This window comes from Pelodiscus sinensis, chromosome 8 (assembly GCF_052426305.1).
Source record: "Pelodiscus sinensis isolate ZL-2025 chromosome 8, ASM5242630v1, whole genome shotgun sequence".
NCBI classification, from domain to species: domain Eukaryota; kingdom Metazoa; phylum Chordata; order Testudines; family Trionychidae; genus Pelodiscus; species Pelodiscus sinensis.
This window is the reverse complement of record NC_143059.1, coordinates 10,153,687-10,442,044: the sequence shown is the minus strand read 5'-3', so window position 1 is coordinate 10,442,044 and position 288,358 is coordinate 10,153,687. Positions and strand designations below refer to the sequence as shown.

The 288,358-nt window shown below is 44.0% G+C and overlaps 1 protein-coding gene and 2 long non-coding RNA genes across 3 annotated transcripts; all 3 read right to left on the bottom strand.

Annotated features, from left to right (window-relative positions):
- Window positions 1-20,641: 20,641 nt before the first annotated feature.
- LOC112544317 (uncharacterized) lies at window positions 20,642-69,845 on the bottom strand. The gene is made up of 3 exons (XR_012905770.2): window positions 69,561-69,845; window positions 22,898-23,073; window positions 20,642-20,940 (listed from the first exon to the last, which is right to left on the bottom strand). It is a non-coding gene; the product is annotated as an uncharacterized LOC112544317 (long non-coding RNA).
- A 51,153-nt stretch (window positions 69,846-120,998) lies between these two features.
- LOC149523972 (uncharacterized) lies at window positions 120,999-219,714 on the bottom strand. Its single transcript, XR_016350210.1, has 2 exons — window positions 219,566-219,714; window positions 120,999-121,323 (listed from the first exon to the last, which is right to left on the bottom strand). It is a non-coding gene; the product is annotated as an uncharacterized LOC149523972 (long non-coding RNA).
- Window positions 219,715-227,421: 7,707 nt separating this feature from the next.
- Window positions 227,422-231,088, bottom strand: LOC149523971 (protein CFDP2-like). The gene is made up of 2 exons (XM_089780334.1): window positions 230,193-231,088; window positions 227,422-227,500 (listed from the first exon to the last, which is right to left on the bottom strand). The coding sequence occupies exons 1-2, from the start codon at window positions 231,086-231,088 to the stop codon at window positions 227,422-227,424; spliced, it is 975 nt and encodes a 324-aa protein (XP_089636460.1).
- Between the last annotated feature and the right edge of the window lie 57,270 nt (window positions 231,089-288,358).

Sequence of the window (288,358 nt, the reverse complement as noted above, 5' to 3'; positions counted from 1 at the left end):
CAAGAAGGCTTTCCACAGCTCAGTGTGATGGCAGAACATCAAAGGAGTCTCCACAGCTAGTCTGCTCCAAACAGTTTGCTTGTATTTAGAAAGTAGAGTTGTCACATGGGAGGGGAGAGAGTAACATAGGAGCTTCTCTCTGGCTTGAGTATATATAATCCCTCCCGAGGGGTGCAGTATGCCCACATTGTGTCTGGGCTGCAAGTCACAATACACGTTGCTCCTGTTAAGTATCTTGCAGACCACACAGCGGCAGAAAAAGAGCAGTTCCACCGTGTGTGCTATATGAGCTGCTGGGAAAACCAGAGAGAGTTTTTATCTAAAAGCTGTAGGATTTTGTTCCATCTCTTAATTGAACCATTTGACGGGGATGCTGTTTGTGAGGGGGAAGGAACAGAACAAGATCTTGTAAGCAAATAAATCTCTTGGTTTTCCTGCTGCCTCAGGAGGGTGATTTCATGTGATTCCTCACCATTAAAAAAGGCAGGCAAGGGATACGCAGCGAGAGGTTTAATTTGAATTCGCACTCCAAGAAGTCAGATGCTGCGTGGTTAGATCCTGAAAATTAACCTGGAAATGTCACGAGCTCTGGATAATCGGCAGAAGACTATAGGTATCCTCTACTGTAAATATACTGCAAACACTTGTGATCTTTTGCTGCTCCTGTTTCTGGCTTCAAAAAATTTTTAGTTCAGCCTTCACGATTAAGGGCTGGATGTACATCGTGGAAACAAGGAAAGAGGGAGTTGGCTTTTTAAAATGTGGCCACTTTAAAGGTTTTTCATGTGTAGGGACCAGAGTTGAAGCATATTGAAAGGTTCTTCAGAACAATATCATTCCCCAGCGGGAAGTAAACATTTGGGTAGTCTTGACGTACTTCTTTGAAAAGCTCCGCTTTCCTTCTTTTTTATGTCTCAATCTAGGGCCTGGTCTATACGAGACCAGGCAGGTCAGCTTAAGATATGCTGTCCAGCTACACAAAATGTGTAGCTGGATTCGACCTATCGTAAGCCGAGCTGCTGTGGTGTCCACATTGCGGGAGGCCGAGAGGAGCACATGCTGCCTCCAGCTTCCCTGACTCCTCACAGAAGGAGGAGTACCAGACGCTGGTGGGGGCTGCCCTCAGCATTCCAGTTGGGGATCTACATTAGACCCGCTATATCGAATGCTAGAAGATCGACCGCCGGAGGGTCGATCTTCTCTGTAGTGTAGACATGCCCTAAGTGAATAAGCTTGCCTTCAGTCTACTCCTACTCTTTGGAATGAAAGAGCTGTCTACACTGGAAAGCACAGCCTTTGGGCTGGAACTGGACAGGCTTTGACCTTAAATCTGATTCGTTCTGGGGCAGACAGGGTTTGTATTTGACAGAGGAACTACACTCAGCAATGCTTGAGAGTCTTGTTAGGTTTTTTTTGGAAAAATGGCCAGACCTCTGTGGCCCACTGCGTAGGTGTTTACTCAGTGCAACAGTGCCCCTTTTTGGCTGGGTGCTGCATAGCAGCCCTCTCCTCAATAGGATAGCAGTTGCTCCAGCGGTGGGCCCTGAGCAGGAATATTTGCCCTCACTAAAACAGGCAGGTTCTTATAATTAAAAGCGAATACCCTCTCCTCCCCCCTTGTGCTGCTCGGGCCCCTAAGCAATAGCTCAGTCTGCTTATGCCTAGCAGCAGAGTTGTTGACTCGAATCCCACGACTTGGACTTGACAATGACAACTTGAAGCCAACACTGCCTAGCAGTAGTTGTGACCCATCACTGCAGTGGTTCCCTCTTTCAGTAACTTGTTCCTCTGGCCAGGTCACCATTTAATCCACCCATGCTGGGTAACAGTAAACTCAACATTAAACAGGCCAGTGCCCTTACAAGAGGGGCTCTGGCCTCAAGTGCTGGTCCTGTGGTCCTCACATTCTTCCTTCTAGGATTTCCACTGTCTTCCTCAGGAGCATCAGGAATGGGGAACCTAAGACCCAGGGGCTGGATCCAGTTCCCAAGGCTCAAGGCTCCCCCCCCCCCCGACCCAGCATTGAGGAGCTAGTGCTCCAGCCCCCCCTCAATTCCCCTGTGGGACTGAAGCACACAAAATCTACTAGCTTGCCCCCCCCACTCCCACCCCAGGCTCAGGTGTGTGAGGGGAATGTGGAGAGTATCTTTCTCCTCCTCAGTTGTGGGCCACATCAGTGAAGGTTTGTTTGTTTTTGTTTTTTGCTTCTCACTTGTGTGTGGCCCCCGACTGATTTTTCTAAGGGTCAGTGGCTCCTGTCCCAAAAAAGGTCCCCTTTTCCAGGCTTACTCCTCTTGTATCAGGAGATGATTCGTGCCACCATCTCCAGTGGCTGACAAGGAACCCAGACCCTCCTACTACAGTTTTCCAGCCCAGGGACCCTATAAACAAGCACCCAAGGCCTGTTCAGTCCCACTTCTTGCTGCTGTTTCCTTGGGCTTCTTTTTACCCACCCTTCCTCGAATCTTCTTTCATGCACTCAGATCCAGTTTAATGGTAGTGCTACTATTACCTTTTCAGCTGTCATGACAGCCTCAAGATCAGATATTCTCTGAGATGTACTCCTTCTGATACATAATATGCATCCCTACTTTTACGGGTTTTTCTTTTTATGGAGCCATCTTTATACGTTTGACAAAAACTACTCCAGTATTCATCTCTATACTGGAATACTTAATTATTTATGCCTACTTGTCTCCTTTTGAGCCTTAATTTTATAAACTAAATCTTAATCCACATTTGGACATGTGCCTTTTCATTCATAATTAATTTTTCCATGACTAAAAGCTTTTTACTTTATTTAGCTTTTTTTGGTCTTTCAACTCCCGGGTCTGCATTTTAACTCTAACAGCACGGGGAATTCTAATACTGTGTGCTTTAGTTCACGTACTAAATTCCCAATAATCCCCATGAATTTGTTTGGCACTTTCATCGTTGCAATTCCTATTAACTTTGGCCCCGAAAGTTAAGTCCAGTGGTATCATTCAGAGTGTAACTGGCATTTCACTAGCAGTTATCTGAAATGTGCATATGGATATTGTAATAAATGCATTGCATGTGGCTAGTCGTACCTCTGCTTGTATTAAATCTATTTTTTTTTTAATTCTGATTTATGATGCTGACCCCTAAGCATGGCAGTCATAGTTGATGAACGGTCTGATTACACTCAGTGTACCATCAGCAGTGTTTTCTTATCAGCTCCCCATTTAATGCCACAAATACTTTAAGCAGCTTCAGCCTTCCCTTTGCTGTTATCTTTAACATAGTCTATATGGTCTTTCCAAAGTAATTTTGTATCCAATATTATGTTCTCCGTGCAGACACATTTTGCATTCTTTTGGTGCTTTCTTTTTTGTAAAACTAAGCCAAATCAAACCAAGCCAATCCTTTGGTTTTAACAACGGAGAACTTGAAACTAGGCATTTCCCCAGTCTGAGGACTCATGCCATTCTTTCTTGATTTTGTTTGTTTCCTCATTAAGACACCTCAGTGTTCCTCCTCTAAATCTACGGAGCACAATCATCTGCAAATAGAGTGACACCTATCCCGGCATTTATGCATTTTGGAATCATAATATTCAGTAATATCAGGCTGATGAAACTTCCTTGTAGTGTACGCAATTTTCCCAACGCTGGCTTGCATGGTCTATTTACTCTAAATTCTCTAATCCATTCGTGCATTAGTCTCCGTATCCCTATTTTACTCACTAAGCCTTCCCTCCATAACATGCTATACACTTTAAAAATACCTAGAAAGACGGCTATTATGAAACCTTTGTTTCTCCTCATTTTTTTGTATTTCAGTTTCTAGACTAACAATCTGGACAATGGTTCTTCATCTGCCATTCCTAAAACAAGGCCACACCTTCTCTATAATGCCATTCATTTCCAAATAGGCACCCAGCCTGTCAATTATTCTTCTCTCTGTAATTTTAGTCCAAAAGGACATAAGTGCAATTGGTCTATAGGCATCCACTATAGTAGACAGTTTGCCTGGTGTTCAGATTGGAGTAAATACTGCATGTTTCCACATCACTGGTAACACTCCTTGGCTATGTCTACATTGCGTATTCTTGTGCAAGAAGATATGCAAATGAGTCATGGCGATGAATATCGTCACGCCTCATTTGCATACCTAATTAGCTGCCATTTTGCGCAAGGTGCTTTTGCACAAGAAGGAGCTGTCTACACTGCTCTTTCTTGTGCAAAAACCCCCTCTTGAGCAGGAGCTCTTCTTCCTGAAAATAAGCAGCAGAACGGCTCCTGCACTAGAGTGGGGTTTTGCGCAAGAAGGAGCAGTGTACACAGCTCCTTCTTGCGCAAAAGCCCTTTGCGCAAAATGGCGGCTCATTAGGTATGCAAATGAGGCACGACGATATTCATCGCTGTGCCTCATTTGCATATCTTCTTGGGCAAGAATGCAGTGTAGACGTAGCCCTTGTGTCTATATCGCATTACACAATTGCAAAAGAACCCTCAAATTGCTTTCAGGAAGATAGTTAAACATTACATGTCATATGCAATGTTCCTTCTATTTTCTCCCATCCATGTGTGGAATAATTTTTTAATGTGCACCAAGGCATGTGCAAATGTGCATCACCAATAGAAAAACATGCTGCTGGCTTTGGGCAGTCTGCTAATCAGCCAGGTGGCATTTGAATCTTTCCTGGGTGGCCACCAAATACATAGCTCACAGGGAGCACTGACCTTGTTATCTTTACTTGAGGATGTATTTTTGTGTATTTTGGTAGTTTTTCCTCAAGTTCTTATGTATAAAACCTTTTATTGATCATGCCTTTATTCTGTAAACTGTCTTTTAATCTGGCTGCAAACTGCGCTTTGGTTTTCATTGTTACTTACCCCTCAGAAAGTTTTTGTGACTTACACTTCTGCTTTTTTGTTATCAGACCTGCTGTTTTGTCAGCACTTTTCTGGTCTGAACGTCCTCTTTTTTTATAGCTATCACCTTACTCTTGCTTAGCTAGGCTTGATGATGAATTAAGCATGGCTTCCCCTTAAGGCACATCCTGGTATGTTAATTGGCCTCTGAGACCCACACAAACCCATCCAGGCCTGTGGGGTACACACTCTATCACACACTTTTTAGCCAGTTATGCACAGGCCTGGTTCAACATCAATGAACAAATTCCTTTTGACTTCATTGGGCTTTGGATCAGACCTTATTGGAAAAGGTCTTGGGGCTTTATCAGAATTCTGCAGTTAACTCCTTGTCTCATCTGATTTTCCCTTTCATCTTTTCTGTTAGACATGAGCATATACCGTTTTTTACGTCCTGCCGCTCACCTGTCATGGACTGGAGCAGGGGTGGGGAACCTCAGGTCCAGCCCCCGAGGCTCAGGGCTCTCCCCCAAGTATTGGGGAGCCCACACTGGCCCCTGACCCAAAAAAGTTTCTCTACGCCTGGAGTGGAATTTCAGGACTCATGCCCCTACCCTAGCTGTGCTAAGAAATCAGGGTGAAATAGGTTTCCAGGGAAACTGTCATGATTTTGAAAAACCTTGAACCCTCTTAATCCCCACTGCATAGGGTGAAGGAACCAACAGGGAGAAAGTCAGCAAAACAGAGGAAAAAAATGTCCTTTGTGTATTATGAAATTGTTTTCCTTTAAACCATTGGATTCCTTCCATTTTAACAGGTGCCTAGAAGTCTATAGAACAGATAACTCAGCAGATACATCCCAAGCAGCCAGCCAAAGCAATTGTATTTTGGCCAGCTGGAGAAGGCGGAGAGACGTGGAGGAGATATTGCTCACCATTTTTACAGTTAGTTGATCAGGATTTTGTTTAGTTTTTAGGGATCCCCAGCTGAAAAAACAACGAACAGTAGTCAACAGTAATGGTCCAAAACTCTATGCATTCTTTCATAGGCAGCTCTCTTCTCTAATCCTTATTCAAGCAAACTTCCCCTTAACAATTAAGGCAGCAGCAGTGGCTGGATGCCGCTGGAGCACCACTGAACGGTCCATGCGGCTCTGGAGGAAAACTGCCTGGCCCCACCCCTTTGAGCCAAAGCCACACCCCTTCCTGGAGTGTGGAGCCTGCTCTCCACCCCTGGCCGAGAGGCCTGTGGAGGCTGTTAAAGGAATACATCATGTAAGGGAGAGAAAAATCATTTTAACTTTCAACATTTTTCATTTTTCCATTTGTGGTGCGGAGGAGTTCAGCCTGGTGTGCATCCGCACATGTACACATGCACATGCCTTGGTAAAGAAACCTAGGCCCTCCTAGTCTGCTTGTCCAGTCAGTTTGGGCAGCTTGACCTTCTCCCAAGCTGATCAAGCTACAGCAGCTGAAATGCAGAATAACTTCAGGGAAAGCCTTTCTTCCAGGTCAACCCCAAATCCCATAAATACCAACATCACATCAGACTTCCAGTCCTATTTTTACAGACTTAAGGCCCTTGAATAATGGGCATAAGCATGTAAACTTTTGGATACTGAGACACATGTTCAAACCTCCATTCACTCCTGTTCACCAGGGATGAATCTGAGCTGCAGGATGCAGATACGGATGCACATTTTAGATTTGTGGTGTTTGGCTCTAGGCCCTCAGTTCTGGCGCATCTATTCATTTTAGCTTTGTCCCTGGCTCTTCCTCTGTAATAGACACAAAAACTAGCCCCTTGTTCCCCCCATCCCAACTCCTCCGCCAGGGTACGTCTAAACTACATGGCTCCATCGACAGAGCCATGTAGATTTGTTTGTTTGGCAAAGGGAAATGAAGCCGCGATTTAAATAATCGTGGCTTCATTTAATTTACATGGCTGCTGCGCTGAGCCGACAAACAGCTGATCAGCTGTTTGTCGGCTCAGCGCGCTAGTCTGGATGCTCCCCTGTTGACATGAAAGCCTTTTATCGACCTCGCCGGTAAACCTCATCCTACGAGGCATAACGGGGAGGTCGATAAAGGGCTTTCAGGTCGGAGGGAGAGCATGCAGACTAGCACGCTGAGCCGACAAACAGCTGATCAGCTGTTTGTCGGTTCAGCGCGGCAGCCATGTAAATTTAAATGAAGCCGCGATTATTTAAATCGCAGCTTCGTTTCCCTTTGCCTACAACCCTCATCTACATGGCTCCATCAATGGAGCCATGTAGTTTAGACACAGCCCCAGTGAGCTCTGAAGCTGTGTCCTTGGAGGATGGAGTGCCATGTGGGGAGAGAATGGGGTAGTGGCAGAAAGGGGCAGCCTTCGGACCAGTAATAGACAGCCCCCCGCCAACATGCTGGGCGTGTCGAGCCCGATTATGTAGTCACTCAGACCTAGAATGGCCTGAAGGGTGTGAGTTTGAGACCATTGTCATAATGGATGCTGTTTTTCTGGGGCCGGGAATGGGTCTAAACTACAGAATTCAGATCGGGAGCTACACTTTCCCAAAGGTTGGGAGTGTGCAAGCTTGAGACCCTGGGTTGGAACCACACTCAGCCTTGAGGGAAATGAAGCAGACACCACTGTCTGCCATAGCTGGGAGTTATGACCAAGCTGCCACTCAAAGCAATACATATGGAACAGGTGGCTCTGTGTGCTGGTGACAATTTTAAGAGACCGCTCATTTGATTTGAGTCAGCAAGTGATGGCTCTAGAAACGAGCAGTATTTGAATCGGGGGGTGAGGGTAGAGATGGGATAGGGCGGTGAGGGAGAAGGGCTTCTTGAAATAACTTTCTTTCATTTACAAGTAGTTTCTTCTACTAAGGCAGTAGTGGGTAACCTGTAGCCCAAGGGCTGCATGCCCACAGGACATTTTGTTACTGCTACCCATGCACAAGGTTGCCAGATTCTGCTGCTTTTCGTCCATGTCCTTTTTGTCCTGCTGGTATTACAAAAGTGACACGCACGTAAAGCAGGGCATGCGAAGAGACGTGCACGCTGATTGCACACAACATTGTGAGAGCCGTGCGCTCCCTCTGCACCCGGTCAAAGTGCTGCCACAGTTCAGCGGCCACAGCCCGCAACTTCTAAGTACCCAAGCGCAATTTAGCAAAACTTCTCTAACCCGGGAGACTGTCTTGATTATAACAATCTTGCGGCCCACTGAGAGGAAGGAGGGTCACTATGGGGCCCACTCACTGGCACTGTCCTAAAGTCTTTCTTTCAACAGGGACATTTTTCCAACTACTGCTGACCGCTCCACTGCTGTCAGCAAAGTTGGGAGCCTTCGTCCAGAGAGCCTGCTGGCTGCCAACACTGAGTTAAACACGCTTCTTACTGACATGGGGCTGGGAAGAACAGCACCAGCTGGCAGACTGACTCTATGCTGTTTCCCAATTCCTAAAGCAGTGGAGTTAATACAGAGGCTCATCAAGAATATCCTGCTTTCTTCCTTCTGCATTGTCTTAATAACCCAAAGACTTGCCGTTTGCATTCAACTGCACTAATTGCATAGCAATCGTGGCTGCTCACGTGCTTTGCTGTGGCTTTTGCATTTTCTTTAGTCTCTCTTGCCTTTTAAAAATCTCTTGCTCCCCTCCCTGCCCCGTCTTCAATGCCTGGAACATTTAGCTGCTTACCACCAGGAAAATGAAAAAAAAAATGGCAGTCCTTTAGGCACAGACAAAGCTTTTCTTTTGCCTCTCTCATATGCCTTTGCCTCTGCTGAGGTACTCTGAGGCCTTGTCTTTAAACCCAGTATTCTAACTTTCCTAATGAGTAGCAGTGGGTCTATGCTATGCTTCTCTTTCAGACTGGATAGATGTCACATTTCTGGAATGAATAGGGTGTATGTTCTAGCCCAATCACTGGATGTAAGCAAGTGGAGGTGATGAACCATCCCTCACGTATTTCTTCTTGTTTGAGAAGCATTTGACCGGGCGGGTTTGGGAAACCTTGCTGCCCTCAGTCAAGCAGTCTCAGACTAATCGAATAACCTTTAGAATCAACGTTGACCCAGTGGGGGGCTTTTCTTTTCTTTTTTGGGTCTATCTGAAGACTTGAGGACTGACTTCCAAGCCTTTCAAGCCAGCTAACACAGGGCGAGCTGGGAAATGAAATGGCCTAGGCAGACCCAGTGCTCGTGTTTTCCTTTGTGAGCCAAGAGGGAATGGAGCCGTGGAGAACAAACAAACACTATAGTCATAGCGCATGCCCTCTAACCCCCTCTGTGCCGTTCCCATGGTGTAAATGAGCTGTCAAAGCCAGTTCAGCTAGCTGCCACCCAGGCATGAGGGCAGCCCTAGGGATTATACAGCCTTCACATCTGGCTCTGGGCCACTTTCCACTCACTGTCCCCAGTATCAGAGACATGGCTGGAGTACTTCTGCAGTCTGGGTGACCCCTTTCAAGATGCATGCAAGGAAGCAAGGGGTCTTAACCCCACAAATTTCTCTATCCCTTCCACGCTTTAGGGACACACACCTTTACCCAGTTCCTAGGGTTCAACCCTGTTAATTTACTCACCCATCCTTACCCAATTCCTAGGGCTCAGGGTGTAACTTCCTGCTGGTCTGCAGGATCTTTTGCCACTGAAAGAGCCTCACATAGTAATATTCTTATTCTCTATTTATTGACAATTCCCAAGCAACCAGAATACACATGCTAAGCACACAGTGTCATGCTCACCAATCCTGATAAAGGCAGGTAGACTTCCCCTGTTGGCCAGGCAAGGTCAGTCTCTCTGGATCTAGCTGCTGCACATCACTGTTGTGCAGAAGAGGCTTTGTTTTTGTTCTTTCAGGTCTTCCCTCCTTTTTCTCAGTCTTCCTGCCTGCCTTCCTCCCTTTCCCTTTTGCTCTTCTTCCCTTTGCTTTTTCCTTCTTTCCTTTTGCTTGTCTCCTTCTTGGACCTCAGTTTATATAGCAGAACTCGAGTCCTGCTTAGCTAGACCTTAACCAATTATTTTAGTATAATTTTACTAACCAATCATAACATACTGTAACAGAATTACCTAACCAATCATACCCCACCACCGTAGTTGATTTAGACATAGCAAAATTAATTATACAGCAGGCAGAAACCGTTCCAAACCAGACAGAGATTACACAGGCAAACAATAGGAAAGCGAGGACAATAAAGAATGCAGATTCCACAACCTCAACTATTGGTAAACAGTTTCTTGCCAAACGAAATGCTATTAATTAAGTTTTCTTTACCCATCTTGATATCTATTTCTTTATCTGGTAGCAGTGGGGGCCATTAGGACAGGATCCCCTTCTCACAGCCTAGTGTAACACTATTTTAATGCAATGTGAGTATATGACTCCAGGCGTTACAGCTAATGGCTGCTGCTCTTCAGTCTGGCTGCAGAAGAAGGCTTTAGTTTAGGCCTTCCAATATGGCTGCAGGAAACCCATATTGTTACACTCACCGCCCCAAGTATCGGGGACATGGCTGGAGTAATTCTGCAGTCTGGGTGACCCCTTTCAAGATGCATGAAAAGGAGCAAGGGGTAGTCACAGTCACTTACCCACTCAGCTCCTGCAATGCTGCTAGCTGGACTGGACTCAAGCATTGAGTCCAAAGGCTGTACTGAACTCTCTACACCTCCTTAACTGGGTGGAAAGGGGCTGTGTCTTTCAATAGCTAGAAGGAAGCATGAAGTGTTTGCACAGTGTATATCACATCCGTCTCCAGGGGCTGGACTAGATGACCAACTGTGACAGCTACCAGCTAATGGAGTTCCTCTTACAAATCAAAAACTTGTGAGCCCTGAGATCTCCCGGGTTTTTTGAAGAACCTGTGTCGTGTGGAAGCTATTCTCCCCAAAAGCAAAGGGGAAATGAATGCTTGGGATTAAGGGACAGAGGCTAGCTAGGGACTGCTCTCCACCTGCATGTGGAGTTCAGTGACTAATAATGTTCTGAAGCGGTACCTTTGTATGAAGGAGCGTTGCTGAACAACTCGGCTTTCATTAACCTGGGGAGCCCTGGGGCAGAGTATTTCCATCCTGGGGATTCTTTGGCCTAGGACCTTTTCCTGCCTCTTTCCCCCACCAGTGCTCTGCAGCCCTTATCCAACAAGCCTCTCCCCTCTTTCGATTCCTTAGTGACTTCCCATCCAAATGCCAGCCAATCCCGCAGGCACGTGGCAATGATAAAGGATCACAGAAAGAGGCATTTTTCTGCTGGCCACCTGCTGCTGCTCCCGCCGGCCTCTTGCTCTTGCCAGCTGCCCTGCTGGCTGCCTGCTGCCAATGGGTTTGGAACTCGGCCAACCTAGTGATTCCAGCTCCTCAGTGATTTTGGCTCTTGACTCACAGCACAGGGCAGCATAAAATAAAGAGACTCCTTATGGAGTCTGTTTTAGTTCTATCAGTAGAACAGGGTAGCTGTGTGAGGGGAGAGAAACAGGTTGAACCTGTCTCACAGCTCATGCCTAAAGGGCAGGTAGCCTGATGGTTCAGAGCTCTGCTCCCCCTCACCCCAATCCAATCCACTTGAGTCTGGAAGGGAAAGGCTTGTCCATCTGATTCTTTCCAATGACAGTGTCTCTCCTGCAAACACTGGTGGTCATATTTTACAATTCCTACATTTAGGGTTAACATGGTTGGTGACCCCACAACAGCCAAATGAATGACAATAGGCAAAATACCATTCTAACAATAGACTACCAGGCGTATAGCACTGACTGAACTGGATTTACATATGCACACCCAGGATTTCTTTCCCATTCCAGCATGAACTGTATTTATATAACAACAGGTTGAATATCTTACAGGGCTAAACAACAGGGTGAGCATAACCACACCTAGGTTCCTTTCCCCTTCCAGCTGGTTGCACTGGAAGCATCCATTTAGACCCTGCTTACATCCTCCCCCCAGCCAAGAATTTTCCGTCCCAGCAAATCATATTCCTGATTATACCAGCCACACGAGTTCTCCTCAAAGGGGCTGAGAAATCCCATTATGGATTCCAGAAGTCTGTGAGCTAAATGTATCACATCCTCACTAACCACTCCTGGTGCATTGTAAGTTAGCCTGTTTACTGGTTTTATAACCCTGTCGTGCCTATTGAGTAGGCACAGCAGGAGCTGTGGGGGATTCTTCTGTGGATAGAACACATCTTCTCTTCAGACACAGTCCTTGTACCACTTGCTGGGATATCCAGGGCACAAGGGACACCTTCCCCTGGAACATTCCCTCTGCCCACCAACGTAGGTGTGTCTTCACAGGTCCGTTCATCTTCCAGGAGGTCTGGGGATGTAGGTGGGACAAGTTCATCATCCCAGGTTGGTCTTGTTGTGGACGGTGGGTTTCCTTCCACAGGCCTAAATACTTCAGCGATAGGATTCAGAGCCAAAGAAGAGGAGCTCTTCCCGTATCTAGCTAATGGAGTTTGGAATCTGGTCTGCATTCTAGGATATTCCATGGGAGCATCTTCCTCTTTAGATTCACTCTCAAAGGTGCTGGGTAAGGGCAAATTAACCTCACAGGGCCCACCATATATGGTAGATTTGGCTGCACACTCCATTTTCGCCAAGGTCCCATGTCATGATCCATTTTGTAAGGAGCACTTACCAACTCTCCCAGAGGTAGACCCTTGCCCTGACCTCATCTCAGGTGTAATCTTGTAGACCAGCAGATCTCTATGTTTTTCCACCATCAGGTATGGCATTGCCTTCCATCTATCTGCAATCTTGTGCTTGCCAGCAACACTCAAATTTCATAGCAGAACTCTGTCCCCTGGTTGGAGCTTCTGCAGATGCACTCTTGCATCATATCAGTGTTTGTGAGGAGCCATGTTTTTCCAGGCAGCAGCTGTATCCAAGCAATAGGCATTCTGTAGGTGTGTCTCATAGCTCACACCATTCCTTGTTATGCCAAAGCATAGGTCTATAGGTAGTATTGGCTCTCATCCAAACATCATGAAATATGGGGTGACTCCTATAGCATCATTCCTTGTCGCATTGTAGGCATGCACCAAAAATGCCAAATGCTGTTTCCAGCATGCCTTCTGGTCTGGGCATAAAATCCCCAGGATATCTAATAGAGTCCGATTGAATCGCTCGGGCTGAGGGTCACCTTGGGAGTGGTAAGGTGTTGTTCTGAACTTCTTAATTTTAGACAACCATAGCACCTCCTTCAAGAGGTTATTCTCAAAGTCCCATCCCTGGTCAGAGTGTATCTGAGTTGGGAGACCATATACCAAAAAATATCTCTACCACAAAACTCGAGCCACGGTGGTGGCCCTCTGTGTGGGATATGCCTGCACATATTGGCTGTGTCTAGACTGGCAAGTTTTTCTGCAAAATCATCTGCTTTTGCGGAAAAACTTGCCAGCTGACTACACTGGCCGCTTGAATTTCCGGAAAAGCACTGACGATCTCATGTAAGATCATCAGTGCTTTTCCGGAAATACTATGCTGCTCCCGTTCGGGGACTTTTTCTGAAAGACTTTTGCGCAAAAAGGCCAGTGTAGACAGCACAGTAGTGTTTTCCACAAAAAAGCCCCAATCGCGAAAATGGCGATCGGGGCTTTTTTGTGGAAAACCGCATCTAGATTGGCCACGGACGCTTTTCCGCAAAAAGTGCTTGTGCAGAAAAGCATCCTGCCAATCTAGACGTGCTTTTCCGAAAAATGCTTTTAACGGAAAACTTTTCTGTTAAAAGCATTTTTGGAAAATCATGCCAGTGTAGACGTAGCCATAGGGTATAATGGTCAGTTACTACTAAAATGTTCCCCATATTCTTCCTGACCTCTTCTAAAGACAAGAAATCCAAAGGTGCTGCTGGTGATATTCTCCAGATAGGTTGCTCTAGTAGGCAGAATTTTCCTTTAAACACATCGGGCGCATGTCTCACATTTTTTCTGTACGTCTTCGGCCATCCGGGGCCAGTAGAAGCTACTACGGATAAGTTCAAGGGTTCTCTTCATTCCCAAATGCCCAAAATCATCATGTAGGGCTCTCAAGGCCAGGCTCTGAACTCTTTTGGTCGCACTAGTTGTGTTCATTATTTTTGCAAAGGATCTACGGTGATCCGGCCCAGCACCCTCTGTATTGGTTCCAGTTTGCACCATTCCCTCAATAGTAGTTTACCCTCAGGAGTGGATGGGGCAGCTGCACTAGGGTTTTCCCCTGTCTTTTTGCAAGTAGTGTGTCACAAATGTCAGCATCTTGCAGCTGGGCTTTCTGCCAGTCAGCTGCACTGAGCCTGGGCAATGGAGATTGGTCCAACACAATGTAATTCACCGAGGCAGAAGGCACACTCTCAGATGTCAGGCCCAGAATTTCTGCAACACAGCCACGTAGACTCTTATGGGCCTCAGACACTTGATAACTTCCATAGCAAATATCTCTCACTCCGTCCAGAGGAATCTCAACAATTTCTGATGGCTGTGGACGATGAGACAATGCACCTCCATCTATATTGCTTCTCTCTGATCGGTACTGTATACTGAACTCTTATCTAGCCAAGGTGGCCACTAGCATCCAGCTTAACACTTGTCAACACATAAGTCAGTGGATTGTTGTCTGTCATACTTGAAACTTAGCACCATACAAGTAATCACACAATTTCTCAGCGATGGCCCATTTCAAGACCAAGAACTCTAGCTCGTGGATGGGGTAATGAGTTACACTGTCAGACAACCCTCTGGTGGCAAAGGCCACTGGTTTACGTTTGCCTTCCGCTTCTTGGTATAAAATCGCTCCCAAGCCCTCCAAATTGGCATCTGTATGTGGGATAAATGGCTTGCTCGGGTCAGCAAAAACTAAGACTGAAGCATGAGTTAGGCAGCTAGTAATGATCTCTTGAAAAGCCCGTTCACATCTCTCATTCCATCGTGGTCCAAAGGGCTATATAGTCATAGCTAGCTCCCAGCAGACCTACCTCATTACCCTATTGGCTCACTTATCCTCTCCCTGCCCCGCCCACTGTCAGTCACACTGGCCAGCGAATCATTTCCCTTCCATCATCAGTACCCAGTGTGTGAGCTGTACCGCTGCACCTGAGACAGGAGTCAGGCTCCAGAGGCAGTGAGGTGGTGGCCATGGCCAGGCATCTTGGGATGTACTCAGCCCCAGAATCCTACCAGAGCCTTAACTTTTGTCAGCTACACCTTCCCCCTCCTCCACAGGGCAGAGCATGCTAGCCACCTGGCTCCAAGGTATTTGTTGGAACAAAACCCAAGGGGAATTGTTCACGTGGGAACGCTGCTGTTCTTGTTGTACACAAAAGCAAAATTCCCTCTGGGGGAAGCACAGATCTTGCAGCTAACAACAGCTCTGTGCAGCAAGGCAAATGCCTGGCTTTTCCACACACAAGAAGAAATGAGATTTCTTCCGTGCACCAGCATCACTGTCAGTGATACTTCCACTCCACCTTCCCCATTAGCCACTATAATTAAATTGTTCACTGGTCCAATTGGTTTCAGATCAGTTATGGTTATAGTGTTTATTCAGTGTAAATGGTATTAGGATTCTGGTTCCTCGTTACTGAACTGATTTCAGGTGTTCTCGAAACCCATTGAATACAAAAGGTCAGCTCATTTTAAATCTCCTGAAATGCAGTCCTGATTATGGCACTAACCAGTGTTATCATTTGTGTAGCTGAATCTACATGTTAGAAAATATCCCCCCTTATAAACAGACCCTAGGACTCCTACTTGCCCCTTCCAGCTGCCAGGAGGGTGAAAGAGGAGAAATCTCCTTATCCAGCAGTCAGGTTGGGTACATGGCAGAGGGGAGGAGAATGCAGTATCAATGTATCAGATGGAGTTTTTAGAACCTCCCCCCCCCAAGCTATTCTCAACTCCAAGTCCTCACAAGATGGAGTGGCTGAATACGATGTGTGATGACGATGCAATGCAACATCAGCCCCGCACACCATAATCGTGCTACCTCTCCATGCCGCATCCTTCCCACGCCTAATGACTAGATTGTGGAGAATGGAGTCCCCCAGCCTTCTGCTACTCCCAACTGTAGAGTAGGACAAATGTCACAGTCCTGTACCTGGCTCTGCTGCCATCCGGTGGCTTGCAAAAAAGCCATGGTGAACCATACGTGAGCCACATTGTGCTGCATTTACTTGTGCAATGCTGAGCACTTCTGCTCTTCTCAGAGACCGGAAGCAGGGCTTGACTCCTTGACTCTGTCTGATCTTGGAGTGATTTTCCCCTCAGGTGCCAAGGTAGAATATTAATGCTTTTAATAGCTGTAAGGGTTGTGCTCATTTTGGTTCTTGGGTGCATGCACTCTTTGAGGATATTTACTGTCTTTGACCAGAAATCCTTTTGAGTAAAAATGACGTCTCACCTGGAGTCTTACATTTCTTCTAGTTTCTGCCTTGCCTTCAACCCACAGGCCCATAACTATGCCCAACAGACATGGCAGGAGGGATGTAAGAAGGCAGAATACAGTCAGTATTTGGTCAGGACTCTGAGTGGAATGCCTGTAATACCTGTGTCAAGTGCCATAGGATTTTGAGAGACAACTGTAGTTAAGGCTTCAGTTTTACATTTCATTTAAAAGTCATAGAATCATAGATGCATAGAATACTAGAACTGGAAGGGAACTTGAGAGGTCATTGAATTCAGTCCCCTGCCCTCACGGAAGGACCAAGCACTGTCTAGACCAGTGTTTCTGAAAGTGTTCCATAAAAGTGTTCTCCCTTTTAAATACTTGAAAATTGCTATCGTGTCCCCTCTCAGTCTTCTCCTTTTCAAACTAAACAAGCCCAATTCTTTCAGTCTTTCATAGGTCATGTTCTCTAGACCTTTAATCATTCTTCTTACTCTTCTCTGGACCTTCTCCAATTTCTCCACATCTTTCTTGAAATGTGGTGCCCAGAACTGGACACAATATATTAGTTGAGGCCTAATCACCACAGAGTGAATATTTTATTTAAAACATTTGTATTAATAATGATTTTTATTTCATTTTATATTAAGGAACACTATTCCACCACCCCAAACGGGCAGAGCGTATGAGCGTGTGTGAACAGGCATGTGCAAAAATGAATGCTTAGTCATAACAAGATATATTCCTAGGGTGGCAACCACTTGATCTCCAAAATTATGTTCTGCAGCGTGGCAGCACTTCATCTCTTATCACAGATATATCAGCATGCCCTTTGGAAAGCCAGACTATATGTACCAGCAGTTCCACAATGAACCTTCCATTGCAGCTTATTATAATCTATTATCTCTCCCAATACTATTGGCATTCTATTTCAATGAGTACTGAGCACTTAGGATGAAATTCGTTCCAATGGAGAAAACAGCACAAAACCAACTTGCCACTCAAGTTTCACTTCAGCTGTCTGAGTTTTTCCCTTTTCTGAACATCTGCAACTCAGCCAAGAGAATACCAGGAGCTCAGTACGTCTCAGAACCAGACACATTGTTCAGAGAATGCATTCATTTAAAAGCATCTAACTTCCGTGACTGAAAAAAGGAGAATCCTTCAGTCTGCAATCAGAAACCTTGACTTTAGAAACATCTTTAAAGCTACTGAGTCACTGCTCTGGTAACAGCTGTAACTTATTAGAGAGAAAATTATAACTAAGTTTATAGGATATTGTCAAGTTCCCGCCTTGGCATTAACATCAGGAAAGGTGTATTTTGCTCAATGTAGTCAGTAATTTTAAACTTAGATGGTAATGATGGTATTATAGCAATATAATAACAACAATGAAGCCATAAAGCACTAGTCATGGTATGCTGCTATTCACATTGACTTTGACATGTCTGTAGAAAAAGTAGACTGTAAAGATAACAGGTGGCAATTACCTACAGTACCACTAGCAGAATGGGGGAAAGTCTCTGTCAACTGCGTTCTTAAAACTGGTAACATCAATTGCTTTGCCTCAGTTTGAGAAGCAACAGGGAAATCCATGTTTGGACATGGCCACTCATTTTCTTTGTTAAAAAGAAATGTATTAGTTATGCCCAGTGGCATATTGACAACCCCGTGGACATAAGTCCTCTCTACAGGTCTGATCCTAACCCCTCCATAAGCAATGCTTCGTTTGTTGTCTGAGAATTGGTGCAAACTCCATAGTCTCTTGCACACACAATGAGCAAAAACAAGTGTCCAGTGGCACCGTAAAGCGTAAAAAAATATATTCAGGTACAAACTCTCGTGAGATACAACTCGCTTCTTCAGATGCTTGAGGAGAAAGAAAGGAAGAGATTCCAGATACGTCTTCATTTTTAAGGTGCCACCAGACACCTTGCTGTTTTCACTGAAGCAGACTAACACGGCTACCCCTCTGAAACCTGGCAGTCTGAACAGCAGCACTGCAGGCTTTCCATGTGCTTCTAGCTGGATGGGAAGAGACCATGCAAAAGGATGAGATAGCAATTCACTCATCACATCCATTCAGTCCTCAGTCCTGCTCCTGAGACAGCTATTAAAATCAGTCAGCGGCTGGCGGTTATGATCACGACCTTTTATAACGTGGATTCCTGACTTTCAGGAACTCACATGAGTCCATTAACTCATTTCACATACATGAAATGCAGAGGAGACATTTTGGTCATAGTGGCCCTAGTATCTGTGAGATTAGTATGAATCTGTTTTTCCTACAGGTACCACTGAAATTTTCAGTGATTGAGAGGCTTTCCGTCAATCAGGTGGAGAGAGGTAATTCTTCCCCTATATCTTGTGCAGCTGTGAAACAGGCTTTTTGATTTCTGAAATACAATTGTGGCTTTTATGTCTGATTTAAACAGCTTCCTAGGGCATCCCTTTTGTTATGGAGAATTTTCAGCTTCTGGCATTCAATAATTTATTTACTGAGACACCTAAATACTAAATAGAATTAAACTATGTAATGAATCTGTACATTTTTGATGTGTGTATTTTGGTAAGCAGAGGTGGGAAGAGAATTTATATCACTCTACCGTGAATCACCTTCCCATCCAAATAAGCAGCTTTAGTTCAAAACTTTTGTATGACTTTAAACAATCAGTCTTTAACAAATTATGCCAAATCATGGAGAAAAATTCTTAAAATACAATCGCATCATTACAATTCCCAGTAAATGGAAATGCAGTAATTTTCCTACCAATGAGTTATGAACATCTACAGGTTAAAAAAATAACAGTCTCTTGTACTAAAAAGACATTGACTTAGTGGTTTCTTGAGTCCTTCAACTTAAGCTAGAGTTGAGAAGCACAAAATAAGTTCTGAAATAGTGCTATGATTAGGTGAACTGTGGACATACTAAGATAAACTAGAAAAATAATCTGGGGGATAATTTTAGTCAATAATGTATTTATATCCTGTTTGCAACTATTTACCAATGGTTCACAAGTTTCTCACATTTGTAACTCAGCGTTATTCTCTGTAAAAACTGTAGCTCTTATTCTATGGATTATGCATGTGCAGGTCATTTCTAGTAATAAAAACTCTAGCTGTTAGTGACTTTGGACTGAACACAACAGATTATGTTTCCCACCCCTTGCCTGGGTGAATGCAACTCAAAGAATCAGGCATGACTACTTGTATTTTATGAATTTGCAGTCCATTATCCATAAATATTTTGCAATATTTGCTTAAAATGCACTGTGTCTGTTAACATTCCCACTGGTGAATTCATTCAGTAGAATATGTTCCGAAAGAGAGCACAAAAAAGGCACATGCATATTAAAAGTGAGTGCATTTACACATTCAAACTAATATACAGGGCAAATGTTTTGATATTCATCCTGCTCTATTTGGAACCCTAGGGGACCAACTTCCTCTCTGTACACTGGTACAAATCCAAAGTACCACCCGTCTTTGTATGATAATTCTAAATAATACATCATTAGCAATTTGCATAACCCCAGTGTGGCAATTAGAACAGAGACCTTAAGATCAGCACAACACTTTTTGTGAGTCAAAGCAGTTATCAAAGTGAAAGAACAATCATTATAAGATTATCAGAGCAACTGCGCTATGTAAGACAAATATGCCTGATTCATAATGCCTAGCATGTTGGGACAGGAGAGTACATTGCACACATGTACACAGTGGGGCCCTGGGCAAGGTGTGGGGGGGAAGCCTGGGGCTTTGGGTGGATGGGGCGGGGTGGAAATGACTGTGCTGTGGCTCCCCGAGGCAGCCTTTGGCATGCTCCTTGGTGCTCCAACAATGATTTAAAGGGCCAAGGCTCCAGCTGCTGCTGCCACCACAGTAACCTCAACAGAAGTACAAGGTTCACAGTGTGGCCCTTAGATTCCCTTAGAAGTTCTTCAGCCCAACGATGCACCCCTTCCTACATATTTGTACAGTGACTTGCCCACCCAGTGTTGGTTGGGACCACTGGGAACTATGGTAATGCAAATCCATTCGATAAACAAAGAGCAATGAGATTTGGGGGCTAGCTTTGGAAATCCTAGCTGGTCAGCTGGTTTTGTGTGCTTATTCAAAACTGAGCCAAATAACTATTCAACTCTTTCATTAGAGCTAATCACCATTAGCAAGTGGTTCAAGGCAATGGTGTATAGCTCTATATTAAAGAGTTTTTTGCGCATTCTAGATTCATAATTCATCTCTAAGATTCTCTTCAGGGATTAAACGTGATATAGACCACCTTGGTGTGGGAATTTCCCATTGGTGTGGGAATTTGCCCATCACACACCTACATTTTAAATTAAACTGTTTGGCTGTTGTGGACTTCCAAAGTTCTCTGAGTAGGATTTTACTGATAAGGCTGCAAACAGTGCAAAGAGGAAAATGCCTTTACTCTTCCCTGTAGAAACGGCTAGATAGCAGCTAGCTAACTCAGAATAATCTATCTATCAACCTACCTACCTACCTATCCATCCTGGTGGCGAGAAGAACTGCCATTCACAGACCACAGATGTAAGAGAGTACAATATGCTGACCAGTTCATATTAGTATACTGTATTTCAGTTGCTTTGAACAACAAATGGTGGAGTCGGTGGTTAACAACTGCTCTTAACATTTTATAGACGTATCCCAGGGCTTGTAATAAAAACATGAAACCACCTGCTGTGAATGGTGTCCATTATTTGTTGAAGAATCACTTCCCATATAACCTGGAAAGGGAAAAGACAGGCTATACACAAGTAATGATGTTAACACACATAATCACAGACAGGCCAAGTTAGAGCCGTATATCTAGAATGACATGTTGGTCTTAAAGGCACACTGTCAACACATGACTCAATTTTCTTTACATAAATCTCTGCTGGTCTGGTGCTTAAATCAGGAGACTGGAAGTTAACTTGGGCTATGCCTACACTGCACGCTAGCCTTGTGGTTTTCCTGGTCTTGTGCACATGCCCATGGGAGGGCAACGAGACCTCGCACGAGTCTAGATAGTAACGTAGCTATGACAAGCTGGGCTGTGGTGGTGTGCAGTATACACTTGTTTCCTACTTGGCATAGCTAAGCCTGTGCTACTGGGCCTATGCTACCATTTAGGCTTGCACTAGCTTTCCTTGAGCTACCTGAGTACATGAGCAGGGGACACACATCTTTTGCTTGCAGTGTAGACAGAGCCTTCGTTGCACTTTACATTGTGTTTCCATTTCAACACTCATCCGCTGTGTACATGGATGAAATGCACTCTTCTGTCCCAACATGCTAGGAATTAGGAATCAGGCATAGCTGTCTCTCATATCATGGTTGCTCTGTTAATCTTGCAATGATTGTTCTTTCACTTTGATAACTGCGTTTATTCACAAAAACCATTGTAGAGGGTTAATAAATGATTCATAGATGCATAAAGCATGTTATAGACATGAGACTCATGTTACAGTCACAGGCACTTGTAGATGGATGTGTGCACATCAATAGAAAGTATTATAGATGGCTGGAAGCAACCTTTAGACCTGCTGAGCTCAGTAAAAATGCATTAACCATTTATTAAAACATCTACTACACATTTATTAACCTTTCATAAACTATAAATGAAGCTGTCGGCTCTGTTACCGACTTGCTGTGTAACCTTGTGCGTACCACTTAACTTTCTTTTGCCTCAACATACCCAGCTACACAATGAAATAACATCTAACACCAGAAGTTATGAGCCTGATGCAGAAGTCACCAGACAGTGGGGGGTGGGGAGGGGGGAGATTCCCTGCCCGATATTGTATAGGAGACCAAGCAAGATGATCATAATGGTTCCTTCTGGCCATACATTCGCCTACCCCACAAGGTTTTGTGAAGCTGAATTCTTGTCAATAGTTGGACATCCTTGGATGAAACCTGCTGTCTATGGAAGTAACACATTACCATTACCAATTTGTTATGTATTGCAAGTAAGCAGACAAGCCAGACAGAGTGGGAGGAAAGGCATTATTTCCATTGTACTCACAGGAAATTGAGGCTAAGACTGGTTGGGAAAAAAAACCTATTTAAAAAATGATCCATTGAGAAATCTTTTTATTTCCCTTCTGGTTAATGATTCGGGGATCACATTGATCCAGTTTGTTCTCTGTTACAACGGGAGCTACAAACTGATGTTGTAGACTAACTGAAGTGTAGGAGAAACTGCTGAGCTACAGTTCATCTTTAAGTTTGACACAATCAACTCTGGATTAAACAAAGACTGTGAATGGCTTGCTAACTACAAAAGCAGCTTCTATTCTCTTGGAATTCACACCTCCAGATCAGCTGCTAGAAGTGGGCCTCATCCTCCTTGATTGGATCCACCTGGTCATCTCCAGCCTGATCCTGGCCTGCATATTTATTCCTGCCTCTGGAAATTTCCACTACATGCATCTGACGAAGTGGGTCTTTGCCCACGAAAGCTTATGCTCCTACACTTCAGTTAGTCTATAAGGTGCCACAGGACTCTTCGTCACTTTTGCAGATTCAGACTAACACGGCTACCCCTCTGATACTAAACTGATGTTGTGAAGTTAATATTGCAAAAGCTCAGGATAAAACTCACAAGATTTAGGAAAATTGCATCTTCCCCAATTCTTTAACCATGATCACCCCCTCCCCATATCAAGCAGTCTCAGTATCCAGCAATAATAAACCTACCAGCTTCTACTCTGCAGATGATTTGCTGCAGTATTCAAGTTCCTGATCCCAGGATGATCCAAGGACCTTGCCTTTAACACCCCTCAGAAGCAGAAACGGCTCTCCAACTTATTTGTGCTCCATACTGCTAGGAGGGCATCTGTTTTGGCACATCCAATTCTGCTTCTAAGCAGATCCTGGAAATGCAAAAAGGAGAAAAAAAGCTTTGATTTGGGTTTGGCTCAGGTACTGGCTAAAGTTTCCCCATGGAGTGCATGTTTTATATTGTCCAGACGGGTTTGCATTTCCCTTCATGTAATATTAATGAGCAACAGCAGAGCCTGAGAGTATGTCTAAACTACATGGCTCCGTCGATGGAGCCATGTAGATTTTTTTTTTTGGCAAAGGGAAATGAAGCCGCGATTTAAATAATCGCAGCTTCATTTAAATTTACATGGCTGCTGCGCTGAGCCGACAAACAGCTGATCAGCTGTTTGTTGGCTCAGCGTGCTAGTCTGGACGCTCCCCTGTCAAAATGAAAGCCTTTTATCGACATCCCCGGTAAACCTCACCCTACAAGACATAACAGGGATGTCGATAAAGGGCTTTCAGGTCGGCGCGGGAGCGTCCAGACTAGTGTGCTGAGCCGACAAACAGCTGATCAGCTGTTTGTTAGCTCAGCACACTAGTCTGGACGCTCCCCTGTTGAAATGAAAGTCTTTTATCAACATCCCCGGTAAACCTCATCCTACGAGGCATAACGGGGATGTCGATAAAGGGCTTTCAGGTCGGCACGGGAGCCGTTTGATCAGCTGTTTGTCGGCTCAGCGCGGCAGCCTTGTAAATTTAAATGAAGCTGCGATTATTTAAATCGCGGCTTCATTTCCCTTTGCCTACAACCCTCATCTACATGGCTCCATCAATGGAGCCATGTAGTTTAGAGACAGCCTGAAAGTCTGATATCTAAATTATGTGCACTTTGGGTTAAGTTTAACCAAGTCTGAAGGAGTATTTGTAATGGGGAACTCCAGTTCTGCTGAAGTGTGGAGTTGCATTAACAGTCTTACATATAATGCTAAATGGCTAAACTTGTCTCTGTGATCTTTAGCTATCCGGCTACATTTGAATCCTCTCTCATAAACAATTAAACTGAGCACGTAGGGTGTGTCTACACAGCACCCTAAACTCAAAATAAGAGATGCAATTTGCATGTCTTATTTTGAAACTATTTTGAAATAGCTTATTTTGAAATTTGGTGCATCTACACAGTGCCAAATTTCGAAATAACACACTATTTCTAGCTATCCCTTATCCCTCTTGCAATTAGGTTTACTGGGATGGCAAAACAGCGTGCCTGTTTTAAAAAAATATTTTGAAATGACGGGTGTCTTGTATAGACGTGGGGTAGTTATTTCGGGATACCTGCAGTATCCCGAAATAGCCATGCAGTGTAAACATACCCCTAAGTTGCAGCAGAATAGGAAAGGAATCAAAGTCACTTTTCAGATTTTAAGGAGAACAAAAAAGAAGCTCCTGTGTTGTACTATACACAGTAGAGACGCTGCTTTTAACACTTCTAAGAGGGAGGCAACACTACTAAATATATACTTTTCTCTAATAAGACAGCTCTGATACCCTTAGGGCTTGTCTGCAAGGGGAAAATGGACCGGCAACGTTATTCTGGAATAGCTCCATGTGTAGATGCACTGTTGTGGAATAAAAGGGAAGGTCGAATCAAGATATGCAACTCCAACTCTGTTAATAACCTAGCTGGAGTTGAAATACCTTGTTTCAAGTTTCCTTGCCATCTCCACAGAGGGAGAATGATGGGAGCAAACTCTCCCGTCGACATCTCTTATTACTCACAGAAGCAGGAGTACCTGTGCCAATGAGGGCACCCTCTGAGTTTGATTTAGTGAGTCTTAAGTAGACCTTCTAAATTGAACTCAGGAAGATCAATCACAGCAGCACCAGTCTTCCATTTAGTGAAGACATTATTTTAGAAGAGAATGTCCACATGGGGATCTTTTCCAGAATAGCTGTTATGGAGTATCGTATTCTGCCATAGCTATGCCAGTCAATTTCCCTCTGTAAACAAGTCCTTAGGTTTCATGGTCTTTTGTCAGATTGTTAAATCCCATTTACTCCTTTGTCTCACTTGAGACACACAGTGAAGTGACTCTTGCTTATTCCCCGACATCTTCATATGTTTCTGTCCAAACATATAGAATGACACTTGGAAATTCACAGCTGCAAGAGAAATATCATAAATGGGAATACCAATTTTGTATTATTTATTTATTCAAAAGGTTTCATCCTAAAAGGTTTTAAAGTAACTTTTTTCCATCAAGAGGAAAAAACTTTGAATGCTAAGCTCTTTAACTTACGGGCTAGTTCCTAAGCATGCAGATTACTAAACAGTCTCATTTGCAAGAAGAATGATATCGGTCATTGGATGTGGAAGATTATTTTTAATTTCGTTGATGGATGAACGTTGAGCAGTTGGCTGTTATCAGGTCTTTTCAGGTAGTTATTTCTGTAGGATTTTAGACTGGGCTTTCTATAAACTGGTGACCACGTCTTCGCAAGACCTTTTCACTCAGACAAGGCCATGTCAGCTTCCTCAGAAATGGGCTAGTGTTTTGTATTTTTGTTGGGATATGGAAGACTGGGAGCTGAAGAGTTCCCATGAACCTGTTATCTTATTTTCCCTTTTTCTATTTTAGTCTTTTCTTTTGATTGGCTGGCAGACACCCTAGCATTTTAATTCTTTGATTTTTAGGGTGTGAAAGTGTGATTGTGTGCGCACGCAGAAACAGGAGCACTTATAGGCTCTACACAGAAAGGGTACGAGATGCAAAATTTTGAAGAGCACTAGAACTTAGTTTCAAAGATACCTGGGGAACTATGTTTGGTATTCTGTGTTTAAAATATCCTACAACACTTAGAGCTGCCAGCTCTAAACCGCTAAATTAGTCATGGAACTTCCACTTAACAAAATGTCCTGTGAACGCTTGTGTTTCAATGGGTGTAAAGGAAAGGGCTAGTAACCACCACAATAGACCTGAAATTTAAGGAGGAAGCTTTATAATTGGCACTGAGTCTGTGGTTCGGACATTAGATAATTTGAATTAAATATAAAAATATTCAACCAGCTCCAAGCTAGGGTTTGTAACACAGATGGACAGTAACATCCTTAGATTCCTGCTTGGAATTGATAAGAATTGATTATTTGTTTTATTCACCTGATTATTCAATCCCAATTTAATACGGAGAGTAACTTGTTGATTTGACCTTTTTTAAAAATCAGTACTTGGTAGTGGTATTGGTTTAGACATAAAGTGTGTCTGCTCTGCCCTGCAATTCAGATTATGTGGAGCGGGAGGGATTGGGGAGCACACCAAAGGCCTGTACTGCAACTCCCCTGTTTGCTGGGGCAAACTCAAAGGCTCCTAGTTCACATTCACATAGTCCCCAAATAGCACTGTGAGACAATGCAGACAAGCCCTGATTAGTTGTTAACAGAGCTTGGCTTTGGTGATATGGTTTCTTGATTTTATTTTTGCTGATTTGTTTTAATTAAAAATGTATAAAACTGTGATAGCATCGTATTTATTTCAGTAAGTATTTATTTCAAGGCTCCAGAACCATAGAGGACCTGAGTAGACAATAGCTGACCAACTTAACAGTGAGTCCAGATCTCATCTAGTGCAACACTACTGCACCCACCCATCTCTCAGCCTTTTCCTGAACACTTGCGAAGTGCGAGCACTCCCACTGATGTGGTAAGGAAAAGTAAAAAAGCATTCAAATGCCAGACTTCTTACCTTGGGAAAACAAACATCTATACTAAGCTTCCTTTTGTGTTGCACTCTACCACCCAAGACCACACAGCCTCTAAAATACACCAGAGATAGATATATTTAGCTCATGGCATGCTAAAGAAATAAATTCATGGGTGTCAGAAGGATACATATTTTGTGTACAACCAGTTGCCTCAGGCCACTAGAGGCTACTGCAGGCTAGTAGTAATACAAATCTTCCAGACTCTTCTGACAGTTATCAAGGTGTGGGGGTGGCTGGAGGGGGGGAGAAGGGGAGGAAGAAAGGAGGCTATCACAACTAGGAACTTGACAAATTAAACATATAGGAAAACAGATGAGTTTTAAGAATGTGCACTTACTCAAAGAGATTTCTGTCAAGAGCCAAAACAATGGCATGAGCTTAAAGCTTCAACTAGACATTTTGTAATTTTTTAGACAGCAAGTAGCATTCTGGGTAATCTTTTGTTTGCAGTCTGAGAGCAATATTCAGCCTTTTCTTCACCCCTTCTGGAAACATACCCACACAAAACAAACAAACCACCCGAAACCCTATTCTGTTTTTATGTCTCTCTCACAGACAAAGAAATCCCTATGAACCAATTCACTGTTTCCCTGAGCTGTGTACAGTCATTTATATCAGTGCAAGGTGCTAACATGGGAGCATATCACACCCAATTTGCACTCACACTACACTTGTATAAATGGCTCTTGGTGGTGCACAATGGAGTAGGGAGTCAGCCCATATATCTTTTTAATCTTTTTTTTAAATATCAGATAATACTAAAGCTTTACATAAACTAAAAGGAAAACTTGAACGTACACTAGCTAAAATCTAGGCGAATTTGTGCAGCACCTCTTTAAATCAGGCCCTTATTGAATAACAAGTGGAGAAAGGCAGGGTTGTTACATTTTGGATGGTAGTTTGGCGATATTCCCATCTGGGATATGATTTTAAGCATTGGGCCAATGAAGATAAAAGTGATAACTTTAGTAGTACCTAGGACTATCCAGCAATTCATGGAATGCATCTAGTCTTATCTTCAAAGGACTGCTTTTTAGCCAGAGATGCAGCCTGCTGTAGACTTTGGTGGAATGGCACATGGCATAAAAAAGAGGAGTGAAATTTAAAAACCACGGCACCAAGGGCAAGCAAACTTACCATTTTGTACCCAAAGCGGCTGTGAAAGACCCATTTTCTCCATTGATTTATAAAGGGTATTCCATTGGTGTGTCGGAAACTGTGGGACATTGCCAAAGCAGGAATGGTCTCTCCCCTTGTGTTTGCACAGAATCCAGAGCCCAGAACAACTCTGAGGCTACGTCTACGGTGTGGGTTTTTTGCGGAAGAGGACATGCAAATGGAGTGCTCATTTGCATATCTTGCGCTCATTTGCATATCTTCTTCTGATCCTTTTTGCAGAAGAGGTTTTTGCGACAAAAAGCCCTGAGTAGACAGGGGCCATTTGTCAGAAAAAAACCCTTTTGTGCAACAGCCTGTAAGCCTCATTTTTGGAGGAATACGGGATCTTGCACAAAAGGGTTTTTTTTCCCGACACAGGGCTACACAGGGCTTTAAAGTCTACACAGGGCTTTATATCGCAAAAGCCTCTTCCGCAAAAAGGATCGGAAGAGGATATGCAAATGAGAGCGTGAGATATACAAATGAGCACTCCCTTTGCATTTCCTCTTCCGCAAAACACCCGCAGTGTAACGTAGCCTTACTGGCCCTGGGCACTGGCGTGATCTAATTTAATAAAACAGTTGCAACAACAAAGTTTACTTGCACTTGTGGAATCTTCAGTTATTTAGCCCCTGCACAACCTTACATTCTCCTCTGGCAATTAGACCCAGTGATTTCAACAACAGCCCTATCTCATGGGAGTTCTTTTCTCTGAAAGCTCCGACTTCCTCAATTCTCCAGTCATTTTCCAGTCACTCCCCATTTTTAAGATGCATAATTCAACCTGTGCCATTTTTGCAGAAGTGGCACGAGAACTACCATGATGCTGTGCCACCTCGAGAGTGCCTATCAGAGAGAGGCTGGAGCAAGGGTGGGGAACCTCAGGCCATATGGCCCCAGCTTGCCTGGATCTGGCCTCCAAGGCTCAGAACCACCCCCAGCATTGGGGAGCTTGCACTGATGCTCCAGCCCCCACTGCTTCCCCCACCAGAGGGCTGGAGACCACAAAATCTACTTGGCTGAGCCCCTGTAGGCTCTGATGGGCAAGGGGGATGCGGGGAGTGTCTTTCCCCTCAGTTCGGGGCCACGTCAGTGGGAAGGTTTTTTTGTTTCTCATTTGTGTGTGGCCCCGGGCTGATTTTTCTGTGGGTCAGCAGCCCCCAGCCCTAAAAAGGTTCCTCACCCCTGGGCTAGAGGATGGAAGAGGACGCAAACTTCCACTCGGGCAAGAATTTGTCACAACACTGTGGCTTTTGGCACCAAGAAGCCTCAAAGCAGCTGCATGTCCCTTTTGGTGAATTCCCACTGGCAGAATTCTCACCGGTACATCAGGCTGTATGAAAGGGGAAGTCCAGAGCAGACTTACACACCAGTGATTTCTCACGGCTGTAAGACCTTTAGGGCTTAAATTGTGGGAAGCCGGCAGGCCAACCTAGCATGTACCAGTGGCAAACTAGGCCACAACACCCCTGAAATAGGATTGGTGCAGGCCACTTCCCCAAGACTTGATTTGGAGGACCGCTTTCCCTCTTTATTCCTCACCTCCATGCAGAGCCAGTTATCTCACAAGAAGCCTTATGTAACAGTGGGGTGGGAGAAGCTGAGTGCATGCTGTAGGACGGGATTCTAAAAAGGTAGGTATTCCTAGAATAAAAGGAAAGGACTCAAGACCTGCAGCTCATACTGCATCTCAGTCGCCTAGACTATTTGGGCTGCAGTGTTGAACAGGTGCAGCGTGATGGACGCCTCATGCTGCTGGCTCATTTAATCTGGAGTCAATCCAGAGACACCAGATGGCTGTGATCTTCAGTAGCCAAGAGGAAAAAAAAATCCATCCCCAGGAACAGATGTCAGTGATGCAGAGGGTTCCAAATAAAGGCTATATGGGAACCGGTCACACACCGTCTCACCGGGATGTACCGAAGAGGAGGTCTCCAGGGTGGAGTTGTAAACCCAATCTCAGGGGGGCGACCAAACCGGGGAGTTGCTGTATGTTTTCATGTCAGTATACGTGAAAACTGTTGGCTAAATTCTCTTCTGTTGTAAGCCGTTGAAAATCCATTGAAGTCACTGGAGCTGCCAAAGGACATAAATATCTCGTCAGCCCGGATCTTACTGCAGAGCAACCTACAGAGAGAAAAATACTTCTCGGATGACTCACATCCCTGCAGCAGCATTCCGCAACTCACAAGCCCATCGATGGACTGAACGGTATTGGTCTTGCCGCTCAATGCCTCTGTCACCTATTCATTCTGGAGTGTTAAAATATACTACAATAACCTTACAGCAGCATTGCTTCATAGAGAGTATAAGATGCAATTGATGGCACTGGTAGACCTTTTAAAACCGGAATCTCCAGATACAGCAAGCAATCAGCCCACAGGAACAGAGTGGCACACGCAGGAAGTCTGTGGCAAAGCCCACAAGACATTCTAGGTCCTCACAAAAATAAGAATCTACGAAGAATCTGTTGCATACAGAAAGACTGCCGCTTCTGGGATCAGATGCCAAGCCTGAAGCAGAAACTGGAGTTTCATAAATTTTTTAAAAGTTCTCTATAGAAACTCTTGTTCCATGGAACACCTGGATGGAGAGTATGTCTGTTTGCTTGCCTTTACCTTATTTGTAACCTGGATGAGGATAAAGGTCAGACTTTGGAAACTGTTCATAAATGGAGCCTCAATATAAAGGATTAATAGATGATTAGTAATCTTTTCATAAACGATTAATCAATCATTGGTGTACTTAAAGCTTGTTTTATAAACACTTATAATACCTTCTGTTGATGTCCTGATAATTCACTATACACATATACAAATAGCTGATTTTTCAGTTTGCTGGCTCAATGAAAAAAGTTTTTTAAAAAAGTAAATAAAACATTTAATCTGGACATGAGCCGGGATGGGCATGGATTGTGTGTTCCTTACTTCTATTTGCCAGAAGCTGATAATGGGCGACAATGGAGGATTTGGTTCTGGAGCACCTGGCATTGGCCACTGTCAGAAGACCAAATAATGGGCTGGCTGGGACCTGAACCAGCTGAGCATGGAGGCCTGACCTTCCCTGGTCTGGCAAATTCCCTTGTATGGGACTGGTCAGGTCACAAGGGTGCCAGACCAGGGAGGTCCAACCTGTATCACCCACAAAATAAATAAATAAATAAAATTGGTCCAATATAAGTATATACAACTTTTCATACCTGTAACATGTACTAATCATGTTAATCCTTCACAAGCCATTCATAAATGGAATAAAATAAAGTATACCCATGATTAAGTTTTATTTAAACTGAGTAGGAAAAATATGGCTTCACAGAGTACACAGATGGTTCTAACTTGCCCTTCATTAATTTTACAAGGTTTTGCAATGCTACCCACAGTCCTTCTAGTGTAGTTTCTTCTCTTTCTGTGATCAAAAGCAAAATATCTTCAAATTCTTCATGCGACTTTCACAAAAGAAGGGTTTTTTTAATACTAAGAACTTACTCTTCTGAATAAACCTTTCTAGAGGGACTTTCTTTTCTGTTTCTCAGCTCTTTGCAGATGTTTCTTTAATTTAGAAGCATTCATTTGTAGCACTCAAAATGTATTTTGAGTTGCTGAACAAAAAATGTTCTTCACTAGGTCACATATTGCAATCCACCTTTGGGCAAATAAGAGCTTGTATTACAATATTCTACACTGTTTGGTTTGCCACAGATAAAAAAAATGTATTTTTTCAGCCAATTTTTTTTCCCTGGGTATATTTATTCTAGAAAGGCCCAATGTGTTAGAGATGAGACATACTCCCATAAGAAAAAGAGCAACTTGCCCAGGAGATAAAAGGACTAGGCCTTATCTTAAACTAAGAAAAACGAGGAAACTATGTGGAAGGATTAAGTCATGTGGAGAAACACTCTAGTCAAAATAAAATTGTCCTTTTGTAAATTACTTTCTCATATTGAAAAACAACGTATGATGTCTTAATTCTTTTGTTTTAAATGCCAACTTCAATGAGCATTAAATATAAAGTAGGCCTTTTGATTTCAGCTACATAAATTGTACATGGAAATTACTATGAAGATGGGGTTGAGGGGGAAATGTAATTTCAAAGATCTAATTACAGCATGAAACAAGAGAATTCCTGGGATGTTCACGTTAGTTAAACAGACATTTTTTTTTTAGGTCCGGAACTGCAATTTGCAATATAGCGGCATATGGGAATTTCAGTCTATTTCATTCCTACCTCACTGTTGCCTCAAGTCAGGAGCCCCCCAGTATTCAACACGGCACTTGAGCATGAGCTTAACTTTGTGAATATGTCATGTTCCCCTGACTTCAGTGGGTGTTCCTCATGGGCTTAAATGTGTTGCTGAATGCGGATGGACTTAAGCATATGCGCAAATGCTTTGCTGAATTGGGGCCTATAACAGTGCACTCCAAGACCCATTGAACTGTAAATGACTAAATTTGGAGAGTAAATTCAAATAATTAAATAGTGAAACTGAGAGTATGTCTACACAGCAAAGTTATTTCGAAATAACAGCCATTATTATTAATGGCTACTAGCGTCTATACAGCCAAACCGCTATTTCGAAATTAATTCAAAATAGCGGAGCGCTTATTTTGAATTTGGTAAACCTCATTCTACAAGGAATAACACCAAATTCGAAATAGCTAATTCGAAATAAGCACTGTGTAGATGCTTATTTCAAAATAGGGGGCCTCCAGCCCTTCCCATGGTGTGCTGGTGGCCACTTTGGGCACAACCAGGAAAACTTACTCTCCTCTCCTCCAGCCCTGGAGCCCTTAAAAGGGTAGACTCTGGCCACAGTGCCTGTGCCAGCTCCTGCCCTGCCAGCACAGAGCCAGCAGTCACTGCCCCTGACCCAGTGGCCCCAAAACATGAGCCAGCAAGCCACTGGCAGCCAGTCCTCCACTGCTCCCCGGGCCCAGTCCCCCAGCTCCCAGGAGCCTGCCAGGGGCCGGAGAAGGCGTGTGCCTTCCTGGTCCAGTGCGGAGATCATGGACCTAATTGAGGTTTGGGGGGATGCCTCCAACGTCCATGATCTCTGCACTAGATGGAGGAATGCTGCCGTCTACAGACGGATGGCTGACAGGCTGGCCAGCAAAGGCCACACGCGCACCCAGGAGCAGTTGCGCATGAAAATTAAGGAGCTGCAGCAGGCCTATGCCACGGCCACAGGGGGCAGCTCCCAACCAGGGACAGACACCAGCCCCTATTTTGATGCCCTGGACCACATCCTGGGGTGCGGGATGGTCCGTACCACCCCGGGGGGTCATCAATCCTGGACCGGAGGGCCCTGACCAGGCATGGAGGAGGAGGAGGAGCACCAGGAACTGCAGGAGCCCAGAGGGAGTGTGCCACACAGCCAGGATGCCCGAGCTGTCCCAGCAGACCTGTCACCAGTGTTATCCGGGGAGTCAACAACATGTGAGTGCCATCACTGTCCAATTATTGGGGTGGGGGAGGGAGACCAGGGACCGTGCACATGGGCCTTGCTTACTATGGATCACGCAGCAACCTGTGCATGTGCGAACATGTGCCATGCCACCCCTGGGCACATGGCCCCAGCTGGCTGCCATACAGGAGCCTTGGCCTGTTAGCTACATGCATGTGTGAAGAGACATGACATGCTCCTGACCCTGGGGTGGGATACAGCAGGACGCCCTCCCTCCACAAGGCCATTCTACACAGAGGCAGGGGACCTCTCTCCCCCACCTCACCCGCACTATACACAGCACAGGGGCATGGGTGCAGTCTCGGGGCAGCTCTCACTCCCGGGGATAGCAGGACATTCTGAACATGGCCTGTGTGCAAGCACATCGACTCTGATGGTGCTGGGAATGGTCTTCCTCACCTTGTAGAGGGGGGCTGGGCTTCACCCACTGTGTCCCTAGAGAGAAATGACCACTTCTCTTGTTTGTCCACAGCCGCACCAGCTGCACGTGCAGGGTGCACCACCCTGCCCGGAACATCCTCCCGCACCCGAGGGCTCCGCAGGCCACCCGTGCAGTGGAGGGGTACCGACAGCAGCACCTGGGGAAGGGCTGGATTAAGGCATGGGCTAGCCGGGAGGCTGCCCGGGGCACCAACCTATGGGGGGCGCCTGATGGCAGCTGTAAGGGGCACACAGCACCCCTTATAGCTGCCATCAGGCGCCGCACGCCCGGCTCCCGGATCGCGAGCTGCAGCAGTTTCCAGCAGCCACCCTGCAGCGGCCGCCTGGGGTGGGGGCTGCATTAACCCCCACAGTGCCAGCCAGCAGTGCCCTCCCCCCCGCAGCTGCATGGACATGCTCGGCCCGCCCCAGGCGGCCCTGGGGTGCGCGCTAGTGGTGGTAGCCAGGCTGGGCCAAGCCGGGCCGGGTGCACACGTCCTGCAGCCACCAGCTCCGCACGCCCTTCCCCACGTGCCGGGTGGGGGTGAGGCCACGCATGTGCCCTTCCCCAACCTGGGGCGCAATTAAACTGTCTGCCCAGGGCGCCGGAATGGCTCGGTCCAGCCCTGCCTGGGGGCACTGTGAGCCCTGCACCGCACACTCCAGAACTGGCTGCAAGAAGACCTGGAGCTCCAGCAGGAGCAGCTTACCCAGGGCCGTGCCATCTGCCAACACCTGCTGCCTCCTGTTGCTCCAGCGCCTGCTGCCTCCCGAGCTACCGCTCCTCCGCCTACTCTTTCTCCCCCTCCTGCTTCTCCCTCCACACCCTCCATCCCTTCCCCATCCCCCCAGGGACACTGAGGCTCCCGCATCCATGGTGCTGGGAGACAGTTGGCCCGGTGAGATGCCCAGCCCTGAGCTTCCCCTCCTCCTCCTTCTTCCCCTGGCTTCCCCCTTCCAGCTCCCTTCTCTCAGATTTCCCCCTCCCCTCTCCCACCCTCTCTCTCCCTTCTCGAGCCTCCTTTCCCCAGTCTCACCAGAGTTTCATCCCCCCCCCCAGTTTTGTTAAATAAAGACAGTTCGTGTTTATGAAAAAACATGTATTTTACATCAGGAAGTGGAGGTGGGGGGGAGGTAAGTGGAAGGATGTGAGGGAGGAATGAGGCACAAGCCCCCCGTGGGGCAGACCAGGGAGACTATTAATGCTCCTCAGGGTGGAAGCTCTCCCACAGGGCCTCCTGGATACTGACAGCCCCCCAATGGACCTCCCGGATGGCAGCCTGAAGAAAGTGCAGCCAGGCTCACATCAATGCATCCTAGAGAAGCACCAGAGTGCCCAGGGGCAGCTCTGGCTCCATGTTGCAGAGTGCTGTGGTGTCCTGAGTGAGGACAAGCAGAGCACGCAGAAACAAAATGCTTTGCTGTCCCTCATCCAGGTAGGCAAGCAAGCAGGGAAAGCTGAGGACTGGCTGCCTGGGAGGAGGGTGGAGGGCAGAAGGGAGTCCCTTTAAGCACAAGCCTCAGATAGCCTCAGGCAGCAGCCACACAAAGACACTCCTGACGTGATGCCCTGCCTGACCTGGTTCCGGCTGGCGTGAAATGCGATTCAACGTCCACTGAGTGTGGATGCGCTATTTCAAAATGGCAAAATGCTATTTCAAAATGCATTTTGTGTGTAGACGCGTTATTTCTAAATAACTTATTTCAAATTAACTATGTAGACATACCCTGAGTGATTTAACTGAAAAACTCAACTACATCTTAACTATGGAGTTGCCTACCAACATATCCATCAGAAAGGCATTTATAACAGTCTAACAACTAACAATTAATTTCTATGTTCTCAGTGAACTAGAATCTTGAAATAGAGTACTCTCATTTTTTAAAATGGGTGTGTATATTGGGGTTGCAGAAAGCCTAATGTTGGCAACTGAATTTTCAAGCACACATCATCAGTAGTATACTGGCAATCAAAATTGGCCCAGGAAATGGGTTAAGAACGGCCCTCCCCATGACGTCACCCCTGAGTGCCCCTCACGCCCCACCCTGTTTCCCTGCGTCATGTCTGGCACACGGCACAGGCAGTGGGTGGGGCTCTGCATGTCGCATATAGCGCAGATGCAGAGCCACTCAGAGTGAGGCAACGGCATGCAGACACGATGGTCCACCGGACGACGGCCCACCAGGAAATTCCCAGTATCCCAGCGGGCCAGTCCGCCCCTGCACATCACCCACAGTAATTTTTTGAGGTTTACATGATCTTTCGAAAAAGCCTTCCCTTTTCGAAAGAACCGTGTCTAGACTGAGGTTTTACTTTCAAAATAGCGCTCTTTTGAAAGAGTGCCATGATGCGATTATGCAGATGAAGTGCGGAAAATTCAAATCCTGGCTTCATTTGCAATTCTGAAGTTCCTAATTTACATCCCTCTGTCGAAAGAAGGATGTAGTCTAGACACACCCTCAGATTGAGGGGTCAGCTACTAGAGACTGAAGCTTGTTTTTTCTTTTTCAAGCTCTTTTGGGGTAAAAGAGCTTGGAGTGTCCCTAGGAGTGATTTGAAGTGTTCATCCCCCTCTTTTTTTAGGGGATCAAAGCACTTGATGGTAGCAGCAAAATTCCCAAAATCTGGGTATTAGGATTTTGGGGGGAAATGTTTGTAAGTAGGGCCTGTAGAGGCAAGATTTTGAAGCTCTTTTGCAGGCCTCACCTTCTGCATTCGTAGTGCCAGAGTGCGGAACAGCCCGGACAAGGGTCTAAGAGCATTAAGCCATCCTTTTGAAGAAGTTAAAGTTATGTGAAATCTCTGATACTGGATTGTTCAAGGCAAGCAAACACATTTATGGGTATTTACTTTAAAAGCTACTCTCACTTGTTAACTGGTAATAATGGCCAAAGATGGCTAATAAATTTGGGTGCCACACAACTGGGAGTCTCCTAAAAAAATCACTAGTCCCTTTTGAAAATATTGAATGGTAAGAATATAGTCATTAGTTCTATTTATATGCCAAGAGTTTGAAAAATAGGTAGCTCCAGGTATGCTCCTATGTTTCAGGGTAAGCTGCACGAGAGCTCAGCACTTTTAAAATCGGGTCTTTTATTTAGGAATAAAAGTATGAACTTTGGTGCCTATTTCTGGAAATCTCTGCTGTACATGTTTGCATTCAGAAGGATCCCAAGTCTCTTAGCTGACTCTTCAGTTTATAAATGGATTATGAAGTCAGAGCTTTGACTAAAAACACATAATTTGTAAGATGTTACAAATGTAGGAGAGAAGCCCGCAAGTGCATCCCTGTCTACATAAAAATGTTGCCCCAGATTCAGATATTAACTAACATAGCTGCACCAATGCAATTGCTCAGCGTAGACATGTAAAGCTGCAGCAGTGTCATTTTCCTAGGATAAAGTGACTTTTCAATGCCACGAGTGCAAAAAGTGGCTTTGCTACTCAAACTAAGGCCGGGTCTACACTCATAGGGAACGTCAAAGCAAGATATGCAATTCCAGCTATGTTAATTATGTAGCTGGAGTCGACGTACCTTGTTTTACATTTCCCCGCCATCCCCGCAGTGGGAGGCCAATGGGAGCAAATGCTGCCATCAGTTTCCCTTACTCCTTGCACAAGCAGGAGTACCAGCAACTGGCAGGGACACCCTCTGAGTTCAGTTTAGTGAGTCTTAACTAGACTCGCTAAATCAAACTCAGGAAGATTGATCACAGCAGCAGAGATTTTCCATTTAATGTAGCTAAGGCCTTGGTGTTTGCCTACATCAGTGGCTGAAGCTGTGGCAAACTCCCAGGCTGTGTCTAGACTATATGGCTCCATTGATGGAGCCATGTAGATTAGACAGATAGGCAAAGGCAAATGAAGCAGCAATTTAAATGATCGCGGCTTCATTTAAATTTACATGGCTGCCGCGCTGAGCCGACAAACAGCTGATCAGCTGTTTGTCGGCTCAGCGCGGCAGCCATGTAAAATTAAATGAAGCTGCGATCATTTAAATCGCGGCTTCATTTGCCTTTGCCAAAAAAACAAATCTACATGGCTCCGTCGACGGAGCCATGTAGTTTAGACGTACCCCCAATGTCCACAAGGGCTTAACGTATCTCTGATGTCACTGCACAGTTTAATTGCTCTTTGTACAACTAAATTACTAGAGTACTATGCTCTGTATAGTATACCAAAGTTAATGATAGCCACACACATTGAATTGAACTTTCTGGGTTAGAGCCCAATACAAAAATGACTAAGCAAATAAATCAAAACAGGAAAGAAGCAGCGCACTTGGGGAAACGGAATCACTGGTCAAGCCTAGCACTAAATAAGAAAATGTGAATACAGGAAACATGCCAGGATAACATAAGAGAGAAGATGAGGAATGGCAAGCATTAGTTATTGAGGTTAGTTGCTGGCTTTAGTTAAAAATAAGAGGAATCTGAAGTTGCTTTTTCAGAGCAATTCCCTAGTGGAATCATAACTCACTGAGAGGAAAAGAATTTAAAATAATATACTGTTATTACAGAAAAACTTACAGTACTGGAGGAAAAAATAACCCTCTGTTTACAGTGATGGTTATTTAAGAAGTTGAATCTCCATAAAGAAATGTTTAAGTCATTTGTATCACATTACCACACATCATTGTGTTTGACTAGAGTACTTGGCTTCCAATAGGAAAAGAAACTTATCACAATCAGTGCCAGCACAGCCTAATTCATCTCGAATGGAAGAGGATGATTTCATAATTAATACAGCTGGCAGACATTCATGTCTGGACTAAACATGATTATGTAGGCCCTGCAAATCTTCATCGCTCGTTATGTTTGCGCTTGTGGCCCTTATTTCATAGTCTGAAGACACATTTTTCAGAAGGTTTAATTTTAAGTGAAGTTGGGTGACTAAATCTCTTACTTGACTTAGAACAAGTAACAAAGGGCTGAGAGTTTCAATTTTTCAGCTCCTGTTCTTGCTAGATATTCAGGCAATTGCCACTAGAATTTCTTCATAATCTTCCTGGTTTCTCTCACTTGGTCTACTTGTGTCTTTACATGTTAAAACAGTTATCAATAATATATTTTAATGCTTGCATCGCAGTCTACTTCCTAGAATGCCCATGTTTCTCCTTAATATGCCATGACTTTTAATTCAATGTGACAAAAAACATACTGGCTTAGTGTAAAGAGTTTTATTTTTCATGATGTTATTGAAATCGTCTAGTGTATCCTGTTGGGTATGCTTTGACCCAGATAAATATACTCCTTGGCTTTTAAATTATTTTCTATTGATCTATTTTTGTTCTGTGCTGAAACTAATTTAGTCTTCTGTACATTCATCCCAGTTCTGAGTTCTCATACCATTCACATTCAGTTTCCTGATTCAGTTCAAGGGTTATTGAAATCTGCAGAACTGAAACGGCCCTCTTATAGGGTGGATGTTGATGCGCTTTTTCCCTTTAAAAGTGACAGACTCTTGGCCTGTTAGATTCTTGGCCTATTACCAGCTGCTTTGTGTTGTTCCATTGGTGGAAAGTACCTGGGAATTAATTGGACATGGTCTCCTGGAGATTCTCCCAGCATAGTCCATGGATTCTGCAGAATGGTTGAAGTGACACTTTGCCTGTACTCCTTCCAGCCTAGACCACTGCATTACTGGCTAAGATTAGGTAGTCTGGTAGCAGTGCTGCTGTGTTCCATTGATCCTTTATGGCTGTGGGCATCAGAACATGATTTAGAGTAACGCTGAAGCTAATCCAAATTATTCTTGAGCCTAGGATGGGCTCTAGCTCTCTTGAAGATCAGGAAGCCACCAAGATGACTTACAAACACATTGCCTGCCCAACCTTCAGCCGCACCATGTGCAGCTTGTCTGAATCCAAGCCTCTGTTTCATATAATCTAATGTTTTCTCCAAATAGGAGATGACACATTTTTGGAATGGTGTTGCCTTTCCTAGCTATTGTCTGTGGATACATCACAATGTTGACAAATTATTATTCAAATTGTTCAATGAATAATTCATCTAAGCATATTTTAGACAATCGGATGTAATGAGGAGTACAAAAGAATAAGTACGTAGGGACAAAATGAGAAAGGCTAAGGAACAAAATGAGTTACAGCTAAGCAAAGCAATAAAAATAGATCTGTAGAGGTTGTAGCTTAGTCCTGGGCCTCCAACCTGTGCTAGAAGGAAACCATTAGAGGTCCTTCCGTTAGAGGTCCTTTTCCTGGGCCCAGAGTACAGAGCAGCGCAGGCTCCCAAACCGTTCAACTGTCTATAGGCCCAGCCCAAGCCCTGCCTCCATGACAGTGCGACAAACAGTACAAATAAGGCTCCAACTTGGCTGCAGGCTGAGCAGCAGTTTAGAAGTCCCAGCCCTTGGTCAGTGTGAGGCAACAAGCAGTACAAATAAGGCTCTGACCTGGCTGTAGGCCGAGCAGCAGAACAAATAGTTCACCCGTTTTAAGGCTCTAGCTTGTTACAGGCGGAGCAGGAGTTAGGTCTCCTCACTAGTGGACAGCCGATAAGTGTAGGGGTTTTGCCCTCACAGCGAGAAACCTGCCACCTGAGGGAAGAAGTGACAGGGGGATGCAGGCCCACCCGCTCCACGTGCCCCAGCCCAGGGCCCTGACATTGGTAGCACGGCGGCCACTGGGTTGGCAGAGATCTGGACCACAACCCGCTGACCAGGGCTGTGGATCGGTGGGGATCAAAGCCGCAACATGCTGCCCACCCAACCTCCATCTCCTCAGCCGCCCTGGGGTCAGCTGTCCTTGGGCCACTTTCCAGTTCCCCCTGGAGGGTCTACCTGGCTTGGGCACTGCTTCTTGGGGTAGGCTGGGGATGGAGGTACTAGCAGCATGTCCACAGGTTCCGGTCCAGTCGTTGGGGCCCGGTGAGAGTTCCTGAGATCTTGGAGAGTCTTGAAGCTGTGGCAGTGGTCTCAGTAACTCTGACCAGTTGTCAAGGCCCAGCAGTGGCTGTGGTGGCCTTGGTTAGACTTCGGGGGCCAATAGCAGACCTGGCAGCCCAATCCAGTTCCCCAATTGAGGGCATCATGGCTGAACTTTTCTCCACTGGAGCTTGGGCCGAGTGTCTGGCCTGCTCAGTTGCCGGGCTTCAACTAAGCTCTGAGCCCGGCCTTTTATGCTGCTGGCCCTGCCTTTCTGCTTCCTGTGGGTGGGGCCAGGTTGCTCTGGCCCCGCCCACCAAGCAGTCTTAAAGAGCCCTTCCCCTTCCAGGTCAGAGGGAGGCCATATTGCTTGTGAAGACTCATTACAAGATTTAAAAAAATACATTAGAACAGGACTATTCAATTTTGGAAGCACCAGGGGCTACAATGATACTTACAGCACATGCTGAGGGCCACAACTTTAGTGTGATTGAATGTACAGGCAAATATATATGCAAATATATGCAAATAGCTTCTTTCACACTGACGGGCATGAATACAAAGATTAAGGCAAGACTACACAACATGCAGGCCCCATTTAAGTCAGTTCTGCTGATATTAATAAAATGCAATATTTACCCCATTTCCACCCATATGACAGCACTTTTAATGAGCAGTGACAGTCCAGGAATTTAACTACTAAAACACATATCAACAGAAGACCATTATATTGATTTACTATTATGGAGCATGTTCCCAATGGAGGCCATGTTCAAAGGATCCCACCCATGGGCTGCACGTTGAAACCTGAATAAACCCAAACCGCACCGCAGGCCACAAACAAACAGGCTGCACGTTGAGTAGCCCTGCATTAGGAGCAAGAAAAATACTAAGTTATGTGTACGTCTTCTATTTAGAAGGGAAATTCTTCCAAATGTATCTAAGGAACTACCCAAAGACATTTTAGTCATTATCTTCAAGAATTCATGGGGGGTAGGCGGGAATGATGAGTTCCCAGAGGACTAGAGATTTGCAAACATCATATCTCTCTTTAAAAGTGGAATAAACGGATGTGAAGAATTATGGATTAGGCTGCCTATTTTCGAAACCTATACAGATACTCGAACAAACTATTGAAACAATCAATTTGTAAGCATTTAGAGGAGAATACCCAGCATGGATTTGTCAATATAAAATAGTATCAGACCAAACCAATTTCCTTTTTTGACAAGGTCACTGGTCTAGTGGATGGGGGGAAACTGTAGATGCGATACATCATGATTTTAATAAAGCTTTTGACACAATCCTCCGTGATATTCTCATAAGCAAATTAGGGAAATGTGGTCTATATGAAATTACTATAAAGTGAGTGAACAACCTGATTGAATAAAGTCTATTAAAAAGTTGTCAAACTTGGAGGCTGTGTCTACATTGGCAAGATCTTGCCGCCTGTCTACACTGGCCGTGAGTATTTGTGCAAGAACACTGATGTTCTACTGTATGAAATCAGTGCTTCTTGCGCAAATTCTCTGACGCTCCCACTCAGGGATAAGTCCTCTTGCGCAAGTGTTCTTGCTCAAGAGGATTGTGTAGACAGGTAACATCAATTTCTTGCGCAAGAAAGCCCGATGGCTAAAATGGCCATTGGAGCTTTCTTGAGCAAGAGAGCGTCTACACTGGAATGGATGCTTTTGCGCAAAAGCAAATCTTTTGTGCAAAGGCACATGCCAGTATAGACGCTCTCTTACTCAAATACTCTAACGCAAAAACTCTTACGTTTAGAGTATTTGCACTAAATCTTGCCAGTCTAGACGTAGCCGGAGTGTGTATCTAGTGGAATCCAGAGAAGACATTCAGGAATCAGTACTATTTTCATGAATGACTTGGACAATAGAGTGGAGAGCATGCTTATACAATTGTGGGTAACACCAAGTTTGGAGGGGTTTCAAGCATGTTGAAGGACAGGATTAAAATAAAAAATAACTTTGTCACATTGGGGAATTACTCTGAAATCAGAAAGATGAAACTCAAAGTCAAGAGCAAAGTACAACATGTAGAAGGAAAGATCAAATGCACAATGACAAAATGGGGAATAACTGGGTAGGTGGCAGTACTGCTGAGAAGGGCCTGATACTGGATCATAAACTGAATACAATTGCAAAAAACACTAATGTTCTAGGATACATGAGTGCCATACATAAGCCATAGGAGGTAATTGTTCTGCTTTTCTCGGTACTGGTGAAGTTTCTGCTGGGAACTTTGTCCAATTCTGGGCATCACACTTTAGGAAAGAAATAGATGAACTGAAGAGAGTCCAGAGGACAGCAACAAAGACGATAAAAGGGTTAGAAAACCTGAGCTTTAAGGAAATGTTAGAAAAATTGATCAGGTTTGATCTTGAGACAAAAGACTGAGGTAGGAGGGGACCAAATAACTGTCTTCAAATATATTAAAAGGCTTAAAGAAGACAGGGATCAATTGTTCTCCATGTCCACTGAAGGTAGGATAAGACATAATGAGCATAATATACTGCAAGGGAGATTCAGGTTAGATATTAGAAAAAACCTTTCTATCTGTGAGGATACTTGAATTCTTGAATAGGTTTCCAAGAAAGGTTGTGAAGTCCCTACCCCTGGAGGTTTTTAAAGAACAGGATAGACAAGCTCCTGTCAGATATGGTCTAGGTGTACTTGGTCCTGCCTCAGCACAGAGGCCTGAACTAGATGACCTCATGAGGTCCCTCCCAGCCCTACATTTCTAAGGCTATGTCTAGACTACATGGCTCCGTCGACGGAGCCATGTAGATTAGGGTTATAGGCAAAGGGAAATGAAGCCGCGATTTAAATAATTGCGGCTTCATTTAAATTTACATGGCTGCCGCGCTGAGCCGACAAACAGCTGATCAGCTGTTTGTCGGCTCAGCACGGCAGCCATGTAAATTTAAATGAAGCCGCGATCATTTAAATCGCGGCTTCATTTGCCTTTGCCAAAAAAACAAATCTACATGGCTCCGTCGATGGAGCCATGTAGTTTAGACGTATCCTATGTTTCTATGTTTGCAAACCTTTCAGTCAGAATGCAGAGGTGTTCTTCCATTTCTTAACAAAAAGTCCCCAACCTTCAGGAACTACTCCTGCTTTCACTCCAAATTAATTTTGCTTTGAAAGAAAGAGATTGCTTCCTGATCAAACAACTCTTGACTTCTGACCTGAAATTTATTTCCACAAACATTCACACAAACAAAGCTTTACTGACACAAACATATGAAATCTTATTTTTAAAAGGGCCAAACCAGAACACAGCCTGGCTGAAAAGGCAGCATGGCTGAAACCATGACAGAATTCCCAAATTAGTCCACAAATTCACATTTGTTCCTCATTCTTGCCCCATTTCTAGACAACAAGCACTTTCCATCCGACAGCAAAGCCAATAATCCAGGAAGTGAGATGGCACATCTGAGTTGCAGACTGGGACAGAGTGGGATATGTCTGTTGGGTTTATTCTCCAGTTCTGAGAAAAGCTTCCTCTCACTTTTGCTTTTCCAAAATGTTAATGAAAACCATTCCCAGAACAGGTAATATTTTGTAAAAGTTGACACAAAGTATAAAGCCAATGTGGCTTAACTGGAGGCAGTGATGTTCAAGCATATTTTGTTTTTGTACACGCACTTGATTCACACACCACTTTCTCACAACGACTACACCTTGCGCATGAGTAAACAAGGCTGTTGGTATTTTCATTACACTTAATAACAACAACGAGACAGAGAGCAAGCACCGACCAATCACAGCCCACCTTGTTACTGTGTGATGCAGGCTTCCGATTTGCTCTGATACAATAGAAAATTAGGATTTAAAATAAACAAATGCTGACTAATCAGTACTAATTAATCTAAAAATAAGGAGCCCATGCTTTCAGCCTTTATTAATGGACTGATATGTTTCTTTGGTGAGATCAACATAATGAGTCATTTGTTTTCCTAGTGTTTGTCATTCTACAGCTTTGACAAGTGAAAATGATTTAACGGAAGTCATGAAAATATTAAGAAGTTTGTTGTTTATGGGGCTAGAAAACAGTCAGATATGCTACCACACTATTGCATTACATATCTAGGCCATAGATTTGGCAGTCTCAATTGTCTGTTATAATTAAATATGACACCCGTTCACGGGAGTAATGGAAAAAAACAGAACAGCTATCCAGAGAAGAGGATAAAGAATTGCCAGTAGTATAACAGACAGTGTCACTGAGAGCCAGAAAGGCCCACCCAAAGAGATTTTTGCAAGGGGAAGAATGACTCATAGGTTAGTTATACAACTTGATTTTGCATACTGGCCCAAGGGAGACAGTGGGCAAGCGAGAGACTTGACAAACAGCTTGCAAATGCATACGCAAAAACTGCAGCAGCACCATTACAAGAAGTTAAGTGGAAGCTGTTATTATTTAAGCTGTGTACATGCTGTTGGAAGCAAAAGGCAATGCAGAATAAAATCCAATCATCAAATAATGGGCTGAAGTGTAGCTATGTCATTCCTTTGCAGTGAGGGGAGGGGGAAGAAGTCGTATTAAGGGATATCAATCCAGCATGTCCACAGTAGGAAATATTATTTTGAAATAACTGCTCCCAAAATAAGTGTATTCCCCCAGGAAAGCTGGAGTACAGGTTTCAAAATAACCAGCCTATTATTTCGCAATAACAGTCTTGGTAGTGTGGACGCTCCACTTATTATTTTGAAATAAGGGGGTTTATTTCCAAGTAACTCCCTAGTGTAGACCAGGGCATAGTGTCCTTGACTCAGCCCCAGTGCCTCCACGTTCACTTGTACCTCATCCAAAGCAGGCTATTGCACACATTCGAAGGACATGAGCGTAGCATGTATGACCAACATGCCAGCTTAACTTTGCTGACTGATCAAGTTAGTGGCTTTGCCCTCCTCTGTCTTCAGCCTTTCCTGAGAGTCTGGCATCGCTGTTGGCAGTCACCTAGAGCAGTTCTGTGCTGTGATTGTAGACTAGTCCTGGTGCCAGGGCTCAGGGAAGGCTGTGTGCTTTGACTTTCCGCCCTCCATACACGCTTGTGCAAAGGCCAATGCAGACTGACTCAAAGTCGATTTTCAATTAAAAACAAAACGGACTGACACAGCTCATCAGGAAATATTTTCCCTGTGAAAGACACCATCTAACTGGGCAACATTTTTCACCCAAGCAGCTGAACAATTTTCCATTTGGCTGGGTGCCAGGTTTAGGTCATTTTTGGTGATGCCCAGAAAGGTTTCAAGCAGAGATGTCCCATCCACAGGACACACCTCGAATACTCCTCCATGCCCCATGCTTCAGGATGATGCAGGTCCAGGAATTAATGGGGGGCCTATTGCCTCTGGCAGCAGCAAACAACCTACCTCAGCCTGCTGCGCTTTGCCCGCCCCTGCTGGCTCCCAGTGCTGCTTGTGAGAAAGGGATGGGGCAGAAGGTGGAAAGAGGCTGGCCAGAAGCTTGGGGAAAGGGGTGGAGTGAAGTGTGCCACCACAAGGCCCCCATATTTCCATAGGTTGCTCTGGACACTGTGCCTCCCAGAAGTGCAGGGCTCCCCAAAGCTCAGGTTCTGGAGCAGTATTCCCTGGTCATTCCTATGCATGGGGCGCCTCAGAAAATATAACACCAAACACTGGCGGAGCCAGGCTCAGACTCCAGAATATTGGTGTTTTGACTGAAAAATGTCAACCAGCTCCATGATCTCTCCGAACATGAACCTCTTGCTCTTGTTCTTTCACAACTGTGTCTACACAAGCAACTCTTTTGGCTACTCCTTCACGTCCTCTACCCAATCCATAAAGGAGATGCCTCTGTTACAATCCCAGCCCCGCAGTATTGACTAACTTTAGCTGCAGGTCATGCTTGTAGTTCTGATGTGCCCCACTATATCAGCCAAGATAGCGGTTCTTGGGCACCACTACAGACTACCTTCCAACATAAGGAATGGGAGCTGCATTGGGTGTATCTGGTACCACACACATACATAGACGCAGAACCTATTCCCTTGTAAGGCTGTATTGGAGTAATCTGGGAGTAAATCCATTTAAGTCAATGGCGTTACACTGGCATAAAACTTGGGGCAAGAACATTCAGTCCCATTCATATGACACTATCCTTACTAGGAAGTGACAAGTATGTGAAACCCATACTTGCTGTACCCAAACCTTTACACGAGGAAGGGTTAAATCTCGGTTAGACTTAAAACTGTTACATAGCCTTCATATTAAAAAAACCAAAACTGACTCCATCTGTGAACAATTAAGTCAATCAGGGGTTTGCACTGAGGTTTTTGTAGAGCCGTGGCTGCCTTTCATCCAGATGGAGAGCTGAGAACAGATTCCTGCCCACCAACGAGGAGGAGATTGTGGTGTGAGGTTTCCCCAGTGGGTAAGAGGTCTCAGCTCAGAAAGGGCCTGTCTACTCTGAAAGTTACATAGCTTTAGACTAGGCGCTAACTAGCACAACGTTAAAGATGACGTAAAATTCCAGTGTCTGTATTTAAAACGTATTCTAACACAATATCCCTTCCAGTATGGAAAGCCCTAAGGGCAGGCTCGCTGATGGGGGGGGGGGGGGAGAAGGGAAAGGAGGATAAAGGGGGCAATTGCTCTAGGGCCCCATAATTCAAAAAGGTTTGGGGCTCCTGGCTGTCAACACTGATACTATGGCAGCAGCAATGGATGGAGTGCTGGGCCCTTTAAATTGCTGCAAGATCACAGGGTGGTGCACTCTGGGTAGCTCTAAGAGCTGGGAAGGGAAGCACAGTCTGGGTAGACCTGAGGGGTGCCTGCATCCAGCCCTGCCCCTTCCACCCCAGGCCCCACCCCTTCTGCCCTGGACCCCGCTCCTTCCAAGTGTGTGGAGCCGTCCCTCACCACTCAGAGACCCTGCGAGACTATCCCCTGCCTAAGGGCATTCCTCATCTTTGAGTGACACCTGGAAAACATTCTTTTCCAGAACCAGAAAATCCATAATCTTAATATGTTGGCGGAGAAAAATAATTTTAAAGCTAAAATGTATGTACAATTATATTTCAGTTTGGAAGAGCTGTCAGGAAGGAGACTTGATCATTTAACTCTACCTGTTCTATTCTGGCATGATTGTTCCAGCGGCTACCTCATTTTGAATGCCCTATCACATACAGCATTGGATTCATAATGTAAATGAGGCCACAGAACCCCAGGTGATAGAAAAGTGATGCTAAATAAGTTATATACATATGCCGCAGGAGACTGAATACTTGAAAATGATGCGGCAGAGCACTGGGGGGCGGGAGAGGGGGAAGAAATGCAGTGGCACTCTATCCATGAGCAAAAGTATAGTGAGAGATACTATCAACCAGTAGAAAACATACCCTAACTGCACAGAACAATGGCTAGACCTGCATGTCATCTGAAAGTAGCAGCTGGACATGTTATTACAAACTTTTAGAACACTCATATTGCAGATATGGAAATGCATCCTGGGATAAATACATTCTAAGAGTCATACCAAGCTGAAATTAGAACCAATGAGATCCTCTCATAAGCAGGGCCTTAGGGTTCTCAGTAGATAGTGAGCCTCTCTGGAAATGGCTCCTTCTGGGAGCTGGGCACGACCTATCTATTGCATCAGGCTTTTCTGTGTAGAAGCTGATGTTAGTGTAAAGAGATATGTATTATAAGTATCATGTATTATAAGTATCGCTCGAGGCGTATGTTCATGGTACTAGGGAAGTGATGTGAAGCATTCTGATTAGGTATTGTCTCATAAATAAAAGCTTTGTGGATGTGAGATTAGTTTTTACTTTGGTAAGTGACCATCTGGTATTTTATGCCTGTTGTTACATATTAGTAATGCATTATTCTAACTTTATATAAAAAAGCACCTTTTACAATGAAGAGTGACAAGGTCTTTTAGAGGCTCTATATATTCGAGTGATTTCCTGTGGAGAATTAGAGACTAACTTGTTATTGGACAGATTATAGTATGGGCATTCGTGAGGGTCTTGAATACAGAAAGCACTTAAGCATGTATTTAAGTTCCATTAAGAAGGCGCTTAACATTAAGTTCATGCTTAAGTGCTTTAGGGATGCTTAGGGAGCACAATTAGTTAAAGTTAGATACACCAGCTGTGGGCAACCATACGGGATTATAAACTCTCCAGCTCTCACTGACACCTTCAGAAACTCAATACTGTACTGGATTTTCCCTGGATAAACTTCTATCAGGAATTCTTTTCTACTCTCCATTTTTTACTTCAGCCAGAATTCTGGACTAACTTTATTTGGTGGACCCCAGCACTGGGTCTTTCAATATACAGAACATCTATTGAGGGCAGCCACCTCCAGAGAGCAGTCATTCTACAGGAGCACAGCTTCACAGCACAGGGATTTAGCAGGCGAGGTAAAGAATACTTTGTCCAATTGAAACTATACATGTGTGGGTTTGGGCTAAGAAAAATGTTATAATTTAAATGTAAGAATGGCCATCCTGGGTCAGACCAAAGGTCCATCTAGCCCAGTGGCCTGTCTTAGGACAGTGGCCAATGCCAGGTGCCCCAGGGGGAATTGACAGAAAAGGCAATCATCAAGCAATCCACCCTCTGCCGCCCATACCCAGGTTCTGGCTAACAAATGGCAATTTGGCCTGGATACTAAGCATATTACTTTTATCAGATAGTAAGAAACACTCTGGGGTCTTTTACAAACATGGGAGTGTTGCATGGCCAGTGCAAAAGATATCATCTTATGAAAAAAGTACCTCCTAACAACATGCTGGTATATAAAGATGTCAGTCTTTCTGCACAGACTAAGTCTTCCAAGACCAAGTCTTGCAGCCCTCGAGTTTTCCTTCTTCCTTCTAAGTACTAACCCGATTTGGACTTGCTTTGTTTAGAAGATCCAGGAAGTCCACAGCTCAAGATGGTATGATTAAATGTTCCTCTAGATGGATACATCAGGTAGAGCTGTGTAATTTAATTCACATAGGAAAGGTTGACTTCTAGTAAGATCTGCCTTGGAGCCAGGCCTTGCTTTTACCCAATGTTAAAAGTTAAATTTATCCAGATACAAGAAAGCCAAATGACTGGCCTAAGGTCACATCAGGTGATTTAATTTAACCCAGAACTCTGAATTCTCTGAAGAGTCAACTTCTCTTGCTCTAAATTGGAAAGAGTAAGAGCAGACAGCTTGGAACTGGAGCAACATGAGGCCAGCTGAACTTAACGACACTACTTAAATGAACAGAGTTGCCAATGCATTATGAAGTCTTAAGGTTTCATCTCACTAATGCTCTTACCCGTTCCTTATCTGTCAGCTTCTGTCATTTGCACTTGAATCTCATACTTGGCAAATGAACAATAACCATGAACTTTTCACTTTTTATAACAAAAGTTGAGCTTGATTTATTTATGAAAAGCATATGTACGCAGTTCACCAAGGAGAGTGGGGACAAGAATGTATTTACTGGGATTTAATAAAGGACCTTTTACAAACATTGGTGTTGAACAAATATCAACACCCATTAAGGGATAACAAGTCTCAATGACAGGTACAGCAAGCCCATTATTTTGAAATATATCGGGCTCGCTATTCCGATGTCCCTGTAAACCTCATCCCATGAGGCATAAGGGACATTTTGGAATAGTGGGTTACTTTGAAATTTGACGCAGTGTAGACAACACCAAATTATGAAAGAAGCTACTTCAAAACTGACTCAAAATAAACTATGCAATTTGCGTAGCTCAAATTGCATAGCTTATTTCGAGCTACGGGTGCAGTGTAGACACACCTTGTAGGGCCAAAAAGGGAAGGAAGTTCTAGAAACGAAGGGCCCAAAATGAGGACAAAAAATGCCCAATAGCAGCCCCTTATTATAACATTAGCTGACACTGGATCATGTCCAGTGATTGACCGTATCATTGTCTAACTCTGGAAGAGAAACCATCACTTATAGATGGAGCTTGTGGAACAAAGTCAGATTCTTGTAAATGAAATGACCATATATAGGTCCACCCTGAAATGGGATCAGAAGCCAGTGAAGAGAAATGTGAGCTCTGCACAAGGCACCACTTAAGTGAGCAGCCAATTTCTTCTGCACATCAGAGTCATCTTCAAGTGTAGACCTATTACTGTTGCCTGTACCACAGATGGATACTTGTAGCCAGGTTGACAAAGGAAGCACTGCACTCTTCTCAGCAGGTAGAGATGAGAAACAGTGAACCTAGCCATTGATATTGCTAGGGCATTTCACATGACCCTCTGCCCAGACTGTAAACCTGAGCAATTAAGTGGGATGGATCTAGTCTCTGCTATTCCGTCCACTGCATCTCCTAATCTATAAGCATCAATTTGTTTTCTCTAGGCTGAGCTCCATCTAACAAGTCCACCTAAAGGCCCTGAGCAATTTCCTACACTTTATAAGTCACTCAACTCCACTGAGGTGAGACCTAATGGAAAAAGACATGGAGAGAGGCCATTTTTTCAAAAATTGTACATTTGCCATAAATTTTTCCCCCAAATTAATTTTTGACCAAAAACTTCAATTATTTTTAAAACGTCCATTAAAAATATTGGATTTTTTTACTAGCTTTAAATATAGAGCTAGTGTTATCAATGTATTAGAGGTAACTCTGCCTACATCTGCTTAAGGATAGCTATCAGCCTCACAGTGTACACACACACACACACACACACACACACACACACACACACACACACACTAAATGGAAGGACAGCCAGGTGAGAACTCTTTGCTATTCTACATGAATGCTCTCAGGGCAGGTGAGTAGTTTCCTAAAAGGAACATGTAGGATCTCCTGCAAAGAGAGGAATCCTGTACCTGATAGAATTCTTTGAGATGTCACTATTTCATTTCCTCTAATGGAGGCAACAGCCAGGCAGCGTTGAAGGAAAAAGACCTTTACTGAGTGCCCTGACTAGTCAGTTTAACATGCTGAGGCTCTAGGGATTGTGACACCAGCCTGACCCCTTGCCTGCATTTCCGGGCCCTTGAATCGCACTCAACTTGGTCCCACCTGAAACTCGGATCCTCTTTCTCTACTTCCACACATTTCACTACAGTCACCAAAGCCTCATGATTGGCTGTATCTAGGATAGCTAAAGACCTCACAGTCTGATAGGAGAAGATCAACTATTACAGCCTGGGCAGTTTTTTACTCCACTCAACCCTGATTGTAGCGTTTTCTCCCTCCCTAACATTGTTCTATCACCACAGGCTGGGGAAAAGGGCACAGCCTAGCAAAGGATGTTGGGTGTGTGACCTCCTAACTGTGTGATGCTCATGGAGGAATTTAACCCTGTGGCCCTTACGGAATCAGCACATTTGATGCCCCATCACCCAGCTCCATTTGATGTTTTTGAGCTCCCCCTTGGCTGCATGGCTTGCTTGGTCCCCACACAGACATTTGCCCCTGTGCCAGTGCCATGCACTGCCAACTCCATCTATGGAGATGGTGGGATATGAATTAGGATCATAAGTTTATATTGCAAGGAACTACTAATGGACTTTGCACTAGAACATCATGTAATTAATGAGGTTTCCAGATTTCTCTGGTCCTTCTTCCCTCTGGTTTCACCTGCTTTCCCAAATCCCTGGAGAACCAGATGGTTGCTGGGGCTTCCAGAGCCTTGGGGATGGGAAGAGGGGGAATCATGCTGTGTTAGTTCTGTTCCCTCTTCTTTAGGATATCAGCTTGTGATTATAGTGTCTCCTTTGCAACAGAAGATGGCTGGAGAGAGGAGGGGCACAATTGTCACTTGGTGCTCTTTATCTACTAAGCTAAAGTTAAGAAGATATTAACTCAGCTTGGCATCCTTTATTTATTATTTTTTGAAAAAGCACTTACCCATCTGGACTTCAACTACATTGTTATTCCCCCCAGAATGCTGTGAAGCCTTTCAAATTAAATATTTACAGTGCAAATCTGGTATTTTTATATTGTGAGTTATGAAACCTTTATTTAGGTTCCACCTTTTATTAAACTTCAGGGCTCTCTTTTTGTCTCTAATGACATTACGTTGCATCAAAATAAAGCAGATTTTTTTTGTCCTGGGGAGATGTATTATTTCTCGCGACTTGGTAATGTTAAATTCCGAGTCCTTTTATTGCTGATTAAACCTCTAAAGACTACAGCAAAATTTCCGCTTCACTGGTAGAAAAGAAGGAAACCAGCACAGTTTGTACCAAAGAGATCACTTGAAGAATGTGCGTAAGGTTACTGCATTTATGAATAAAGCAAAGCATTATCATTTTTAATAGGAATTAAACAGCTAGAGGGAGAAGTAGGGCATTGCTGTGATCAGTGCATGGGAAAACAATCTAACAATTTTAATTAACTGTATTTTAATAGCTTTAGTTATAATTGAATAATTTAAATACCAAGGGAAACAGTTAAATCTCCTAAAAGCCTTCTTTTTATTTACATATTAAATACAGTTCACGGTGAAGAAATGATAGTGGGAGGGTTGGAAAGAAATGGGGGGAAAAAGAAAACCCTTGCTTATTTCTGCAACAGCTGGACCACAAGGAGTATTATGGGATCTAAGCCACTTCTCTGCGAGAAGGCTGAGTGCAAATCCTAATGAGCTCTCCACTCCTTCTCCTTCAGTAATATCACACAATGGTAATATTATGGTGCTGGTGTTATTGCCCTTTGACTGCTATAACCATAAAAATACAAGGAGAACAATGTGAAACAAGGAAAATCTAATCCATTTTTTTTCATATGCACCAGTGAAAGTGATCACCACAGGAACGAACAGTAGAATATTACAGACTGGACTAAGCTAGAGAGAGGATTCATTTATGTGGGTGACACTGTGGGGGACAGATGTAATGCAGAGTGAATCTATAAACTCCAGGCCTCCTCACATTAGTTTTAAGCCATCAGAATTCACTGAGTTCAATGGAATTTCATTGAACTCAAAGTTGGACAACTGTGAGACTGTCTCTCTCATTAAGCACCTAAAGCATGGTATGGCATATGAGACCAACACAGAGACAAAAGGTATGTTCATCTCTGAGTCTCCACAAAACCAATTACTAAATCTTATTTTAAAACTTTAGAATTACTAATAGGTATAAACCAAAACTTCAAGTCCAAACAGCTTCAGATTTTTACTGCAATGTCTTTACTCAGATTTGGTGGTGTTTTACTCCATGAGTAATACAGTGGGATTTCACACAGGAAGTAAGGTACAACTCAACATAAGCTCACAGCAGGTTGGTTCCGAGGCAGCTACATTGAAGGCAAGCAAGATAAAAAGGGCAGTGGGAAGATGCAAAATTAAAACAAGATAGGGTTGACATTTTATAATGTTTTAACTTTAAAAACCCCAGTCTTTCTGATGTCTCACTCCTGTGGCATTTGTAATCATTCAGGTGAACAATCCCCTCCATCCGGACTTCTTTTCCTCCTTATGCCTTTGTGTTCCTGTTATGCATTGGGGAAAAACAGGGAATGGGACAACTTCTGTTCCCATTACTGTTTTGTGGCTCAAACATCCTACTGAAGGCAAGCAATAGCCTACTTCCATAGCTGTCCTACCCAATGTCCTTGCGAACTTCCTGGTTGTGGCAGGAAGTTCAGTTTACCATGCAAATATTCTGAATTCGTGAGACTGCAAATCTGTGGTGGAAATCGTATGAGAGAAAATATTGATATTGCACATCAATGCCTGAAAAACCTGTGAAAGGAGGTAACCATGTATTACAATGTAGAGTTCCCATACTCCCCTACTTCTTGAAAGATTACCCAGAACCTTTCAACTCCCGACTGCCCGATTGAATGTATACCTTACACCTTGGTGTTGCCAAGATGCAAAAACGTGACTCTCGTCCACATTAACATTTGATTCATGTGATTTCCTTACAAACTGAAACTGCAATCAGGTTCATTGAAAGATTTGTTAACAAGATACCTCCGGGACCAAGTCTTGATACTGTCTCTTGCATCAAACTCATGCAAAATTTAGAGTTTTGTATGGCTTTGGCATGAGAGAAGTTGAAACTTGGCAATTTCACTTTGGTGATTTGAGGTTGTAGAGGCTTGAAATTCAAAACCAAAGCTGGGATTATGAAATCAAAGAAAATGTTCACACAAACCCCTGCAAAGTGAAACTGCTGAATTTTATTCTGCTTCAGTCACATATCAATTTCCATTTCTGCTTCCAACTGAACATGAATCTATGAGATCATTCCCCACTCCACACCCGGCTTTTTGCACCATCTCATGAACATTCTTGAAATTAACAAACAAGATAATGAGTAATTTAAAGTCCTCTGACACTCTCAATTTCTCTCCAGTGAGTGGCATTGGGTATCTAACAATAGTCTTGTTAGGGAACTGGCATAATCTCGAATGACACATCTGGTAGGTGTGGGTGGCATTCATTAGACTATGCTTCCCATCCAATGATATGCTGAAGTCCTGACAAAATAAATGCTTATGTTCATTATCCATCATTTACTCTCTGCCAGTTCAAATGCACATCCTCCAAGGAATGGCTTCAATCCATCCTGACATCTGAGTTACAGTGACAAGTGATGCCAGATTTTGGATGTTAATGTGAATGTGTATGTGTAAAAATGGCAAACTGAAATAATTATATGCTATATAGATTGAATGGTGCTAAAAGTCCCTGGCATATGGCACACCAAAGAGAGGGCTAAAGGAATACAAGAATTATCCTGTCAGTCATAGACTGTACAGGCGCTAAACCTTCAAGAGAAACAGATCAGGAGAATGGAGGGTTAGAAACATAAATACCAGTGGGAATATCCAGAGCCAAACTGGAGATCAGTTAACAAAGGTCTTTCTTCGTCTATCTATCAATGGGAGCAAAGAAAAGAAACAGAGTGCAAGGGCTAATTGGCTTCATTATCATATTGCCCACCACGTAGGCAGCAGATTTCATGCAGACTACATCTCTCTCCTCCCTGAAGCTTGTCAGTAACTTGGAAAGGATAAGCATGGGCAGTGTTTGTAGATCTGTTGACACCATTAGCATGGAAAGTTGGACATGCTGAAAAGAAGTCCATGTTTCTTTTTGACACGCGCCTAAGATGAATGAAAGAATCTTTGCAGCATGACCCTTTTTCACTGGGAAAAATATTATATAGATGATCTAAGCTGCATGACAGATGTCAAAAAGATTGATGTGTGGGTTAGGAAGTTCGTTGAATGACATGCTTGCAGCAGCTGGAAACAACTTGTCAGATTAATGGCAACCATCTTTCTTGCAGGGCAGCAGAGGGAAAGGGAAGGCAGAGCTCTGCCCAGGGAAAATAGGGAGTGACACTTCCTTAACCACAAGCCAACATTACGGGAAAATGTCATCAATGCAAGTTCTATTCTTTACTGAGCTCTGACTGGGTGTGGCTATTTCTGTGCATCTGGTATGTGTTCATCTGCAACTCAAACGTGATTCTGATTGTGAGAAGGGTTTTTTCTTTTCTTCTCTTGTGACTTGTGTTTGAATGCAGCTATGCTTCATAATGCCCCTTCGAAAGAGGAAAGTCGTATTAACTCCATTATACAGATAGAGAGCTGAGGCAAAGAGAGACTAAGTGACTCGCCCATGATCACCCAGGAAGTCCATGGAAAATTGAACTAGACCTCCTGAATTCCATCCCAATGCACTAACCACAAAATCTTCCATCCTCCTTGAGAGGGAGGCCATGTGTCATGTGTGTTGGATGACTGCATGTGAATGTTTCCTCCAGTTTAAATACCTCCGAAGGGAACGGGGGACACAAGAAAATGGACTAATATAGAATCACAGAAATGGAAGGAACCTCGAGGGAGTCCCTGACACTCAAGGCAGGATTAAATATTACCTAGACTAGGGGTGGGGAAGATCTTGGATTGCCTAGATCCGGTCCCCAAGTCTCAGGACCCACCCCCCAGCATTGGGGAGTCCGTTCTGGCATTCCAGCTCCCCTGCTGTTCCCTTGGGGGCTGGAGGTACAAAATCTTCAAGGCTGGGCCCCCCCAGGCTCTGGTGTGCAAGGGAAATGTGAGAAATATCTTTCTCCTTCTCAGTTGGAGGCCACAGTGAGGGGGTTTTCCCCCTGATTCTCACTCTGTGTGCGGCCCCCGACTGATTTTTCTGTGAGTCAGTGGCCCCTGACTGAAAAAAGGTTCCCCACCCCACTATCCCTTCTTTCCTCTATCTCTTCGTGATGGGGACCTGGACATGTAAATCACGTGCACATTTATTAATCAGGGCCTGAAGAAAGCCCCTCTGCCAAAGGCAAACAAAAAGAAGAAACAGAGCCCAGAGAACTGAAAGGACTTGTTTAAGCTCACACGGAAAACCAGGGCTTTGTGTGATAGAATCCAGATCTCTTACCTCTCTCAGTCCCCCGCTGCATCCATTAGATGCAGTGAATGGCCAGTGCATAAATTACAGATCTCTCTGATCAACTTCAGATCACTGTTACCCCTCTAGCACTTTTGTAAAGAAACAGATTTTTGTAATTGTTTTCCTAACAAAAAGCAAAGTCATTTTTTAACTCTTGAACCCTTTCATTAATTTTTCAGACTGTGGCGGGCCCCTCCCGCCTGGGTTCCCGACACCCTTGTGATACAGTCTATCCCTGGCCCTTTAAGCCAGGCCAAAGGCCCTCTGGCCTGAGTCCCCAAAACAGTCTACAGCTGGCCCTTTAAGCAGGGCTAAGGCCCACTGGCCTGAGTCCACAAAACAGTCTATAGCTGGCCCTTTAAGCAAGGCGGAGTCCACAAAGCAGTTTATCGTTGTAGCGGGGATGCACCCCAGGTAGGGGGACCTGGGCCCACCCTACTCCACCGGGTCCCAGCCCAGGGCCCTGTGAGCGACCAGGTACCAGGTCACTCCCTCGGCGGGGCCATCCAGCCGAAACACGCCGAGGTTCTTGGGCCGGGAGAGGCGGCTCCCACTCCTGCCCTGGGCCACTTCCTACCTGGACCCCCGGGCTTCCTTCCCCTGGACTTGCCCAGCTGGCTGTGATCTCCAGGTCGGCGTCCCCTCGGCAGGCAGTCTCCAGGTTGCACCAACTCGCCTCCGCCTTCCTTCCGGCCTCTCCTGAAGTCCCTGGCAACCACTGAGGGAGAGCTCCCTTCTCCAGTCCTTCTCCTTCGGCTGTCTCCCCAGACTGAGTCCTGGCCCAGGCTTTTATAGCCCTGCTGCAGCCCGGGCATGCTCGGTAGGGCTGTGGGGGAGGGGCCTCTGCAGCCAGGTAACCCTGGCTGGGCCCTGTAGGTTCAGTGCGGGGCTGCCTTGCCCCGTCACACAGACATTGGACACGTTATTAAAAATATGTCCATTTTAGCTTGGGAAAAGTGGAGGTGAAGAACAAAAAGTTGACATTTAATGCGTTACTCTCACCCCTACATTTTTAACAATTTGTCCATGTCTCAAGTTGAATGCTTTTTTTGGTGGCAGTTTATCCATCTGGTGAACCGAGTTCATGGCTATGAAGAGTGTACCCTTCATAGCTCATCTTATCTTCTCTTTAATGAGGAAAAACATACATAAACATCGGCACTGCAGACTATTTAATGAAGCAAGCCAAACTTGACTAACTGCTGATGTAAGCAATAGACTAAAATAAATCTGGAAATTAAAGCCTACTTTTGTATTTAGCTTTGAGGCTTTTATTATAATTTGCTGTTGTCATGTCTATGTAATGAAAATTTCTTTTGGGGCAAAACAAAACAAAACAAACAATCCCTAATTACAAGTTTACGTAACATATTTGCCATTAGACAACAATAATATAATATGATTGTGTTCTCTTATTTAAGAGATGGAACATTCCCTCAAAATGACTAACTATTGGTCTGTGGTTAGTATTGTCCTGCCTTCAAAAAGAGACTGGCCGATGTTAGGACATCAGCCTCACAAGGGAGCGGTGGGTGTGGCAGTGACATCATAAAGGCCTGTTGCATGATTTTCCGCAAATGCTTTTAATGGAAAAGTTTTCCGTTAAAAACATTTGTGGAAAAGAGCATCTAGATTGGCATGGACGCTTTTCCACACAAGCACTTTTTGCGGAAAGTGTCCGTGCCAATCTAGACGCTCTTTTGCGCAAAAAAGCCCCGATGGCCATTTTCGCAATCGGGGCTTTTTTGCGCAAAACAAATCTGAGCTGTCTACACTGGCCCTTTTGCGCAAAAGCTTTTAATCCCATCCTTTTCATAAGTACAGGTTGAATCTCGCAAGTCCAGCACCCTCAGGACATGACTGTTGCCAAACCAGAGAATTTGCCAAACCATGGGAGGTCAATATTGTCAAGCAGCATCACCAATACTTCCACTGCTTAGTAGGCTTTTAGAAGTCATTTAAGGGTAAATTAGAGCGAAATAACAGCACAGAACACTGAGAACTGGGACTGATAGCTATAAACAAACTTCATGGGACTGTGGGAAATTTGGCTACACCCACGATAAGTGGACATCCATCTAAATCACGCTGGACCATGGATGTTGTCGGATCAGAGAGTGCAACCTGAGCTAAATACTCTTTGTATATTTTGCTACCAATGATTTCTAGGGGAAAAACAACAAGTATTCCCATATGATTTAAAGCCCATTGAAGTCAATGGAAATACTCCCATTGAGATCAAGCCCTAAATGATCATGCAGAATACAAGGAAGAGCTTTTATTCATGTTTGCTTTCCCTTCTTAACCACATACAGAGCACAATAATTAATGGATGCTGTGTTATGTGGGCTGATAGATTGGGAGGAGGGGGAGATGAGGATTTGATCTGCAGAGTTTAGCATTCTAATGATTTGATGGGTTTGTCCTATGTATTTATTTTAATCTTTCAGTTAAATCTGGCAAATTTAATTTATGGGAAATGCCTCGTGTATTAGATGCTGTAAAATCAAAATTAAATAATTAACTTGAAACTGGAACAATATGTCTGAGAGAAGAGCCTTAAACAGAGCCACAAAAAATGATTCAAAGGCTGGAGACAATGCCTTACAATGAGAGATTTTGAGAGCTCAGCAGTGCTTAATTTGTAATGAAAGAGGGGGTGGGGCTGAAGCATTTTTTTTTTTTAATTTTGGTAACTCACATGGCAAGACCAGAGGTACCGGGACTATAAACTGCCAAGCCCAGCGGTACCTGGCTCAGCCTTGGAAAGCCTTAGCATAAATGAAACAGCAGAGTGACGTTCTGTTTTGCTTAGCTAAAAGATTGAGTGTTAACTGGATGACAGAGCATAAATACCTGTACAGGAAGAATATATCAGCTCTTAAAGCAGGCATGTCCAAAGTCCGGCCCGCGGGCCAATTGCGGCCCGTGTTCCGGTTTAATACGGCCCCACAGGTAATTTGGCAATATCTATCTTTTATGGCCCCCAACGAATCCATATGTATTGAGATGAATACATTGTAAAATCTCAGTTAATGTCAGTTGGTCTAAATCAGTTATAAATATATTTGGACACAACATGTATACTTGGTGTTATGTTCCTGTTCATATTTTTTGAACTTAAAAGTTGACAGACAACCTTTATTACCAATAATATGTAATGTACTTTACAATGTTCCTGACATATATTTCAGCTTCCTGGATTTTTTTTTCATCTGGCCTTCAGATATGAAAGGCAGAGTGATTTAACACCTGTTTAGATTTGTCATCCATGTGACGAAATGAAAAGTATGCCGTTTGCAATAAACTTTGCATAAAATAGTTAATTTGCATTTAATTTTAATGGTTCAAAGAATGTCAGGCAAAATGGTCGGCCCTCACGCATGTTCACTTCATCAAATCTGGCCCTCTTTGAAAAAAGTTTGGACACCCCTGTGACGGAGAATTTAATCCGAGGGTTCGGATGGGGGCCCAAAACCCCTACCAAATCAATTCCAGACACCCTTCTTAAGCAACCAGCTTTATTCAGGAATGCATTCCAGGGCAAAAACCTCCAGGATACTCAGGAGAAAAAAAAGTTTCTGCAAAGTTTCTGCAAAGCCCAAACAAAAGGCAAGGTCTTTTGTACTTTCTTACATGGTAATTACCCCCCTTTTGCTGACCACTTACAATTGCATGCATATACAGATCATGCCCCTTTGCACCAAATTCCCTCCAATCATCATTTGTCCCCTCACTGTCATTTTGCAGGCCTTACGACAGGTTCAAACCAGTTTCACCTGTCCCCTCCTTTTGTATACCTGTGCTCAAGCACGTACCTCTTTACAAAGACCAGACTTTAACAGCAGGGGTCATATTGACAAAAGTTAAGTTTATCCTTCATTCCCCCCTTTGATCCACTTGTGGATCACAATTAATCTGAAGCATCCTTTCCCATTCATCCTCAAACGTGCAAGTATCTTTGTAGTCTTTCTTGGGAGGGTTCTGTACATTTAGCAGAAGCATCTGTTGTACTTTGCTTTCTGCTACATTTTCTATCTTTTGTAAGCACCTTTTAATACAGCATAAGGCTAGCTGTATCATTATGTATATAGAGCATATTAAGACAAGGAACATCAATATTCCTCCCACCACTTTCTTCATGAGTTCGCTTAACTCTATTTCCAACCAATTCAAAGGATTCCAGTCTTGCAACTGCTCTCTAAATGTTTTTGTCTGGACAGACAATGTTTGGATTTCCTTTATCCTTGTGGTTAGGTTTGAACTCACATCAGAAACTTTAACACAACACTCTGGGCCTATTAATCCACATACCCCTCCTTGAGCTGCTAGTAGATAGTCAAGAGCCAGTCTGTTTTGCTGGGTAAAGATTCGTAATTCATTTAAATTTTCCTGTACCACACCTAATGCCCCCTCTGTGGTATTCATGAATTTTTCCATAAGCAAGGACATTGTTTTTAAATCATGATTTGTTTTTGCCTGCCCTACCCATGGAATGGTAGTTTCAGCTACTGCAAGGGCAGTTTGTTCTATCCAGTTCCATGCTTTCTCCCAAGACCCATCCCGCTTATTCCTGATATGCCCTGGTGGCAAAGTGTCAACAATTCTCATAGCTGGTGTCACAAGACCGAGGTAACAAAACCCTGAGGCATTCTGCGGAAGCCTTTTATAGGCAAATTTACCGCATATCCACCAATAATTATACATGTTCCACGAGTCAGACTGATATGTCATCATGGCTCGGTTCCCAAAGGTGGTGTTACCTTCCTTGCAAAGGTCTGTACTAGTGGTCCCTCCCCATATGGTTGTTATTTCTGGTTTGAATAGGGTGCACCAAAGGTTTGCGGTAGACATAGTGGAACCATTATGCCATACATGTGTCCCATTCAGCTTTGTTATAATGTGTGTGCAGCTTGATTTCCCGACAAAGGTGGTACCTGTAAGATTCCTACATAGGGGGCTTGTACCACTGAATGATAATTGGATGCACCCAGTCTGGTTGAACCACACAGTTTGGTCATTTTGTTCCAGTAATGCATCACTTACTAGTCCAGTTTTGTTTAACGGAAGGGCACCTATTGGGTATCCACTATGCGCACTTTGTGGTGCCCAGGCACACACCCAACATTTAGTTTTGTTTGCGGCTCGTGCTATACCTTCTGCCAGCTGCAGAAAGGTGTTAGTACCAATACCATTCCCCCCTTGGAGCCAAATAAGGCCTATACAAAGGAGGAACAAGAGTTTAGCCATTGTGCAAGGATTGTAATCCTTTCAGCACTTGCGCGGACGGAGGTTATAAGTAGAAAACCCACCGTCCTCTGACAAAATGCCGGTAGGTTCAATGGCAAGGTCGGGTGCAGATTGTTGTGGAATGTCAGCTTGACTAATAGGACCAGAAGGGATCTGGCCTGTAGTGAGAGCGTAGTGAATGAGGTCCAGGTCTTTGATTTCCGATGATGTATATCCCTCGTTCAGGAGAAGTGATTCGATTTCTTTCTCAGAAAGCGGTAGAAAGTCGTTCTCTTCTGGCTCTGGGCTGACAGGTTCAGTAGGAGGCGATATGTCGGGAGAGGCAAATTCACACAACTTCTGAGGGTCAACGGTGCGGCGCACGTGGCTTGCGTGTATCCAAGAATCTCGCTCGGCTACCTTCACAGCCGTGTTGGTAGTCAGCAAAACCTGGAAGGGACCATTCCACCTTGGAGATAGGCAGTCTTTCCTCCGGAATTCTTTTATCAGGACCCAGTTTCCTGGTTGCACATCATGGCAAGGCACATCAGTTGGGACAGGTAAGGCTTCTGCAACCTGAGAGGAGAGACTAAAAGCAATTTTAGACAGATGTATACAGTATTGAAGTAGTTCGTCATAACATTCAGACAAGTGGGAAGGATTAATTTTTCCAGGAGGCTCAAATCCAAGTAAAATTGGCCTCCCAAATAGGATTTCATGAGGGGTGAGACCATGTTTGCGGTTTGGGGTATTTCGGATATGCATGAGGGCAAGGGGCAATGCCTGTGGCCACTTGAGTCCAGTATCAGAGATAATCTTGCTTAACTTCCGTTTGATATCGAGGTTTTTCCTTTCAACATGCCCTGAACTTTGGGGATGATATGGAGTATGGAATCGTTGTTCTATGTGGAGGGCTCTACACAGATCTTGCAGGATTTTGGCCGTGAAATGGGTTCCCTTATCCGAGTCAATTTTTAAAGGGATTCCAAATCTGGGAACCACCTCAGTAGCTAATTTCTTCACCACAGTAGTGGCGTCCGCTCGGCGGCAAGGGAAAGCTTCCACCCAACCACTGAACACACATACAATAACCAGACAATACTTGAACCCACAGGAAAGGGTTAACTCTATAAAATCAATCTGCAAATATTGGAAGGGTCCATAGGCCCAAGTATGAGCACTCAGAGTAGTCTTTTCTCCACCCTGGGTAGAGAACTTTTGACAAGTAGCGCAATTGCTGTTGATTTTAGCAGCAGCTTGGTGAATCCCGGGCGCATACCAATGCTTCAGAATCTGGTCTGCTACCCCCCTTTTGTTCATATGTCCTAATCCATGGGTAATGGTAGCCAAGTGGGACACCAATGTAGAAGGAGCCACAGGTCGTCCATCTGGTGAAAGCCAAATGTTATTATCTTGAATACGACACCCAGCTTTGTACCAATTGTGTTGTTCCTTCTCAGGTGCCCTAGATTGCAACAGGGATAAATCATTTAGAGTCAGGGGAACAGAAACAGCAACCAGGATTTGAAATGGAGCTGGAGGTCCACTGGCAGCTGCATTCTTGGCTGCAAAATCTGCCCGTCTGTTTCCTACTGATATAGTATCAGTTTTATCAGTATGAGCACTGCAATGCATAATAGAAATAGCAAAAGGTAATTGAATAGCAAGCAAGAGGTCATTAACAAGGGATCCATTAGAAATAGCACTTCCCGAGGATGTTAAGAATCCTCGATGTTTCCAAATCTGACCTACAGAATGACAGATATTAAAAGTATACATTGAATCAGTATAAATGTTAACAGATTGATCAGTACCTAAAATACAGGCACGAGTGAGAGCAATTAGTTCAGCGGCTTGTGCACTTTTTATCCCTGGAAGAGAATGAGCTTCAATTATTGCATGATCAGAAACAACAGCATACCCGCTTATAAGGTTTCCCCTTTCATCCCTTTTACATGACCCATCAGTGTAATACACTAAATCAGGATTGGACAAAGGAATGTCCCTTAGATCAGATCGTGGGGTACAAGTGAGGTCCACCAATGCTAAACAATCGTGGGGTTCCATCTCATGGGGCTCTCCATCAGTAGGGTTAGGAAAAAGGGTGGCAGGATTTAAAGTAGAACAGCGTACTATAGAGACATTCTGGGCTCCTAAAAGGGCTTTCTCATAGTTAGTCAGTCTTTGCATTGACAAATGCTGGGTCTTAGTCTTATTCAACAAAGCTTGCACTGCATGGGGTACAGCAAGTGTCAGGTGGTGACCCAATACCAGGCATTGACTTTTTTCTAATAGTACAGCAGCTGCGGCCACAGCTCTAAGACACGGGGGGAAACCCTTTGCTACTGGGTCAAGCTGAGCACTAAAATAAGCTACAGGACGAAGGCGATTTCCAAATGGCTGACATAATACTCCCGAAGCGACCTGATCCTGTTCGTGGCAAAAAAGAGTAAAGGGTTTATCATAATCAGGGAGCCCAAGAGAGGGTGGAGAGACCAAAGCAGCTTTCACTTTTTGAAAGGATTTTTCTTCCTCCTCTGTCCACGGGACGGGATCCTTCACCTTGTCACATGTCAGAGATACAAGAGGTTTTACAAGACCAGAGAAATTAGGAATCCATTGTCTGCAATAGCTAGCAGCACCTAAGAGAGACCGAACCTGTTTCTTAGTTACTGGGCGAGGGAGAGAAAGAACAGAGGTTATGCGTTTATCAGTAAGCTTTCGCCCTTCTTGGGATATGAGGTGACCCAAATATTCAACCTCTGCTTTACAGAACTGGAGCTTTGCCTTGGAGGCTTTGTGACCTCTCTTTGCTAATTCACACAGCAAATGTACAGTATCCGTTTTACATGCTTCATGATTAGGTGAGGCTATCAATAAATCATCAACATACTGAACAAGGGTAGACTCTTTTGGCAGAGAAATTGAATCAAGGTCCCTTTTTAACAGTTGTGAGAAAAGGGTGGGACTTTCAGTATACCCTTGAGGAAGTCTGGTCCAGGTCAGCTGCTCCCCTTTATAGGAAAAAGCAAACAAAAACTGTGAATCCTTATCAATGGGAATGGAGAAGAAGGCTGAACATAAATCTATGACAGAGAAACATTTAGCACCTGCAGGGATAGAGGACAATATTGTTGCTGGATTAGGAACCACAGGAAATCTGGGGATAACAAACTGATTTACAGCTCTTAGGTCCTGCACAAATCTATATATCTGTCTCCCTTGATCATCAAATTTCCCCTCCTTTTTGACTGGAAGTATTGGGGTATTACACACAGACTGCGTTCTTATGAGCACTCCTTGTTCCAACAGGGAGGAGATTACAGGCGCTATGCCCTCCTCCGCTTCCTGGGACAAGGGGTACTGAGACACTCGAGGGTAAGGCCGGCCGTGTTTATACCTGATCCGTACAGGCTCTGCTGTTAACAGTTTCCCAACTTCATTGGAGTGAGAAGCCCACAAAGACGTTGGTACCTGGTCCAGCTCCACACTCTCCAGTTTGGAGTCTGGGTTTATACCTTGTCCGTCTGTTGTTAACATCATGAGGAAATTTGGTGCCTGATTATGGGGTATATCAACAAAGACCCCTTCAGGGGAACAATAAATTGTAGCATTCAATTTACACAGCAGGTCTCTACCCATCAAGTTTACAGGCGTACTGGGAGATAACAGAAAGGCATGTTCCTCTGTCAAAGGCCCAATGGTTAAGGAACACGGTTCACTCATTGCATGGGGGATAGTTACTCCCCCAACCCCCACAGCATTTACTATTTCTCCAGTTCTGGCCAGACTGGGAGCTTCATCCTCTCTTATTGTGGAAAGAGAGGCACCAGTATCAATTAGAAATTCATGTTTGTTTCCATTAACGGAAAATGAAACTAAGGCATCAGGTGTAGCAGAAAGAGAGACAGAAGGTAACAGAGAGCATTGCAATGTTTTATCAATAACCTCTGGGCATAGTCAGAACGGATTAATCCTTTGTCGGTCCTCCGGAGGGTAGTCTCTGTTGGGTGCACCTGCTGGAAAGGGGTTAGTATTGGGCCACCTCTGTTCTTGTGGCGATGGTCCGGACTGTCTGTTGGGGCCCTGGTTATATCTAGTTTGTCGTCTTTTACGGCATTCATTTTTCCAATGGCCAAACCCACCACAGTAATTACACACATCATTAGGTTGGGGGCCACGCCGGGGTCTGTTTGGGCCTTCCCTCTGACCTTTTGATTGCCCGTGGCCTTGTAAATCTTGTATTTGTAGTGCCATTAGGGTATTTTTAAGTTCCTTTTTCTTTTGTTTTTCTATTTGCAAGTTGTCAAAGAACTGAGTTGCAGCTTCCAAAATTTTCTCAGTAGTTTCCATTTTCCATCCAATCATATTATTAATAATCTTGTCTCCAATTTCTGGTCTTAAATTCTGCACAAAGGTGGTTACTACCATAGTGCGCATATTGGCATCATTTGGGTTAAAGGTGCTATACTTTCTCATGGCTGCAAAGAGCCTTGCCTGAAAATCAACAGGGCTTTCATCTGGCTTCTGTTTGCAGTTATATACTTTAGACCAATCAGTTTGCACTGGAACCATTTCGGTAATTGCATTCAGGAGACCTGTACGGTCATTTGCTAGCCTGGTACGTTCTGCAGCCGTAGCAGGAATTCCTGGCAAATCTTGGGGCCATTGCTCACCCAGGTGGGCAGGAGTATCCCCAGGGCCTCGCCTTGCTTGGGTGTAAAGAGCTTGCTTCTCATGGGGTTCCATTATTCCCGAGAGTAGCATGTCAATGTCTCTGTGGGTAGGCTGATAAACTTCAAAAATCTGGCGCAATTCCCTTTGCAAGCCCACAGGATCCTCTCTTATTTTTGGGAGAGTAAGCCTAAAATTCATGATGTCATTAGGTGTCCAGGGGACGTGGATAAGTGCTGGGGCGCCCCCTGCTGGATTAGGAAATTGTCTTAGTGGGAAAAGATTAATATTCTCTTTAAACAGTCCAGGAAAACTTTTAGGTCCAACTTCAATAATCACATCCTTATTTACTTCATTACTTATAGTCACTGAGTTATTTTCGGGATCTATTTTAGTTATAACAAACCCCAGGTCCTTTAAGTCTTTTGCCAATGTCCGCTGCAGCATTTCTGAGGAGACTTCTGACTGCTTCAGAATTACTGGACTCTGAGTATGCTCACAGTCTGAAGTTTTATTGGCCAGGTTGACATTCCCCACTGCCCCTGCAGAGGTGTGAGTATGTGCAGGAGATTTAAATTGGGCTGATGCAGCTGAATGATCGGTAAGCAATATTTGGTGATGCTGGGGCAGGTCGGTGGGAAGGGGAGCCGGGAAATTGGGGACCCACAGGTCCAATAGATCTTCAGGTGGGTCTGGCAGCGGAGCTGGTGGTTTCGAGATGGATGGGTAGATTCCGCTGGGCGCGCTTGGTGTAGGAACGTACGGAGGTGGACAAACTTTAGAGGAGTCAGATTTCTCCTTTATTTCTGCCAATTGTTTTTTTAGTTTTTCATTTGAGTCCTTTAGGCTAGCCATTATGGATTTATCTCTTAATTTAGAGGCCTGATCATCCCAGAGGTGCCAATAATTCATCTGGGAGGGGTGACTGGACTCTAAGACACCCTTTAAATAATTTAATTTCTCTAATTGAAAGGTACCTTGAACTGGGAATTGCAATTCTGATTCTACATAAGTATATTCATTCCACGCGTGTGTGAGCTTTGCCAGCTTCCTGAGCTTAAGACCTGCTGGCAATTTCCCTGGCTGGCTATAAATCTGCAGCATTTTACCCAATGGGGTTTTTGGATCTATCTTAGATCCTTTATTCCCCATAATCCCTGTCCTATTACCTATAAGACAGTTCCAATCCGGCACTAACCTGCCTTCCTCTCAGCTTCAAGCCTGAGCTGACCCTGTTTCTGTGTCTTCCCACAGTCCCCTTTATAACAAACTTATTCAAAACCAAAAAAAAAAATAAAAAATAAAAAAAAAATAAAGAAAAAGAAAAGAGAAAGACTTACAGTTGCTTGGGAAGGATGTTCTTAACGTAGGGTGGACGCTTACCGCCAGTGAAAGCAGCCGTTCAGGACAAGGAGAGAGGAACAGAACAGTGAGATTTTTAACACGGATCTCTTACCGATTTGTATGGCGCCTTTCTGTTCAGTCTCTCCGGTCCGGCTCGTCACAATCACCTGGTGTCCCGATCCATCCCGCTTCTGACACCATAAATGACGGAGAATTTAATCCGAGGGTTCGGATGGGGGCCCAAAACCCCTACCAAATCAATTCCAGACACCCTTCTTAAGCAACCAGCTTTATTCAGGAATGCATTCCAGGGCAAAAACCTCCAGGATACTCAGGAGAAAAAAAAGTTTCTGCAAAGTTTCTGCAAAGCCCAAACAAAAGGCAAGGTCTTTTGTACTTTCTTACATGGTAATTACCCCCCTTTTGCTGACCACTTACAATTGCATGCATATACAGATCATGCCCCTTTGCACCAAATTCCCTCCAATCATCATTTGTCCCCTCACTGTCATTTTGCAGGCCTTACGACAGGTTCAAACCAGTTTCACCTGTCCCCTCCTTTTGTATACCTGTGCTCAAGCACGTACCTCTTTACAAAGACCAGACTTTAACAGCAGGGGTCATATTGACAAAAGTTAAGTTTATCCTTCACCTGTCTTAAAGGGTCTTTTAATGTAATGAGGAAAGTCTGAACAAGAACCAATGGCTGAAACCTGAAGCCAGACAAATTCAAGTTGGAAATAAGGCCTCTTATTTTAAAACAGTAAGCACGATTATCCAAGGGAACTGATTACCAGAAGTGGTCGATTCTCCACCTTTTGGCATTCTAAGACAACGTGCCTTTCTGGGAGGTATGTTTTAGCCCAGGAGTCTGAAACTCCTGGCCCACAGGCCTTCCCCGGCCAGAGAGATCTCACAGTCCAGTCCGGGACTCCCAGCAGGATGGAGGGCAGGGCTGTCTGTTACTAGCCCCAAGCCCCGCCCCTTCCTCCTCCCCCATGGTCCCCCAAGCACACATCTCTGGAGATCACGGGGGAGGCTGGCACAGCACAGCCACAGTGGTCGCTCCCCCCAGCACTCCCTACTGTGGTAGGAGCCATGGGGGAAGTGGAGCACAGTGGGCGAATGCACTCCCAGGCTGTTGTGCCATTGTCCAGCTGGGGATGGCCCACGGGCCAGGAGTTTCAGACCCCTGCTTTATCCAAACACAAGTTTTTGAGCTCTACTAGAATTTAATGGCCTGTGTAATGTGGGATTTATACTACTCACACTAGCTGATCTAACGGTAGCTTCTGGTCTTCAACTCGGTGAATCTCTGAATAATTGGAAACTTCTGTTCGAAATCAAGTTCAGCACAAAGCTTTAATCCATTTGGCCCTGCTCCTGACAATGGAAAGACGGATTCTGAATTCAGCAGGCTTCAGAGGATGTGCAGCAATGGTTCTCAGTGTTATATCAGGGTCTCAAAATGCTTTGCTTGCCCCCTCCCCTGCTCATGTTATACACAGATCCCATGCTGTTCTAATTGCAGTGGTAACCTTCAACAGAAGAGGAATTGCCGATGCAATCAGGACCACAGATAACGTCTGAGTTTCTTTATGATGACCACAAGGCAGAGCTTCAAGACAGTGTAATGAGATTCAGTAAATAATATAAGATGACGGGGGGGCAGGTTATCATTGTGAGGTAATTACACCCTATGGTTCTTATGAGGCAGGAGGCACAGCCAAGTGCTCTCTGATCCATAGGGGCAGGATAATTTTATAACCACCATCTACCCTCCTCAGAGCTGCTGTTTGCCTTGTGAAGGAAAACAAACACAACCTTTCCTGTTGGTTGAGGAGATGGGGGACAGGCCATTGCTTACTGGTGACAAGTACAACAGTGGCTGTTTAAACATTCAGCGGCAGTTTTGGCCGACCGGTGTCACTGAACACGAATCAGTCCAGTCAAGCATGCCACCTACTCCCTCCTCTATAAGTAATTGGGGTAATATTACAACAGACTGTTGACTAGCCCATGAGACGTGGGCTTAGTCAGAGATTCTGCGACTAGGATCTGACAGTTTGCAGAACATTTTGGATGAAAGGCCCGCCTCTCCACGGAAACACATCCAAGTCTTTTTTTTTAATGGAATGAAAATATTTAGAACTTAAAGGCATGAGAGGATCAGGGGCTGAACAGTATTTAAAATGTCCTGAAAATCACCACTAATGCCAAAATGTTGTCCCGCTATGTGGCCTTTGTCAGAATAGCCTGTCCTCTGCACAGATCACATTAACCCTAGTGTTTTATATGACTCAGAGGAATGACACTGACATGAGCAAGCATTAGCTAGCTCATCACAGACAATTCCAAAGGTTAGCAGTCAAGCCGAGCACTTATCTTTGGCTGGGAAGCCCGGATCTCCTTGCTCAATAAGTTATTTCCCCATATATACATTTTTGCATCCCTTTTTTGGTTTTCAGAAGTTCCTGGCCACTTTTGACTCCCGGTCAACAATAGCTGTAAGAAAGGATTTTGTCACCGCCCTGATCCAGCCATTTAGTCACCAGGGCGGACTATGTCAGTCATTTGCATAACAAGTGACAGCCAGGCCCTAATTGCAGGGTTATTATGTCTGCATTATATGGGGTCAAGCAGCAGGGCAGTCTCAGTCATGGCAAAAGAAGATATCATTTTCACGCAAATGCTTTGAAGATTGACATCCACCCGCCAGACACACTGGTATTTTATTGGAGGGTCACTTTGGCCCAGGATAAAAAGCTTGCATTTAAAAAAGGAAGAGGTGGACCTCTTGCTTTCTATTCCAATAACTCAGTGATGGGCTGAATGATAATCTGGAAAAAGAACAATTACACAAATGATCACTAGTGCTTCAGAGTTTGCCCATTATTTCCTATTAAGCAATTATTGAAACTGATATATTAACGAGAAAATGACTATATCCTCTAATAAACAACCTCATACTTTCCTCATGACAGTTAATAGGGCTGTCCATTTCAAAGAGATAAGATTCAGCTATGACTGCCCACACTAGTCCCTCAGGCTGCCTACTACAAACACATGACATTCAAGTACCACCAGAGAACCAACGAAGTAATAGGGCTACCTTCTCATGGAGTTTTTCAAAATGTCTTTGATTAAATCACAACAAAGGACGCGGTTCCTGTACGGCTGGAGGCTTTAAAACCTCCATCCGAAATAAGAGCTTAAAACCTGCTTTTAATTCATGAGGTGATTTTAATCTCTTCCACTGACTCTGGTTCCTCCTCCCCGTTTCCCATAGCATCTGATGGCGTGTCTACACTAGGAAATTATTTTGAAATAATAACTCCCAAAATAACTATTTTGAAATAGCATGTCCACATTACAGGGAAGCCTCAAAATTAGTCCAAGGCAGGCTCACGTAATGTAGATGTGCTACCTCGACTTAAAGCCCCAGGAAGCAATGGGGAGTAATTACTTTGAATGACTCTGGGGCGTAGTTATTTCAAAATAAGAGCAATGGAGCATCCATACTATCACTATTTTGAAATAATTATTTTGAAAGAAGCATTACTCCTCATGGAAAGCAGGAGCACAGATTTCAAAATAACCAGCCCCTTGTTTCAAAATAACGGGCTTGGTAGTGTGGACACTCTGCTTCTCATTTTGAAATAACTCCCTAGTGTAAACCAGGGCTGAGAACTTCTTGACCTAGTGGAATATCACATAATTGCAAAGCATCATTTCTGTTCTGCAATGGTTTGGAGTGTTCCAATTGACACGGCTCACACAGGTGGGAGACCATGTGTCCTTTTTCCATCTAGGAAGGATGACGTTTTATTCTTCCACCTCATTCTTTATCTAGCCAATATATTTCACATGACAAGCCATGGATACCACAGGGAGATTTGAGGCTAACGCCCTTGTTTTCAAAAGGGCACTTGAATGAGTGCACTGACCAGGGTTAAATGTTGCGGAAGCACCCTGAAGATGTCCCCCAACTAAGGCTTAAACTAAGGCTATGTCTAGACTGCAAGCCTCTTTCGAAAGAGAGCTCGAAAGAGATACTTTCGAAAGAGCCTCTTTTGAAAGAGAGCGTCTAGACTGCACGTTGAACTTTCGAAAAAGCGGCTTGCTTTTTCGAAAGAAAGCATCCAGTGAGTCTGGATGCTCTCTTTCGAAGAAGCCCTATTTACATTCAAGAACGCCTTCTTTCGAAAGAGGAACTTTCGAAAGAAGGCGTTCTTCCTCGTGAAATGAGGTTTACCGCCATCGAAAGAAAAGCCGCGTTCTTTCGATTTAATTTCGAAAGAACGCAGCTGCAGTCTAGATGCAGGTGAGGTTTTTTCGAAAAAAGGCTACTTTTTTCGAAAAAACCCCTGAGTCTGGACACAGCCTAAGAGTCCAACAAGAGATTCTCCACTGAGTTTCAGAGTCATGGTCAAACACACCATCCAATCTGATTACAACGAGGGTTTTTAAATGAGACTATGAGGCATCTTTGTGCAGCCAAAGCTTGATTCCAGCACAAAGAGCGCCTTGTTCTCACTCTACTTTCCCTGCAAAGCATCTAACCCTGACAATGAGCCAACTCAGTCCTCAAGAGTACCTCCCTGGTAGAGAGTGCAGGGGAATTACTTAACTCTTGACAGCTGAGCCAGCTTAGTTCTACCAAGGGACCATATCTGTACTTAAGGCATGCAGCCATAGTCTTTCCTTTCAGTGAGGTTGTTAAATCTTTCCCTTCAAATCCCTGGCCAGAGCTTATATACTCCATTGGACACAGTAATAAAATAAGATCACAGCCCAGATCTCTCCAAAGACTTAGGCCTTGTCTATGTTTACCTGGAAGGTCAAATTAATATATGCAACTACAGCTACGTTAATTGCATAGCTAGAGTTGACTTACCTTAATCTTTGGCACCATCTCCACAGTGCGAGGTTGATGGGAGCCAACATTCCTATCAACTTCCTTTACTCCTCATGAATCGAAGAATACCACCGTTGATGCAGGTGCCCTTAGCATTTGATTTAGTGGGTCTTTACTAGACCCACTAAATTGAATTGCCGAAGATCGCATGCCATACCATCAATCTTCCTGGAAGTGAAGAGGTGGCCTTAATGTTCATCCTGATAAGCTATTTGTAAAGCTCACCTGAAACCTGGCAGAATTTTTGCAGCTTTTCAATCTTGGGATATCCCCAGAAGAATCCCTCCATGAAATTTGTGTATGTTTATGATTGGTGTCAAGTAAGAAAAAGAACAAAGAAAACAAACTTTTGGAAAGTTTGATACATTTAAACTTAGCTACCTCTGGAGCAAAACACAGCACTCATTTTATTCTGGTTACTCTACCATTTTTGGAGGGTGAAGGAAAAAACAAAATATGATAGGTAAGTGTAAGTATTTAACTGAAACCTGAGATTCCCCCGTTCTTTGAGAGCAGAACTCCTGGACTGCTGTCTCTTTGAAGTAGCAAGGCCTAGTAAGATTACTTGGGCACTTGATCAGATCTGAGTATCTGGTTTTCTGGGGGATCGATCATAAAAAAACTACTGCTACTCCTGTGCTCACAAACCATCCAGGGCCCGGAAAGTCTCAACACAATTATTTCATTAAAAGCTTTATTTAATACCTTGGTTGATGAGGGGCTGCAGATTCAGGCCTGCCACTAAGATGAAGGATTATTGAAAGGTGCACAACAGGGGAGACAAATGGACACACATGTGAAGTGATTTACCTTCAGTCACGTGACAAGCCAATGGCAAATCCTGACGCCCATTCCAGTGCGCTATCTATTGGCCCACATTCTAAACAGTGTTTCCTGCTAATGTCCTGCTGATCTGGGACTTGGGATTTGAACTAGTGACCAAGAGAGGAAAAGACTGTTTTCGCCATTGCTGAGCCCATCATCCATTCAGACACACCTCTCATCCCCAAGCTGACTAAGGATTTTTTAAGTAGGTTACTTTGAGTAGTGATTGAGGTCATGTGTATAAAACTCTAACCTCACTGGCTGTGTTTGCATTAGGCTTTATGTTGACACAATTGTCAGCCCACACTCTTAAGGGCATGTCTACACTAGCGAGAAGATCGACCCCCCCCCCCCCCCGGAGGTTGATCTTCTAACGTTCAATTTAGCAGGGCTAATGTAGACCCATAAATCAAACATTGAGGGCAGCTCCCGCCGGCATCCAGTACTCCTAGTTCTGTGAGGAGTAAGGGAAGCTGATGGGAACATGCGCTCCTGTTGGCCTCCTGCTGTGTGGACGCTACAGCTCGGCTTAAGGTAAGCTGACTCCAATTAGCGTAGTTGGAGTTGTGTACCTTAAACCGACCTAGTATAGACCAGACCTCAGGCAGCTGCATTGGTGGTAGTGGCAATGCTTGCCGGCACTCTAAGCACAGAGCTGTGTAACCCTGCTCGGAGCTCAGTGGTTAAATATGCCTAAAGTTGCAGCATCTTGGTTGTGCACTAGAGGAACTCACATTGGTGTCAGCAACAGACACATTTTTCAGAAAAAGCCAAATTTAAAGAAGTCTTTGCAGCTAAAAGCAAACCAGCTAAACCAATGAAGACAAACCTCTGCTCTGTGACTTAGAAACGGGGAACCTTGCTTTTCCTATCATTGGCAACAGCAACCCCACTGTCCAATAACTACAGCAGTGCCAGGGGAATCTGCTGGTAGCTCATTAGAAGCTTTCCCTGCTGACAAATGACAATGAATCGGTTCAGACCAAATGTCAGCAGTAGCCAAACCTCCTCTTGCTGTTTCTGTTCTAAAAGCAAGAGAAGTCACCCCCCTTCTAATAGGCCTACATTTACGCTGGTGGGTAAGCTCATGAAAAGACATGGGATGGAAATTCCCTTATGATTATCATCCTTACCAGGAGGCCAAGCACAGAGCATCCTGCCTAATGTCACAGATTTTATTCAGCTATCAAAAGGAGGGCCTATTATTCTGCAGTCAGCTATTTGCCTGGTGACTGACAACCTGAAACAGAGACCCGCGGAGGGCAGTTCAACAGCTAGCTCTAGAAAAACTGTCCTCTGCTTCTGTGCATCTAATGAAGCTTCAGTTGCGGATTCCTACTGAAGCTGGGTTGCTCGCGTTGTAGCTCTGAATCTCTCTCTCCTAGCAGGGATAATGTAGGCTTGGACTTATATCCTTGTGTTCTGAGCCAGATGCTGGTTAATAATGTAGGTGGCTAGGTACCAGGTGACATTTGAGGCTGTGAGGGTTTGATGCTGATTGGCTCTGTGGGAGCTTGCCCATGTTTGCTTTAAGAGAGTTCAAGTGCTACGCCAACGATGCCGGGTGGTATTGAAACAAGCAGTCAATATGCTCTTCCTGGATCAATATTTAAAAGTGATGCAAGCAACCCAAACCACCCATGAGGAGGAAGAGAGCAGGGAGCGCTCTGTCTCACCCGCTGTACCTCCTATTGGTTAACCAGGTGCACAGCTGGGAAGAGGATAGACTCTTCCTTTAAAAGAACTATTTCAACCAGAACTGACCATAAGTCATTGATGGTTAAGAGTGAAGATTAAAACCGTCACAGATGAGCATCCATGCCCAGTTGGGTCTTGATTTAACAGAACAATGTTTAAACCCGTCCCTATTCCACAAAGCATTTGAGCACATGCTTCAGTGTCATTTACGGAAAATGGGACACAAGCCAGGGCTTCAGAGCTTTGACGAACTGGCAGGGTTTAAGGACGACTATCCACACAGTCCTTCCAGTAGCAGCAGAGGGCATAGTAAGAGTTGGATGCCTTCGATAACGATCACAACCTAGCTCATATACAGTGCTTTTCAGGAGTGGCTCTCACACCACTTTGCAGCCTGGAGGGTGTTTATCCTCACAAAACCCCATTCAAGACAGGGAAAAATGATGATCCCCATTTTACACATGCAGAACTGAGGCCACGGAGGATAAGTGACTTACCCAATGCCACACGGGATATCAGAGGCAGAACAAGGAATGGAACCCCTGCCTCTGAACTCCTAGGGTAGTGCTCTAACCATTGCAGCATCCTTCTTACAAATCTTCATTTGAAATGGGGGTCGATTTGCCATGGCAACACCCCCCACCCCTCTCTGTACTAGTCAAAGGAAGCACCAGCACCCAGAAGTGGGAAGCCAGGAAGAGCCCTTTAAAATAAAAAAATATATAACAACCAGTACCCCAAGAGGTAGTCCCCTACTCCAAATTGGAAGATTTGCTTCTTAGTGCTGCTTACCACTGTGGACCTCGCCCTGCACCAGTCTGATGGCAGAGCAGGGAAGCAATGCTTGATTTGATAAAAGAATGCATTGAACTAAGTGTCTTCCTGCTTTTGTGCTAGGATGCATTATCTGGGAGCCACTGAAGGAGGGTGAGAATTACCAGATGAAAGAGAGTGGACACGAAGGGCTGGGATGAAGAGGTATGGGTTTTGCAGGCTGGTGGGAGATAGAGAAGAGAGTGAGTGAGCCAAGGAGATTTCTTCAATTTTTTTTGCAAGGTATTTATCGATGGAATGGAAGAGTTTTTTCTCTTGGGGCTTCATGTATGATAGCACTGCCAACTCAGCCTCACGGAGAGAAGGGTAAGAGGATACAGCAAACAGAGTTCACACTTTGTCCAGATCTTTCAAAACAGAAAGATTTTTGTAAATGACATCTCTAGCCTTCACATGGGGAACCCCACTACAGCCAGTAACATCACTCATACTAGGATACAGATGTAAAGTCACACTGGGTCTCCCTCTGACAGGGGTGAGAATCCTACCACTTTAGAAAGAGTGTCAAGTCTTTTCTTTTAACTCTGTCTGTCTCTCTCTTTCTCTGGAGGTTCTGGACCAGATTCAGCAAAGCACTTAGGGTATGTCTACCCTACCACCCTAGTTTGAACTAGGGTGGTTAATGTAGGCATCCGAAGTTGCAAATGAAGCCCGGGATTTAAATATCCCGGGCTTCATTTGCATCTTGCCGGGCTCTGCCATTTTTAAATCCCCGTTAGTGCGGACTCCGTGCCCGCGGCTACACGTGGCATGGAGTAGGTAGTTCGGATTAGGCTCTCTAATCCAAACTACCAGTACACCTCATTCCACGAGGAGTAATGGTAGTTCGGATTAGAGAGCCTAATCCGAACTACCTACTCTGCGTGTAGCCGCGGGCATGGAGTCCGCACTAACGGGGATTTAAAAATGGCGGCGCCCGGCAACATGCAAATGAAGCCCGGGATATTTAAATCCCGGGCTTCATTTGCAACTTCGGATGTCTACATTAACCACCCTAGTTCGAACTAGGGTGGTAGTGTAGACATACCCTTACATACTTGCTGAACTTCAGCAACAGAGTTAAATTCCATTGAAATTAAGTGCTTTATCAAATCGTGCCTTCCAGGCATGATTGAGAAGCTCGTTTGCAAGGGCTTGGTGCCTTAGAAGCATAAAACACTAGGGGTGTGGCTAGATTACAGGGTTTTGCCGACAAAACTATACCTGCGTCTACACTGCTGCTGAGTTCTGACGACATAACGTCGACAGAACTCAGCAGTTTGTCGATGGCTGTAAACCTCATTCTACAAGGAATAACGCCTTTTGTCAACAGAGTTCTGTCGACAGAAGGCGTTATTGCATCTACACTGTCCTTTGCGTCTACCCTCTCATGTCGACAAAGTGGCTTGCTTTGTTGACAGAACTGGATGTAGTCTAGACGCTCTTTATCGACAGAAGCTTTGTCGACAGTATCTGTCGACAAAACTACTGTCAACAAAAGCCTGTAGTCTAGACGTACCCTCGAACTGGAAGGGACCTCAAAAGGTCATCAAGTCCAGTCCCCTGACCTCACAGCAGGACCAAGCACCATTTAGATCAACAGTGACAGATGCCTATCTAACGTGCTCTTAAATATCTCCAGAGAAGGAGATTCCACTATCTCCCTAGTCTTGTGGGGTTTAGTTGGAGATGAAAGTTCTTATTTCACCAGAACTGCTTTTCCTGTCCTTGCATGAAGAGCTCACAGTATACTATAGCTGTGACCCTACCACTCATCCTTTTTTGTTCTGTTTTGGTGGAAAACAGCTTTAAATTCTGTCATAAAAAGTCCCCTTCCCACACAGACAAGTTTTTGAAGATTATATGCTGAAAGTAAAAACTGGATATTTTATTTGGCCATTGCATTTTGAGTATTTGGGATAAAGAGAAGGGAAGATATAAATACAGAGCATGTATATTCCAATAGGCTAATGTGTGCTGAGAAAACTCTATTTGCTTTTGTTTTCGCTTGTCTAACATATTTCCTTTCAGAGTTGTTTTCTTTTTAATTTCTAACTTCAACTAGTAGGTGGGGCTGTGGGAGGAAAATCAAGAAGGAACGGGAGATAAACAAGAAAAAAAAAGATCTTAAGCTCTCTATGCTATGTTACAAGTAACTTAAACATGGCAAAAAACAAAAACAATGCCAAAATCCACAAAATCTTCAGAAGCCAAGATAATAGTTGCCTGGGGCAGGCATTTTGCTAACTGTAGATGAATAATTTGATGTATTTGTTCCTCATTTAAGCAAAAAACACCCCAACCATTCTTCTAAGACATTTTTCTGAAAAGCAATAACTTGGCTAATTTTTCTGTTTGTGTCATATCTTGTCTATACTTGGGCAGGGGGATTTAATCTCTCTATCCATCAAAATTTTACTTAGAAGTAATGTTGTCTGTGCATACATGTAACATTATTTTAGACGGGTAGCCATGTTAGTCAGTAACTTTAAAAACAATATTTGAGCGCCCTAGGCAGCTGCGTATTTCACATATGCCTATATACAGCACTGATGGCAATAAGACATATATCCAATCAACCAATTGAGCTTTGATGGAGTCTAACATTTTAACCATTGTTAATTATTAGCTCACACTTGAAAGTATTTATAATTGAATTTTTAATTTAAAATATACCCTCCCCCAAATGTTATACAACTCCAATATCAGAGTTAACCTGGCCATGATGCACTACAGATAATATTTACTATCCCTGTTTTATAGATAAATGTATAGCATCATATGATGTTAAGTTGTAAAATATACAGTATGCAATATACCTGATGTTCAGTGCGGCTGTATTAATATTACTGAAATAACTCTGCTTTTCCTTTTTTCAACTTGTTCATTTGAACACCACAACCTCAATGCTACCATAGCTTATATTTATATTTCAGAGGTATGATGTTTGAAAAGTGACCATCAATAAAGCACTGAAAAAGATTTTTTTTTAAAATGAAAAGATAATGGGTCAGATTTTCAGCTTCTGGAAAACATATTACTTCACTGACTGCATGGGAGGTAGTCTGTGTTTTCAGAGCTAGCGACAATGTTTCAAATTTCAACATTTTGAACGAAACATTTTCCCTCACCCCCACCCGCACCTGTTTTCCTGAAGACACCTCATTCAATGAATGAGCTCAGAAGCCTACTCAGACTGTATGAATTAAAATCCTATTATGTGGAATCACTGACTTTTACCACTAGAGAAAAGGATAGCTATATAAATCTGTCTATAAAGAAAAAATTGTGAAAACTTCCAGACAACGGCTTTTAAACCAAGGTTTCAGATGAGAGTCTGGGGAAAACAATACTATAAATGCAATGTTATCCGGCACTCAATTAACCAGAAAGTTCAGTTAACTGGCATTTCTGGTATCTCCCAATACAAATCTTCAATCTAATAACCAGGACTGGCATACTGCCAAGCATATTATGCAACCATATAGTCTGCACTCTACATATATGCAAAAAAGGCAGAAAACAGGAAGCTGAATCCAGGGATTGATTCAAGAAAGCAGCTTCTATGAAGTATCAGAGGATCATTACAGATTCAGCTAAACCTTCAACCCCTTCTACCTCTGCAATGATAATTGATGTTGATAATGATGACCTTGAGGCACTGCGAGATCCAGAAGTGCCTTCTGCATCACCAAAGAAAGATGAAACTATGTTCGGTAGAGTGTCACTGGTAAGTGTATTTTTGGTGATCTGGATGTATGACTTGTGCTGCCCATAGTGATATTCAATTTCATAAAATAATCTACTATATAGAAGCCTGTACCCTACATACACCCAAGTACTTCAAGAAACCAACCACCCTGCATGCAGTATTACTACTGAATTGGTGACTACCCGTGTATACTATTTTATACTTGAATCATTTGATTATACTCTAATTCTCCCCATGGTATTCTATTGGTAAAATATAACACTCAGTGAACCAGAATATTTGATTAACTGGACCCCCTTAAACCCTCAATATGCCGGATCACAGAGCTTTAACCGTATATCGGATCTATAAGAGAACTTCCTAATAAGCCATGCTCATCTTCCCCTCCAAAACAATTAATTAGTGGATGTGTCCAGGTGTCAAAACAAAGTGTCTTGGAGTGCAACTGTACCCTGAACACACACCCTGGTGCTTTGACAGCACAGCCTGATTTTCCAGGGTCACTTTTACATCACCGGATACCATGTTTTGTCCCAGACAGTCCTTTCATCTTGCTGGAAATCTTTACAACAGCTTGATTAAGAAAAATGCTGCGGCTGCATGAGAAGCAAGTCTTTACTGTATGTCCGGGGTGTATAACTGATATTACTTACCCCAAGGGGCACTTCTTACAGACCAAAATGTAATCAGGCTCAGGACAATGAAAAGCCACAATAGGAGTTTCTTTTACATATCCACACAGCAAGGAACATAACTTGGAAGGTCCCATTGGCCATTAAAAACTGTTCTTACTTCAACTAGGTCATGTTAGGTCAGCATGGCTGCATACATTACTGACTGCTGTATTATAAGTAGACATTATCTTACACCGAGGACAGCTGCAGCCTATAGGACTCAAGAACTTGATGCTAACAAGGCCATGTTTTGCAATACTGGAGCAGAGAAAGTAGGATTGTGTGGTATTGGGCTGCGCAGAGGAAAGTTCATCCAAACTGCTGGCAAACTGTCAGAGACTGAATTCACTTTGTAATGTGCCGTCAGCATGGGAGTTTTAGTTTGAAGACAGCTCAAGAGATGAGCAGGAGGCAAAAGAAGCCCACCGTTTCAGCAAAATGTAGAGAAAAAGCCCATGATTATTCCTTGGGCACTGCATTGTCCTACCAGCTCCCTAGCTAAATGCATTCTAGTGCAGACATATTTTCAGTCTGGAGCTAAGTTTTACACTCAGTTCAACAGAGTCTGCCTGCATATAAACATATAAAACTATGGTACGCCCACATCTTGAATACTGTGTACAGATGTGGTCTCCTCACCTCAAAAAAGATATTTTGGCCTTGGAAAGGGTTCAGAAAAGGGCAACTAAAATGATTAGGGGTTTGGAACGGGTCCCATATGAAGAGAGGTTAAAGCGACTGGGACTTTTCAGTTTAGAAAAGAGGAGACTGAGGGGGGATATGATAGAGGTCTATAAAATCATGAGTGGTGTGGAGAGGGCGGATAAAGAAAAGTTATTTATTAGTTCCCATAATAGAAGAACTAGAGGACACCAAATTAAATTAATGGGTAGCAGGTTTAAGACTAATAAAAGAAAGTTCTTCTTCACACAGCGTGTAGTCAACCTGTGGAACTCCTTGCCAGAGGAGGCTGTGAAGGGTAGGACTATAACAGAGTTTAAAGAGAAGCTAGATAATTTCATGGAGGTTAGGGCCATAAAAAGCTATTAGCCAGGGGATAGAAATGGTGTCCCTGGCCTCTGTTTGTCAGAGGCTGGAGAAGGATGGCAGGAGACAAATTGTTTGATCATTGTCTTTGGTCCACCCTCTCTGGGGCACCTAGTACTGGCCACTGTCGGCAGACAGGATACTGGGCTAGATGGACCTTTGGTCTGACCCAGTATGGCCATTCTTATGTTCTTATGAGTATCGTTTCATGTTAGCGTTTATCTTGGAACTTTTAAAAATAAATATGATTGGAATTCAAAAAATAAGTGAAGTGCCATTTAATAATAATACAAAAATATTCTGTAATGTGCAGAAGAAAATGTGGATCCCCGCTTTGGCCTTAATTCCACACGTGGGGATTGCATGTCGGAGGGAAGGTGGTACAAGGATGTGATTTAAGCCAGTGATTCATTTTAACGTTTCAGCCTGTATTTAACTTACCCATACAAGGGGGTTGCGATTTTTCCTTAGCAGTTGATCACTATCCATCATTTAACTCAGAACCCCTTTTCAGAGCTATACCCACTGAGGAATAGTCACACTCAAGCAGGCAGCTGTTTCACATGCCCCCGCCGCCAAATGCTGCAGTGATTTTTTGCTTGTCATTCAAGAGAGTAGCTGATTATTGGAATATGCTTGCAACAGGGAGCCAATGGATTCTGTACCATGTTATTGGCAAGGAAAAGTTCTCTTCCCAGCACATGGACAAGTAAATGGGACGGGCGGATCTGAAGGGACCACAAAGAGAATGCCATCTTTCCCACCGCAGAGTACAGAGAAACATGGGTTTTCTGCAGGTAGGGGTCCAGTAGCTCATTCTCTCCTCTGGCACAGTCACTCCATGCCACACCTCAATTTGGTGTAGCCTCACAGAGGCCTTCAACCCGTCCCCACACAGAAGAATCCCACTGCATTTCACCAGACTTCTCTAAAGCATCAGGGTTTAGCTCAAAGAAAATAGCACTCCCCCACCCCGCTTAAATCTTCAGCACACCAGATTTACATGGTAATTATTTTTACACCCAACCTGCAGAACAGCTCTGTAATCTCCAGACAGTAGAAACATGCAATTAGTAATTACGCAGGAACATTGTGTTTATTAAGTGACATGAGTACAGAAGGAAATACCCGAAGAGGAGAGCATTTGGTTTTATGTAGCACCTTTCATGCTCAAGGGATCTCAAAGTACAGACACGTTAAGCCCCAAATGGAACAATTAAAAGTATGTTTAACATCCCATTTCTAAGACCATCTCTGGGGTAGTCAGTGTGTGAGTGAGTGGTGATCAGTTACTTAAAATAGAGCTGCAGCTGAATTGGAAAAGGTTGCCTATTCAGTTTGGCTAAGTAACCGTATTTATCCAAATTAACTGACTTCCTTCAACAGTAGTAGACTGGCACTATCATGAGAGCAGGACAGGAAGAGATAGCAAGAGAATTCTGATGGAAGACGGAGTCTCATGTCTAGGGCCCTGACATTCCTGCACACCTGAACAGTCCCACTGAAACGGACCATGCTCCACCTGATGTGTAAATCCGCTCAGACTTAGCACACGATGAGGATTAAACGTAACAAGCAGCGACTGCCCACAGATCTTGGTTTCATGTTGTCAAACATCATGCATGTGACTGAGCACAGAATGATAAATCCTCCTTTTCATAGCCAAACAAAATCAGTGACATCCTGGTAAATATGGTAACCATAAGGGAATTTCACCTCACTCCGAATCCATGCTTGGCCCTATTTCCCTCTTTTCTTTCTTGGCCCCTATCTTGTCTCCCTCACCCTGCTTCACTTTTCCTCCATGTAACAGATCCTCTCTGAATTAAATTCAATGGTGACGATATTCGCTCGCTGTTCCAGTACCTCCTTGTGGCTGGGCATGGTGTAGTGTCTCTCTCCCTACCAGATGCTCACTGACCTTCTGGCCAAGAGACAATTCAAGCCACCCCTTCTGGGCTAATAGCATCCAACAAATTAACAAAGAAAATATTTCCATCAAGCAGTCTTTGGGCCCAACACTGAGCCCTGTGGTCCTCACATCCCTTCTCTCAAAGTTCCCTGCTGGTCCTTTCCCCAGGGCGTCATACCAGCATCTCCACAGGCTGATAGGGGGCCCCTGTGGGCTTCCACTACACCAGATTCCAGCCCAGTGACCTCATAGCCAGCAGTTAGGGTCTGCTCTGTCTCATCCCTTGCTGCTAACTCTCTGGGCTTTTACCCACCCAGCCTGTCGCAGACCTTTTCCTTTTCCTAGCTTCACTCCTCTTTCAGGGCCAGGATTCACAGGCCTTGCCCCTGCAATCCCCTAAAAAAATCCCAGCATAAAATTATAAATGAAAGTTCATTTTCACCCTCCATGGGCTTGACTTGACTTTCCTCCCTCCCAGGGCCATTGCCCTGTAATCTGGTGGGAAGTCCTGCTCTTTTGCTAGGACTTCCCACCAGAACCTGCTCTGTTCTGCAGGCTGTACTATACCACTTGTGGTCAGTAGCCAGACTGCACTACTCAGGGCTTGATCTGCCAGGTTTCCTTCTCATTAACCCATAGAAAAGAAGAAGAGAAGGAGAGAGGGGAGAGAGAGAGATGGAGATTGATTGTTGCTTTTATGTTTATACCCCTTCTCCCACCTTGAGTCGGTCTGGTGTATGTAGACTGTAAGCTCATAAGGGCAGCGACTGTCTGCTCCTCTAGCACATGGGGACTACTATCACAAATATAATTAAGAACCATATTTTCCAGCCTTTCTCCTTTCAGGAGATTACATGCCAGAGAAAAGAAAAGGCAGGCCCATTAGGAAGGGTTTCAGGCCCATACTCAGGAATGTCTGTGTGTGTGGGGGGGAGGGTGGGGTCTCTTTTTTTGCAAATGTGGACTGCAAGGGTGTGAATGCACCCCCATGGCCACCCAAGTAAGTGGGGAAATCAATCTCAGCTGGCCAGAGCATGGGGGAGGGAGGTGGGGGTAGAGTGCCACTCCTGCCTTCCCCTGGCCGGCTGGAGCATGCTTACTTGGGGGACCACAAGGGGTGCTTTGGCACCCTTCTCAACCCTCCTGCATACTGGCCTGGGTTTGGCCTTCCTGCAGTTTTAGAACAGGAACAGCACGAGGAGGTTTGGTGCCTGCTAGTATTTGGACGCCACCAATTCACCATCTGCGGTTAAAGATTTCTAATGACCTAGTCCTTCCATAGTAATTGTTGGCTAGTGCAGCTGCTGCTGAATGGAGCAGGAAGAGGACAGCACTAGGTGTTATCTGCTGAAGAGGCTCTTCCTAGGAGTTTGAGCTGATTTGCTATTCTGCGGAAGAGACTGGAGACCTGGTTCTCCATTATGCTAAAGCTGCTTTGGGCTTCTGTGGCAGCATAAGGCCCTTAACATGGACATAAATAGCTCCCTGAGAACATAGCTTCTCACAAAGTCTCCCGAGCTGGAGCAAAATTGGTTTAAGAGTTTCACACATGTACTGCTCCCCACCTCCAGAGTCCAGGGTGGTTTGGGGAAGTGTGTCTGACATACACCATACAACGGCTAATCGCTGCTTTCCAGGGCCTGTGATAAACAGAGTATAAGTTAACTTACACCTGCAAGGGCCCCTGTACGGCCTCAGATTACAGGAAGCATAACATTGGCTGATAGTTACTATTGCCTGATGCCTGCTCCAGTTCCCAGAGTTTCCAACACAGAGTCTGAATCGGTTATCGTGTTTTCTATAATTCTATGGAATTTTAAAAAAATCCATACAAAATAGGTAATTAAAAATCCTCAACAGAAATTGGGTACAAATCTGTAATTTTTGTATTTTTTTTTAACATGGGGATAGGACTGTTAAGAGCATGCAAATCCTTTCCCTTTTAAGGCACGGATCTGAATTCCTCCCAGACAGTACAGGAAATCATCTGCCTTCATTGACAACATTTGATCTGCATCAATTCATTGTCAATTATCAGCACAAAGACCTCTAATCAACTGGTCCTGCAGAGCCCAGCTGAAAAATGCATACACTGTAGTGAAGCGAGATCCGTGTTGAAAATGAAAATATGCCACCGTGCTTGCTTCTGGCTGCAGGTAGCAGATCGCCACTTCTCACGAGTTAGTCAATTTGATTGTGACCTTTAGAAGACTGGGATTTCAAATACAAAAGGAGAATTTATTGGCAGGCACTTTATTGTTCATCTGAAGCTGCTGGAAGATGTAACCTCCTGCACAGGACTAGCTGAAGCTATCGCAGGTTTGCATGCAATGGTCAATTTCATTTCTTGGGTATTTAATATATTATTCTTGACAGGGGAAAAACCATGCTGCGTAGCACACAAATTTACTATCAAGTAGGGGAGAGCCCGGCATTCAGACAGCTTGGGCTGCAAGTGTTGTCCTATGGTTGTTAGAACCCAGCTCCTCATCCTTTGCAGCTAGGGTAGAAAAATGACGGTTGTGAATGGTGGTAGAGGTGACCAAAAACGGTATGCCATTTGAATGGCAGGTAGCAGATGCAGTTCCCTATGTCTACAGGCATCTAGTTTCTAATCCAAGAAGTAAGCATGCACATGCAACTACCACATTTTTGTTACTCTCAGAAAATGTGGCGAATAGTATCAGAGAATAGAGTCTGGTGAATTCAATAAATGTACTCAGGATCTACATGAAGGTTGGTTGGATCATTATATATATATATATACACGCAACAGAGAGAAAACAGACCTAAGCCAAGGTCAGAGATAAGCACCAATACAGCTAATATAAAGAGACAGAAAACTGCAAGAGACAACCCTTTGCAGTAGTGATCATGTATCTAAAGAGATACACAATAAATCGTTTGAGTGAATGACTGATGCTAGTCGCATAGCATAAAGGAGACATGACTTCAACCCATGAACTTCAAAACCATGAGGAATATTGTGCTGGTGGAATGCATGGAAGCTCCCTGCAATCAATCAAGCAAGACTAAGATAACTGCCCATAACCTTTGCAAATAGCAGTGGATGGATGGATGGATGAAAACTTGGTTACCACGTCAGCATCTGTAGAGGAAACTACATGTACAGTCTGCCAGAAACTCTCTCAGTCAGGAAGAAATTCGGGTAGTTTCAGATCTGGGGTCAACATACAAGTACTTGGGCAAATATAATGATTCCTTTTGTGAAATGAATCATGGAAAAGATCTTACGTGTCCTAGGTCTTCTCAAGTGGTTCTGCCACAGTTACAAAGTGAGCTGCACCTTAGATCCATTTAGTCCCTCTGCAGTGTACCCCTCAAGGTGATGGAACTGGCTTCCTGCACCTCTCTTAGGGAAGGGACCAGCCATTATTACTTGGGATTGGTCCTGCTGTTAGCAGACGGTTGGACTTAATGACCTCCTGAGGTCTCTTCTAACCCTATGCTTCTATGATTATGGGAATGGTTCTCTGGTAGACAGCCCCCCTACTTGCCAACTGTGTTAACCTGGCAGGCTCACCTGGGTTAGGCCGTTTCCTCTGGGAAACTGTGACAGCAACTCATTAAAATAACTCCAGAACAAAGCTTTATGAATTCAAGCCAAAATTGCCTTTAAAGCTTTAATAAGTTCTCATCAACCCAACTGCTTCTGTCTCTGGGCTGGGAGAAGCAGACTGCCCTTCTGCAGAATAGTCTCTCTCTCTGCATCCTCGAGTCCCTGTTGGTGCTTGTGGACTCTCCTGGGCCAGCCCTTGGCAAGTCATTCAGCCTCATTTTCTTCCCTAGGCCAGCATCTTTAAGGTTTTAAGCTCAGAGCTAGGGAAGGTAACCTTAGAAGCCTTGTAGGAGCCAGACACAGGACATTCCCCAGTTAATACATATTTTTTGTGGTTTCTCCAAGGATCCTTGATCGTCTCAGAACTGTACCTGAACTTTGCCATTCTTTTGTTTCCTGTTGATTCCCCTCCTTTGATTTAACTCTATGCAGCCACACAGACTAATAGCACACAAGTAAATTGAGGTACATATGCTATTTATATTAAAAAATACAATATTTCCCTTATGTGCACAGGTCTCTACCCTGTCCATGACAGCAATGATTTGTTTGGGAACTGTTTTGTAATCTAGCTATGCAGCGGGAGACACTGCACATAACTTATAGGTACTTCTACCAAAAGGAATTTGTCAAATTTAGAAGCAACACCAGCGAAGGCCTGGCATGATTTACTTAATTTTTAATAATGGCCTAAGAGTTCTTATGTGTCTTTGGGATGCAGCTGAACCATAAGAAAGAGTGACATACATGTTTTTAAACGACTCCTATAACAATCAATTTTCATGGGTTCTTCGGGGTTGAGAACAAATTAACCAATTAACCTCCACTTCAATCAACACTTGGGTGATTAAGGTGAATAATTTACATGGCTGTGTGAACACCACATACCACAGTGCTGTGTTTTTGCTGACTCAGAAGAATTCAGTGTTTGCATAATAGATCTAATAAAGACTGAAAACTACAGCTGTGGAAAGCTTCCTGATAGGAAATATTTTGTGAAGGATGCAGTGATGGTAATTATTCCACCCTCTTCATCTACATATTTCAAGTCTTCTCTTCCTCCCCCAGGCATTCCCAGTTATTGGGAATATGTCCAAGAGTGCAGCTATTTAAAATAACAATTATTAATAATAATGTATTGGCAGCATCTATTGCATGTACCTGTACAAATCTAATATGATAAATCGAGCTGTTCTATTCACTGCTGTTGGATGCTTTTCAACAGAGAAAGCTATTCTGAATACCTGAAATACCCTCCTGTGAAAAGCACTTCTAAAAGCAATGAGCACCTCAAAAACCAGTCCATCCCAGGTGGATAGGTGCAAGTGAAGGACTGCAAATGTGGTAAGAACTACGTTATACATCTCAGAGGGATCACTGTGATAGCCTGTATCTGCAAAACTAACGAGGAGTCTTGTGGCACCTTAAAGGCTAACAGATTTACTTGGGCACAAGCTTTCATGGGTTAAAATCTGCATCTGAGGAAGAGGTTTTTAGCCACAAAAGCTGATGCCGAAATAAATCTGTTAGGCTCCAAGGTGCCAGAGGAGTCCTCATTATTAATCATCTTCTCCTAGTTACTGAAACCCTAATGTAACCTAGATTATAAAATGGCATAAAATGTGAGACTCCACTGAATCTTCTAGCCAAATCAAGAGAGACAATGGTTTGGAATCCTGGGAACAAAGACAGGTGGTAAATCTCTATAACAATAATAGATGAAATCCGATGAATTTTGCACATATACCCAAGCCAGCATTTTAGCACCTCCCCCGCAATGGCGAAGGTTTTAAATTCTTCTTGCCTGTATGCCTATGTGTTATTTAATATAACAAGCACAGTTCTATCTATTCAGAGTGGAATGCTCAATTTTGTCATAGGTTTTATGAATAAGATGTTTGGTTAGGACTATTTCCATATAATAATGCTTTTCTCAGCAGCTCTAATTTATTATCACAGATAAAACTACTAGGCCCATATTCAGTAGAAAACTTAAGCATATGCTTAAATCCAACCTTATCCAACAAAGTACTTAATCACATGCTCAACTCCAGTTGATGTCACATATGTGCTTAAGTGTTTTGCTGAAATGGGGCAAATTAGTCAGTGCGAGTGTGTCTACACTGCACCCTTACTTTGAAATAAGCTACACAATTTGCGCTACACAAATCGCCTCGCTTATTTCAAGGTATTTTCAAAATAGCTTATTTCAAAATGAAAAAGCACTATTCCGAAACATCCCATAACCCTCATAGAACAAGGGTTACAGGGCTGCTGGAATAGCGTGCTTCTTATTTTGAAATAACGGGCACACTCAAAAGACACAGAATAGCTATTTCAGAATACTTCCAGTATCCCAAAATAGCGCCGCAGTGTAGCTGTGTAGGGTCAGTAAAATGAACATATTAGATTGTCAAGATTATCTGCTTTTCACTGCTCTTTAACAAACAGCCCGCAAGTGAAAATAAAATCAACATGTTTTGCAAAATAATATTACATTTTACAGATAGATGCATGAAAACAACCATTTTAATAGCAGTCCTACTTTCTGCAGAGCTATGGGTGTAAATGATAATCTGATTTACACTTAAATACACATGGATACAAGCACAGATGATAGCACAATATGTGGCACGCATTGCTACTACGAAACCCACACTGCTAGGAAACAATGCAATCACACACATGCCCAGACAGTTCTTTTAAACTTGGGGCTCTTAAAATCCACTTGTAAGGAATATTAAAGCATGAACAATCAAAGCGCTGCATGAACCCTTTGCAAATCTGTCATTTGAAAAAAAATCTGCCCTTTTTAGAAAGGAAACAAAGGAAGACATTCCTCAAATCCCTTTCTCTATTTTTATAACTATATTTGTTTAGATTTTCCAGGATTATTGCTTACAGACTTCATTAGATTGGCATGCTTGTAAATGCATACGATTTTCATAAACATGTGCATACTGCTGATTTAATAACTGTTTCCAACCTATCTGTGCAGCTCTAATAATATCTGTGTAGTAATTAGCCATTATCCACCTATATATGCAAACACAAGTTACATACTGGCAGAAAATTACCAGGACAAATTGTTTATGCTGTAATAAAGAGATCTGGAATATTGTGAATATCAGATTACCTTAACACACTGCCTGATATACTTTAGGAAATTAAAACTAAAATTCATCAAACAGAAAAATATTCTTATAGTTTGTATGATAGAATGCCTTCATTGTGACATGGGACTTAACTGAAAATCAGTCTGAGAAACAAAACAAAGGAAGTGACCAAGAGATCTTGTCTTGTTATGTTGTCAGGGCCTTGAAAAAGATGAGGCTTGAAGGATGTTTCTCTGTTTGATTGTAGTGGAAAAACTCAAATCCCAGTTAAGGTTCTAAGAGAGGCCACAATGGGAGATATGGCGTGGGGGAGAGGGAAAAGGTAACTGATGCATAAGAATAACTTCTCCAGCTTTTCATTTAACCCTTTAGACACTGGTTGCTGCTCAGGTCCTGAAGTTTTCAGCAGAGGGAAACTGAAATAGGCTAGGACTTTCCCTGGAGCCTTGCTTTACCATTACCAGAAACACTCTCTGTTCTTCAGTCTCGGTGTCTCCCGTACCCTGTCTCTCTGCAGCCGATTTTCAACGGGATTGTTCTATCAGGAACCAGAACGCCAGAAATGGAAAGACCAGAGTACTGTCAGCAAGGGCTGTTGGAGAACACGAGCAGTGGCAAAGCAAGGAAACGGTTTGAAGGGGGATGGTGGGAAGAAGCGTTTTCAGCAGGGCTATGAGAACAGCAGGACCAGGTCTTTCATCCAGCGATGGTAATGGTATTACCTGGAAGATGACTGGGGCAACCTTGGGGACTGAACCGGAAGAAAGGAAGTGCTACAAATCTGTGGGAGAGATTACTCATCTGCAGAGTAATTGCTCTCAGGGTTAATCATTTAATACTCTATTTAAATCACATTTGAACCTGCTGCCTGTTGGCTAGCACTGCAGTCTCTAACAGTCTGTACCTTACTGGATTATTCTGACATCTGTCTGACCCACGCAACCCTGTATGGGCTTTAGTGAACAATGCTGTACATTTGCAAACCGGCCCTGAGCTAAGGAGCACTATAGAAGCGTGAAACAATCTGTGCCTTTCAGCAGCCTCATCTCATTAATCTTCCAGCTCTACAGCCTTACTAAAGCACATATACTTAGGACGGCTTGTTCAGTACAGCTCAAATAACAGTGGCATACATTAAAGCACCAGATTTCACTATGAGCAGCCTGCCCAGGTGTAGGGCAACCAGGATTTTTTAAAATATATTTACAAATCAATAAATAAAAATAATCACAGGTTAGCTATTTCAAATTAAGGGCTGCCTTTCTCGCTAGCCATTCACTTTATTTTCACTTACTAAGCTCTATTTATCCATTATATGAACCTTTTCTGCTCTTAGGAGAACAATATTTTCTTTACTCCAGGGAACAAAATTATATATAATTTTGAAGTTAGGACCAGCGTAGGTTCTCTGTAGATTAAACTATTAGTTCGAGTTCCAGACAGCCTCAGAGTTCAACTTTGTTGCCAGGATGGGCTTGATTTAACTCTCATGATATAAGCATCTCTTCACATGAATCATCCACAAGGGCCTATCCTAAAGTATTTACTCATGCAGGAAATCCTTACTTACATGAAGGGCCACATCTAGAGCTGTTCATGGAAATTTTCCATCAAAACTGTTTTTCAGTGTCAATTGGATTTTCCACAACATGACATTTTCTTGAAAAATGCCTCTTTCCATGGAAAATGTTGAGATTCTATTTACATGGACAAAAAGCAGAGCAGCCAAAAACAGATACATTACAGGTGAGAACCGGAATAGTTCAATTCCCGAAATGCGGCTGTGGTACCTCATGACAGTTATAGTTTGATTGTTTTGTTCTCACCTCCCAGCTCAGCTCCCCATCTGGACAATGTCTTGATGAGCTGCAGCAGTGTGACATGGCCTCCTAAAGGGGATGCCATGGTGAGTGAGGGGAGATGTAGGCTGACCAGGGAGAACAGAGGTAAGCCAAGCATTTAGGTGGGTACAGAAGGGTCCCAAAAGTTCAAGTCAGGGCCAACTGTGGGGATGTCTTTCTACAGGTTGTACCTCCCTTACCCAGGACCTGTGGTCCAGCAACATCCATGGTCTGGACCATGTTCCTGGACGACAGAGCCCAGGTAAAGGGAGGTCAGGCTGTAGGGCAGGAGAGGCTGGCAACTCAGCCTGGAGACCCATGGGGCAGAGTGGGGGAGGAGCAGCAAGGAGTTTCGGGCCCTGCGGCTGGACAGTAGCCAGGGGCCGGCAGCGGCAGTCGCAAAACTCCAGCCCTGGCTGGCACTGACCATGTGGAGCTACGGCCCCGGTCATAGAGATCGGGGGGTGGTGGCAGTAGCCATGGAGCTCTGGCTCTAGTGACAGCCATGTAGCTCCAGCCTGGAGAGCCACGACCGGGCATGCAGCAGCGGGGCCAGGCTACTGCCCTAGCCAGGGGCAGAAGGGCAGCATGGGCCATGTTGGGAAGGACCTCCTCTTGTCCGGAAAATCCCCTTATCCGAGACCAGTCAGGTCCCGAGGGTGCCAGACGAGGGAGGTCCAGCCTTTAGTTTATTAGCATTAATGGACAATCTTCAAAAATTGGGGGTCAGACTATGGTCTGTCCTGCACAAGGGTCCAAGGGATGCTGATTAATTGCCCACTTACTTACTTGTGCTGATGTGCTATACCACTGCATCCTACATGCAAGGGTACCAGGTCCACAAAGCCATTACATTCAACATTCATTCAGGTGGGCACGAAGGAACAGAATCGGGAGGTACCTAGACTCCATCCTTTCCAGTACAGTCAGTGACATGAACCAGTACACTGGGGAGCATGCAGTGTGACAGACAAAGAGCCAGTGCAGCTCATGCTCTCCAGGAGCAGAAGGTAGTTTGAATCTCTGAGTCAACATTTCCCACCCAGGCTGCTACCGTGCAACTCTCTGGTAGCCTTACTCCAGGCTAGATTGCAAATGGACAATATGCCCTTTGGTGAGTGAGTTCAGACAATAGCTAACGTTTCTGATTTCTACTCAAACCGCTTTGGAAGTCTGAACTTGTCATGTATCCCAACTCTTCCCAGATATTTCCAATATTTCATGGCCTAGTTAGCCTGGAATACCATTAAGAAAATCTGAGAACATTCCCCTCTCATTCTTGCAAGGCATCACATTGTTTATTAAAGATTTTTAGTACAGATGCTTATTAAAGATAACTCCATCTCTCGAAAGTCAGCAATGGCTTGAACGCCATTTGGCTTAAGCCAGATCTACACTACAGACTATAAAGACATCACTCAGGATTGTGAAAAATCCACTTCCCCGAGCGACGTAGTTACACCAAACTAACCCTCCGCGTAGACAACGCTAGGTTAACAGGAGGGCTTCTCCCACTAACTTAGCTGCCATCTCTTGAGGAGGTGGGTTAACTATGCCTATGAGAGAAGCTGTCCCATTGGTGTAGGAGAAACAAACAACAAATAGTCTTGCAGCACCTTAGAGACTAACAAAACATGTAGATGGGATCATGAGCTTTGTGGCCACAACCCACTTATTCAGATGACTGGAGTTATTAACAGTCCAGTTTCGAAATAAATAAGGTCTTTGCTAAGAAGAGCCCTCAAATGAGATAAAAGTTCAGATTAATTATTATTATCGGAATCCATGAAGCCATTTCTGTCAATTAGTGTGGGGTTTTTTTAAATCTGAAGTTATAACAGATATCAGTGAATCACAGGAAGCAGCACAGCCCACCTAGCAAGTCAGTCATGGTCCCATACAGAGCACTTCAGAAGTATCAATATCTCTAGGAAAGCTAAAATCCTGAAACAAAGAGACAATAAAATATTTACTTCCCATCTTTGTAAAGCAATCACATTTTCCTTTTATTTTCTCTATGGTAGCAAATTGCTACTAACAAAGACCAATTGATCTCTTCACATTCTTTTGAACCAATTATGCTGAAAATAGGAAACAATGCTCCCAATAAAGAGTCTTGATAACAGAGTTAAATGCTCTTGCAAAGACAGGCACAGCATGACAATTTGCTTTGCATAGGAACTTGCCACTAGCTCCAAATTATTACATTATTCAGGTTCTGCCTCCATAGCTAATAGAGTTGAGTTTTGCACTTGAAGCCTTTTTGTTGTTGATTTCAGCCCATACCACTCAGTTTTAGCCATGCAAGCCATCCCATTGACTTTCAGTGAAATTCCTCCCATGTGTGAAGTTATGCACATGCCTAACTTCTTAACCTATCTCTGGAGGACTAGAACCCTAGTGTATCTGTCCCCAGACAGCATTTGTTTTCTCTCTGTGTTTGTAATTACATTATTTTGCATCTAAAATTATTCAAATAAATAATTATTCACAATGTTTTTTTTCTGGAATTTGACAATCAAACCTGTTAATTCCTTCGTGAATGAAAATTAAAAACCGGCTCTTTAAGAATTTTTCTGACTAGGTCACTTATCCCCATACTGCTCTGGATACCAAAGGACTTCTTGCTAGCCCTACCAACAGTGGAGCTGCACGAAGTGAGGCCTAGCGCTAGACTCAATAGCACTGCTCTTTTGCCTGTTCGACCTTCACAGTAAGCGGCATTTGAAGAAATTATGTATGCAATTAAGCAAAGTCATTACTGTTCTTGTATCTAATTATTATGATTAGGGTGAGGGCCAGAACAACAATTCAGGTCATTGTTAAATAGCATCCTTGTGACATCACAGAGAACTGGAGTGGAATGGTGGAGACTGGGCTTAATTTGCATGTTGCCTTTTCATTGGCTGGCATAAGTCAGTGATGTGAGAAGACTGTCTATGTCTCTGTACTGGATTATACAGATAAACACGTAATACAATGCCACTATATGAGTTGCTCTCTACAGGAATGCGAGAACTCTGCATTTAAAAGCATGATCATCTATCTACTTCTTCATCTAAAACATTCCTCTCCGCTACTTCAAAGGCTGTATCAGATTCAGAATCCTATTTATGGTTCAGCCATTAGCTGGGGACAAACAGCCACACTGTGTAAGTGTGGGTCACACAATCAGACCATTGGGAGTGGCTGATTTTCAGAGGCTGACAGAGGACCTGTGAATCTAGGGCCAAATATTCCCTGACTCCCCATGGATCATCATTTGTCCTATACCATTGCCTGCCACAGCACAGCTCCTGCACAAAGCGTTCTGCTCTCTGCTTAACTTGCTACTCATTCAGGTTCCAAATACTCTGAAGCTAAACTATGGAAATGCCAGGATCAAAACTTCTTTAACTTGAGGTTAAAGCAACGGGGATTTATTAGGGCATGAGCTTTCGGGGCTAAAACTCATTTCATCAGATCAATCAGAGTGGAAGGGTACATCTACACTAGCCCCCTAGTTCAAATTAGAGAGGCTAATGAGGGCGACTGAAATTGCAAATGAAGCGCGGGATTTAAATATCCCGCACTTCATTAACATGTTCTCAGGCGGTCGCTACTTTGGAAATTGACTAGCCCAGAATAACTGCCCGCATCTACACGCGGCAGTGAAATGGGAGTTCGAAGTAAAGCTCTTAATTTGAATTAGCCGGTAAACATCATTCCAGGAGGAATAACAGCTAATTAGAGTTAGGGCTTTACTTCAAACTCCCGTTTCACTGCCGCATGTAGACACAGGCAGTTATTCCGGGCTAGTCAATTTCCAAAATGGCGACTGCCCAGGAACATTCTAATGATATTTAAATCCTGCACTTCATTTGCAATTTCAGTTACCCTAATTCGAATTAGGGGGCTAGTGTAGACATACCTGAAGTTAAAGAAGCAGGAGTATAATTAAGGAAAAAGTTAATTCCGTTAATGAAGCTAATCAAGTCAGGGTGGAAGTGGGTCATTCTCTTTGGTCTGGAAATGTGAATATCCAGAGAGGGGAAATGACCTTTGTAATGTGTCAACAAGTTGAGATCTGTATTCAGTCCTAAGTTGATAGTGTTTAAAGTGACAATAAATTCCAGTTCTGATGTCTCCCTTTTGTAACTGGTTTTTAAATTTCTTTTGTAGAAGGCTGGCTACTATCAAATCCATTACTGAATGTCCAGGGAGGCTATAGGGTTCCCCTACAGGTGATGTGATAGAAACCTGTCCAGGAAGCAACAGAGAAAAACAAAACAAGGAAGTAGAGAACGTTTATGAAATATTACAAGGTAAACTAAAAGGAAGCATATAAACCATAAAGCAATCATTGCTAAAAAAAAAGGAGAGCACACATGGTTGGGATGGAGATCTCAGTCCATAACCATTCTTTCCAAAAAGTATTTACAAATATTCAATTACACTGGAAAATGGGAAGATATTTTTTTTATTAATTGCAGACATTTTCTGTTCCTGAGAAATTATTTTCCAAAGTATTTTTTTCAATGCCTGCAATTATTGGTGTGTGACGCCATAGTTTACCGACTCTTAAAGGGCCAAATCAATGCGACATGCACCTAATTTATATTTTCCATAATTATCCATAATTGTACAGTGCAATAGTTTTGGGGGAATAGAAGGAAATGGCAAAGTCAAGATTGAAATTTCATGTTTAATTCTGCCCCCTTGTGCCTATGTCTTAAATACAGTATTTCCCTAAGGCCAGGAGACAGCAGGCAGCTGTTCTGTTCCCACTATACTGAACCCTCCAATCTCATCCAGAAAGAGAAGGCAGCACCACAGAACCACATATGCCACAATCTTGATACATTCCTCTAGGACTGATTTCATAATGCTGTGCTTTGTGCTGACAGATGACATGATGCGGAGCTCAGAGAGGAAAATGACCAGCCTCAATGTACGGCACCTTTTTGTGTCTCGCTAATCAACTGGTTGAATAATGCGATTGATCGTGCAAACCGGTGTTTCCTGACAGCCTCACATACTGACTTGAGACTTGGTCTGATACTTTCCACACCGTGAGTTCTTGAAAACAAGCCAGGTTGCCAGAGAAAAACAATTCAGGAGAAACAACAAAGAGTCGAGTGGCACTTGAAAGATTAACAAATGTATTAGGCCATAAGCTTTCATTGCTGAAAGCACAGAGCATCCAGCACCACCACATCAACATTCCAGGGTAGGACAAATCTCTAATAGCATCTGACCTGACAGTTGACACTCTGATGAGCCTCTGAGTTTCACACCTAGACCATACAGCCTCGAATCTAGGCCACAGGAAAACCATTGTTTCTCCCAGGCTTCCCTAAACCAGGCAATCAAAGCAGCTGGCCTGTCAGCTCAATCGGTGCCATATTCCCTCCTAACACAGCTGTCTACAAAGACCTAAGAGGGAGGATTGAGCAGTAGCCAGAAGAATCCACATGGGTGGGCAAGAATGGGATGGGGAAAGTGAGGTCAGAGGCATGGGGGGAGGGGGGCATGCCCCAGCCATGCTCACTGGCTGGCTTGCCAGGCAGGGTGGAGGGGCGTGGTCCTGAGTGCAAAGTGGGTGGATCATGCCCCATTTTGTCCCACCCATGGCTACATCCCTGGGATTGAGTCCAGAGGTATGAGACTGAATGTTTACCCACCTCCTGAAGTCCCCAAAGCTCTTCCCTTTCACGCTTCTTACAGGGCGCTAAGCCAATGTGCCTTCAGACGCAGAGTTAGCAATTCAGTACCTGATGCAGTCAACCCCATACGCCACCATCATTCCTAAAAACCAAATGCGGTTAGAGCCATGAATGCTCTGCCTTTTACCTCAGTCCCTCCCGGCTAAATTCTTAGAGACACTCAAAGTTCCTACTCTTTCTCCTGGCAAACTACCTGAGCTCCTCAGATTCAACTAGGATACCTTAGAACATTGCTTTGCTTAATATACGTGAACTGTTTTCATCACAACTTCATCATTCTTAATCTGTGGTCATGTTCCATCAACAAAACAAAACAAAATTCCCAACTCCTTCAATAAGGGCGGTTTGCTTCTTTCCCCTAGAGAGTCCATTTTAAACCCTGATGCCACTGGATTTGTGTGGAAGGTGGCGTGGGGGGAGGGGATGGAGTCCCCATCCCCGAGTGTATATAGCCATGGTGCCTCTTGAAAGGAAAAACACGTATTTTTTTTTAGGGGAGCTAATTGTCCTCATCGTCCAAAGACAGAAACATGCCAGGAACTCTGTCCAAATTATCAGCAAACCATTCAATCTATCTGAATAAAAGCAGAAATTATAATACATGAGAAGAAACACGGAAAACATGACTACTCGGGTGATCAGAGGAGCAAAAGGTATTGCAGAGAAGATAACTTAAAACCCTTCATCCCTTAATCTGAAGGATGAGAAAGGATTAAGAGGGATGTATTAATTGAAATACACCTGGTTTTAAGAGTAAGAATATCACTGGGTAGATAATCAAGCACCAATTGCATGACAGTGGGCAAAACGGAAAGGAATAATTTCACACCTGACAATTGAATTACTTTTCCCATGACGAATAATGACTGCAATGTTATCTCCCAAGAAATGTTGTTGAAGCGGGAAACTTGGGGTTCTCTTGCGTCCTTCAAGGGACAATTAGTGCTATTTTAAGGCAAACAATATTAAAGGAAATGAGACTCAATGAACTGAAGAGCCTTTTTCTTCCTTCCGACATTCCTGATGTTCTTCATAATGTATCCTTTCTTTAAACATTACACCCCTCAATTAGCTCATAATTGCTGTCCATGCCATATGAATTATGCATTATTTGATACAAATTCAGGTTCTCTGGCACGGAGCAAATCTGAGACAGTTACAGAACCTGGAGTAATTACAAAAGCAATCCCCAAAGACCCAGAGAGAAAATGAATGTTATCTAGTTTAAAGACACCAATTGGTTAGTGCGGTGCTCCTGTGCTATGCTCCCCATTAGGCTGCCAAGGAGGCAGGAGAGTTTGTTGCAGGGGGAATTAAGGGCTACATCCTTAAGTGGGGTAAATCAGCAGATCTCCGCTGAGGTGACTGGAATTACACCTATTTACACTAGCTGAGGATCTGGGCCTAATTAATTTATATTGATCCAAATTATATCCTTGATAGGGGGTGCTTGATGGAAAACACTTTTATTGAATGAAGAGAGGTCTTGAGAATGTTATTGATAAAAACAAAACAAGCCCCACAAAATTCTATGGCTCGATTTATTTAAATACTGCAGCAGTGAGAAGAAGAGGAGATGGTAGTACCATTAGCACATTAAAATATATGGCAGTATGGGGACAAAGGAAGCTGTTTCTCACTCTTTGTGTAGATTTAGAAAACCATATGTACGGGAGACAAATATAATACATCAGAAGGGAACCTAACTTTCATGGACTGAATTGAAACTAGGTGCTTGTTTCTATGTTGGAAATATTTTTGATCCCCAAACACCCATAAATATGTACAGATAATTTGTACAATGTGATCAGTTTATGTGATCAATGTGTCATGCAACTGATGCTTGATTTCCAGGTGAAAAAAGCCACATTATAATTCCTGCCATTTTTGTTCCTTGTGGAGATCACTGGGAATTCTGACTGCATGAAGAGTGAAAACAAAATATGGAAAGACTTCAGGATCAGGATCCATGCACATTTTGTAGCTGAGTTGGTATTTTCAGTCTGTTGGTGAGCTAAGTAATGGTTGCACCATGTTAACCTATCATGCTGGCTTCCAAAGCATGCAGAGGAACTGTAAGATCTATGCCAGAGAAATATCAATGGAAAATTAATGTAATGAGTTGGGAGTGAAATCAACTGGTTAATAAGTCACTTTGATTGGAAGAAGCCTTTTTTTGGTGGCTATCTAAACCCGTCCTACACACTGTGACTAAACTGAATTAGTTACCAGAGCTGTGAAGAATGTTTACAATGGAACCCAAAACCATAGGAATGTCAAGTGGTTTCGGATTCCATCCCAAACTTGAGAATCGCCTTAGGTTCACCAGGATGTTTACTATGGCTTGCAAAGCCTTCTGAAGGGAACCTGGGCTCAGAATCAAGGAGATTTAGGCCAGTTTATGGTTTTTCATCAAAACAAATGAAACTCCTATCTTGAATGACTTTCACTTTGAATCTCTGGAGTTTATTTGTCGCTCAATATTAAAAGATGCAAATCCTTGTGAAATGAAACTGAAGACAATGTTTTCAAGTAAGCCTGACATCCAAAACTACCCAGCTTCACACAGGGATCCCTAAATGTCTGTGTAGGAAACTCTCCAAAGAGGTTTATTCCATATGGGTACGTCTACACTACAACGTTAATTCGAACTAACTTAGTTCAAATTAGTTAATTCGAACTAAGCTAATTCGAACTAACACATCTAGAACTAAAAACTAGTTCGAATTAGCGTTTTGCTAATTCGAACTAGCGCGTCCACATTAAGTGGACCCTGAACCGGGCTTAAGGATGGCCGGAAGCAGTGCCGGCAGGGCATCAGAGGAGGACTTAGAGCGTGGAGATGCTGTCTCAGGCTAGCTGAGGGCTGTGCTTAAAGGGTCCTGACCCCCACCCCAGACAGACAGTTCTCAGGGGTGCCCCGCTTGCAAAGCAGTCCTGGCTTGGAGTGCTCTGAGTGCCCACACTGGGCACATCACAGCACTCGGCCATCAGCCTGGCTGCACTTGCCGCAGGCTGCCATCTGGGGAGAGGGGGCAATTGGGGGGCTGCAGGAGAGCTTCCACCCCCAGAAGCCTGCAGAGCCAGCCCAGTCCTCCCCATCGGGGGCTCGTGCCCCATTCCTCCCTCACCTCCTTCCACTTACCCTTCCCTAGCCCCTCTTCTTGATGTACAAAATAAAGATAACGTGTCTTCCAAAATGGAATCTGTCTTTATTGAACAAAAGGGGGAGACTGGGAAAAAGAGGTGGGAGAGGAGAAGAGAGAGGCTGGGAGAGGGGAGGGCAACTAAAATGATCAGGGGTTGGGAACAGGTCCCATATGAAGAGAGGCTAAAGAGACTGGGACTTTTCAGCTTAGAAAAGAGGAGACGGAGGGGGGACAGGATAGAGGTCTCTAAAAGCAGGAGTTGGGTGGAGATAGTGCATACAGAAAAGTTCTTCATTAGTTCCCATAAAGAAGGACTAGAGGACACCAAAGGAAAGGAATGGGTAGCAGGCTTCAAACTAGTAAGAGACAGTTGTTCTTCACAAAGCAAAGAGTCAACCTGTGGAACTCCTTGCTGCAGGAGGATGTGAAGGCTAGAATTGGAACAGAGTTTAAAGGGAAGTGAGATCAAGTCATGGAGATTGGGTCCATGGAATGGTATTAGCCAGGGGGTAGGAGTGGTGTCCCTGCCCAAGGTTTGTGGAAGGCTGGAGAGGGATGGCACGAGACAAATGGCTTGGTCACTGTCTTCGGTCCATCCCCTCCAGGGTCCCCAGGGTTGGCCGCTGTCGGCAGACAGGCTACTGGGCTAGATGGACCTTTGGTCTGACCCAGGACGGCCATTGTAAGCTCAGGGCTCAGGGTCGGGAGTCTCAGTGGACCCCCTTGATTCTCTTGCACACCTGCTCCTGGGTGGCCAGGCTGGCAGCTCTCCTGCCCAAGCCGGCCACTTTCCTGGGCCTAGTGTGGAGATCGTGGATGAGGTCCACGATGTCCGCACTAGCCCAGGCGGGTGCCCGCCTCTTGCGGTCCCGGGCAAGCTCCCGAGAGCCGCCATCCTGGTCCCGGGAAGAGGGGGAGGGCTGGGGGGCATCGGGTGGGTGGCTCGATCCGTGCCAGGTGCAGGGTCTGCTGGCTGGGTGCTGGCAGGTTTGCACCCGGCACGGGCACCGTAGCCAGCCCGTGCCCCTTTAAGGGGGCCGGAGCCAGGAGGGGGGCATACAAGTTTCCCTGGTGTTGGCCAGAATGGCCACCAGGGAAACCTGGGGAGGGCTAGCCTCCCACTAGTTCGAATTAAGGGGCTACACACCCCTTAATTCAAACTAGCTAGTTCGAACTAGGCTTAATCCTCGTGGAATGAGGATTACCTAGTTCGAACTAAGCGCTCCGTTAGTTCGAATTAAATTCGAACTAATGGAGCGCTAGTGTAGCGCCTATGAAAGTTAGTTCGAACTAACATCCGTTAGTTCGAACTAACTTTGTAGTGTAGACATACTATCTTATATAAATGACCCTTAACCCAACAGCCAATCAAACAAGCAGCAAAGAAAACATATCAATTTATATTGAAAATAGGAACTCAAACAGCACAAATTCTTTTGCTTTCCCAAATTTTTATATCAATGAATCCAGATTCAAGAATGTTTATTTAACTTAATTTGCCAGGAAAATTTGTATCTGAAAACGAAGTTCCATAACCTTTACACTATTACAGATTTCTGGCAGATGAAGCACATTCAATGCTCTAATGATACAGCTATCTCCTTAATCTCCTTGAGTGAAAACTCTCACTTCTTACAGAGAAGTGCTTTAACTGCTGTAATTACAAGAGACCATGAGCTCTGAAGTGATCAGCGAATGCAATAAATTAGATGGTATTTTTTACCTATTTTTAGTGCACCAGCTGCCTGAGGATGTCATCCTAGACTTCAACAAGAGACCAAACTTTGAAAAGTCAGAAAGAGTCCCATGGTCATAGTCTACTGGTCTGTTTTGATCCCCATTGGGATATTGTCTGGGTACCTCACAGTCTTTAATGCTTTTCTGCTCACAATATCGCTTGTATTATCACTATTTTACAGAGAGATGGAAGTACAGAATGATTAAGGTAACATAAGGTACCTGTGGGGTAGGGAGGAATTGCACCCAGGTCTCCTAAGCATTGGATCATATTAAACCAGAGTAAGTCCAATTCTACACTCAGCAATCTCATTAGTTATCTCAGTACTAAGGTGTAACAGAGCACAGAATCTGGCCCACTCTTAGGTTATGTCTACACTTGCACCCTAGTTTGAACTAGGGATGCAAATGCAGGCATTCGAAATTGTCAATGAAGCAGGGATTTAAATATCCTGCGCTTTATTAGCATGATCTCGCCGGCGTGCTAGTTCAAATCACAGCTGATTCAAACGTGTTAGTTCGAACCAAACACCTTGGTTTGAACTAACATTACTCCTCAAAAAATGAGGAGTAATGTTATAAAACCAAGGGATTTAAGAAGTAACGTTAGTTCGAACTAAGGGGTTTGGTTCGAACTAACGCGTCCCGGCGTGCACTTTCACTTTTGAAACAGCTGTTGAGCGGAATAACGCGCTGGCGAGATCATGCTAATGAAGTGCGGGATATTTAAATCCCCGCTTCATTAACAATTTTGGTCGCCTACATTTGCATCCTTAGTTCAAACTAGGGTGCAAGTGTAGACGTGCCCTTAGAGACATTCTTAAACATAGGCTGTCTACTGGAACAGACACCTGAAATTATTAACTGTTGAAAAGTGAAAACTAAAGGATATTACTACCAACTTAAAAAAATGTGTTATTTATCACTAATTTCTCCCTATATTTCTGATATTTAAAGTGATGTTTCCTCACCAGAACTGCCTTGAAGATGTGAGTGGTCAGGTTTTTAAACATTTCTTCATATTAGGTTCACTTTGTTCCCCCTCCTATTGTGGCTATCCATCTATCCTTATATCATTCATCCTTTTTAAGGGTTCATCAAAGGTGACCATGTTATCTTCCACCAAAGAGCAAAGATTAACTTTGTTAATCAACCAGTGGAGAGAAAGCAAAAAGGCCAAGATGGCTTTCTCCTGAAATCTTAAAGAAATTTGGCAAAACTGATCTCTGGTGTACCTCCACTTTGATCCTCTCGTTGGGTACGTCTAGACTACAAGCCTCTTTCAAAAGAGAGCATCTAGACAGCAACCAGTATTTTTGAAAAAGAGAGCTGCTTTTTCGAAAGATAGCACCCAGGCAGTCTGGATGCTCTCTTTCGAAAAAGCACTGGTTGCATTCAATAACGCCTTTTTTCAAAAGAGCACTTTCGAAAAAAGACGCTATTCCTTGTAAAATGAGGTTTTCCACGGTCGAAAAAACTGCCACATTCTTTCGATTTAATTTCGAAAGAACGCGGCAGCAGTCCAGACGCAGGTAAAGTTTTTTTGAAAAAAGGCCACTTTTTCCGAAAAATCCTGTAATCTGGACACACCCTTTCTGAATACTTTCACCACAGTATCTGAGTGCCTCAGGTTCATTAATGTGTTAGCCTTAAAACACCCCTTTGATGTCAAGGAGTATCATTATCTCTAATTTTATGGACAGGGAACAGAGACAGAGAGCGTGAAACCTTGGCCTCCACTGAAGTTGATTGTGAAGTGTTTTGCCTTTGACTTTAACGGGGCTAAGATTTCATCCAGAGAGATTGAGCTGTCCAAAGTCATACAGGAAATCAGTGTCAGAGCCAGGCACTAAATGCAGGTCTCCTTAGTCCTTATCTAGGGACTTAGCAAAAGTGTATCCTTCCTTTCTGGATCAACAGCTCCAGCAGCCCTAAACTATTGATCCTAGGGTCCTGCTCATGGCATTGTCTTACAGGGCAATCCCAAAACGATTTCTCTGACCCCTAATTACGCATACGTGGTTTTGTAAATATCCTGACACAGCATGAGGAAATCTGACTCTCCCCACTAAAACTTGGAAATAAAGTTGCTTTGCCAATAAAAAGAAATCCACCAGCAATTATGTATCTGTCTAAATATTTGTCAGTAAAGCTTTTCATCCCCCGCCCCAAAGCCTGCTACATCCAAAGTAGTTAGTCACACCATGGAGCACAGCGATTTCTTTTTGAACGCCAGCCATCCAATCCCGTTTTCTTAGACACCACCAACAAAACGGTGACCCCTTCCGCACACGCATAATGCAGCCAGTCACTCATGCATTAACAGCCGTAAACCCCCAAAGGTCGTTTCCATGACAACCCCAGGGTCCTTAATGACCCTGACAGTTCAATGATTTTGTTTTGTTTGAGAGTGAAGGAATAATAAGTCTTCTCCCCTCCCCGCCCCCTCTGCTGCACTGCCTGTTCATTATCTGATTCTCGGATCAGCCCTGGAGACAGAGTGGCAGCCAGCCCTGAAAGACAAGAGCCTCACTGCAGACAAAGAACAGTAAAGGAACCGAGCGTGCTCAGCATACTGCAGCGGCAGCCTCATTAATTCCATCACCAGCCCAATGAGTTTAAGCAAGCGCCAGGGGTATTGCAATAGTTTGTAGCAATATGTTGCATAAGTGAGCCCCAAATCACTGCGCAGTTATTTAGAAAGTACATCTTGCATACCGCTAACAGGAGTGCTTTTATTAATGATGTATACCAGAAACACAATAAGACATCGCAGCTACGCCGTAGCAAGACCTATAATTTTAATGATGTGATGAATAAGGCAATTAATGTACTTCAATCTATTTCCCATATGGATCATATTTAACATCAGAAAAAGGAAGAGATCGCCGAGAGAAAGAAGTATAATAATACATCGTTAACCCAGAGGCGGCTGTTCCTATGCCTTTGAATGCATATTGCCAGTTCAGCTCCAGCTCTGAACTCCTGGTTCTTTCATTTGAAACCAGTCTCGGGCATCTGTGGATGGCCACTTGTGCTGTTCAACCCAGCATGGGTATGAAACGGTCTAGAAAGTGGTTCACACAAGTGGCTCACACAGGTTGTTATTCAACACTGGGGGCAACTCGGCTTCCTTGAAAGCGAATCAATTCACTGGATCACGTTCCACCATCATTCCATGACTCTTGCCCCCAGTGCTGGTATTAACACTCTACAAGGCGGCCAGATGCAGGGCAGTGGCTGAGAGGCACAGTGTGCCTCTCAGAAGAGGGTGGGTCCTAAAGCCTCCGGTATCTGCTCCAATCCAGAAACAAAGCTGTGCTTTGGGCTGGCCCCCTCACATAAACTTTAGTGCAACCTTCAAACCTCTGACACACACGGGCTGCCAATGTTCCCAAGGTACTCCATGAGGTGGCGGGGTGTGTGTTACTGATTTTCTGTGTACAAAAGCCTTAGCCATGCTCCGCTTTGCTCCAGCTACACGAATTTGTGTGCGCATGGAGGGGACATGAGCCATCCTCATTGGACTTCATCCTTCTATAGTGAGGTGTTCACCCCACGGCCAACTACATTAACATTAGAACTGCTTTGTGCCATAGCAACATGAGGTTCACATCTGAACTGTATGGGCTTGCTCCAAAGTCCACTCAAGTCAATGAAAGTCTTACCACTGACTTCAAATAGACTTTGACTTTGGCCCTGTGTGGTCTAGCCATCTCCTAACAATAATGCGCATTACTTAGGGCTCACGCCTCTAGGCTTTGCCGAACATGTGCAATTCTGAATGACTTCGGGGGCAAGCAGAGACTACCCGATAGCTCAGGAACCACTCAGAACTAGATAGCATTGGGCCCACCATGTCTCTTAGAGTTAGACCCTGGAAGGCGTTCAGCATTCTGACTTGTTCCTAAAACACTACTCCGGTGAAGCCTTTTTTCTTATTTTTCTGTAGCTGAAATCTGTGGAGCTATGCAGCTGCACAAATACTGTGCTGTCCAGAGGCCAGGATGCTCAGCACCTGGCAGGATGGAAGGCAGCAAGACCAGAATGAGGTAACAGAGGGGAGATGAAGGTGAATTGCCTTGCCCCACGCTACAGAAGAAGCTGGAGTTGGTATTAGAATGCAGGACCACCTAATGTTCAGGCCAATAGACACTTTGCACTAGTCTAGCATACCTCTTCCATCTATATTACACCCTCAGAGACTGGGATTCATTTTTAAGCCTGCCTGTACTGTGTGTCTGCTTCCACCCTATAGCCTAATTCAAGGTCAGTGCAAAGTAGCACTGCAGCTTCCAAGCTTCCTGTGGGAAGGAAAGGAGAAGGTTGTTGTTTTTTTAAAAAAAGAGTGGGGTGTCTTGTTTCGACTGATAATCACTCTCGTCAGCATGCCTTGGTGGCGTACTACAAAGGAAATCCAAATGATCAATTGCAAACGTGTTCTTTGGGCTGGCCCTTATGCTCCCAGATATCACATTTCTTCCGGTCCTCCATCCTTGTCTCTCTTCATGTTGGGCAGCAGTTCCTTTCCCACAGTGCCCTGCCCCCACCCCTTCAAACAAATTCTCTGCTTCTCTTGTCTGTCACCACCGCCTACGTTATGTGGAAGGAGCGAAGAGGTTGTGATTCATCCTTTCCCCATCGTCCCCTGTGGAGCTTGATAAACTAACTTGTAATAGATGTCCGATAGCAATTAGAGATGCACAGATGTAGAGTGCTGCTTCCACACACCCCCAAGTGTGCACATAACACACATTAATGTTAATGGGAGTTATGGAGATTATGTGCATTGAGGGACGGGAGTGGTCCCTAAAAGAGCTTCAAGTTGGGATAACCCAGCTGGTGATCTTGGTCATTGGGTGTGTTCTTGAACAGGAAACAGCCCTCTGATTTCATCCAGTTATGAGTCTAGGATATGGTTGATCAGAACCAAGTCAGGAAGAGCATTAAGGCTGACATTTTCAGTGCTAACCTAGGGTAGCTAAGGGAGGGAGGTGGGCATCTATCCTAGCCCAAGAACTTTACTGTTTATTTCTGTCTCTACAAATACGAAAAAGTCAATGATGACATTGTAAAGTTAACACTTTGGAGAATTAGGAGGATTATCCTTTGTAATACAGGAGCATTTACAGGCCACAGTGTAATGCCCCAAAGCATTACAATCTAACCAGAAAAAAGAAGTGTTCTGATGCCCATTTTACACACTGCCATCTGAGGCACAGACTAGATGAAGTGACGTGCCTAACTTCACACAAATCACCATTAACGGAGCCAGGAATAGCCCCTCAGATCTCTGCAGTCTAATTCAGGGCCTCAATCACAAGACAATCCTCCACCTTCACAATTTACCCTGGTGCTCGCCTTTCAAGTTCTTTGTTATCTCACGAAACAACCACTTACAGCCAGATGCCCTGTCTCATTTTCTCCCTCATTTTTATTTCATTCGGGTCACATGACACATACCAGTTCAAAGTCTGGCTCCATCCGTGGGACAAAAAAAGTCACATGGAATCGCATTCTGAGGTAAACATTGAGTTATGTCCTGCAGCCCAAGTCCTAGGCACTTGAAATGACATATTTCTTTCTGCTTCCACTAACTACATCATCTGTATAAAAGAGGAAGGGTTAGTAAAACAGGTGTGCTTTTAATGGAGGGACAACACAAGGCGCAACAGCATCTGAAAACTTACAATGCAGATGTTTCCTCTGGGGAGGTTAGCGAGGAGGGGAAAAAAACCCCAACAGCTACAATTTCTTCTTCCCCATGATTTATCTCCTCTTTCAACTCTGCTCTTATAATTATTAACATGTCATTTATTTTAAAAGAAGCACAGAATTTGATTTTTCCCCACATGAGCATCACCACGTGTGAAATGGGGCTGTTCTGTGGAACAGAGAGCCAGTGTGATGGTTGCAACAGAGTACAGGGAGTCAAGTGTGATGGAGTCTATTTCTATTTATGCTAATGACTCGTTGCATGAACTTGGGCAAGTCCTGAGATTTCTGTAAGCATCTGTGAAATGGGGCATCCTCTTCAGCTAGGAGATGTGAAATATCAATTCAGGTGTGTGAACTATTTTAAGATTCCTGCATAAATAATTGGCTATATATTTGAGAGAATGTGTCTGTTTGTTGTTTGTTCAAGGACTCTTTCTAAACAGTAAGAGCTAGAACCACCACATTTGGTATGCAGCTTCCTCTTAAAACTTAAAGTCAGGCCCAGGTTTGGGAGTGCCAGGAAAATGGAATGTGCCTGGAATGGGATTGATTTTCATAAAACTATACACAAAAGAGACACAATTGCCCAGATGGGTGGCAGAATAACCCTCCCCTGGGACTGCACCAACCCAAGCCTCCCACCCCCCAAGAACCTTTTAGGGAGGGTGGGGGTGAGCTGAAGCTCCCCAATTCATATGGGGACATTGTTGGCTGTTCCCCTTTATCAGGGAGCGAGGTGAAAGTGCACAGTTTGCTCCGTTCCTCTCTCTGGCTGGGGAGCCCAAGGAAAGCCAAACCTGGACCTGCCCCAGCCGGGGAACATGCGCCTCTCCCCAAGCTGTGCCAACTGGAGCTGCAGGGGCCATGGGGAAGTGCTTCTCCCCTAGCCCCATGCTTCTTCAGTGAGAGAGGGCTGGGGTAGTACCCTCTCTATGGGGCACACTGCATACTGAACCCCACATTCCCAGCCCCATCCCAGAGCAATGATTCAAATCAAGGATGAACATTTTCATTTCATTTCCAACTCCCCTTCCTCCCCCAACACAAAAAAAGTAATTGAGTTAAGGCCCTGAGCAATGCTGGATAAATCGTCTAGCACTCTATAAATACAAGGTATCCTTAGCACAGCTTATTTTTTCAACTACCATAGCCTATCCCTTTTGCTTGTATGTAACAGACTTAAGGGATGTCTCACAAGGTGAAATAAAGAAAAATAAGATTCCAGACTATATCTGTACTTTCTTCTAACAGTATTCATCCTGCCCGTGAGTTCCCTGGTAATCAGGACATAGAGACTGAAATAAAGAGAGACCGAACAGCTATGCCTTTCCCATTTCAGTGTGAAGAGGAAGACAATAACAGCAAAAGTTCAGATACTGCAGACCCCAAAAGCCATTTTTTTATTACCTAGATTGCTCAGATATAATCTATGGCAATTCACCCAGGCCTCCTGAGGCAGAAACAGAAGATACCACTGTTATTCTGCTCTGTACTCGTTGTTTGTGCTACTAAGGACACAATTTGATGTCAATACATAGGCTTCCATTTCCAGGAGGATAAGTACCTACTGCTGGAATGAAATCAACAGAGCATCAGTAAACATGGGGTTTGAAACTCTGGTTCTTTAGACTGGGATAACCACGAGACTTAGATATCCAATTTATTATCCCTTGGCTCTCGGATATCAGTTCTGGGAACATAGGTTGAGGCCCTGGCCTGTGTTGGGGAGGACTCAGGAACGTGGCCTAGGTCAGTCTAGGGGGTCAAAGAAGCAGCAGCAGCAGCAGCCTTGTCTCACTGTAGGAGTCATGGCCAATGAACCACACCATGCGTGAAAGATGAAGTAGGGTGAGTGGAACAGAACCAGGGCAAGATATCAGATGCAGAGCAGGGGACCAGAGGTCAAGGCAGGGTGAGATGTCTGGAGTGGAGCTGGGAATTAGGAACTGAGTCCAGGTATCGGGAGCAGGGCAAGACAGCAGGAGTGTGCGGCAGCATCTGACTGAAGCAGTAAGCCAGGAAGTTTCACAGACAACCTCCAGCTTCCCCCCTCCCCCCGCAAAGGCCTTAAATAGCATCCGTGGGCCAATCAGGGAATGCGGCATGCTCTGCCAGCCAGGACTACGTGGTCAGGATATATGGTAGTGCTTGAATCAACCCACAGAGATCCTAGGGTGCTGTTCCCTGCTTCACCAGAGCTCTTGGGTGGCGTTGCTCTGACCCCACCATTCCTTGCATCTGCCAACATAAAACAAATTGACAGCATTGGCAATTTTTTATTGGAACTGATTTTGGTGGATTTTTCAACCAATTCCATGACAGATGAGTATTCCTCATTATTCATTTTGCTGCTGATTGCTTGATTGGGTTCCTGACACCATTATGAGGGCCTGAGACTTGCTCTAGCTTGTCTTCACAGGTCAACCAGGTAGTGACGGCTGCTGGTGATTGCCGGGACAAAGGGCAGCTCTGGCCAGTTCTTACCTCAGCCCCTGTCTTACAGCAACCACAAGGAGAGGAATGCCATAGGCCCTGCTACACAGACTTTATGTCTCCCCACACATGCCAGAATTGGGCTACTCCTCCTGTCAGCAGCTAAGCCAAATCAGGGCCAGATCCTCAACTGAAGTTTTGCAACTGACGTAAGTAAGATCAGAACCAGCCTTTCAGTTTCACAACACTTTTTAGCATCTTTGCTCGATGAGTGACTTGTGTATAGCTACCACATATTCAAGGCAGATTTGTAGCTTGCACACCCAGGCCAATTCTTCCCTTTGCTACTGATCTGGGTTATGGGTATTTGCCATTTTCTAAGCATAGCTTATCTAAAGCAGCAAGAAAATAGATGTGTCACAGGAAAAAAGCAGATAAGTAATTAAATCTGACTGCTTTAGGAAAACGTTCTCTTCCATACTCACTGCAATGCCTGTTCTTTTCCCGTTTTACAGTCCCTTTTTTTTTTTTTTTTTTTTCTTTATGTGTTGATGTCGCAAAAAAGGAAAATAATAAACCAACCTTGAGGTTGGTGCGACAATCATGAGATTTAAAAAATAATAATAATCAATTTAGGATTCCCCAACCCCATTTGCTCTGTGCTATGGGAGCCCTTAGCAAGCTTTTTTTTTCCTCTCCAAGCACAAAGAATGGAAATGCAATTGAGAAAAAAAAATGCTCCATTAATCACAGGACTCCTGGAGCTGGGACTTGAAGAAAAGCATTTGGTATTGTAAGAGTCTCAGTAAACTTGAGAGAGCTGGCCACACTGGGTGTATTTTAAGCATCACCACATCTTTTATCATCTAACCACTAGTTGCAAATATGCTGCTGGAAATGAAGGAAGCAGCAAACAAGTCACTAAAGCTGGAACAAATCTCTCTCAGAGGAAGCATTTTATTTATTTATGATTGTGTTTCTATCTTGCTTTGTCTCTTTTGCTCTGAATGCAGCTGAATGAGGACTCTCTGCATTCCTTTTATATTAATTATATTTGTGGCAGAGGTGTGATATACCTGTGCCTGACATTCTACACAGTGTTTTAATCATAGTCTCCACTGATCTACTGAGGATAATTCATGATTTCTCATATACCATATGATTAGGTTTGGCAGGATTCAGTTGAGATTGGTAGTTGTCAATTTTACCTGACACACTAAAATCAATGGGGAAAAAACCATTGGTAGCCGTGGGTGAGCACTTGAAGGATCCTAGCCATGAGGGGAACTCTCTCCAGACCCACTGGCATAGCCTTGCTCACTCAGTCATGGGCTAGGCATGCAGGAGCTGACCCTAAGCCAGATCTATTCTGCAGCAGTGTGGTCTCTTCCATGGCTGGGGGCTCACCATCATGGCTGGGTGGTGTCTATACTGTCCCACCAGGACTGCCACCTTCCTACACACTGTTTCTGTGGGGATTTGGTGTCACCTGTCCAGGGGCCATGAAAGTTCCCCCCCACAGCCTTCCTGTTAATATGTACTACAACTGATAAAAGTATGGATGAGGTTGAATCCATAATGAAAAAAATGCATCACTACAGTCAACCCCGGCAGGGTCAAGAAAGGGAGATTCATAACTCTGTGTGACATAGGCTGTGAGAGATACAAGGTGCTGCTGAATTACAACCCAGTCTGCTGGCTTAGTTTTAAAGACAGTGTACCAAGGCTGTGTGAGCGCTGAGAAGAGCTCCTTAAGGTTTTGAATGAAGTTTCACTGGGACTTTCCCCAACACCACAAAATCTAGAAATACAAGATTGCTCTTTTGGAAAACGTTTTTACCGACACTTGCTTCCTTGAGCCTAGAGCTTCAGAAACCTCAGCTGACCGCATGTGATCACCTTGAAATAATTCAGACCTTTAGAATGACAGGAAGATGAAGAGAAGTTAGCGAGAACGTTGCAGGTGCTAAATGAGGAAGGGAAGCAGTATGGACTGATTATGAAAATCGATAAAACAAAGACAATGGTATTTGGAGATAAGGAAATAGGAAGGAAGATCAGTGTAGATAGGATCAAACTAGAGAATGTAGAGAAGTTCACATATTTGGGGAGCTACATGACGTATGATCTAGACTGTAAGAAGGAAATAGCAACTAGAATAGTGAAAGTAAGAGTGAGTTTGAAGGAGATGGATAAGATATGGAAAAGTAAAGCGATTAGCTTAGGAACGAAGCTGAGCATTGTGAAAACATGTGTATTTACCCACATGTTGTAGGGATGTGAGACGTGAGTGATAATGAAAGATTTAAAGAGAAGGATATTGGCGTTCGAGAGGAGTTGTTATAGAAAGATCCTGAGAATAGGATGGATGCAGAAGGTTACCAATGAGGAATTATATAGGAAGATACAGCCGAAAGAGAACCTACTGCAGAAGGTTATACAACGGAAGTTACAGCTATTCAGGCATAGCTGAAGAATGAACAACAAGCGAAAAGTTAAGACCCTGGTATTCAGCATAATGGATGGTCTGAATAGGAGAGGCAGACCCCACGGAGACTGGGTAGATGACATAGTAGATTGGTGCGGAGCTAGTCTACAGAAACTGAGCCACTCCGCACTGGACAGGGAAAGATGGAAGGAAATAGTGAAGGAGGCATCAGACACCAACAGGCTCTGAGCCCATGGTTGTTGTTAATGATGATGATTTAGAATGACATAGTCCAGCACCTACACAAAGAATGATAAAAATTATTTAAAAAGATTAAAAATAAAACAACAACTGAATTTACAAAAAAACAATAAAAAAATTCTAGCAAGCCTAATTTTGTGTGTGGATATAAATTAGGTGTGTGCATAGGGGATTGTGCACACACATTCACACAGGCATGGTGTGCAGACAAACAGATGTGCCTCTAAAGAAGGCATTCTAGCTAAAATGATACTTGGATTTCTCACCTATTCTGTCATATCCAGGACTAAATTTACTGGTTCCATTACCCTGAGCAGTTTGCAGTACATTATTACCACTTGCCGTCATGAGCATATTTTGTAAGCAAGGCCACGCTACACTTGTGGACCAAATGGTGTATGCCAAATGATTATGCAGGCCTTGAGGCACTCTGAGTGTATAAACATTTACAGTACAACAGATCTTTGGCCAAGTGGCCAAGTAATTGATTGCGAGCCTCTGAATGTCACTGGATTTTATTTATAAAAATCCCACAGCTCTGGCTCTACTTCATGCAGAACTAGCCCTGGCAGTTTTTAAAAAGCAGGATGCTCTGAGGTGAATTCAGGAACAGCCAATCTTTGGAGCAAATCGAGTAGAACAAATCAGAGCAGGTCTCACCCCAGTTGCCATTTCTCCTGAATTCATGGTATCTGACAATTAAGCAAATGTATTACATAGATATCCTGTCTTGCGGTAGCATGAGTGAACATGAATAGAACTTCTCTATAGGGATAATTACAAGAAAAACACAATTGCAATGAACTCTGTTCAAAATTACTGGGGGGAGAAGGGGATAAATCCATTTGAGCTATAATAGCCAAATGTTAATTTCTCTTGTTTAAAATGAGAGACTGAGGATGTGATTGGGAAGTGATGAAAGTGATATGATTACGTTTATTTTCTTATGACGCATTGGATTTTGGCTAGCTTGTTAACTTTTCAAGAGAGGCTTACAAAGGGACAGTGACAATGCCAGTGGGAGTCAGGTGTATTCTGTAGCTATGCAAAGGGCCCTATGGTAACTGGTTAGGATGATTTTTTGGAAAGATTTTTCAGATAGGTAGGGCTCTAATGTATGTCTCTGTAATTTCACTGGAACTACTCACAGTATGCAGGGTTAAGCACATGAGTAAGAATTTGCAGGATCAGGGTCTCGGAGTGTTTCTGTTATCCTACAGCACATAGAGGAAATGTAGTTGAGACAGCGAGGAGGCTGGTGGCACTTTAAAGATTAAGATATTTATTAGGGTATTAGAGCATACACTTTCGTGGGCTACAAGTCACTTCCTGAGAGAGAGAAAGAAAGAATACAGAGATGGGACAGGAAGGAAGGAAGGAAGAATACAGAGATGGGACAGGAAGGAAGAAAGGAAGGAAGGAAGAATACAGAGATGGGACAGGAAGGAAGGAAGGAAGGAAGAATACAGAGATGGGACAGGAAGGAAGAAAGGAAGGAAGGAAGAATACAGAGATGGGACAGGAAGGAAGGAAGGAAGGAAGGAAGAATACAGAGATGGGACAGGAAGGAAGGAAGAATACGGAGATGTGACATTTTCTCTTTCTAGGCTCTGATTCAGAAAAGCATTTTAGCATGTGCCTGATGTTAAGCATATATATCCCTTTTCATCCCTGGGGAAGGGTCATCATTGAGGGAGAAACACACCTCTTAGGAAGGCCACTCAGGAGCATTACAAATTGTGCAGGTCTCTGTGTACTGGTAGGTCAAGGCATAGCACTAGAAACCCTAAACTTTCTCTCTCCGTTGAATGCTAGCTTTTTTCAGGTAAGCAGAGCTGCACGGGAACAGTAATTGCATGCCAGGGGTTTACACATTTTACATGACGTAGTAACTATCATTATAGACAGAAATATTTAATATTCCATCTAAAAGCCAGACACTAAAATAAATCAGCAAAAAACCAAATGTTTTTAAATGACTGAAGTTGAATTACGTGAAGAATTAACTGGATTAGCAGATCTAATGTGTCCCAGTTTTGATTAATCTGAGTGCCTCTTTGCTAGAGGCAATTGTTCAAAAAGCATGGGGGTGATGGGTTTAATACCCAGCAGCACTTGAATGTGTTTATAGGGTTTCCACAGTCCAGAGCATGTAAACTGCATTACAAAAGAGTGCCATGTATCCAAACCGTATATAGAAATTAACAGACGGATCTGATGTATAATATTTAGCACCGCAAGGCTGCACTCAGGATTATGCGGGTTGCTGTGTAACACATCTTCAGACATAACAAAACCTACCCCACTCTGACACAAAGTCAGGAAGAAACTCTCCTTCACAATCCAGTGGCCCAGTTGCTACTCCACCACTACAGTCAGAGCTACAGGCATCTGAGGAATGCCAAGGTGGTTTAAAGCCAGCTTTGCTTCACCTCTGGCCCAGCACTGAGCTCAGGCTGTCCAGATCAAGGCCAGGCTAATGGGGTGTTCTTTGCACAAGATTTATAATTATAAGGCTCTTGACGCATTGGGACATCAGGCCCAGAGTTCAGAGAGACTGGCTAGAGAACAGCTTCTGGCAGACAAACAAAAACTAAATCACTCCCAATAGGAAGAGGGCAGCAGCAGCATCTCCTGGACAGCTATGGGAGAAGAGAAGTACTGTTGTGAAAAATGGCCATGACCTTTTGATCTGCCAGTCCATCTGCCTGCCAATGCTAGATGGCTTTCTACCGCGTATTTTGTTAGGATTTTTTCCCCCCACTGATCTGATTTCAAAATTCCCAAATATTGGAATCGCCACAATTTCCTTTATTCCACAGGTCACAGTTAAGTCTTGTTCCCTGAGATTTATCCTAAATTCTGGAGTTCTTCATTTCATCCCCGTGTGTTACACCCAGAGTTCTTCTCCCTCCTTGGCGTTTACAAATATTTCTGAAGGGTCTGGACCAGGCCTGCCAATGGGCGTGGGGGGTGGCGGGGGAGGCCAACTGCCTTGATGCATGGTGATACAAAAGGACTCCCTTCCAGCTACTGCGTCTGTGATGGTGGCCGCAGCCCTGGGCCCTTTAAATCACTGCCGCCATGCCACGCCGTGCGCTCTGGCTGCACTGAGGGCTGCCTGGGGGGAGGTGCAGCACTTTCCAGGTGGTGCTGAGGCCTGCGTAGCCCCGACCTCACCCCTTCTGCTGGAGGCTCTGGCCCTGTTGAAGCTGTTGGCCCTGCTGGTCTGGACTGTTCAGCTGACCTCTCTTACTATTCACATAGTCAGATTTTCCACCATGAGCTTCTTTATCATGCCTCAAAACATAGGCCCGGGAACTAATAGTGTGGAGGTTGCTGCTGCACCCCCTGCCTTGAAATGGTTTCCCTTAGATACAGAGTCTGGTTCAATGTCTCTCAGCACCTCCGCTGGACAAATTACTTCAGCACCCCTGTCTAAGAGCAGCCCCCTCAGTAACCCATTGATCGTTCCCGTTGCTCTTCTCTGTCCCCTTCCCCTCTCTGCAACTTGCCAAGCTCTGTTCTTGCAGTGCCCATCGTGCGGTTCTGGCAAACAGAAGCAGCATGGCAGACAAGCTGGAGGGAAACGGAGATCAGCAGCAGAGGAAACTAGTGGGCGGAGAACCAGTGGGGTGGTGCACATGTTGGTAGAAGAAATAAAGGAAAACAAGATGAAAAAGGGAGTTTTTATCCTGTTTGTTAGACCTCCTGTATTCACATCAGGCCAACAAGCACCCCAGATGCCTAAGGCTAACCAGCCCTTAGTGGGTGATAAAGGACCGGTGTGTCCAGTCTTATTTAACAACAGAGCCAAATTAATTATTATTCAGAATTAAATGCCATTTAGCATAGCTTATATTACTGATGACTCGCTAATTTGGCTGGCTCTGATGTAATTACAATCCATTTACGTGCTTAATCCTAATGCCCTAACCTGGCTTTGATTTAATCAGGCTACGTAGAGGTATCACAATCAAAGCGGCATTGAAGAGCTCAGTGCTAAAAAGAGATAATTACACCTTACAGAGCGTACACTTCCCTGCCACCTACATCTCCCGAGTCGCTGAATAAGAATAGATAATTCCCTTTCGATATGTCAGTATCCTGAAGATGCGAGATGGAAAAGTTGGTTAAAGAGCTGCGGAGAGCTCTGCTCAGGATTTGCCTTCACCTCTTGGGAAGCTTCCAGATGCCTCATCTGGAAACTAACATTTGTACGCAAGCCCCAAGGAAGCAGCAGATCTTCAAGCCGGTGCATGTGGTGGTCAGAGCTAAAAGGGAGCAAAGCAGAACTCCCTCTGCCATGTAGAAAAACATGCTGACACAGAAAAGAATGAGATTGACTCAGAGAGGGTCTAATTCTACCTGCACTGGCACAGAGCTGAGGAGAGATGGATTGTGCTTCTCCTTTCCGCAGGGGGCCAGGGCTGGTTCAGCTTTCGGTGCGTTTTGGGGCAGCCCTAAGAGCTGCTCTACCTTATGCACTGACTGCCATGGTCTCTAAGGGCCTCTTGGCAACTGGGATGGCCTCTTCCACTCCTAATCTGCCCTAACATGCCCCCTGTACCATGTGGTTCTATGGGAGAAGGGGTGTGTCAGCAGAGCCTACCAGACGTTGGAGGTATTCCCCAGTGGGACTCTTGTAGCTATGGTGATCATGAACCAAGCCCCAAACCCATCTGAGTCTCCCGCCTCCCTCTCCCCATGCTATTTTACTATCTTGTTGATGTACCTGCTTGACTTACTGACTTTTCTGACCCTGTGAATAAATCTTGGTCTAATTTTCCTTCTGTAGCCCATTTGTTGTATGAGTCTCAGAATATTCTTCCTGGTGCAAGTTTAATGTGGCTTGTCTTTGACTGTTCACTTCGAGACCACCCAGGCAAGCTGCACACATTGAGGAAATTGCAGTTAGATGCGGAGGAGTACATTTGTCTAGGGCCCCTTAGGCCACCATGGTTACCATCACGAAGAACGTGATTGGCAATGAGCGTGACCGCTTCATTAGGACGTAGATTTTGTACACTCCTCAACTTTTTACCTCACAATGCGACTCTAGCAATGAGTTCTACATGCAGTAATGTACCAGGAACATACCAAAACAGAACAATACAGCAGGGGACCTGTGTTCCTGGTAACACAGTCCCCTCCATTTCTCTCTCCTCTTCAAAAGGAGTCCTTCTGGCAGCCCTCACGAGCATCATTGGAACAGCCCCTCCCTTCTGCCCTTTCTGCCTGCTCACCTCTCTTCAGCTCCATTCCGCAGGGCATGCTGCTTACAGAACTGGAGAAGTGGGGAAGGATTGGCACCTCTCACTAAGAGAGCTTGACTGGGGAAAAGTCAGTGGCTTCCACCTTGACGAGGACAGCTGGGATGGAACTCTGAGGAAGCATCTCAGCCTGGCTCCAGTTCCCACCAATCGCAAACCCTTCTTCCTCCCTCATATGCAAGCCCCGAGCCCTGGTCTACACTAGGGAGTATTTTGAAATACCCCCCCTTTATTTTGAAATAACAAACCGAGTGTCCACACTACCACGCTTGTTATTCAAAATAACAGGCTGCTTATTTTGAAATCTGTACTGCTGCTTTCCTCGGGGAACAAGCTTATTTCAAAATAGTTATTTCTGGAATTATTTTTTCAAAGTAAGCTATTTCAAAATAATTTCCTAGTGAACTCATTACAAGCCAGGAAATGGCTGTATCCACCCGGAAACTGGCCAATTTCTTAAGAGTGGAATCTAATCTGAATCATCTTAATTATTATGCTTTGTAATAATCACATTGACTGCCTCTCGGCCCTTATAAGCATCCTGCAGCATCCTATTTCAAACCAAAGGCAGTAAGATGACTGTTAGTTGCAGCATTTGTGGCAACTGGAGTCAAATTACCTCAATCTCACCTTCTCCCTTTGCTTACTCTCTCATTTGCCCTGCCCCAGTCATAGTCAATGGAAAGGATGGATGGCAGACCTTTCTCTCCCAGTCTTGCTGCTTGTGTATCACTACACTCAGTACCAGATGAGGAAAGCTTTTAAGCACTGTTTTAAGCCCATCCTTAGTCAGCAAAGTACATAAGTTTGTGCTTCACTTCAAGCATATGCTTAAATTGATGAGCATTAAGCTCATGCTTCAGTGGTTTCTTGAATAGGGATGGGCTGCTGAACCTCAGAAACCAGCCATGGGATGGCCTAGAAGATGGAAGCACTTCATGTTACCAGTACCATGGCAGTGGTGTAGCCAGAAGGGCCCACTTGGTTGGGCACTGACTTTGAGTGGGAAGCAAGAATGGGGGCTAGGAGGAGCGAGACAGGAGGGATGGGGGGTAAGCCTCAGAGCCCCAAACCTGCTCCACAACTGGCTTGCTGGGTGGATTGGAGTAAGTCACAGGGGGTGGGTCTGGATGAAAAGAGAGCCATGCCTATTCATGGCTATGCCATGGTGTCCCGGGTTTGTAAAGCCAAATTTGGTATTGGAGTTTTGCATTGAAAGAGAAGAGAAAGACCTGTTTTGGGGGGCAGCGGTAAAGGGGAAAATGGAAGAAAAGTGTGATATCAAAGTCAGGAACAGGCCAGCTTAACAGCAGACAGAGCATTCCCTGGCTCTCCAGAGCTGATGCTCTTCAGTTGACTACCCCATCCACTGCCAGCTTGCTCCAGAGATAATAAAGGCCAGGATCCCATTAAGCCACTTTCAATCATTTGAAATATGGACACCACTCAGAGAATTCTAGGCATAGCCACTCCAACTGTTCTGGAGAGATAGAGAGCATCCACAGGAGACACCCTTAGACTTGCGAGCAATCAGAGAAAGCAATGTGCTCATTAAAGACCTCACATCAACATCGACCGGTTTTCCACATTCCGCTAGGAGTCAAGGAGAAGTGAAATGTGGTCCACAACTAGAAGGTGGTTTGTATTCCATACATCAATGCCTCGCTTGAATTTGGCAGACCAACTAGCACAGGCCCTGAATGGCTCCTTTTATCAAGTGTCTGAACAGTTACTTGATCTAAGAGGTTTGTATACCTGCAGCCAGCAATGTAAACATCTGAGACAAATTACAAGGCAGTAGTAGTGTTACAGTGAAGGATGAAAGTGCACACAGGAAGGCAAACAAGCAGAGCATTACAACAGCTACTTAATGGCAAACACATTTATTAACATCAAGTGCAATGTTTGTAGGTTTCACCCCCACTGCAACCTGCGGCAGATGCCAGCTACTTAAAAAGATGAAACAGTGCAGTGAATGAAATGGAGGGCTTGGGTGGTTTTTTTTTCGGTGTACACTGCCTGTGTTCTTGGCAACGGAACCAGCTCTTAGCTCTGTCTTGGAAGGAACAAAAGCCATGTTGGCACATAGTGCGCAACTTGATTTCACAGGGCCTCCTGGGAAGGATGTGCAGGAGGCGGTCTCTGAGTCCAGCAGGCACATTCTTGAATAAAACAGAGGAGGAGGAGAAGGGCTGGAAGGGAAGAGCAGACAAGGTTGCCACGCCGTACATGAGAAGCTTTTACCCACACTGCCCCAAAGTACTCAATGAAAGAAGCATTGAAGGTGAGCCAATCTACTTAGTGCGCGCTAGCTTCACAGCGCATTTCCCTGAACAATGTTCCTTTATTAACGACTCTTCTAATAGGATTTTTAGTGCAATTTTATGGACCGGAAGTGCACAGATCTTTTGAAACACAGGGAAACATAATAAAATAGTAAAAATGGATCAAAATTGGAAGTATTCAAATACTGCAAGAAGCAAGATTAGATTTTCCCCCCTTTTGCTTCCAAAGGAATCCTCAGCTAGTATAAATCAGTGAAGCTTTGACTTTGATGGAGCTGTGCCAAAGCTACACTAGTTGAGCATTCGCCCCATCATATGAGTGTGGTGACAAGTTTGGTGGGATGTTTACCAAGAACAATTATAAAAATGAAGGCATGCTACCGTGCAATACCAAACACATATAAAGATTTGTTTATAGTAGGGTTGGATGGCTCAGGGATTTGGTAGTAGGACAAAGAAACTTTAATCTCTGGGGCACTGGTATGCACCAAGACCTAAGAGAATTCATTGAGAAATTGTTGCCATGAACATCTAGTTCCACAGGTGTCCATGTCTCAGAAACATCTATTGCCATATACACCTTGCCTGTCAGCTCAGAAGAGATGTGAAGGGTAGAAGCATGGGGACTAATTTAGACTCTCTTGCAATGGTCCTGCAGGTGGAGATGGCCCACATTAATGGGATGAGATGCAGAAGACAGCATACTGCCAAAAGCAATACTCAGTCTATTTTACTGAGGACTAGAGATATCAGCTGTGTTAATCCAGGACCAACTTTAGAAGAATAGTTTGCAGAGCTGCTGGTCCATATTTCTATAAATAATTCTCATCCTCTTTGTCTCTCACTCTCTCATCTGTGCAATCTACCTACCCTATTCCCGTACATTCTACATCCCATTGATGACTTCATCTCTCTGCCAGCATAGAAAAATTTAGGAAAATTGCAATGCAAAAAAGAATTAACTTCACCAACCTCTAGTGGCAGAACTGCTTGGGTTTTCTTTGCAGATCAGCTACAAGGATCTCTCTTTTTTTTTTTTTTTTTTTTTTTTTGTCTACAAGTGGATCAGATTTCGGCAAGGTCTTGAACTAGGAAGCAACTGAAAGCATGGGCAGTCCTGAAAAGGACAAACTGCTACAAAGCTGAAGTTACAACATAGCAGGATTTTGTTTTCCTAAAAAGCCATCTGTGTTTGCAATTTCCTGCTGGAATAGGTATGAGCAGCATCCAAAGCACATTAAAAGAACCTTTTGGTGGAAATGGACTTTTTTTTTTACTCCAATGGTGTCTCAGATTACGATTGGGATTGATCATTTAATTTAACCTCAGTGTGTTCACTCTCATGCCAAGAGTTAAATTAACCCTCACACTGGACATCAGGGCATACTAGCACTCTATACCCTCTTGATGTCTCCACAGCAGCATATAGAAGTGGCAGTTGAGGGAGAAACCTTCCCCTTGTCTTCTTCACATTGGTACATCACTATGGGCCAAATTCTGCTGCCCGCCCTTATGATGTCCCTCACTTGGCAATGGATTAGCTACTCAAGGCATAAAAGCATACTCAATGGGAGTGAAAACACAAGAATTTGTCCCCAAATGAAAAATAATATTAGGCCCTCTAATCCAGAATGCATTAATAATAAAAACCAACAACAAATGTTATTCAGCAATAACCAGGGGTACCTCCAAGTAAGTTACATTTAAGTAATTACACTTCCTGGTGGATCACATTCTCATTTGCTCTCCTAGTTTGAATCTTCTGCTTTTATTAAAAGCTCCCCTCTCACACACATTACTCACATAAGTAATCCATCCTCACCTAAATAACTCAATTTCCTTCAATGGGGCCAGTCATAAAAGTAAGCATTACTATGAGAAAGCTTTGCTTACACTTTTTTTAATGGAAGAAGACAGATCATGAAGTGGCAGTGATACCCCACTCCTTGATGGTTATAAGTGGTCTTCTGAATCCGTGTGAGAATCTGCGGCTGATTGAAAAGTGCAGCTGTTTCTGTGGATTGATACTTGGGTATCCCAAACAAAATTCAGACAGCTTTGGACAGTTTATGATGGTCGCTTCATTTTTTTTGTTGGCCTTTCATCCAGAGGTAGAAGGTTAAGTAGTTTGTACTCTGCTGAACCAAGTAATCCTATCAGAACTCACTGGCCATCCACTTACTTGTAGTTTTTCCTTGTCCAATTCTAGCTCCATTGAGCTGAATGGTGATTTTGGACTTCTATTTTTGTACCTGGTTCCTCTTAGTGGTCACGTGCTTTCTATTGTGCTGCAGCTGCTGTGTTGCGAAGGCTCCGATCTCTCCTTGGCAAGCCGTGAACAGCACATTTGCTGGCTCTTGTTAAAATAATCTCATTCTCTCACTGACTTCAATTGATTTATCATCATTTTATTTCAGATATAGGCTACCTAGCAATTGTCATATTTATTTCTAATCCGCTCTTTAAAATGGCATCATTCAGAGGTGCTTAACCACATTACTTAATTTTCGGTTTATATTGCTATTGATTTCTAATATTCTTCTCAAGATATGGCACATCACTCAATAAAGCATTCTGTTTACATAATAATTTTATCGGGTTGCTAACTATCTGAGACATTCCACCGGAGGATTGTGAATAAAATATTTGGGCTGGTTGCTAAGTGAGCGGATGGGGTTCATTTGCTGGCTATGGCGTGTGTTTACTGTTAAAGTAATTTGTGAGATAAAAATGAGTGTAAAATGTACTAGCAAGATGGATCTTTCACACACTGCCTTGGCTTTGTAAGGGAAGTTCTAGCTTCAGCTTTCCAAAAGGGAGGTGCCGAGGGGCAGGTGCTTCTTAGCTAACATGGGAAAAGTAGCCTTTGCCAAAATGCATGCTGGGAAAGGCATAAGGGCTATCAGGCAGCCAGAGCAGACCTAGACTGTGAAGAGCTGTTAGTTGTTCTTTCTAGTGAGGAGAGGTTCTGGAAAGGAACCAGACCTTTGATGGATGTCTAGAGAGAGCCTGGAATGGAATAATCAGGAAAAGGCTGGTGTGGGAGTAGTTTGCTGTGCACGGACTTGAAGAACAACTCTGTGAGAAACTCGGTTTAAACCAGACCTCAAATGTTGCTAGTGCTTGCAATTTACTAGAAATCTCACGAGATAAAGTTCTTTTCTTAAAGCCCCAGCTCCAGGTGTTTAGTTATTAAATGAGAATATCAACTTTTATTAAAATATTGGATATTTCTAGCCCTTTTGTTGGTAGAGAAAAGCTTGAAAATGTGACCTGAGTTGTACCCAAGCCTCAGAAACCACAAGACAAATTAAAAAGAACTCAACATGTATTCTTTTTAAATGTCATGGTATTTTATCCAATCTCGTGGGCTTTTCTGGGGAGGGAGGAAGGGGATTGACTCATGATTTTTTAAATACTTCAGATTAGCAATGCCAGATACATTTGAGACTTCAGTAGTGTTGTCACCGGATCAGAGCCCAGCAGGGGCAAGAACAGTTTGGAGTGGGGTGAAGAATCAGTTCTCCACACCATCCTACGAAAGCTCAATAACTGATGCTTGGTTTAAAAGAAAAAAATCTTTTGGTAATCATGAGAGTCAGTTAAAGTAGTTTACACGTGAAACCTTTAGTACAGGTTGCATCTCTATAAACCAGGACTCTATGGTCCAACAACTTCTGTAGTTCCAGGATCAGTGTCCCCGTGAGCTGTGGAGAGTGGGGGAACCCAGGAGCCTCGTGTGTGGCCAGGATCCAGGAAGGCCAGTGCATGGCCTACCTGGGCTGGGGAGGAATGGAAGGGGGGCAGGAAGTCTGGACTGCCCGGGGAGCCAGGAGTCCTCGTGGGGCAAGGCTGACAACAGGGGGACCAGAAATGAGTTCCTCTGTTCCAGCAAAATCTCTCATCCAGCATCAGTCTGGTACTGAGGGTGCCAGACCAGGGAGGTCCAGCCTGTAGCTTCATGCCAGTTTGCATGAATTTGTCAAAAACAAAAAAATCTATTTGAGGTGAAGGTGATGCTTTCGGTGGTGAATATAGGAGTATCTGTTTAACACATGCACTTGCTCCATAACAATCTAGAGAAATAATCCATAGAATGCCACTTGGAAACTTGCACTATTGTTAACATACTGAAACATGAAGTAGAGTCGCACATTTGCCAGCTTCTATCTTTTCCACATGCCATTCAACAATCCTCAGTTACTTGGTATATCTGTTTAAACCTGCACAACCAGTGATTCTACAGTATCCAGAGAGACCACCTTATTCTGAGCAAGAAAGAGGAATCCAAGTCAAATAAATTGAGAATTAACACCAACATTCAACACAAACTCATATTAAATCCAAATACTCTTACAGTTAATAGAAATGCTACAAAATGTACCCATGAGAGACTGATTTTTAAATATTTCTGCCTCACTGGAATAAAAGACAGTCCTGGAAACTTGCTGTCATGGTGGTTCCCCAAATTTTCAGTTGCCAGTTTTCGTGTTGGAAATCCGGTCCAAAGTTTACCCCCTCCTGTTGTGAGTTCCACACTCTCAGGTCCCAGATTGGTGGCTGCTCTCTTCAGCTTTTCATGTCACTTTAGCACTGGTGGGAGATGCCAGAGCAATAGCTGTGGACACTGGAGTTCTGAATACAACATCACAGACAGAACAGAACAGGGCCAGTACAAGTTTCTGATGTGCCTGCATTGCAGGTGGCTTCTACAAATGAAAGCACAGTGCAGTTTCTATGCCTGTCTGGCCTTGGCCTCACTGCAGAGGCTAGCAGGAAGCTTACAGCCTGTCAAAGGGTCACTTGTGGTTGCCCTAAACCTGCAATGATCTCTGGGCCAGTAGACTCCTTCAGCTGCACAGAGCCCTACCAAAGTCATTGGGGCCCCATCTGGTCATAGAGAACTGCATTCATTTAGCACATTGCAGGAGCAGGGGCCTGCAATACATTTGGAAGCTCAGTGTGGTCAGTCTGAAGGTGACAATCTACCCTTCCTTTTGCATCCTTCAAGCTCTCTACAGAAAGATAGTTTTTATGGGGAGGTGGAGTGAAACCATGAATGAACAGGGTTACTAAACCAACCCTCTGCCCCAGCAAATTCATCATTAAACATCAGAATCTCTCATACAAGGAGTTGAAAACCTGAGCAAAACCAATGTAGACATTGTCACAGCTAATGCTGCTGGCACAGGCCTCATATCTCAGCCCAAACAATCCTCGGTGATGCCTCGCCAAACGGGTGATTTAGCAGGTAAGGCACGGGGCTGGGAGACATGAGTTCCGTGTGTGGCTATCGCATAGACACAACATGTGACTTGGGGCAAGTTGCTTCCTTTCTGTGGTTCAATGTCTTGATCTATAAAATTCCTCCTCCCATGCAAGAGTTCCCAAGGCTAAGTGATCTGAGAGTTGTATACGGCCATTAAGTCCTCAGATCGAATGTGCTGTGTACCAGAAGGACCAGATATTATTTCATAACTTGATTTCTGCCTAGTGAGCACTATCTGAACGTGCCTTCTTGAAATGTCTTCACTAGAAAGACTGTTCTCTCTGTAAACAAATTTGCCCTTTGCTTTATTCATAAGCAAAGACAGTCTGACACGTCATAACCTGTCAATCAAACTTCAAACAGCCACTGCTAGTGCTATCATAGCAAAGTTAAATGTGACTGTAGACAGAAACATTCCAGGAATGAAAGTAGGAATCAAAGAGAAATCTTCTTGGCTTCTACTGTAAACAGAGCAGTCTTAAAGGGGTTACTACCTAGGCAAATCAAATCATTGTCAGACGAATGGTACACTGGATACATTCTCCTTTTTGAACGTTTGGGAACAATCCTCTCTGCAAGCAGAACACAAAGCGGCCTGGTGCTTCTCAGATGCATTTGTTATGCCCAAATTTCCTCAGTGGATAATTTTTACAGTCTGCCGGTCACTTGCAACAAGCTTTGGGGAACATTGACATTTCTCATGTGTGCTGTTTGAGTCTGTCAGTTGGGTATCGCATGTGGTATCAGTTCCATTCCCTGCCTGGAGCAACTTATGTAACATAGCCCACCTCTCCAGTTGCAAATTTTACAATTAACACACAACTCACCATTTGCATTCTGTTGGTTGGTTATGCATGGCACATCATCATCAATTCATACGTGTTGGGCCTGATTTACCATTGTACCTTGTGCAATCTAGCAACCTATACCTGTGTAAAATAAGTGCATGAGCACTAGTCCTGTACATTAGTTTTATTACATTTCTGTTACTTGGGGTACGTCTAGACTACCGCGTTTTGTCGACGGAAGTTTTGTCGACAGATACTGTCGACAAAACTTCCATCGACAAAGAGCGTCCAGACACATTGAGTTCTGTCGACAAACCAAGCTGCTTTGTCGACAGAACTTCGTAGTCTGGACGCAATGTTACAGGCAATAACACCTTCTGTCGACAGAGTTCTGTCGACAGAAGGTGTTATGCCTCGTAAAATGAGGTATACCAGCATCGACAAAACTGCTGAGTTCTGTCGACATTATGTCGACAGAATTCAGCGGTAGTGTAGACGCTGCCATAGTTTTGTCGACAAAAGTCCACTTTTGTCGACAAAACTAGGTAGTCTAGACACACCCTTGGATTTAAAATAACAAAGATGTCTATCCAAGGCCCTACACATAATTAATTATCTGCTGGATATGATTACCTTTAATCTCAGCACTATTAAAGTCTTTAGTTCTACAGGAAATCAGCCAGCCAGCTTCCTATCCCCTTCATCCTCAAAGAAGATAACTCAGCTCTTTCTAAAGCCCTTCTCAAACAGATGCAGGCTATTTCTGAGCAAGGGGGAGAGAACAAGTTCTAGAACCCTCATGGAGAACACCCTACTACACACCCTCTTTTTATAATGAGGAGGACCCCATGTAAGCACCCCACTTGATGTTGCCAACCAGGGCCTGCTGTACAAGGAGACACAAGGACCAGCATCCTCTCTGTGCCTCAGGTTTCCCTGAAGGGGCTTGACAGAGAAGCAACTCTGCTGACTGCATCCGTGGCAGTATGGCCCAGTAAGAGAGGAGATCCTTCAGGTGGGCTGGTTCCAGGTCATTTAGATCATAACCAAACACTTTGAGCTCCCCACCAGGACCAATGGGAAGCCAGTACAGATCCCACAGCATGGAGGCCATGCACTCCCAGGAAAATGACCTTCTCAGTAAGCAAGTTGCTGCATTCTGCACCAGTTTTTGCCACAAAATGTTTTTAAGGTGTAGCATCACCTAGAACATGTTGCAACAGCCTCATCTAGAGGTGACAGACAACAGTGACATGGTCTGCATTCAAAAGAAGGGTTGCAACTGCCTAGGCAGACGGAGGTGGTGAAAAGCTAAGTCACTGCTATAATACCAATTCTCCAAGGGTATATCTACACTACAAAGTTAATTCAAAATAACAGCCGTTATTTCGAATTAATTTGAATAGCAATTATACATGCAAACCACTATTTCAAATTTAATTCGAAATAGTGGAGTGCTTAATTTGAATTTCGTAAACCTCATTCTACGAGGAGTAAAGCCAAATTTGAAATAGCTATTTCGAATTAAGTGCTGTGTAGACACTTAATTCGAAATAGGGGGCCGCCAGCCCTTCCCAGGGAGCCTTGGTGGCCACTCTGGGCACAACCAGGAAAACTTACTCTCCTCTCCCCCAACCCTCGAACCATTAAAGGGGTAGACTCTGGCCACAGTGCCTATATCAGCTCCAAGCCTGCAAGCCCAGAGCCAGCAGTGGCCCCTGGGGCCCCTGACCCAGTGGTCCCAAAACATGAGCCAGCAAGCCACTGGCAGCCAACCCTCCACCACTCCCCAGGAGCAGTCTACCAGCTCCCAGGAGCCTGACAGGGACTGGAGAAGGCAGGCTTCTTCCTGGTCCAGGGTGGAGATCATGGACCTTATTCAGGGTTGGGGGGGATACCTCCAACGTCCATGATCTCCGTACTAGATGGAGGATAGCTGCCAGCCTGGCCACCAAAGGCCACATGCGAACCCAGGAGCAGGTCTGCATGACAATCAAGTTGGTCTAGTAAGACCCCCAACCCTGAGCTTCCCCTCCCCCTTCTTTCCCTTGCTTCCCCCTTCCAGCTCCCTCCTCCCAGGTTTCCCTCTCTCCTCTCCCACCCTCTCTTCTCCCCTCTCCCACCTACTTTCCCCAGTCTCCCCAGAGTTTCATCCTCCCCCAGTTTTGTTAAATAAAGACAGTTTTGTGTTTATGAAAAAACGTGCCTTTTATTTGACATCAGGAAGGAGGGCTAGGGAGGTGTAAGTGGAAGGACATGAGGGAGGAATGGGGCATGAACCCCCGGTGGGGAGGACCAGGGTGGCTCTGAGGGCTCCTCAGGGTAGACGCTCTCTCGCAGTGCCCCATGGATCCTGACAGCCTCCCCAATGGACCCCCCCCCCCGGATGTCAGCTGCAGCAAGTGCAGCTGGGCTGATGGCAACGACCCCATGAGATGCACCGGTGTGTCCAGGGGCAGCTCTGGCTCCATGTGGCCGAGTGCTGTGGTGTGCTGAGTGCAGGCATTCAGGGTACTCCAAGACAGGACTGCTTTGCTGTCCCTCATTGAGATAGACAAGCAAGCGGGGAACCCTGAGAACTGTCTGTCCGGGGTAGGGGTAGGGTCCCTTTAAGCACGGAGCTCAGTTAGCCTCAGGCAGCAGCCCCACACACTAAGTCCTAACCTGATGCCCTGCCGGCACTGGTTTTGGCCAGGCTTAACTTTGGTTCAGGGTCCACTCAGTGTGGACGCGCTATTTCAAAATAGCAAAATGCTATTTTGAAATAGTTTTTGGTAGAGATGAGTTATTTTGAATTAGCTTAATTCGAATTAACTATTTTGTATTAAGTTAACACGAATTAACGCTGTAGTGTAGACATACTCCAACAGCATCTGAGGTCTAAAATCACCCCTGTGCTTTGAACGCTTAACAAAGGGGAGACAGACTCCTTCAACCAAAAGGGCTGTATCACCTTTGCTGTCTCCTCCTCAGCTGTACAGGGGTTGAGTTTCTGCCAGCAAACTTTCATCCATCTTGAGGGTGTTAGGCACCTCAATTTGGATTGAGACATCTAACACATGGGGACCTATGTTTGAAAAATCTGGCCATTATTATTAGTGTTGTGTCTCACCACAGTCATCTGCCTAAGCTGTATCTATTTCTATCCGCCTACTTGGCAGTCAGATGCCCCAGTGGATAATGCTCCGAATTGCTCTTCAGAACCCCTGGCCTCTATTCCTGCTACTGTTCTTGGCTTGCTGGGTGATCATGGGAAACTACTTAATAGCTCCGTGCCTCAGTTTCCCCCTTTGTAAAATAGAGAAAATTGGCTTTACTACCCTTTTTAAAGCACTTTGACATCTATGGATGAAGAGTGGCATAGAAGAATTAGATAACTTTATTTCTTTTAATCTTTCCTCAGTCATTCCTAACCTTTTTTTTATTTCCTCTCTGAATTCCATCTAACTTATCAATGTATGTTTAGTGTTGACATGCCCAGAAAGCTAACCATTGAGGTACAAGAAGCATCACATCAAAAATCCTACACCCAAGAGATGATCAATTTCCCTGGTCTGTAATGGGATGCCTTTTTGAATGTGGTCCGAAAATATAAACCCCACTGCCAGCTGACAGATTAAATATGAAGAATTAGGTCATGACCAAAGCATACAGAGAGAATGGGGGGAAGCAAGCAAGAAGGAATGAAAAAAATCCCCAAATGAACAACTCAGAAATAAAGGTCACTGGACGTAAAGGGATGATTTGGCACACAACAAAGAATATGAAAGATGAGGAGACTGAAAAAAGAAGTGGCAGAGAATTTAAGAATCATGCAGAATATGAAAAGCAAAAGAAAAAAATCACTGTCACGCCAAGACCCAAAGCAGAGATGCAACTGTTCTTATCTGCACTTCAGGCCATGAAATAATTCTTTTTAAATTTTCTCTCTTTAATCCTGTCAATTGGAGCTGTCGCTATGGATGTAATAGCAAGTATCCCCATCATAGTATCAAAGACTCTTCACGAACACTCATTGAAATGGTCTCAACGGCTGCTCACTGTGGGTAGTACATTTACATTTTCTCGTGCAATGTCGCAGCTCCCCTTTCGTCAGGTATCAAGCCTCCATTTCACGCTCTGCTTGTAAAATTATTAACAGCTGGCCTAACATGCAATCCAACTGGAGTCTGGTTTGCTAGACTAAGACAATGCTTAATACGGTTGTTTCCTAGCCTTTCAAATACCGGTCTCCTTCACATTTTGCTATGATCAGAACTGGCCTTTAAGCACAAAGCAAGGAATGGAGTTTTGGGCAGAGGTGAGCCTGCACCCAAGACCTCCGAGCTGAACGATTTCCAACTTGGGGGGGGGGGGTGTATAAAATCCAACCTCCGACCCAAATTTTGCAAATGTCCTTTTTCTAATAGGCCCAATGAACACTGGACACTGGAAGCCTGAACACCTGAAGCCCGATTTCCTTGTATAGTAAGTCCCCTTTCCCCCCACATTGTCAGTGGAAAGTAGGTGAAAGTCAGAGCTGGTTGGAAATTCTCTAATGCAATTGTCTTGGAAGAGGCAGGTGAGTCCAAATCAAAATGCTTCTAGTAGGACCCAGGTAGGGCTCAGCTGGAACCGTGCCTGACATGCAGGTTTTGAAAGACTCCTCTCTGACACATACTAGAAAGAGCTGCCAGCATTCATAAGTGCTTGCCAGGGTGGCTTCCTGCCAGCTCACCCCTTTGTCTTCTTGGCAGCCCTTTTGGGTGGCTGATGAGGAGCAGAGACCCTGGATGCTCAGCTGAGGTTCCCAGGGCTTGCAGTGTCAAACTCTGTAATATTTACTGGCTTGAAAAGCCAGTTTCCATTGCCAGCATGGTGCAAAGAGGTCTTCATGTAAATGAGACTAATGTCCCCTCCATTTCTGTGAGGGATAAAAATCCGTATTGCCTCATGAAGCTATCAAACTTTTCCAGGTTTCCCCTCACTCATTAAGAAGAGAGGCAGCAGTTCAGTGTTTCACTATAAAGACCCAGGCAGGATCTTACATCCCATCTCAATTCCATGAAGAATCCTGGCAGAAAAAGGAGGAGCTGGATTTAAGATGAGCCAAACCATTTCAGTGAGAATCCAGAAACTCCCAACTTTGGCCTTCAAGTCAACGGTGTATTTAGCTTGCCTGACCTCTCAGTAGGTGCTAAGTGCTTAGGTTGCAAGTTAACAAAAGATACAGTAGGATGAGCACTAAACACTGTACTAATGACACATTTAGTTCAAAACACCCTTTGGAAATGATGCACTTGCTGTTGCCTGAAAGCCTACTCATGGCAGGTAAGAGGTATGGATCTGTGTTTACGTGCTAGCATAAACACCTGAGTTTTGCATTGACTTTCTTTTACTTACTGCTACTTTCCAGCTGTATTAACACTGCAAGGCCAGTTGATCTGATCATAGTAAGAGCAGTTTATATGCCTTACACAGTGTTTGTCTTCAGCGATCCGTTATGTACATTATTACATGGTAGTTTTTTCACTTGTATGCGGGGCAATGAACAATGAACGGGAGAAAAAGGGCAGGAACTGGGGAAGGTAGCTAGGGGCTGTCTTCCAAATACCACACCAGATGGGCGGTAAATCCTGCCAGCTGTGGGCAGCCCTGCGAATATTTCAGGGCCTCCCTCAGCTCAGAATCAAGAGGGCACAAAAATAACAAATATATGTTGCTTCTGTCCCTTCTCTGGACTAAGGCTGTGTTGCACCTTATGGTTCATCCATCTTTGGAGCTGGAGGTGTAGTTTCCAGCTCAGGAAGACATACCCTTGATGGCTCCATCTGACCTAAACTAGCCCTCCCCCCCCCCCAAAGTATGTAACTAGGGTCTTGGATGGGTACCTACTTGAGATGGCTAGCACCTCCTACTTCTTGCACTGCTGTGGCTAGTGCACCTGCTGGATCAGAGCTGGTGCAGGTATGACCCCTCCTGCTAGAAATGACATGTCCCACTTAAAGTATGGAAAAGCCGTTGGCAGCGGAGCACAAAATCCCAATCAGTATCCCCAGCATGGGCGTGATGTGTCTGTAGGCATTTCTGATGTATTGTTGTTATTGCCCTCATTCCTTTGTATTCAAGCAGCACCCAGGACCCCCACTCAGGGACCATGCCCCATTATGCTAGGTAGTGTGCAAAGACAGAGTAACACCACTGTTCCTATCCTAATTTCCAGAGTTCTCCCTTGAGGGCCAATTTGGCACATGACTGTTTCCACTCGTTCTGTGTCACTTGAAGGGTTTCTGCAAAACTGAAAGGCGGCAGCGATTGCCTAATACTGTCATGTCACACGATGCGTTGCTTTTTAAAGCTAGTGTGCACTGTGAAAACATTGTGGCTCTCTCGGTCCCAGACCATCTGTAACGTGGAAGAGTTTCAGGAACAGCATTGCACATTAGAAATGAGAAAAAAGCAAATTTCGCCCACTTTGGACCTCCTCACGCAAAGGATTGTTCCCCACATATTCTCCAGTGAGTTGTCCTCGTTTAGTTTTAAATAATCAAGCACGGGGGGTTCAGGTGGGAGGGTAAACCAGCTAAAGCACTTAGGGCACCATTTTACTCGACAGCAACAGAATGTGTCTTATTAAGGATTTGACTGCCTTAAAATGAAGGCTCTAACAAAGCATGCCAAATAGACCTTACTGGACTCCGCTGACAATTAACCTGAACCCTGGAGAGAAGGAGAAATGCATCCCACCCAAGAATCAGAGAGAACTGGTCTCTCCGTCTCTCTTTCTTTCTCTCCCCCCATCCCTCCCACCCCATCCAACCTTCCCAACTATAGAGGAACCAAAAGAGAAACTGCCTGTGCAAGAAAGGAGCCAGTTGTTGGGCGTGAGGTGGTCACCACTCTCCTACTACCCAAAAATAGTTTGTCTTCTTCTTCCTTACCCTTCCCCCCACATCTATTTGCCTGTTTGTCTGTGTGTGGGTGTCATCTCACAAAAGCTAAGCTGAGAAATCTGGGTTAAAAGCTAGCTAATATTCTCCATCCTAGACAGAGTTATCATTAATTTTATCCTACGTGCCGATGTTTAATGGGAGAGGCGGATCGTTTGAATTAGCCAAGCCTCCTGTGGTGCAAGGCCAGAGATGGTAGAGCAATAATGACTTGCGATGCCATGAGGCCTATTATACCTGATTACCATTCCAAAGTGGTCGAGTAACTGGGCACTATCAAAGCACGTGGTCCTTGTGCCCGGCATCGGAAACGGACTGGCATGATGGGGTTGTACCCATGCTTTGTCACAAGGAGCTCTCTAGATGTACTGGCTCACTGGCTGTTTTACACAGGTCAATGCTGCTCACCTTCCTCGTCAGGTTGGAAACTTGATTATGTGGTAGAATGGAAAGTACAACCAAAGGGCAAATGCCTATGAATCAAGGGACTTGCCGCTCCTTTTCCAGAGGTTCTCTGCTTTCCATTGGCTGTTCAAAGGCAGATGGGAGCTAATCACCTTCTTATTTCCTCCCCTCAGTTTAAACCTGGTCCTTAGAGCCTCTTGCTCCTTTTTTTAGCTGTGCCACCATCTCTTCCCTAACTATGTATTTAGGATGCTGGGGGTCTGGTCAATTCTCTTTCTTGGAGTTAGGAAGGGTTTTTCCCATGGAGACAAACTGTCAGAGGCCTAGTGGTTCCCCCCCCCCCCCTTTCTCAGTTTGGAAGCACTGTTCAGTTAGTAGACACTAATGTTCACTGTGATTTGAAGCCAAATAGGGCCAGTTCCGGAGTTATGAGACCTGGGATCTCGCTGATGTGCCCTGTGGGTGAAGGAGAGTTCTGCTGTCTTCGTAGACTAAAACGACCCTTTTTGTACCGCCTTCCCCCTTTGCAGAAGGAAGAGTGAGATGCTTTAGAAGAGTGAGCTGACTGCTAGAGGTAGTCTGAGGAGATTCTACCCTGAGTTACATATTATATCATGGTAGCCCTGTGACCTACTTCACTGGACCCACTCAAATGGTTGGTATTGGGGCATCAGGTTGGAGATTCCATTTCCAGCGTGAAGTTAATCAAAGTACTGCTTGCCACGTAAACTCATCCTTCTGTCTATCTTTGACCCAGACTGAAAGGTCCACATCATACGTGGCTATGAAGAAGCTAAGTTTGAAAGCATGAGAAAAAAACCCTGAAATCTTTAGTCTCTAAAGAACATCCAATCAACCCACACACTACTATGTTTTACCATTGGTCAGCGGGTGAGTTTTGGCAACTGCTGTGGCTCTTTGCACTGAAGGATGAGTCTCAATATTATGAGCAAAAGACAGAGTGTTAAAATTGTTTTGGCACTCTCAAATTAGCAATGGAAGTCAAAACCAAGGATCACATACTGCTTAAATCATAGGTTCCCAAACTGGGAGACATGCCTCCCTGCGGGGGGAGGGGGGGGAAATTCCAGGGGTAATGCAAGGTGACCCAGCTCCCCCTGTCAATCCCGCCCTCCCCTCCCCCAAGAAAGAGCCCGGTCCATCCGGTAAAAAAATTCAGAAAATACCATGTGAAATATCTGGTATTTTCTGTTTTTCCTGGCTCAGACATCCGTTAGAACACACACAGCTCAGGCTGGCTGGGGGAGGATGGAGCATCCCAGGGAGACTTCAAAATGGCCACCTTAAAAGTCTAATGCCTGCTCTGCTCTTAAAACTGCAACTTTTTTTTTTTTTTTTGGTCAACAACTTTTCCCCTGGAGTACCAGCACCTTTTTTTACACTGGTCCCAGGAATTAAAGGGGCTGCAACTGTTTTGCAGCCCCAGTTAGTTCCTTTATTTTTCTCAACAAGTTTTGATGCAATTTTGGGGGGGGGGGGGAGAGTGTGAGGGTTTCTCAAAAATCAAAAAGGAGTCATGATGCCAAAAAGTTTGGGAACCACTGGAAATAAATACACAAAATATACTCAAGCCATGCCATCAAAAAAGGACTTACCTTTACATTTTCAAGCCACAGATTTTCATATTCTGAGTCATGGAAGCAGTTAATGCAGGGGGAGAAACACAATATGTTAATGTTATTGTATGGAAAGTGTTCTGAATTTTCACCTTGTGTATCTGAAATCAGGGTGAAGTGAAAACATGAGCCACTGAGCATATGTAATTGGGGCTGGAGAGCCATATGCAATGATTTAGTACTCTGAACTATGCAGAGATCAGCCTGAAGTGACTTGAAACGATGGTTTAGCCCCTTAGCCACCTCTTTCAGAAGAGCTGTTATATTTGTTGAAAGTTAAGTGGATGAAATGTATTGAGTTGACTTTAATATTCATTACATCCAGTCAAAAATCTATCTGTATTTAAATAGATTCAGAGCATTCTTTTATTCTAGTAGTGTGTCAGTATTTTAGTATAGAACAATGATGCTGGTGACATTGTTTTATACTTAAAAATAACCATTTGATAATAAAGTGTTTGACAAATTGAATATGGCCTTTATGTGTGTCTATACAACATGTTGTGGAGTACTCATCTTTGGAAGAAAACAATGAAGAAGATGAGGGAATGAAAATGGTTCTATTTTTAAGAAGTTTTTCTGGCTTAGTTATTTAGAGACCTTTTCCAGACAAAATGAAATTGTTCTTTTACATTGTATGGTTCAGATTGTATGAAACAAATATTTCTGGAGTTTAAAAGATGGTTTAAGTTTATTTTTTTCTCTTCACTGTAGATCTTAGGAATGCCCAGGACTGATGCACTGAGACATCAACAAAACTCTTTTTTGCAAGTAAGCAGTATGGTTTAGTGTCTAAAACTCAGGCCTAGAAGATCTGGGCTCAGCCACAGACTGTACAGGAACAGGCATAATTCCCCTCTGTGTTCACAACATTTTGTTTCCTTACACATTGAGAGATTGCCTTAGTTAATTCTTGCTTAAATGAACTTTGTCCATGGTTGGCAGAGCATCAAAGACCTTAGGATGAACACATCTGGTGTATTTTGGTGAGTCGGTAGCCAGGTCAGATCTGACACAGTAGAACATGACATGGAGACAGGAGTAAACTAAGAGAAGAAACATTTGTTCCTCAGAGAGATCAACATTTTGCAAGATTTCTCTTTGCCACCAAGCTGCACAAAGAAACGGCAGATATACAGGTATTGTCTTTAATGTATGCTGTGGGAAAGCAGGCAGAGCATACGTTTAAATCCTTTGACTTGTCTGAAAACAGTCACAAAGATGACTGTGAAAGGGTTCTCTGAATGTTTGATGCATACTTTATACCGCAGAAAAATGTGATTTATGAAAGAGCATGTTTCACCAGGGAATTCAAGCTCCAGAGGGAAATAGTGAATGTTTCAAAAGAACTCTGGATACATTGGCTAAAAACTGTGATTAAGGGAATGCAAAATGTGAAAACATGAGAGACAAGCTGGTTATTAGGTTAACAGATGAAAACTGTTCATAGCAGCTACAAATGAAGGGAAATTTAATACTCCCTGTATCGCTACAGATAGCAAAACAGGCAGAATTAGTCAAACAGAGCAAAGGCAGGAGCAACTTGAAGCTAGCTTAGAAGGTATCAACAGATACTTGAGAATTAAAAGTCATTATCATAAAACCCGTGAGGCAAGGAGAAAGAACTCCCAGACTAAAGGAGACAAATTCCATCCTACATGCACAAGGTGATGCATGTCCAACCAGAAGCATACTGAATGTATGATCTGTGGACATTCTGTAGCTATTTGCCACTTCAAAGCTGCCAAGAAGTTGACCCACATTACAGACTGTCAACAGCCGTTGTATCTGGGACCTATCTCTTTGCAATGACATACAATCGGCCTGGAAAGTGGGGTGAAAAAAAATCAAATCTTCATGACAATTCTATTGACTTAAAAAACGGAATCAGAAGCTGAATCACAGTCATCTTAGAAAGGGCTTACAATCACTGTGGACCTCTCCCAGAGGTGAAGTCATCTGATACAATTCCAACTAACCCTGGAGGCTTTCTGAATTGCATGGGCCAGTTCATCCCAGAAACAACTGATAAAATACAAAGGCTACACATTCAGGGGGCATGAGATCAAAGACCAACAACCTTTTCAGCTGCAGTGTGACAGCCAGGATGGGTCTAAGGAGAATCATGGAAAAACACAGAGGATTTGATGACACTGGAGTTTTGAAAGGAGATCTAGTACAAGTCATCTTAACAGATAATGTGGAACCACACAGTGGCTATGTCTACACTGGCGCGATCTTGCTCCAGAAGTATGCAAATGAGGCTAAGCATGGAATATCCATGAGCCTCATTTGCATATCTAATGAGCCGCCATTTTTGCGGAAGAGGCTCTTGCGCCAGAAGGAGCGTCTACACTGCCGCTTCTTGCACAAGAAAACCCCTCTTGCGCAATGCCGTTATTCTTGAAAATAATCAGCGTAACAGCATTGCGCAAGAGGGGTTTTCTTACGCAAGAAGGGGCAGTGTAGACAGCTCCTTCCACAAAAATGGTGGCTCATTAGATATGCAAATGAGAGTCGGCAATATTCCACGCTTAGCCTCATTTGCATGATTCTGGCACAAGATCACACCAGTGTAGACATAGCCAGTGTGCAGACACCTCTACCAGAGAGATTCTCAACATACCAGCTGATGAATTTAGCAAATTCAGAGGACATGATTACCTGGTCATCATATTTCCCCAAATGTATAGAAATAATGTACTCAAAAGAGAACATGTCACAGTGTTATCAGGAAATTGAAGTGCACTTTTGCTCATTTTCAGATTCCAGAAGAAACTAGTGACAGACAACAGACCATAATTCACTGCAGGAGAACTGAAGTTATTCCAAATGAAACATGCTTTTGATCACATTACTAACAGCCCAGATTACCCACAAGTGAATAGAGGGGCTGAGAAAGCTGTTCAAAGAGCAAGAAAATCTTGCAGCATGAAGAGCCATGCCTTGCCCTTCCGAGTTACAGATCAACACCAATCACTGTTATTAGGTACAATCCAGCACAACTCCTAATGGGAAGATGACTCAGAACTAACTGTTTAAACTTTGGAAAAGAAACTATCTCCCAAGAGGATAGAAGAGAGTATCTAAATCTACACAGCTCCTTTTTGCGCAAAACACCCCTCTTGCACAAGAGCCGGTCTTCCTGAAAAAAAGCGGAAGAACGGTTCTTGTGCAAGAGAGGGGTAGACAGCTCCTTTTTGTGCAAAAGCCTCTTGCGCAAAAATAGAGCCTCATTAATTATGCAAATGAGGCATGGTGAAAGTCCACGCTTTGCCTCGTTTGCATATTTTTTTGCGCAAGAGAGGGCAGTGGAGACGTAGCCCTTGATTTCACCAGGTATCTTCCAGCGTAGCACACTCCAAGCAAACGCCATTGGGAATTTCCTCCTACTGACCCTGGAAGTGAGACAAAATGGACTCCATTTACTAGGAATATGTGACCAGGTCAATGGCAAAAGGAAACAAAGATGGTGCTACTAAGAAAGGAATTGCATAAGAATACAGAGAGATGCAAAACAATCTATACTGAATTCATTTGTAAAATAACATGGTAAGCCCAAGTCAGTACTATTCCTATTACTCCATTAAGGGTATGTCTACACTGCTGGCTTTTGCCAGCATAGAGTATGCAAATGTGGCTCTCATTAGCATTTGTCATGCTGTCATTAGCATATTCTCTGCCTGAGGCTTTTTGCTCAAGAGTTTTTTGCACAAAAACAAGCAGAGTAGACGGCTCTGTTTTGCGCAAAAACTCCCTTTTGCTCAAGATCCTTATGCCTCAAAAAAGGAGGTATACAGATCTTGCGCAAAAGGCAGGTTTTGCGAAAAACGGATCTGTGTACACTCTTGTGCAAAAAGCCTTGGGCAGAGAATATGCTAACAACAGCATGACAAATGCTAATGAGTGCTTCATTAGCATATCCTCTGTGGCCAGCAGTGTAGACATAGCCTAAGACTTTCTTAAAACATCCTTACAATTCACGGGAAATAGACGGTTCATCTTTTGGGTTCCAGATGCATAAAGTATTCTTGGTCCTTAATCTAGCCAAATACTTCAGCCCACAGGGCTTAAAGTTCAGGATGTATTTAAATGGTTGGCTGGATCAAGACTGTACCACTGTGATAGGCAACCAAAGCCATGTGAATACCCCTTCTTCATCTCAGTGGGCTGCAAGATTGAAGTCGGGCATGTGCACTAACCACGACCCCAAGAATAAGGTTAAACACAGTGTTCTGCATTCTCCACCTTTGTCAGGCCTTTTCAACACCAAGCGATCCATTACTGGGGCAAATTAAATTGCTGGCAAGAGTAGCACAGAGAAGCAGATGGAGCACCCATCTCTCACAATGTTGTGGGCCATCAGCATGCCCTGCATATGTGCCCTTGCTTTAAATGAGTGTCACGTCTTAACCCTTCCCCCCCACACTCTACCCCTTCTCTCAGCCCCCCCAGCTTCTTCCCTGCCTCCTCCCTCAAGCATGCCCAGTCCCAGCATTTCATGGAGCACTGTGATTCAGTTGATTACAGCCCTATCCTGGTTCCCCCCTCCCTTCCAGAGCTTGAATACTGTGAATCATGTCGCTCACAGTGCTCCGGAAGTTCTGGAAGGGAGGGGGAGGTGTAGCCAAGTGCAGGGCCCCCAGCACACAAGAGATGTGGGGGAAGGGGGGGCGGTTGCACGGGTCACACGTAGAACCCTGAGAGGCCGCATGCTGCCCGCGGGCCGCAGATTGCCCACTACCGCTACACAAAGGTTCAACTCCGTGGGCAAGCACGGTTTTAAAACAAACCTGTGTGGGCAGTCTAGGGGGCCAGTGTTGCAGCTTACACTGTGCTATTTGTGAGAATGACTCCTTTGGACACAACATTTCCACCACTAGGTATCCTTCAGTCATTGCCATTGTTAATTTCTTTTGTGGAGAGGGCTGACATCTTCCACATTAAGAACATTACGGGAGCATGAGAAGAACTGCTAAGAAAATCAAGGAAGAAAGCACAGGAGATGCAGCTGCCATGAACTGCTGCAACTGGGGAGGAGCGCGAGATAATCTGACAAGAAACAACATCTGACAGTGAATGAATTTGCATTCATTTAGGAATTTGCAAAGCACATCTCAAGCTGATTGACATTACTACTTGCAAGGAAATTCAAGTCACTTACGACTTTAGCAGACGGCTCTGGCCTTTAAAAAACATTTTAGCCTGGATTAACTCTTTGGGAGTGCTGAGGTGGATTTAGTTTCCTTTAAGAAGGAAGAGAAAAATACAAATTAAAAACAAAGTATTTAAAAACTAAATAGAAAAGCAAATCTACTCTAGGGCAAATTAAAGACTTCCACATTTTTAAAAACAATGAGTAGTCCCGTAGCACCTTAGAGACTAACAAATATATGTTTGTGTCATGAGCTTTCATGGGCACAACTCACTTCTTCAGAGGTTTTAAACCAGTCAAGAGTGCTAAAAACAGAGAGTAGCTTCTAGATATAAATGCAACAATATTTACTAATTCCACTTTAATTCAGTTAGACGGCAAACCAAGATTATTATCAGCAAAACAATGAGTGATAACTATTATTCTCCTTTGAATACATTGCTCTTGAAAAGAGAAGAAACTAACACCTTGGGTTCTATTTTAGTCATATTCAATGCACACTTATTTTGGATAAAATACGTAAAGGTTGAAAAGGGTCTCCCTCTCTGATATTTATATAATTCATAAATCAGAAGCACACAATGGGGTACTGGCTTCCCTTCGTTCTCCTCTCTGAATTCACTGTGTGCCACTCTCTCATTCATGCCCCTCTATTTCAGCATCTTACTGGAGCATAACCCACACACCACAGCTCCTTTTCCATATGTTTTTGATTTCCAGTTTCATGGAGCTATTTTAAAAGTTGTTCTTCAGCTGAGGTCGGGGGGTGCATCGAGGACCTTAGCTGCAGCAGCACCACAGGAAGGAGCAACATTTGCGGAGCACACGCTGTGATGAACGATGGACTGGAAAGATGGGCAGCAGCAGCAGCTCAGTGGATAACCAGGGATGGGACTAGTCGATTTCTCAAGCCACTATGAGAGGGGCTGCAAAATACTGGGCACAAAGTGTCATCCTGTGGCCCTCTGGGAAAGAAGATTCCTTCTCCCAAGTTCATGGCCATGTCCAGTGCACAGCCTGTTTACCTGAGGGACTGGGCTGCCAACAGAGGGCTGGGAACATAGGGGTTAAGGGGACAGCCAGCCCCCGGCCTGGTGATTTAAAAGAGGGTTCCTGCCCACTGCCAACGCTAATGTGGCAGCAGCAGCTGACAGAGGACTTGGCCCTTTAAATGGCCACCAGAGCCCAGGAACCCCTGAAGGGCTATCTGGCAAAGGCAAGCTCCAGCCCAGCCCCTTCTACATGAAGCCCTGCCCCCTTCCCAGTGCTCGGCAAATCTGTCTGCAGCCTCGCTCAACACGTTGTCAAAATCTGGCCCCTTTCTGGCATGAGACATTTTTCAAACCATGTCTATTTTCTCTTATTTCCATTCATGTAGGCTGGCATTCCGAGCTTCAGGTTTGATTTTTTTTCTTTGAAATATTGGGCTTGCTCAGATTTTCTCCTGGTTTCATGCCCAAGCTATGGAAAATTGTGAATTTATTATTATGACGCCATAGGGTTGCCAACACTGACATACAACAAAACCCCTGGGACACCATGAGCCCGTAAACCTGGACAGCTGACAGTCTGCAGCAAGCACCCTTACAAATTCCCCTGGGTAACTACCTGACAAAAAGTAGACTCTTGGGAAAAACTGAACTGGTGGCAACCTTATGTAATAGCCAGAAACTGCCCTAGCTACTCAAAAAGCTTTTAAGTGTCACCTGAACCTTACAGCCAAATGGATCAGTACAATAATCAAACTTAAGACCAGGCAAATTTCGTTTCAGCTCTAATTTAATGCAATATCTGTGTACTGTCATCTGTCCCTGAGTTGGACCCAAACTGACACATGTGCTGACTTTGGCCATCAGAGTACAATTCAATGCTTTCTGAAATCAATGAAAAGATATTCATTGGTTTCAATGGCTGTTGGATCAGGCCTTCAACGTTCTGCAGTACAGTTCTGAAACGCCTTCACTTCACCGAACCTGCCTTCATGTTTGCTGGGAATATAAACCTGCAGCTTGCCATCAGCGATGTGCTTTTGCTGTATTGAGTTACCAAGTGTTAGTTTTGTTGGGTCTTTCCATAATGCTGTAGCTGTGATGAAATGTAACTCATAGAAGGTCTTCCCATAAGGCCCTATTCTGGTCACATGTTAGTCACATCTCATTCACTGCACTACTGGAAGGCGCCCAGCTAACGTGATGATGAGGGTGATATAAGAACATGAGTAGAACTAGGCAGTTCAATCTTTGACACATATTACTGTCCATTAAACTCTGAGGGATGTTCACCAGCTGAATAACTATACTGATTTTTACCTCCATCACTGCAGAAAGTAAGACCTTACAGACTGATGGTTAGTGTGCTTAGCCCTTATAGCTACTATTGATTTCAATGGGTGTTATGGATGGTCAGATCTAGAGCTGGTAACACTCCTCCCCCAAAAAACAACCAGAGAATTATTTTTGTGTGTGTGAAAATGCTCATGAAAAGAAGTCCATGCTTTTTTCTGAAAAAAAAAAAAAAAAAAGAGAAATATTTCAAATAACTGATGCAGAACTGCAGAAAATCCAGCCCTTATTGCCTACATAGTTTGACTTTCTTCTACTGGTTTTGCCCCCTCCCCCCCAAAAAATCTGTATAACTATAATTATGTGCTCTCTCTCTCTCATTGTGTGTGTGTGTATATATATATGATTAGGAGACGATATTACCATTTTTACTGTCAACGTACTTGATGTAGTGCAGTGATTGCAAAACATAGACTTAACCATGGGGCTCAAATCCAAGGCAGCTATCGGAGCAAACAGAGACTCCAGGAGTGACATGATTATCTCATTAAGGAGAGTTTGACAAGATTCTTAGTTTTGAGCCTTTGTATCTCTAGGTCCTAAACTAAGGTTTTGAAGGCCAACATCGTGAAGCCACTTTCTGGACAGATCCCTCTCTTTTCTGAGGGACAGCTTTGTATTCCACCACTTCTAATGCATAGAATAGATTGAGACTACCAGCACTGGCAAAGAGTCAAACAGCATTAATAAAGATAATTGACTCAAAGTGATTTGCTTCATGTTCAACTTTGTAGCTCATTATGAGTGCTCATTGAAACAAAATATTTTTCATGTGTGTTTGTGACTTACAGCAATGATTTAGTTTGATTATGCAGTACAATATAGTCATAATTTTCATCTCTCTTTGACAGCTAAATCTAAATTAATACTCAGAAAAATTCCAGTGATAACATCAGAGTTGTCTCTGAAAGCGAGTAAGCATAGCACTGCAAGGCAACAAATTTCACACAAATTAGAAGAAAGAAATTATATGAAACCCAAATATAATTTAAATATTTCAGATGCTAAGTTATAATTTCCAAATCCTTGTCAAATGCACACAGCACCATTTCAGAGTGCAAGCTAAGATATTTTGATACAAAATCCATCATGTCCTTGAGAGAGAAAAATCATACTTCAAGGTTAAATAAACATAAAATAAAGTAATAGGCACTCATATAGTACAGTGCATCTAATTGGAGGACATCAAATCTCTTCGTATACATGAAGTAGGCCTCACAACATCACTCTAAGTGTTATCTCCATTTTGCAGGTGGCACAAGCAAAGCTGAGAGGTTCATTGACTTGGTACGGGTCACACAGAAAACAAGGTGCAAAATCAAGACTAGAGCTCAGATGCAGAGTTTACTGAAAATAGGACTGGTGTGGGGGGGTCCCCCATGAAAAATTGGCACCTTACAGAAAAACATTTGAAAGCTGAACACTTTCCGTTTTAAACTAAATATTTCAATATATAAATGCTGCTGCAGTGTCTCATGTGAATTGTACACTGGATACCCTCTGCGACTACTCTACTGTATGGGCCAAGTTCTCTGGCAAAACTGCATTTCTCAGGATGCCCCTCTTCCTGAGTAAAGTTGTGCAACGTGGGAGACCCTGGCCATAGTGCATTATAAGAGATATAGTCCAAGCAGGGAACCCAGCCAACTTTCAACCAGGTCTAATGAGAAGTTCTAAACCTAGACTTATTACACATCTTTTCCAGCCAACTGCTAATCCAAGTGGGCTAATCCAGGAGGGCATATCTTTTTCAGACAACTGCTAAGCCAATAGCCCCCGAAGGGCTTCCACTGTCTTACACATGCTCTGTGGCTTTACACCACCATCCCCAAGGCCTGGTTGCCATGAATTACGTTGGTTTGGCAGAATCACAAATTATACTCCGGAGAAAGTGGAAAAACTGGATAACAGTGTGACTGCCAAATCTGTGACATCCCAGTGCACAGTAGAGATTGTGTGGAAACTGTTGCATCCGTAAATTCTCTCATGCAGAACTCTCTCAAAGATTTTCACTATAGGTGAAGGTAGATTTGCCATTGCTTCTAACTTTATCAAACATTAAGCATTTGGGTGGAAATTGTCCATGCTTTGTGTCTGCCTCACCCTTGATTTTTCAGAATTTTTTTTAGTCGGAATGGTTTATTTGTTTCTAAGAATAAAACTAGGGAAATACTTTGTTCTGCCCATGACAAACAAATTTGGCAACTCTTTCCTTGAACCGGTCTAGAGCCTCCACTCTTGATGTGAATAGCCTTCCCCATGAAAAGCCACCCAAATTTGGTCGCACCTTTCACAGCAAAGTCACTTTAATGATTGGAAGGGTGGCTGTTTGTTTATATCCATGTGACAGATGTGGAGCTGTAATAATGCTATGAATTCCACAATGAAATAATGTTATCAACATGGTAGGTGTCCTAGGCAGTGATGGGAAGTTATTGTAGAAAGGGGTAATAAGATTTTGCCAAACAAATGCATTGATTTAGGTCATAGAGGATTGTGGATAAGAAAAAACCAGAAGTCAACATAATGGTCCCAGCTAAGTAGCATTCCACCAGCCACTGGGGGACAATTGGAAGAGAATGGCATGTTTACGAGCCAACGTGATGCAATTGTTTTGCCAGGTTGGGAGAGTCAAGATCAAAAGGACAGTGACAAAGACTTCTGAGGAAGGGAAAGAGCACGAGTAGCTAGAGACTTGTCAATGGGCTCTGAGAGGGAAACAAATAGCTGCAGAAAAAGGACCTATGGAAGAGTCTATTGGGAGTTAGTCCTATTATCCATGTGGAAGATGGTTACACTTCTGGCAAGCTGGACACATGTGCAGTCAGTTCATTCTTGACTTTAAGACATTCTCCTAAGTGCTTTCGTTCCACATGTATTGGGTCATGGCTGTCATTGCCCCCAGAGGCCTGGACACAGGTCAGTCCTGCTGAGGTAAATCACTTTTGATACACAGGACACAGTGACCCAGGGCCCATTCTGAGAGTGAGAGTGTCATGTGATTCCAGTCCAAGAAAGGTGATGTCCAAGAATCTAAGAGAGCCCAGGAGGGAGCAGAGAAGCTGTTTATTTCCATTACTTCATTATAGAACTTTTGCTAGTTGTCTCTTGCTGCCTGCAGGTGCCATTGTTCTAATCACTGCTGGTCACTTGGCTGTTTGGTTCTGTCCTCCTGTGGGTCTAGATACCTCAGGGTGTCACATTTGCAAATTCAGTCATGGTGGAACTCATACCAAAGGAAATCCTTCCAAAGCAACTTGTACCCGTCACACAGGATGCACTCGGAAGCTTGGCTTCATTTATTCCATTTATTTAATATAAAAGGGAAATCTAGGACAGTGGCTCTCAATAGTTCTCATCTTCCTTTCTCAACCGAGGACCCCTCCCTCCATGCCAAACCTCCTTCCCATTTCACTGGGATCTAGCTCTGACTTCATCTCTGACACAACAATATGGGAACGGCAAAATGGTTGCCAACTCGAAGTTGAGAGCCTCATCTTGAATTGAATCTTGGACTGGGAAATAACGAGCGTCTGTCATTATTTGACTGCTGAAAAATGTTTTGTGATTGCAACAGAAGCCTTTTGATGGACTACCCGGAATGGCTCCTCAGTCTGCCAAAGACCTCAACCTGAGAAGTTCTCATGTAGCAGAACTTGGTCTGCACAAAGTCAGAGGAGACTGCTGAAAATGAGGGTGGCAAATAGAATCACATATACAAGCTTTCATGATTCTCTTCTCAGTGTAACCTATTCAAAGTGAAACAATATGAAATTTCCTTGCATGACATTCCCCAGCACTGTCACAAGTTTGTTACCCAATTATTGCATCCATTGGAAATGTGACCCCCTCAAATATATGTAATTTCCCAATATTTGAATGAATCAACTCCCAGGGAAGCTGTTCTAAGACAATGGGCTCCATCAAATGAGACCGTCCAACATGTCTTCTCCTTTGGGCTTACAGTTCACAAAATAATGCACATTATGTTTTTCCTGTGATTTGTCTGGAAAATACATCAAACAAATAAAAAAAGGCAGTAAAAATGAAAGGGCAAGCTCTTAGTGGATATAAATGTGTATGCCAGTATCTGCGAGCTGAGGATTTGTCCCATTATAAATTTCCTACCAGCTTTAATGGTTTCTTTCTAAGATTAACACAACACAAACCTAGTGTAGGCCTTAGGATCCTTTCATTCTTTTGGACCAAATTAATAACACTGAATTCAGTGGTATTCTTCTCCTTCCATCAACTGCATCCATAGGATGATGCTCCTGCACATTTCCAAAGAGCTCCCTAGAGGTTTGGTACTTGAAGCTTATGGTTAAAGACTGAACAATGAAGCAGGTCAGCATGTCCTAAGAAATCAGGTCATTCTCCTGTATTTCATCTGATCATTTTGACAACAGAGGATGGGGGAGCAGACATGAATTCAACCCTGCTTGTTGAAAGAGCAACTTACAGAATGTAGGTATAACCGCTAATCCTACATCCTATGTTGTCTTTATGAGTGCACGTTACAATTATTTATATTTGTTATTTGCTCTGATCTTTTCCATTTGTGTATCAAGACGACAGCTGTTTCTCAGCCACGAACATATCTTTGATGTAAAGCCCACTATTGTGGCTGAGGCTATGAGAGGGGAGGGAAAGAATAGATATTACAGTGGCTGTTTGTAAGAACTACTTGAAAAGTTACTATTTTCCTATTTTTCGATATTGTAGAATTTGAATTTATGTGAAGATGCCCACTGTTAGGGCTGGGTAGTTATTCAATGTCTATACATGGAAAGGTATTGTGTTCTTTTGATATCTATGATGGACTGAAAGAATTACTTCAATCTATGTATATGGGCATATATACAATTTCTTTCTCTACATACATAAACCCGTGTTTTATCGACAAGGCAGTGAGGTTATGAAAGCTTTCTTGGGGGCATGCAAAGTCTATTTTCTGATGTATACTTTGGACCTCAGCTGATGTAAACAGAAGTCAGTGGAGCTATTCACTAGCTGGGGCCTGACCCTCTATGTCTGCTACCTAACCTCTAGCGAGGCTGCCACACAGATGGTGATAACCCAGCACAGAAAAAAACAGAGCAATGGTGAAGGGCATTGTTGTAATTTTGTTGGGTCGCCTGGCTGTTGCGCTTGCTTCTAGGTATGCTGAGCGCAAACTGCTGTGAAATGAAGTTGTGATCTGCTGACAAGCTGAAACAGATGGGAATGGGCAAGCTCTTCAGAACATTTGAGAGCTTAATTAAAGACAGGCACGTTCACAAGCTTGCACTGCTCTATTCAGAAAGGTTCTACCCACATGTAAGTGTGCTGACAGAGGTTTTCCAGACTTTGCTAGGTGAATTGTCAAATGAAACACAGCATTAAACTGTACCTCTTCCAGCACCACGTCTCTACACTATTGTAGAGGAGTAACAGTTAATTTGAACTAAAGGACTTAGTTCGAATTAATGTTTCACTGCCACATGTAGCCATGCGGCACTGAGTTCGGGCTAGTGAAATTTCAAAATGGCGACCGGATGGGAACATGCAAATAAAGCCAGGGATATTTAAATCCCAGGCTTCGTTTGCAACACCGGTCACCTCATTTGCCTACCTAGCTCGAATTAACGAGCTAGTGTAGACATACCATATAGGTGAGATTGCAGGAGAATGGACCCATGAGCAAAAGAAAAAAATTGACCAAAACTTTCTTGAAGTTTTAACAGGGTTATTTTTTTCTTTTTGTCATGAAACTTTGCAAATCCAGGTTATGCACATCTTACATGCCAGACTATAGCTAAAAGGTATGTTTTCTCTATCGTTCCAGATCCATTAGTAACAGGAACAACCAGACATTTTTTCCTATGAGATTTCCAGTCCTATTTTACCATTTCAGCATGGGTCACATTCTGATTTCAGCCACACTGCTGTAAATGTTTGTCACCATTGACTGATGTCACTGTAACAGACATGAGTCTGACCCAAGAGATTCAGACAGTTTGGACAAGGATCAAAACTTTAGGGTACTTATTGGAACCAATCCTTTTCCAGGTTTGTCCATTCTGATAAAGCCATTCCGTCAGTTAACATATATAATTGTACCTCCAATGGACCCCCATGGAATCGCTAGCTGAAGATCAGGTCCATATTTTCTTTACAGTGATTGAATATAAATGTATGCTACTTGCAGAGAATATCCACTGCTTATATCTGAAGCATCTTTGCCTACATTGGTCACCTTGGCTGTTAAGCAGTTCTACATTGGATTCACTGTCAATACATGTCCACCGAACAACATATTGAAGAGGCTAAGAAGCAGTTTTGTACCATGCTAAATCAACTGGCTCTTGGCAGCAGCCACTGAATCCTTTTCAACAATCCCCCCTTAAAAAAACCCACTTTTCCCTTGGCAGGAGTTCAATAGCACGATTCATGCTGAATACTCCAACCTCTGAATATAGTTTGTGAAATTCTAACCCCAACTCATCATAAAAACAGTGCGGAAAAACCATCTGCAAAGCTACATGACAAAGTCTTCTTAATATCACAAGCACTCTGCTCAGACCATTTGGATGACACATTATCTGGCTAGACCCCTCTGTTAGTGCTTATCACAGAAATTTCACCAATTCTACCACCTTTCATTAAACCCAGGGGAGATTTTAAAATCACCCCATTATTCTGATGGCTTTAGAGAGACAGTTTTCTCTGGCTAAAACATGCTTGAATAGAACATGAAAGAGACCTGACTTAACCCTAACATTAAAATATGTGGAGAACTGCTTTAATGGCACAGCCAGATTGAAAGAAATATTTTATCCTTGGCAGACTTCACAAATTGAGGCGTGGTGTCTTTTGATCAATGTTCTTCTGGACACAAGCTGCCAGGCTGCTGTTTGCAGATTGAGCTCAAGTTTAGAAACATATTGGCCTTTCTATTGGCCTGGTCTTTGCTGAAAAGTTACCAGTCCTTCAGGTGATTCAAAATCTGGAGCTTGAGATATTCATGGGGCATCTGGACTCCACAAGGCAATGACCTTCAAAAGCATTGCTAATTCTCTTGCAAATGGAAAAGGGGAAAAATAAAAGCCCCCAGAACAGGTATGCATGTGACGTTCTGATACAAGTACAAAGTATTGATCAGTCCCCAAGTGCCACTGAGTAAGCTAAAAAAAATATTGACGCAAGAATAAAAACCGTTTCTTTAATACAATTTTCATAGACGGGAAAAACTAGATTTGCAGAAATATTAGAGATGATAAATACTGTGCGATTAGCGTTTAAACAGAACTTCATGTGGGAATGATCTATTCCAAGATCTGGCTACAAATAAACTGATAAGTGTACTCTAAGTTTGGCCAAGATTTTTCAGTCACGAAACATTCTGAGACAAGAAAATGTCTAATTTGCTCTCTGGGCCAAATCCCATTCTTTATGCACAACCGGAACCCCCTTTTTAGACTTGTGTATCATCATCTCCTCCCAAATCAAACTGTCACCATCCCTCAACAAGGTTGCAACACTCTGTTTTAAAACCTATGTGTGAAAATTATTCAAACACATCTGTCTGATATAAACTGTCCAAGTCTGAAACATGCAAGGTGCAGATGGCACCTTAAGAAAAGTCATATAATGATACGTATTTGTTTGCTATATACAGGTCTGAAAAAAGGTACTCGTGATGTGAACTAGTCTAGCTTTTCCCTAGAAATCTATTGTTAAAGTGAGTTTTTTCCTCTGTAAAGGAAATGACGTTCACTGCATAAGAGGAACAAGATGGTTGAGCTACAAGATGTTGTTGGACCACTATAAGAGCTGGAAAATGGCTGACTCCTTTTTTGTGACCAAGGATGACCAGAACCTATTTCTAGGCCAGGAATATATCACTGTATTATGCAAATATAACGTAAAACAGATCCATGGGGCCAGATCTTCATAGTTCCGTTGAAATAATTATGCACAGATTTACATCAACTAAGGATCTGACTTTCAGTTTGCAGGTGCCTGTCTCGCAGTGTCAGAAATAGTAAGACCAAAGAGACTACTTAGATTAAGTTTATCAGAACTGTTTCCTGTCACCTGTCTTAAGTAATTAAATACGACATTACTGTCTATTTCTAGGGAAGGTGCCCCAGCAGCCCCACTACTCTGGGCAATCTCCTCCAAATTTCCAATAACTATAATTCATCCCTGCATCAATTGTTTACTTTCTCACAACTGTCTGTAAGACTTCTAGACCACCTAACCGTTATCCCTCCACCCTGCTCTCTATGGCTACGTCTACACTGGCCCCTTTTCCGGAAGGGGCATGTAAATTTCAGCAGTCGTCGTAGGGAAATCCGCGGGGGATTTAAATATCCCCCGCGGCATTTAAATAAAAATGTCCGCCGCTTTTTTCCGGCTTTTAAAAAAGCCGGAAAAGAGCGTCTAGACTGGCCCCGATCCTCCGGAAAAAGTGCCCTTTTCCGGAGGCTCTTATTCTTACTTCAAAGTAAGAATAAGAGCCTCCGGAAAAGGGCACTTTTTCCGGAGGATCGGGGCCAGTCTAGACGCTCTTTTCCGGCTTTTTTAAAAGCCGGAAAAAAGCGGCGGACATTTTTATTTAAATGCCGCGGGGGATATTTAAATCCCCCGCGGATTTCCCTACGACGACTGCTGAAATTTACATGCCCCTTCCGGAAAAGGGGCCAGTGTAGACGTAGCCTATGGGTTTGTCTAGACTACATGCCTCTGCCAGCATAGTCAATGAAGCGGGGATTTAAATATCCCCTGCTTCATTAAAATAAAAATGGCCACCACGTTGTGCCAGCTCAACTTATCGTTGGCACAACGCAGCAGTCAAGACGTGGATCAGTCAGCAAGGAAAACCTTTGCCGACCGATCTTGTAAACCTCATTTAAGGAGGCATAAGGGATCAGTCAGCAAAGGCTTTCCTTGCCGGCCAATCTGCATCTTGACTGCCACGTTGTGCTGATGATCAGCTGAGCCAACACAACGTGGCGGCCATTTTTATTTTAATGAAGCAGGGGATATTTAAATCCCCGCTTCATTGACTATGTCGGGTAGTCTAATTTACATGCCTCTGCCGGCAGAGGCATGTAGTCTAAACATACCCTATAACTCAAAAGCTTGCAGTCTCTGCTCCACAAAATCAACAGTACGGCATTTGAAATAAACACTTGGCATCTTTCAAAAGAAAGTTCAAGAAAGCAGAGGTTTTGGTGTTTCTAAGGGATTGCGAAGACATTTTATAGTAACAGTTTAAAATCAGTGTATCCTCAACTCAACTCTCTTGAGTAATCCTTATGCAAGGAAACATACGATGCCTTGATTCACAATAAAAAAGTTACAGGTTTGATTTTTTTCCCAAGTGTTTCCACAATTGTATTTTATAATCTGACTGGGCTGCTAAATTTCCCACTATCCTTCTGATTTAACAAGGATGGCTGATGAATAGTTTCATCTTAGTGCATTTATGGGTTGTGGCTCTAGACGCAGTCAGACAGCTTAAATGCAAATATCACAGCAAAGCTGGCTATTTTGCTACTCTGATTATTTTTCCAGATATCGCATTCACCGTCTTGAGATACTTCTCCGACAATCAAGTGAAGAAGTCCATTCACATACAATTGCGAGAGACAATCACACAGTTCCCTGAAGAGTCTATGTTGCTTCCCATTCTCCCAGGCTCTGTGAACTTTAGAACTAATCCTTCTCCTTTGTGCATGTTTTCCGTGTTACGTTGCTGCTTTTCCACAACTCTACTCTTCTGTTCAGTAATAACACGAATTAGCATCCACGCTGGAGACAAAAATACTTTTCACGGTACGTTGGCACTTGAAATTTGACAGATACTGCATGGAATCTGGAATTTCTGCAAATATTGCCTCTTTAGATGACTAGTTAATAAGACTAGTATTCACCTGCTTCAAGTTAAGCATATGCTTAGGAAACTGCTGAACTGGAGACAATGTTTGTACAGAGCTGTGCCTGCAGTGAAACCCTAACCCAGAATCAGAAACTCTACATTAGAAAAATCATTGATCTGAATATGAGATTCAATGTGCAGCCACACAGAAACCTGAACATAAAATTATTCTCAGAGAGATAATGGGCCAAACCTGAAGAGGTATTATAGGTTTACAGTTATCCTTCTACAGGGCCTATATATTCTCCCACTTGAAAATTAACAACAGCTACAATATGTTACATATGGGATAGTACAGGATAGTACCTAGGTGGCCGGATGATTATTTCAGCCATACCTGGAACAAAAAATAATGCAAATGAATAGGTGAAGTCTACTACTACTTTAGCACACAGAAGCTTCCTGGTATAATCCAGGAGGCAAGTACAGAAAAACTCCATCTTCATTAACACATGTTCCCTTTCTTTGCTTTGTATCTGTTTTGCTTCTCATCAGCAGCTGTACCCACAGCGATGTACAATACCGAGGCTAACTAAGCCGCATCACCTCTTTGAATGTCGCTATCCTATTACTCCACTCAGTGGGCCATAAATCCAGCAACACATGCTCAAAGGATAGTCTCGTATCTTATCCTCCTTTCTTATCCCTTTGGAATGATCATTTCAAGACATAGCCTCAGTTTGCTTTTTTTTATATATCAGTCAAGATCAGAAACCTCAGTGCTTTGAACGTATTTGATTTTTTTTTTTTTTGACTGGCAGCAAAATTGAAGTCACAGCCTCGAAAGTATAAAGAGTCTAATATACTGAAGACAAGAGTGAACAACTATGTGTAATCGCTGCTTCCACTCTTTGATCATCTTTTCAACTCAGTTAGTTACATCATTAATAGACATCTGTGTGTTCTGTGATGATTACAATATACATTAATCAAAGGCATGTTATGCTGAGAGTTGAAAATTTATATGTTCTGTTTCTAACGCAGTAAAATTCATCCTTTGGCTGGATCCCACACAGCAAAACATTTTGTCCTATAAGAAAGCAGGCGTGAGCTTCACTAGTCAAGATCCAATTCAGGATATCAATGTACAATCAAAAGTTATTGCATCGCTATTTCATTAATTTACCAGGGACCTTTCTTGAACAAGGTAATCAGAGACTGTGGAAATATAACGATACTGCCAGAGCTAAGGTTGGAACCACTAAATCCTGTATTTAGCAATTTTAGAACCGGTGTTAGCAAAATTGTTTTATCCTGAAACTTGCAATGTTTACTCTAGGAGCAGAGGAGTAATTTTATGACAAGTCTGGAGAATATTTGATCACAATGTCCGAGTTACAGATTATCAGAAAATAAATGTTTTTACTTCTGCCTATTTTTTTGTCTCTAGCTAAAAGTATAATATTTTACCACTGTTTCTGACTCTTCATCTTACAGCTCTTTGAAAACTTGTGCAATTCGTATTTGAAGAAAACAGATTGCAAATAAGCAGTGATATTAATGCTTGCGGTACCTAGCTGCGGTAGTGACATAAATGCATGTAGGATGAAGAGTCCTATAATTCAGCATTATAGGTGGCAATTTTTCCTTAGCTCAAATAGTAAAGGCTTTTGTTTTAGTAAAGGAATGGGGTTCTAGAATCCCAGTTTTGTAAGCATCTGTGTATTCACTTATAATTCTATTGAGGATGTTTTGTTTATAGCAATGGGTTCATTACAAAATGGCACACAACTGTGAAAAGCACTAGCAAAGCTGTTTGTGTTAAAGACAGTTAATTATGCTGAATACAGAGCTGCTGCAGAGCAGCTCCATAGGCAGGTTTGCAATCAAATTTTCATTTTAAGCACTAAGTCCTTGTCCTTTATACCTGCATGGGATAATTATTTTTGCAATTCTTTTCATAAGAACATAAGAATGGCCATACTGGATCAGACCAAAGGTCCATCTAACCCAGTATCCTGTCTTCTGACAGTGGCCAATGCCAGATGCTCCAGAGGAAGTGAACAGAACAGGAAATCATCAAATGACCTCTCTCCTGTCTCGCATTTCCAGACAAACAGAGGCTAGGGACACCATTCCTACCCATCCTGGCTAATAGCCATTGACAGACCTATCCTCCATGAATTTATCTAGCTCTTTTTTTAACCTATTAAAGTCCTAGACTTCACAACATTCTCTGGCAAGGAGTTCCACACATTGACTGTGCGCTGAGTGAAGAAAAACTTCCTTTTGTTTGTTTTAAACCTGCTACCTATTAATTTCATTTAGTGATCCCTAGTTCTTATGTTATGGGAACAAGTAAATAACTTTTCCTTATTTACTTTCTCCCATACTAGTCATGATTTTATAGACCTCTATCATATCCCTCCGTAGTCTTCTCTTAGTTCTAAGCTGAACAGTTCCAGTCTTTTTAATTTCTCTTCATATGGTACCTGTTCCAAACCCCTAATCTTTTTGTTGCCCTTTTTTGAACCTTTTCCAATGCCAATATATCTTTTTTTGTGGTGGTACACTAGACTTTTTTGGGGAAAGAATGAAGGCAATTAATCAAACTATAGATTGGTAAGAATGCATAAAGATGACCAACAGCTGAGAGTGCTGGCCATATGCTGTTTCAAAAATTTACTCAGTTGACACGAACAGGCCTGCATTTGTAGCTGCTTAAAACTGACATGCTAACTGTGTTTCTCTGCATACAAGAAATGTGACTGGGGAGTACAGAGGTTACAATTGTTATAATATGCAATGTTATATTTTACACATTTCCATTGAAGAGATTGCGTAAACCCATAGTATGTTGTTCAAAAAATTGTATGTAATCTGAACATTTTTAATGTTTAGATTTCATTCTTTTAAATACCTGAGATTTCTTTGCTATACCATAATGGTGTGTTATTTGCATATATATATATATATATATAAACTTTATCTATAGATAGCCTGTAGATACAGAACATTAGGCTGGACGATCCCTTCTGGCCTATATGAGATTGGTATATATACAGAGCAACCTTTAATAAAAATTAAATTATCTTTTAATTACATAAACTATGGAGCAGAGGCAAGACAGGAATTAATGCACTACTATGAAGGCTAAATATATGTCCACTCTAGTATTCATTCTGGTATTATTCTTTGTATCATACTAAGTTCTAGAATCTCCGTAAAAGAGCCCATTTTGCTGGGTAACAACAAGCTGTTCATGTCCTGTAGAGACTGAAATCTACATAAACAAGACAAAAAGAAGAATTAACAGCCCCCTATGGGAAACTGAGGCACATAGCTATTACATGACAACCAAGATTGTCATGTAATCCAATCCTGGGAAGGCTGGGAATTCAACAGAGGTCTGGAACCCCTGTTCCACAAACCGCAAGGCCGTCTTGCCTCAGTGATATCCAGAATGTAAGGTTTTCTTCTTTATTGGAATTCAGAATGGTTAGTATTTTCAGAAGCTGGGGTTGTGATGTGGGTGTGATATTTTCATACCAAACTATTCACTGCTAAGCAGTTTATCCTGGTGAAATCCTAGTAAACCGAACTTGAAAGGGAAACGTATCTAAAAAGAAAATGTGTATGGAGAGAAAAATGTAGGGTTGGGGGAATGAATGGTGTTAAAAAGCATTAAATTGTTTGCCATGTGATAGCAATGACAAATGAGCAGGTGAGTTACATTTTGGCAGAGAAGCTCAACATGGCCTCACAGCAGCAAAATGTGTCTACGAGAGATTCTTCCCTCAACTCTTATCCTGAGATTTAGCCTTTCCAGGCTCTAAACAGAGGAACATCACAAGGTGGGAATTCTTTGTGCTCAGTTCAAACTTTTCTCACCCTGAGTGGAACAGTACAAGGTCCAAAATAGGTTTCAGCATTAAGTGGCCTGGCCACACATCTTTCTTACAGAACAAACAAGATTATTCACAGACTGTAGGTCTGAGTGTAGAGGCATTAAGATCCTAAAGCATCCCTCATGCCCCTCATTAGCACATTTAGGGCAGGTCTAGACTACCTTTGGCTTCCAAAAGAAGATATGCAAATTAGGTACAAATTTGCATATGTTCTTCCACTCCCTTTTTCGGAAGAGTTTTTTTTGGAAAAAAAAGCAGTCTAGATGGGGGTTTTCATGGAAAACCCCCCCTTTTTTGAAAGAATCCTTATTCCTCAAAAAATGAGATTTACAGGGTTTTTTTGAAAAAGGGTTTTTTTGCGCAAACCTTCCCGTCTAGACTGCTTTTTTTTCCTGAAAAAACCTCTTTCATAAAAGGGAGTGGAAAAAGATATGCAAATATGCACCTTATTTGCATATCTTCTTTTAGAAGCCAAGGGTAGTCTACACGTGCCCTAAGAATTAAGACCACATTCTCACTTCATATTTCTAACTTTATATAGAAGAAGGATCCATGCACAAAAATAGCACACTCACATTCCGCAGATTATAACTTTCAAATCTATATGTTACATGAGGCATTTTGTCAAAAGCATCTTTGAGTTATTTATATTCTTATTCATAAGCCAATTTTCACAAAGCAAGGGGAACAGATATACAGCTGGTCCCCGAGTTACGACCACCTCCACTTATGACCATCCACACTTACGACCAAAGCGGTTGTAAATGCGGATCCGAGTTACAAATGGTGATCAGCGCTTACGAACAGCGCAGTCGCCATGTAACTCTATGGGATCCGAGTTAAGAACACTTCGAGTTACGGACCAAGTGTTGGTCCATAACTTGTTCTTAACTCGGGAAGCAGCTGTAACCCATAGAGAAGGACTATTGAGCTAAGGGAGAATAATAAACATTTTATAAATGGGAATTAAAGTGCAGGGTAACTTACGTGACATGCCAAGATCGCATAGCTAGTGTGTGGTGGAGCTAGAAATTGAACCAGGTGTCTTTAGCTTCTGTCCAGTGCACTGTCCATTACACCATTGTTCCTAAATTTTAAGGGGCTAAATCTTAGTCTGTAACTTTAAAAATGAGTAATCCTGTGGCACCTTAGAGACAAACAAAAATATATATAGTACAATGAGCTTTCATGGGCACAGCCCACTTCATCAGATGAGCTGGCGCAGAACAACAGAAACCAAGCATTTTATAACAGAAAAAAAAGCTACCTATGAATTGTAGAGCATGTGCTAATGAGGCGAATTAAATGAGCTGGATGTGTTCCGTACTTCACTTTTCATGTAAAAATGAGGTGGCAAGAGCAGAGGAGATGGGGTTTATAATGCAACATCCAACTAATGTCTTTGTTCAAGCCCAAGGAAACAGTGTCAAATTTGCAGATGAATATCAATTCTGCATTCTCGATCTGTAATTGGATGATGAAATTCTACACTCACCTCAGTGGACTTTGGATTAAGACCTGAAGAAAATGAATGACCTCTGTGAAGCACAGCAAGAACTTTTAATCAGGCGTTGTTCCTTTAAAATAAAATTTTGGAAATGGCACTCCTGTCTATCAACTCTTGTCAAATTGAGCTGTGAATTCTACCAAGGGCAAGCACATTCTGACAGCCACATTCATGCGAACTGAATTCACTCTAATCAGTGTTGTTACAGTGAATTGCAAATGAATTTGTAACAATCACTCACTTAAAATAAAGGTGTCACTGTTTTCTCCTACAGTATATTACTAATTTAAACCAAATAAATAAATATAACTAAACTCTGAAGAGCTTCACTATAAAAATCTTGCTTTAGGCTGAAAGGTTTCAAAATGGTAATTTTCTCTTATCAAGTCTTATAATTGTGCAATTTTTAAATTTAAAATGAATAAATATAATCTAGATGTATTATCACTTTGGAAGATTATTGGCATTCCTATAATTCAGAAAAATGCCTTGATCTCTAAAATCACTTATTAAATGCAAATACTAATGACCCAAACAGCCAAGGATTTAATACTAGTTATAGTGGTTATTATAGAGGGTGGCGATGGGATTGGGCCGTATGTGCTCAACAAGATGTCTCATGGTAGTAAGCATGGTGACATGTAGCAAACATTTGCAGAATTTGGCCCTAGTACTCTCCTTTTTGTAGGGTTATTTTAAAAAAGCAACCCCTAGGAATAGGCAACAAGAGTAGGAATGAATTGATGGCTAAACCTTATGAACATCAAAATCTAAATTCAGAGGTGTAAATCAGAGTTTAAGGAGTCAGCATAAGTAAGGGAATGTTAGTGGCTGCACCTTACACGTTGCTGAAGAAGAAAAGTATTCTAGTAAGAAGTGCAGCACCTTTTATCTTACACCTTCTTATATGTCTCATTGGCTGACTTTCCCATTATAATCCTATCATAATTGATGTAATTTTTGTCCATTTGAGATGAGGCATTTATTATGACTGAAAGCTATTACTACAAAAAACAACCTCCCACACAGCTTGACTTCCAGCTTTTCCTCGATTGTTTACCAGGTTCCACACCCTTTTTGGAACTCTATATAGCACACAGTGCCATTAGTGGCTGAATATTAGACTGCAAGTAAATATTAAAAATCTCACCTTTCAATCACAGTAGTGAGTAAATTACACTCACTAAGCAAGATCCACCTTTGGCAGCCAATGGTCTGATCCAAAGCCCATTAAATTCAACAGGCCATAAGAGCATCTCTCAACAACTGAGACCCACTGTGTTCAAAAGAGCACTACCCTGCTGGAAAGCAGGCAGAGTTTCCACAAATGCCTTTGCTGTAGTCTGGACAGTCAGAGTAACTTTTGTTTCTAGCAGATCCTCCACGGAGCTTTGTTTGAATTGTCTTAGGAAACATGGTGCGTAGGTGTATCCTCTCACTGTCCTAGTACAAATTGAACCTCTCTCATCCAGGACACTCTGGTCCTGCAACATCTGTGCTCTGGCAGGACCAGAGAGTCCTAGGACCCCAGGCAGCCCCAGCAGGCAGCAAATCCCCACCACCTCAGCAGCCTCGGCAGTCCTGGAGCTGTGGGGACAGCACAGTCCTATGTTAATAGACCCCGGGAGAGCCTGGAGTCCATCAACAGAGGGTCAGAACTGACCTCCCTTGGTCCAGCAAACTCCCTCATTCGAGGCCAGTCAGGTCCTGAAAGTGCTGAACCAGGGAGGTCCAACCTGTACTACTCCTTCCCCAGCCAATGTCACCCACTTTGAAGTGGCATGGGCATTGCATGATCCTTCCAAGACTCCAGTAGGTTGTGGTTCTTTCCCATCATTGCAGTCTCTCAACTAGAGGATTTTCTTTAGCCTGAATGCTGAGCTTGCTTTAAAGACACCTGAGCCAAGTCTGAATCTAGCCGGCTTCCACTGACTCTAACTTAACATTATGAAGCTTACTTCTAATTGATGTGCCCTCTGAAATTGGCTATTATTATTCTTCCCGTTGGCAAAAATTCCTCTCCCAGTAGAAGACCCTTCAAAAAATCTGAATGAGAAACTCAGACAAAAAAACCTACACATTTCAGTGAAACCATAAAAATAGTCAGAATTAAAAGATTATTCCTACCATAAAATTATACCCCACAACAACATTCACAAAAAAGTGATGCACAAAATATAACTATACAAACACATCAGAGGTTATAATAAATAAGCTACTACTCTTTACGGTTCAGAGAAATCTGTAATATGCTTCAGTCATGCTTTATTTTTAAGACAAACATTAACAGCTCATTTTGAAATATGTTTTAATGTTAAAAAAACTGTCCAGAATATTGTGATTTGAAAAACAGCTTGGGAACACATTTCTCAATTCTAGTTCATGTGAGATTTTTTTTTTAAACATGGAATTTGTACTGAGTATGTATAATAAACAAATGCATAGAGAGAATTCCTTGTAGATGGGAAATGAAGACCATCATCTAGGCACCTAATTTAGGACCCATTTCTGCCATCTTTATTCACAATGAGTTGGAATTTACATTTCAAGTGGACTTATTGAAATCAAGCATAAGCACAAATGAAAGCTTCTCCCCAAATATTTATGTCAACCCAAACTATTTACAGTAATAATCATACAAAACTGAAAAAAATTGGATCTGATTATGCCCAGAACAAGCTGTAATTTTTATTTTACAAACATATTCACAAATACTCGTTGACATTATTTGTCCGGCTCCAGCTGCAAATGTTTAACTGTCAATGGTAACACTACATAGCTGCTTAGGACAGGATACAAAGAATACCTTATCCAACTGAAATTCCATGAGGAATTTCTGGTAGGCAGAAAACAACCATCCAACTACCCTGGAATTTGGTCAAGGCACATAGTTTTAGGCTGTCCTCTTGTAAAGAGGACCACAGGATTTCAAATAGTCATACTGGGATGACTCTGTTTTAGGTCTCAAATGCCTTTTGTATTTAAAGGTTACTGATTACAATCTTCTAGCCCTAACTCTAGAGCTACAAATTACTGTTCTGGAACTCTTCCTGTTAAATATACACTAACAGCATGTATCTTGACTCCTGGCTTACACATTTTCAGAACGTTCTAATTTTTAATGTATTATGTTCTATGATTTTTTTAAAGATGTGTTTTAAAAGACCCAGTGAAATTTGTGTGTGTATATGTCATCAATTCCTTAAATCTTCCATTTAAAATGAAGCTATTTTACTTTTAAAAGCACCCTAACTTATATGAAATAGATGCTCCGACTTGCACTTAACAATATTTGACCCCCAAAAAAAGTCCATTTTTATTGAAAAGATTCAGGTTTGTCAAACCCTAAATATTGGTTTGCTTGTGTCAAAAATTTTCTGAGGGAAAACTATAATTTGCCTACCAGCTCCAGTCTTGTAATTATTAATGCGATGCCTTTAACCCCTAACGACCATTTCAAATCCAGTTGTGGTCTGTAATGACTAAGGTCATTGGTAGACCTAGGAGACTCCTGCTCTTCTGAGTTCCATTGCAGTATCCTATCCATTAATGCTGATTGCTGAAGTCGTGATTTTCTGATGCTATTTGTGTTAGGAGCTTTGTTATAGGACATAACCTAACATTTTAGGACATTGTATGATAAGCAGGCCCAATTCTAAATACAGATTTACACATTTTGAAGAAAAAAATCCACACACGCGCACAAAGAGTTGAAATCTCAACTTTAGGCAAGAATATGTTCTATTAGAAATGAGAGCCCAGTCTTCATTTGAAAGGGAGGACAAAAGTACAGAAATACATCCCTCCTGAAAAACTGACTTGATTTAAAAGGAATCCTGGTTCAATCTTACAGTGACGATTGCTGATGATTGGAATACTGGTTGCTGATGACTGGAATACCAGCATAGTTCATTAGGACTTTGAAATTTGCCCCTTCTTTTCTGGGGAAAGACCCTCTCAAAAGGTGCCCAATGTTTATTGTGTCTCAGGGATTTCCCTATCAAACATGCTCAGTTTACAAGTAAAGTACCATGGGGGAGGTTTCTGACTATCAGTCCTGAAATTTCAAATTCAAGCAGGGATCTGACAGTCCTACAACTTGATTGATGAGCAAGGCAGAATAGAATAGAATCCAGCACCCTACTTCAAAGGAATTCCTTTAGTAATCAGGGATAAACAGAATAGGGAAACAGTAATATAACTTCCTTCATTTACTCAAGTACCAATGTGAATGTGCAAATAATAAGTAGGACTTTTAACTGACATGTCACATACATACTAAAGGACAAAGTTAACATCTGACTTATTAATTAGGTCAAGCCTGATTTCTCTCTCATTTATCTATCTGTTTTGAGGATTTCATGCCTTTACATTGATGTTAAACCAGTATAAAGCTAATGGAGTTATTCTTCATTTGCAATCACAGGAGAGACAGGCTCGCTAACTCAATGGGAATTTCCCTGGGTCAGAACTGAGTGAAAACTAGATGAGGATCTCAAGATTTAGACCTGTGTGCATTTTAATATCACCTCAAAAGTCATCTTTATTTAAATGGATTTCAGTATTTGCACATCTGCGAGGCACAAAAGGGTCTGAAAAGGCAAAGCAATGAATAGCTAAGAGTGTTCAGACTCAGATCTGAATGAGTAAATACAAATATCATGAAAGCCAGATAAAGGCAGTCAAGCCAATATGTTCATATGCCTGACAGCAAAGTAGTTATGTATCCTCGGCCTAAGGTGATGAAGCTGTAGCCTCCAAGCAAAGCATACTGTAACCATATTGTATTTCAACACAACAGAATCCTTGAACTTCGGCTGAACCCTGTTTAGGAGTTTTCTGCTGAGAAAAGAAACTGCATTTGCATCGATTCTCCTAGCAGCCATTCTCTTCAGAGTAATAGATTGTTCATTCTTGACATTAAGGCTAGAGAGCTGACTTTTCTCCTTGCACTGTATTTACATAAAGGGTACTTGTAAATTTCCAGGACTACACATGAATTGTTGATTAATTGGCTTTCAAGATATGTGATAAAAAAAGGACAACAGCAAATTATCCGTTCACTTCCATATGTTCCACCAGGCACTTATATATTGGAATATAATATTTTGGACGTACTGTCTAATTTATTCTAATAGCAGTAGGATGTGTTGGAATCTTTCCGGCGAGGAACCAATAGACTGTTATAGTCATGGGTCTTCCTTCACCTGTACTCCTTTCATAAAAAAAAAAAAAAAAAAAAAAATCAAAGCTCCACTTAGTCTATTTGAAAGTAATGGGGGAAATAAAAAAACTGGTTCATTTCAGGCGTGTGAAAAACCCACTGGTTTGGATGGTTTTTCACAGGCCTGAAATGAACCGGTTTTTTAATTCAATTTGTTTCAGCAAAAGCTCAATGTACTGTTACCTTTTGCTTCTTTGCTGTGTATTTTGGGAAACTGAGCTGCACCGAGTTTTGCCTGACCTCTCCATGAAGGGCAAGATACTTAATTAAGGTTTTCAATGGCGCTCATTACTGTACACAATCATCTCACACACACTGATGGATTTTGCATCTCATATATCGGTGAGGGAGGAAAGCATTATTATTCTTATGTTACAGGTGGGGGAACTGAGGCAGTGAATAAGTGTCTTGCCCAAAGTCACACAGGAAGTGGGGAGAACCCTCCGATCTTGAATGCTCTACAAAGTCTTAATCAAGGCCATGTTTTGTTCTACAGCTCTTTCCTGGTTATCCGCTTACTGAGAAGCCAACTTTTCCCTCTCAAGATAGTGATGAGACTGTCTGCATGTTCCATACTTCCCTGACACCATGCTTTGTTGTATATTTCAATTAGGCAGCACAGAGTCAGATTCCAATTTTCTGAAGATGGAGGGGTTCTGGGTGCGTGTAAATGGCAAGCGCCATCTTGGGGAAGTTGACATGTCTGCTTCCTCACACCAGCTCCACACTCCTGGGCTGTGTCTAGATTACATGCCTCTGTCGGCAGAGGCATGTAGATTAGACACATAGGCAAAGGCAAATGAAGCCGCGATTTAAATGATCGCGGCTTCATTTACATTTACATGGCTGCCGCGCTGAGCCAACAAACAGCTGATTAGCTGTTTGTCTGCTCAGCGCGCTAGTCTGGACGCTCCCCTGCCGACATCAAAGCCCTTTGTCGGCAGCCCCGTTATTCCTCGTGGGATGAGGTTTACCGGGGCTGCCGACAAAGGGCTTTGATGTCGGCAGGGGAGCGTCCAGACTAGCGCGCTGAGCGGACAAACAGCTGATCAGCTGTTTGTCGGCTCAGCGCGGCAGCCATGTAAATGTAAATGAAGCCGCAATCATTTAAATCGCGGCTTCATTTGCCTTTGCCAAAACAACAAATCTACATGGCTCCGTCGACGTACCCCTGGTGAGCTGCACAGCATTCTTTGTGCAGAGACCTGCAGTGGCATGCCCTGTGCTCAGCCAACATGTCTCCTTCCATGCGGACATGTTTTCAGTTCAGGGAAGATGGCCCTAGAAATTTCAGCTCCACAGTCTGTTGTGTCATACAAATGGCTCAGGGAACAAATTCCTAACATGGACTAACATGGATATCTTGTATTGGTGTGGAGTAACTTTCAGCTCAAAGAAACCTCAAGCCTGTCACAAATATAACAAAGATTTGTGCCTAGCAGAGCCTGGCCAGAATCATTCAACCAGCATGTACAAGCTGAAAGAAATCCTCTCTGAAAACCAGCTACCTCTCCAGCTTTGCTATCCAAAGAGAACTGCTAGATACCTTTCTGTCAGCCCTCGCAAGCGCAATTCAGAAACTCTTCTCCTAGTAGCACAGGAAATGAAAAGCATCTCACAAATTACTTCAATCCTTGGGGTAATTTAAAAGTCTCTCTGGGGCCACCTGACATTCTACTTTGATCTCCTGTGCTTGTAAACCATGTAATGTTCACCCACAAAATTAAAAACATACCGCTTTTTGATCTGTACTGTCCACAGTGGAAAACTCATTCAGTACTGCTATGCCCCATGGCTCCATCTTTAGCTCAGTTCTGCCACTTATTTTACACAGTGTTCTGACAGAATTAGTCAGTAAAATTGCCTTTTTTGGGGGGGGGGGCAGATGACTCTGACTTAGATCGCTTATTCTCATTAAAGCGCAGCTTTGAAAATTTTCGGCCAAGTGATAGATGTCCTTGCTCCCTCAAGCTACTCGCTCCCAATATGCTCCTTGAATGAGCTGGTAAAGCATTCACTTGGTACACCCAGCTTGTGACTCATGGGCTTTATCATCTGTAACTCTCAGAGGAGCAAATGGATTTCTCTTGTTCGGAAGGAACCACTACAATGCAACAACATTGGAATTGTCATGCTAGCCCTCCCATTGGCCCATCAAAGGGTCCCGTAGCATTCCAACAGAGGCCAAAATTGGATGCGACTGAGAATGGTGACTCCCTTCCTAGTACCTCCAACTATCCAAAATTACATGGAAGATGCAAATTCCTTCCTGCTCTCAACACATCAATAATAGGAAGCATGAGCGCTGCCTTATCATAGCTGACTACAGCACGTAAGCTATTGGTCATAGTATTTTTCAGCTATGTTCACAACTCAGCTATGCAATTTGAGCTGTGTTATACCCTGCCCTTTTTAGATGAGGAAAAATGAGAAAGGCACAAAGACACTTTTCCTTGCATCTCCACCTAGGACTCAGACACAGATGCTATCAATGTGCACAGTAAGGTGCATGCTTAGCAAAGCGCTAATGCCAGGAGACACCTCAAAGGGGACATGAATTCAGTTGAGGCATTTTAAATATAGACTGTAAAACTTAAGAAGAGGAAGAGAAGCATAAAAGTAACCGTAGGAATGTGAACATAGAAATCGTCTAATAAATTCTAGCAATGCAAAAACCAGTCACTGACTTCTCCCATGTTCTTCCCCGTGTTCAACAGAATCCTGTCCTCCCAGAGCCATTGGGCTCAGGAATAAACTAAGACTTGTACAGATCTTCTTTGGGTCTAACAGCGCTGAGCCAAATCTGATTTTGCTTTTTAGTAATTGACTTTCCCTCTCAGGTCAGCAACCTAACATCAGTCAGGCTCGATGGCTAATGAGAAGTGACATCATTTTCAAAAATGTGCCCTGCAGCACAGTGAAAAACGATGTAGTTAAATAAAAGAAAACCCTGGGCTAGGTAATTGTGAGCAGAATGTATTTTGTTACAAATTGAATGAATCTGTGGATCCTGTTAAGTGCAGCTTCTAAGCACAACATGTAGAGGGAAAGCATTGTTTGTCACCCATTAATCAGCATTCACCGGATTACCTATTTCAGCACATTTGTGCTCAGCATAGGAGAAGGAGAGAAGAAAGGAGCTGAAGCCACCTTGGGGATGTCTACACTATGAGGCTGGATCTGACTCAGGACTGAGCTCAACCCTCCCTTCCTTCCACATGATATCTGTTATGCCTTTGGAATAGGTTTCAGTTCACCTCACCCTGTCTGCTAGGTTAGCTACTGTCTTCCAACAGAGAACACCTTCCTCATGTCAGAGGTATCCCAGAATGCATTGCTCATTTCTGATGCAACAGAGACATAGCACTAAAGACAACAGCTAGGACCAATAGAAATGGCCAAACTCGCTAGACTATGATAAGAGATCCCCCTTATCCCTCCCGGAAGGGTAAGAGAGCCTGACTTGATCCAAATCAAGACAAGGATTCTGGTTGCAGCTGAGTTTCAAGTTTCTTCTGAATCATTTAAACTATCCCTATTTCATGCAACTTCAGACATTTGTTAGGCTATTCTCTAAGGCTATGTCTAGACTGCAGGCTTCTTTCGGATGAAGCTTTTCTGGAAGAGATCTTCTGAAAAACCTTCTTCCGAAAGAGAGTGTCTATACAGCAAAAGCACATTGAAAAACAATCTTTTTTGAAAGATAGCATCCACACTGAATGGAAGTTATCTCATACATAAGCTTTGATTACTATGGTTGGAGTAGCCACCAGGGCACCTGTGCTTTTTCCTCTTTCCTCTTCTTTTGAAATGAACTCCCTCTTCCCTGTCCACATACGCCTTTTCCCAAAAGAGCTCTTTCATAAAAAAGCTTTTTCTTCATTGAAAGAGGTTTACCAATGTTGGAAAAACCCCTCTATTTTTTTTTTCAAAAGAACGCAATTGCAGTGTGGACTTCAGTGAAGTTTTTTTCCCAAAAAACCTCTTCAGTGTAGACATATCCTAAGAGTGGGAATATAAACTCTTGACTCACCTAGATGATCGTAGAGTTGAATATCCTAGATTTCATTTTACTTAGGATTTTATCATATTTTAGTTTTTAATGCTCTCTTCCTTGCTTTTGGAGTCATCTTGCAAAAATATACTATCATTAAAATGGTTAGGCAAACAAAATGTAGATTTTTAAAAAATTGTTTACTACTGTAATCAAAGAGAGTGAATCTGATCTCAGTTACATTAGGAAAAGTTAGGAGTTGTTCCTCTGAAGTCAGTCAATGTACGGTTCCAATCACACTTCTTATTTAGTCAAAATGCCATTGGCTAGGGTGGAGAGCTGGGTGAAGTCTTTTTTGCCAATCATAAATGACTTGCGAAATGCATTCTTGGAGGCACCGAAAAGATTAATGAATTCAGCAAATAATTTCAGTTGACCCCTCCCACACACACATATGTAACAATCCATTTTGATCACTTCAAAAGAAAACAGTTTGATTTCTCATTTTGAAACATTTTGTTTAGACCTTTATAAAGAGAAAAAAGCCACCCAAAGTCAAAATGAAAAAAAAAATCCATTTGAATTCGAAATGCCCAGAAGACTAGAGAAATAAGAAACATATTAGTTTTATCTGGGGTATTTCCATTTTGTTTTAGATGCTTTTTTAATCCAGAGCAAACATTTCAATTTTTTTGTTTCAGCAAAAAAAAGTATAAATTTCAGGTTTGGTAGAAAGTAAAGAATTTTTGTTTTTAGATTTTTCAGTTCAGTCCCCGAAGTAAAAAATGTATGTGTTCAGTTCTACTCAGGAATGAGCAAGCAGTGATGACTACAGTATCTGGAGAATACTGTGCATTTCTTATCCAGGTGAAATTTGTTAGAGTCATTTATTTGTCATGGTTCAAAGACTTTTCCAGAAGATTTTACTTGCTACAGTAATTACTATCCAGGTACTAATCACAGATGCATTTAAAGCCCTTGGCTAGGCTAAGCTAATTGTGATTCTTTTTCAGTCTCCCTTTCAGCCTCCCCTAATGAAAATATTTGGTTCTATGATCCCTCCATCCCCACTTAGAATCACATTCAGCTATGCTGCACACAGGTCAATAATTCAAATTAAAGGGTTAATCTCAATGTGAAACCCATGGCATGGGGTTTCCAGGTGATCCTCGTCAGCCCACTGAAAATGAGCAATTGAGGCAGTGTGAGTAATGCAGAGAGGATCGAGTGGGCAGGGCAAGAGAGACTCAAAAGAAAGGTGGGGCAAGGGTGTTTGGTTATTTCTGTCAGAAAGTTGACAACCCTATGTCAGTCTAGAGCTAACTTTATAACCCAAAGCAAAATCCTGGTTTCAATTAAGCGAATGCAAAACTCCCCTTGACCTCAATGTAGCCAAAATGCCATGCATGGGAGCTGGGTCTGTAGCTGGCCACTTCTGGGGCACAGTCTGTGGTGCCAGGACAGGCAGGTAGCTGCCTTAGCCCCGCCCCTCCCCGTCACCTGATCCCCCTGCAGTGAGACCCAGTGCCTGACATTCCACCACCCAGTACTGGGTCGCGACCCCTAGTTTGAAACCCCGATCTAAATAAAATAAAAGCTAGCAATGCATTTTCAACCAGTAGAACTAGAAAACTGAACAGCATGAATCAATGGCCACAAATCAGACCATCACCCTTGTGTGTATGCTGCCTTTTCCCTTCAGTCTGTGAAAGGAGGCTTTTAGCATGTGAGATCTTTTGCTAGCACAAGAAGTCATTTATCTGGAGTATTAAAATGCCAGCCACTTGTGACTATACAGCGCTGATCATTTAAACCCCAGATGATTCCTCCAAGGAATGATGTGCAGCACATGGCTGCTAATTTGTCCCTAGTGGTGCATTATTGTTAGCTTTTGTTTGGATTTGCTAGCACTTCCTATGGTAGCTTGGCAAAGTGGGGTCCCATGACAGATATCGTTGTGATAAGTGAGTACCACTGACAAGTGGAATCAAACTATGCCCCATGAGAGCTGCTTGGCTTTGTTCCCTACTGTTGCTAGGTTTGGAAAATATACCAGCCTTGAAAAGAGAAAATACAGGAGGGTGGAGGGAGCAAAACATAGGCCAAAACTCTCCATACCACATGAGAAAATGCACAGAAAACTGAAATGTAACTTGCACAATACACTCACAGATGTAAACCGTGGAGATTAACCCTTTTAATCAGCAATTTTCTTTGCAGGGAATAATCAGCACTAAGTCCTCTTCAGGTGAATTAGAAATGGAATTTTGATTCAGTGTTTATTCACCCTTTTTGTGTTCCTTTTTTTTCAAACATTCATCTGAGCAACATTTTGATTATACAGACACTAATTCATCTGACTGGCATGGGAAATTAATGTTGGGCTCACTGCTGAAATTCATTGCATGCTGACACTAAATTCCTTTGGGATGGAAGCAGAAGTGTCTCAACTACATGTCTCCGTTGACAGAGCCATGTACATTTGTTTACTGGGCAAAGGGAAATGAAGTGGTGATTTAAATAATCGCCGCTTCATTTAAATTAAAATGGCTGCTGCGCTGTGCAGATCAACTGTTTGGCAGCATAGTGCTGTAGTCTGGACGCTCCGCGGTCGACATCCAAGACATTTGTCGACCTCCCCATTATGCCTCATGGGATGAGGTTTACCGGGGAGGTTGACAAATGCCTTTGATGTCGACTGCGGAGCGTCCAGACTACAGTGCTGTGCTGCCAAACAGCTGATCGGCACAGCGCAGCAGCCATTTTAATTTAAATGAAGCAACGATTATTTAAATCGCTGTTTCATTTCCCTTTGCCTACAACTCTAATCTACATGGCTCCATTGACGGAGCCATGTAGTCTGGACATACCCTAAATGTCCTAAAAATTCCATGGATCTCCCTTCTTAACTCTTCCTTAGCCAAGCTCACCCAGTCAGAGAACAGACCCCTCCTAAGCACCAAGACACTGTGGCAAATGGCAAGCTGTCTGGAGGGACTCAAGAGCCTTCCCACCAACCTCAGGGCAGACTGTTAAAAACCAGGTACAAAACCAAACTGGTTGTGAGTTCTAGTCTTAGAGTTCACCAACCAGGCACCAAGTGTGAACTCCTAAAGCATTATAGCAGCCTAACTATGGAGACACAGACTCTCTCCTGGGGTACTCCCATCTGTCTGCTCACTTAGGTAAGCTTGCCTTTGTGAGAGATGTAATTTTTGAGCTAAGGGCCCATTGATATTCATTCCCAAAGGCCAAGTCACTAACCGAGACATTTCATAAAGTCTAAACACTACACACATTCTTATGGACTTAACGTATATTTTAGCAATATTAACACACCAGGTGAGACAGACTGGTTTCCAGCAGGGTATGTGTCAGTGTTCAGCTGAGGCGTAGGGGTGCTGGCAGAAGCTGGCACCTGTTTTGCCAACATCACAGTAATAACAAATGGCACAGACTGAAATTTCTTCACTGGAAGCTCTGGCTCAGCCATGCTGAACCACACATGAGAAAAACCTCAAATCTTTCTTTGCCCAATAGCCCTCAGTAGAAGAAAAAAGTGAAATTCAGGCACCTGCATGATGTAGGGTTATTGGCCTAGTGGGCAGAGTGAAGGTTAAGATGTGATATATCCTGATTTCAGTCAGAGTATTGACACAGCCTGCATGAAATCCTCATGAAACTAGGGAAATGTGGTCTAGACAGAAGAAATGTCAATGAGGTGGGTGCACAACTATTTCAAAGACCATTCTCACAGAATAGTCCTCAACAGCTTGCAGTCAAACTGTGGTGGTAGATCTAGTGGAGGGAGGGTCTGCAGTGGTCTGTCTTAAGTCTGCTCCTATTCATTATTTTCATGAATGACTTGCATCATGGAGAAGAGCATATGCTTACAAAATTTGCAAATGAGACTAAACTGCAAGCATTGACAGGATTAGAATTCAAAACAGCGGTGACATATTGGAGAATTGGTCTGAAATCAAACGCACAATTACAAATTGGGGAACCACTGGCTAGGTGGTAGCGAGGCTGAAGAGGCTCTGAGGGCTCACAAAATGCCCATATGGGTCAACAACATGATGCATTTGTGAGAAAATACTGCTCCAAGGGCAAAGTTTGATGCAATCAGCCTGATGGGGTCTAGACGGAGGAAGATAGGCATCAAATTGATAGTCTTTTCCCATCTGTCCAAGGTGCATTGGGAATTTGAGCACCAAATGAATCTGACTGTTCCAAAAGAGTGCCATCCGATGGGCTATGTAATGGAAACCTGGTGATAATCTGCCAGAAAAATGGTGAAACCCATGAATCTTTGTACTGCTCACATATCCTTCAGAGCAGCCCAGTCAGAGATGGGAGTTATCTGACACAGGTAATAGTTAACCCTTCAGGTGAACCAGGTAGCCAAAGAACTCCCTGGTGTTCTGATCCGATTTGCACTTTGAGTTTCACATGGAAGTGGTTCTAGTGGAGCAGGCCAAGATATGGTGCACATTTTAGTGCTGAAGAGCTTGTCTCTTTGGAAAAAAAAAAATGAAGTGACCATCAAGATGTAAACAAACTGATTCAGCATGTCCCTGAAGATATCAGTAATAAACTGACCCAATCAAGTAGCTCTGCTGTAGCCCATCTGGCTTCTAGATTGGGTGCCAGGCAAACTGCTAGTTGCAGACTCTGCAATAGGTCCTCTTTCCTGACTTCTGAGAAGTGTAGTAACTTGCCATATCACACATCTACTATGTAAATTAAATTTGTTCCGCATGTTGTGGCATTTACAGAAAACTGGAAATATGGAGGTAAGAAATTCATTCCTAAGGAAGTGCATCAGTAACTCTGGTTCTTGAATTAAGAGGCAGAACTGCTGTGGGGCTCAGACCCATTACGGACAATGGGGAAAATTCTGGTCTCCTTTATACTCCATGTGGGTCTACCGAATGCAGGTCAGTGCATCTCTTGCCCGTAACACATTTGAGAAGATGCTGGTAGTTCACTACTTCACTTCTCCCGGGTGTACAATCTGGGACTGGCAATCACAGTATCTTGAAAGGTCACCCCAATTGTTGCTTTGCAAAAAAGGGTATTTTATTTTGAGCATGTTAGCAAAGAGCTTCAGAACTCAAACCAGTCCTCATCACACCTGATGATACAAAAAGCCTTCACAGAAAAAACACTAGGATCATTTCTGCACAGCTTTAGCACTGAACAAAGCCCAGGCACAACAGGGCTACGTCTACACTGGCATGATTTTCCGAAAATGCTTTTAACGGAAAATTTTTCCGTTAAAAGCATTTTCGGAAAAGCACATCTAGATTGGCAGGATGCTTTTCCACAAAAGCACTTTTTGCGGAAAAGCGTCCATGGCCAATCTAGACGCAGTTTTCCGCAAAAAAGCCCTGATCGCCATTTTCGCAATCGGGGCTTTTTTTGCAGAAAACACTACTGTGCTGTCTACACTGGCCCTTTTGCGCAAAAGTCTTTCGGAAAAAGACTTTTGCCCGAACGGGAGCAGCATAGTATTTCCGGAAAAGCATTGACGATCTTACAGTGCTTTTCCGGAAATTCAAGCGGCCAGTGTAGACAACTGGCATGTTTTTCCGCAAGTAGGAATAAGAGATCCTCCGGAATAGGGCTTTATTCCGGAGGATCGTGCCAGTCTGGACGCTTTTCTCCGGCTTATCTCCAAGCTGGAAAAAAGTGGCGGCCATGAAAATGCAAATGCCGCGGGGGATATTTAAATCCCCCGCGCATTTGCCTCTTCCAAAGTTCTACATTTGCATGCCTATTCCGTAATAGGGGCCAATGTAGATGTAGCCCCCGTGTCTCTGAGTAGGAAGTTCCCAGGACAGTGAGCCTTTGTTACCTAGAGAAATGTAATCTATTGCCCACATGAAATCTCACATTCTTTATTGTGAAATGAATGTGCACTTCACCTGGGTCAACTTAGCACAGAAGCATTTACACGGATATTAAAGTCACTGCTGGCATTTAATCCCAGTGTAAATCAACAATCTCACAACAGTTTAAATACCTGGATAAAACCTGGTTGCCCATGAGCTAAAGAAGCCAAAACAATCACATTGCTGGAATTCCATTCCCATAGAAAGATCTTCCCCATCATTTTTACCTCCTTATTCCCTTCAAGAACGATCAGGCACTCTTTGTTTATTAGTAAAAAGAAACAACAAATTGAAAGAAGGACATCAAAATCATCTCATTAGACTCAGATCACATTGTTCCCAAATACCCAACACTGAAATAGATTGCAGTATACAGGAATATTTAAAAGTCATCCCCTATGCAAACACGCATCTCTCTTCTGCTTGCTCTCTGTCTAGGGAATACTTATTTCTCAGGGGGTAGAATTATTATGTTTGATTTGGCAGGACTGTGGAAGCATCACATGGCTTATAATGAAGGCCCAGAGTGCTGTTGCTATTATTGGTAGCCAGTTATGTCATCAAAATGTTCTCACATGTCAAGAGCAGGCGCCCCCACTGCTCTACTATAAATAAAAGCATTTTTAGCCGGGATTGCAATTTAAAAGGAAAGTAGCAGTAAGCAAACAACTCTTTATAAGAGCCTGCAGACAGAGCAAGACAATCGATAAGCGTGATTTTTTTTTTAAAGAAAAATGGCAAAAATACATTGTAAAGACAGACAATTCAGCACCACACAGAACAAATAGTTAACAGAGTATCACAAAAGCATGAGCATTTTGGGACATTTCTTGCCGGGTTAAGATACTCTACGAAGAATATTCTAACACACCCTGGGGCATGATGAGCCCTTCAGGGGAAAGTAATCGCTAACTTGAAACTTCTCTCAAAATTTGAGCCAAGCCCTAATTTTCTTTTCAGGTCTGAAAAACGTTTCTCATCTTACAGACCACATGCCATGCATTTCTCCCACTGCTCCGTCTATGGAAGCATTTCATGAGGTGCATCCCCAGCTGCCAGCCTCCTGAAGAAACCAGAGAAAGGAGCAACCACCACTGAACATCAAAGGGCAGGCCACTCAAGCCCAGGAAGGAGAAGATGCTGCCAGGACTCTCTGAAAACAAAAGGATAAACAGAAGGGTCTTGAGGGTTTCGAGGAGGCAGGGAAATGAATAGAGGCTGCTGTGGGAAGAATCCAGGATTCATTTGTAAATCTGAGTTCACTGATTTTAAAAATAACAGTACACTTGCAGTGTCTGAATGAATTCCACCCCTTGCCAACTAAATTTCAGTATTCAGTTCCTTAAAACTGAAGACCAGATCGTCAACTAATGTAAATAAGAGGAGCTCCATTAACTGAATAGCGTGATACAAATGTGTACCAGCTCAATTTCGGGTCGCTTGTCTCTCTGAAGTTCACCCAACGCTCATGCATTCTTGTGTCAAGAGACAGCATTTACATGCCTCATTCCCCACACATTCAGCGGACAAATATCGAACATTACCCTTTTCTCTCCATTTCTTACCTCAGAAACATTTTCGTGCTTCTTCATGTTACACAACTGCCCATCAACACCACAATGCCCACGTTCTGATGGGTTACGCAGCTTTCCGTTGCTTATGCTTATTATTACATCTGGCCTGTTAGCTCCTTTCTGTGACATGGGGGAATGGCACAATCCAGGCAGCACTGAAGAATGGCTATCCCTAGGCCCGCCCCTTCCACCTGAGGCTCCACCCCTTTGGGGAGCGAGGAGCTGGTCCCTCTCCCTGACCTGGCCCAGGGACCTGGCAATTCTATTGGCCACCCTGAGTGTGGTAGAGGAAACTGGATGGAAGGTTCTGCTCAGCCTGAAATCTAAGTATTAGATTGGTACACATAGGGAAAAGAAACAGACTGTGTGTATGTTGTGAGTTAGAGACCACACAAATGGGCCAAATAGCGCTGCACACCAGGGAGTGGAGGAAGCACTCTCTAACTATAGTGTTTATGGTTTAAGTTAATTTCAGCACCTTAATGTGGTGTTCATTGGTCAAAGATACCAGACAAAAAGGTATTAAGATTCCCTTTTATTGGTTTTGCATGGACAAGTCCCCGCCACTCCCAAAACAAAGAAGCTCTTTAGATCTGGTGGTGGTAGTAATGCTACCAGTATACCCTGGGAATGTCACCTCTACGGTATGCGAAGCTACTTATAAAGACATGGAGGATCTCTTAAAGCTTACATCAGAGAGACTCGCCACACACTTTGAAAATGATCGTGAGGAATCAAAAGAATGCAGAACAGTCAAATTGCGATGCTGGCAGCGAAAGCCAGAAGAGAGGAACTGTATTGATGGCTCCTGGAAGTGTAGTCTAGTTCAGAGTATTGGTAGCAGCTCCTCTATTATGGGGATCAGTTTCAGAAATATAAAAGCAAGTTATATGTGACTTCTGTCTCAGTTGTACTGAACATACAACCCCCCCCACCAGCCTATGACTCTGATTGGGCAGCTTCATGTTCACCTGCTTCCATAGACACCAGACCAAACACAACCTCCTGTGAGTGGTCCTGTTGAATTGCTTGCTTGAGGGAAAAAAAGAACCACCCACAAGGCAGTACGGTATTTCCAGGGGAAGCAGCAAAAAGGAGATGACATGGTACAGAGAATTATCTGTGGAAGACTTGAGTGCTCAGGATGGAGGTTATCACTCAACGTGCCTTTCTTTCTGCTTGAATAACATGAATCTGAAAGCAAAATTATCCAGCTGCACAGCAACAATGCAGACAGCCTATGCCTCTGCATTTTATCTAATGATTGAAGACCTAGACAATGAACTTATGTATGAAAACACGGCACTTCTGTTCCAGCTGCTAAAAGGACAGAAACCCGACTTCCTTCAGATGTAGTATGACCCACACATGGCTCTTGTCACATTACAAACAGCTCCGACAACCTTATTTTGGTAAGCACCCAGGCTGTCTCTACACTACCAGGTTATTTATTTCATTTCAAAACAAGCGTATTCCTCTTCAGAAGCAGGAGTTGTTATTCTGAAATAACAAGCCCGTTATTTTGAAATAATGGGCTTAGTCGTGTGGGCACACTCCTTGTTATTTCGAAATAAGGGGAGTTATTTCAAAATAACTCCCCAGTGTAGACATGCCCCTTGTGTGGTGTACTTCAGTGTTCTTCTCCATACTTAGGGTATGTCTACACTACAGAGTTTTTTCGGAAAAATGGCCGTTTTTCCAAAAAAAACTTCAATTACATCGACACTGCAATTGCATTCTTTCGAAAGAAAATCAAAAGAGCAGAGAGGTTTTTCCGACATTGATAATCCTCATTCTATGAGCCTTTTTCCGAAAGAGCTCTTTTGGGAAAAGCTGTGTGTGGATGGGAAAGAGGGAATTCTTTCAAAGGAAGAGGAAAGAGAAAAAAGCACAGTGGCCCTGGTGGCTACTCCATCCATAGTTATCACAGCTGAAATGTGAGATAGTGTCCACACTGAATACACAATCTTTTGAAAAAGCAGATCACTTTTTCACTGTGCTTTTGCAGTGTGGATGCTTGCTTTCAGAAGAAGTTTTTCCAGAAGATCTCTTCTGGAAAATCTCCTTCCAAAAGAAGCCTTCAGTCTAGACCTAGCCACAGGGTATGTCTACACATCAAAGTTATTTCAGGATACCAGCGGTATTTTGCCATCCCCATAAACCTCATTGTACGAGGAGTAAGGAACAGTTTGAAATAGCACTTTATTTCCAAATTTGGTGCTGTGTAGACAGCACCAAATTTCAAAATAGCCTATTTCGAAATAGACACGCATTGCTCAAATTGTGTATCTTATTTCGGGTTGATGGTGCTGCGTAGATACACCCACACAGATTTAGGCAGACCTATATTACCCCAGGCTCACAATCCTTAACTCCCCGGGGGACAGGGTCTGGAATGATCTTCCCCCTAGGAGATCTCTCTCAACTCAGTCTGAAAGCCTCTTTACCTCTTTGCACTTCCTTCTATTTTCTGTCGAATGGGCTCAATAGCCCCTTAGCATTCCTCTGCCTGTCCCCATCCATCACTTAGGTACAGCTCTTCTCCGGGGGGCCGACAGATTTGCTGGGTCCCATGCTGAGATGTGCGTGGGGCTGGCTCTACACTCCTGAGGCAGCCAGCCATCTGTGCCACCTGGAACACACCATCCCCTTTACCCCCCTAGTCCTCACAGTCACTTAGAACACACTGCACGGTGCTTCAGCAATGGTGTAAAGGCCCAGGACTCTGGCAGACACCTCCCCAGAGATAGGAGTGGGCCCTTCTGAATCGCTGGGCTCTGGGGCAACTGCCCTCTTTGTTCCCCCCACACTAATCAGCAAGCTTGGCTCTTCTTAACCAGGCCTACTCTAGAATTAGAATTGCAGGGAGCAGAGTGCTGGGTCAGCTACTGTTGCCCAGCACTGTCACATGTAGAAATGGCAAACGATGGCAGTAGCACGTTACAGGCAAGGTTAGCACAGCGCGATGGCTCTGCAATTTCATTCCATGCGCAGCAGGAACAAGTCTATCATTCTTCTGCACTGCGCAACATTGGCTGATGCTATCTAAACTGCTAGCAAGCCGAGTCAAGCACTTAAGTCTTCTAAATGGTCAGTGGATGTTATTGTTCTGGCTAGTGAGCCAGATGAACAGGGCTCGAATTAACAAGGCGTTTAGGATAATGCTGCTTCAACCTTTTGCTCTGAAATAGCCAACATGAAGAGCTCAGAATGTAATCCAGTGTCACGAAGATTGTAATTTACAGAGGTCAGCAACTTGTGTCCCATTGGTGCAGGCGTTTGTCCTTTGGTTGCTCCTTTACTGGGAAAAAAAAACCCAATGAGTCTCGTGCCTCACCCATTGAGGGTATCAACAAGAATGTGGACCAGTGTGGCCGAGTGGATAAGTGGCCTTTGATTTTCCAAAAGCCTTTGACAAGATCCCTCATGAAAGACTGCGAAGCCAAATAAGCAATAATGGGATAAGAGGAAAGTCCTCCCTGCGCTGAACTCTTTTGGAGTGAAACAAAATTCGGTTGCAAAACCAAAACTCTTACAAAGAGAAGTGGTATGTTGGGGTGTGTGCACTGATGTCACACTGGAGTTCTGTGCTTAATCTTTCCAGACCTTACATCAGTTAATTCCCGCCCCTACCCTATATTTTAGAGGCTTGCATGGAATCGGCAAAATAGGAAACTCTTCTTTTCTTTATTTCGTTTAACTGAAAAGGGTCAGGCACCCCAAATCTTCTTCCCAACCCTTCTGCTGTCCGGCACCCGAACCCAATTTGGCCCATGCGCACCAATATCTGGAGAGCTGTAGACAAAGGATTTCCCTCCTGTACACTTGGGCAAATCTACCAAGTGGCATGACAGATGAAAGCAGGGGGCTAGTAAAGGAGCAGATTAGAAGGTAGGCCTCCTAAACTTTGCAGACAGGGAAACTCCAAAGCAAGCCCTCGCCCCATTGTGCTCCCTGGGCTGAGAATGTCAGTGGTTAACCAGTTAACTAGTTTCTGGTTAACTGGTGGCCTGGCCAGGCTGAAGCAGCCTCTCATCCACAGGATCCCATTTAAGCAGTTAACCATAACGTTTAACCAATTAGCTGAATAAAGGGGATTTTACAGCTCTACCCCAGGCTTGCAGGACTCTTTTATGTATGCATTTTCTGCACACCTATGAGTTCTTTTGCTGATTTTTTTAATGACAAAATTGAAGTCTCCACCAGTTCTTTGATATCCCACCTTCACTAATAACCCTCTAATAAAAAACAACAATTTTGGCCATTTTATTTTAACCAGCTAAATGATCCGGATTACAAGACCTCTGCTATTGAGTAGGCAATCCCGTAAGGTAGGTTGTGTCACTCATCTTCTTTCAATTTATTTTACTACACAGTGACAAAAAAAAATCCGGACTCTTTTTAAAGCTCTAGGATGCTATAATTTAATAACCCCATGTCTGATTCCCTTCAAATTCTACCTTTGATCGAGATCTAGCCTACCAATTTTGCGGCCCCATAGCTCTTTTTGAAGGGATAAGGGAACAAAATGAAGGTTCCAATGGAAACTCAGTTGTAACCTCAACTATTTAGTAACAGCAGTCACTCCACAATCTGAGAAGATGAATTCTAATGCGCACAATAAATCAAGAACAAGATTTTGCAGTGTGCAAATACTCAAAAATTATTACCAGTCCTAAAAATCTAGGATTTCAACATGAATATCTTGGACAATTTCAGGGAAAGTTCAGTAAGTACATGATAGGTAAAAAATGGAAAGGGGCAACAAACGGGCAACACTATGGCTGCTTACAGCAGCGTATGCTTACAGTGTTTGTGCAAAGCTCTGTGTAAGCTGAGTCCCTTGTTCAGATGAGCTCCCCGTTTAAGAGACACAGGACAATTCAGTGAACAATTGAAACACAATAGCTGGGAACTTGAGCCCACAGTGATGGTTTTCACAGCACCACGAGGTCTGGCGATTGCTGGTTCATTTTTCATCTCTTGCTCTGACTAGTCAATATATAGAGAGGCAAATCCTAGCTCCCCACCCCAAAGACACAGCCTTGCTTCTGCAGTCCCTAAAGCACCACCAGTGGAACAGCCCCGGGGACTTTTGCTGTGTGACATGGTGGGCGGAAGAGTCACATTGCTGCTGAAGGGGCCACACCCCCTAGGCACATGGAGCACAGCTCCATGAGGACACCAGGAGAACGTAGGCCTTTGTTCCTCTCCAGTAAGTGGCTACATAAGGCCTTAGGCCTTCTTTCTGGCTATGCACTGAGACACTGGTTTAACTTTGACATCTACGGGATCGCTCGTGAGTCTAAAGTTAAAACACATTTGCTCAAGAACTGGGTTGAGTTGAGGGGGTCTTTGCACCATAGCTCAAGCAGTAGCATGTCATGCTTGTACATATGAGAAGGCCCATCTCCACTCAGAGCCCGAGCAGCACTGGATATACTAGCCTACAAGGGAGCTGGAGAAGTAGAGCGGGTCGTAAGTCGATCTGTGACTATGGAGCCCACCACACCCCCTGCATGGAAAGGAAAGTTTAGGAGCTGCAGATGGGATCTCTGGGTGCTCTTTGATATGAAAGGATGCCTGCTCCACTCCTTGTCTGTCCCAGGGCTCTCTGCAGATCTCCCTGGTGCACACAACCCATACACTTGGATCGTGCACAGCATCCCCAGACTCGCCGGGCCACGATGCAGTAGGATAGTACATGGATGTACAACGAAGATGCACATAGCAAGAGAAACCTACAGTACTAAAGTTGCTTTGAGAAATATGCTTTTGTTATCCAGCACAAGCATTGAACCCAGCTGTTAGACTTTCACCTCAGAATACATCACCCTTGTTGCGGCAATTTCGTTAAAGCCATTAGAGGTCTCCTGTGACTTATAGTAGATTAAGAAAGTTTTTGATGACCAACATGAGAATTTACATACAGGCTTTTTGGATATGTCATCAGTCTTGAATCTTCTCTAACAGTTGTGTTCCTTAATGCTTTAACTGAACTGTTATGTCTTGGGTTTAGTTTGCTCATTCGAGACCTTTTAGCCTGCTCTGTGTCTAAATACATTGTCTCACAGTAATTAACAAAGCTGACTAAACTTTATTCATAGCCTGCGGAATTTCATGTTCTTACTCTTCCAATATTGTATTTATGAGAGTATAATTACATCAGAGTTGCAGCTTCTGTGTTGGTTGCTTTGGTTTTGTTTGTTTGTAACCACATTGAGGAGCTGGTTGGTTCCTTATTACCCTGTCAAAGGATATGCAGTCAGGTGCAAGTTTAAAGTTGGCTGGGCATTGGTTAGCCAACTGATGTATTTCTCCCCAGATGCTTCACTTCAGCATCATGTGGACTCCCTTTTCAGAGAGTCAGGGAAACATTTTTCACCGAAGGCAGGAATGTTGAATGACGCTTTTTAAAATATAAAGCTGCACCTTAAAAACAAGGTTCATAAATTCCCCCTAATGTCCCTCTTATTTTCCCCTTGGATTGATCACAATATATTAGACCACATTAACTGCAGATCAAGTTTCACATTTAAAAAAAAAATTCTACAGGCAGCAGAGAATAATCAATAGAGCTGGTATGAAGCATTTGCCCAGAAATATAGCATAATTGACTTTAACCACAAAAAAATAGCTAAGTCTGTTCGGTTACATGGTGAGGTTTGTTTTACATTTTCTTAAATCATCTCGTATCCTGCTTTTTTCCAAGGCTGTCTTCTTGCGTCTCCTAGCCACTTCATAATTAGTTTCTTCCGTCTACAAAACTCAAGGTAAACTTAAGGTCAGCTCAAGGCACTGGCACACGGATTGTAAATAAAGGTAGCAGAGCATCTGTGGGCAAAACATAGAACTGAAGTTTTTCATATTGACAACCAGGCTCAGAACCTTTTGCTACAAACAAAAATGGCTAAGTTCACAAGCTGGCAATTGCAAATCATCCCATCACTCAGGATGGATTTGCCCTTGCATTCAGAGTTCAGTGTAATTAATGTGAATGTCACACTCGATGAAGAAGCGGCTAGAAAGGCAATTTGTGTTATAAAGGATTAACCTTCAGTAGAAAGTTTACAGGTGCCTCACACCCTGCAGGCCCATATGCAGTTTTACACTTATCCATCACAAAGGCTTGGTCATAATATGGGGCACTCTACACATTTCAAAACACAATGAAAATGTTTCATTTTATTCCAAAAAAGGTTCCCAAAATTTTCGGAACAATTATGAATTTAAGAAAAAAAAATCTTCATCTTCAGTCAAATTCAATGGGATCAAAATGGAAATATTTGTTATTGGGCCCCCTGCCCTTGGTAAAAGTAATTATAATTTTGCAGGTGTATTTCACCCAGTGTAAGCAGGAATAGTTTGGCCAATCCTACTTCTCTGTGGAACTCTTACATATTTTATGCAGAGATGGGCAATAATATGGCAGCAATTCACAAGCGTTAGCCCCTGGTGGGCCACTGCCACTATATTTACCTGCCTCTCCACAGGTACGAGCAATTGCAGCTCCCATTGGCAAGAAATGGTGATCTGCAGCCAAGGGGAGCTGTGATCCCATGTACTTTTGGAGGTGCAAGTCAATATGGTGGTTTGAGGGCCTGCCAGGGACTAAGCTTGGCAGACCGGATCCAGCCTGTGGATCAGTATTTGTCCAGCCCTGTTTTACAGCAATATGTGTTTAGCTACAATTAGCGGTTGCTCCTTTTCCGAAGATACTCTTTCCTTTTATTATTTGTATTGCGGTAGGGCATAAGTATGCCAGGCATATATCCCATTGTGGTAGGGGCTGTACAAATAGAACAATAAGATGAACTCTGTTCCAGAGGATTTGTAATATATATTGTTCTGAATGATCTTTTCTCCTCCTGGTACATGAATAATGTGGCAATTTTGGCCATCAGCACAGAATCTGGCAGCATGTAACCTTGCCTAGATGTGCCTTTTGTGATTGCTATCAAAAAAGAAGGTTGTTTTCCCTTGAGTTCCGATGTTCTGTTATGGGATTTCATTTTGTTCCACATTTCATAGGCACGTGGATTTACCAAAGCACTCAATGTTGGCCTAAAAGGAGGGGGAAGAGGGGTGTAACCAACAACTGCAATGAGCGAACAGTACAGCCAAATGCTACAGCTGGTGAGAGAAATGTAATGTTCTCTATTTTGATGTTTTTCATGTGAGTTTTCCTTTAAAAAGGTACGCCATGTTCATGAAAGGACACGCTGTCGTTCAGCCAAATTGACTGAGCACTTTTGAAAATCCCACCCTTTAAACATCATGTCCCTCCATCTGGGACCAGGCGAGTTCTGCACAATTTCCTATTTCCTATCATCCAGGCAAAACCTTTTCTTTCAGCACATTCCTCCAGCAAAAAAAATTCAAGAGATATAAGCAGATGAAAACAGAAAATAATCCTGAGGGGTCTTTTTTCCTCCTAGAGAACATATTTCATAAGCTTAAATATGCTGCCTGGTGATTTATATGCTAAAGACTGTTTCACAGAAATGGCATTCTGGATAGTAAATGAAAGATGTTGATTTGTTACTGGAACAACCCTTGCAATTTACCCTTCTTCCTGGTTTCCTAAGCTATACCTTGAGAGATAAAATGAGGCAGTACCTTAATTTGTATCAGCCCTAAGGACAAGAATCCACTGAATCCAAACTTCACTTTCCAAATGGATTTTGATTTCCTATTATTTCCAAGACAATGAGGCCATGAGGGATCATTTTGCTCTGGTCCCAGAGAAATTGGTGTCCTAAGAGTTCCAGTTTTCTTTCGAGACTGTGCCACTGAATGCATGCCTAGTGAATGTTCCAGGATTAACTGAGTTTTTAGTGTTTCTGATTTATTCAACATCTTACTAAGAGGCAGAATGAGGATCTACAGCGCAATAGCCTGTTTCAACTCTGACTGCAGTCAATGGGAGTTTTGTCATTGAATTTAGTGGGAGCAGAAGCAGGCCGTCAATAAAGATGTGCAATAGAACTATCAGTGCATCTTGAAACTCACCTCCCCATTAAATGTAAAGCAGACCCACAGCGATGAGGAATACTTAACCTCACATCAGACTCTCTGCTCCAAAGTGCCACTTAATTACCAGGTGTAAGAATAGCAGACCCTCATTTTGCTTTCACATCTGTGTAATTCAGGAGAAATTCCACTGAAGTAAACAGAGGCACATTGGGTAAAACCATTGCATACAAAAGGAAGAAAGACGTGTTTTTAAAAGCTATTTCAATTTTGAAGTGATTTTTAGTAACAGTGAATAGTGCCTGACTGATATCTCATCCGTGCAAAAGGAAGCTCTCCCTTTACTTCTGCGGAGGATGGGGAGCAGGGGGAGGGCAGAGCAGCTGTATAAATCTTCCTCGCACTTCTCTACTCCATCTCTCCTATAGAGACCATCTCCTCTATCATTAAGCCCATTCAAGAGTCGATCCTACAGCACAAGAGTATGAATGAGCCCTTAGTGCCTTATCTCTCTTCTGAGACTGCTAACAAGAATCCCACCTGCAGCTGTAGTGTTAGTGGGGGAGCATACGAACTCTTGGCCATTAGAACCTGGATGGAGGGATCCAGTTGTTTCCACATGTTGGTTATTCTTTACATTTTCATCCCAGGGTTCATTGTAGACCCACAAGGAGCTTAAGTAATTGCATCCCCCTCTTAAATTATCTCAAGCCTATTCACCATTCTTCGTTTAGGGATCATTCATCATTAATTAGCTGTGAGTTTCCAATATCTAGAATTTAAGATGCATTTGGCCAGTTGCGACTGAATATACAGGCAACATGGCATTTTTTGGTCCCCTGAATAGATGAGCATAACCGTAAGAATGAGGTTTCTGGTACAAATACTTAAGTTTACAAATTCCAAATTCACTGGTTTTCATTTGTACTAATCCCCTTTACACCCCTCTGGCAGTGGAACTCCCAAGTGGGGTCAAAGTAAATGATGATCTTCACTGCTCTGTCTGAACATAGCCTAAAATCCACTTAACAGTTGCTGTTTTGTTCATTAAGATTCTTTCCAGCAAACTCATTGACGAGAACGGGAAGAAAGGACACACTACGGAGGTATGAACACAGCCAAGGGAAATTAGATGCAATACCTGAATGACTATGTAATTAATAACAAATTTCAGGTCTCTTTACATAGCCGGGGACATACTGCGCCTGAGAATCAGACCCATTTCTGCCTAGTTGCTCTCTAGCTCTCCAATACAAGCTGAAAGACCTGTACGCCAGATATACACAGCTGTACACATGCTATCACAGAACCATCTGCAGAACTGGCTGCATGCCAGCGGCTTGACCAGGGAAGGTAGCAGAGGAATGAAACAGGAGAGAAAGTCTGCAGCGTTTTTATAAGGCTTGGAACTGGAATTACAGGTCAGCTGAGGCATGAAGTTTGATTTCTAACTCGAGAGCCTCAAGAGGCTTGGTTTACCTGATCTCTGAGCTTGGCAAATGAGGCCTTTCTGAATCTTCCCCATCTTTGTCCCTGAGTGACTCTGCTGCCTTCAGGCAGTTATAAAACTGGTGCATAATCAGGCTCTCACATCTGATCTATGACTACCCCGCACCTTGTGCCGTCAACTTGCTTCCTGTGAAGTGAGCGCAAAGTGCTACCTGTTCCCAGTGGGACTATTTTATACCCACCTTGCATTCCTGCAAATGGCTAGACATGGGGCAGAGCAAAAGAGAATCTGATTCCAGGTGTTCTGCCATCAAGCAGATGGCTCCAGATGTTTGCAGCTGGGAAATGGTGGCAGGTTGCTCCCAGCAGAAGTCATTGGCTAAGAAACTCACGTCCCACCCCGCCACCAGTTGGAGTAACAGAGGACAAGCCTGTGTCTGGTCTGGCTACAATGGAGATGCTGTTTAATTGCCCCTCATCTGTGCTGTAGGGGGAAGTCTGAACATTGTGCTACTCGGGTGAGTGTTACCTAGACAGCTTATTGCTGCATGCATTTAAATATTACAGTTCTAGAGAGGCTTAGGTGCACAGGAAGGTGTACAAGCACTTTCCCAATTGTCTTCCTCTTGTATTTGGGAAGAGCCTCTTGTAGGCCACAGTGAGATCTGGCTAGTGCATGCTGCATGGGCCAGGAGGAGAGGGGGTCACACTGCCACAAACTGGGAGATGAAACGCCTCAAACAGCAACACAAGACACCTCCGGATGTTCCCCATGCAGGTGGTAGAGCTCCACCCTGACCACACCTTGCGGGGCCGACAGGCTCGCCAGCCCCAGGGCAAGGTGGGAGGGACCCGTTCCGCGCTTCTGGAAGGGGCGGGGCCTCAGGAGGAAGGAAAGATGCTGTACCATGTCCCCTCCCCCTCAGGCAGCCCCGAGCTCCACCTGGAGCCTGGTGCCTCCCCCAAGCACTCCGGAGGCTATTTAAAAGGCCCGGGCCTCTGGTCACTGCTGTGGTAGCGGTGGTGGCAGCCAGAACCCCGGGCCCTTTTGAATCACTGGTCCATGGGGCAATTGTCCCCTTTCTCTCCCTGTCAGAGGGCCTCTCTACAACGGGGCTGAGCCTAATTTGTCCCTCATGTTTCTGTGATGGGGATACTCTGATAGGAAGCTGAAATAAATAACTCGCCCAAAATGACTGGGCTTTTCAATAAACCACCAAGCTTAAGCCTCAGGTCACCTGCTAGAGTAATTTTCAGTCCATGAGGTCCTTCCTAGCCTTCAAAGGAAGACAATCCTTCCCATCCGAGGTCCTGACCCTCCACGGTGGGCACCGTCATGCAATCCAAACAGCGCGCAGCTGCCGTTTTAGTGCCGGGTGGACTGACTGGATTGCAGAGCTGCTGCCTTGAGTGCCTTCAGCAGAGATCAGCCTTATCGACCAGCTTGCCTTCTCTTTGCCTTCCCTCTTCTCTACCTTTGCACAGATGCTCGTTCCTTTACTATGTGGGGGGTGGGTGCCTGCTGTTTCCAGAGAGGGGAAGAAGGGTCAGAGAAATATCAGATGGCAGGCAGCCTCCTGTGCTGGATCGCTCCTGAAAAAGAGGGTTTTCTTTAGCACGGCTCCTCGCTTTCAGGAGCCTTCGTTTCTCTGCTGCTGCAGCTGCAAGGCGAGGATGGGTTCCGAAGTGACATAAGGGGCCTGACTTCTCAGCAGCGCCACATTTTCAATTATGTATCTGCTCTGGGGACTGTCCCCCTACTGCCGAGGAAATACATTCTGGCGCAGTCCAATCTTTCTGAAGAAATCTTTCCAATTCCGACAGGCAGCACACACCCCAGTGAAGCTGGATCAAATGGATTTTGAAGTAATGTCAGCTAACTTTTTTTAAATGCACTCCTGAGGCTTCAGAGCTTAAAAGACCTTTTTTTGCCAGGTGTTTGCTTCCAAACTTTCAAAGTGGTCAAAAACACTTTTTTTTTTTTTTTTTGCTATTTAAGTAATGCTTGATAGTTAACAGACCCCCAGACAGTCTAATGCATTTTTATGTAGAATTTAGCCATATGAGGCATTAGAGATATTTCTGGCTTAGGATCCTGCACTCTCACTGAAATTGTGCTATTAAAATTAAAGTGAACTTTCAGATTCAATCAAGAGAGACTCAAAGAATTCAAGTGATCTCTCTCTCTCTTCCTCCAACACTAAATGTACTTTTTTTTTTTTGGTAGTAACAGAAATAAAAATCTTATACAATCAGAAAAGTATTCAACATTCATAACAAATAATTTCTCCATGACAAAGTAAAATTGTTCTCCAGTGAGGGTCTCTCAACAGCAGTCTTTCAAAAAAAAAAAAGCCAAATAAAAGGAACAGATGTTAATGCACTCTTGCCAAAATTGCCGTGAGCCCTTGTAGTCAGAACTAGTAACCGAGCTAAGCTGACACAATGGCACAGTTTAATTCCAAAACTAACAAACACACAGAGGAAACAATTAAACAGTAAAGTCCATAGGACAAAACACGGGGATAACTGGAGGATCTGGGTACATTTATTTAAGCGGCACTGTCAGAGTGATCTTTGCCTTGCTAGAAATGGTCATTGCTATAACAAATCCCATCTTGCCAAGTCTAAATTGATTTGTGCATGGACAAAAAAAATAAGAATATTGTCTTAAAACTATGATGACCTTTCTCGGTAGTTTCTGGGCCAGGTTCTGCCCTAGGTTTCGCCAAGAGAATGCCATTGGCTTCAGTAAGATTTTGGGGGTATATTTATGATCAGAATTTGGCCTCCAGCTGTTCAGCAAAGTTGTTGGATCAGTAGTGGGCAGCCTGTAGTCTGGGGTTGAGCATATGGTCCATCGGGGTTCTGTGTGGCCCACAAGATATTTTGTTTACCACTGCCCACACCGAAGGGTTGCCAGATCCTGCTGATTTCTTCCCACTTAGGTTTTTTCCTATTACTTGGGGCTACATCTACACTATGAACCTCTTGCGGAAGAGCAAATGCAAACAGAGCACTACTTTGCATATGTGGTGCTGTCATTTGCATTTCCTCTTCCTTGCCCTTTTGTGCAAGAGGTTTTTGTGCAAAAAAGTGCTATGTAGATGGCTCCTTTTTGCGCAAAACCCCTTTTTGTGCAAGAGCCGTTCTTCCTCTTTGGGGGGGGGGGGTTGTGCAAAAAGATGCCACCAACACAGTGCTTTTTTGTGCAAAAACCTCTTGCACAAAAGGGAAAGGAAGAGGAAATGCAAATGAGAGCACGACAAACGCAAATGAGTGCTCCATTTGCATTTGCTCTTTTGCAAGAGGCTTATAGTGTAGACGTAGCCCAAGTGATGCCCATGTAAAACAAGGGCACGTGAAGTGAGCCATGGGCTGATTGCACACAACATTGACTGACAGCCAGGCTCTCCCTCTGCATCCAATCAAAGCGCTGCTACAGTTCAGTCGGCACCTCCCCCAAATACTAGGTGTGCAAGCGCCATTAGCAACAGTACCCTGTCCCAGAAGACCATCTTGAATATGACAATCTTGAAGCTCACTGAGATGAAGGAGGGCCACTCATCCGGCCCATTCACTAGCCTAGGCTGCTCCTTGCTGTGAGGCTTCACTCATTAGGACAACCCAGTAAAGAATAAGGTGTGGAGGGTAACACCAGTGTTTCTTACACTCCATCCTTCAAAGCACAGGCTTGCTCTACTGAAAACGGACTGCACATCTCACATGGAAGTAGTGCTTCTTGAGTATTCCCGATGACCAGTATGAAAAGACAGTTTTACTAACGAACCGCCCAGCAAACTCAAGCAGAGGTCTGTGAACTAAGCCGGATACTTACCTGGCTCAGAGGTCATTGCCAGTCGTAAGAGTCATGGCACAGAGCTATGCCAGGCAAAGCTGTCCTTAGCCATTTGCACCATATGCAGCTGCAAAGGGCACCCAACAATTTGGGTCACTGCTGGGTCTTAATGTCCACCCACCTGCCTCTTCCTATCCCTATACTGTGGCTCTGATTCCTCTGGAGAGGATCTAGGTGGCTTAAAAGTGAAAAAGCCTGCCAGAGCTATGAGCAGAACATCAGACCTGTTTCAAGCTCATCTGAAGAAGTGGGTCGTGCTCACGAAAGCCCATGACACTATATATATTTTTTGTTCGTCTTTCAGGTGCTGCTGGAGTTCTCGTTTTTATCAAACCTGTAAAAGAGCCATTCATGTAATGAAGCTATTTAGCCAGCACTTGTCAACCCCAAGGGTCTGCTGTGAGTTTCTCAATTGACTATGTTAGTTGACAGGACTGCAGTTCACAATTTGTTTTAAAAATATTTCATTACTGTACTGCTGAAGAGTATAAAAATCACATCTCCACTGCCACTGGGCACAGGGGGACCATTTTAATAGAATTAGGTAGGGCCCTGTAAATCCAAAGGGAAGCCCTGATGCCAGGAGACACTTCACAGTAGCTCTGCAGTGTCACTTTGCACCAGTGTCACTTTGCACTGTGGGAGACTTTCAGGTGAGGACATGGGTTGTGACCACGAAAGCTCACAATACTACATATATATTTTGTTAGCCTCTAAGGTGCTACAGGGCTACTCATTGCTTTTAAAGTTACAGACTAACACGGCTACCCCTTTGAGACTTAAGTGCATGAGAGTTACTGATTGAAACTTAATCAATGATTCCGCTGATGGTATATTATCACACTGTATTGATTCTAGCTCACTCCCTCTTACCTGTTTTGACTTTGCTGTATTATAGCAGCACAAAATATGAAAAATGTAGCTTTGTTCCTAAGTCAGCAGAAAGGATGCTGATTACATACAGAGAGCGGCTCAGCTAAGTGAGAGGGTGATAGTTTTACATAATTGCTTTTCAGAAGCCCCGTCCTCCCCCCCACACACACACACACTTTAATCCCTAATTCTTTCAGATAAGAGCAGCGTGCTGGTCAATTTCAGGTCAAAATCTAAAATTACTAAGAAAAAGGAAAACTGTAATCAGTTACCCCAGGACCAGATTTTTAATAATTGAGGTTTAGGGCTAAAGTATCAATGGCTCTTTTACTCAGAAGTAGAAGAATTTGTTCTTGGCCAGAAAAAACTAAATCTGAATATAATGAAGAATGGCACAATTGTCCCAAAATTACCATCCGCAGATCACGAGGCATATTGGACTTTGCTGAGCCCACGGAACTCAAGAAGACTGGGGAAAATGAAACACGCACCAAAACAAACAACCCTTAGTTAACACTGAAGCAGGACAAAGTAAACAGCCTACCCTTTGGCAGTTCCTTGGCTTCTTGGAGTCCGATTAAATGAGCCCAGAACTAAACCTTCATCACCCCTAATTAAAAGCAAACCAAGTTATTTTCAACATTGGAAAAATGTCTGGCTAGCTTTTCCTCTCCGTAGCAGGGTTCACTCTGTACTGGGACACTACACCTCATTGCTGTGTCTGGGGAGTTAGCGGTTGTCTAACATGGTACCCACTTCTACCATTTGCTCATCCCATAGTTCCTCTCTCTCTCTCTCTCTCCTTGTGACTCAGCCTGCCACCTAAATTACTGTGTAGTCCCCCATTCTGGGGTCTCTATGTCCCTCTGTACCAGCTGTCCAATTGCTGACTCCACAATTCTGTGCTACTTTTCAGAAGCTGGAGAGGAACCTGGGCTCACTGGCTACTCCAGGGTCCAGCCCAGAGACCCTACAATCAGCAGCCAAGGCCTGCACGATCTCTATCCTTACTGTTCTTTCTCTGATTTGCCTCCTACTCTGCTCCCCACTGGCTTTCTCCTTCTTCCTAGGTAAACCCTTCCCTCAGAAACAAGATCGTAGGGCTTTCCCCTCGCTAAACCTAAAAAGCAACCACCAGCATTCACACTGCAGCTAGTACGGCTGCAAACTTTCTAGCTTTGTACCTTAGCCAGCTTCTTCTCCATCTGGGCTTCAGCAGCCATTGGTCATTTTCAGTCAAGCTAGACTTTCCACCAGGTACAGCCTATAAGGTTAACTGACCTTCTCTGCACCATCTGAGGCCCTTCAGGCAGGGGTGGGGTGAACACACCTTCACACTCTCCTTAGCCTTTGCTAGCCTGACCACGTCCATGCTCTTTTCTGGATGCACTTCTGAAGTACAGTAAGAAAGAAGATATTGAGGACTTTCCAACCCCAAGGGACTTTGGCCATTTAGGACCACATCATTCTAAAGCCTGATCTTGTCCCAGCCCAGATTTGTAACTCAACGTTTTCTGTAATTCAGGACAGGTCTACACTATGTGACAATGTTGGCCTAATATGTTCAACTCCATCTACATGAACAGCATAGCTGAAGTTGACCAACCTTATGTTGAGTTGCTGCGGGGTCTTCACTGCGGGGGGCTGATGACAGGAAGACTCCCATTAACTTCCCTTACACTTCTCATTCCAGTGGATTACCAGAGTTGACAAGAGGGTGATCAAGGGTTGATTTAGCAGGTCTTTACTAGACCCGCTAAATCGATCCCCAGGAATCAATCGATGCAGCGCCAATCTCCTGGTAGGAACAATGCCCTCAGTCAGAAGGCTTAATGGGCTAATCTATACTGCACCTTCAAACATTGGGGAGTCTCACCTCTTGCTTAAAGAAACCTCTCCTTGCAAAGGGTGATTGCTTGAATCCCTATGGAGTATTTGGTCATTACTTAGCAGCCTGCTCAGCTCTGTGATAGAGCAGTTTCCAATGTTTTTAATACTAACAATGGTGGATTCCCATGATTATAAGAAGTACAAGGACGGGAGAAAGCTTTACCTTGTAGTTAAATGAAAGCCAATACAGTTCAGTGAGGCTTAAAATAACTCTCCTTACATTAGACGAGCCAGTGTATAATGGTCAGCTGGTTGTTTTGCTCACTCTTAGGTTGGCTTCATCTCAGCTAGTATTTCTCTAACCACAAATCACTTTTGTTCTTGTATTTGAAAGGAAAAGGGGGGATGGAGACTTAAGCAAGCCAGCTCAAAGATTTGCCTAGAAAATATGCTGCCCCCATTTTTTTGAGGCTAGGATTTAATGGTATGTGGCGTGAGAATGAACTCTGGGTGTCTGGTGCAAGCTGTTTCTAGACACCCTTATCCAGGAAATGGGCTTCCTGAACTGACAGCCCAGTGAAAGGTTGAAACGTTTTTATTGTACGTGGCCCAAATAGCTTGTAAGTGCATTTTATGAGAAGGTCTCGCTACTATCCTGGGACTAACCCAGCTACAACAACAGCGCACATAGCTCGTGTCACGCTTTCCCTCAGCAGACCTCAAAAGACATGACAGAGACGTGCACCATTAGCACCATTTTAGAGATGGGGAGGCAAAGCCCAAAGAGGCAGTGTGATTTTCCTGAGGTCAGCCAATCAGGACAGTGACAGAACCAGGAAGTGAATCCTAGCCCAGGGACCACACTGCCTCTGGGTGAATTCTCTGGGAGCAGAAGAAAGCCACTTTCTTGGGAGGGCAGAGAGGGAGAGAAGGGGGAGAAAGTAGAAAAAACACTGCAAAAAAATGATAAAAATGGCCAGCAGTTCTGTTGCTTCTCCTATCATGGTTTGGAAAATGGAAGGAAAATGAGCTTGTTTTCCTCTCTCTCTCTCTCTCTCTCTCTCTCACACACACACAAGGGGTTATGACAGAAGGCAGGTGTGACTGACGAATGTTACATGTGACAATCTTAAAACATAAATAAATCCAGCCACAAGAGTGTGCTGAGAAAAACTAAGCACAGCTCCCTCCCTTTCCCCAACCACACACAAAGTGTCTGGGCCATTTAAAAGACCGAGCAGACGGCTGAGACTGTGATTAGGACAGAAGCACGAAAGGCGGGAGCTGGTTGCAGATAAAGACGCAACAATTTTCCCCTTCCCATCCCCCATTATGGAGAGCTATGGCTGTGCTGCTGATAGCGCTACATTTCATCGCCTTCTCTTCCAATCCTTCCTCATTTGTTGCTGGGTGTTTGCAGAGGGAGCTATTTTGTTCTGGTTTTTACTACATCGCATTGTTGTTATTCTACTGTTCAGTGCACTGGCTACTTTGGCAGAGGGGTGGGGTGAAAAAACAATCATTAATTATTATGTACAATGCCTAATTGTCCGATATTGACAAAGCACTCATTTTAATAGCTCACCAGCATCATTGCGCTTCATTACATTAGCCCAGGGGGAAAAACCATGTGCCCCTCAAGTGAAAAGCCAAAAGGGGGCCAAAGTGGCCCACAGATCCTGGTTCCCAAACTCAGATTTGAGATTGGAATCTCAGCCATCAATCCTGCCACCCGGGGAGAAGCAAAACCCTGCACCCACACGGAGTCCCTGCTGGAGCCAACAGGGGTCTGTGCTGTTTGTGCAGAGCATGCTGCAGGATCAGGGGCCTAACAGTTGCCTGAAAGCTCCTAGAGCTCTTCACCAAGTAGGAACATCAGAGCGGCCATATTAGGTCAGACCAAAGGTCCATCTAGCCCAGTGTCCTGCCTGCCAACAGTGGTCAGTGTCAGATGCCCCAGAGAGAGTGAACACAACAGGTAATCCTCATTTGATCCCTGCCCTGTCACCCATATCCAGCCTCTGACAAACAGTGGCGAGGGACGCCATCCCTACCCATCCTGACTAATAAGTATTGATGGACCTATCCTTCAGGAATTTATCTAGTTCTTTTATGAACACTGTTAAAATCCTGGTCTTCACTACATCCTCTGGCAAGGAGTTCTGCAGGTTGACTGTGCACTGCGTGAAGAAATACTTCCTTTTGTTTGTGTTAAACTTGTAAGTAGTGCATAGAGTAGTATATATTTCTAGGAGACATCCTCCATTTAAACATACATGCCTTTGCTCCTACATATAGCATTTTATGCACTAAAATAGGGTTTAATCACTGAAAATTCTTTCACTGACTTGTGCAGCTGCTAACCTCTTGTAAACTGTGTGCTCAGAAATTCATTCCACCGCAAACGGGAGGGACAGTTGTTTGCCTGGGCACAGTTGTAAAGACACAAAAGGAAAGGAGGTTGAAGCCCCTTTAAAAAAGCAGGCCCATCACAAGCAATGAAACAGCCACATCTCATAAATATGCAGCCATCTCATCCCCACTGCCAAGTCTAGACATCCCTACCCCCTTCCAAACACATTTGATTTATCTCTTATTGCATCCTGTTGCACTGTATGTACAGAACACACACATATATAAAAATATATATAAATCTTTCGATATAGAAAAATCTCTCAGAAGAAGGCATCCTCAATCCTCTAAATCAATCTATTTTAATCTAATCTTCATCTGTAATGGTTTTCTTGGCTGAAGCCATCAAGGACACATCTTGGCAGGTGGGGAAGAATGAAAACACATAACATATAATAGTTTCCAGTTTCCAATACGGCAATGCCTGCAAAACCCATGAAATATGACTGGAGCCTTGGAACCGACCCCTGATGTAAGCTGAGATCTGCACAGATGAGAAGTCACTAAAATACAAACATAAAGATGTCAGAAACTCCTGAAACCCTTTCAAATCATGGAAGTAAAGGCACAAAAGAACGTCTCCTTCCAAAGACAAGGCGAAGCTGAAGTAGAATTTCTTCATCTAAACAACTCAGTGGGGAGGCAAGTCTGATCCACTTCACGTTTTGTCAGAAATGTTCCCTTTTACCTATAGAACACCAGTTTTTCTGAAAACTTCCCTGTTTATGGGCTCTGTTTTGGGGTTAAAATATCGTATATGTGGCGCAATACTGGCAAAAAAAATCACTAAGGTTCTAATGTACGAGTCAGCCTGCTGACAAAGGTACATTCATGGGATAAGATAGTTAAAGCTGTATAATAACCTAAAGAGACGGGCAGTAAATGAAGATCTGCAATGTTTTTAGCAATAGATGAGTGGGTTGTTCCTCTGTAGCCCACAGGAAACTTTGTCCCCAGGGCATTATGATTAAGATCTTATTCAACTCAGTTCTGTTGGTGACTCATCTCAGGAACTTTAATTTCTTTTGCTCTGAGTATAGCATAAGTCGATTAACGTCACAGCTTTTGCTGTGCTTTTGTGGGATGGCCTCTCCACTCTCCTTTGGCTGGGAGGGATGGTGGCTGAAACGTGAGGCCTTCAGCAAGTCACGTCAGGGAAGGTGAGGGATCTTCAGCACTCGCAAGCAGTGCTTAGTCACAGATATGAGGAAAGACAACCTTGGAGGAAAAGACATTGGATCATTAGGAGTACTATAGTGTTACGGGAACTTGGGCTTACCCTGCAGAGATTAGAAGCCCCAAACACAGAGAAGGTAGTGGTTATATTAGTCCCCATAGCACAGTCTGGATGATGTATGTCAGCACTGCTGCCGTGCCCCACAGAGCAATGTGATCTGAACAACAATTGATATTCATGGTAGCTGGCCCTTGTCGCAATCCTTACAATAACATTACTATGCTTCCTTTCCTAGGGAGGTTGTCAGATAAATGCACAAGGGACAAATCTATTCTGAAAAGGAGGAGTGGGGGGGGGGGGGGAATCAGGATATTGTCATTAGCACATTTTTAATTTGTAAAAACGTGCCCAACAAAATCTCTGGGTCCCTGTTAAACAGTTAAAAACACCACCGGAACCACAAAAGGGAGACACCCTAGTTTGCGTCCCACTACGTCTTGGTTCTGTTCCGTCCTATCAATCCGCATCATCTCTCTTTTCTCTGGATTCGGCTCGAGTCAATTCACTCTTATTGGCAGGCAGGCAGGAAACTGGATCAGCTGGGTCTGACATGAAAGTGACAGAAATCTGGGTGTCCTTGGCACAGTGATGTCAATGGAGCCCAAACCATCTCATTACATCTCACTGCAACCTCCTGTGGGCCAAGGGGAAGGAGTTGTGTGTGGCACCTTGGAGCCACAAGGCACTGAGAAAGAGAGATTGCTCGAGACAGATCGTCAGAGCCCTGTGCGGATGCAAAATTTGTATCTGCCTCCACAAAAATGAGCCACAGATATCCGCATCCATATCTGTGGATATCTGCAGCTAAACCATGGCTATATGTGGCTTTGCAGAACTCTACAGATGGTTACTGCTCCATACAAGAGGGTGGTTTCACCAAGTCCTGCTTGGAAATCTGAAGGTCTGTACACAAATGTAACCCAATGCTGAGATTCTCAGAGCAATCGGACACATTCAGCTAAGTGCAATTCAGGTCCAGCCTAGGGAAGTAGCTCTTGCAAAAGACATGGCCACAGCTATAATGACTTCCTGACCCTCTCTCGACTCACGGGGAACGACGAACCTGACTGCAGAAAGCTGAGCTCGTAGAGGACCCAACAAGTCATCCAACAAGGATTTGATAAATGGTGCAAAGTCAGGGGCACTCTCCAGTGCTTGGTTAGGAGCAGCGGTGAACTTAACAACTACCTTGGCCTCAAACTGCTCCTCTGCCCTGCAAAATGGTGGGTATCCAAAGGGTGCAGCTGTCACAGCTGACTGAGCAGTGATGGTTCTTCAGGCCAGGCTGTAAAGGACAGAGCATCTTCAGTACTATATTAACCCCCTCACAGGATAATGTATTGGACACTAGAGTAGGAAGATATGACCTTGAAATCGCAGAGTCAGAAAAGGTTAGAGGGAATTACAAACCTCCCCTCCTCCATTAAACACTCCCTGGGCACTTGAGGTAAATAGGAAATCAGTTCCAAGAGCCCGGCATCGGTTTGTAACAACGCCGCTGGTAAAAAGGGCTGAAAAACAGTCGCCAGTTAAGCTGCACTGATGTGGAAGTGACAGTGACAGAATGCAGGACCTTTTGCGTTTCAAAAGCCCGGGCTGCTGAGCGAAAAGAGGACCACCCGGCTCCGACATTAATGGAAGCCAGCTTTAGAACAAAGACATGACACGCACTTACCCCATACATTTCTCACACGGCTCTACAGCCTCCAGACCTCCCATCCCTCGCCATACAATACCAGCCAAGCAAACGCTGCACAATAAAAACCCACAGCAGGAACATCTTGTACAAAGACCAGCCATCCTAGGCCTGCTTTTGTTGACTCCCGCCTGGATGGCCAAAGTAGTGTGACGGCACTGACTTGTCCTTCATCGTGCTCTCATAACAATATTAATAATATACAATTTACATGTCCATAGCCAAATCCTTTACTTGGCAGGGTGGAAGGATTGCTAAAAAACACAAAAAATGAATGGCAGTGCCAGAAGCAAAGTGTGTCATGGGACAGTCGATAGGTACGTTGTTATCAAAGGCACACACATCAATCTGTGGAGCGGAAACCCTGGATGTCTGATTTACAAACAGGCATCCTCAAAACTTCCCTTGTAGTATAATCAGCAAGGAAAAGGAACTTGACGGCAAGTTACAGCCAAACAAGAGGGAAGATGCCGTCAGATCCGAATGCATTTGTTTTAGATAGGATGTAGCATGCTGAATAGGAGAGCTTGAGACCACAGGGGAGAGCTGCACACCTTCATGGGCTGTTTCCAATTTAAGAAAAATTGGAACATTTTAGAAAAAGGGACCCTGTAAAATAGCGCATTACAGCAATGCCAGCCCTGGCATGAGGCTACGATGCATTTCCCATAGTTGCTGGCAAGCACACGTTTCACACTTTTATACAACATGCGCTTTTCAGTGGGATTCACTGCGGGGCAAGGAGAATGGGGACCTTGCTAATGACAGGCTGTCGTATTCGGAGGAGTTTGGTGGTTGGGACTTGGAAAACGACAACCATGCATCTGTGTTCCATTTTTACCTCTAAACCCCCAAAGTCAACTGCAAGGTTCTATCTAGATTTCTGCACCACATTCTTCAGGGAGCAGTCTCTCTTCTTTGGTCCTGTCTCCTCCCATAAGCTGTTCTATGCCATTTATTTTTATTTATTACTCCATTTTCACATCTCTGCTCCCTTCCCAACCCAGGGTAGTTCTTCAAAGCCCATTAGAATGGTTACTCATTTTCGACAGCATGGGTAAAACTATTGTGTCTTCTCTTGACTGTTCAATGCCTGGATGTCAAAAGCAAGAGACGGCAGAATTTGCAAGGAAATCGTTACTTCTGCAGGATGTTCGGTTTAGGAGCGGGCATAATGTGTTAATGAATGTGTGGTCACCGGGTGTAAAGCAATCAACCAATTCAAAGATCTTCAACCAAGCTTCTCTAATTGCAAGTGACAGAGAGCGCTTTTGTTTCTGTTGTCTTGTCTGCCATGAAGGCAGATGCACCCTGAAAGAAGGAATGCTGCAATCGGTGTCATAAGCAGGCAGATGACTTCTCTCTTGCCGTCTGCATCAGAACCACAAGGATTAGGCAGAAGCTACCACAAGTTTTCATCGGTGGAAGTGAGAAGACATACTGGAAACAGCAGCATTTTTAATTAACATCGCAACTGATTTCTTGGCAAGGACTTTCAGGTGATAAGAGGTGTTTGAAGTACCAACGGGTGAGCCTTAAAAGGGCTGGAAGTCAGTCAGGCTCAGCACAAGCAAGCAGCTACACAATCAGATGCTTATACCAACTGGTTCTAAGCTGCCAGTCTAATTACAGGTTCAGCCAGAGGATTCTCTGGTGCTTCTTCAGCATATTTGTGCCAGAAACGGAGCAAGAACAATCCTGTATTGTCCCAGCACAGCTGCTTCTGGTCCCTTCTGAAGCACGAATGTGCTGAGGCAAATGAAAAAGAAAGTGAAACTCAACATTTGGAACCTACAGACATTAGACATGGGCCCAAGCCACATGCACAAGAAGCGCCCTGCAAGTAAGTGGATCTCTCTTTATATCTGTGGGTATCCGCATCCGTGCTTGCAGATACCTGGAGCTCATTGTTGCAGATGCGGATACTGATTTTGCAGGGCTCTGTCCACATACCCATGAAGGCTTGAATCTTGTAGCAGTGCAAAACCAGTCTTGTAGTTAAACTGCATCTTTGTGACAGGTTGGACCTCCCTGGCCTGGCACCCTCCGGACTGGACTGGTCCCAAACCAGGGAATTCGCCAGACCAGGGAAGGTTCCCTGCCACAGCCCCCAGCTGCCAATTCTTAGCACTGCCAGCTCCAGGGAGCCCCCCACCCCACTGCCTCCAGCCCCAGCCTGGCTGCCTGCTGGGTTGCTAGCCTGCTGCTCTGGCTGGACTGTCTACTTGGCTCCAGCAGCCCGCACGGACCGGCTGACAAAGGCTCCAGCGCTGCTACCATGAGCTGCGGAGGCTGGCTCTGGCTCTGGTTGTGCTTCCAGAGGCTGCCGAGGGCTCAGGCTCCTGCCCCGCAGCAGCCTGCAGGCTCTGGCACCACTTCTGTGAGCTGCCCGGGGCTCTGGCTCTGGCCCTGCACTACCAGGGGCTGTCCTGGATCCAGTCTCAATGCTGCCGGGGGCTGCTGCCAGCTCCAGCCCCGCTGCTGGGGACTGCCACAAACTCCAGCTCCTGCCCCATCCCACCATGTCAGCCTGGCCTAGCTCCTGGATTGCCCTCCTGCCACTAGGATACTGAGGATTTCTGATCCAGGGAGAGTTCTGGTTTTGGGAGGTGCAACCTGTATAAAGAGGGGAGATTTTGAAAGGCTTACGTGGAAGATGGAGGTGCCCAATTCCCACTGAATGTGGAAGGAGTGGAGCGCCTAACTCCCTTTGTGCCTTTGAAAATCACCCAGTGTGGTGACAGTGGAGTGTACCCCAGAGTGCAGCATGCTCTCCCTTCCAAGCCCACTTCCTCCCTCTCCTTCTGCACCCAGGATTTTTAAGGAGCAACCGCTCCCCTCTGGAGAACGTGGGGTGAAATCCCGGCTCCACAGACATGAATTTCAGAATTCCCACTGATCTCAGCAGTGCCAGGACCTCACGCGAGGACCGTAGTTGTGGCCAGCCCCTGTTCAGAGGCCACATGGCTCCTTGCACCCTCTGCCGCCCGTGAGGGCGCACACAAGCGACAAACTGGCCCTGTAACAAAACGTGGCTCTGGACTGCGTTTCCCAGAATGCTCTTTGAAACCCCAATCCACAGCTTGAGCCCTTTGTTGCTAAAAATGTCCTCCACTGCCCTTCATTCCAGGAAGAGCGGTTTTCTGCCCGTGAACGTTCAAGCCAGACACGGAAAGGATCGCCGGGCGCTCCTCAGGCTTTCTGAATCCTCATTCTCCCTCTGCGGGCAAGCCCAGTGCTGTGCTACAGACCTGGCAAAAAGTGTCTCGTTTACTGCTGAAAAGGGGAATGGCTCCTGCAGGAACTCCCCTTCCAATCTTCCATCCCCTTTCATGCCATTCTCATTGGGGAGAGGGAAGCTCCTTACTCCTCCCCATCCATGGTCCCTTTTCTGCATACATGGCCTGTCTCTCATCTCCCCATCATGAGGGCTGACACACAGCAGAGGAAAGCCTGAATGCCTGAGGACCTCCCCCTCCCCAGCTCCATAGCAGCTCACAAAGAGGGAATCCCTGGGAGTTGGGTAGCTACTCAGATGGGCATACTGGAATGCTGGGGATCCCAGAAGCCTGCTAGGCGAGCAGACCCAGCCTGTTTCCCTCAGGCAGGATAGCAGGTAAGCAGGAAGAGATGCATGAAAGCCTGCCTCCCTGCCCGCTTATTGCTGAATGCTCGAAGGACATCACCACGCTCCGGAGGAACATTTCTATTTGCATACAATCCACGTTTTGGACAGCCCGTTGGTTTGTCGGGGAATTTTCCAGCTCCAGACTTACTCCATTGTCTTATCTTGCCGAAGCCTCGGCAAAAAGAATCTGGAAATGCCTACTCATCAGAGAAAACTACCTACCACTGGCCTATGCCGGCTGATTCAGGCTGGAGGGACGTTTCCTTGCTGTGAAGACTTATGGGCTCAGGCTGGAAGCCGAACTCTGGGAACCTCTGACCTTGCAGGGTCCTAGACCCAAGATTCCAGCTCAAGTCCAGCTGTTGAAACAGAACAGCCCCACAGCCTGAACCCAAGTTGTGCTACAGACCTGCCAACTGTGGGCATCTGGTTGCATCTAATCTCTGAGCCAAGGTGAGATTTCTTGAAAATGCTGCACTATGGAAAACAGCAGAAGGAAGCCAAAGGAGAAGCCCCTCATGAGTATATACCATGGGATAGCTACCATGCACTTGAAAGTGGTTCCTCTGAGGAACATCCCTGCAAGGCGATGGCTGTAATCCACATTAAGGGCTAGTTCTACAGTACAGTGCAAAGCTGAGCTAAGATACGCAACTCCACCTACATGAATAGCATAGCGGGAGTCGATGTACCTTAGTTGGACTTACCACGGTGTCCTAACTGCATTGCGTTGATGCAAGAAACTCCCGTTGACTCCCCTTACTTCTTGTAAGTCAGCGGAGTACCAGAGATGATGAGAGTGCCATCAGTGATTGTGTTAGCGTGTCCTTACTAGACCCGCTAAATCGACCCCCACGATATTGATCTCCACTGTGTCGATCTCCAGGTAAGTGAAGACAAGACCTAAGCACACAGCTCATACAACTGAAAACTGGAGTTATTTAGGGTATGTCTACACAGCAAAGTTATTTTGAAATAACAGCGACTATACAGCCAAACCGCTATTTCAAAATTAAATCGAAATAACGGAGGGCTTATTTTTAAATTGGTAAACCTCATTTTAAATTGGTAAGCTCTGTGTAGATGCTTACTTTGAAATAGGGGGCCTCCAGCCCTCCCTTCCCAAGGTGCCCTGGTGGCCACTCTGGGCACAACCAAGAAAACTCCTCTCCCTCCCAGCCCCCCCCCCCCCCCCCGGAGCCCTTAAATGGGTAAACTCTGGCTACAGTGCCCGTGCCAGCTCCAAGCCTGCCAGCCCAGAGCCAGCAGTCACTGTCCCTGACCCCGACCCCGTGGCCCCAAAACATGAGCCAGGCAGCAGTGCCAGCCAGCCCTCCACCACTCCCCAGGACTAGTCTGCCAGCTCCCAGGAGCCAACCAGGGGCTGGAAAAGGAGGGCGCCTGTCTGGTCCAGTGTGGAGAGCAGGGATCTAATTCAGGTTTGGGGGGATGCCTCCAATGTCCATAATCTCCGCACTAAATGGAGGAACGCAACCATATACAGGCGGATAGCTGCCAGCCTGGCCACCAAAGGCCACATGCGAACCTAGAAGCAGGTTCACATGAAAATAAAGGAGCTGCGGCAGGCCTATGCCAGGACCACAGGGGGAAGCTCCCAAATAGGAGCAGACCCATACTCCTGCCCTTATTTTGATGCCCTGGACCACATCCTGGGGGACAGGACGGTCCGTGCCCCCCAGGTGGTCATTGACCCTGGGGCAGAACTTGCTGCCTCCTGCTGCTCCAGCTCCTGCTGCCTCCCTAGCTACCGCTCCTCCTCCCACTTCTTCTCCCCTTCCTGTGTCTTCCTGCACACCCTCCCCACACCCCTAGGGACACCAAGGTGAGAGCCCCCAACCCTGAGCTTCTCTTCCCCCTGCCTCCCCTTGCCTCCCCCGACAGCTCCCTCCTCCCAGGTTTCCTCCTCCCCTCTCCCACTTTTTTTCCCCAGTCTCACCTCAGTTTCATTCCCCCATCCCAGTTTTTTTCAATAAAGAGTAAGTGGAAGGACTTGAGGGAGGAATGAGGCACAAGCCCCCAGTGGGGCACACCAGGGAAGCTGTTATTGCCTGCAGAATGTGCTGCTAGGCTCTCAACAACATGTTCAGAAGCTCCAGAATGCCCAGGGGTGGCTCCGGCTCCATGCTGCAGAGTGCTGTGGTGTCCTGAGTGAGGGCAATCAGAGCACACAGAGAAAAAAATCCTTTGCTGTCCCTCAGTGAGGTAGGCAAGCAAGCAGGGAAACCTTAGAACCGGATGTCCGGGGGGACCCCTTTAAGCACAGGTCTCAGTTAGCCTCAGGCAGCAGCCACACAAGGTAACTCCTGACCTGATGCCCTGCCAGAACCAGTTCCGGCCAGCCTTAAATGCGACTCAGCATCCGATCAGTGTGGACGTGCTATTTCAAAATAGCAAAATGCTATTTCGAAATGCATTGTGTCTAGATGTGTTATTTCAAAATAAGCTATTTCAAAATAACGATGTAGTGTAGACATACCCTTAGCGTTAAATACTGCCTTTTTTGACCATTCAGATGAGAAAGAGATAAACTTGGGTGAGTAATATCATTTATTGCACCAGCTTCATCCGCCTTGTCTCTTAAATGTCCTGGGACCAACACAGCTGTAACTACAAGACATACAAAACTAGAAGGAATCGGTTCAGTTTTAACATATCAACTCAGGTGAAATTGGTGGTCTCAGTTTAATCCTCAGTGGAGTGTCACCCAAACCTCACATCTTATCTCCACAGCTCTGTTGATGGCAAGTCGCGCTGGGTGAGAGGATACCAAACAACATCAGTGAAAGTGGTGTTGTTTTTCAGAACTACAGAGAGCTTTTCACGAGAGGCTCAGATCATGCCAAACAGAGCAGCGCATATGCCCACTTGAGAAGGCTGGTTAAATTCATCTTTTAGTTTAATAGGTTTGCACCTGGGCCAGCTCGCATATTTGCCAAGCTCATTTGACTGTTGTAGCTGGCTGTACCAGAAAAATTGCTCACATTTTCACTGAGCTCTCTGCTCGGATCTGCCTCTCAGCCAGTTTGAACTGGCTCAGAAGATTCTGCTCAAAACAGTCACCTCCTAATTTTGGAGCTTTCCATCTCAGTTATAGGGACAATATCAGGTCACATTTAGTCCAAAATAAAGGTGATGTAAATACAAACTTCTAGGAAATTTGTGACTAACAAAAATATGTTGTTGGTTGTATTTTTAATTCTAATAAAAGTGAGGAAATAAACCTCAGTTTGTAATGTTCACACTATTAATATTGCAGTAAAACCCATGTTTAGGGCTTTTTTTCCATTGTGAGAAAGGCAAAGAATAAAAAACCTTAGCTATTTAAGGACTTTAATACTCGAAGTTCTTACTAATGACTAGTAGATTTTGTGTTCTCCAGCCTCACGGTGGGGAAGGAGGGATGGAGTACCAGTGTGGGCTCTCCAATACTAGGAAGAGCCCTGAGCCTCAGGGGCCAGATCCATACAAGCTGGGGGGGGGGGGGGGTGAGGAAGCTGCATCTGGCCCCCAGGGTTTTAGGTTCCCTATCCCTAGTTTAAAGGGACATTTGGGAAGCACATCTTCTGGGTAAAGGGAACTAAAAATGCTGCAAGACTTGGCTTCTGGGAAGAATTGGGGATGTATTCACTCTGCCTTTTCTAAACTGTATTGCTTTGTAGACAATAAATTTGGCTGCGCTTGGTTATTCGGTTTCTTTAACATTCTTAATATCATGCATAGCCCATGAGTTGGCTGTGTCTTTTAATCAATAGGGAGTATGAAGTTTTTAGATGATTTTATTTGGCATCACCTCTTCTATTCAGTTCAAAAGTCAATCACAAATAATGCAACTATTCCCAATTGATGATAATTTTATGATACCATCATATATCCTCTACATACATAAGCATAAATACATACACAAATCCATAATGTAAATTTACACATACAATATCTGTGTCAATTTCCACATTAGAGTATTCCCTATAGCTCTCATATATATTTCTTTCCCCTACAAAAAGTTGGGTTTCCTCATGAGAGGTAAAACTCATGGTCTCGTCATTTACATGCAGAGGGGCGATCAACTAAATCCCAGTTGAGACTGGCATTAAACCTCAGGACTTGATCTGGCATTTTCAGTATAAGTCAAAATGACCCATTTTCCAAATGTCATTATATAACAATCCACAGAGAAGTATACTGCAGTGGTCTGCTGAGGAAACACCCTGTAAATATTGGAAGATTTGTGGAACTGGTTTGTATAAATCCCTCAGAGCAAATTACCCCAAAGAACTTCTGCTTAGTCAAATGTAATATGACACAGGCTATCCAACTAAAATTACAGTGTACAGTTGGCATCGTCGCTTTGCCAAAGTGGACAGTATTTTCAGTATAAGACAGTAATCACATCAATGTTTCTATTCAGCGTGCAACTTTACTAATGATTCTGCTGCCCCAATTTGTTGCTCCTGCTTCCAGTTTTTTTCTTCCATCTTAACACTATTCTCATTGCAATTTTTGGCAATACTTTCTTTTACAGCAAGTGCCAAATCTTCCTTAATCTTTTTTTTTTCATTTTATGAACTTAAATAAAGCACATTCTTTTGATAGTAATATAAATGTAACATGTAATCTAGCACTCATTAATGTCACTCCTGTGAAATGAAAGCAAAATCTCATGCACAAATGGAAATCACCATTGCAATTTTTTTTTGGAGGGATTCTATGGATTACACTATTTTCTACTGACTGTGGCAAATGTCCACCAAATACAGTTGCCTAACCAGAGGAGAATTTTTGAAGCAATTATGGAATCAAAAAACGAATCAGTGATTTTACTATTAACTGGATCTGCAGTAAATACACATTTCAAACCTCTCTCTAGGTTGCTGCATCTGACATTTGCTGGGAGGTTTTCAAGATTCTTCAGTATGAATTTCATTGCTCTTCCTTATTTGAATCCTTCCAATTATCTCTACACATTTCAACAGACCAAATACAATGCATGGTCTATGACTGGCACACTTACAAAATTGCTCTTCTCCTCAGCGCTTTGGAGTCTTTTCTAAAATGAACCTTCAAACATTTGAGGTTCACTTATCACTGAAAATAGCTAACTCTACCAGTGACTGTAGATCCTGATGTAGCTGGGAAAAACTTCTGTATTTGCACAGTACCTAGCAAAATGGGGTCCCAGTCTTAGGTCATGCCTCCACTTGGAGATCAATCTTCTGGTGTTCCATTTTGCAGCTTTAGTAAGCTGCATATCTTACGCCAACTTTGCAGGTCTAGCAAAGACCCACTAAATCGAACTCTGAGGATGCATCTGGTTGGCACTGATATTCCTCGATTTGCGATAAGTTAAGGGAAGCCGATGGGAGAGTTTGCTCCCGTAGACCTTCTGCTGTGAAGATGGCATCAAGTTTGGCTTAAGGTACGTCAACTTAAGAGTTGCATATCTTAAGCTGACTTTCCAGGACTAGTATAGACCTGCCCATAGTTGGGGCTTCTCTAGCTGCTACTGTAATACAAAGAACCAATTTTTAAGATTGGGAATTTACCAGACTAGTTTTTATAAGATGAGCACCAGCTCTTCGTAGATTCTCCCCATTCATTTCTCGTCAATTCCCCCTCAATGGCTTCTTACTGGGCAATCCATTTGGACAAGCTTGGCTGGACTCTGGACTATTTGCTGCCCTAAGAAAACAAATATGTACATCACCCACAAACTAACTAAATATTTTCCTGCCCTCAGCGACTATCTGATTTGCCTGTAGGATTGAACCAGGCCTAGCAACACACTGCTCCTTTCAGATCCTGTTAGCCCTGATTCCAAACGAACCAGAAGATGTCTTTCAACAACGGTGCAATGGCCTCTCTCCCCAGGAATTGAAAACCGGGAAGCCCACCTCCTGCACAAAATAAACACTTGGCCATGAACAGGAGCCTTTGCAGAGAAAAAGAATCGCGATCATAAACTGCTGGTCAAGCTTCTGTGGCCTGGAATTTCAAAGGAGCCTAAGGACTAAAATGAACTAAGATTTGGGTGCCTAACTCCCTTGGGGTCCTGTAAAAAATTCCAGCCTATTTTTCTGCGCTAGCATCAGCAGCAAAATTCCTTTGGTGCAATCTGCCTTGACTCAGTAATGCTCATGCAATAAAACTGACTGCTTATTTGCATTCTCCTGAAATAGAGCAGGCTCGATAAGTCTTCCTGGTTATTAAATATGAAGGTTGGTTAATTTCAAGCATGCCTATATTAACCAAGGAGCCCTTGAACAAATGAATTTTTATCATTCTGACAAGAGAGCAATAAGCCATTTCCATTTCTGTAAGTCCTCTTCAGCTCCTTTTTCTGTCCCTATAAATTAAAAATAAAAATTGAGAACAAATGCTCTGTACTTAAACTTTCTTTGAGACAACAGTGTCCTTTGAAACTTGCCAGAATCAACAGCTCTGTGAGCGCTGATAAAATCATCTTTAAATAAGTAAGGAGAGAGTCTCAGGTTGGAGCTGGTGCATTTGTTTTGCTAGTAATTCATTTCTTAGTAAACTAGCCCTATTCACTAGTCCGTGAACATCACCTACATTTACACTCCCATTTTGTGCTGCCGTACATCAGCCTGACACTTTCTCTCGAGGGGAACAGTCTATATGCACTCCAAATGGCTTTTTAGATGAAAAATAAGTGCAATAGCCTTTCATCTCAGGAGACGTAGGTTCAGATCCTTGATTAGGTCACAAGTTAAGATTAGCTTGGTGGTCTCGTCCTTCTCCATGCGTGTACACACCACACAACCCCTGCGCATGCGGGCTTTGTCAGCTGTGATTGGCAGTCTGCCCAGAAAGGGACCTGGAACTCAAACACTCAGACACTGCAGGTCGGCAGCCAGGTGCCTTAGCGGAGAAGTGGGGACAGCTGGCGTGGTTTTTGTTTGCACTATCCGGTGGTGGCTTTATTCCCTCCCTACATTTTTGCACATATGAAAAAAAATTTAAAACGCACATAAAGCATATGGATCTTCGACTGTATTGATCATGTATCTCTATAGTTATGTTTTAGAGTGTGTCTGTCCATCTATCTGGAAGAACATTTGTTCAAGAACTTTTCCTAAACGGAAAGAGCCAGGGCCACCAAATTTGCTATGGAGCTTCCTCTTTTCCTAACTTAACGCAAGGTCAGAGTCTGGTTGTGCCAGGACAACCAAAAGCCTGGGGAAAAGGAGAGTTTTCCATAACATGCAAAGGGAAGGGCTGCTGTCCAGAGAGACATGATAGGAGAGTGGCCCTTGGGGCCAGCCAGCCTGCTGGGGAGAACTATCCTGCAGTGTCCACTAGGGGCAGCCGTACCACCAAGCCAGAGGTCAGAAGGGCTCAGGTTCTGCCAGCATACCCAGTAAGTAGCCCCCGTGCCCCAAACCCTTCCCTGCCCTTCCAGCCCTTGGTCACAGTGCTGGAGGGGGTGACAGAAACAGCCTCTGGCAGCTGGGGTGGGTTGGAGGAGAAAAAAGGCTCCAGCAGCTGGGACAGGGAGAGAGGCTGGCAGGAGAGAAAATGCACCTAATAGCTGGGGGGCACGTTGAGGGGAGAAAAAAATGCCCCTGGCTTCTGAGAAGAGGTCTGGGCGGGAGGCAGGGGAAGGGGGGAGGAGAGAAACATCCTTGGCAGCTGGAAGGAGGGCTGGGGGAGAGAAAAGGCCTGTGCTAGATGGGACTCCTCCACCCTGAGCTTCTCCTCATCCCTCAACCCTCACTCTTGCACCCCGTTTGCACCTTCTGCACTCCCTCCACCGCATGCCCCTTCACACCACCAGTCCCCTGCCCTGGGACCCTAGTAACACTATGCAAGTATGCTAGTACTATATTTGAGAGAGTTCGCCTGCCTGTCTGTTCAATAACTCTCTTTTTTTGTTTTTTTGTTCTGGACATCCAACACTCCGGTCATCTGAAGAAGTGGGCTGTGCCCACGAAAGCTCATACCACCATCTACAGGTTGTGTTAGTCTTTAAGGTGCTACCAGACTATTTGTTGTTTTTTAAGTTTATCCTGTACAGACTAACTCGGCTACCCCTCTGAAGCTTCTCTCCTAAACAGTAAGAGTTAGGACCACCAAATTCAGTATGCAGCTTCCTCTTATCGTAACTTAAAGCAAGTTGTGCCAGGAAAATGGCATGTGCCTGGAATGGGACTGGCTTCTCATAAACCCAGATAGAGAAGAAACAGAATCACCAGGCAGGTGAAAGAAGGGGAAAGTGCCCCATTTGCTGCATTCCGCATTCTGGCAGGAGAGCAAAGGAGGCAGACAAACCTGGATCTGCCCCAGTGGGGGGGGGGACGACACTCCATTCCCCCAGCTATGCCCGCTGGAACTGCAATGGCCATGTACAGATGCTTCTCACCTGGCCCCAAGCTGCTGCAGTGAGAGGGGGCTGGGGTTGACCTCTTTCCCTGGGGCAGCCTATATCCTGAACCTCTCCTCCCCAGCCCCACCCCAGCACAAAGATTTCAATGAAGCATGGACATTTTCTTTCATTTCAACAAAAAATTAATTGAGTTAAGGACATGAGCAACGCTGGGTAAAACTTCTAGTTTCCTATAAGGAAAGAATTTTCTCTGTTAACTTCTTTGGCCTTATCGAGCTATGGACAACACACATGGGTTGGCTTCTTGTTCCTGAATAGTCCCAGAACAAAACAGTGGGGAAACCTGTACTTTTAAACTCTCTCTTGATCCATCATTCAAGGACAACCTCATTTCAGATATGTACCGTACCTTGGACATACTTAACTATTTGATAAATAACTGCTGCTTGTCAGAAGGGGGAAAAAAAAGCCCCAAACCTCTTGATGACTTGGTAGGAGAATTAGAGTTTTTATAATGGAAATTTGAATGTGGATTATTTGCCTTGGGCTCACCTTGATTTTCAGCTTTCAGGAATCACAAGAATCCAGACCACCCATGCTTCTTTTGTTATTCCTGCCCTGAATTGTCAATTGGCATCTAACAACGAAAGAGGTCCCATTACTTCATAGAACAGAGCAGCAAATCAGTGCCACCGCATTATAAAGCTCTGCTGAAGTACTGGTTTGCATTATATCATAGTATTAATAGGAAATGGTCCACAAAGTCTGCTGTGTGGCTAAGTGTGTGCACTAGTTTTAGTATCCTCTTGTTCTGTTGCATTGAAATTTTCCTAATAGCAAGAATATAAAGCCTTCTGCCAGGTGGTGCTAGGGGTTCTTTCAACATTAAAAAATAAAAAATAATTGGTTTGAGCCCCCATCCAGAGATCTGGGAAACGATACCACCAGTCCAGGAACCTCTGAAAAGCAATACTAGCCGACGGGCAAGCACTGAGTGCATATAACAAAAAACTTCTATTAAAAGAACTGCCATGCTCCTCTAGTCATGAATGCACAATATTTCATTTCTTCCCCCTGTAATTAATTGTCTCAATTTCACAGATGAACAATGAAAAGAAATCCCTCATGCATTGGAGTAATACCATTCCATTCAACCTGTTAAATCTTTATCCTTACCAATCTGAACATCAGCGCTAACGTGAGATACGCCGCGTAGGAGATCTAGGCTGAGAAAACATCAAGTGCAACTGCAGCACTTAAGAACATCGGAATATTTTAAACTAATATTTGCTCTTCATGAGGCTGCAATTGCTCCATGCTGGCAATGTGCTGCGCCACGGTATGGTTGCACCCTTAGGGCTGCTCATTGGTTTGCTACAGCTAAATGTCAATACTGGCAGCGTCTCCCAAAATTGGCACTCTCTGGTCCGGCAACATCTGTGATCCAGCAGGACCATGGATGTTCCTGGACCAGACAGCCCCAAGAGCCAACTGGCATGAGGGCTAGCATCCAGAAGCAGGACCAGGGCCAGAGCCCATGGCAGCGGTCCAGGGCTGCAGCCTCCAGCAGCCTGTGGCAGCCTCTGGGAGCCTATAGCAGTGAGGCTGAGGCCAGCGACAGACCCCAGCAGCCCAACCAGAGCCAGCTACAGCCTGGCAGGCAGTTCAGCTGGGGCCAAAGGCCGCTGGAAGTGGGGTTGGTCAAGGCCAGCTGTATTTGTGGCTGGAGACCGGGAAGCTAGCTGGGGCAACAGAGCCAACAGCACTGAGGGGTGGTGGGCTGGGGACTGGTAGCAGGGGACTTCCCTTGGTCTAGCAAGTACCCCCTTTCAGGACCGGTCAGGTCCTGAGGATGCTGGACTAGGGAGGTCCAACTTGTATATACATCCAGGAACACTGCATGAAGGCCTCATACTTGCAGAATGGAGGACTATATTCTTGGAAGCAGTGACTCAGGAACACTTTGGGAGTCCTGGGGGTTAATTGGGTGAACACAATCCCCCGTGTGACACCGTGGCCCTGAATTAATGTGCCCCTGGCATGCAGAAACAGGAGAATCTTTAATAGAAGTAGAGAGATCATATTAGCTCTGTATTTGGCACTTGTGTGACTGCTGTCGCAACACTGGCTCTTGCTCTGGTGTCCACAATTCAAGAAGGATGCTAATACATTGTAGGAGGCTCAAAGAAGAGCCATGAGAGTGATCAAAGGGTTCGAATACGAACTCTGTAGTGCCAAGTTCAAGGAGCTTAATCCAATGAACCTAATGAAGAGACGTTTTAGGGTAACAATCACAGTATATCAACAGCTGTATGAGGAAAACATATATAATAACAGGCTCTTCCCTATAGCAGAGAATATGTACTGCTCAGTGAACAGTGTTTTTATGATCAGCTATTGATTATTGTCATTAGCAATCCAACAGATTAAGGCATGACTGTGCAATTTGCAGCACATAGGTCATTAGGCCTATTCACTTCAGGACAGGGCCCTAGTTTTAAGGGACTGACAACCTAGCTCACTTACAGTAAGGCCTCTTCAGATCACATTGTCTTAAAGTTAAATATTTATGTCCGTGTTAAAACCCTGTTATCTGGCCAGAACAGTATAGAGGTGCTTTGAAGTGAATTGAGACTCAAGCCCTGAATCAGTTTTTATTACACCCACTATACAAAAGGTGCTGCACTTATTGCTTATATGTCACTTATTTGATATCACCTAAAATATAAACAGACTTTTCACAAGTTAACTGTTTATACTAATTTGATACAGCTACTGTATCTTCCTAATTAATGACTACATGCCTAAGTACTCTGTGAGTTTGCAGCATCCCACTAGCAAACGTATTGATTTGAATATGTAATCTGCAGTTCATTACACCAACCTTTTATGCTAATTCAACTTCCATAGGTGCTGCTTTTACAATCCATGGGTAGTCAACATACAACAAATACTTTATTAAATATAAATTAGGTGCCCTCTTCAAGACTGTTGTTAAGTTGCTTAGATCATGCAACTGTTTACTGCTTACAAGAGAAGCAATATCCTGTATTAGTCCTGTGCATTCCCTGGGCTATAATACCTGGTGTACTGTAATTCTTACAAAGGACACTTATGGACCTGTGGCATATACTGTATATTAAAGCCAGCCTCTTGGTTATAGTGAGCTTGGCATTACAAACCAAATAGGTGGGTGCACTTCAATAGATTAACAGAATTATGCAGTAATTAAAATGACTGTCTCTCACTGAGATGTGGCAAATTGTTTGCTTACTGCAGAAGTTTAAGAAAGCCAAGATTTCAGGCTACTCAGCCAGTAATGAGGGAATCATGGCAACAGCCACGGGCAAAAGAAAAATAGGAGGAAATTATAGTTTTATATTTTCAACCAGCTGTTGAACTGATATTGATTTAATCCATTTTGACAAAACTTGTCTTTATCGAGTACAGGTTGACCCTCTGTAGTCCAGCCCCCTCAGAACCTGACTGGTGCCACATCAGAAGATTTGCCGAACCACAGGAAGTCAATATTGTCTAGCAGCATTTCCAACACTTCCGGACATTGAAGGGCGAATTAGAGCTAAATAACAGCACAGAACACTGAAAGCCAGGCCTGGTGGCTGTAAACAACTTTATGGGACCGTGGTAAACTTGGCCTCACCCTCGCTAACTAAAATCATGCCGGACCAGGGATGTTGCCGTACCAGAGAGTGCCGGATTAGAGAGGTTCAACTTGCACATATAAGGGCAGATTTTCAAAGCTAAAACATACAGACAGCCACTTAGTCAGATTTTCAAAAGCACCTAATCAGGTTAGGCACCAAAGTCCCATGGAAATCAATGGGAACCCGGCAGTTAACCTGCTTATGTGCCTTTAAAACTCAGCCCAGGTGCCTATCTGCATCCTTAGGCCGCTAAATAGCTTTGAAAATCCTAGCCTGTTATTCCCACCATTCATAGGTTGTCCCCTCAAATGCTCTTCTCTGCTATCAGCAGAGATTGGAAATGAAGCTCCATTTAGGCCATGCTTACAGATTTCTCTTCAGGAGTATTTTGAGAAAATCGCTGCGTGGAAGAGGTGGAATGGCCATTTCTGCTATTGTGAGCACAGGTTTAGAAGATTTTTAAACATAGCAAAAAGCAGTTTGTACCAGTGAACAATGCAGCAAAGCTTTGTGCCGAACCCCGCTTGGATTACTCAGTAAGACTTTGTGCATGAGTATAGCAAGCAGTGTTAATTAACGGGGGATTTTGCAAAAATGATGCCAAAATGTGCAACACCTGGTGTAACTGAATGAATGCCTTTTTTGTTTACACACACACAAAGCACAGAATCAAGATAATTCATCCATTTCCACATGCTAAATATGAGAAGCAGGTGGCTTATCTAGCTGTGTGGGGAACTTTTTTGGACTTTTCCTCTAAGAGAGTCAAAAGTCTCAATCCAAAACTCATTGAAGTCACTGGGCATTGATCAGATCTTAATGCTGTAATTATAGGGAACATAGCTGCAACAAGAACAAAACCTCTCTCTTTTTTTTGGTTCATTTTCTCTAAGTTTGGCAAAAGAATTTTGGTTGTTCCTCCACCATCCTAAAGTTACTGGTTTTCAAAGCTCTTCAACAAGTGAAGCACATTTGCTAAGAAAAAGAAAATCAAAATTTCAAAGTGGCTAAGATTTTACAAGATTTGAAGCAGACCATTTTTAATAACCTTTTCATAAAAATTTCAATGAAAATTTATACCAACAATTTCATTTGCCAAAAATCCTAATATTTGGTAAGCATTAAAATGTCATTTTCTGAGAAACCTTATTTTTGATAAATGAAACATGTCTAGAATGACATCAGTAATGTTTCTCCTTAAATTTTCAACCAAAAATGTGTCAGTCTCATGGGAAAAAGTGAACAATTTTGAGAAAATCAACCAGCTTTCATGAAATATTGATTTTTTTAAAAGGGAAATTTATCAAATATATGAACCCCTTTTCATTTAAAAGATTTTGTCTGGCTCTCTTCATTTATTATTGGAAGTTTTGTGACTTGAATGAGAATTATTCATTTTTCTAATAGGCATTAATTTGAAAAGGCAACACAAAATCTTATGCCACTTCTGTAGATAGATAAAACACAGTTATTTCCAGGCATACATTTCATTAGTTCACAGCTTATGTGTATATGAAACAAACAGCAAGGTCCATGGGTAAGAAGTTATATATAGTGTAAAATAATAATTCTAATAGGTTGGTGCTGAAGTTGATTACTGGCTTAGTGCTTGTAGAATAAATGTACTAAGCGAAGGCTGGAGGCTAGGAAAGATACATAGAATATATCAAATTTAATCAGGCAAATGTATCCCTTCAGGCTACTTTTGCCTGACCTAAGCTTTCCACTGGGAAAGTGGAGTTCAAAATAGTATTTCTGCAATGTAATTTCAGGTGCAATGAAGTTATATTATAGAAGAGGCATGGAAGCTATTTCTCATGCTGTGATTTGCATGGCTAGAGAAGTAAAAGCCATGCAAGTTGCCCATCCTGGATCTACAGTGAAAGAAGAACTCAAAGGCTTTCAATTCCAGTTGCCCACAGCTGTACATTATACTCCCCAAATCATCCTTAATTGAGCCATATCTCTGACAGAGATGGGAGGAACCAGTTTGAAAAATTGTATTTTCTCGGTTTCCAGAAAAATTGAGTTTCATCATTTGTTACCAATTTTTGCAGGTCCCTTACACAAGTTTGTGCACCTCCTAAATTAGTGTGTGTGTATGTGTGTGCTTACTTGTTTCTTGTTTTTTAGCTTGTCTGAACTATGATAATTGAGTCAGACTAAGCTGATCTACACTAGCTGAAAATTTGTCCCATAATGTGCCCAGATGTGAACAACAGAATAACTTATGATATGTCACTGCACCCTTCTGATTTATTTTTGCAGCCTCCAGTGTAATACACACCAGGGGTAGACTAGCAAGGAAGGAAACATTCATAACCCAATGCCCCATTTCTCTGAATGTCCCTCAAACATATAATCATAATTCTGACCTTTTTTAAAGTAATAAAACACTTTAGACTTTTTTAGTGCAAAAAATGTCCGTTGATAGAATAGCATTAGCTTGTGGAGGTCAGAGTTAAGGTGATAACTGATGTACAGAAGTATGTACATGTATTAGAGTGGTTATATGTTAAGAATGGCAGGAAGTTGATTGCAGAAATGAAGAATATTTCATGGTGCTACAATACAATAGGTTAGACTATATAACCCTACAAGGCTATTTTATGACTCCATGTTCAGTTTTTCTTACCCCATGTGTTTTATATTAACTAACCTGCCCTTTGCCTTGTGTAACTTACCTCCCTCTCCATGCCAGATCACCTGTGCTGGCCAGGGTTTGGCACTGGAGAAAAGGAAGAGACAAAACCTGAGGTTTCTCCCTCCTGCACAGGAGGAGATTAACAGTTCAATGGCAATACTCTCCCTTCCCCACACAGGCAAGCCCAAGTAGGAAAGAGGAGGAATCACCCTCACATGTATGATTGCTAAGTCCAGACATATTTGTGAAGCAAGGGACATAAAGTGACTTTCTGCATACTCATCTCCCGTTAGCTGGCGATGACCGTGATTTTTAGAGCATGTATTGCCAGGAAAAGCGTATAGGCAACGTTAGCTCTGAGTTCATAAAGATCTTCATGGGGGACTTGGTCTTCAGCATGGCTACAGGTTTATAAATGTACCTGAAACCCTGCTGCATGGAATGGAAAGAGTAAATCAACCTACAGACTACTTAACAAAATGTAAAATCACACATCAAGATGCATTTGGGTTCTCTTTTTTCAAGATTTTGTCTCAAGTAATAATGTGCCTTCTTGTATGTCAACTCAGAAAGGTCTGTCACAGCTCCTTAATGTCTGTATTTACATATAATCAAGTCAGTCTATACCACAAACTCCCCTAGCAATCTGTGCTTGGCAAACAGCACACATTAACATTTCACACGGGCTGTGTTACATTTCTTTTTCTTTCTTTTTTCTTTTGCCATTTTGCATCTCAGATGAAGAAGTACCTCAGAAGTTATTGACAAAAGGCAGGGCTAAGCAATCCTAATCGGCAGTTTGGGATAGTGGGGGTTGGGTAGTTTTCAGTTTTCTGCCACAAATGAGTTTCAGGTTTGCAGCTGGTTTTAGGAAAGTTGGCCACATTGTTCTTCCAGCCTCACATTCAGCTCCTTGGCATAAATATTTCATCTGCAAGCAGTCTTGGCTGGCTACACTTATATAATTGAAGGCCATCGCACATGGTTTATTGTGGAGAGGAGGTTTGATTTTGGGAGGGGGGAGTGTGTGGGAGGAAGAGTGGGGAGGCTGGAAACAACTGGATTCAGCTCGCAGAGTGATCCCCAAGAGCTTAACCTTCAGGCCAGAGAGGCAGCCGTATTAGTCTTTAACTTCAAAAATGAGTGGTCCTGTGGCACATAGGAGACTCACCAAAATATACACATTCAGAAGCTTTCACGGGAAAAACCCACTTCATCCATGTGCCTTTTAGTGCCTTCCTATAGTATGATGTGCTTTTCCTGAGCAACAACCTTCCATGCTGTCACTGCAAGTCCTGAGCACTTGGTAGGTAGCGCACAGCAACTCACATGATTGCATCCTTAGCAGGGCTTTTGCCATCAAAGATCTGTTTGTTACCCCGAGCATCAGAACATTAGACCTTCCTGAAGACCCCCTTCTACGTTCTACGTTCAGACACAATTTAGTATTCATGGTCCATGGCACCATTTGCACCACGACATTCCAGGGCATTCCACAGATGTATGGTACAGGCAGGCACTTCTGTACCAATTAACAGACTAAATTAGTATTTAATCTACAACACCCTTATTCTATAGACCAGGGTCAAATATTTAAATTTTAAATACAATTTTTGCATGGAACTGAAGGCTTCCTTTTTTTTTTTTTTTTTTTTTTTTTGCTGGTTAGCACTTACTAATGCTCCAGTATCAGTCACTGGTGATTTTTCTTTTTAACTTCCTCATGTCTATGATTTGGTTTCTTAGACAGGGTTTTTACAAAAGTGCCCTCTTCACTATGTTCTGATTCAATTTGGGGTGGGGGGAAGGGAGAAGAGCATGGGGGGGGGGGGGCAGAAGATAATCAGTTGCCATCAATAACCAGCATGGATGATCAACTATATAAAAGGAAAATCAATTAAGAGCTTTGCTAATAGAGTTTTCTCCATTGCTCTCTCCAAAGCAGTGTAAATAATAAGCCAGGCAAAAAACACGGGACTTCAAAAAGCTGCCTAGAAGATTTGGGAAAGGGTGCTATGTACCATACCCAGTCTGAATTTGCAGAGAATAGAGCGCTGGACAGCAGAGCTGCCGTGCTAAACTGCATTCTGCTGAAAATAATCTGGGGGAGCCATTGTGTCTCCGAGTCAGATAAAACCTCCCATAACCTCCTGTGGGCTGAAAGGATGTGACAAATTTCAATTTCGCCAGACTCAGGAGGATAGAATGAGCAAGGGAGGTAGCCTGCCAATGTCCAACCAGTGGTCTATGCAGCCATTTCATGATGGCGACAGTAATGCCCATGTTACTGCTCTAATGAAGGGGCCTTGGGATTGGCAGAGCGGGGGTGGCTTTTTCTAAACTGAGATGGGCGAGGTGTGAGTTCACTTGCCAGATCTGCCACAGTTCCCCATCTACAAGCAGAAGTAATGACAGGGGTGGTGGGGTGATAAACTCGGTGCTATTTGTGAGGCATCCAATATTGTACCTTGCCTACCTCTGGTCATGGCTCTGAAAGAGGTGGGTTTGGAATGGTGAAGGGTGCTCCCAAGATTTGGAGATTAAGTTCATTGAGATTCAGACGCCCATCTGAACCTCTTTCATCTGAGAATCAGCTTCCGAGTATCAGAAGTGTCCCTTTGGCCCCATCAAAGGAAGCACCCGAAAACAAAGGGAGCAGAGAGAGTTAAGGCAGATGGGGCGCTTTTCTGATATTTTCACCACTTGTCCTGACTGGAACCAGGACGTGTAGAGGCAGACAAGCATTTAACACAAGTACCATTAACAAAATTTGGATTGTAATGCATGTTTGGGGAGAAGAGCTAATTTTGATTTGATATTGTACCATCTATTTGACCCATCCAGAATATTCCACAAACAACCTGTCACTGGCATGTCAAGAACTTTGAACCTATAAGAATTTGGCTCTACGTAGCCAACCGAGTGCAGGGCCTGGGGTATTATCCACCCCCACATACACCAGGTCCTGCCCCTGCTTCATCTCCTCCCTGCCCCGTTCTATCCCTTCCCACAAGCCCCACTCACCATGTCTTTTGTGGAAATTACCAGAGGCCTGGTGTGGGGTGGCAGCAGGTTTGACCCCTCCTTACCCTCACCCAGCGGCTTGCTCCACTCCAACCCGCTGCCCTCTCCTAGCCTGGTGCACTTGGCTTCTCCATGGCAGCAGGAAGTGAAGTGGCTCGGGGCCAGAGCATTCTGTTTCTTGTTGCCATGGAGAAGCCAAGTGTAGAGGGCCAGGTGAGGTGGAATGGAGTATGGCAGGCTGCCGGGCTGCTCTGACTCCCGCCACCGTGGTGTGTGTGGGGACCCCTGCTGCTGCTCCACTCAGGCGCCCAGGTAAATCCCCTCTGTCCCTTCCATAGGAAGTTGAGGTAGCCACTGTGAGGACCCCTAAGCATGGGGCTTAGTGTGGCCAACCAAAACTATCCTGTGGACGGGACAGTTCTGGGTTCCAAGGAAAGCTTGTATAACTCTTTACTTTTAGCTTAAAGTAAGTTCTTTTGTCATATCTTTTTTCTTACACATACCAAGGCCATTGTGACCAGACTAGAAGGTCAGAGGATCTTCTCAAAAGTAATTCCTAGAGTAAGTCTTTTACCAAAAGATCTAATCTTGATTTTAAATGGTCAGTGGTGGAGAATCCACCACAACCAATGGCAAATTGTTCCAAAGATTAATTATTGTCACTGTCAAAAACTCACACCTCTCTCTGCTAGATAGAATAGTCCATTTTTAAATATTTGTTCCCCATGTAGGTACTGATGGACTGTGATCAAATCACCCCTGAATCTTCTGTTTGTTAAGCTTAATTAATTGCACATGCATCTGACGAAGTGGGTCTTTGCCCACGAAAGCTTATGCTCCTACACTTCAGTTAGTCTATAAGGTGCCACAGGACTCCTCATCGCTTAATTAATTGAGTAGACCACTGATCTCAGCCCCCATGCTTCCATGGAGCAGAGGCAGCCGGAGGATTGGGCTGGGGGCTATGCTCTTTTTCCTCACTGGGAGGGGCAGCAGCATGCAGGAAACGGAACAGAATGCTGGCAGCTCTTCCTGCTGCCATACTGCTCCCAGCCCCCCAGCCCTGCTCTTTTCTCTTGAGAGGAAGCACCGTGGAGGCACTGAGGGCAGTAAGGTGTCTTTCCAGTACACCATGCTGGCTTGCTGGTACAGCATACCACATCGGACCAACTTCCTTGCACAGCTTCAGCCAATTTCTTACCAATAGGTCGTACCTTCCCTCTTTCATCTCTGTCTCTATTCCTATTCAAGATTCCCTTTGGCCACAGCTTTATCCCAGGAGCTCCTGCTCAGTTGATTATCCACCATGACTCCCACATCTTTTTCAGAGTCACTGCTTCCCATGGTAGAGTCCCTTCTTCTGTAAGTACAGGCAGTCCCCGGGTTACATGGATCCGACTTACATCGGATCCCTACTTACAAACGGGGTGAGGCAACCCCGCACTAGCTGCTTCCCCCCAGCAGACCAGGGAGATGCGAACCTAGCGACCCCCCCCTCCCAGCAGACCAGGCAGACGTGGAGTGGCTTTTCTCAGCAGACACCTCAGCTTGAGAATAAAGAACTGAGGGAAGTGAGGTGTGGGAGAATAAAACTGAGCTCTGGAGAAATGTTTGGCTAGAGTTTCCCCTACAATATGTACCAGTTCCGACTTACATACAAATTCAACTTAAGAACAAACCTACAGTCCCTATCTTGTACGTAACCCGGGGACTGCCTGTATAGCATTGGTTCGCAGTCTTATCTTGTATCTGTGCATCCAGTTCACTAACCCAGTTTAGGCCTGGACATTTCCCCCCTGGAATCTTTGCATGGGTTGGGTTTTGGCTTTAACCCTCTCTTAGGTTTTGTGCTGCCGACGCATTTAACAGTTGCCTCAAAACTCCATTTAAATCTCAGCAGAATGTAAGTATGTGCCTGGTAAAATAAGTCAAGCATTTCACAGGCCAGCATACCTACCTTTCCCATGTAATTATTGTATATAATATATTATGTCAAATATGATCTTCCAAGCAGGAGTTGTTGCTACTTCCCTCACTCAGCTAAAATTCTTTTAGCGATCAAGATTCCTTTTTCTGCTCGTCCTCATGTATTGCTCTATGTTAGCAGGAGTTCTGAAATGGCTTCTATTTCTAAAGCTGCATTAAAGATCTGACACCTGATTCTCTACTGCTTTGCACTTGGTATAGTCAGTTACACTTTTGCAACGTGACCTGCAGACTGCACGTAAAATCTTCCCATAGTTACTGGGTAGCGCTTTATGGTCACTCAGCACACGAGCAAGGCAGTTGTGAATCAGGCACACAAACTTGATTTTTTCAAGCCTATCTAGCATTTTAAATAGCTCCTGTCACTAGAGTATCCCAAATGCCTCACAGTCCCATGTGGAAGAGAGGGACACATGCTCATCTCCATTTTACAGAGGGGAACTAAGGCACAAAGAGATTATACGCCCCTGATTCTTCAGTCAAGCACTTGTTTGCCTTTAAGCAAATGCTCATGTCATATTGACAACAATGGCAATTAGGCATCTGCTTAAGTACTTTGGGACACTGAAGACAAAGTAGCTTGCCCAAGATCACACAGGAAGTGTAGGGCATAGCTAGGAACTGGATCTAGCTCACTCAAATCCCAGTTTAGTGCCTAAACTGCAAGACCATCCTTCACGATGCTTCAGGTCCCTTCATTATCCGCCTGCTGGTTTTTTCCTTCTGGTCTGTTGCACAACTTTAAAAAGGACACTTAGAACGTGGTGGGAAGGATAATTTATTTACACGAATAAAAACGGAAATCCAAACCTATGTCTGGTTTACAGGCATGCTAGAAAATACGCTTCAGCAATAAGAGACAGGAGTTAGCAACACAGGGCCACAGTCTGAAATGCGGTCCACATCCGCAGCGCTCAGTACTTCTAAGGGAGATGCAGACACGCGCACCACCACCACTTAGGGTCAGATGCAAAGTGAAAGTCTGACTCTGGCTGTGTGCCACACTCGTATTTCCAGCATCTGTGACCTAATTGTGCCATTGATCATTTCCCTGCGGTCAGGAGATGTGAATTAAAACCGGCAGGTTCACATCATGGCATCAAAAAGGGAAAAAACAAAAACAAAAAACCTCAGCCTTGATTGGTGGGAGGAAGCAAAATCCCTTCACATTCTAAAGACATTTCACACTTAACCTTCTTGATATTATAGGTGTCAGGTTGGATAAAAAAAGCTGCATTAAAGCAGCCTGGCAGCTGTTTTCTTGGTGGGGCTTTTTAGCAATGACAGCACTTGACAGAGACGGAAGACCAGACTAACCGGGAGTAAACCCTTCCATCCTTTATTCATTGTAAAGTCTTTACTGAGGCCCTGTCTACACTTACAGGGAGATAGGTGCTGCAGGGATCTTTCTCCCAGGGGGTTGATTTAGCATGTCTAATGAAGACCCACTAAATCGACCACCGATGGCACTCCTGTTGACTCCGATACTTCAATGGAGTGGGAGTTTCTCCAATTGACTCCCCGCACAGTGGAGACGCCATGACAACTTGCGCTAAGGCATGTAGACTCCAGCTACACTATTCACATGGCTGGAGTTGTGTACTTTAGTTCGACATTGCCCCATAGCATAGACCTGGCCTCACAAGCCCAGTTTATTGGCTTCAAAGGAGTTAAGGGCTAATGCTATGAGTACACTGTTTGCCTAACTGGACCCCTAACTCCGATAGTACCCACTTTCCAGATAGAGAAACTGAAGCATCAACAGGTAAAATGACTCGCTCAACATCACACATAGCAATAGAGCAAAGAACAGAACCTGGAGATCCACAGTGCTAGTCCAGTGCCCTATTCACGGGACCCCATTGGCTCCCTGGAAGAGTGTCCAATGAGATGCCTCAATTCTCCCCATAGAAGCAGGCACCACAAGCTGTGCCAAGAAGTAAAGGATGTGCAGCCCAATATGGGTCATGACAACATAGCCTCATTTCTCCATTGATAAAGTGGGATGATGAGAATTCCTTTCTCCCATACTTTTTTGGGTATATCTGGTTAGAGATTTTAAACTCCTTGACTTTAATACCAAGAGGGAAAATTTCAAATGTGCCAAAGAACTCAGTTTTAAGTCATTTAGGCCCATGGGACTCATATAACTTTTAACAATGAAATTGTGACACTCAACTTGAGGTCTCAATTGCTCCATGTGGGTCTAACTAAGATGAAGATGCAAGAAAGGTCTAAATGTTTATGAATGAAGGCCAAGTGGGAATCAGAGATCCAGAACATGCAAAGTAAGATAGATCCAAGTCCCAGGCACAGAGATGAGGGCCAAACCACGAACCTCAAATCTTTGCACTTGGGGAGACTGGCTGTGACAGCTGCTACTATCCTAGCTTTGAATAGCAGCTACAAAGAGATATAGAGAGATCTCAGAGCCTGTTTGTGTGTTGCAGAGTAGACTCCTGCTCCCAACACCCACAGAATTCCATGCAGAATGTCTGATTACTTCTGCCATGTATACAGATATATGAATTTCACCTTATACATGTAATCATCCTGGGCTTGCTTTCCTGCCATCTTAAACTTCCAAGTGTGCTTTGATACGAACCTCTGCTTATTTTCCTCCCTCGTTTTCTAAATTCAAGCACTGTGGAATTTTTAAAAGATACAATCAGAAGTTGAAGTCAAGGTAACGTTTTAAAAGCTTATACAGCTGTACCAATGAGATCACATAGTAAACTAGCAGGAACTGAAGTCATGCAGTGAGGAAATGTCAACCCTAGCCGAGAATTTATTTAAAAGAAACATGATCATAAAGAAGAAAGAAAAGGAAAAGAAAACGTAAAATGTATTTGGCATTTTCATAAATGTTGATGTTTTCAAGCCAATGTCTTGAAAGGCTCAGATGAGATGCTGCCACTCTAAACACATCACTCGTTTCTTCAAAGGGAAAATACATCTTGTCTTTGCTTTCATTCTTCCTCCCCTTTTATGTCAAAAGGTCCTGATATGATTGACAATTAGCCACAATATTAGCACCAGCTGACAGTGTATAATCTGTGTGGATGAACCACTCACTGAAACCAAATTGGATGTAAGACAGAACCTGTGGAGAAAATGATTGGTTCTGCTGAGTTCCATTAAGAAACGGTTTCATGTTTTCCGTTATTTTGTGAAATGGTGTTACAATATATCCTTTAGTCATCAGGAGCACTAAAGCAACTGTCAATGACAAAGGGCTCTACCCCCACCCCCACACACCCCACCTATGCTGGCAGACATGGCTAGAATTCATCGGATACCAAATTCAGGGCCCTGAAAGGAAATGGCAGCATTTCCATAGCTCTGTTGGCCTTGAAGCTAAACCACTGCCTCTCATCCTTTTCCATACTATTACTCCATGTTATGTCCACCCTCCACCCCCCCCCCCAAAAAAATCAAGACTCCTCTCCCATCTAGCCCTAGTGCTCATGACCCTCAACACCCATGGAAGTTTCTCCTTAAGCATTTTGTAGATGAGTCATTCAATCAGGTTCAAGTTGTCCTACAAGCAAGGCAACTAACATAGAAATAGATCATATTAACATCAATTATGTATATATGGCTCTTCTCAATGTGAACTATCTAGAATGTCTGATGCAGTGTGTGTGTGTGTGTGTGTGTGTGTGTGTGTGTGTGTGTGTGTGTGTGTGTGTGTGTGTGTGTAAAAGGCTTAACATTTTCCTCAAACACAAAATTATATTGCTCAGATATCTGTCTTAGTGACTGAAGTGCTTCCTTTGACTAGAACAACCAGAACATGCGGCGCCAGAAGCTCTGCTATAAATAGCCAATTACAGCTTCACTCTTTCAAATTAGTGATTCTTCTTGCCCCAAGTACCCTAACCATTTGGCACTCTACCAAACTGACTTTAATTAACAGCTTTGCTGGAGTAGTTCTGTGTATAAGAAAGGCAAACGCTATGAAATATATTTAATTAAAAAAAAAAGCCAGTTTATAATTAGAATAAAACATTGCGTACACAAAGGTTTGTATTTTACATGAAAATATTTGACATTAAAAACACCAATGCGAGTGCTAATCATTAAACGTGGCATGCATCACACTTTTTTTTAAATGATGTGTTTTTTTCAATCTTACTTGATAAAATTAACTGTATCAGAACATGAAGGTGTTAGCAACAAGCTTTAAATGGGAATTCTATCTTATTACAAGTTCCAATATTATTATTATTAGCCATCAAGAGAACACAAACCGTCCCATCTGTACAATTACATGGGTTTCTATCAACTCACAGTTTTAGTCTCTTCCTAGTCTATGAGGTCACCATTTAGTGCTTTTTAGAAAACACTATTTTTTTATTTCCTGTTTCTTACCTAAACTTCCAACGGGGGGAAGTTTTCATATAAAACACCAGAATCCTCCGCTATGCAGACAGTAAGTCCAAGCAAGTGAAATAAAATAATGTATATATTTATTTTTTATTTATTTATATTGAGTAGCACCCTATCGTGGGCTAGGATCGGCTCATGATAGAGATTGTACAAACACATAACAAAAAGACAGGCCCTGTCTCTGAGGATATGTCTACACTTGCACCCTAGTTCGAACTAGGGATGCAAATGTAGGCATTTGAAATAGTCAATGAAGCCAGAATTTAAATATCCCGTGCTTCATTAGCATAATCTTAGCCACGTGCTATTCCGAACGCAAGCTGATTCGAAAGTGAAAGCGCTCTCCAGGCTTTCAAATCAAAGTTCAAATCAAACCCCTTGGTTCGAGCTAATGTTACTCATTTTTTGAGGAGTAACGTTAGTTCGAACCAAGGGGGTTGATTCAAACTAACGCGGCTCAGAGAGCGCTTTCATTTTCGAATCAGTTGGCGTTCGGAATAGCGCACAGCTGAGACTATGCTAATGAATCATGGGATATTTAAATCCTGGCTCCATTGACTATTTCGAATGCCTATATTTGCATCCCTAGTTCGAACTAGGGTGCAAGTGTAGACATACCCTAAGAGTTAACAATCTAAGGGTATGTCTAGACTACATGCCTCTGCCGGATCAGCTGATCGTCAGCACAACGTGGCAGTCAAGACGTGGATCGGTCAGCAAGGAAGCCTTTGCTGACCGATCCTGTAAACCTCGTTTCACTAGGTATAAGGGATCAGTCGGCAAAGGCTTTCCTTGCTGACCAATCCATGTCTTGACTGCCGGCACAGCGCGGCAGCCATTTTTATTTTAATGAAGCAGGGGATATTTAAATCACTGACTATGTCAGGTAGTCTAATTTACATGCCTCTGCCGGCAGAGGCATGTAGTCTAGACATACCCTAAGACACATGACAACGGGCAGATACAACAGATGGGGGAGTGCAGGGGAAAAAATACTACTCAGAGGGGAAACCAGTAGTGCTGTCACATCGCCCACCCCATCTTGCTGAGTTTCTAGTGAGCATCGCAGAAAAGGTGTATGTTAGGAGGGGATTAGAACGAGGACAAAGAGGTGTCTTGCAGGTGTTTACAAGGATGTGGCATTTAGAAGCAGTCAGTCTGCACTGGAACGTGGAGAAAGAATGTGGCAGAATGGACAAGTGGGCCGGTTATACATGGTTTCCTGTGAAGTTGCTAGAAATTCTGCTACTGCATACTCCCTGGGATAGTCTCCTTACATTATGGTAATGGTCTTGCTTTGCAAAGGAGTGCTCTGCCACAGTGGTGCAAATAAGAACCAGGAAACATTCAGCTCAGGTGAAAGAAAGTAGACTATTATTAAACTGATCCTGAAGCTTAACAGAAACATCTCCCCATAGAGTTCCAGTCAAATGGTGCATCAGATACAATGACTAGCTGGACTGAGAAACGTCCCCATTTCAACTTTCTTTGGGGGGGATCTCTTGTTCCTTTGCCCACCCTTCTTCTAACCTGATGATGACGATGAGATACATGGGCCTGACAGGAAGGGGACAGAAGAAGCACTTCTGGGAGCTCTTGTCAACACGTATGTCCTTCACTTCTTTCTTCTTTATAGCGGAAGCAGGATCTGAAAGAATGTGTCCCTTACAGTTAGTTGGAAGGGGAGAGCTTGTAAATACAGTTTGCTCTGGCTTTGCTGAGATTTGTAAGCTATTCAGCAGATGGGGCGGTATTTTGCTCATTGTAATCAACTTAATTTGTGACCCAACACCAGCTATGTTTGTATTACATGCAGGAATAGCTAAACCATGGTTACCAATGTCTGTAATGTTGGGGGGATACAGAAAAGTAAGATTGTACTAAGTTGCTCCAAAGGAAAGGACTCACAGTTAGCAGAAAGAACAGCAGGGTACTCGACATTGTTGGCCTCCATCGGTCAGTTGACCATGGATGACGTATCCTAGTTCTCGTCTTGGTTCGTGTCGAATTGTCTGGGACAGCGTCGGGGACAGCGTCGTTGGTGGCTGAAAAGGCCAATCCGGGACAGGCATTCTTTGCCGCAGAAGTCGCAGCTATAGGTGGTTCCCTGGCTGTTGTTGTTGCGTAACTTCCTGCGGGCTCGCTTTTCTTCTGATGCACGCATCATGTTCGTTTCGCCTGACTTGAGCTGTGTGGTCAGGGTGCCCCTCCACTTTGGGCGGTCTGCTGCGAGGTCTTCCCAGGACTGCGTGTTTATGTCGATGGCTTTCATGTCCCTCTTCACGACATCTTTAAATCGCAGGTTCGGGCACCCTGTGGTTCTCTTCCCAGATGCCAGTTCCCCGTAGAGGATGTCCTTTGGGATCCTCCCATCCTCCATGCGGTGTACATGGCCAAGCCAACGCAGGCGACGTTGTCGGAGCATGGTGTACATGCTGGGGAGGCCGGCTCGAGTCAGAACTTCGAGGTTGGAGACTTTGTCTTGCCAGGTAATACCCAGGATGCGGCGCAGACCTCGTAGATGGAAGGCGTTCAGTCTCCGCTCTTGTCTCGCGTATGTGGTCCATGTCTCGCTCCCGTACAGCAGGGTGCTGATGACGCAGGCGTTGTACACTGCCATCTTTGTTGCGGTTGTCAGCCTGGGGTTGGTCCACACTCGGGTTGTCAGGCGGGCTAAAGTAGAGGCTGCCTTCCCGATCCTCTTGTCGAGCTCAGCATCAAGGGAGAGATTATCGGTGATGGTGGAGCCCAAGTACGTGAACTGGTGGACGACGTCAAGCTGGTAGTCGTCTACTGTGATGGCTGGTGGAGTGACAGTGTCCTGGCTTAGGACGTTTGTTTTTTTCAAACTGATAGTCAGCCCAAAGTCTTTGCAGGCCATGGAAAAACGGCTCATCAGCGACTGTAGTTCTTCCTGGGTGTGTGTGACGACTGCTGCGTCGTCAGCAAATATCATGTCCCTGATCAGCGTCTCGCGTATCTTCGTCTTGGCTTTGAGGCGAGAGAGATTGAATACCTTGCCGTCCGATCTGGTGCGGAGGTAGATTCCTTCCGTTTCTGAGCCGAAGGCATGCTTGAGGAGCAGGGCAAAGAAGATCCCAAACAATGTGGGGGCAAGAACGCAGCCTTGCTTGACGCCGCTGCTGATGCTGAAAGGCTCGGAGCAACTGCCGTTAAACTGCACTGTTCCCTTCATGTCTGTGTGGAAGGATTCAATCAAACTCTGCAGTTTTGGTGGGCAGCCGATCTTGTGAAGGATTTTGAAGAGTCCGTCTCTGCTGACCAGGTCAAAGGCTTTGGTGAGATCAATGAAGGAGACGTACAGGGGCATCTGCTGTTCTCTACACTTCTCCTGGAGTTGTCGTAGGGAGAAAATCATGTCTACGGTTGACCGTTCTGCGCGGAAACCACACTGTGACTCCGGGTAGACACGTTCAGCCAGCTTCTGCAGTCGGGTCAAGATGACCTTAGCAATACTTTGCCTACGATGCTAAGAAGGGAGATGCCTCTGTAGTTGTTGCAATCACTTCTCTCGCCCTTATTCTTGTAGAGGGTGACGATCTTAGCATCCCGCATATCCTGCGGTACGGCTCCTTCTTTCCAGCACTGACAGAGCACTTTGTGAAGAGGGTGCAGTAGGGAACACTTGCACTGTTTCAGCAGGTCTGGAGGAATCCCGTCGCTGCCGGGGGCTTTTCTTGAGGCCAGTTTATCAACAGCCTTGCTGAGCTCTTCTACTGTTGGCTCAGCATCAAGTTCTTCCATTATTGGCAGGCATTCAATGGCATCTAATGCTGCGGAGGTCACCGTATTCCGTCTGGAGTAGAGGTCAGAGTAGTGTTCCACCCATCTCCCCAACTGTTGTTGCTTGTCGGAGATTATTTCTCCAGTAGATGACTTGAGGGGTGCTGTTTTGCTCTTGGTAGGGCCCAGCGCTTTCTTGATGCCGTCGTACATGCCTCTTGTGTTCCCTGATATGGCTGCTTTCTGGATGTCGTTGCTGAGCTGCTGCCAATATTCGTTCGCACAGTGTCTGGCAACCTGTTGAGCCTTGCTCCTAGTAGCCCTGAGAATTTGTAGGTTCCTCTGGCTTGGTGACCGCTTGTATTCTGTCAGGGCGGCGCGCTTGGCTTCTATGACTGGAATCATCACAGAGGACTTTGCTTCAAACCAGTCGTGTGTCTTTGTGGTCCTCTTTCCAAAGGTTGCCAGGGCAGGGCAGTGCATTATGTTCCGCAGTGTTTCCCACTTTTCCATGGCAGAGTCTCCTGTCTGTGTGGCGTCAAGTTCCTTCTCAAGCGCTTCTGCGAATTTCTGTGTCAGGTCAGGCTGCGACATCTTGCTGACGTCGATGCGAGGATTTCCTTGTTTCCTTGAACGATAAAACCTCTTCGGGTTCAGCCTGATCTTGCAGCACACTAAGGAGTGGTCTGTGTCGCAGTCAGCGCTATGATAAGAGCGTACGTGCAGGACGCAATTGATAGCTGAGCGGCGAACTAGTATAAGGTCCAACTGGTGCCAGTGTTTCGAGCGCGGATGTCGCCAGGAGACCTTATGCTGGGGCTTGGTCTGAAAGTATGAGTTGGTGATGCACAGGTTGTAGAAAGCGCAGAGCTCGAGCAGGCGTTGGCCGTTCTCGTTCATTTTGCCGACGCCAAATTTTCCGAGGCATGAAGGCCATGAGTCATTGTCCGCACCTACTCTGGCATTGAAGTCACCCAGAAGGATGAGTTGTTCCTTGTCGGGGATGCTGTTGATGACAGATGTTAGGTTCTCATAGAACCGGTCTTTAGTTTCCAATGTTGCGTTCAGAGTTGGGGCGTATACGCTGACGAGGGTGATAGGGCCCGTGGTGGTGTTGAGACGAAGGGTGAGGAGTCGTTCTGAGCCATTACTGCCTGGTTCTACCATACTCAGTAGGCTATTTTTCACCGCGAAAGCTACGCCATGCTGTCTGTGCTCGTCTGGGGCCTTTCCCTGCCAGTAGAAGGTGTAGTCTTTTTCTTTCAGAATGCCTGAGTCTGCCAGTCGTGTTTCCTGTAGGGCGGCGATGTCTACGTTCAGCCTCAGAAGTTCGTTGTTGATGACTGCTGTCTTTCGTAGGTCGTCAATGTCCCATACGTCTTTGGAGAGGCCCGTCAACATTGTACGGACATTCCAACATCCCAGTTTAAGAGGTGGTCTCTTTCTCAGTGTTTTGTTGCCTGGTGCGATGGTTGCAGCCTGCCGTTCGGAATATTCCTAATCCCCATGCACCCAGTGAGGAAAGCAGACTGTGGCGGGGCAGTACCTGACTGTCTGGGGGCTGCCCAGCTTGAGGCGGGCGGTAACTGCCCAGTGAGACCCGAAGATCCCTCCCACCGTCGGGAACAACCCCTGGCGCCATGCTCTACGCCAATTGAGCTGTGGCTTATAACCGGTAAACTGTTGCTCCCCGTGTTGTTTCTGCGCTAGTAGCGCTAGCGAGGCTGGAGTGTCCTCTCCAGGGTTGCGAGATATGTTGGTAGTCGGATACTAGCCAGGGCGATGTAATATGGAGGAACAGGCTATTGCCCACGTAGCGGGTCCCCCCTCTCCACGTCGTCGATGGATCCAAAGGAACAGCAGGGCTGCTACAGTTTGGCATCGGCGCCGTCGCAGGAGTTGCCAGAGCGAGGCTGCAAGCAGCGTCGAACTGTCTTAGGGACTCCGACTCCGGATTTTTCCTCGAGGTTTACTCCTGAAGCCTTTTCCATGGAAGAATATAGCCGCAAGGCAGCGGAGGTTTAAGAGCTCGACATTAAGAGCTCTTTAAAAGTAGAGGGAGTAAGGGAAGGTCATTTCTGGTCAGGAGGCTGCATACCCTCCCTTGCCTGGACTGGTTTGACCTGTTTCTTCCCCTTTTCCATCCCAACACACACAGTTCAAAGAACAGAGTTAAATAGGCATTGTTAAAGATCACGATCATCATCATCAATTTGATGTTGTGATGACCAGGACTTAACAGGCTTCAAAAAAGAACTAGATAAATTCATGGGACTTAGGTCCATCAATGTCTGTTAGCTAGGATGGGTGTCCTTAGCCTCTGTTTGTCAGGGCTGGAAACGGATGACAGGAGAGGGATCACTTGATGATTCCCTGTTCTGTTTATTCCCACTGGGGCATCTGGCACTGGCCACTGTGGACAGACAGGACACTGGGCTAGATGGACCTTTGGTTTGACCCAGTATGGTCGTTCTTATGATAAGAGCCTCTTTTCTTATGTTAATTGTGTTGGAGTTGTGTGTTTCTTCTATCCTGCTTGCTAAGAGTGAAATTAGTGGGAGCTGAAATCTCTTGATACTGACGGACAGAAGTCACAGCCAAGAGGTGGATGGTGACTGACCTCCAGCTGGGTGACAGTAGACAAATGCAACAAGAGGCCAGCAGGGTGGCAGTGGAGAGGTGTAACAAGCAGCCAGCAGGGTGGCAGTGGAGAGGTGTAACAAGCGGCCAGCAGGGTGGCAGTGGAGAGGTGTAACAAGCGGCCAGCAGGGTGGCAGTGGAAATCATTGAGCAGGTGGATGGCGAGTAACCAGCGGAGTGAGTACGATGCCTCTTTACCTCCCCCACTTTGGCTGGGAGGTGAACTCTGAGGATACATCTCTGCACTCTGGGTCTGCTTTGATCAGTGGCTGTGAGTGGGGGGCAGAGAAAGGTTGAACATGTGAAGGGGTCACTCACATTGCTGGACTTAAGAACCTGAGAGGAAAAGGACACTGCCCAACATACTTGGGGTGGGACATTTACTCATGGTTTTGGTTATGAATTCTCTGTGGTTTTTTCCCAAATTAATGCCACGTTACTTCCCTCCCTTTTATTACATGTTTCTTTGCTACACTCAAACTCTGTGCTTGCAAATGGGGAAGCGTTGCCTCACAGAGGCACTCAGCAGTGGCGGGAGAACTTCCCTGGTTATCGGGTGGGCCCTTGAGTCAGTTCTGTTTTGGATGGATGGAGAGGAATCCCTCAATATTGATCCTGGCTCTGGCTGTTGCTGGCTCCACCTGGTAGATGGGTTAGAACAGCACTTGGCTATCTGGGGTGAAGGTGTATTTGGGAGGGAGGATTTTATCACTGTTTCTTCCCATGAATGCTTGTAAAGAAAGCAGGCCTGAGTTCCCTCTGGGCTTTGGAATTGGGGACATCTGAGTTGACTGGCTCCCTGCACAGGAAACGAGGAACAAAGGAAGTGCCACCTCGTGCCCGAGGAAGGGGAGTTGTATGTGCGCCAGGGAAGCTGCTCTGACCAGTGAGTCAGGAGAGTGTATCCAGACTTCCTTCTTCCTGCCATGTTCCTCCTACCTATCTCCACACATGGGGGAGTGTTAGAGGAGTTACGGATTGTGCTGGCCAGTAAAGGGTGTGGCCCAAATTGGGCTGTGACAGCATAGCCCTCTGCGCTTGCCTTCCCCATGAGTAAAATGGGAACACAGCACTGCATGATGGGGTCTGATCTCAACTGAGGTCTCTAGGCACTGTCGTAATGCCTAATATGACGCTTATACAACTTGGTGCTCAACTCCAAGCAGCACCCTTTGCACCGTGCTAACCTACTCCAAGCTTTCTCCTCACTCTCTTTTGTCCAGACCTGACAGCAAGTGTTATCTGCCCAGAACATGGAGCAATGCACATGAGACTAAGCAGCCATGGTGACACCCTAGGGGCACAGCAAACCCCCTCCCACGTGGAACTGCAGCCATGTTGTTGAGCTAATGGAAAGCACAAGCCTGCAGCTCCTGATGCAAACTCAACATATACCAGGGTCAGAAAAGATCCGGCATCTGTGCCTCTGAGAAAAATATCATTTAAATGGAAACCGAGGGTGACGTTGCTGGAAGCAGCCTGAAAAACACTCTGTGTATGCATGTGTGCAAAGCAGTGGGGAAGGAAGGAACGGCTCATATTTCACTGCTAATGTTTCACAGGCAGCATTTCTTCACCCATATACAACTGTGACACAACTGATTCCATTCTGCCTGGGAAACCCTCATAAACCTTGGAGGGAAAAAATGGACTAATACCTGCCCCACCTTTGAAACCCCCACATATCCACCCATCTCCTCTGGCCCGTGCTACCAGCGTGACTCACTTTTCCCTGCTGCCGGTTCCTAGCCCCACCTCTAGGGTGGGAACCAGCAGAAGTTTGGGGCAACAGAGAACAGTAGAAAGGTCAATACTGAGGAGGGGAGGAAACAGAATGGACACTGGCAATAGGAAAAACAAAGAGAGGTGAGGCCAATGACAGAGCGCGCTCAGACAGGGGACGTGAGGCTGTGTGGCGAAAAGGAAGCTTCTGGTGGGTGGGATATGAAGTGAAGCGAGCAGCTGGGTCTGAGGCAAGGGGAAGCAGGGATGGGAAAAGGAGAGAGGTTGGCGACAAGTTGATTTGTCAAAAAGTTCAAGCTGCACTTCCTAACTTTTTAGGTGAGAGCCTTGGTTTTGCAAAGGGGTAGTCTTGCACCCTGTGACCTTTCATTTATGATGCACACAAACACAGTCACTGCCATCACTTTTGTTTCTGTCTAGTCTCTCTCTGTTCCTCTCCCCTCATCCTCTTCTGTCTTTGCCCTCTGTTTTCTGGCTAACTGTGTTTCCTCATGTACATAGCCACCATGTATTGTCTCTCTCCTTTGCCTCTCCCTTTATGGTTTAGTCCTATAGCTGTTGTATATATTATTGGCTCCCCACCCTGTTTTCCCACTCACCAGGTAAAGCAAGGCTGCTCAGAGTAGAGGGCTGTAAAATGATTGAGATTCACCAAACAGTGCTATTACCACTGTCTTAATAAGCACGGCTGGTTAAAAAAAATGGGGATGCTTTCGCAAAAATGTCTGTCAAATTTTAACCCCTGTTTTTAGGTCAAAATTCCAACACAAATGTCACAGAAGTAGGGGGATTTGAACCCTTTCCATCAGCACTTGGCATGAGTCCGGTTTCTCTGAACATGAAGATGGTAAGGTCACAGGAGACATTCTGTGGGGTTATCTGTGGTGCAGTTTTCTTCAAACTAATAGGAGGTTAACATTTACAGCTCATGCCTATGCACAGTTGGCTTCTTGCCTCAGTATCTCTCAGTATCTCTGGATGAGCCACTTCAAGGGCAGGGCTTCTGCCTGAATGTTACAGGAACATTAAAGGAGACCATTCAAAAAACCCCACTGCTATTGGAAGTTGTTGAGGCCAAGATTTTGCAAGATCAAAAGAGGAGGGGGAAGATCCATCATGGCTATGAATAACAAGTCACAATTAATTATTACTTTGGGAAGAGACATTAAACCTCATGTTTCAGGTCTTAAGTTCTCCAGCTCTTAGAAATCTAATTAAAATCTAATCCCTGGGTCAAATGATCCCTCATCTGCCTTTTGCAGGGTTCTTACACCTTCCCTGAAAGCATCTGGAACTAACCATTATCAGAGACAAGGTACTGGACTAGATGGACCTGGGTTACATCTATTGAGGCAATTTCCTATGTGCTCTCCGACCTCTTCACCCACAGCCTTGGGGGCCCATTTGCAGCTAACCACAAGGAATTTTCTGGGTGAGGGCACTATTTATAAGCTGCCCTCTCCCTTTGAAGAGGAGAGGCACTGGCAAGAGGATAATATATGGAGATTATACCATCTCACAGAGCTGGAAGGGACCTTGAGTCCACTCCCCTGTCCTCACAGCAGGATCAACTACCATCCCTGACAGATTTGCCCCAGCTCCCTAAACAGCCACTTCAAGGATTGAGCTCACAACTCTTGATTTAGGAAGCCAATGCTCAAACCACTGAGCAGTCCCTCCCTCAAGGAAGGAAGACAGAGCCAGAAGGCTAACCTCCTAGGAGAGCCAGCTATGAAAGTTAACCCTGTGTAAGGCAGGCTATAGCAGAGGAAGAGCTCTGTTCAGATGGCAGAAGAGTCGGTGGTAAGTGTGAACTTTTGGATTGTAGTGATGGACTCTATTGGTGGGACTGTTTGAGGTCAAAAAGCAGCCCCAAGTGGAGGAGAAAAGGATTTTGATGGGGAGTGCAGGAGCTGTAAGGGACCCTGAAATGGGAAACTGCAACAGCCCTTTTAAATCCCTCCAACACACCAACAAATTCCTTCCAAATATTCTCCCCCTGTAGCCATCTCTTTGCTTGCAAATTACATTTTTTCCCCACATATACCCTACTTGTGAACTTTTCCCACCACAAAATCTTAGCTGCATGGGAATTCTTTCCAGCACCCCAACCTTGCACAGACTCATGTTGCTATGCGGGGGCCCAGTGTCATTGGACACAACTTCACTGAAGACCACACGATTACAACTGCTAACACTTGGGCTATGTCTAGACTACAGGGTTTTTTCCGAAAGAAGTGGCCTTTTTTCAAAAAAACTTCACCTGCGTCTAGACTGCTGCCGCGTTCCTTCAAAATTAAATCAAAAGAACACGGTGTTTTTTTGATAGTGGTAAACCTCATTTTACAAGGAGGAATGCCTTTTTTTGAAACAGCTCTTTTGAAAAAAGGTATTCTTGACCGCAAACAGGGCTTTTTCAAAAGAGAGCATCCAGATTGCCTAGCGGATCGCTTTTTCGAAAAAAGTTGTGGCTGTCTAGACGATCTCTTTCGAAAGAAGCGTGTCATCTAGACATATCCAAAGAGTGAATGTGGCCCTGGCATTTCCTCAGACCACAGCTTTAAAATCCTGCATATTTGGTTCAGGAAAAGTCTATTTCCTTCATTCTACAAGATGATGTAGGTATTCGCCACCCACTCTGCCTATGTTTATTTAAGCAGTTTCCCATCACACATGGGATTTGCAGGGCTTAGGTTACCAGGTGCCTCCATTAGATGTTTGTTTACATAAGGTTTACGGTGCCTTATCTGCATTTTATAAGGTCTAGAGAAGTAAGCATCTAGGTTTATCTATGGACCTCAGGCTGTGTCCAGACTCAGGGGTTTTTTCGAAAAAAGTAGCCTTTTTTTGAAAAAACTTCACCTGCATCTAGACTGCAGCCGCATTCTTTCGAAAGTAAATTGAAAGAACGTGGCTTTTCTTTTGACGGCGGTAAACCTCATTTCACGAGGAAGAATGTCTTTTTTCGAAAGTGCTCTTTCGAAAAAAGGCGTTCTTGAATGCCAACAGGGCTTTTTAGAAAGAGAGCATCCAGACTCACTCGCTGCTTTCTTTCGAAAAAGCGGCTTGCTTTTTCGAAAGTACTGCTTGCAGTCTAGATGCTCTTTTTCGAAAGAGGCTTGCTGTCTAGACATAGCCTAAAGGTGCACTACAGTGACTATCCACACCACTGCTAAATTATTTGGCCATACTTAGTTGTTGCTCTGCAGGATTGATTTCCTTTCTGAGAAATTAATGGTAAGTGTGAACAATGTCTGTCTTAATTTCACCTCCTGTACCATGGGGAAATGATGATGACGATGATGAACTTATTGGGAAGACAACGAGCAGTCCTGTAGCAACTTAGAAACTAACAAAGTTATTAGTCATGAGCTTTTGTGGGTAAAACCCACTTAATCAGAAGAGTTAGAGTGGAAATTATAGAATCCAAGGTTCACATAAGAACAAAAGAAGTTACCTGTCAATTCTAGGACCAGTGTTAATGAAGCTAATTAAGTCAGGCTAGATGTGTCCCATTCATAGATGTGAAGTGGAAATGTGAATATCCAAGGCAGGGAAATTGCCTTTGTAATGCATTTATCAGTTAAGATCTTTATTCAAGCCTAAATTGATAGAGTTGAACTTGTAAATGAACTCCAGTTCAGATGTCTCCCTCTGTAATAGGGTGAAAAAATTCTTTTGTAGAAGAATGGCTATTTTCAAATCCATTATTGAATGTTCTCCAAAGTACCACAGGACTGCACATTGTTTTTCAAGGTACGAATTAACATGGCTATCTCTCTGAGATTTTATCAGGAAGAGTTCACTTTCAGGTGTATGCCAAACAGCAACCTGTAGCACACTTTGCAGCTTTTTGTCATTTGGCATAGTTTCTTGGTCCTGATGGCAATATCTCCTTTACAAATAGCATATTATTATTTACCAATGTAATAATTAACATGTTGATTGTATGCTAGATCTGTATTTTACTCACAACTTCCTTATTATGTATTTTACTCCCAAAGGCAAGGTAACAGGCAATAGAAAGGTACATCTAGCAAATTATTTTTAGAAAGGAGGCTGTCTTAAAAGTAGTCATCAGCGTGACTTGGTATTTCACTGCAAAATTCATTCCAAACACAACACCATTTCCAGCGCATAACAAGGCTTCCACTTAGGATCCGTACGCAATGCACTAGATGGTTAGAAAATATTTGTATCAACAGGTCAGGGAAGACGTTGACTTCAAGGAGACACAGAAGACCTTACTCATAAGAGTAAGGATTGAAACCTTTATGCGGAAGAACGTATAGACCACCAGCCCCTGGTGCAAGGCACAATTTGTAGCTGCAGCCACAATTGGGAAGTTAAAGTTATATAGCACACGGGTCTTCAACTGGGGCCTCCAATAGTCAACTGCACCTGGAAATCTATCCATAGCCCATTACACTTTCAGATTATTGTCTCATATAGTCCTTGCATGATGCACCACTCAGAAATGGCACATAGACATCAATCCTCAGCCATCAAATAGCAAGAATCTTCAGTCACTACTGGCCTAGGTTGGATTGACAATATTTTAATCTCTGAATCAGAGGGGTAGCCACGTGATGAAGTGAAGTGCCCTGTGGCACCTGAAAGACAAACAAATGTATTTGGGCATGAGTTCTCATGGGTACAAACCACTTTGTCAGATGCCACTGTGTCAGCTGTATCTGACAAAATGGTTTTTGCCCACAAAAGCTTATGCCCAAATAAATGTTTGTCTGTCTGTAAGGTGCCAGATGACTCCTCGTGGCTTTATTTATTTATTTATTTATTTATTTAAATATTTTTATCCCACCTTTCTATGTAAAATATTCAAGGTGGCTTACAAAAAAACCCACAATACAAATATATATAAAAATTTTAAATATGAGACCCCAGAGGGACATATTCAGCTAAAAACATACAGAGAGGAGGAACACACACATACAAACTCAAACATTAATAAAAGCAAGAATAAAAAGGGTGGCTATAGCCTGACGCCGAAACAACGCTAGCGTTGGCGCAATGCAAATATCCTGAGGAAGAGAATTCCACAGCCTGGGAGCAAAAGCTGAGAATGCCCTGTTCCGCGTAGATGTTAATCTTATCTCCACAGGTAGGGTACCATGAAGCAAAGCCTCCCCAGCTGAATCATTGAATCCAAAGGGAAAAAAACCCACGATTCCTTGGATCAGCAAAAAGATTCTGGTTGCATTCATATATAAAATCAGACCTAGTCATCACGGTCCATATTTTTAAAAAACCTGTACAAATAATTAGTCACAGCTATTTGCTATGGCTACTTTAACCTAGGCTTTGTCGCTGTTAAGCCCTGACTAAGCAATGAAGTGGAAGAGCTCAGTTTAAGTTCAATTGCACCATACGAAATCATATGAGAATCCAAAACTGACTGCCACAAGTGCTTGTCTCTCTCAAATAAACATTCCCTAATCAACATAGCCACTGCTTCAGGACACAAAGTAGGCATGTAGCAACACAGAGGACTGAATTCCCAACAAGTTTCTCTGCAGAGGACAAAACAGCTACTCAAAAGTAGGAATTCATTTGAGTTCTTTCACAGGCCACTTCGAAACCAGAGGCCTGTAATATGATTTGCCTCTTTAAAAAAATTTATGTTCTGTTAGGATGTAAGTTGATATTTAGTAGGACCAAAAAGTAAAGCTCATATTGAAAATGCGCACATTCCCAAGCCAGATTTCACATGTGCAAGCCATAAACTCCAACAGCAAGCAGAGGCCTGCAGACTGGTGAACTTAGCTTCATTCTACAGAGAGGTGTTTGGGATAGATTTATCTTTATTTGAAACTTTACATAGATAATGCAAATTTCTCGCTTACAGCAAATACTAACCCAACAGAGCCTGCCAAAAGCATGATTGGATTTTCAGGTTAGATTATATTTGTTTTACATCACCGGGAGGTTTCAAAGATGTCTCATTAAACATAAAGACTTTCTCATGTTAAATTATGGCCTAATTTGTGACTAAAATATTGCAGTACAAATATGCTGCAGCTTCTACCTAAATAGATTGGTTTAGATTTGGCAGGGGAGAAAAAAAGTTTCAGAAAGCATGAAAACAAGTTCACAACCTCAGAAAACTCCCAGGGACTGGCTGGAATCCTCAAGATCACATTATTCAACAGCTCACTTTGGTTTAATTTTTCTCCATCCACTGAGGACACTTTCAGTAATACCCCCTGTAACCTCCCTGGCCTCTCCCATCCAGAAGCGCCGTGATTTGTCTAATGGATGGGATGGCTCTGACTCTCATTGCTAGCCTGTGCTACCGCATCTACTTTTACCTGTGTAGAAATACTCTTGGTCTAGCCCAGGGGCGGGAAATAAAAGGGCAGCGGTTCACCAGGGTTAGCTCAAGACGGGCTGCTGACACTATATTTGCCCCTATCTGTGGAGATGCAGGTAATTGCAGCTCTCGTTGCTGTGGATCACAGTTCCCAGCCAATGGGAGCTGTGGGACACCATTTCCTGCAGCTCCTATTGGCAATATGTGGCCAACAGGAGCTGCAATCACCTGGCACAGGTAAATATAGCTGTGGTGGCTCACCATGGGGTAACCCTGGCAGACTAGATCTGGCCCATGGGCCGGTATTTGCCCACCCATGACCTAATCACTTCCACCAGGGCCTTTTTTTCTACCTGCTTCTTACCTCTACTTATTCCAAGACAGGAAACCAACAGATCACTCCAGCTGTCCTCCATTGAGCTGGGTCATCAGATTATGAGCATGCAACATTACTTGGCTCATTCTGCTCAGTCTCCTCTCAGATGGGTCCAAGCAAGCTGTATCCCAGTCTCCTCCATCTCTGCCAGTGGGTTAGTGCACAGCCCCAAACTGGAGGGGGCAGGGAAAGATGCAATACAATCTCCCCTCCATCCCCAGGGTCGGGCTCAGTCGTGCACCAGGTTCGGGGCCCCACCATGTGGTGGTGGGGGAGCACAAATTTTGCCTTTGCCCCAGGCGCATAACACCCTCGCTACACCTCTGTTGGGGATATGGATCATAGGCAAGAGGAGTATCCACATTTATGAATACCTATTAGCCCTAGAATCTAGAGCTAACAGGTTCCTTCACTCATAAAAGCAGAAGTTATTTAAATCAACTTTGCTCAGAGCAGGTCATTTTTAATTTTTCTTTAAAACAGGCAAATAAAACACATTAAGTATCATCATCACCACCACCACCACGGTGAAGGCTGTTCTATTTTTTTCCAAGGAGTTGGTAAATTTCTCTGACATGATTCAAAAGTTTGGTAAATCAAAAGAAAATTATTTTAAAAGTGAAAAGCACAGGGCTTCCAAACCCACCTGAGACCCACTTCCACGTCACACCCTTGTGTTTGCAAGTCATTCGCCTCAATACAAATTGCGCGCAGGGAGAAAAAAAAATGTCAGACCGGTGCATTTCTTTTCCGAGAGCCAGACCATGCTATCCAGCAAGAATCACGTACAGCAGCAACCACAGCAAGCTCTCCATTCTGTTGTTAAGATGAGCCTCAGGAAACTAGGTGAAAAAGTCACTAAACTGACATAATAGGCAACCACAGTATTACTGTAACATGCAAGGGAGAAAGCTAGGAACGTCCTCTACTTCCCTATCAACCCTAACACTAAAACCTACTCCCACTTAGCATGGAACACAGAGCTGAGGATTTTAGATTCATTACTGCAGCAGATGCAAGTGAAAGTTTGGCAGCAATATATACTTCTAGAATGTTACCAACAATGAACGGTTCTGAAGAAAAGCACTGAGAAAGTTGGATGGGAAAGCAAAACTGATACGTCTTTATTCCCTCCTTAGCTTGGTAGAAAAGATTAAATTCTTCTGATTGTACTAGTGCACCTTATACGTAAACAGCATGAGATAAAGCTATCAAAACAGGTGGATGGTACTCTTGACAGAGTAGTGCAAATGTTCAGAAGTGGGCCTACAGCATCAGGTATTTATTACCAGGAGTTGGTAGTGACTGCCTCCTCCATCAAGAAACAGTCTTCAGGCCTGGCTGTTGGTCAATAGAGCAATTCATTTTGTTGTTGGCTGTTTAATAAAGACTGAAACACAAACCATTTACTTGTTAGTATGGAGCATACTGTTCCGAGACAAACTTTAAAAAACAAATCAGGTTCACTTATCTTTACATGTCAGCTGCAGTGTGGAAAAAAGCCTTGGAAAAATTTGCCCTTACATACATGAAAAGAAAAGTATCTAACAAGACAATTATTCATTTCTGTCCCTGATGTTTGGTTCATCCGCAATGCTGTCTTTTCACTTACTTCATGCGGAAGCCATGACAAGGGTCTCTGGAGAGATTTGAAGAGAGCATCTTGGACAAAAATGTTGGTTACATCACAAGACACATGACACCGTGTGTATTTACATTTTCTATTATCTCATGATGCGAGTGTTCACAGAACCTCGAGCTGGAACTAAACACAGTATTTAATAACAGTAATGATAGTTATTACAGAGGCCAATAAACTAGCTTCTGTAGAGAATGATCCGCCTGGAGAATGTTTGATTTATAGAAGAGACTTCAAACTCAGTGGTACTTCAGAGGGTTAATTCAAAGGCAGTAAATTGAAGCTGTGTCTTACTCTGTTTAAAGGCTTTTGAGAATATCTTTCGAGGGGCTCATCTATCAGCAATATCTCAGAAATGAGTCTAAATTAATGTATCTTGCACCTTTTTCAAGACTCAAAGTGTTTTCAGCTACAAACGGACTCCCTTAGCCCCATCCACTGATATGTGATTTACTCATCACCTCTGAATCTAAGGTCACTGATCTCCAGAAGAACTCAGCGGCTGGCAGGCTATTGCTCAGCATCATAAGACCAAGACTATGAATGATGCACAGTTTAATTTAATTTTTTTTTCTGATTGAAATTTAATTAATGTCTGCTTCAAAAGTTGACTGTTCGGTTGCTGCTGTGACCGAATGCTTTACAATAAGCGTGTGCATTCATATTCTGCAAGTCCTTGTGAAGTAAGAGAAACCTGTCACAAGTCACCAACGTGTTCATCTTCTGGCAGGGTTAAAAATTGTCACAGAAATAAAATTGCTAGATTGCAAGCCACACATCTTAGTCTCAGGTCCTGCATTTACTCTTTTGTTAATGGTGTTAGAATTAGAGCCAAGGTGATTTACTCTTCATAATTACATTTCTTCTAATAAAAGATAGTGGCAAAACTTATGCTGCTTGGGATCTGAATTCAAGCTCAAGTCACAAATATGAACATTATTGAGTTTCTTTCTCATTTCTGTTATGTGCTATTAAGCCGTTGTCCACTACAATTAAATCAATATCACAGGTAAAAAAAAAAGTCCTTGCCTCCACTTTGCTCCCCTATGGCAGAATCATCAATATCCCTTTGTGAATCCACCAAATATTTGGAGCTATAAAATACTAAATGAAGGGTATTCTACATGAGGTAGAATAGACAACTGTTAGCGGCTTTAGTGGATATTTGCAGGTTGCATTATTGCATTCCTAGATGAACATGTTGGACTAGTCCTGTATCATCATCTTTCATTACTTTCCAGGAAAACTCATCCCTTTTGTTAATCATTCAGGATATGTCTAGACTACGTTTTACTTTCGAAAGAAGATATGCAAATTCGGCAGTAGTTTGCATATCTTCTTCCAATTGCTTTTTTGAAAGAGGGTTTTTTGAAAAAGCAAGCAGTCCAGATGTGGTTCTTTTGGGGGAAAAAAAAACTTTTTTGAAAAAAACATTCTTCCTCAAAAAATGAGGTTTACAGGTTCTTTTGAAAAAAGGATGGTTTTTTTTTTTTAAAGAACCGCATCTAGACTGCTTGCTTTTTCGAAAAAAAAAACCCTCTTTTGAAAAAGCAATCAGAGAAAGATGCAAATTCCTTCATCTTCTTTCAAAAGTAAAACGTAGTCTAGAGATGCCCCCAGATTCTATGTCCTTATATTCCTTATTCTTTTTAGCTCTTCTGATGAAAAGCACCCTCATGAAACTTGGGAAGTTATCTCCACTACAGCCTTTCTACACATTTGCAGTCCTCTGTGTCTTAGGTACAGATGGCTGTAAAGTTTCAAGAGCAAGAAGCAGAAACACTCCTCGTTTCTTCTGAGAGCAAAGAAAGGAGAGCTGCAACAAGGAAGGGCTTAGAGTAGAAGAGACCTACAAGACAGATGCCTCAACAAGAGTGAACAAGACACCCACAGCAGAAGAAGAACCAGAAGAGAAGGCCACCACATCACCCTCTAAAAATGCCAAGAACAGGTGATTGGCAGCCAGGTCAGGTGTGGGATTGTGGGATGTTGGAATCTTGCTGTCTGAACTAGAAGAACACTTCTAATAGCCAAGGCATGAACAAACTCATCCATCTCTCGAGGTGGCTTATGCACAATGAGAAGGGGGGGACAAGCACCACAACAAGTGGTGTGGTTTCCAGACATGGCAGCTAAACGATCATAGCAGGCTGCCAGCTCTTAAACCTAAGGAGACCAACCAGTCAAAAAAAGAGCAGGGCTCCAGTCAGCAGTAAATCTGTGAGGAGAGAAGGTAAGATAGCTGAGACTAGAGAGCACGACACCAAAAAGTTTGGCTCAGTAATCGTTCCAGCATGTGGACACTTATCCTAGAAACCATCTGAGGTTCACCTCTTCTTAATTTTGATGGACTTTCTCCGGTCACTGACCTGTGACAACTTTTCCAAGGACTGTGTGAAACTCACGGTCAAGTTTTGACGCCCGATCTCTAGTGGATTTCTGCCATCCCAACATGGGGTGACTTTTTAAATGGCCCAGTCAACGGAAAACTTGTTTTTTTAAGACTTCTTTGCTGCTTTATGCTTCCAGGTGGCTGTGTCCAGCCCCAGATGTCACTGAGAAAATCCACTCCAGAGTAAAATATGTTTTCTCATATTTTCTCATATTTTATATTAAAAATGGAAATAATCCTCAGAGCCAGACTATTTCATGAGTGCACCGCCACACTGTACATTCCTTATTGCAGAGTGTAGACAACATACACTGACTGTCCCCTAGGAGGAATAGAAATAATTAGGCACTGTGTAGGTGCATGAAGACATGCCACTTGTATATACACGGCATGGCTCTCCACACACTCCAGCAGCACTTTCCATGTCTACACTGCTATATTTAGCAGCGTAGGTCTTAGCCTTGCCCTGCCACAAGGAAAAGCTGCAGCCGAGGGTAGACAGTAGAGAAACGCTGCAGCAGCTCCTGGCTATACACTCCAGTGCGGACCAAGCCTGCTTTATTGGTGTGTAGTCACCCAAACCTTACACACTGCATGCAGGGTTGACAGCCTGAGACGCATTCTGAAACGAACCACCTGCGTGACATAAATCAGAAATAGCCTCTCTTTAGGTCACTATCTTGCATCATTCATTACAGCGGGGTGGGGACCCTTTTGTGGGCCAGGGGCTGCTGACCCACAGAAAAATCAGTCGGGGGACTGAACACCAGTGAGACACGAAAGAGAGAAAACACAATGAAAACCAGAAACAAAACCCTTCACTGATGTGGTCCCCAACTGAGAAGAAAGACACTCCCTATGTTTCCCTCACGCACCAGAGAGTACGGGGGTGTAGGCTAGTAAATCCTGTGTGCTCTAGCCCCGTGGTGGGGCAGCGGCGAGGCTTGTGCCCTGGCTCCCCAAAGCTGGGGGGGAGGGCTGAGCCTCGAGGGATCCAAGCAAGCCAGGGGCCGCATTCACCTGATGTTCCTCACCCCTGCATTACAGGAAAGGAATACTCATCCATCCGCCTCTAACTTTTGGTTATCATTTCTTTTATCTTGTAGCATCCTGGGCAGGTACTCAGACACCTCTGTATACAAGGTGGTCAACTGTTCAGTTTACTACTACCCGCTCCCGCCTTTCACCACTTCCTCCTGCCCGGAGTCTCATCTAGCTGAGCCTGACTGGTGAGCTCTAGGGAAGATGGACTGTCTCTTTCCCGGTCTGCCTCTGACTAGCACCCCTGCACGCTCCTACAGTCAGTGTAGAGAAGAAACAATATTCTCCCTGCTCCTGTGGCCTGTTCCTTCACTGTTCTGTCCCAAGTAACAAAAAGGAAACTCAGCATGGAAACATCTTCAATTCAATCAAAGAAACAAGACAAAAGTGGCGTTCAAGGCTAGGACCCAGACCTGCAAATATTTCAGTGCTGAAATGTTTATGGATCGGGCCGCTAGAAATCTTTTTCTCTGCTTTCATTTTCATTACACATGGTCTTGCCTATACACGCTTAGCTTACTGGAAAGTTTTCATTTGCCTCACAGTGATTTACCTAATACATATACAATTGCTCTTTAAAAGACATTTGCTGAATGTGCAACAACTTAACAGCACATTTTAAATCATGGCCACTGTTAATATGTTCATATTCCCCTCCCCCCACGCCTTTCTTTTAGATTTTTCTTTGTGCTCTGCGATTCTTGAAACTCATGTCAGGTCGTGCCACGGCATGAATATTGATGGCACTTTTCACCGAGGTTGAACTGTCAGTAACCCAGGATCAAATTCTCATCTCAGTTTCCGTGCATGAAAGTAAACAAGGTAACTGAGGGCAGGACATAGGCCGAAAGCAGGCTAATTGTCAGCTTCAGTGTCATGATCAGCCTGGAGTTATGTTGTTCTGTGATAGTATGCTTAATAAACATTAGCATGACAACTAGGAACAAATATAATCTGTTGCAAGAGCACACGAAAAATAGGGGAATAAGAATCTCTGTTAGCTGTGGGTTGTTTTAGAATAGAAATTTGAGAGCGGCTGGGAATATATTTTGGGGCCAAGGGAGAATAAAGGAGGCGATTGCCCAATGGCCTGGTGATGCAGATGGGCTTGGGGCTCCAGCCATTGCCACTGTCACAGTAGTAGCAGCAACTGCTGGAGCCCCAGGCCCTGTAAATTGCCTTCTGAGCGCTGCGCCGGAGCGCTGGGCCATGTGTTCCGAGTGGCACTAAGGACTGTGGGGGACATACCACGTTCCAGGCACCGCCAAGGGCTGGCTGCCCTCAGCCCATCCCTGTTGGCCCTGCTGGTTGAAGCAGAGAATGTGACGTGGAATCCAGAGTTTGTGGAGACAACCCTACAAAGTAATTCCATTTTAATAATGGACATAATTTTGTTTGTTACTCCTGTGCTTAGATCTCAATGGAGCTAGCTATGAGATCCAGCCCTGTATCTGTAAGACTTGATGGTATGAGAGGCTTTGACATCAAGTATAATTGCCTTAGACTGTAAATTCCAAGAAATAAAATATACTAGACCAGGAACCGAAGATGCTGATACTGGCCTTCACCTTGCACAGTTACTTAACCAGGGCAAAGGGAGAACACAGTGAGAGTAAATATCCCCAAATTGGAATAGTTATGATGTTCCATCTACAGTACTTTGTGCATGCGTCAATGACTACTGAAGGGGCAGAGCAATGGAAAAACCAAGTTCAACATCTCCAGGGATTGAGAATATCCTTTGTTTTCCTCAAGAGCCATTAAACTCACAGAAAAGCGAGGGAAGGGGATTTCTAACAATCAAAACAAGATGGCCTCATCAGCGTTGGAGGTGTCACCCCAGTCTTGCTTTAAGCTGACACGGAAGATATTTTGATCCACTTTACTCTGACGTGAAGATGAATGTAAGGCCACACTGTGGTTCACATCCTACCAGAAACCAATGGGGCTTGTAGTCACAGAAGAAGGGAATATTCTATATAAACCAGGGCCAGCAGAATCTGCCTCTTAAAAATATGGAAGCACCCTCTCCTGCCAAATTCTGAAGTTGCTCAAGAAAACTTGGGGCTTGTTTGTTTTTCCAATTTCCATGCTGCCTAAAGCTCTTATGTTGCCGTAGCTGGAGAGAATAATGAGTTTTTGTTTCTCATCATTGGCGCCATTTACTGCTGCATTTTCAACTAGAAGAAGTGCATTTAAGAAACCCTTTGTAGGAGAAATCAATGTGTTTCTTCCCCCTTGCGTTTTGCGAGAGCGCACAAAGAAAACCCCTTACATCCAGCTTGTGGCCACCTTTACCATTCTACTTCTGAAGCAGCACTAGACAGAAATACAGTCAAGAAACCCTTTGAAGTTTAACTCTCCCTCACATTTAGCTTTCTAAGTTCAAATGCCAGTGAAATGCTATAAAAATCAGGAATTTGGGTGTCTTTGATTCCAATGGACACCAAAGCATGACATCACTGAGCCTAAACAATAACTGAAGTGTAAATTTAAACTGTGTCCAACAAAAATCAAAACCAGCTATAGGATCTTTGCCTAGTGCAGAGAAATAGAAAAAACAGATGTTACGCCAGACAGCATATCCTGGTTTTAGGAAATGAGGCACAGCAGGGATCACAACATTTTAAATCAGTCACTAGTTCTTTCCTAGTTATTCCCTTTAAATGATGTGCGCTAATATTTGCAGCCAGCCTCCCTCCCTCCCCCTCCCTGCTGTACTCTGATTCATGTCATAATTTTCTCCCTTTAATTAGTTGTTTAAATGCATTTGTACAGGAGAATTACGCTGGGATCTCACATCCTGCTTATTGGCACTAGAGAGCTCAAAGTAATCAGGAGATTGCAGGAATGGAGCCCAGACCTGGTTGTTTTCTATTTATTTATTGCTAGCACCAGCCGTTCTCCAGGATTAAGGAGAAGTTGTTCTTGTTCACCTGACGGGGTGGGGAGAAAGAAAGCGAGCGAGAGACAGAGAAGTAGAGGTTAGCCAGATGGTGCAAGGGGAACAGTTCCACAGTGCTCGTGTCTTTTTCACCACAGCCCTCCCCATTCAACCCTGTTACAGAAACTCCCACCACTCGTGATTTGGCACACAGTTGGCGCCGCCTGTAATCAATTTAATTAGACATGACCTATGAGTTAATACTGCATAATGACAAGGCCACCTTCAGTCCATTAATGGAGACATATCAGCAGCCTCCTCTTCCAGAAGTAGGAGCATTCATGGCCCTGAAATCAGTACCCAGAAGCTGAAAGCAAGCAGTAGATCCTGGTGGAACGGTGAGCTGTAGAATGAGTAGCCAATGAGAGGCAATTTAGGATACAAACAAATCATATAAAGGTCATGGGGACATCTATGTATTACAGAAACATTTAATTCTGGATGGCAGCAGAACAGAGTGGCCAATTACATTGAACCAAGACAACAAAATTATGCATATAACTGGTCACTCCTTTAAAGAACAATGTAATATATCTATTTAGGAGACTCCTGGGCCTTCTACATATTTAGCAGTCAAGTATCTTTACTGACATCTAAATCAAGTAGCCCAAATAAATTGGCCCCCTTTACGCTAAAAGAATACAACAAAATACTCCCTGTTTTGTCCCCCATTGTCATCTGTTAATCTAGCATCATCTGCACAGTGTTTTCTTTCGAGCATCTGGGAGTCATCATGCAAAGTTCTGGATATTGAAATGCACATGAAGTTTTTTGCAGGTTTAATGAATTACAAGTGGGGGAGTCACACTGACCACTGTATTAATCCAATTTGAACAGCTCCGTGCAAGTAGGCTTGGGACCTAGGCATCTGTAAATATTTCTCTGACTAAAACTTCTAAGTTCAACCATTTCTTTACCCACCCTGTAATTGAAGTCATAGAAAGGTAATGCCATGGGCTTCCCATCTCTCCGAGCCTGAACTGCTATCCAATGTGAAATGTTCAAGATTATCTTATGAAACATGAAATTTTTTAAAAGAGATGATCTGAAGAGTAAATAAATGTGAGCTGAGATTGTAAAATACCCTTTCCAAGCACATGGAAAGGGGCCAGACTGTTTCCAAGTTAGATTTTTGTGACCTGTAGTTAAGAAAAGATGATTTAACAGACCTGACTATAAACACACCACTACTCTTAAAGTACTTTTTCCTCTCTACTGCACATTAGACAAAGTGTCAAAAGCAGCAGTAAAATGATGACCCTACCTCCTTACTCTGGGAAGAAGAAAACACTACATTCTGGCTAGGTCTACACTATAGAGTTTTTGCAAAAAATGGCTGGTCTTGTGCAAAAACTCAAGGGGTGTCCACACCTCAAATCCATTTTTGCGCAAGTAAAACAAAAGAACAGTGGGGGTTTTCCAGTGTAGGTATTCTTCCTTCTATAAAGAATAACTCCTTTTTGCATAAGAGTTCTTAGGCAAAAAGGTGTGTGTGGATGGGCAACAGGGGTTTTTTGCACACAAAAAAGCACAGGTGCCCTGGTGGCCATTCTATGGATACCCTATCAGCGCTTTCTTTCGCTCCCTTGCGCTAGAAGTTTTTGTGGCAGATCTCTTCTGCCAAAATCTTCTTGCGCAAGAAGCCTGTAGTGTAGATATCACCTCAGAGACTGATACTTTTTACCTGTGGATCCAAGCTTCTATTGTTGGAAGACAAACTCAATGGGTGACGATTTGGGATCATTCCTGCCAAAACCAGGTGTAAACTGGTTTGTAGTGACAGGCTGGTCTACGGGGCCCGAATTCCAATGGCTGTTAGGTTTGGGGGGGGGAGGGTTGTAATCCACACATTCTTTCTATGCTAACTCACTGCTTCTTCTAGATATTTTGCTACTGAGGTACATCTGGCTTTGTTTAGTGTCAGCACTTCAACTGCACCACATTTTCATTGCAAGAATCTGCAATACTCTAGTGAAAAGCATGAAGGAAAGAGACTATGTTTATTTTATCCATTTCTGGCAGATGCCTGTTGCCACCACATTCCATGATCATTCTCACAATTAATAGTGTCACTTCTCTGCTTTCCTGGAAACTTACAGGCCTGAAATGCTTAACGTTAAAATAAAAATCTTATGTTCACAAACTCTATCCTTATCTGTTTTGTAGCTAACTGATGTATTTTAGGCATCTAAAGAATTTGTCTGCATTCTCAATTACAATATCTTTTACAATTGTGCATAACCTCTACTGGAAAGCAACCAATACAAATTGTTCTCAAACACTCTTTTCCATTCCTGGACATATTCACAGTTTCAAGTCCTTACTACAAACCCTTAATCCTCCTCCCACTACCAAGCAAACACTAGGGAGGAATCTGAAGCCATGGCAACAAATTGCTTCCTGAAAATTGCGACCTAAACCATTCTCAAGGCACCCTAGGTCAAACAGCGGTATGTGTTCAGTAACTCGGCTGCTCATCTCTACTGGGCACGGTTTAATTTTGTTTTAATTTCAGGCCTTTTCTTAATGGAAGAGAAAAGCAGCAACACTTTGTTTGGGGATGTGGTTTAATGAACCTCCAAAAGGTTTGATGCTCAAAACCCCAAAGTTCACACTCTTGCCTTTGCTTCTGCAAAATTTGAATTTCCTTGTGAGCAGAAGACATCTCTTGAGATTTCTGACATGTCCAATTCTTGATGGAAAACCAATGTCAACAGTCCACCTAAAAAGGCATTTAGAGAGTTTTCCTACCATCCCCAGCTAAAACTCAGAAATGACAAAATGTGGGAATAACAAAGAAAGAGTCAGCTGAGCATTTCAGAACCTCAAAAGTTTTATTTGGTTTTGAGAATGGACACTAGCTATTAGTGAAATCAAAATGCTCATTTCACACAGCCCCCCTAGATGTGATGAAGAAAGTTTGGACCACTTTATATTTCAATCCAGACTCATACCGTCCCCATTCTTCTTTCACCTCATTTTGCTCACAAACATAAAGAGCACTGCTTTTGGAAATATATATAGCAGTTGGATGTATTCAGATTTCTGTGCTATTTTGGTTTAGCACAGACTCATTTTATAAACATTACTAGATTTACTCAGTATTGTTGGGGTCCTTAACTCAATGTTTTCTCTGGGGTGGGGCTGGGAAGGAGGGGTTCAGTAGGCAGGCTGCCCCGGGGTGAGAGGACTACCCCAGCCCTCTCTCACCACAGCAGATTGGGGCCAGGTGAGAAGCGCTTCTCCATGGCTGCTGCAGCTCCAGCAGGCACTGCTGGGTAAGGGTGCATGTCCCCCGGCTGCAGCAGATCCAGGTTCATCTGGCCCTGGTGGTTCCCAGCCAGAGCGAGGAACGCTGCCAACTGCACTTTCTTTTTAACACAACACATAATAGTAACTGCCAAGCCCTAAGATACAGCTGGATTTGCTCCAATCTCACAGACAGGAGACAAACACCTACAAGAGCTTTATCAGGCATATAAAAAACTTAAATACCCACCTGGGGAAGTGAGGCAAGAGATGGATAGACAAGTTACCCAGAAGTCACCTAGTTCAAGACAGGCCCAACAAGGAAAACAACAGAACATCACTGGTCATCACCACTGATTTAAACCCCTTCAGCTCATCATTGACAATCTACAAGCTCTCCTGGAAAATGACCCCTCACTCTCACAGGCCTCGGGAGACAGGCCAGGCCTCACCTACAGACAACCCCCATCTTGAAGCAAATCCTTTCCAGCAGCCTCACACCTCAGATACACTCATCCAGGAGCCTACCCCTGCAACAAACCCTGTTGCTAACTCTGTCCACACACCTATACAAGCGACACCATTGCAGGAGCCAGCCACATAAGCCACAACATTAGGGGCTCATACACCTGCACATCCTCAATGCAGGGGCAGCCAACCTAAACCTGAGAAGAAGCCAGAATTTACCAGGCTATTAGATTTTGGGTGCAGCCGGGGGGTTGGAGTGCCAGCCCAAGTTTGCCAATGCTGGGGAGGGAGCCCTGAGTATTGGGGACCAGATCCAGGAAAGCCAGGGGCTGCTGGCAAGCCTGCCTCTGGACCCCGGGGCTGAGGTTCCCTACCCCTGCTGTAGGGAAACATTTTAACCTGCCTGGTCATGCAATCATGATTTAAAAGGAGACATTCTTCCACAAAGGAATTTTACCCATGGGTTCCCAAACTGGGGGATGTGAAGAAATTCCAAGGGGGGGGCGCGAGGTGACCCAGCCACACACACACACACACCCGCCAATCCCACCCCCAAGTTTTGCTGCTATTTTTTTGGGAGGGGGGGCATGAGGGTTCTCAAAAATCAAAAAGGAGGGCATGATGCCGAAAAGTTTGGGAACAACTGCTTGACTAACCAGTTTCAGAGAGAGTTTGCAGAACTATTTTATCTACAGATTTGACACAGTTATTCTGGGCTTAAACAAAGACATTAATTGGCTGGCACATTATAAAATCAATTTCTCCTGCCATTAACATCTGCAATTCCTTAAAAAGCTACGTATGGGACACATCCAGCCCACTTAATTAGCCTCAATAACACGGGTCCTACAACTGACAGGCACTTCTGCTGTTGTATCTTGTTTTCTGTTATTTCCACTCCAGTTCATCTGATGAAGTGGGTTTTGCCCACAAAAGCTCATGACTCTATATACTTTGGTTCATCTCTAAAGTGCTACAGGACCATTCATTGTTTTTGAAGTTACACACCAACACTACTACCCCTCTGAGACTTATTAAGGAAAGTCAGTGATGCAGAGAGACCAGTTAAATACTTTTATTTACCCTTCCTTATAACAGAATAACAAGTTGTTTCTTACTATGTACAGCACCTAGTACAATGGGTCCCAATTCCAGCTGAGGGCTGTAGGAACTACCGTAATTCAAATAAATAACAAGACAATTACATATGAAGAGAGGTTAAAGCGAGTGGGACTTTTCAGTTGAAAAAAAAGGAGACTGAGGGGGGATATGATAGAGGTATATAAAATCATGAGTGGCGTGGAGAGGGCGGATAAAGAAAAGTTATTTATTAGTTCCCATAATAGAAGAACTAGAGAACACCAAATGAAATTAATGGGTAGCAAATTTAAAACTAATAAAAGAAAGTTCTTCTTTACACAGTGTGTAGTCAACCTGTGGAACTCCATGCCACAGGAGACTGTGAAGGCTAGGACTATAACAAAGTTTAAAGAGAAGCTAGATAATTTCAAGGAGGTTAGGTCCATAAAAGGCTATTAACCAGGGGATAGAAATGGTGTCTCTGGCCTCTGTTTGTCAGAGGCTGAAGAAGCATGGCAGGAGACAAATCGCTTGATCATTGTCTTCAGTCCACCCTTTCTGGGGCACCTGGTGCCGGCCACTGTCAGCAGACAGGCTACTGGGCTAGATGGACCTTTGGTCTGACCCAGTACAGCCATTCTTATGTTCTAAAAGACTGAACATGTAAAATGGATACAGAAACTATTTCAGACATCAGTCATATCTAGACTTGCTTTCACTTTCGAAAGAAGATATGCAAATTCGGTGTGAATTTGAATATCTTCTTCCGATCACTTTTTTGAAAGAGGTTCTTTCGAAAAAGAAAGTAGTCTAGACGCGGTTCTTTCAAGAAAAAACCCTTTTTCGAAAGAACCGTTCTTTCTAAAAAAATGAGGTTTACACAGTTCTTTTGAAAAAGGGTTTTTTTCCTCAAAAGAACTGCATCTAGACTACTTTCTTTTTTGAAAGAACCTCTTTCAAAAAAGCGATCAGAAAAAGATATGCAAATTTGGTGCAAATTTGCATAGCTTCTTTCAAAAGTGAAAGCAAGTCTAGACATGCCCCTAATGTGCAATCAACCTGTAGAACTTACTGCTGTATGGTATCATTAAGTCAAACGAGCGTACCTGCAGCCAAACCAGATTAGAAAAATGTATAGGAGTGATCAATTTTTATGCTTCTAGGCATAAGTGCCTCATGAATAGAGGTGATAGAGGAGGTATCTGAGCCTTTAGCTATGATCTTTGAAAAATCATGGCAGACAGGGGAGATTCCAGAAGACTGGAAAAGGGCAAATATTGTGCCCATCTATAAAAAGGGGAATAAGAACAACCCAGGAAATTATAGACCGGTCAGTTTAACGTCTGTCCCAGGGAAGATAATGGAGCAGGTAATTAAGGAAATCGTATGCAAACACTTGGAAAGTAATAAAGTGATAGGGAATAGCCAGCATGGGTTTGTGAAGAACAAGTCATGCCAAACTAATCTGATAGCTTTCTTTGATAAGATAACGAGCCTTGTGGATAAGGGAGAAGCGGTGGATGTCATATACCTAGACTTTAGTAAGGCATTTGATACGGTCTCGCATGATATTCTTATTGATAAACTAGGCAAATATAACTTAGATAGGGCCACGATAAGGTGGGTGCATAATTGGCTGGATAACCGTAGTCAGAGAGTTGTTGTTAACGGTTCTAAATCCTGCTGGAAAGGGATAACAAGTGGAGTTCCTCAAGGGTCTGTTTTGGGACCCGTACTATTCAATATCTTCATCAATTATGTAGATATTGGGATAGAGAGTACTCTTATTAAGTTTGCAGATGATACCAAACTGGGTGGGGTTGCGACTTCTTTGGAGGATAGGGACATAATTCAAAATGACCTTAGCAAGTTAGAGAAATGGTCAGAGGTAAACAGGATGAGGTTTAATAAAGAGAAATGCAAAGTGCTCCACTTAGGAAGGAACAATCAGTTCCATACATACAAGATGGGAAGCGACTGTCTAGGAAGGAGCATGGCGGAAAGGGATCTAGGGGTCATAGTGGACCACAAGTTGAATATGAGTCAACAGTGTGATGCTGTTGCAAAAAAAGCAAATATGATTCTAGGTTGTATCAACAGGTGTGTTGTAAGCAAAACTCGTGAAGTCATTCTGCCGCTCTACTCTGCACTAGTTAGGCCTCAGCTGGAGTACTGTGTCCAGTTCTGGGCGCCACATTTCAAGAAAGGTGTGGAGAAATTGGAAAGGGTACAGAGAAGAGCGACAAGAATGATTAAAGGTCTAGAGAACATGACCTATGAAGCCAGGCTTCATGAACTGGGCTTGTTTAGTTTGGAAAAAAGAAGATTAAGGGGGGACATGATAGCGGTTTTCAAATATCTAAAAGGGTGTCACAAGGAGGAAGGCGAAAATTTGTTCCTCTTGGTTTCTGAGGACAGGACAAGGAGTAATGGGCTTAAAGTGCAGCAGGGGAGGTTTAGATTGGACATTAGGAAAAAATTCCTAACTGTCAGGGTGGTCAAATATTGGAATAAATTGCCAAGGGAGGTGGTGGAATCTCCCTCTCTGGAGATATTTAAGAACAGGTTAGATAGACATCTGTCAGGGATGGTGTAGGTGGAGCTTGGTCCTGCCTTGAGGGCGGGGGGCTGGACTCGATGACCTCTCGAGGTCCCTTCCAGTCCTATTATTCTATGATTCTATGAACCAGGATCAGGGTTGGGTTTTTTTTAGTTCCATAGTAAAACACTGCATACTCTTCCTCTGGCCAGAACACCATGCTAAGCGAATGGAGGACCGTTTTGGAAGGGCAGTTTTATGTTCTTAAATGAAATATGAAGACAGAGTATTGATCTTCAATAGCAACTCCAGGTCCTCATCTGAAGAGAATGGCTCTGTACTGATGTAAAGTAGCTGAAGATGAGCCTTAGGATGTAGGAAGATTGCCTAGTTGCATACATGCTGGACATGTCATACATGCTGGACATCTCTGTTTAGACTGACAGAAATTATTTTGCATTAGTTCAAGTCGTACATCTCCAGCCACACTGCCTCTGCATTTAGTCATAGGGCAGTGAGCAGAGGGCATGAAAGAACAGTTTTGCTGTCTTGACAGCACGGCTGCTGGTAGAACCCCTCTGGGAAACAATTGGAAGTTCTTGCCCTTATTTATTGTGTCAGGATTGCACAGCGAGCAAGACAATACAGCAAGACCCCAATTTGTTAACCAGAACACACCTTTCGACATTCAGAAAAAGAAATTTCCTCGGCCACATGGGGTCGGGGAACACCTTGGTTTCTGAGGGCAATTGATTTGCTATTTTAAAAAAAATGGATGGGCAGTTCGTTTTGTCACAGCCTGCTTCTTGGCAGCACAGAAGTTAGTTGTGGATGCCGTCGGTACTACCAACTCCAGCTGCTGCATGAACTGCTTATTCAGGAGAGCAGCTGCCTGAGGGGGGAGAGAGACTGTGCAGCAGTAGAAGAGGCAGAGGGTCCTTCTCCCTGGAATTGCTGCTTCGAGGCCCTTTGAGGCTAATACTAGTGGACAAAAGAGCACTGCTTGAAGGAAGTTTGTGGTCTTCCTTGCTTCTTCTTAGGCCTGGAACATCGAGGTCCAGGGAGAGTAGAGTCACTCAACCATCTTTTAATGACTTAAGAACATAAGAACGGCCGTACTGGGTCAGACCAAAGGTCCATCTAGCCCAGTATCCTGTCTACCGACAGTGGCCAGCACCAGGTGCCCCAGAGAGGGTGGACCGAAGACAATGATCAAGCGATTTGTATCCTGCCATCCCTCTCCAGCCTCTGACAAACAGAGGCCAAGGACACCATTTTATCCCCTGGCTAATAGCCTTTTATGGACCTAACCTCCATGAATTTATCCAGCTTCTCTTTAAACTCTATTATAGTCCTAGCCTTCACAGCCTCCTCTGGCAAGGAGTTCCACAGGTTAACAACACGCTGTGTGAAGAAGAACTTCCTTTTATTAGTTTTAAACCTGCTACCCATTAATTTCATTTGGTGTCCTCTAGTTCTTCTATTATGGGAACTAATAAATAACTTTTCTTTATCAGCTCTCTCCACAACACTCATGATTTTATAGACCTCTATCATATCCCCCCTCAGTCTCCTCTTTTCTAAACTGAAAAGTCCCAGTCTCTTTAGCCTCTCCTCATATGGGACCCGTTCCAAATCCCTAATCATTTTAGTTGCCCTTTTCTGAACCCTTTCTAAGGCCAAAATACCTTTTTTGAGGTGAGGAGACCACATCTGTACACAGTATTCAAGATGTGGGTGTACCATAGTTTTATACAGGGGCAGTAAGATGTTCTGGGTCTTATTTTCTATCCTTTTCCTTATAATTCCTAGCATCCTATTTGCCTTTTTGACCGCCGCTGCACTCTGTGTGGAAGTTTTCAGAGAACTGTCCACGATAACTCCAAGATCTCTTTCCTGATTTGTCGTAGCCAAATTAGCCCAGGTAAATTGGACACATTTACTTGGAATTAAAATGTTCCAAGGCAGGAAGAGCTTCTTTTGGCTGCCAGTGTAGCTACAGTCTACGGTGCAGCATTGGGCCTGAAAGACGCGTGGACTATCAGTTGTCTTTAAACATGGTGGTTTTTGCGTCTTTTGGTATTCTTGTGGAAGCCCGAGCATGGATTTGAAGAAGTTTGTTCCCAATCAAATCATCATCATTAGACAGTGCTTGGTAATTAACCAGGTTCATCTGAAGACTGGTTTCACATCTGAACAGGTCTAGTTTCTTGAGGTCTGACTTCCCTACATTATCATCACACATTTTACAATAATTCTCAGCATTCTTTGTGCAAATATTACTATGATAGTGTGCAAGAGGTGAATACAAGGGAGAATAGCGTGTCACCAGACCATCCTTTATCAAGCATCCTGACTCTCTTTTGCTCTCCCTAAATTAGTCAACTCCAAACCCAAAAGGTCTCTTTTATGTGTCATACTGATGCCTTGTTATCTGAGAGCTTAGTTGTCACCACCCTCAATCTTTCAAGGAGATAAGTCGACTCTGGTGCCATGCCCACGGAGAAAGCACTTGGTACTGTTCATGTCCTAGATACAGATACACTAGGTACCAATGCACTGGGTACCAAACAACATGGGTCTGAGGTTTCCAGTACAGAAGTGCTGGGTACCAAGCTGTTGAATACTGAGGGTCCATGTGCCAAAGGTCTGGTACCAAGAAAGATGTGGTCTGTAGGCTTAATGGCTCTCTTACTGGGGGGTGGGGATGACCAAGAGGGCCCTTCTCAGGCCAAGCCTTATGATCCAAGATGAATCAGACTTAAGATCCTTGCATCTGACCAGGCATTGGAGAAAGTGACCTATGTTGCGCTTCAACTCTGGGGCACTGCTCCTTCCTACCCTACTGAAGGTCAATGAAGCTAAAATGGAGGCAGATGACTGGAGCTTCTTTGGCAACCTCGCCGGAGCTCTGGGTGTGATCTCATCTCACCAGTGTGCTTATGGAGAGGGACTAAATGGAGAAGGGACATGTAGAAGAACATGTTGGTCTCCAAAGAGGCTTGCATAAAGCACCCGAGAAGGAACTATTTTAAGCAAGCACCTCTAGCTTTTCTAATTCACCTAGAGAAGGAGTGACATGTGCACTCCTCAACAAAATAGGCAACTTGAGTGCTCATTTGGAAGTAGCCTTGTAGCATCAAGTGAGATGCTGGTTCCAAGCTCCAGAGATTTCATTTTGCCATTTGGCTCATGTAGCTACCTGGACAGGTCTGTTCTGACTACAACAAAGTGTGTTGGGCTTATTTTGTTGCACCAATGGGCAACGAGGTTCACCACTGAATCAACTGGCATGGTGTACGGAGCAGCAGGCAGACACTTCTGGGACACTATGCGCCATTTGCAGCCACAAGGAACTGAGGGCCCATTCTTCCCTCAGCTTGGGCGAGTGGAGAATGAAGACTTCTAGTATGCAGATGCCAGATGGCCCAAAAGATGCTGCTACAGGCCAAAAGAATCCAATCCCCCATACACATGGACAGTCACTGGAAGCTCCCTTTCATTCTGACTGTATGCTCCACAGAAACAAGCTTAATAAAAGGAAGATCATTTTCATTGGTACGTTTTATTCACCTCTCTCTCTCTCTCACTGGTAACTTAGCTAGTCAGCATGCAGAGTCTTTCGGTTAGCAGAGCGTGTTGGTGGGGGATTGAAAAATGTTTGCTCATCTGCGTTCTGGAGGCATCGGGTTTCTTCACAAAAAGAGCTGTGTCTGCCATTTCTTCTTTTTATACATGTAAAAATAAAGCAACCCCCCCCTCCTCCCCAAACTTGGCTGTGCTGTCAAATGCGTGATGCCCAAACTCATTTACATATAGGCTTATTTACATATACTTCATAGGAGAGGGAGTTCATAATAGCTGAACTCAGGCAGTTCTGTGAAGCAAGCCCAGCATTCCTGCTGGTCTTACATATAATCAATGAGCCTGCCGTGCATACACCGATAAATTGGACAATGAGACGGAGGGACTGAGTCACATTCAATCAACTCTCTGTTTCCAGCAATGTGTCAGCAATGACACCTGCCTTGTTTTGTAGTGCTATACACTCACAACTATCTAGAAAACGGATAATTGAACAGCCTTCTTTAAGTGCTTTTTTTTATGCCTGGATATGCATGTGGCATTTTCTCAGCGATAACTCTAATATTATCCAAGAGATTTTTTTTCTGCCAGTTTGAGACTTCTAAACATAGAACAAGCACATTCACAAAGCTGCAGTCACTTGCTCTGAAAGATAAAACATAACAAGGACTTGTTGGTAATGTCCAGTAAACCCTAGAGTGTCAGGGTGAGATCTTTAATCTCTCCACTAGCACAGGAGGAGATGGTAAATCTAATAATTTGCCATGAAAAGGAGACATGCTCTTCAGTGATTGTCTATAGCCGTTATTGCGCCTCAGGCTGTGATCTCAAGCAGTAAGGAGAGCCAGATCTTTGAACTATTTGGTTAATCGAGAGGTAGCTGCCCTCAGGGGCGGATATACGGCAGGGCGAGCGGGGCGGCCGCCCCGGGCCTCGCGCTTCAAAAAGCCCAGTGCATGCGCCGCGGCGCCACCGCGCATGCACGTTGCATCACCGCGCATGCGCCGTGGCAAAGGGGGACCCCGCAAAATTATGCTGCCCTGGGCCCCGCAAAACAGTCATCTGCCCCTGGTTGCCCTCCAACTGAATAACGACCCAATGACGTCAGTGGGGCCAGAATTTAATAGCATATTTTCTTACTATATATTTTAGAAATGTGAATGTCTGTGTCTGTCTGTCCATCTGTTCAAGAGCTTCTCCTAAACCATGAGAGCTAGGACCACCACATTTGGTAGGCAGCGTCCTCTTATGACAACTTAAAGTAAGGTCTGGGTTTGGTTGTGTCAGGACAATGGGATGTGACCGAAATTCATTTGTTTCTCATGGCAAGGGAAGGGAAGGGGTCTGGTAAGAGGACAGTAATATGCCAGAATGGCCACAGGGGGGCAGTAAGGGGCCAGAGATGGGGACCAGGACAGATATAACCCCATTGGGCCAGCAAGGGGCAGGAGTGGTGAAAGGGATGACTATCTACTATATATCTCAGAAAGTTTGAATGTTTGTGGGTCTGTTTCTCTGTGTATCTGTCTGTCTCTCAGCCGGTGGATATGCACCTCTCCCTCAGTTGTGCCTACTGCAGCTGCAGCAGCCACGGAGAGGCACCTCTCCCCGGGCCCCAAGTGGCTGTGATGAGAGAGGGCTGGGGAGCCTGCACACTGAACCCCTCGTCCCCAGCCCCACTCTAGAACAATGATTTCAACCAAGAAAAATAAAAAGTATTTGAGTTACGAGCAATGCCGGGTAAATCTTCTAGTTTATAAACACGCTTCACATTTCTTCAGCACCTCCCATTAATGCTATCCCAAAGACAGCATATTATCTTTTCTTTCTGAGAAACCTACAACAGAGCCCTTGAGGGTGTAACAATTATCGCTCCTTACTCCATAGGACAGCTAAACCATATAGTGAATGTCAACTTCCTGGGAGATAGCAGCTGGGTGTGGGAGAGAACTCATTGTATTCCTGATGTATCAAAGTGACTGAAGCAAGATCCACCGCAAGGACAATGGAATACATAGGTGGCTAACACATATTTCTGGTGGAGACACACACCAAAAAAAGGAGTTCACTGACCTGACGTATATAAAGGAGGAGGCAAGGATTATATGTCTGGTTCTGTTTAGAAGTGACTTGATTCAATGAATAGAGTATGCATTTGAGCTTGAAAGGTTTATCTTCAAACAAAACTTTAGGAACAGGGCAATAAGCACAAGGATCTCGTGCTGAAATCTATTCGAAGGGCGTTTGAAATTGTCTGATGTTCACATTTCAATTGCAAGCAACCCTTTGAAACTTTTGATCCTGCACTTTCATCTTTATCTGTTCTTCCTGGACATTTTAAGAGCACTCATTTTCCAGTATCCATTCCCCTGCCTTTTTTTTCCCCCCTTTTGCTCTTTCTTTCTTTCACAGGACAGCCGACACAAGCCCCAAGATTGGATGGTTTTCTATTATCAGCTGAATGGGCTTTTTGCACAAAGCGCCAGTCCGTGTTCATTGATATGCATATTGTAAGAGTGCAGCACAGCAGTTTGGATCCAGCAGTTGTATGTATATTCTTTTCTGGTTCAGATTCTGACACCGTTTGGATGAAGCGAACATTGCAAATTTGCTTCCAAATCATTAGCAAATGCATTAAGCCAAATTCATCCCTGGTGTAACTTCCAGAAGCTGATATACTAATAACTGAGAGTTTCTAACTAGTCCTGAATCTCCAATTTTCATAAGTATGTGATGATGTTCGGTCTTTTGTTAATCTACACCTCCAAATACACATTCTAGTCACGGTACCAATGGCTTGTTATACTGTCACCATTTGTACAGCTAAAGTGAAAGATCTGCCCACATTTACATTACGTTTAGATGGGATTTATATTTCCATTCTGGGTTTTTTCAGGTCTTTATAATTATGTGATAGGAATTCATCGTGAGTGGAGTTTGGCTTATGAACTTTCAGACGAGAGCCTTTTATTTTTAACCCAACTACATTTATATTATATACATAATCAACAGTTTTAGAAATATGAAAAAACTATACCTTTTCAAATAGCACAAAAATACCATCTGAAAGTATTCTGATAAATCCCACAGTGCCGTTTGGTTTATAGACCACATTATCTATTATGCACAAATTAGTTTCCATTCACTTGTTTGGGGAAAGGCCATATTAGCATTAAATCAAGATTATTTTCACACAAATGGGAACACTTGTTCAAAATTCTAGTTACTTTCTATTCAGCATTTGTTACTCAATATTCTCTTCATCCAATCAAGGGGTAGGGAATTTACCACGTAATTTAAGTCACCAATCACATGCCAACAATAATGAATATCAAGTAGGCAAAGTATACTGTTCATGTGGAACCCCATAGGCTGAAATGTGTTCAAACTACTCAGCAAATATCACATGCAGACATCGGTTTTGATTTGTGAAGGATTTATCAGAAAGGTCTACATTTATCAGCGATCATAGTCACAAAATATAATTCAACCAGCTGCACTGAAAGAAAAAAAAAAAGATTGACGCTACTGGCAATTCATGTTCAGTGCTTATCTCACACAAAGAAATCTTTGACAGATACATGACATTTGTTGTTTAAAAAATGAAGTTATATAAACAAAAATCTAAGACTGCCGTTTTAAATCTGGCTACTGTGCAGTTGTGGAGGTATGCTGTAAAATAATTCTTTTATATAGGGTAATATAACCTAACCAGGCAATTGCAAATTTTCTTTTTCACAAATATTGACAAACGTATATGTTGAAGGGAGAACTCCCCAGAGCTGGCTCCCTCTTCCCCCCACATGCCTCTCTACCCTGCAATCCTGGGACCACTCTTTTTCATTTGTCAGCTATCACTGACTAGACAACTTGACAAGCACTCTCCTGCCTCCTTCCACGGTGCTCCTTCGTCAAGAGAGACAGGTGGCTCCTTTCTGTTTTCAATGCACCTTTGATGGCACCTTTCTCCATGAAGGTCTTTGTGGTGCTTCTGCCTTCACAAGTCTGGAATTGTTTCTTTTGGCAGGGCATGAGCTGGAAAATCCCACCATTCCCTTTGCCAGCTATTTCTACTGCAGTAAGGCTTGGAAAAGTCTCATATTCACTAGTAACCAACATTAGCAACGGGAGAGGCCAATAAATCCTAACATGCAACTATCTGCCCAGAAATGTTTTAGCTGTCCTCTTCCTACACCCCACCCCCAAAACGTATCAACTTTATCTCAGTGAAAGCTCTGGAGTGGTGGACAGTTGTGGAAGGGTTCATGATGCTACTTCTGCACAGTCGGGGTGCATCTAGACTACATTCCTCTTTCAAAGGAGAAATGCAAATGAGGGAAATCAAAAATGCAAATAAAGCGCCGATTTACAAATTTATGCTTTTTTTTGAAGAGATTTAAAAAAAAAGCAGTCTAGACGGAGTTCTTTCGAAAAAACAAACCGTTTTTCGAAAGAACCCTGTAAACCTCACTTTTTCAGGATTGATCCCAAATGAAAGAATTTGTTGGAGCAGAGAAGGTCCCCTGCCACTAGCCCCCAATCTCTCAGTGCTGCTGATGCACTACCACCTCAGCCAGCCCCCGCCTCTGTCCCCCCCACTACTGCCAGCCCGAGCCAGGCTGCCCATCCAGCTGCCGCCAGCCTCCTAACCCCATCAGGCTGCTGCAAGCTCTGCTCCAGCCCTGGTTGCCATTGGCTGCTGAGGCTGCCAGGAGCTGTGGCTCCAGCCCCAGCCCCGTGCTGCTATGGGGCTCCGATCCCCAGCCGGACTACTAGATCTGCTGCCTTTAGGCTCCCTGGCTCTCTAGTTCAGACCACAGATGTTGCTGGATGAAGGACGTTGCCAGTTTTCAGAGGTGTAACCAGCACTAGGGCCTTCTCTATACTGGGAGTTTAGGTCAAACTTAGCTGCATTAGGACAATTTTCTAAACAATGAGCTCTGTCGACGTCGAGGGCCGTTAACGTCGATTTGTGCACTCCTGATTTCAGGAGGAGCAACCGCTAAATTTGACCTTGCATGGTTGAATTTGCAGTGATGCAGATGAAGTGCTTTGACAATCAACATCGTTGGCCTCTGGGAGCTGTCCCACAGCACCCCATGGTGACCGCACTGGCCACGACTTTCTACTCCACTGCTCTCCAGGTGAACAGGAAAAGCCCCAGGAACATTTGAATTTCATTTCCTGTGTGGCCAGCCCGGCCAGCTGACCTGAGCAGCACACTGACCATGCGTTTCATGCGTTCCCAGTTTTTCAGATGAGCCCCAGCATAGAGCATGCATGCGATCCTGGCCCTTATTGCTGTGTGGGGAAAGGAATCCATACTTGCAGAACTACAAACCAATAAAAGACATGCAGGCACGTATGCCAAGGCCACAAATGTAGCAGAAAGGATACACCAGGGCCATCTAGCAATGCTAAGTAAAAAAGCTGAGGCAGTCATACAAAAGACAAAGGAAGCCAACAGATGGCTTGGAGCTTCACCACAAACATGACACTTCTATGAGAAGCTGCATGCAATCCTTGGGGGAGATCCGACCAGCTTCCTCAGCCAGTGCATGGATTCCTCCCTGGAACAGCTTGTTAACGTGTCTGGAGATGGAGAGGAAATCCTCCCTGCACATCTCCATAAAGCTCTCATAGAGGAACCCCTTAATCCCTCTCACAAGGTTTCTGGGGAGGCTTTTCCTTATTCCATGCTCCACTGTAGGACACCTTCCCACACCAAGCCAGCAGTAAGTGGTCTAGCACCATTGCAGCATAAAGCATTGCAGGGTTAGGTCCACGTTTCTGGCCACATTCAGTCAGTGTCTGCTCCTGATCACTCTGTGTCATTCGGAGAAGACTGATCTCTCAGGTGGCAACCTGGATGGAGCAGGGGAAGCTACTAGCGGATGCCTCAGTAGTAAACTTCTGTCTTCTCTTCACAATAAAGCATGGCTAGAGCCCATGCCCCATCCAGATCCCTCCCTCCACCCTTCCACTGGTCTGCCTCTGTGGGAAGGAAAAGTTGCACTAAATGGGGGTGCCGAACACATGGGTGCCACGTGATCCCCTGCCCTCCTCTGCTGCCACAGTCGGACTCCCTCCTCCTGCCTACCTACTCCTCCGGAAAGGGAACATTGCACTCTCCTGGAACTGCGTGAGCACCTGCCCTGCTCTTCCACCCATCCAGACCCCCTCCCGTCTCCCTCATTCAGGCATGTGCCTCAGCCTATTCCCTATCATGCCTACCACCAAACCAGGCCCATCTGCTCCCCTAAGAACTCTGAGGTGTCCCTGCTGCATTGTGGCCACTTAAAAGCATAACTCTGGCCTGGTACAGAACACATCCCTATTGTCTTTAGGCAGACCTGCCTTTCATTCTAAGTGATTAAGTGTTATGCTTTACAATGCATCTCCTGCAAGGTTTGCCCTTCACTTTTTGTTACAGGGGGAACAGCGGTGAACCTGCTGCGTACTCTCCCGGCCCCTGCCAGCCATTTGGCTAGCACAATCCACAGATGAAAACAGACTCGGAAAGAGATGCTCAAGGAGCAAATGCAATCCGCCCACTTGGACAGGGAGCACATAAGCAAGTGGAGAAATATGCTGCTGGAGGAGATGCGAGCAGAGTGTGAGGACAGGAGACCCAGCCAGGGAACTGGAAGTGAAGCACCAGAAGAGAGACTTGTCATCCACAACAGATGTGATGGACAACCTGGCAGCTTTCCAGAATGCCTACCTGACCAGCACTTGCGGACCAACATTCCCTCCTCACTGAGTTCCATAGTCTCCTCACCCAGGGGCCCTAGAACATGGTGGGGGAAGTCAAGGGCAGCCTCACACAACTATTCTGAGGGATGCATCAGAAAGCAATCGCTGTCCTCGCAATTGTGATCTCTCTCTCTCTCTTTCACACACACACACACACACACACACACACACACACACACACACACACACGCATGAAGCTTTCACCCTGGACTCCTTTTCTATCCCTGCTGTGTTCCCTACATAAAAATACACAATTTCTGAACAACCATCTCTTTATTGCTTGTGTTGAATGCAGGAAGGAGTTATGGGCAAGCACGTTGAATGCAGCAACAAGTATGACTCTCTTATTTGCGCTGCCCCTTGCTGTGCTCTCCTTATTGCCCTCTTGTCGGGCTGCTCAAAATCCCTGCTAAGCAGTCTGCCTCATCTCCCAACCCTGTCAGATACCTTTCCCCCTTTCTTTCACAAATTATGGAGCACAAAGCAAGGCACCACCACATGGAAATGTTGCATTTGCAGAGGTCTAACCTTGTTAGTAGACTGCAGAACCTTCCCTTTCGGTGTCCAAAAGCACATTCTACCAACCATTCTGCACTTGCTCAGCCTGTAGTTGAACCACTCCTTACTGTGGTCCTGGCTGCCCATGTACGGCTTCATGAACCATTTGCAAGTTGCTTAACTCAAGTGCTTCACAGAAGAGTATGTTCATGGCCTCCCAAGAGTCTTCTTTGTTACAGCAGACCCTGGATATGCTCTGGAAATACTCCAGTATTTGGCACACCAAGGTTAATGTCAACATTATAATGCTGTGATGCCCAATAGGATCCATGATGAGTTCCTGTGCAGATAACCAAGAGAAAAAAGGGCATGAAAAGACTGTTTGTTTTTCTTAAGCAGGGGGAGACGTAGGAAAGAAGTGCATTTTGGGACACTGACGACATGTTCTCACAACCATTCGTTGCATAGTTTTGGTCCTAGTGTGCATGGGGAACATAGCTCAGAATGCCAAGGGGTACAAGCACTGTGGGATAGTTACCCATGGTGCTTTGCTTTCAATGTCCCCCACCCTACTGGGGACACTCTACTTTGAACTATGTCAAATTCTTGCACACAGTGGGGACATGCACTTTCAACTTTACAATATCTGGGGCTGAAAAGTCGATCTTAATAAATTTGACCTTATCTCCTAGAGTAGACATGGCCTAGGATGATTTCCATGGCAGTAATCACATCACTCTCACATAGAAAATGTGTCTCCTAGTGGAAGGCTAAAGCCTACACTATTTCATAAATACGAGACAAAATAAAGAGCCTAAAATGTCATCTTCCCTTGAAGAACAGCCTTGCTTTCTTTATTACATAGTGGCAACAGGGTCACAATTGGAATGCACTTTTATAATCTCTTTTCCTCCTGTTGGGAAGAATAAGTTCCTAAAAAGAGACAAGGGGGAAATGAACAGAAACTTGGGCAGATAAATTTCCGATGTCCAAAAGGCAGAAAGTGAAACTGTTTATTTTAGATGATGGGTAACAAACCATCCTTTTTGTCACTATAGGAAATGCAGCTAGCTTTTCCTACTAGCGATGACGACGTGGCTGTCATGGTCCTGTGAAGACAGAGGTGAGGGTTTAATGGCGCCTAGAAACCAGGGAGATTGTCAGATTAAAAACTGATCTGCTGGCTAGAAGAGAGCGAGACCGATGACTTAACTACTCCATCTACTGGCAAGTAACTAAGCGAACTGAGTGCAGACAGGAGTGCAGCTTATGTGTAGCTTTGCCTAAACAAAAAGAGAGATGCTTTCAGAACAGTATCGTTCAACTGTGGTTTAAAAAAAAACAAAACAGCCGTGTTTGTTAGTTTTCCTTCCTTCCCCTGCTCCCAAACACCGATGGCTCATGTTGTGACATGTGCCATTTAAGCTGCATAAATTAAGCCGAGTTGTGTACAGAAGATGGGTTGAGTTACCCAACGGAATTGAATATGTTCCCAGGATCTTACATAAAAAGCTGACCTCGGTTTGACTTATCCCCCCAGCTTTTTTACTTCTACCTCCACTTTGCCCTTTGGGTTTTTACTTGGGCTTCTTGGGCCTGACAAGGCCCATGTTGGTGAGAGTTCCACTCACAACACCCTCCCTCCCCTGCGCTCTGAGATCTACAGGCAGTGAGCAGTGACCAAAGCAGGCAGGGAAGTAGTCAGGGTGGTCTTTCATAGTGCTGCTGCGGGACCACAGAGTTCCTCAGAGGCGCCTGTCCAAGATTCATGTTGCCCAGTGGGATGGGCTCGCCATGAAAACACCACTGCATGCTCTCCCTCTGATTAACTTCTGCGGGGACACGAAGGGCCAGGCGATGCAGTGTGTATATTCCGGAGCCAGCCCAGGTGAATCTGACCTACTAAGTGAAGAAACAACAGGGCGTATTGGCCTTCTCCCCTTCCTCTGAACATCATATTAAACTGTATGCAGTATCCTTTTAGTCCGCACTTGTTATCCCACCATCTTCTCAGCACCACTGAAACTTGGCAAGCAGGGATGGATTAATGTAGGAGTTTTAAGGGCTGAAGTCCAGGTTTCCAGGCTAAGTGGAGCCATGCAAAAATAAATCTCCCAGGCCATTACGCATCCAGCAGTGCAGGCTAACGCCTACATCCCATGGCACCAGGCTGTTCCCTGAAGTGGCTGGCTGCTGGCACATCTCTGCAGCCCGTTGTTGGGGCTGGGAAGGAGGAAACTCCACACACTTCCCTCAGCCCCAGCACCATCCCTGCAGCTCCCATTGGCTAGTATCCAGCCAATGGGAGCTGCAGGGGCAGCGCTTGTGGGCATGGGCTACACATGGAGACACGCGGTCTCCCTCCCACCAACGTGAAGTATGGTGTGGAGCCATGGCATGCAAGTATCCTGCCTGAGGCCTGCTGTGACAGATCGAGGACCTCTCATCTCTTCCTGCCCCAGGTCAGAAGGCCCTCCTGCTCCCAAACTCCCTCCCAGAAATACAAATAACAGCTCTTCTAAGTTAAGTAGTGGGCAAAAGGCAGAAAGTGAAATTGGATGGACTTAGCTATATTTCTACAGGCGCCAATACCGAAATGTAACCACAGAACAGCTTTATATTAATGAAAAAGCAAGTTTCATATAGCATTAATAGTCCTGAGGCCATCATGGTGATTATTTTGTTGTCAGTTAGGAAAAAGTTTTGAATACAGAGGCCCCACAAAATCTAATAGACCTGGACCCACAGGAGAGTTAATCTGGACCTGTTGTCAAGGCACTGGAAACACATTGTAAGGACTAGTCCCATAACCCTAAGTGAAATAGAGAAGGTGACCGAATAGATGTTTTCTAACGCTAACTTCTAAGACTCTGATTAGCATGTCATGTTCACAGCAGCACCCCCCACACAGAAATGATACAAAAACATAACAAGCTGCAGCACAATACTACTTGGAGTTTTTGATTCCAGGAATGTCTTGGTCAGAACATCATTGCTAAAAAAATTAACTTTCCACTACCTCAAGGTAATATTTTTGTTCTGTTTGCTGCCCCCATGGTAAGGCAGCTCTCCCCTTTTATTCCCATCCTAATCCCTCTCTCCAATTGGAATTTTGTAGTTTGGAGCAGATGAACTTGTATCTTAAATAGATTTCAGTGGCACTACATCACAGAATGACAGTTACTCTACATTGATCCTATAGAAGAGTAATTCACCAGCTGGCACACCACCTCATGACATAGCAAACTCTCCTCCTTCTGCTCCCCCTGTCAACAGCTGTCTGCTCTCTTGGTTATCTGCTCCTTCTCATGACTCTGCCTTCTGGTCAGGTCATGTTCAGTCCTACCCTTGCCAGGGTAAAAAAGTCTCACAAATGAATAGTCCAATGACTTTGTATCAAATCTTTAACTCCTAATTCTGGACTTTGTGGCCCTTCTCTCGGGACTTCCAATAGTTCTTGCATCTTGAGTCAGGAAGGTTTTGTGCCACCTACGTCGATAGCTGGTAGGGGATCTCGGGTCCACTCTCTCCTCTGGGTGGTAGTCCAGGGACCCGGTAAGCAGGGAGCCTTACTGCCTCTCTAAATTAATTCTTAGTGTGTCTCTTTCTAAGCCCCTTTCCCTAGCATCCTTTCTAGTTCCTTTCAGTTCCTTTCCATTTCTTCCAGTGAGCAAGACCTCCCCAAGGTTTTATCCCTTGGAGTTCTAGTTTCTGTCCCTTTCGTCAGTGACCATGACAGGAACTTGTTCCACTCCTGCATTTCTCCCATCTCTCTCCTGGCTTTTTCCCCCCCGAGTCCCCTTCTCAAGAGAACATTCCAAGACCTAGTCTCTGTCTGGGCTTCCTTTGGCCAACTCTTTACAGAGCCTGGGAAGGTGGGAAAGTTTTTTCCAGCTGTGCCAACAAAGCATGGCCTCTCAGGACTTCCTCCCTGGTGGCCCAATTCCTTCTAAGCCTTTGACCCTTAAAGATTTCTTCCCTGGACTTCTTCTCCCAGCCCTAGTTCAGGTGTCTCCATACCTGCTGTGCTTCTCGCTTCAGGACCAGTCCTAGGGTACCAGCTCCTTCTGGCCTTTCCTCCACTTAAACCAGCCATGCAGCTCTATCCCAAATGAGTCTTACCCTGAATTAAATGTGACATACAATCAAGTACACTGACTTAGCCCTCTAGCTCCCTTTTACACCACCAATGTGGGGTATATATACACCAATAACCAACCTCTATAGCTGTTGTAACTAACACCAGGGGGGCGGGAGGCAGGGAAAGATCCCCACATCCTTAAAATAAAAGAATGAAGCTTAAAGATTTTCAGAAGGGTGCTGTGGGGATAGAGACAACTTTGAGTCAGTACATCCCATTATTCTATGATGGCAATGACCTAATTCTCCTTGCGCCGTTGTTTGTGACTACAGTGATTCCATTTGCACTACTTGTGAGTAACCATTTGGCATGTCAGTTTTCCCACATCCAAGTTAAATCTATCAATCTGAAGTTTGTATGAATAAGGCACAGAAGGAACTGGAAAACAAGATCCATTGCATCTTTGACTGACTCTGTGTTTTTCATAATAAACACATTGCTGATCACATTGGGAAGTTCTGGACAACTCTCTCTGCTTGCTGAAAGAAAGCAAAAAAAAAAAGTTGTGGAAGCCTGGGTTGGTTTTGCCAGAGGGTGTAGAATCAGGCAAAGATCACATGGTTTCAGCTTTCATTTTGAGGATTTTGCACAGCTCTCCTTAGGTACATCTGCACTGAGGAGCTATTTCGGAATAGTGAGTTATTTCACAATTTGGCACTAAGTAGACACTGCCAAATTATGAAATAAGCTATTTTGAAATAGCATTGCAATAAACTACACAATTTGCACACATTGCGTAGCTTATTTCAAGCTAAGGGTGCTGCACAAATGCACCTCTTATGAACACATGGTGTTGAGTTAAATAATAGAAACAAAGAGGCTGGCTTGGCCATTAACCAGTACTACACAAACAATAACATATTGACATTTATTGGAGGGCAAACATACCAGCATGCATGTTCACCATTTACTCCTTTGGAATAGATTTTGAAACTGGAATAGGTGAGAGAGTCTGATCTCAGGACTTCAGTATATTCTTGATTTCTACTTAGGTGTAAGACCCAATAGTCTGACCTCTAATCTGGGCCACATTTACCATTGCTTTAAGCAACCAGGAGTAACATCCTGATTCTTCTGAATGACCTGGGGATTACAGTGGATGAGACACTAGATAGGAGTCAACAGTGTGCCCTTTTAGCCAAACGGGAGCACAGTGCATTAGGGTATATTACTAGGAGCATTGCCAGCTGATCTAGGGAAGTGATTATTCTCCTTGATTTGGCACTGGGGAGGCCACATCTGGAGTACTGCATCCAATTCTGGGGCCCCGGTCACAGAAAGGATCTGGACACATGGGAGAAAGTCCAGCGGAGAGCAACAAAATGACCAAGAAGCTGGAGCACATGATTTGGGAGGAGAGGCTGAGGAATTTGAGCGTATTTATTCTACACCAGAATATGGGGGAAGGGATTTGATAGCAACCTTCAACTGCCTGAAAGGGAGTTCCATCGAGGCTGGAGAGAGATTGTTCTCAGTGATAACGGATGGCAGAAGGAGGAGCAATGGTCTCAAGTTGCAGTGGGGAGGTCTAGGTTAGATATTAGGAAAAACTAGGTCACTACACAGGTGGTGAAGCACTGGAATACATTACCTAGGGAGCTGGTAGAATCCCCATCCCTAGAGATTTTTAAATCCCCTCTTGACAAAGCCCTGAGTGTGATGATTGAGTTGGAATTGGTCCTGCTTAGGGTCTCTTCCAAATAAGTCAACGGCAAAACTGCTATTGCGTTTCACCGGGCGAGGACTTCCTACCGCAACTCCAGAGCCATCAGAAGAACTGTGATGGCTTATTCCAACAGTCAGCATGTTTCTTTGGATCTACTATGGACTTTCTGTGGACTTCTCCCACAGAAGTCAATCAGAGTCTTTCTGTTGACCTTTAAGGGAACAGACTTAATCCTCTCTGACTCTGGCTGGGTACAAATGTGAGTTAGGTACCTGAGTTGCTCACTCACACCTGAAAATGTGATCCCTTCTCTATCTATGTTTCTGCACTTTACTCTTCCATGGGAAAGGATCTGGTGACATTTGTCAACGTGTCTCTGCTCTGATAATCTGGATGCTGAAATTATGGATACCTCTCCTCTGGCTCCAAATCATTTTTAAGTGAGTCACAACAGACTACTTGATCCCACATTTCTTTTGAAGACATTCAAGTAAAATCTATAAACCCTGACCTCTGGGTCAGACTTGTTGGGTGTGAACGTGCGGTGTGCATTGTTTATTAAAAACCAACAATCTCAAACATTTCTCTCGGCTAGCAAGAGCCCAAAGCACGTATGTAGTGTCTAAAACTGGACACAATCAACCTTTTGCCCAGTTGTTCCACTGGGATTTCTTAAGTTTTACTCACAGGCTGATTCTTCAACGAATCCAACAAAATTTGCTCAACTTATTTTTTCCAATAATAGTCTCCAAAGAAAATGCCTAAAGAGACATAGTTTCCAAGAACAATTCACCAGATACCTCCAAACTGTGGAAGAATTTGCAGTCAAATAGCCTCATTACTTGAATATTTAAAAAAACAACACCACTTCAATGAGATTTTTAATCAGGCACAGGAGTACTCCTGCTTTTCAACCTGTGTTTGGTTTTGCCAGTATATCAGTGTCTAAATTTTCTAACGCTAAGTTGCAGCTAGAAAAATCTTCTGTTATTGAGCACCATTAATTTTATTTTATTAATTCTTTTCTGTTGGGCCTTTTATCAGCACAGTTATTGTGGATTATGGATTCATGATCGTCTCCAGCATTTTTTGCATTCTGTTGAATGTTGGTACGTCTCAATAAGCAGCTGTCTCAGTACCTATGACAAACTTTGTTGAAATTTCAACGTGCCATCCACATTACAGCAAACCTTTCCAGTGATTTAATGTATACAGCAAAATAGTCTTAAAATCTAGAGTTAAATCTTAACTGTGTGACAGGTTGGTATCACAGGACATACTATTCCAATAAGCAATGCAGAAATCAAAACTAGAAGAGAACAATTAATTCACTGAAACTCTCATTCCAACCCCAGTTCAATCAGTGGGAATGCTTCAGTTAAGTCAGTCTGTGTACATAAGGCTAGAATGCTACCTGCAGTGGCAGCATCTCTGTAAATCAATAGACAGTTTTACAAGTATGAAGTCCTCACATTCTTACTCAGCACAGGGTACATAAACACCGCCACTTTACATGAGGGACTACTCCTCAGGCTAGTAGAAATTTTTTCCTGACAGTCAGGGATACTGTCTACAGTATCCATTTGTCTAACTGTCTAAAACCCACCAGTATTATGAGGGAAAGAATTCCAATAAATAAACCTCTTATCTAAGGGTATGTCTATTCTACAGTGTTATTTCGAAATAACTTATTTTGAAATAATGCGTCTGCACACACTGAGGGCTTGTGCCTCATTCCTCCCTCACATCCTTCCACTTACTCCTCCCTAATCCCCCTTCCTGATGTAAAATAAAATACACATATTTTCATGAACACAAACTCTCTTCATTTAACAAAACTGGGGGGGGGGGGGAATGAAACTCTGGTGAGACTGGGGAAAGGAGGTGGGAGAGGAGAAGAGAGAGGGTGGGAGAGGGGAGGGGGAAACCTGGGAGGAGGGAGCTGGAAGGGAGAAGCAAGAGGAAGAAGGGGGAGGGGAAGCTCAGGGTTGGGGGTCTCGCCAGACCAACTTGATTTTCATGCAAACCTGCTCCTGGGTTCACATGTGGCCTTTGGTGGCCAGGCTGGAAGCTATCCTGCCATAGACGGCCTCATTCCTTCATCTAGTGCAGAGATCATGGATGTTGGGGGCATCCCCCCCAAACCTGAATAAGGTCCATGATCTCCATCCTGGACTGGGAAGGCACCTGCCTTCTCTGGTCCCTGGCAGGCTCCTGGGAGCTGGCTGTGTAGGTGCTAGTAAAATTATTTCGAAATAAGGACTGTTATTTCAAAATAACTTTGCTGTGTAGACATACCCTAAGGCTGTGTCTACACTGGCATGAATTTCCGGAACTGCTTAAAATGGAATACTATTCCGTTTTAAGTTTTTCCGGAAAAGGAGTGTCTACATTGGCAGGCTGCTTTTCCGGAAAAGCCCTTTTCCGGAAAAGCGTCCACGGCCAATGTAGACGCGCTTTTCCGGAAAAGAGCCCCGAGCGTCATTTTCGCGATCGGGGCTTTTGTCCGGAAAAGATTACTGGGCTGTCTACACTGGCCCTTTTCCAGAACAGTGTTCCGGAATAAGGACTTATGCCCGAGCGGGAGCAGAATAGTTTTTCCGGAATAGCAGCTGATTTTGTACAGTAGAGAATCGTTGCTTTTCCGGAAATTCAAGGGCCAGTGTAGACAGCTCGCAGCTTATTCCGGAATAAGTGGCCCAGTGTAGATACAGCCTAAGAGTTTGAGCTGCCAGGCTAGCACTTTTCATCTTGAGAAACTTTTGCAGTAAACCCCGATCTGTGTGAAATATTGAGATTGTATACTAATGCATAACCCTTCGTTTTCAAGCTAGAGGGGGCCCATTACAATCATCTATTCTGACCCCCTGCTTAACACAGGCCATGGATTTCACCGAGTCGTTTCTCAGTCATTTGGGGTTGAAAGCTTCCTCACATAACTCTGTCTTGCCCTGTGCTATCTTGCTCATATTTCAGTTTTAAGACTACTCTTAAGGATTCCCAATCAGGACAAACTGTGCCACAGTTTGTCTAGCAACATTTATTTTCACTTGAACCAGATTTTAACCTGCATTTCCAGAGCTAAAACAAAAATCTATACTTGAGCCCTGCTGTCCTGCTCAGTACCACTATCAGGCGACGATTTTCATCTCACCTTTCCCCTGTCACTGTAGCCCCAACAAAGTGGGAGCTTACAAATTTCAGTAGAAATGTTGGTGTTTGATCTTAAATCGCAGCCACCTCTTGCCGCTTATTTATTTTTAGGTCAGATCATGTTATCATGGGGAGGGGGGGTGTAGAAAGGAGAAACATTTCCAAACTGTCAGCTGGCACTAAAAGGAATGGGTATGTAAAGAAGCAGCTTCGCTATTGGTTTTGAAGTGATGGCATTTGTCTATGAGTGCATAGCCTACAAAAGGCGACAGGTTTGAAAATAATGGCACTATGGCAGGCGCTGGAATGTAAAACATATGTCACAGTATTCCCAGTTCACAGTGAGATTTAAAATATTTATACTACTGCACCTTTGCCTGAAAGCTTTCTGCAGCTTCCCTGGGTTCACATGTAGGTGAATCATCTGACTGTAGCTGAACAGTGGTGCTTACACAGATTCATTGTTCTGCATGCAAAGGGGGGGCAATGAAAAGGGGGGCTGAGACAGAGCAATACGGTGACCCCCAAAGAGCAGTTTTATCCAGATGCATTCACCCAGAAGAGCAAAATATTTATTTTCATGCAGCTTTTTCCCTGGGATTCAAATATTCTTTAATTTACCACAAAGAGGAGAGAGCGAAGCTATTCTCTTCCTTGCAGGGAGGAGCACAAATTTGCCAGGGAAGGGTAATCTGAAATGGCTGGAAGGAATACACAGTCTGGTTTGTTCTCTCGCCGCCCCCCCTTCGCCCCCATCCACAGCCACGCTCACAGCCACACACACTTGACTGCACACATTTCTTTCAGTGTTGCTTTGGAAAAAAAAATCCGCTTCCTTATGCCAGTCTTAGTTTTCCGTCTTCCTCAACGAGCGGAGGCTCTTAGGCAGAGCTGCAGTGATCTGCTCATCAGAGATTTGAACTGTAACAAACAAATCCTCCGCCCCCAAACCAGGCTGTCGTGCAGGAGGGTGGGGGGAGCCTGCAGCTGCAGGCTTCCATGAAAAAAGCGTCAAGCGTGCAGATGGGCCTAGATTCACAAAAACAAAACTGCTCGGCCGCTCAACAGCACAGCAACGAGCAGGAGGGCAGTTTGTGACCCTCCCACACAACCAAGATGAATAGTGTCTCTGGTTGTAGGTATGTTTCTGCGCAGCTTGGTGAAATGGGTCACATAGCCCTGATCCTGCAAAGAGTTCCATACTAACAGATCCCCCATACTCACACACGGCCCGAGTGAAATTAGTGGGGTTTCAAGCAGGCAGAATTCCACCCATGTGGATTTCATGGAAGGACTAGGGCCACATTCATTCTAACTCACCTGGGGAATATTTCCTCTACAACTGTAAAGGCAAGAAACCCAATTCTTTTTTTAAAACACAACAAGGAGTCCTGTGGCACTTTAAAGACTGAGAAATAGATTTGGACATATGCTTTCATAGGTCAAAACCACTTGCATTTGCCAAAGTGGTTTTTACTCGTGAAAGCTTATGGCTTTCTAAGCTACCACAGGACTCCTCATTGCTTTTGTAAATACAGACTAACCCATCTACTCTTCTGAGTCTTTAAAAATTTGTGTTTGTTTTAAGTGAGAGCTACGATCCTTGCAATATTAACCTGTATCTAGGAGGTGGGGCTTTAAGAAAAATACCAAATAACACATGATTTGCAATAAATCTGTGATCTGAAAATACTACCTAGATTAACAAGAAAATGTTATTCATTGTTTTAATCTCTCTCTGCATGTGTTTTACGTCAAAAGAATTTTCCTGCATGAAATTCTATATAGTGAACTGGTAAGATGAAAATATTCAGGCAGATTCAAAGTGTGTGCTAACTAACAGTGAAGTAAACAGTGATGAACCCAATTTACAACCCCAGAGCATCCTAAAGCAGTTGGATCACAGCAGTGAATTAGGTCTTTTTTTATTTAATTCATTTTCTGATAATCAATTGTGGTGGAATTAATAGTATTAAAACAAAGTCTCATAACACCACTTTGACACTGGAGTAACTATAAATGGCCAAGAACCGGAATTTCTGTTCCAAGGGAAAATCTCACATTTAGGTGAAAAAAATAAATGTTTCCACATTGAAACAAAAGCCAACCATTTGAGGTTTCCGGTGGAACCAAGGCTTTTATAAAAGCTTCAGTTTAGGCCTAACAATGCATTTCATTTTGATAGTGTCCTTTTTGATTCATTTCACTTCTACTATTATGCTTAAAATTAAGTACAGGAACTTACGCGGATCTGACTTACGTCGGATCCGCACTTACGAATGGGGCTCTCTCGCCCCGGAGCTCGCAGGCAGCGGTCCGCCACCTCGACCTCTGGGGTGAGAAAAGCTGTTCCCGGTGCCCCTGGTCTGCTGGGGACCGTCTCCAGCAGACCAGGGGCACCGGGAGCAAAGCCGCAGCCGCGGAGGGGTCCTGCGCTTCTGAGGCTTTGCTCTGGCAAAGCCTCAGAAGCCGCTGCTGCCCCCCCCCCCCCCCAGCAGACCAGAGACACGGGGAGCAAAGCCGCAGCAGCTGCGGGTTCCCGTGCTTCTGAGGCTTTGCTCTGGCAATGCCTCAGAAGCTGCTGCTGCGGCTTTGCTCGCGGTGTCCCTGGTCTGCTGGACACCTGGGATTCAAACGCGGGCTTCCAGCCACCACAGGCCCTGCACACAGGGTCCCAGCCTGGACCCTATCCACATTTCCCAGCCTCTATCTAGAGCCACAGGCCTGCTCCTGGCCCCAGCTTTGGAAGGTGGAGGGGGACGCGCAGAACTTCAGGGGGGAGGGGTTGAGGCCCACTGGCTTTTAGGCCCCTCCCTGTAAACAATATTCCAGCACCACTGTGTTCACTGCTCATTCTGTACTCCCACCCCCCTCTCATAGAGCCTCTGACTGCCTCTTTTGCACCTGACAAGCCGATCTAGATGGCAGGAAAGGGGGCAAAGCTACAGTTCCCCTATTCCCACCCTGTCCTTGCTCACTTGTCAGTCGAGCACTGCCTGCTCTCCTCCCCACTGGCGGGGGGAGAACCTGAGCAGGGCCCAAAGAGGACCGTGGCTCCCTCTTACCCCACGTTGTGGCTGAGTCAGGGTTGTAACGCTAGCCCTTTGCGCACTGTGCACACAGCCACTATATAGTTTATATTCCCGGTCATGTGTTCTGGTTCAAGCTACTTGGCCTTTATCCCTCCCTTGGAAGGATCTTTGATATTTAAACAGAGGGGTGGAGGAAAGAGTTTGTGGTTTTGCAAACTTAATGGAGGCATCTGCAGCTCTTGTTTAAAAGCATGAAGATAATGCTCCACATAGCACAGGCAAGAGGGGGCGGGAAGTACAGTGCACAAGTATCTGAAGAATGTGAACAGCAAGGAACGGAGACGAATGGTTTAGGAGGCATCTTTGACTCAAAGAACTATCAAAGAAACACACCAAAGAGACTTTTAGACTAAATCTCAGGGGGGAAATCTCTAGCAGCCAGCTAAGTTATCCTCATGTCTCTTCCTTCCTCCGTGGACAAGGAGGCCAGACACCTGCAAGATGCCAACCGTTCGGGGCCTACCCCAAGAGGGCCCGCAGCACAAGAAAGAGGAGAAACAGAGGATGGAAGAGGAAGTCGGGGGTGGGGCTTTCCACAAAGCTGCCCAACATTTTTGGTTGGAGCAGGAAATTTCCTTCAGCCCTGCCCTTGGGACGTGGAGTGTGTTCCACAGGCAGCAGTTGGTGGGGAAAAGACCTGGTAACACCATTCCACTGACGCTTCACTGTGAAGACCTGAGCCAAGGGGAGCTTTAACCGGTGCTGAGGCACAGAATTGCCACGTCCTCTAGTGCAAAGCTGCTGGAGGGGGCGATGAAGGAGACGGCATGAACTGACCGGTGTGCGATCAAGTGGCCTCAAGAACCATCTGCTAAAGGAAGTGGTGGAAACCCCACCTAAAAGCTGGGAAGCGATCCTGCCTTGGCAGTCTGACACACACTAAGCCAGGTATGAACCCTGCACTGTCTCACACTCGGACTGCCAGAGCAGTGTTCCCTCTAAGCTGAGCGCTTGCGGGGCGGCCCAGGAGAGATTCCACCCAGCTGATTAGCAGAGTGCCCACAGCTAGCAGCAGCCAACAGCATGGATTTCTACTAGTGGTGCACATCCACACATGCCTTGGTGCACACACAATTATTCCACATGCCAATGGAAAACATTAACAGGAACATTGGCCCAAAGTGCATCATACTTCCCCAGAGATGCTGATCTGCAGGGAAACAGGTGGGAGTCCTTTCATTGGGGAATCCTTGGGTGGCATACACCCAGTGCTACACCATGTCCCCTTCCATCCCGCACACACACACACACACAGCCCCCCAGTGCAGGATTGTGGCATGGAAGGCAGAGAGTTGCTGAGCTCCGGCAATCCTGAGGAGGTGGGGGGGGGGGAGGGAGCCTGCAGTCAGGGGCAGTTTCTAGAAGCACACCCCCACTGTCTGAGCAACTGCACAGTTTTGCACATGTGAAAAAACCTGTGTACGCAGACTTTGCAAAGACAAGGGTGGAAGCCGTATTTGAGATGCTATCACTTCTAGGAAATAGCACAACTGGGCAGAGAATAACCCACAGAAAGGGACACAAATGCATCAGCCTGGACTTCTGCACATGAGAGAACACAAAGCAACCAAATGCAACTGGGAGCTGATTGAATACTGTCAGAAAGATCAGACCAAATGAAACCCACCCCACGGCTTCTCCCCAAACAACGGCTGTGTGAACCATTTGCACCCTCGGGACCTGAGCTGTCCCAGACCAAGGAGTTTTCTGGACTAGGGGAAGTCAATGCTCCCCTACGTGCTGCCCTGCTCCCAGACTCCTCTCCCAGGTGCCTCAGCCGCTGCTGGCTCTACTCCCACCTGCGATTTCCGGGGGTTCCCCAGCTGGGGCTGCCTGCTGCTGCTAGCGGGCTGCCCATCCAGAGTCAGCACCCCCTGGCCGCTATCGGGCCCGGCCACTGCCAGGCCCAGCTGGGCTTCCCAGTCCCTGCGTTTTCCTGGATAGCTCCTGCTCCCACCTCCCGAACCTTTCAGAAACATCGGTGGCCCTCTTGGACCTCAGATGTTGCCAGACCAGAGAGTCCCAGATTTGGGAGGCTCAACCTGTAGCAAACAATTGATGTGTTTAATTTTGCCTTTCCCCCCCTGTTTGCAGAATACTATAAAAAGATCGACATCTTCTCAACATGTATTTCTGAATTGAAACTGGGAGAATAAAATTGACCACAAAAGAGACTTAGAACTTGAAATCTGAGCTATATTGCTCAGCCCCCCATAGCTGTCCCACCAAACCCACCTACTGCAGATGCTGTTTGTAGCAGAGAGAGTATTTTTGCTGTTCTAGCTTATAAATACTTCTACTCTAGGGCTTTGGCTGGCACAAGGATGTCAGCCAAACATCACACCTCTAATTGGCATAGCTGTGCCAAAGAAAAAAAACCCACAACCTTTCAAGTGTAGGCCAGGCCTTAATTGTGACTGGTCTCTGAAGTCACAGGTACTTCTCTTTTCAAACTGGCCAAGCATAATTAATCATCACTCCTTTGTGGCAAAAGCTCAAGGCAAGAAAATTTTAAAATGTGCCATTCTGTAAGTATCTGAGCATGTGAGCCTAAATTTTCCCTTCTGAGAGGCTTCATACTAATTGTATTGGCCTGCATAAACATTCATGGAAGATGAACAGGAGGAGGGTATGAAAATGGCTAATGTCAATTTATGTAAACGTCTAAAACTATTCACCGCCTTTTTTCTTTTTTTGCAGGAACCTCGAGCTCTGCAAAACCTCAAACCATTCCTGAATTTAAATATTGAAGGTTACATAAATAGTTGTATTAAGACAGACACCTTTGAATTCAATGAAAAGATTCCCCTTGAGTTATATGGATAAGGATTCAGACCTATAACCTACACGCCAACTTGACTGTCGAATTGTTTCACATTTTTCTACATCTCTACACTCGGGCCAGAAATGAATTCATTTCTGAAAGGCTGTGTTCTCACATGGTGTCTGAATGGACTGGAATCAGGTTATGAAATCTCACAAAGGAAGATTTCACACCTTTTCCAGCCCAGCTGCACATTTACAAAGTTTGGCTCAAATTCCGATAGGCAGGCCAAGTTTAGTGTAGTAAAAACAAAACCCTTGGAATGTAGCCTATCACTATTAAATACTAGCTGTGCTTGTAAAGCAACAGGTAACCCCACAGCCAGAATTATGTTATCTATTTTAAAACAATTTTCTGCTGTGCTTGCCTCATATCCTCCTCACCCTATTTTATGTTCTTCCACGCACGTAACAGGCGGAGACATGGATTTGCTTGGTTCAAGTCATCTTTTCGTTTAGCTAAGGATCAAGTACCTGAAGATCTTTTTAAGTATCTGACTCTAACCATGTTTTCCGAGTCATTTCCTGCTCACTGCTGAGAATTACCTTCTGGTGCACGGTAACAATTTGGACAGCAGGCGACCCTTCCAAATTTTTGTAGATAATTAGTAGACTGGCTATGCAGCAGACGTAGGTCAGCCTGTACTTGTTATTCACAGATGGTTCAGTATAATGGATTTCAGTGCTTGCACAGCTTTAAATACACAGCATTCTTAGAGCGACGTTAATAAAAGAACCAGGAAAAATCATTTCCAAGGGTTTTGGAGGCTGACATATGTATATACTGCAGGTAAATAAAATACACACACCAATATGTTGCATGTGTACAATAAAAAAAAAACACCACATCAAAAGGCAAAACTCTGTGTGGATATATATGAATAATGAATACGTGCACCGCATGAGCAAGATTTTGAACTCACTCATGCTAGTAATAAATCCAACTCTTAAGTTCTAAACAATTACTATAAACTTTCACTGGCTTACAGGAGACCAGAATTCAAACACTTTCTGTATGACTATTATATAACTAAAATTGTACATTATATAATATATATACACACACACACACACACACACACACACTATAAATCTACACACAGCAACTACTTCTGCGGGAGGAGTATGATAGGCTTCAGAGCCATGTCAAGACTATAGTAAGGTAGCCAAACCTATTCAGGCAACATGGAGAACTCATTCCCATTCATTGCAATAGAAACTGGACAGCCATATCTTAGGTCCGCTTTAGTCCACTTCAGGAATTCTTAGTGCACTTTAGTCCACTTCAGGAATTCTTTGCTCGTCAGTCACTTGCCTGTGACTTTAACACTTTGTTGCCCTACTGCTGAGATGTAACGGATGTTGATATAATGGACAGGAGCTTTGCGATTCAGCTCCCTGCTAAGAAGTAAGCGATGATGTGGAGTCAAGGCATATTCTGCGCGTGGCTACTTTTAATTACACCAGTCAGTCTGAACAGTACTTAGGCAATCCCACCTTTCAGGATTCCCAGCCAGAACACAAAGTTCCCTGGGAGCAACTATGCTCCAGAACGGAGCCTAGTGAATGAGAGCAAGGCAGAGCACCAACTCCTTTGCTGCTTGCCACAGAAAACCCAAAGGAAACATGTCACAAATGAATACTATGAAATTTTCTGCCAAGACTGAAAACTTGCTTGCACATGAAAAAAAGGCATGTTATAACTGTATGCAACAGTGCCACAGAATGATGCAAAACCCTGAGCAACTTCAGGCAACAACTATTATTTTGAGATGAAGATTTCAGAGAAGTGTTTCTTCATTTTCCCTCTTAAACGTGGAGCTTTTACTGCAACATTATCCCAACCCATGGCCCAGGAAGGACAACATTCCATCTGGGCTACTAATAAGCTTCTTTATACATCTCTGAAAACCAGCCAGTGAGCAGTACACCACTGGGCTACGTCTACATTGGCCAGATTTTGCGCAAATACTTTTAACGCAAGAGTTTTTGCGTTGAATTATTTGCGCAAGAGAGCGTCTACACTGGCATGTGCCTTTGTGCAAGAGATGTGCTTTTGCGTAAAAGCATCCGTGCCAGTGTAGATGCTCTCTTGCGCAAGAAAGCTCCTATGGCCATTTTAGCCATCGGGCTTTCTTGAGCAAGAAATTCATGTTGCCTGTCTACACAGGCCTCTTGTGCAAGAACAGTTGCACAAAAGGGCTTATTCCTGAGCAGGAGCATCATAGTTCTTGTGCAAGAAGCCCTGATTTCATACATTAGAACGTCAGTGTTCTTGCACAAGAACTCTATTATGGCTTCCAATCATTTCCCTACACTTCACTCCAAAAGCCATTCCTTCTCTTTTTATGTATTTAGCTGCTCTAAGGTCTCGCCACCACAGAGCTGGGTGGGAATCATTATGGTATTCCAATCATGCCAATGTAGACACAGCTACAGAGAAGGGAGAGTCCCTCATCCCAATAGGACATAGCACTCACTCCACTGTGATAGTGTAACCACCACCAAAGCAGATTTGAACCTGGGACCTCAGAGCTGACTATCGGGCACCTCTACCCTCTGAGCTAAAAGCCAGCTGGCTCCCAGACCATGCCGTAGAGGTCTCTTGATCTTAACTGTTGCAGTGGTCTAGGTGCCACTTGCAGTACTCAGTAACCACACGAGGTGTGGGGGTTACAATAGCAGATCACAAATGTGTGTGGCTTTAGGTATATGTCTGAATAGCATCGAGCACAATGGAATCATGGTTTGAGTGCCAGCCTGGGCTTGGGTGACTAACCAGAGATAGTGGCCATGCTGTAGCAGCCACATTGCTATTTTTAGCACCCTACCTCATGCTGAACTACTGCAAGCCTGGCCACCCAGGACAAGTCATTGGATATTAGGAAAAACTATTTCACTAGGAGGGTGGTGAAGCACTGGGACGGGTTCCCTGAGGAGGTGGCGGAATCTCCATCCCTAGAGGTTTTTAATTCTCGGCCTGACAAAACCCTGGCTGGTATGCTTTAGTTGGGATCGGTCCTGCCTTGGGCAGGGGGCTGGACTCAAGGACTCCTGAGGTTTCTATGATTCACCCAGACTAGGCGACCCCCCTCCCAGCTGCTGTGTGGACATACTCCAAAGCTGGTTAGCAGCTCATTGTAGGATCACAGACACATTAAAAACCCCCACAATAGCACATCTCAGAGCCCCGGCCACCTGACTCAGGCTCACAGGGCTTGTGCTGTGCATGGATTTTCGGGCATGGGATGGGGCCTGAAGTCCAAGATACTCTCCCCTTGCCACGTCACAGAGCCTGAGCCCAGGCCAAGTGGGAATGGTTACTTTGCTATTTTTAGCCCTGCCGCCAGAGCCTGAACCAGGTAACCCCAACTCTGAGACTCACTACTGGGGGTTCCCCTCCCTCACTTCAAGGAGACCTACCGCGTGACTCTCCATGAGCGAGAAACTGGAGCGCTGGCTTTTCAATTGTCAGGAAGCCAGCGGAGATATCAGTGTTTGGTGTAGCAGGCTCTGCTATAAACATCCCACTGTCCTTCCAATGGTGTTGAAGGTTTGACATTATACTATTAGCATACAAAATTAGCATACCAATGACTCTGATCCAGAGGTTAGAAAGACTCCCTGGAAATACCAGCTTGGAGCCTGTCCACATGGAGCCGTATGATGGTCACGGACCATCCTTCTGTGCTTTGGCTGCCTTGAAGCTCCGCTTGTTTTGAAACCTGTTTCAGAGGCAGAGGCCATCAAAGGGAATTAAAGATGCAGTTAGTTTGCTTTCTTTATCAGCACTGGCAAATCCCCATTGCAGAGCAATACAACGAGGCTTCAGGAAAAAGGTGGAAGAGGCCAAATTAAAAATGACTGAAAATGGACTGTGCCACTTTGTTTTCCTCCAGAAGCCCCTATGATAGTAAACTATACCTAAGAATCAAAGGCTGGCAACACTCTTCAACATGTGAAATCGGGAGGATAAATGCAACATATGAACCAAAAATGGAGGGAACTTATAAAAATGACTAATGCAATAGCTGTGTGTTTCATCAGCAGAGCTGTACTTTCTGAAGATGACTATCACCAACCAGATGAGGGGAAACTGAGGCACAAAGCAGCAACATGACTTGGTCTAAGGACAAGCAATCGGCCAGTAGCTTTGCTGGGAATAGAACCCTGGCCTCCTGAGTCCCACTCTAGAGCTGTATCCACTAAGCATTACTGCCTCCATTAAAACACACTGACAAGTCTCAGAGGCATAGCAGTCTCTACCTACAACCACCACAAGGAGTCCTGTGGCACTTTATAGACAAACAAATCTATTTAGGCATAAGCTTTCATGGATAATAACAGTCAGATGTAAATGAAGTCATTTTTACCCACAAAATCTTAAGCCCAAATCAATCTGTTAGTCTTTAAGGTGCCACAGGACTCCTCATTGTTAAAAGAGATTATTAATGCTAATCTCCACCAGGTTGGGATCAGGATGACTTGGAGGATGAGTAATGATTGGAAACTGTTGAATATAGAATACAGAGTCCGTGAACATGTATTGCAAGAGGGAGCAGCTGTTTGGCTTGTAACATCTTTATCCACAACATTTGCAGAGAGAATGCTTGCTCCCACGGCTGTGTGCGCAGCCATTCTTGTCTACACAAACTCACACTTTTGCCATGTAAATGTAACCAGGGTGTTCATACAGTTTTTGTCTCCAGGTGAAGTTGTGCCTTTTGACACATCCCTGAGCACAAGGCAGGGAGGTGTATCAACTACACAAGCCTAGAAGTTGCTTCAGGAGATACCCTTCAGTCTCCCTTCCACTCTTGAGGGAAGAGAGCTGCTGGCCTCTAAGAACAAATCATTCCTTCTCCACCTCTCATTCTTCTGTGTGGAATCAGCCATGAAGCACCGAATTGAATCTGAGGTGCCCAGACTTAAGGTCTGGATAGCGCATAGAGGGATATAAGGGAAGTTTTTACCCCTTCCCCCTTTCTCCATTGCACCAGGCATAGAGGGAAATCACAGCCTGCCCTATTAATTTTCTGTTAGTCTCCAGTTTACAATGTTCTGGGGTTGCAGATAGGGAACAAAAACAGTCTCATGTGACTTCGGTGACTAATCACACATCAAGGCTATGTCTAGACTGGCCCCTTCTTCGGAAGAGGCATGCTCATTTCTAACTTTGGAATAGGGAAATCTGCGGGGGATTTAAATATCCCCCACGGGATTTAAATAAACATGGCTGCCGCTTTTTTCCGGCTTGGGGAAAAGCCGGAAAAGAGCATCCAGACTGGTGCGATCCTCCGGAATAAAGCCCTTTTCCGGAGGATCTCTTATTCCTCCTTGCAAGGAGCTGGTAACATTGTTTGCTGCAAATAAATTAAGTGACAAATAGAGCAATCTTTTCTTGCAAGGAGGAATAAGAGATCCTCCGGAAAAGGGCTTTATTCCGGAGGATCGCGCCAGTCTGGACGCTCTTTTCCGGCTTTTCCCCAAGCCGGAAAAAAAGCGGCGGCCATGTTTATTTAAATCCCGCAGGGGATATTTAAATCCCCCGCGGATTTCCCTATTCCAAAGTTAGAAATGAGCATGCCTCTTCCGAAGAAGGGGCCAGTCTAGATGTAGCCCAAGTGTAGCAACTAGTCAAAATTTACAGGTTTTGGAGAACCCACAGGTTGAACATCCAGTGTCCAAACTGTGATAGGAACAGCTAGAAGCAGCGAGGGAGTCCACAGAGAGTCTAGATTTCCAACAATTCACACAAAGAAAAGATTGCTCAATTTGTCACTTAATTTATTTGCAGCAAACAATGTTACCAGCTCTTGCAATAGCCTTGTAGAGCATCTAATTTCTAGGTCACTTGTTCAAAACCAGACAAGGTCTCTAATGACTGAAAGCCATTACCATCTGACAGCTCTTTTGGTGCCCCTATCATTAGCAAAGAGTGAAGGTGAACGAAGGTTAAGTTAAACACGTGCCTCCTTATTAAACTCTGTGCAATGCCCTTTCCAAGTCGGTGAGTTGCTTTTAGCCTAACCCCACCCATTCCTTGTTCCCCTGTCTCTCTTCAACAACAGCCGCTCCAAAGAACATGGGACCTTTGACTCCAGTGCCACTGATCATGGTACAGCACCCCGTGAGAAATTAGTTGGTAGGGTCCTAGTTCAGATGGGAGTTTACTAATTGAGCTCTCTGCAATTGGGCATTGATTTCTCAATTGCTAAAAGTGGGGCCCTCCAAACCCTTTCAATTTCAGGGCTCCTCCTTGTGCTACAATTATCTAATGCTTCTGCTCCAGCACCTTCATGACACTGAAATAGGAATGCTGCTCATCAATTTACCCTCCCCTCTCCCCCAAATAACTTTTAAAAAGCAAAGGTTAAGAACACACCATAAAAAGGCATGCCTCCCAGATCATCAATTTCAATTCCAGGACAATAAGATTGAGACTTGGAGATGCACAGAGACAGAGAGAAACATTTAAAAATCTATAAACCAGTGATTTAACAAACCACTAACTA

What these genes read in the sequence shown, in the direction of transcription:
- LOC149523971 (XM_089780334.1), bottom strand. Translation starts at nt 231,088, where the DNA reads ATGTTGACGGGCCTCTCCAAAGACGTATGGGACATTGACGACCTACGA. An exon ending in GGAGACTCTGCCATGGAAAA is followed by an intron (nt 227,501 to 230,192) that starts GTGGGAAACACT and finishes CCTTCCTGTCAG; the next exon opens with GCCCATGTATCTCATCGTCA.